We start from the raw sequence: 288,358 nt of genomic DNA, 5'->3' as shown, positions 1-288,358 counted from the left end.
CTATGGACTCAGGCTCCAGGTGAGTCCCAAGAGGCTCAGGTTCCAAGCTGACCTCAGTGCCAGGCTGACCTCCATGGACCCAAGCACCAGGCCTCCTTTAGTAATCCCCCATTGCCAAGCCAACCACCACAGACCGAGGACCAGCTCCAGCCCTGTGGATCCAGGTATCACACCCATCCAGGACCATGCTGGTCCCTAAGGACTCAGGCTCAAAGCCTGCACTTGCACCAGGAGGGCCTCCAGGCCTGGCCCTGTGAACCTTAGTGCCAGGCCAGCCCACACCAGCCCAGTGTCAGGTTCTGGGTGAAATTCTATGGACCTAGGCACTAGGCTGGCCCAAGTGAACCCAGGCACCAGGTTCACCAGCCCACTGACCCAGACATAAGCCCAGCCACACTGAGGACTCTAGTACTAAACTAGCCCATGACCTCCCCTCCCCAAACTGGTCTATCCAGAGTTTCCAGACAGATTGACTGGTGAAGTGCTTTTCCTGTCAAAGCCAATCTATAAAGATGGGAAGAGGTGACTATTTCTTCAAATGCACAGACATAAGGCAATGAAGTTCGTGAATAATCAGAGAACTATGACAACACCAAAGGAATAAAATAAAGCTCTAGAAACTGATCCTAAAGTAATGAAAACCTACAAAGCAAAGAATTCAAAATAATTGTCAAAATGAAGAAGCTCAGTGAGCTATCAGAGAACACAGATAAATAACCACAAAACCGGGAAAATAATACATGAGCAAAATGAGAAGTTCAACAAAGAGACAGAAACCATAAAAGGGAACCAAATAATTTTTGAAGCTGAAGGACACAATGACTAAATTGAAAAATTGAAGAGACTTTCAACCATAGACTCAATCATGCAGAAGGAAGAATAACACTGTATTATCAGTTAAGTTTTGTGTTAGGTGATTTTGTCCAACTGCCTACTAACAGAAGCAACCTGAGCACAGTTAAGACAAGCTAAGCTAAGCTATGATGCTGCTAGGTTAGGTGTATTAAATGCATTTCCAACTTAAAATATTTTCAACTTAAAAAGGGTTTATTGGGACATAACCCCATCACAAGTTAAGGAAGATGTTTGCAAATTATTGAAGTCCCAGGAGGAGCAGGGAAAGAAAAAGGGTCAGAAAATGTACTGAACAAAATAATGACAGGAAACCTCCCAAATCTGAAAGGGTACAGATCCATGAAGCCCTAAAAGCTCTTGATAGATTAAACATAAAGAGATCATCACCAAAACACATTATAATCAAGTTCTTATAAGTCAAAGACAAAGAGAGAAATTTAAAAGAAGCAAGAAAAGTGACTTGTCATGCAAGCGAACCCATGTAATACCATCAGTGGATTTCTCAGCAGAAACAGACCTGAAGAAAGTGGGATGATACAGTCAGTGTTGAAAGAAAATGTTGCGTACCAAGATTACTATACCCAGCAAAACTGTCCTCCAGAAATGAAGAAGAGATAAAGACTTTTATCAGACCAAAAAAAGCTATGGAAGTCCATCACCGAAAGACCTCCCTTACAAGAAATACTAAGAGAGTTCTTCAAGTTGGAATAAAAAAATACTAATAACATAAAAACATATGAAAGTATAAAACTCACTGTAAAGAGAGTATAGTCAAATTCAAATACTTTAGTACTATAATAGTGGTACATAAATCACTTTTAACTCCAGTGTTAAAGTTAAGACAAAGTATTTTTTAAGCTATAGCTACAACAATTCATTAATGGATACACAATATTTAAAGATGTAAACTATGAGGTCAACCACAAAATGTGGAAGAGAAGTAAAAATGTAGTTTTTGCATGTGGTCAACGTTAAGTTGTTATCAGCTTAAAACAGACTGTTTTAACTATAAGATGTTTTATGTAAGCCTCATGGTAATCACAAAGAAAACAAAACCTAAACTTATAGTAAATACACAGAAGATTAAGAGAAAGGAATCAAAGCATACCACTACCAAAAAAGAAAAAAATCACAAATCACAAAGTAAGACAGCAAAAGAGGAATAAAGGGACTACAAAGCAACCAAACGCAATTAACAAAAAGGTAATAATAAGTTCCTACTTATCAATAATTACTTTAAATGTAAATGGATTAAATTTTCTGTCAAAAAATACAGAGTGGCTGAATGGATTAAAAACACAATTCAATTCACCCTATATATATGCTTATGAGAGATTCATCTTAGCTTTAAGTATACTCACAGACTGAAAGTGAAGGGACGGAAGATGTTCCATGTGAATGGTAACCAAAGCAGAGAGGGAGTGGGTATCCTGATATCAAGATAAAATAGATTAAGTTAAAAGCTGTCACATGAGACAAAGAAGATCAGTATATGATGATAAAGGGGTCAATTCACTCAGAAAATACAAAAATTATAAATACATCTGTCCTCAACATTGAAGTACCTGAATATACAAAGCAAATATTAACAGAATTGAAAAAAAGGACAGACAGCAATATAATAATAGATGATGACTTCAATACCCCACTTCAACAACATATACATCATCCAGACAGAAAATCGATAGGAAGCAATGGACCTGAACTGCATTTTAGATGACATGGACCTGATAGGCATAAACAGAACATCCCAAACACTAGTGGCAGAATACATATCCTTTTCAAGGGCACACAGAACATTCTCCAGGATAGAACACATATTAAGCCACAAAACAAGTCTTAACAAATTGAAGAAAGTTGAAATTATATCAAGTATCTTCTCTTTTCCATACCACAATCTTTGAAAATAGAAATCAATAACAGGAGCAAAATTGGAAAATTCACAAATATGTAGAAATTAACAGTGTGCTCCCGAGCAATCAATGGGACAAAGAAGAAATTGAAAGGAAAATAAACATTATCTTGAAACAAATGAAAATAGAACACAGAATACAAAAACTTATGGGATATAGTAAAATCAGCTCTAAGACAGAAGTTTATAGAAATAGATTCTTACGTTAAGAAAACTGATCTCACATAAGCAACCTAACTTTATACCTCAAGGAACTAGAAAAAGAACAAACTAAGCCCAAAGTTAGCAAAAGAAGGAAATAATAAAGATCAGAGCAGAAATAAATGAAATTGAGATTTCATGAATAGCATGGTGACTATAGTTATTAATACTATGTTATATACTTGAAATTCACTAACAGAGTAAATCATAAATGTTCTCACCACACATGTGTAAATAGTAACTATATGAAGTGATGGATACACAAATTAGCTTGATCATGGTCACCATTTCCCAATGTATATGAAAATATGCACATTTCTCACCACACATGTGTAAACAGTGATGAATTCATATATGAAGTGATGGATACATTAATTAGCTTGACCATGGTCACCATTTCCCAATGTATATGAAAATATGTACATTTTTTGTTATTGGACCTCAGTAAAATTGAGGTAAAAAAGAAAATACAGTGAATATAATTGACCCAGTGATTAATGGATGGCAAATAGACCAAAACATCTAAGAAAACAGAACTAGAACCTCTTCTAAATCATTCTTGTTCTTTGTGCTAGGTCCTGAAAATGTGGTAGTGAGCAAAACCATTATGGTATTTATGGAACGTTTAGTCTAATGATAAAATAAGGAGACTAGATAAGGTCATCTAAATTCTGTCGTAATTCATTGCATAGTATTTACATGGTGAGGGCTAAGTCCTTGGGCAGGATGTAGCCCTTAATTACAACATTGTTTTGGCAGAGAAAAAGATTTTCTTTAAGCAACGAGCTCTGGGTTGGTTTCCAAGAATGCGCCAGGGAAATGAGTGGAGCTAGTATCTTTCAGCCACACTTATTTGTTCTCCCCAAACCAGCGCTGCATTCAGCAAGGCAGGAGGAAGAGAGAGATCCAGGTCCCGCTCCAGGCTTACAGTGGCAGAGGACAGAGGATGGTCTGCCCCACCGCATGCTACAGGACCAGAATCTCTCTGGGCGTGACTGCTATGCGACTGAAAACCAGCAGTGAAAACCAAAAGTAGATAGCAGGGTTAAAGAGTCAATGCTTCAGTCAAGGGGAATGGGAGAGAGAGCCACGGTTCACTTTTTTTCTTTCCATCAATTTTACTTCCTCAATATATGACAAATCCAGATCACAATTTTTTCGTTCATTCATGGCCATTGTAACCCACGACACCATCATCTTTCTGGACCATTCCAACTGTTTCCTCACCGGTCTCCCTGCCTCCACTCACCCTCTTACTGTCCCTTCTCTGATGACTTCTTCTATCATGAGTTATTTAGAAGTACTTGAACATTTCTAAGAACATGGAAAATGGGAGAATGTTTTTCCTACCATTTTGTTTTCTCATTTCATTGCACTGTGTTGAGAAAACGTGGCCTAGATGGTACTAAAGTGATGTAATTTCTCAGGGTAGGTTGCTGGGCCAGTATGTGATCATTTTTTCAAAATGTTCCATGTGTGCTTGAAAAAAAGTTTACATTCTCCCATTATGAATGCGGGTCTGTCAACTTTTCCTGTGACTCTTGTCAGGTTTTGCTTTAGATATCTGAAGGCTACAGGTTAGGTGAATCTAGATGTATAAAGATTCCAGACTGTTCTTTTTTTCTGGTGAACTGTAGCCTTTACCATGGGGGGATGGTCTTTCTGGTGGTCTATCCTTTGAGGAAGAGCTGCCCTGTGTGGGCTGCCAGCAAGCCCTGTCTCTGTCACAGCAGTTTGTCCACATCCCCTAATGCTTCCTGATATTGATGACTCAGAAGGAGACCACCTGTGCTTTGGGTATCTGTCAGCCCAGGAAGGTCATAGAAATCCATGGACAAACCAACAAACCCAAATAACTACAGAAATAATGTGAGTACTGAGCATATTCAGGTGTTTTAAAATATAATGTACAGATAATGATGGATCGATGGAGGGTCATCACTTGTAGCAAACATACCACTGTGCTGGGATGCCGTGGATGTGAGGGGAAGGGGTAAGCAGGAAATCTCTGGACCTTCTGCTCAGTTTTGCTAGGAGTCTAAAAATGCCCTTAAAGCACAGTCAAATAAAATGCAATATATTAATAGAAAATTTGAGGCACAGTAAAGCCAATCAGATCAGCAGAGGGTTGCCACTGAATTACAGTTTGTCACAGTTCTCAAGATAAAGAGGCATGACACAGAGGGCCACACAGGGAAGCACCAGTAAAGGGGTAGGGGGAGTGAAAGGAAAGGGGGACAAGACCTTTATTGTGGTTTATTTGGAAGGACAGGAAGGTCGGGGTAAGCAGCTTAGCACTGGATAGTTTTCAACAGGCTCTGAGCCATAGGGGAGGTCCATCACTGCCCAATGCCAGGCCTTGGAGAGATTAGGGACTGATAAAGAAAGTGACTGGATATGTGGGCTCTGGATTGGTTTGTTTGTATTTGAAGGGTGTGCTTGTAGGCGAGTTGTTTATTATATCTAAGAATTGGCTAGCCGTGGGACAGCCAGATCAGCAAGACTCCCAGATGTCAAAGTATTACAGGGGGGAAAAAGACATGGTTAATGGAGTAGGGCATTTGCTGTATACCAGGCACTGTACTTGGGCTTTATGTCACCTAAGCTCCAAACCACTCTAGGAGGAAGAAATGAGGAAAGAGGCCCAGAGATATGAAGCAACTTTCCCAATGTCACAGAACGAGTATATAGTGAAATCTGGCCTGACTCCAAAAGCAATTTTCTAAAGTGGTTTCCAAAGAAGCTCTAACATTAATTCTACAAAGGGAGGGACTGTAACTCATATCACGGTTGTTGACCTTTGGCCTTGAAGGCTTGGGTGCTCCCTGCCCCTTCCAGTTCTCCAACATATGGATACTCCCTAGTCTCCCTGGTATCCATATAACTCAGATTCATGGTCTAGGTTCCTTACCAGGGGGTCGAATCTCTGCCCAAGGGCTCTGCCCACAAGGCCAATGAGCAATGAGGTTGTTGAACGAAATGGCAAGACCAGAGGTTTCTAAGGTCATGATCACCAAGTTCCAGGTCCCAGCAAGATCCCCTATAGTCACACCCCACACCCACCCTGCACACATTGCTCTATTCAGGCAGCTCAGAGCAGCTCGGGCCAGCCTATTTTCTGTCCCCAGGCCCATGCTGAGCTTACTGTGTCCTCAGCCCTGGGTGCTACTGATATTATAGTCACCCACCTCTCCCTTCTAACTCTGCCCCATCCCTCCCATGCATCTTCAGAGACCCGCCCAGAGCAGGGCCCACACCCCAACCACAGCCCTGGCCCTGCCCAGGAGCAGGTGGGTAGCTTTAGGAAACATCCTCTCTCAGATGCTAAGGTTCAGAAATACGTGTCACACTGGCTCCTGGGCCACTCAGGGACTCTGGTCATAGTTCATCAGCCAATGCTATACCACGGGCCATTCTCCATAGTTAGGAAAGGCCTGGGTGAGGAGAAATCTGGTAGCAGTGAGGAGGGAAGCGAGCACTCACAGTGTCTGCCCCCATCTGCCACTCCCACTCCTCCAGACCCTCACGATGCTCCCCCACAGCCCACCCCACCCCTCCACAGCCAGGACCTGCTTTGTTCCCTCTCCGCCTTGCCCAGGTCCTGAGAGATGCAAAGCTCATCTCTCCAGCCCAGCCCAAGTCTCCTGATTCTCGACCACGGACCTGGAAGAGACCTTGGAGATAATAAAACTCAACTCCCGGGTTTTAGAAATGAGGGAACTGAGGTACAGAAAGTTGAAGACCGGCTGTGCCAAAGTAGGAGACAGGGTGGGAGGGCACGTGTGCACGCACATACGCACATACATGTGAGCATACAAACACGCATGCACACACAGACACACACACAGAAGTGCATACACATAGATGCACACACACACACAGCAAATGCACATACACACATAGGATGTTGGTATAACTGGTGAAATCGTACTAGTGTGAGTTTCCTGGTTTTGATAGTCTCCTCAGTCATACAAAATGTTACCACTGGGGGAGGATGGGTTGAGGGTACACAACAGAACTTTTTTTTTTTTTTTGCCAATCTAAAATTATTTCAAAATAAAGTTTTTTAAAAAATCACTGAGAAGTTTTTAAACAGGCCAGTACCTGTGCCTCAAAACAGAATGTGTGGGGGGCGCCTGGGTGGCTCAGTTGGTTAAGTATCTGTCTTGGGCTCAGTTCATGATCTCAGGGGCGTGGGATCAAGCAGCAGTGTGGCTCCCTGCTCAGAGCAGAGTCTGCTTCTCCCTCTCCCTCTGCCCCTGCCCCCCCACTCGTGTGCACACGCGAGCAGGCGTTCTCTCTTTCACATGCTTTCTCTCTCTCAAATAAATAAATTTTCAAAACAAAAACAAAAGCCAGAACATGTGAATCAGAATCTCCAGGGATGAGAATCAGGTAAGTGTGTGTGTGTGTGTGTGTGTGTGTGTATATGTGTGTGTGTGTGTGTGTGTGTGTGTATATATATATATATATATATATATATATATATATATTTTTTTTTTTTTTTTAACTCTTCAGTGAGAGTAAAGGCAGCCAGAGTTGAGAACTGCCACACTAGGGTCAGTAAGGTAACACGAGATCATGGTGTTTCACCCTTGTGAACCCAAGGGGCACGTGTAGCCTCAGGACTCTGGTCGGGACCCTCTGTAGACCTTGGCTTGCACATGATGACCCTTGCGTCCTGCAGGAGGCTGTGTGGTGGGATCTCGGAGACTCTTTAAATGACAAGGCCGAGGGGCGCCTGGGTGGCTCAGTGGGTTAAGCCGCTGCCTTCGGCTCAGGTCATGATTTCAGGGTCCTGGGATCGAGTCCCACATCGGGCTCTCTGCTCAACAGGGGGCCTGCTTCCCTCTCTCTCTCTCTGCCTGCCTCTCTGCCTACTTATGATCTCTTTCTGTCAAGTAAATAAATAAAATCTTAAAAAAAAAAAAATGACAAGGCCGACAGACGGGGAGCTCATCCCGGGTGATAGGGTACGCACGATGAGGGACTCCCGGAAGCCACACCGTCACTGCGGGACGTCCCACCCCCTGCGTCCCGCAGAGCTGTCGGAGAAGAATCCGAGCCACGGCACAGCGGCCTGGAGGAGGCATGGAGGGACCCACCTCCTCCTTGTCTGCGGGGCACCGCGTCCGCAGATGGTGCTCATCTGTCATCACACAGGCGGGGGCGCTCTGATTTGGCAGCATTACAACCTCCACTTCTGCGGGGTCTCACCCGTGCCATCACCGTCTCTGACTCAGACAGCGGTCCCCGGTCTGCCCCCCGCGGGGAGGGTGACCGCAGGTGAGTAACATAAACCTCGTGAGCAGAACAAGTCAGAGAAGCGTATCCAGGAGAGCATCGATCTGGACTTTTCTTAGGAGGTAGCTGGAGGCCATGGACTCATCCCACAGCCTGAACAGTATCTTCTTCTTTGCCCCGAAGACCCAGTGTCTTGGTCTTTGGCAGCTGAGAGCCTGTCTTTCCAGGGCCTGTGTCGTGGGCTGGGTTCACCAGAGGCAGACCCTGAAACAAGGATGGGAGTGTGACTGATTTATTGGAGAAGTGATTTCAGGAAGCCCCAACAGGGAAGTGGGCCGGTCGGACCGGGAATGGAGAGAAGGCAGCACGCAGTGTGCGGGGAGGACGGAGCCTACTAGCAGACACCTGGGCTCGACTCCCTGTCACGCCTGGCTGTGGGCTGCTCTGGGACATTAACCCCCGAAACTCTGGGCCTGCCTGCAAGTCCCTCCCCAATTCCTGACCCACAGAAATATAAGAGATAATAAAGGATTGTTGTCATGTTGAGTCACTTAATGTTGGGGTGATTTGTTACACAACTATAGTCTATCTATAATCGGTGTATCCCAAAGCCCTCAAAACATCTCCATGTTCTTCTTCTCCCGGTGGATATATTCTGGAAATATCTACAGACACTTTTGGGGAAGGATTAGAGGAATATCTACCCTAGGCTGCTGCTGCACGGTCTTCCCTCAAGGAAACTTGGCTTCTCCTTTATAAGTCCCTGGGTTTGAGAACAGACTCAGTCTTGAACACAGGGAAAGGCCATTCTCACAGCTGTGGGGGGCATCAGCCCTCCATCCGTCTCTTGTGACCTCACTGAGAACAAGTCAAGTAATAGCCTGTGGGCTTCCTGTCTATCTTACCACCAGGAACTCCATGGTCTGGTCACCACCACCACAGATCCCTGGGGGTCAGTGTCCCCCAGTGGCCACTCTGTTCTTGCTCTCCGTTGTGGGGATTACTTACAGTTATCTGGACTCAGAAGCGTTAGGTTGTGTCATACATGCTAACACTGGATCCCTGTCCATAAGAGCATCTCCACCTCACCCACCGTGAGTCCTCAATGTTCTGAGCTTCAAGAAGCCATCTGAGCTAAGCAGAGGGCTAGCTTCAGCTGGGCTTGCCAGGTTGCTAATGGCTGAGTCCCAGAAGTGTGGCACTACGTCAATAAAGTCCCATCTAACCTTATATTCCTTGCCCCATCACAGGTTTCTGGTTTCCACTTCTTCCCTAACAGGGTCCTGACTTCAGCAGATGAGATGTGTTACTCTGACAGTTACAATGAGTCCTTAAAATGGTCATTATGCCTCTGTCTTCAGTCACTATAGCTACTGCACAAGCCACTGTGTCTGCCCTTCTGCCTGGAGCTCGTCTTGATCCACAGCAGGCAGAGAGGCCTCAGTAAACGTGATTGCACATGGCCTGTAGTGAACCACCATCAGCCAGCAATGATGTAACTCAGAATCCAGTCCCGAGCTTCTGCCTCCGAAGCTTCTCCTGGCACCCATGGTCTTAGGCTGACCCCCTGACATACAGATCTGGAGACGAAGGTTTGGATGCAAGGGATTTATTTGACAGGTAGTCAAGGAAACACCAACAAGGGAGTGGAACCTGAGACAGGAAACGAAGGGAAGACACTAAAGGCATGTTCATAGCAATTCACCAGTGTGATCAACTTGAACTCCATCTTGCTGTGATCTCTGGGAGACAGCATGACAGGAGTTTCAGGATCTTCACCTGCTGTCAAGGCTGAGGCATTGTCCTCCACCCCTATTCACTCCTGCAGGTGTCCCTGCAGTGTGCCCCACCAGCAACTGAGAGAAAGCCCCCAGGCAGAGAGCGGCAGATGTCCACTGTCCCCTGTCCACACAGACAAGAACCAGTGCCGTATTGCGAGATGGTTCGGGACAGAGGCAGCATCTGCTGCAACCTGCAAGCATTTTAGCGGAGCCAAGGCATATGTGCCCGCACAGGGACACACTCATGAACCAGGGCAACACAGGCATTGGGGTGGAGGCATCAGCTGAAGATGGCTCACAGCCGGGCAGCAGAGCATGATCCCTGCAAAACAAGGTGAACAATGACGGGGAAGTGATGCTAAAAATGCACAGCAAAGTCCCATCCTTGGGGGGAGGGAGGGCTACAGTGGTGGCCCTAAGCCTTTGACTGTTTTATGTGAAGAAGAAAGAGAAAACCCAGAGGAATGGGGGAAGGTGTCAAACAGGCATTAATCATCTCCTGGCATTGCCAAGGATGAACCTCGGATGGAAGAAGATGGCTACGCTGGTAAATTAGCTTTTAAGAGCAGGTTCCACGCTTAATCCCATCAGCTGAGCACACGACCTGATGAGGTCCCGTTAGAGAAGAAACCAGTTTCCATACAATGGAAGCCAGTAGCTGTCCCCACAGAACATCAAAACTGTGCATTTGAGGCAATTCGATGAAAAATTAGTTCAGCAGGAAAACGAATAAACAAAAAGGATAGCCCAATTCTCTTGGCAATATACCAAACAACCAGTGATTATATTTAAGGACAGGATTTTTCACTCTTCAACCAGCTGTCTTGTTTTTTTTTTTTTTTTTTTTTTCAACCAGCTGTCTTGACATTGGCTGGCTGTAGCTGCATTGGCTAGCATTACTCCAAGCTACCTCCCAGCACAGGGAGCTGGTTTTGGTGTCGAACAAGCCAATAGGTAAGCTGTTGCCATGGATAAAGCACCAACCAGAAGTCAAAACCAAGGGTAGAGTCCTGGGTGATCAATCCTCCTTTCCTGTCAGCTCCTGTCTTTGATCTGAAGAGAGAGTACTGGAACACAGTTCTCCAGCCTGACTAATCCTTGAATCACACCCACAAAGGTACTGGCAAGACCCAAATAATCTGTGGGGTCCACAGATTATGGAATTATTACAAATTATTACAAATTATTACAGATTATGGAATAACTACAAAAGATTAATCTGTGGAAAATAAAAATGTGGGTCCCCTTCTTTAAAAATGATGAAGAATTTTGGGGCACCTGGGTGGCTCAGTGGGTTAAAAGTGATGAAGAATTTCAAGAAAGCAACAGCAGATCATCAAACCAAGCAGGGATTCTATGTGAATACACAAGTGGCATGCCCATGAAGCCAGCCTGGGCAAGAAGGTAGGGTACAGAGAGCAGTGGGCTGAGAGTCAGTAGCCCTGAGCTTGGTCCTCATCATGCCATGTTCTTGTTGTGTGACTATGGGTGAGTCACTTAGCTTCTCTGGGACATCTAACAACCCAAAATAAAGAACAAAGATGTAAGAAAAATTCAAGTTTTCAGATCTAGTTTGCTATTTATAAAATCCATCTTTTAGGAATCATTTTATTCCTATAAATATGTATTTACTTAGCCTTGAGAAAGCTTTACTTTCAACCAACATCCATTCCTTACCTGCCTCCTGCCAGCCCTTGTACCAGGTTCTGGGGATGAAGATTAGGGAAGTTCCCTTCGTTATGGGACTCATACTCTCCAAATCCCCATATGCAGACAGAGGATGATGGTTGCAAGCAAAGTATATCCGCCAACAGTCAGCCTAAAATATTCTAATCTTGAAAGCTGCCCTTCTGGAATTGCCTTTAGAGTCAAGGTTAAACCACCAAGAAAGTTAATCCCCTTGCGTTACAGTTACTTCTATCTTTGGACCACTTACTATACAGAGCTTAGCTTGATTATCTATCTCCTTCAATACTTTTAATTCAGAGTGATTTGGGGCCATTTCAAAAATTTAAGCCCACCCTAGAGATTTTTAAAAACGTAACATTCGTTGAGTTCCTCACACTTTCTGTAGTAAATTTTACATTTTCTTTGTTCTCCAGGACAATAGAAGTACTTACAATAGAAGTAAGTATTCTTTTCACCACCATTTTGTATATGAGATCTTGTGTCTAGTGAAAATAACCAAAAGAATATACAATTAGCCCTGGAATCAATTCTTAAAACATGCCAAAATTTTTTTTGAGAAATGGCAACATCATAGGGATATGTCTATAGTATCTTCATGTGGTAACTTCAAAAGGGAAGCATTTACCTCAGGTATGAGTTCTGGTTGACTAAAATAGTTACACCATTTTAATCACACTCATACATTAACAATTCGTGATGTGTGGGCACACGTGAAATGCATTGGAATAGCAGTTTGGGAACAGTAGAATTTTTTTCTTCAGGTGAAATCTTGCACAAAAGTACAATATGCTCTATAAAACATCCTGACTGGATTAACACAAAGTAGGGTAGCCTCATCCCTCTGGCTGCTCCCCACCTCCTTCTTCTCCTGACTTGCCCTTGTCCTCAGAACCCTAGGGTCCCTCATGATACCATCCAAGAATTTGAGTAAGCTGTAGAAAAATGAGTTCAAAAATGTTACGTTTGACTAGGGCAAGTGGCTTGTTGATTTAGTGAGGGGGAAGAAGTAGACAACTAATGCTGAGAAACAATGATTAGTGGGAGAAATGCAACAGATTAAAATAAGATGAATCCTAATTTTGAAGATTAATTGTATTTACATTCCTGAAGTACAAAAAGTATAGATGAGATTCGCTTGAAAACGTGCACAAATATTCCCACCCATGCTTACGCTAGAGCTGGGGTCAGAGCAGAAGTAAATTTGTGATTCTCCTCAGCAAACACAGTTCATGTTAAAAAAGAGCAGCACAGAACTCTTTGCAATTTGTGAAGAGAAAAACAATTTCCTGTTTTCCACATAAGTCTTCCAGGGTGGAGGGAGGGGGTCAGGAGGCCTTGGTAGCATAGGTGGTTCCTCCCGGTGGTAGCTTTGTCCTGTGGGGTGCGAGTGGGGGATGGGTGAAACTCCAGGTCATTCAGGCCTCAGAGCCCCCCACCCCCCTGCCCCCTCCCAATTTGTGGCCTTTGAGTCCCAGGAAAGATGTATTCTTTGACTTTGTGTGTGAAAACAGCCACATTTCAGATAGACTGGGATAGAAATCAAGGCCCAATAAACCTTAAGAGGCATAGAAATGCAATTAGAATGTAAGATTTATTTAGAAGAGTGTCCCAATTGGGGTCAGGGTAGAAGTGGGGACAAGAAGAGCTTTGTTCTTAGAACTTGGCCCAGGAGTAAATATGTTAGTTTTCTGGTTTGCCTGCAATCACTTTACAAGCCCAGTTGATGAAAAGATGCAAAAAGAGGAGGGGTTCCCCGGGTGGCTCTGTCAGTTAAGCAGCCGCCTCAGGCTCAGGTCATGATCCCAGGGTCCTGGGGTTGAATCCTGCAGTGGGCTCCCTGCTCAGCATAGAGCCTGCTTCTCCCTCTCTCTCTCTCTCTCTCTCTCTCTCTGCCTGCCACTCTGCCTGCTTGTGCTTGCTTTCTATCTCTCTCTCTGTCAAATAAATAAAATCTTAAAAAAAAAAAAGAAAGAAAGAAGTGACATAAAAAAGAACAACACAGCATACAGTACTTACCTGTGCTAAGTGCTTACTATACATTCCTTCCCTTCCCCTCACAAGAGCTTTCACATGAGCCAGCTTCCCTTAGTGCCATGTCATTGCTAGCCGGGGCCTGAGATCTGGAGGGACTGAGGAGCCATCTTCGTCACATGGCCAGTAAGTGGCCGGGCTGCCTCGCTAACCCAGTACTTCTGATACCTAGGTTTGTGTTTTGGCCTTAGTATCATGCTGCCTGCCACGATGAATGGGCAGAATCTGATATTTTGTTCATATCGTGGAGAGTGGAGAGCAGCCAAGGAGGAAGACAGTCCCCATGACTTCTCAGCCCCAAGATCAAATGATGCAGATCCTCAGGTCTGGCAACGACCAGCAGCCCATCGTGACTCACGAAGCTTCTCCCTCTCTGCAGCCACAATCCACAGGGCCCAGGGGAAGCATGGGAGGGCTGACTGGGCATGGCGCCCGCAGAGGGGAGCTACAGTGGGCCCCGCCATCTTTGCTCGGGACCTGGGGAAGCGTGGGAGGACTGACTGGGCATGGTGGCCCCAGCGGGGAGCTACAGTGGGCCCCACCATCTTCTCTTTGGGACCCAGAACACCTCCCTCTTGGGTATTTACCTCTTCTCTTTCCAGAACACACTGGAGAGCAAATAGCTGCAGAATTTCCTATGAACACATGGGTTTTACTACTCTCTTCCTGCTTTAGGGATTTTGAATACATTTATATGGTTCTTGTAAATGCTAAAGATAAGGCATGGAATGCAGCTCTTATCCCCTCCCTCCCTTCCTCCAATTTTTAGTCCTAATACAGGAATGGGCCAGACTCCACCCATTATAGCTGAATGTGCTACCATAAAAATCTGAAAAAAAAAAAAAAAAAATCCAAACCACCTTGCCAATACCCTCAGAAATCAAGACTTTCCACAGGGAGTGGAGAATGTTCTGCATTCTACTTTTGGATGAAAAAAAATAAAAAGAGGCAGAAAAAAATAGTTAAACAAAACATTCATTCCTGTTCAAAGAATAAAAAAAAATTAATAGCAGCTTTTGGGCTTCAGGTCAAAGTAATATTGTGAGTTTACCCTTTGAATCTCCCCCTGCTCTGCCAGCAGAGTAGTTACAGATGAATTTTTTTTTAACCTAAAAAAGACAGGGTCACAATTAGAACCAAAATAAACACATCCAAGGAGTAGAAACTGAACACAGTGGTAAGTGCTGATGTCATGAACCTGTGGGGCTTCAAGCAGAGGAAGCCAGACCTCAATCATGGGGGGAGCTGGGACTGAAATGCTTCCATTTCTTGGAGGCCAGCTTCAGAGGGAGTGGGGCAGGAAGGGCAGAACACGGATGGCATCATAATTCAGCCTAACAGCTGGGCAGGAGCTGAGAAAGGCTTCACCTGGGTGCAGGTATACCAAGGAACAGAGGAACCCCCTGTCAGAGAAACGGGCCATCTCAGGGGGGCAGCTGGGGGCCACGACAAAACCAGGGAGGTGTGAAATGGGAGGTAGGGAGAGAAATCAGAAACAATTCCTGGTCCTAGTGGTCTTGCAAACAAAATCCAAGGGGACATGAGAGATGTAGCTCTAAGGGCTCCCACAAACTCAGTCAGCAGATAAACCTACTCTTTATGAATGCACGTAATAGAACCATTCTCAAAATGATTTTTAAAAGAGCATGTTTGGGGCACCTGGGTGACTCAGTTGGTTAAGCATCTGCCTTCCGCTCAGGTCATGATCCTGGGTTCTGGGATCGAGCCTGAAGTTGGTGAGCGGGGAGTCTGCTTCTCCCTCTGCCCCTCCTCCTGCTCATGTGCACGCGCATGTGCGCGCTCTCTCTCTCTCTCAAATAAAAACTCTCTCAAATAAAACTTGATTTAAATAAAGTCTTTTTTAAAAAATCATGTTTAATTTCTTGAATCTACAAAGGAAGGCAAACCAAGATATTAATAAGACTTTATGAAACGAAAAGATAGGGGAAAGAACCAACTAGAAGTCTTGGGAAAGAAAAATATAACAATTGAGGTAACAGCTTGTATAGGATCCTCTCAGCTCAGAGCACATTCAACCATCCCTCACACACAGTTTCGTGTTTAGAATGTGAGCCAAAGATACTTGGTCATCAGTGTCTCACATGTGTGCGTGTTGGGAAGGGTTGGGCTGAGGGGGAGGGGTAGTGAGGAAGTGGAAAGAGGTGAAGGTGTTGAAGGTGGTGGCCCCTGGCCATGTAATGGTGGCCATTACAGAATGTCCAGCATTCTGTAACCTCACTGGAGCGTCGCAGCCTTATCGGCACAGTGAGGTCAGTAATGGCCACTCCAGGGTTGTGGCAAAGATGGTGGACATTTTATGTGTTCTCTCTAAGAGCAACCTATCAAGGAAGGAAAGTACATCAACTTTTTATTAAAAATCATATTTTTAAAAGATTTTATTTATTTATTTGACAGAGAGAGAGAGATTGCAAGTAAGCAGATGGAGGAAGAGGGAGAAGCAGGCTCCCTGCTGAGTAAGGAGCCCGATGCGGGGCTCGATCCCAGGACCCCGAGATCATGACCTGAGCAGAAGAGAGAGGCTTAACCACTGAGCCACCCAGGCACCCCCAAAATCTTATTTTTTTAATAGTAAAAAAGAGCATGGTACCTTACATGCCGCCTTCCTTTGTTATCAGGGTAGTGTACTCTCTGGATATTCTGATCATAGAAATGTGCTGTAGATAGATTGGTCCTGACTCCTATTCATGGACATTTTCCCTGGGAACTAAGGGCGCTCTCTCCTTCACTTTGGAGGCTGCCATTCCACACGGCTAGAGGGAATCAGAATCAGACGGCCACGCTGATGTTTCGTTTGCTCACTTGACAGGAGAAAAATGTTTCGAAATGACTTAATCCTCTTACTCCCTGGAGTCTTCCTTCTAAGTGCTCCTCCATAATTCAATAAAAACTTATCTGTGTTAATAAATGTATTCATCTGCTCCAGCCTGGAAGTAGGTTCCGCCTGGCATACACCCATCATCTGATCACTGAGATGCCTGCGTCCGCTCCCCAACCCTGGTGAGTGGACAGTGACGTTATGGCTGACTGGGGAAGGGTTCATTTCCAGTAGCTGAGGCCCTCTCCCTGCAAGCAAATAGAGAGTCCTGATTAAATAAAACACAGCAGAATTAGATCTTCCAAGATAAGTAGAACCAGAAACACCTGTCCATGACTGCCTAGGGTGGCGTCAGCAACTGTAAGGAGAGGCGGTTAATGTGAAAAGTTCCATAATATGTCCAGGGTGGCCTTGGCATCAGAAATGGAGGAACGGCCTTCATGTAATGAGATACCCTGACAACTTTCTCTTCTTCACTTCTTCACTTTCCAGCAATTTTCTAAAAATTGTAAAATATTTCAAACACCACAGATAACAAATGTTAACATCTTGCCAAATTTATATCAGGTAGACCAATCTAAGAAACAAAATGTTATAGATGTGACTGAAACCCAACCCCGAAACTTCCCCTACCCCAGGCTCTCGGCAGAGATAGCTACTAGTTAATATGCATTTTTTTTAACCACACATCCTTAGGTAGCCATAAACTATGTACCATCATGTGCTTTAAAACTTACATGAATAGTACCCGTGCCCTTTCGCATCTTCATTTTATCATTCGGTATTGTGTTTTTGAGATTTCGCCCATTCATTTTTGCCACAAGTAGTTACAGGGGTCCTACAATACACCAGGCACCTTTTTAGGTGCTGGGTGATAGGATTGGGGGTGGGGGAGACAGAGACAACCTACTTTGGTGAGACAGTAGAAAAGATTAAAATGTCAAATATATGCTATGATATATATGAAACATCGTGTACACGGAAAATATACAATGACGGTGGTAAGTACAAAGGAGAACATTTAAGGAAGGAAAGGGGATAGGGAGTGTGTGTCTGGGGGTCGGGAGCAAGGTTGGGAATTCAGACAGCTCACAGTGTTTCAGGTTAACCACTGCTTGGTATGACCCCTGGTGAAATGGTGATGCTTCCAGAGTGCCCTGGCTGCAATGCACGTTCTTCTCACAGCTCCTTTGGGAACTGCCAAGCCAGAGCGCATGCAAATCTTTGAACACACATCTACCCCACTTCCCACGTACTCCCATCAGCTGGGTATTGGGATCTCCAGGTCTCCACGTCCTTGCCACTTCTTACCAGACTTCTAAATATTGCTTTCTGAAGCGTTTAAGTGATAACTCTTAATTTTTACTTCCTGGATTATTACCGTGGCCACGATCTCCATACTGACCATTTAGGTTTCCTTTCCAGAACTGTCTGTTCACATCCTTTCCTTTCCTCGTTTTTCTATAAGCTTGTTTGTCTTAATTCTGTTCATTTGTAAGATTTTTTATATAGCATAGATTAATTCTCTGTCACCTTATAGGGATAACAGATATATTCTCTCTGGCTTGTCTCTTTACTTTGTCTGGTATCTTTCATGATGCAGGATCAAAACCATCCAATCAAAATGTTCATGTCTGTCATTTGTTTTATTTGTGTAACAGCTTCCCTGCCCCCAATGTCATAAAAGTATTCATCTATATTTTCTTCTAAAAGCTTTTCATACAATCCGTAATCTGTGGATGAATTAAGATAAAAACCTATTTTTCTTTTTCTCCATAGTCAGCCAATTGGCCCAGCCCTGTCCATTAACAGTCTTCTCTGTTTATTGGTAATGACACCTTTCTGTCAAACATCAGGTTACCAAATATGGAATGTGTTTCTGAATTAATAATATGCCCCACTGGTCTGTTTCTCTGTCCCTTTCCAGTTCTGCTGTCTTTATCATTTTAGTTTTATAATTCTTGATATCTACAACAACTCCCTACCCTTTCCCCTAAAATAACTCCCTACCCTTTCCCCTAAAATAACTCCCTACCCTTTCCCCTAAAATAACTTTAGAATCAATTTGGAAAATTCCCAGTCAGGAATGGAATTGAATTGTATTTATAAATTAATTGAGAAGTACTATTAACCTTATAATATTGATAAATTTTGTGATTTCTTATAAAGACATCTCATTTTTAGTCACATTGCATCCTATTGATATCTTTTGTTGCTAGAAAGAGAATATTGTCTGTAATTCCATTTACTAATAATTTATTGTGGATAAATGGAACTATTAGGTTTTGAACATTGGTCTTATATCTAGCAACATTCCTGAATTCTCCCAGAAGTTTATCTGTGGCTTAGCTTGTCCAATAGTTTATTTGCAGATAAACATGTTATCCCGAAATATTACTAGTTACGATTTTCTCTTTTCTAATCATCACAGTTCTTTTTCTTATTATTAAAATTTCAGGACTAATATTAAATAGAAGTTGTGATGGTAGATATCCTTAGCTTGATACTGATTTTAAAAGGAACTTTTTAATATTTTACCAGTAAATATAATGTTAATTGTAGGCTTTGGGTAGGTTATTAAGTTAAGGAATTTCCCTTCTAGTCATGGTTTACTAAGGACTTTCATTAAGAATGGGTTATAAGTGATATAAAATTTATTTCCTGCATCTATTCAAATGATGACATTATTTTGTCCTTTGATTTGTTAATGTGAGAAGTTAACCCTTCTTGTATTGCAGGAAAATCCCAGAATTGGGTGATCATGTATTTTGTGCATTGCTGGATTTATTTTGGCAATTTTTTTTTTAGAATTTTATATCAACATTCATAAATGAAATTTTTCAATAATTTTCCTTCCTCTTACTCTTCTTTGAGTTCTGGTATCAGGGTTATACTAACTCATAAAAGAAGTTGGGGGAAGGTCTTTCCCTTTTTTTTCCTGTATTCTCTGAATCGTTGCTATAAGATAGAAAGTATATGTTTCCTAGAGTGCTGGTAGAATTCAAGGATTTTTTTTTATTAAAGAATAAGAAATAGCTAGATACTTAACTTTAAATTCATTTCCTTTTTTTTTAAAGACTTTTTTTATTTATTTGACACACAGAGAGAGAAATCACAAGTAGGCAGAGGCAGGCAGAGAGAGAGGAGGAAGCAGGCTCCCTGCCAAGCAGAGAGCCCAATGCAGAACTCGATCCCAGGACCCTGAGATCATGACCTGAGCTGAAGGCAGAGGCTTAACCCACTGAGCCACCCAGGTGCCCCTAAATTCATTTTCTTTATGGGTTATAGAAGTAATGTTTTCTATCTATTATTGAGCGAATTTTTTAGAAGCCAGATTTTTCTAGGAAAATCTAACCTCAATTGTCGTATTTTTGTTGATAGATTTTGCTTAAGATTTCTAAAATGTCAACTGTATGCATTTGTCTCCTTTTTCCCTAGCTAAACCTTGCTAGATATTTCCTTGTTCTATTAGTTTTTTCAAAGAATCAGATGTTGGATTTAGTAATCTTTTCAATTCTATTTTTCTTTTATATTTCACTAATTTCTGTCTTGATGATTTCTTCTCTTATACATCCTTTCTATTTAATCTATTGCTGTTTTTCCTGATAAATATATTGCTCCATTTTATTACATTTAAATGTATAGATTTATTTTTAAAAACTCTTTTAGCTATCTCCCACAAGTATGATTAATTTTTTAGATTTTATTATAATTCTTTCTTTGACCATTAATTATTTAGAAGTAGGTTTTAAAATTTAACAAAGTGAGTTTTTGTGTGTTTTCTTGTGGTATTTAATTTCTTTTTCCCTTTGTTATAGAGAATATGGGTTATAGCATATTAAATGTTTAATAGTTTTGAAGTTTTCTCTGTTCTTATAAATTACATTTAGGAATGAATGTGAGTTTCTTAATTGTTGAGTGAGAGGTTCTCTGTATAAAGACAGATTAAAATATAGACATAGGTATATAGAGAGATGGCCAATATATAAGCTTTGTTATTACACTGTTCAAATCCCACTATCATTTTCATATTTTGCCTGTTTCATCCATCAAGGTAAGGCAAAGGTTATTAGATTGTAGATTTGTGAACTTCTTTGTAACTGTCCGTTTTGTATTTATATGATTTGGGGCTAAATTATTAGGTACTTAAAAGTTCAGAATTGTCACATCTTATGTTGAATTTTTCTTTGATCATTCTGTGACAAGCCTCTTTATTCTTTTTTTTTTAAAAGATTTGATCTATTTATTTTAGAGAAAGAGAGTGAAAGCAAGAGCAGAAAGAAGGGGCAGAGGGATAAGCAAACTCCCTGCTGAGCAAGGAGCCCACTGCTGGTTTTGTTCCCAGGACCCTGGGATCATGACCTGAGCTGAAGGCAGAAGATTAACCGACTGAACCACAGAGGCGCCCCAAACCTCTTTATTCTTAATAGTGTTTTTTTGCCTTAGGTGTATCTTTTCTGTTATTACTTAACTTCTAAGTTTAATTAGTATTTGCCTTTACTGTGAACAGTTCTGTGTCATTATGTTTTAGGTGTGTTTCTTGTAAGCAGCATAGAACAGGATTTTTTAAAAATCCAGTCTGAGCCTCTATATTGTATCTGCTGGTAAAATATATTAAAATGTAGCACAGTTAGTAAAACTATTTGGATTTACTTTTATCGCTCTCGTTTTTCATTACATTCATTCTCACTGAGACAAAGATGGAGAGAATTCATTGCCAGCACACCTGAATTACAAGAAGTATTAAAGCACCTTCTTCGGGCAAAAGGAAAATGATACCAGATGGCAATTTGGATGTACAAACAGTGAAGTGGGCCATTATTGTAAATAAATGAGTAAATATAAGTGGCATATTTCTCATGTTTAAATTTCTTTAAATGATAATTGACTGATTAGAATAAAAGGAATAACAATATATTGTGTAGTTTACAACATATGTAGGACAATATAGAATAAGAGCATAAAGGATGGAAAAGGGAATCCTAAGCATAGTGTTGTAAAGTTCCTACACTGTACTTGACGTGATTTAGTGTTATTTAAGATAGACAGTTTTTAATGTAACAATGTCCATGTAAACCCTATATCACACACACACACACACACACACACACACAGAGGTGTACATAATAAGCCAGTAGGAAACACAAGATGGAATCATTAAAAATATTTAATCCAAAAGAGAGCAGATAAAGAGAAAAAAGAAACATAAACATAGACAAGATGGAACAAACAGAAAAAAGATGATAGATTTAAATCCAATGACATGATGAAACATGTTGAGTGCATGTGTTCAAAACAATGCAGTTAGAAGGCAGAGATTATCATCTTGGGGTAAAAAAGAAAAAAACAAGACCCAATCACATGTCCTCTAGAAGTAATCTACTTTATGTATAAAGTTAGATTTTAAAAAGATGGAAAAGACATTCAATGTAAACAGTAATCAAAAGTAAGCTGGGGGTGTCTGAATGGCAGAGTCAGTTAAGTGCCCTACTTATGGTTTGGCTCAGGTTGTGATGTCAGGGTCATGAGGTCAAGCCCCACATTTGGCTCCACACTCAGTTCAGAGTCTGCTGGAGGATCATCTCCCTTTCCCTTCGCCCTTCCGGGTTTTTTTCTCTCTCTCAAATAAATAAATAATTTTTTTAAAAAGTTAAGCTGGAATGACGATGTCATTTTCAGAGTAAATTTCAGAGAAAGATATATTTTTAGAGATTATATGAGGTAAAGAGGGACATTTCATAATGATAAAGAAGTCAATTCACCATGAGGATATAATAAAACTAAATGTGAATGAACTCATTTAAGAGCTTCAACATACATGAAGAAAAACTTGTAGAAGTGAAAGGAAAAATAGACAAGAACACAATTATAGTTGAAGATTTCAACACTCCTTTCTCATAACTGTTATAACGAATAGAAAAATCAGGAATTATCCAGAATATTGACAGCTGTCTTGACAAATTTGACCTAATCAATCATTTAGAGAATATTCCACCAACAATGACAGAATTACACATTCTCTTAAAGGCACACAGGTGGTTCACCAAGATAAATCAAATCCTGGACTATAACACAAGTCTCAATAAATTTAGAAGAAATAGAATCATGTAAAGTACATTATCTGAACACAGTGTAATTTCACGTACCTGCAAATCAATAACATATATATCTGGAATATGACCAAATATCCAAAATTTTAAGAACACATTTCTAAATTACCCATAAGTTAAGGGAAAAATATTTTGAATTAAATGAAAATGAAAATGCAACATAACAACATTTATGAGACACAGCCAAACCGATGCTTTGAGGAAATTGGTAGCACTGAATGTCTACATTAAGAAAGAAAGATCTCAAATGTATTAACTAAATGTCCACCTGAGGAAAGCAAAAACAAGAGCAAATTAAACCCAGAGTAAGCAAAAGGAAAGAAATAATAAAATTAAGGGCAGGTATCAATGAAAGAGAAATGAAAAGGTAATTTTAAAAGAATAAAGAAAATCAATGACCAAAAGCCAGTTATTTAAAAAAATCAATAAACCAGTATGCATTTAGCCAAACTGATCAGGAAAAGAAAGAAGACAAATTACCAAATGTTATGAATGAAAGAAAAACCATCACTACAGATCCAGTAGCATTACTGGGATATTAAGAAAATGTAATGAATGATTTTATGCCAATATATTAGACAAATTAAATAGATAAATTTCTTGGAGGTCACAAATTGCCAAAAATCACTAAAAAACACATATAACCAGAACAGCCCAACATTGGCTTGCTTTTATTTATTTTTATTTTTTTTTAAATTTTTTTCAGTGTACCAGAATTCATTGTTTATGCACCACCCCCAGTGCTCCATGCAATACGTGCCCTCCATAATATCCACCACCAGGCTCACCCAACTTCCCACCCCTGCCCCTTCAAAACCCCCAGGTTGTTTTTCAGAGTCCATAGTCTCTCATGGTTCATCTCCTCCTCCAATTTCCCTCAACTCCCTTCTCTCCATCTCCCCCATGTCCTCCGTGTTATTTCTTATGCTCCACAAACAAGTGAAACCATATGATGATAATTGACTCTCTCTGCTTGACTTATTTCACTCAGCATAATCTCTTCCAGTCCTGTCCATGTTCATACAAAAGTCGGGTATTCATCCTTTCTGATGGAAGCATAATACTCCATAGTGTATATGGACCATATCTTCCTTATCCATTCATCTGTTGAAGGGCATCTTGGTTCTTTCCACAGTTTGGCGACCGTGGCCATTGCTGCTATGAACATTGGGATACAGATGGCCTTTCTTTTCACTACATCTGTATCTTTGGGGTAAATACCCGTAGTGCAATTGCAGGGTCATAGGGAAGCTCTATTTTTAATTTCTTGAGGAATCTCCACACTGTTTTCCACAGTGGCTGCACCAACTTGCATTCCCACCAACAGTGTAAGAGGGTTCCCCTTTCTCCACATCCTCTCCAACACACATTGTTTACTGTCTTGTTAATTTTGGCCATTCTAACTGGTATAAAGTGGTATCTCAATGTGGTTTTGATTTGAATCTCCCTGATGGCTAGTGATGATGAACATTTTTTATGTGTTTGCTAGCCAATTCATATGTCTTCATTGGAGAAGTGTCTGTTCATGTCTTCTGCCCATTTTTTGACATGATTATCTGTTTTGTGTCTGTTGAGTTTGAGAAGTTCTTTGTGATCTTGGATATCAGCCTTTTGTCTGTACTGTCATTTGCAAATATCTTCTCCCATTCCGTGGGTTGCCTCTTTGTTTTGTTGACTGTTTCCTTTGCTGTGCAGAAGCTTTTGATCTTGATGAAGTCTCAAAAATTCATTTTCACTTTTGTTTCCTTTACCTTTGGAGACATAGCATGAAAGAAGTTGCTATGGCTGATATCGAAGAGGTTACTGCCTATGTTCTCCTGTATGATTCTGATGGATTCCTGTCTCATGTTGAGGTCTTTTATCCATTTTGAGTTTATCTTTGGGTATGGTGTAGAAGTTTCATTCTTCTACATATAGCTGTCCAATTTTCCCAGCACCATTGAAGAAACTGTCTTTTCCCACTGTTTATTTTTCCTGCTTTGTCCAAGATTATTTGACCATAGAGTTGAGGGTCCATATCTGGGCTCTCTACTCTCTTCCACTGGTCTGTGTGTCTGTTTTTATGCCAGTACCATGCTGTCTTGGTGATCACTGCTTTGTAGTAAAGCTTGAAATCAGGCAACGTGATGCCACCAGTTTTGTTTTTCTTTTTCAACATTTCCTTAGCAATTCAGGGTCTTTTCTGATTCCATACAAGTTTTAGGATTATTTACTCCAGCTCTTTGAAAAATGCCAGTGGAATTTTGATCTGAATAGCATTGAAAGTATAGATTGCTCTAGGCAGCATAGACATTTTAACAATATTTATTCTTCTGATCCATGAACATGCAATTGTCTTCCATCTTTTTGTGCCTCGATTGCTCAGAAGTGTCCCACAGTGTACCTTGCCTGCACCATGGTTCATACATTCAGCTACATATCTGTTCAGCCATCTCTCACCAAAATGACTAGGAGGAGGAATGCCCAACAGAAGAAAAATTTAGAGACTGGGCCCTCTCCATCAGAGCTAGCCAGTATGCTGGAAAGGGAATTCAGGCTAACAATTATCCAGGCAATAGCTAGGTTGGATAAAGCCTTTGATGACAAAATGGAATTGATTAGGGCAAAAGTGAAAGCCATCAGAGATGATGTTAACAATGTTCTCAATGAGTTCCAATCTAATCTAAATTCTCTAAAAGCTAGGGTAACTGAGGCAGAAGATAGAATTAGTGATCTGGAGGACAAACAGATAGAGAAAAGGGATCAGGAGGAAGCCCGGAACAAACAGCTTAGAAGCCATGAGAACAGAATTAGGGAAATAAATGACACCATGAAACATTCCAACATCAGAATTATTGGAATCCCTGAGGGGGAGGAGAAAGAAAGAACACTAGAAGATATAGTTGAACAAATTCTCCATGAAAATTTTCCCAATCTCACGAATGGAACCAGCATTCGTGTACTAGAAGCAGAAAGGTCTTTCCCCAAGATCATAGAATCTAGAAAGACCTCAAGACACCTGATTGTGAAAACAATGAATCATAATAATAGACAGGAGCTCTTGAAAGCAGCTAGGGCGAAGAAATTCCTTATGAACAGAGAAAAGCCCATTAGAATAACATCAGACTTGTCCACAGAAACCTGGATTGCTTTTAAGTGAATTTGTAATTATAACCCTTCTCACAAAGAAAACTCCAAGCTCAGATGGTTTCACTGGTTTTACACTTTTAAGGATGAAATAATACTCTTGCTACACAAAATTCATTTGATAAAGGGTGTATATGAAACTGTAACTACTATCACATTTAATGATGAAAGACCATGCTTTACCCCTAATATTGACAAGACAAGAATGTTCACTTTTTTAAAATTTTATTTTATTTTTTGTGTGTGTTCCTAAATTCATTGTTTATGCACCACATCCAGTGCTCCATGCAGTATGTGCCCTCCTTAATACCCACCACCAGGCTCTTAATACATCTACTCAATATTAAATTGGAGTACCTAGCAAAGGTAATTAAGCAACAAGAAGAAATAAAATGCATATAGACAGTATGATTATCTTAGAGAAAAACCTATAAAATCTACCCAAAAAAGCTAACAGATACTTTAGCCAAGTGTCAAGAATAAAGGTCAATATACAAAATATAGGTGTTTACATTTGAAAATTGAAGTTGAAAAACAATAACATTTATAGTGACATCAAAATGTATAAAGTACTTGGGGAAAGACTTAACAAAATGTTTTCAAAATAAATGCACTAAAATCTATAAAACATTCTAAGAGGTATTAAAGATGACCAAATATCATGAGATATCATGAGATATATCATGTGTATGGATCAGAAGATTTACCATTAAGATATCAATTCTTGTGGCACCTGGGTGGTTCAGTCAGTTAAGTCAGTTTAACCTTCGGCTAAAGTCATGATCCCAGGGTTCTGAAATCGAGGCCTGAGACAGGATCCCTGCTCAGTGAGGAGCCTGCTTCTCCCCCTCCCTCTGCCTGCTGCTCCCCCTTTTTGTGCTCTCTCTTTCTCTGTCTTAAAAAAAAAAATAAAGAAAGATATCAATTCTCTCTGAATTAAGCTATCCAAGGCAAATCTAGTAAAACCCCGAAAGTCTTTTTTTTTTTTTGGTAGAAATGTATAAGCTGATTTCAATATTTATTTGGAGATACAAAGGACCTGGAATAGCTCTAACATTTTTGAAAAAGAAAAAATAGGTTTGATTCTGTTTTTTGTTTATTTTTTTAAGATACTACATATAAATGAAATATTATGGTATTTATTTTTTCAGTCTGACTTATTTCACTTAGCATAATATATACTAGGTTTATCCATGTTTTGCAAACCCACAATCTCATCCTTTTTTATGACTGTGCAATATATTGCCAGAGGGAAGGTGGGTGGAGGAATGGGGAAAATAACTAAAGTGGAAGGGAGATTTAGGCTTCCAATTATGGAATGAGTAAGTCACAGGAATAAAAGGCACAGCATAAGGGATATAGTCAATGATACTGTAATAGCATTGTATGGTGATAGATGGGACTTATGCTTGTGATATATAAACTTGTCAAATCACTATGTTGAACACCTGAAATTAATGAAATATTGTGTGTCAAATATATGGGGGGGTTGGGAGAAGCAGTTGGAAGAGTTAAACTACCTGACTTAAAGAATTACTATATAGCATATTAAAAAAGATAGTGTGGCATTGACAAAGGATAGACAATATATATGAATCAATATATGAATAGGGACTCACAAAATTGACCTATACATCTATGGCCAATTAATTTAAGAAAAAGTACCAAAGTTAACCCAATGGGAAAAGACAGTATTTTCAACAAATTGTGCTGGAACCATTGGATATCCATATGCAAGATAATCAAACTTTACCCTTATATTACACCTTATACAAAAATTAACTTGAAATACCTAAATGTAGGCCCAAAGGTATAAAACTTCTAGAAGAAAATATAGGTCAAATGTTTATGATCCTGGGTATGCTAAGACTTCTTAGGTAATATATGAAAAGCAGAACTATAAGGAAATTCTTGAAAAATTGGACTTCATCAACTTTCACTTTTCAAAAGACAATGTTAAAAAAAACTTAAAAGGCAAGCCAGAAACTGGGACAAATATTTATAAATCAGTTTATATCAACTCACTAACAAAAAGATAAGCCAGTTTAAAAAAAAAAAAAGGGAAACAATTGAATAGTGGCCTTACCAAAGAAAATATATAAATGATAAATAAACAAGTGAAAATATGTCCAACATCATTAGTCACTAGGGAAAAGCAATTGAAACCACAATGAGATACTACTAATGACATGTCCACTAAAATAGCTAAAATTGAAAGTACTGAGCTCACTATGGAAGGCAGACTAATGGCCCTCAAAGATGTCCCTGTTCTAATCCCTGGAACCTATGACTATGTTACTGTACATGGAAAATGGGCTTTTGCAGGTGCAATTAAGGGTGCAGATGTTAATATGGGGAGATTATGATGACTTTCTGGGTAGATCCAATCTAATCACATGGAAGGGAGAACATTTCCCTGTTGTGGTCAGAGAGATGTAATAATGGAAGATGGGTTAAAGAGATGTGATGTGACAAGGACTCTACTCACCACTGACGCTTTGAATATGAGGAAGGGGGCCAGAAGCCAAGCTGAAAGGTACATCAGTTTATAGCCAGCAAGAAAATGAGCAGGGAACAAAGAAACAGTTCCTCCCCGAAAGCTTCATGAAAAGAACTCAATCCTGCCAACACCTTAATCTTTAGTCTAATAAGACTTCTTAGCCAACAAATTTGTATTGAAGATACACTAAACTCGTGGTCAATTATCATGGGAGTACGCAGGTGTTGGTGAGAATGTGGAACAGTTGGATCTCTCAATTGCTGATGAAAATTCAGAATGGTACAACCACCTTAGAAAACAGTTTGGCAGCTTATTGTAAATTAACATAAACTTACCATACAACCCAGCAGTACCATTCCTTAGATGTTACCCCAACTGAAATAAAAACATATGTTTATAAAAAGACTTTTTGTGCTGCTCATTGCAGCTTTATTCATAATAGCTAGAAACTGGAAAAATCCAAATGTCCCTCAAGTGGTAAATGGGTAAAGCAAATAGAATACCTCTCATAAAAAAAGAAATGAACTACCAATACATACAAAGACATGGGTGAATCTCAAGGACCATTGTGCTAAGTGAAAAAAGGCAGACAAAAAAGAAAAAAAAAGAGCTCATGCTGTGATTCCATTTATATCCACTTCTAGAAAAGTCAAGCTACAGTTATTGTAAGAAGATCACTAGTTACAAGGGTAGAAGAAGTGTATTAACTAAAAAGGCATAAAGGAAAATTTTTTAAGACTTTATTTATTTATTTGAGAGAGAGAGAGAGAGCATGAGTGGGGGTAGGGGCAGAGGGAGAAGCAGACTCCCCGCTGAGCAGAGAGCCTGACATGGGGCTTGATCCCAGGACGGCAGGATCATGATCTGAGCCGAAGGCAGACGCTTAACTGACTGAGCCACCCAGGTGCCCGAAGGCATAAAGGAAATTTTAGGGGGAATGGTCGTGTTCTGTTTTGTGATTGTGCTGATTGCACAGCTCAAGTTCTTCAAATTGTATACTTTAAGATTAGTTAATTTGTTGTCTGTAATTTATGCATCAGTAGATGATTTAAAAAGTAAAGTTGATGAGCTTAAATAAGTGAAAAATGAAAAAAACCTGGGGGCTTTCACATTTAACCCATTTAAATGTGTTGTGATTAGTGATATATTTGGATTTATTCTCACTATGTTATTTTATAATTTTTATTTACCATGATTTGTTTTGGTTTCTTTTTCCCTTTGTCTGCCTTGTCTTGGTCTAATGAGATTTTCATTATTCTCCTTCCTCTCAACATATTCTAATTTTACTATTTTTGGTGTTTACTCTTAAAATTTTAACAATTGATTTTACAAGACCTAAAGCTGATTGTTAGCTAACTTCCAGAGAAACAACACAAAAATCTTAAAATTCCTTAACTCTTAATGTCCTTATCCTGTCTTACTCATGACTGTGATCTACTGTTTCAATTCTTATCATTATAGTCCTCAAATATGTCATTACTATTGGTGTTCTTTTATACAGACAATATTTGTTCAGATCTGCCCGCATGTTTTCTGACTTAATTTCTCAACATTACTTCTTATAGCCTCCTTTCTTCCATCTATTTCCTTCTTACTTAGATACGTTTTTTGGTGATTCTTTTAATGAAGTTCTGTGAGAGGCAAATTCTCTACATTATTTATCAACTGAACTGCCTTTATTTTTTCCCTGTCTTGATTAATATTATAATTCTAAGAAGATGGTATTATATTATCTTCTGATCTCTATTGTTGGTATTGAGAAAATTGTCATTCTAACCCTTGTTACTAGGTACGCAGTCTCTTATCCCTTTTTGATTTGCAGATTTCCTCTTTTTACTTGGTGTTTAAATAGTTTCACTAAAAAATATCTGGGTGTGGATTTTTGTTTTTAGACTTACTTACCAGCTTGGGATTCCTTAGGATTCTTCCATTTGAGGGTTCATGACTTTAATCAGTTCAGAATTATCATCCATTTTCCTCTAAACTTTTCTCTCTATTATCTCTTTCTGGAACTCTTAATACCTTTGTGTTGGACTTTCTCATTATCATTATCTTGAACTCTTTTTCTTACTTTCTGTCTATCTCTGCTGTATTTTAGGTAAAATCCTCTAACATTTAGTTCAATCATTCTCTCCTGTAGTGTGCTAATGTGTTGTGTTAACCCATCAAAATGAGTTTTTCATTCAATGAATATATCTCTCATTTCTAGAAAGTTTATTTAGTCGTATTTTAACCTTCTTTTCTTTATTTAAAGTATCCTGATCTTTCTTCCAGAGTTTGATTCCTTCCATTATGTTTTAAAGCATTTTTAGTATACTTTCCCCTCTCTGATTGTTTCTCTGTTATCTCAAGTTCATGGGACTTGAATCTTACTGTTTGTTGTGTCTGCTGACTCTTGCTCACAGTGAATTATTTCACTGTATGTTTTTAAGTTTTTAAACTCATGAGCTCATCTCTAATGGAGCTTATTTTCTGAGAAAATACAGTGAGTCCTGTGTTGCTGGAGAGTCACGTCAGGGTGATTCAGGATAACAGGCATTCCAGGGGTATCCACTCTGGGACAGATTGTTAATGTTTATTTCTCTGCTAGGAGTTTCCTGAGACTTGCAGAGATATTTGCATGTTTTCTGGGTGCATTCAAGACATGTTTTGGACCCAAACCCCAAGGGTTAGCCTAGTGCTTAATTTTCTCTAGGGAGACTGTTTCCCTAGACTCAAGCTGAGATAGCTTCCTTGTCTTCTCCTTGTGCCAAGAGGTGGATTTTTTCTAATCTCCCTTCCCACTGAGAGTTCAGCTCTTCAGAAATCCTGATTTATACTTCTCGGTATTCCAAGTCCTTGTCTCCTGTCCTCAAATAGGTGTTAAAACCCAAGCTCCTAGGTTTACTGGGACCAAAAGCAAGCTCCTAGTTCAATTCATGCACCTTCTGTTCTGATTTTCAGTTTCCTCCTCATTTCAAATATTCATGATCTCAGCTATGCAAGTTTTAAGCATATATGTATCCCGCATTTCTGTGTGTCTGTGAGATTTCAAGTTTCTTAGTCCATCATCTTTCTGGAACTAGAGATCTCCTCCATCATTTACTCATGTGGCCACCTCCCAAGAAACATAATTTCAGAGTAATCTGTGACTGTTTACACAGCTCGAAAATACATTAGTTAAGTTGAAGTGTCCTGCCAATAATCCAGATGTTTTTGTCTATACAATGCCAAATAATCCAGATGTGTGTATCCAATTCATCTGCTATTTCAAAATATAACAAGCTTACATTATTAAGCACATTGCTATTTCACAAATTCAGAAATCCTGTGGGTAGAATCCTGTCCCTTATTTGCTGGGCCGAATTATATTAGAGTACATAACTTTTATAGTGCCACATAGATTTGCAATGCTGTGACTCTCTTCTTTGCTGTTATTATTTTTTTTTTTTGCAATACAGTATTTAGGTCAATAGGTATCTATTAACTCTTAGCTGAGAGTGAAAAGAATGAAAACCACTTTGTCCTTTGGAGATATTAAAATATAGTTATTTTTATTTATTCATTCCTTCATTCAAAACCTTCTTATTGAGCACACACCATGTTTCTGGGGAAACAGTGACAAACAAGAGAGTCCTGTCTTCGTGAAGCAGATCATTTAGTGGGACACAAATAATCACACAGGTAACATATAATTAAAATTGTAATAAACATTATGTAGAAAAGTAGGAGTACTATGATAGTCTATGGTACAGGGTCTCAATTTAGTTTGGGTAAGTCAGGGAAGGCTCTGTTAGGAGTGACCTAAGCTAAGACCTAAAGGATACAAAGAGTGAGGAACAGAAAGTTCCAGACAGGAGCACTGGGAAGGTGTGTGCCAGGGCCTGGAATGCAGGAACTCAAAAGTTTAAGGACACAAATGTTGTCAGTGTGGGTGGGAGTGTCAGTAGGAGGCTGACGGGAAGGTAAGGCTGGAGAGGAAGCAGACATCTAATCAGGTCTCAATAGGACAGAGTTTGGATTTTGGATTTCTTCTAAGTAGCAATAACTCACCATGAAACTATGGGAGCAGAGGAATGATGTGGAAAGATGCCTGGCTGCTTGATGGAAAATGGTGGGGCAGGGTGACCTGAAAGGAAACAGGTAAGTTCAGGGGCTATTCTAGGTGAGAAGACATAATAGTGTACAGTGCGGCAGCGACAGGGGACATGGACAGAAATAGATGAACTTAAAAGCTTTGGAACTGTTCTTTGGTGATGGAAATGGGTAGTGCAGGAGAGGAAAGTGTCAAGGTCTACCCTGGTAAAAACAACTGGGGACATTTACTCAGATGGGAAGCCCTAAAAAAAAACACATTTCTGTTTTTTCACTTTTGGACCCTTTAACTTTGAGATATCTATGGGACATACAAGTAGAAATGTCAAATAGACAGTAGGATGTGTATGTCTGGAGTAGAAAAATGTGTCAGCCAATGGCAGATAACTGGTATTTAAAACCATAGAACTGGTTAAGATTATGTGGGGAGAGGCTATAGACAGAAAGAAGGCAGATGAAAGAAGCTTTGTCCAGAAGAAAGAGAAGGGATATATATATCCCTTTAATTTTAATTTTAAAAATCTTAAAAGATATACATATATATAGATATATGTAGATATATATACATATATAGATATATATAGATATATCTATATATATGTATATCTTTTAAGATTTTTAAAATTTATTTATTTGAGAGAAAGAGAGTGTGAGTGGGGGAGGGGCAGAGGGAGAGAGAGAATCTCAAGCAGACTCCACACTGAGTGTGGAGCCTGACATGGGGCTCCATTTCATGACCCTGAGGTCATTACCTGAGTCAAAATTGAGAGCTGGATCCTTAACTGAGCCACCAAGGTACCCCAAAAGACAAGAGAAGACTTCTGGGTAAGAGTAGGAGTATTCAAGTAGAGAGAAACAAGTAGAGCTTGGTGTCAGGAAATCCAAGAGAAGAAAGGATTTAAGGGTGACAAAGTGGCCAGCTGGGTCTGATATTTCTGAAAGGTTAAGTAAGATAAAAACTAAAAAGTGGCCAATGGACAGTGCAGATGCCATGGGTGGGTCTAGCAAAAGCATTTTGGGAAAGAGAAAAAGAAAGAAGCCAGAGCAAAATGGTTGAGAGTTATCCATGGGAAACGAGAAGGCAGAGATAGAACGAGTGGTCCGAGTGGTCCACTCTCCCCGGGAAGGGCGAGGGGAGGATAACAGAGATAAGACTCAACTCAGAAAACAGGAGCCAACAGAGTACAGGAGGAGTTTATCATTCCAAGTTTGGGGAAAGGAGATTAAAACAGGCTGGAACAGGTCGGGGAGAACTTCCTGATGAGATTCAACAGTCTTTGCGTAATGGGCAGGATTTGGATAAATAAAGAGGGGAGGAGGCATTTGAGCCTGGGAACTAATGTAAACAAAAGCACGTGGACAGAGGACGAGGAGGACCAAAGAGGTACCAGTGTGAAGATGACATATGTCTGAAGGAATTACGAAACAAAGCTGGATGGGAAGAGCTGAATATATCTGTTTGTTTGTTTGTTTGTTTGTTTGTTTGTTGAAATCTGCCCACTTCTGAGAAACACACTCCCCACCTTTAGGTAAAGCTCCCCTGCTTTCCATCTATGAGGTTGCTGGGGCCATCGGCTCCCCACCCCCACCCCGTGACTTACCAGGGACGCACCAGCCATGTCAGGCCAGCCGGGGGTCCCCATCCCCGCCCCAGGCACCCGGGGCCCTCGCTGGTGGAAGCCACAGAAATGTTCTAGTGGAGAGAAGGAAACAGGCCTTCAGAAAGTAGCAGAGACAAGAGGCAGTGGGCACACAGCCCCTGGCATCCGACCTTGAGGCCCACCTGCACCACTGGCCTTCCTGTGATGTGAGTACAGGACACTCCCCAACACATCTTCCCACTTAGGCGCCAGCTGATTCTAACAAGTACTAGTCGCCACCAAGAGGGCTGCGAGCTCACAGAGGAGATGGTGGCCGAGGTAAGGAGGCTGAGTACAGGCTGGAAGGTAGCAGCCCACTGAACCACCCAGGAGGCTAGAGGACCAGAAAGCACCCCAACATCCCACATCTCAACAATAGGCGATCCTTGCTTGCTAGTAACGAGTTCTGAAATCTCTTGCTTCTGCATTCACAAATTCTAGTTAATTCCATTAGTATCATTTTAAAATGACATCAAAACCCTTTTCTCTGAAGCCCCAAGAGTTAGTTCGTATCAGAATCAAGACACGAAGTCTCGCTGATCCGAAACAGCGGGGAAGCTCTTAAGAATGAGAGGAAGAGAGAGGTTGTGGGTAAAATGAGCTCACCCAGCTTTTATCCACAGGCTGCAGGTCTGGCTGCCAACAGCACACAGAGGGAAATATACTGCAGGTTCATGGTATGAGGGAGGTAAGAAGGTGGTGGAAAGAGCAGTTCCCTTGCCAAAGAAGTGACAAGGAAGCATTCTGGTCTTGGGTTTTGATGCCTTATTTGGATTGCAAATGTACACACGCAGCAAAGGGTCCCCGCGGACTGAGATGTCAGGCAGGATTTGTTATTCCACTTTCACTTTTAGGAAGAAGCCCGCAATAACTGGTTCTGATTTCGGGCCTCTGAAAGCTGCTTTCTTGCACGTGGGGCTCCCAGAGCCCACTCAAGCTCCTTGAATTCACAATATGCCCAAAGAGTAATCCCAGGGGCCAGGCCTCTTCAGAGGGCTGCCCTTTGCAGGGATGCCCCAAGGGTCGGATGATGGAGCCAGCTTCCGCTATAAAAGGATACAGTACCTCAAAGATTTCATAACTTGGAAAATGTTTACGAAAGAGTATGAGAAGAATTCAGTTTATAAAACTGTGTGTATAGAGCAATCCCATGTCTACAAACAAACATATGCATTTGTCTATACATGTGGGGTGTGTCTGTGTGTGTAGCTAAAAGATCCCGAAGCGACGCCCACCAACCTGTTGACAATGGTCCTGAAGGAGAGAGAAAGGAGGCTTATCGGTAACTCCTTTCCTTTTCTTTACTTAACCACATTTTCCCATATTTCTACAATAAACACATATTCCTTGGATTGTTTTTTAATATTATTTTTTAAATGAGCATCTGGCAGGTTTCTTATAGACAAGTACTGAAAGCTCCCAGTTGTAGGGTTCTGGATTTTGGGGGGGAGGGGCTTGCTTTCCATGTGGGGGTGGGTGGGTAGAGGAGGTTAGTTGTTTGTTCCTCTATTGCTTTACTGCAGTATCCCAGTGGGACATGAGGTGCCCAAACAGGGTCTTTATTATTACCCCTGCAAAACCACATAAAGTGGTTCTCTGCATTGTCATTTTTCCTTGACTAACCATAAATAACCCCACTAGTTAACAGCTGTCTGGTACTAGGGCACTTAATCCCAGCTGTTTTGTCCTTCAGGATCTTTGTAGATTCTACAAAGTGACCACCATGGGGGCCACCTAATCCCTCCCTATAAAATCAGTCTTTTATACTCAGTCCAGATAACTATATGCTCTCCACTTGCCACGGGAGATTTGGGAGAAACCACTTAATTGCGAGGCTGCAACAGATCACCTTTCAGCCTTAGCAGGTGGAATCCCTGATTAAGTCAAGATGCCACCGTATGCTCCAAATGCTGATTAGCAGTTGGGAAAGGCCTTACATGCCCACCTTCAACCTACTGGCTCTATCCTAAAACCCAGAATTTAAAAAACCCTGAACAGATTTCTTTCTCAATCCAGCTCCGTAACAGAAATCTATGCACAGTCATCTATCTCTCAAACAGAAACAAAAGTAAATGTATTTGCCTAATGCCTAAGAGCACAGATTTTGAAGTCAAATAGTCTTCAGTCGATTAGCTTTACCCGCATGATCTTATTTATTACAATAACCCTACAAGGGCAGTAATATTATCTTCCACTTCACAGATGGGAAAACTGAGGCTCAAAGAATTGAAGTAGCTTGCTCAAGGTCAGAGAATAAGTGAAAGATGGAAACTAGGCCAACATTTACCTGACTCCAGAGTCTGTTTTATTTTGTTTTGTTTTGTTTTCTCATCTCTTGCCATTGCTTCCACAACTCCTACAAATGTATGACTATGAAAATGTGTACATCCTAAGGACCTATGTCACCAAGTCATTTGAGAAAACTGGTTTTTCTTCCCAGCTAACTCCCTGAAGGACTGAACCAGACTGTCTCTTCCCTTTTTCTTGTATTTTCCCTCCCTCTGACTTCCTGCATGGGGTACACACACACACACACACACACACACACACACACAGAGTCCTCCATAAATAACCATTTGGAATGGGACTAATGAGGGTTTCAGAACTCTCTCAGGCTGCAGGAGACCTCCTTCCAGGCAGCTGCAGAGAACTGGGCCCACTCACTGCTAGCAGTTATGAGTTAGTCTCCCCTAGAGAGTCTGATTTGAGGTCACTTCCTTCTTTGTTAGGATGGTCAATGGTTCAAAAGTCATTCCTAAATCTCCTTGTAAACAACAGTTGGAGAGGCCAACAGAGAGGCTGGAGGAGTGGCCATTTTAGAGTCTCCAAGGAAACTCAAGTGAATTGACTTCCATGCCCTCAGTCTACTGCATAAAGTAGTTGTGAAACTCTGAGAAAGTTTCCAAGTATGTGGACAAAACATAATGTGAGACCCCTGTGGAGGTATACCTCTTGGTAGAAACTCAACACGGTGGTGGCCATTTTCTAGAACCTGGCCCCCATGGCGGCCATTTTGTAGAATCTACAAAGGTTGGAAGGACAAAACAGCTGGCATCCACAAGCCTGGGGGAGAGTCCACTGGGGGAGGCGGCACAGAGAACCTGGACGGGAGTTCTTGGGGCATAGATTTCCTCATCCGAAAAGTGCGGGTAATCATATTTGTGTGGCTGCATCCAGCATAGGGCCTGACGTATAATGAGCCTTCTAAGAATCTCTACTAGAGCAAATCTAACTTGATTTTTAAAAACTTAGTATCAATCTCAAGAACCAAATATTAGCCTAGCCAGCTGCCCCTCCTGCCAGCAGGTTTACTTGTACAAACAAATCATGTTCCCCCAGTAAGGAGGATCAAGCTGACGCGTGCCATTGTTCAGAAGGCAATTATCGTAATGAGGGAAAGCAAACTGAATGGAGGGCTAATCCAGCGGCTATGTTGATAAAGCATTATAAAGGTGGCCTCCGCGGAGCGGGACGCCGAGTTAATTTGCACTTTTCGCCACAAGCCTGATGCTTCATGCACCACAACCGCTCTCATAACCAAACAGGAGCTAATTACTTGTGTTAATTACCCAGCCCTGGGTCCGATCCCGGGGCTGGTTAAAGGTGGCCAAGGGCTACGCACATGGCTTCTTCCTCGGAGTGTTGCAGAGGCTAAGTTTGGATGCCTCGATCTTCGGGATCCGTTCTCACGGCCTTTAAGATCGATTCTCTGCGCAGATGAAAGTGATTCTGCAGAGGAGCCCGGCAACGTCCCCACTCCCTCCTTCTTATCTTTTAAGATCCCGCGGAACCAGAACATTGTTCCAGATTTTCTTTACTCTGGACACGGACCACTGGATCCGTGAAAACTTTAGCAAAATTTAATACGCCAATAATTAATAAAAAGACTACACATTTTATGGGATTCCATTCATATCACATTCTGAAAAAGGCAGAACTAGAGAGACAGAGGGCAAATCAGTGGTTGCCAGGGTGAGGATGGCTGATAGGGCTGTTTCCTAAAGATGGTGGTGATGGATGTATAATGCTATGCTTTCATCAAAACCCACACACCACAAGGAGCTAATTTTACTGTATTCTATTGTGACTTAAAAATACATTTAAAAAGCAGGCAATAAAACACGCACTCTCTCTCTCTCTCTGACAGTTTCTTGTTACTTTGTCTTTATTGCTAGAAATGGCTAAGATACCTTTTCCTTGAAAAAGTGGAAATCTGTGAAACTCAAGCAAAAACCGGGAGAGGAGACACAACTGCTTGTTTCACTGATTCATAATATGTTCCCTGTATCTATTGTTTTTGAAATGATTAAGCAGGTGTGGATATTTTTCCCTGGGAATGCTCAACCCATGTCTACAAAAACAGAGTGTAGCAAAGGCTGGAACAATTTTCCAGTGAGATCAGTCAAGTCTTAATCTCCGTGACGCCAAAGTACTTGGCTGCAAAGTGGAAAGTTCAGTCAGTTACCCAGCTGTTTTGTCTCTGTGTGTCCCCCAATCTCTGTGACAACTCAGAGACTGGTTTCAGATTGTTCGGCCGATGCCAAGGAGACCCATCAGAGTTGGTGGCTTTCTTCCAGAACAGATTTTCTTTGCACTTCCTCAACTCCCTTCACTCCCTTCAGCTACAGCCCGAAGTTCTTTGTCATGTCATTTCAACAACAGTTGCCTGGAAAAGACAAATCAGCGACTCGGGGATGTTGTAATCTGCATCTTGCTTTCTGCTTCTTCTTCTTTTTTTTTCCTCCTTGGAGCCCTCAGAGCAACTCCTCCGAAAAGGTTGATGGGAGTCTTAAATGTCACAAAGGTCATCCATTATCACGGCAACCTCAAAACTCACACCATTTCCAAAATAATCACACCAGAACTGATAGACAGTTTTGCATTCATTTGTAATGTTAAGTACTTAATCAACAAGTTAAATATTCTGCAGGTTCCCAAGAATGATGACAACCTCTGAATAGTTTTCGATCACTTAAGTGGGGATTGTCTGATTAGGGCTGACAGATGTATATAAGAAAGCAAGGAGGTTTACCTACTGGCTTTTTTTTTTTTTTCCTTGTTGGGAATATGATAATGTGATAAAATTAGATCTTCACGTGCTTGCACGTTTTTGCCTTGCAATTATACATGTACCTTTGTTGCAGAAACAAAAGCAGGACATGTAGTCTTAGAGATGGGGTCCTACTGCACCTGTTACCTGCAGTGGGAGGGGGACCAATGGGGGAGTCATATTAGGGAGGTAGATGCTTATATTCAATTTGTATAATCACAGACCTTCAGGTTAGCAGAAACAGTGGCTCTGATTATCTTCTCTTGAGTGCGAGGACAAGAAAAATTGTAAAAAAAAAAAAAAAAAAAAAGGCACAAAGCTGAAAAACTGTAAGAATCCAAGGTAGCTCTGAGGTCCAGCAACTTGGCTTGTCTCTCTTGAGCCACAGGCTTTCCCTCTCAAGGTCTGTCTTTGCCTCTCTGTTCCCATGCTCCTTCCCAGCCCTATAAAAATGAATTCTTTTTAATTGCCTCACCCTTTCAACTTGCACGTGGTCCTTTATGACTTTTCCAGTTTCTCCTTAACATCAAAACCATTGCAAACTCACTGGTTCACACCGTGTTTCTTAGTCTTAGAAGCTGAGAGAAAACATTTGATTGGTTCAGCACATTTTTTCCATGCCAGGCCCAATTATGTGTTACTGCCACCCCGTGAACAGACAGCCCTGAGATCAGGTGTCAACCCAAACTGCTCAGTCCAACACGGAGAAGCACAGTACAAAAAAGCCATCTTGGCAGCAGGGGTTCTGGGGGGCTGTTCCCACTAGAAGGGGATGTGGCAAGACTGTGGGGTCACTCTGCCCTTGTCTAACAGTTGAGTTTCCTCTCCAATGGGGATTTCAAACTCCAGTGCCGACAGTGGCCAGGGAGGTGATGGAACTGAGTTAAATCTACTGGACGAGCGCATGCGTTGTATGAGTGGGAAAGGTTTTGGGAAACTGGGAATACAGCCTGATATAAAGGGGAGGAGCAAATTAACTCCTGTTGGTTGGCTGTCATGCAGAAAAAGAGGGTCCAGGATTGGCAGATCTTCTGATTCTTCAACAAAATCCAGACATTTAGTACTTTATTTTTAAAAGATTTTATTTATTTCTTTGAGAGAGAGAGAGAGAGAGAGCCCAAGATGGGGGAGGGTCAGAGGGAGAAGCAGACTCCCTGCTGAGCTGGGAGCCCAATGAGGGACTTGATCCAGGAACTCTGGGATCACGAACTGAGCAGAAGGCTGATGCTTAACCCACTGAACCACCCAGGCGCCCCAGACATTTGATACTTTGTTTAAAATCTCCCAAACTTTTATGTTCACCCAAACATTTTAAACAGTATGGATCAACCAAATCATTCCCTTACCTCCTCTATCTTTCAGCCAACCATTGACCGTCAGTGTCCAGCTCCTCTCCAGGAGACACCACCATCTTTTTTGTTTGTTTGTTTGTTTGTTTTTTTAAAGATTTTATTTATTCATTTGACAGAGAGTTGAGAGAGAGAGATCACAAGTAGACAGAGAGGCAGGCAGAGAGAGAGAGGGAAGCAGGCTCGCTGCTGAGCAGAGAGCCCGATGCGGGACTGGATCCCAGGACCCTGAGATCATGACCTGAGCCGAAGCAGTGGCTTAACCCACTGAGCCACCCAGGCGCCCCGAGACACCACCATCTTTAAAGGAAACCCATTCTGCTTTCCAACAGTTCTGCTCGTTTAAAATTCTTTGTTTTATTTGAATCTAATTCTGTCTTCCCACAATCTGTCTTTTATGATGTGAAGGGAAAAACAACCAGAAAGCCCCTTCGACCTGGTAGTCCAAGACTTCCTTGAAGACAACTCCTGCAACACACCTACTTCTTCTCGTATCTTCTTAAGTACTTGATGTGATTCACTCCTCCACCTCCCTGCTGGAGCTGCTCCAAACACACCCCATTGGTTAATGTACCCCCCAGACTGTGGCGGTCAGACCACATTTGAGACTTTATACATCTCTTAATATGACTGAAGATGATTTCTGATGGCAAGTTCATACTATTAATTCATACTGTGTTTCACGTAAACTTAAGTGTTTTACTGGTTGGTGGCTTTTCACATCAGCTCTTACTCAACCTGATTTTTAGCACCCTGCCCTTATGAAGTTGGGTCTTGGGACCTGAGTAAATTCTTGTGCATGTTGCATCTTATCTTGTTAGGTTTCTCCCAGTCCTTCAGCCTCTCCTTTATTTTTAGGCCCTTCTGTTGTTGTCCAAACTATCAACTTATCTGTCTATAACCATTATTTGTTATCTATACTCCAAAAAGAAATACCAAAAGGTATACCAGCATATCAGTCTATTTTTTCAGATTTGCTTTTCAGTCTTTAAAATAATTTGTCATGAGAGGGAAATTCACTTTTTACAGTAAAATTTCACTTTTACTCTGGGAGTCTTTTGATAATTCTGCACTTTTAGTTAAATGGCCCTAGGAGTCTATATCTTTTCCTTGGAACATTGAAATCTATATTTCTAAAGTCCAGGGCATAGAGCTTGCTATGCTCTGTACACCCCTTCCTAGGAGCCCTGCATAGGCAAAGACATCCAGGTCATTTCCTCCTCGTGTTCTCATCATTTCTGCATTTCCAACCAACTGTTCATTGTTGAACAGAATTAGGTCTGCTACAACAGTTTCCCTCATCGCTTCTTCTGGCTTCTGAGAATTAAAACAGTAAGCATGATCTGCTTCCAGCTATGATGGAATGGATGATATCAGATTAATCCCCCACTGAGAACAACTATAAAGCTGGATAAAATACAAAGGCCAACTGTTGTAAAGCATTGGAGAGCAACCAAGGCAACCAGGGCCCCAAAGGGGCCAAGAGCCTGAAGACACAGGAAATGCATTGATATGTGCCTAATATTCTTTTTTTTTTTACTTTAAAATTTTTTATTTCTTATTTTTTTAATAAACAAATAATGTATTTTTATCCCCAGAGGTACAGGTCTGTGAATTGCCAGGTTTACACACTTCACAGCACTCACCATAGCACATACCCTCCCCAATGTCCCTAACTCCCCTCCCCCTCTCCCAACCCCACCTCCCTCTAGCAACCCCCAGTTTGTTTTGTGAGATTAAGAGTCACTTATAGTTTGTCTCCCTCCCAATCCCATCTTGTTTCATTTATTCTTCTCCTATCCTATCCCCCTAACCCCCCATGTTGCATCTCCACGTCCTCATATCAGGGAGATCATATGACAGTTGTCTTTCTCCAGTTGACTTATTTCACTAAGCATGATACCCTCTAGTTCCATCCACGTCGTCACAAATGGCAAGATTTCATTTCTTTTGATGGCTGCATAGTATTCCATTGTGTATATATACCACCTCTTCTTTATCCATTCATCTGTTGATGGACATCTAGGTTCTTTCCATAGTTTAGCTATTGTAGACATTGCTGCTATAAACATTCAGGTGCACGTGCCCCTTCGGATCACTATGTTTGTATCTTTAGGGTAAATACCCAGTAGTGCAATTGCTGGGTCATAGGGTAGTTCTATTTTCAACATTTTGAGGAACCTCCATGCTGTTTTCCAGAGTGGTTGCACCAGCTTGCATTCCCACCAACAGTGTAGGAGGGTTCTCCTTTCTCCGCATCCTCGCCAGCATCTCTCATTTCCTGACTTGTTAATTTTAGCCATTCTGACTGGTGTGAGGTGGTATCTCATCGTGGTTTTGATTTGTATTTCCCTGATGCTGAGTGATATGGAGCACTTTTTCATGTGTCTGTTGGCCATCTGGATGTCTTCTTTGCAGAAATGTCTGTTCATGTCCTCTGCCCATTTCTTGATTGGATTGTTTGTTCTTTGGGTGTTGAGTTTGCTAAGTTCCTTATAAATTTTGGACACTAGCCCTTTATCTGATATGTCATTTGCAAATATCTTCTCCATTCTGTCAGTTGTCTTTTGGTTTTGTTAACTGTTTCCTTTGCTGTGCAAAAGCTTTTGATCTTGATGAAATCCAAATAGTTCATTTTTGCCCTTGCTTCCCTTGCCTTAGGAAGATGTTGCTGCGGCTGAGGTCGAAGAGGTTGCTGCCTGTGTTCTCCTCAAGGATTTTGATGGATTCCTTTCTCACATTGAGGTCCTTCATCCATCTGGAGTCTATTTTTGTGTGTGGTGTAAGGAAGTGGTCCAATTTCATTTTTCTGCATGTGGCTGTCCAATTTTCCCAGCACCATTTATTGAAGAGGCTGTCTTTTTTCCATTGGACATTCTTTCCTGCTTTGTCGAAGATTAGTTGACCATAGAGTTGAGGGTCTATTTCTGGGCTCTCTATTCTGTTCCATTGATCTATGTGTCTGTTTTTGTGCCAGTACCATGCTGTCTTGATGATGACAGCTTTGTAATAGAGCTTGAAGTCCGGAATTGTGATGCCACCCACTTTGGCTTTCTTTTTCAATATTCCTTTGGCTATTCGAGGTCTTTTCTGGTTCCATATAAATTTTAGGATTATTTGTTCCATTTCTTTGAAAAAAATGGATGGTATTTTGATAGGGATTGCATTAAATGTGTAGATTGCTTTAGGTAGCATAGACATTTTCACAATATTTATTCTTCCAATCCAGGAGCATGGAACATTTCTCCATTTCTTGGTGTCTCCCTCAATTTCTTTGATATGTGCCTAATATTCTGTGCATAATTTCCCCCAGAGGCATTTGCTGGCTTCTAAGTTGTGCTTATGTACAGGCCTAACATTGCAGGTTGGGTTCCCTAAAACAGAGATTAGTAAGCACAAGGCACACTAGAGTGCATTTAGGATCAACATTTGTGATAAGGGGAAGAAGAAGGCAGGACTGTGTTGTAGGTCCAGCCTCTGCTGATCCCATAGGGAGTTCTAGAATGAGAAGAAGCCTTCTCAGTTATCCTGAGTTGCTGAACAGGGTACAGCTACCCGTGGAATGAGGTGGATCCTGGGGTGAAGGAGTTTTCTTCAGAAGACGCAATCCCCCAAGAAGGATCACGATTGGAGGCTGCCTTCTCTTTTTTTTTCCTTTTAAGATTTATTTATTTGAGAGAAAGAGAGCATGTGCACGAGTGGGGGAGGGGCAGAAGGGGAGACTCTTCAAGCCGACTCCCCACTGAGTAAGGAACCCCCTGACGTGGGCCTCGATCCCACAACCCATAAGATCATGACCTGTACTGAAACCAAGAGTCAGAAACAACCAACTGAGCCACCCAAGCTGCCTTCTGATTAGACTCTCAGAAGTTGGGGGAATAAGTCTTTCATTTCTGAACGGTGACCTGGCCAGAGCATCACAGCATCCAAAACATGTAGAGACTGAGAAACTAAGCAGAAATCAGCCTCTAAGAGGTTAAAAAGTCAAATATTAACTTCAGAGTCTTACAGTTCAGGATGAGGCAAGAAGGAAGGTCACTGATAAACATCCAAGTGTTTAGTTGAGGACTTGGAAGAGCTAGCCCATAGGAGTAAGAGAAAACCTGAAATAATCTCAAGGAGATAAGCAAATTATCAGCCTCTCAGAAGAAAAATAAATCTTAGGGTACCTGGGTGGCTCAGTTGGTTAAATGTCTGTCTTTGGCTCAGGTCATGATCCCAGCATCCTGGGATCGAGCCCCACATCGGGCTCCCTGCTCATGGGGAGCCTGCTTCTCCCTTTCCTCGCTTATGCTCTCTCTTACTATCTCTGTCACTATCTATCTCTCTCTCAAACAGATAAATAAAAATAAAATCTTTTTTAAAAAAGAAAGAAAAGTAAATATTTTCTGAAGGAAGGTAACATCAGCCAAACTCTCCATGATTTTTCCTACATGATGTCTAACATCCAATTTAAAAATTACTTGACAACCAGGAGATAGCAACAAATGGAGTGGGCTGAGGAGTGGGGCAGGGATGGATAGAACCAGAGAGAGATGATCTAGATGCTAAACTTAACAAACATGGGTTTTTAAATAGCTATGATCAACAGTTCAAGAAATAATGGAGAAGATGGGGAATTTCACCAGAGAACTGGAATCTCGAAAAAAAAACCAAATGGCACTTCCAGAACTGAAAACCACAATAATGGAAAATAAGAATCCAAGAGATTAAATGATGATAATACACAGCAGGAGACAGTTTTTGTGACTTGGAAGACAGTCTTGGAAGGCAGATGAGTAAAAATATCTAGTATGAAGCGGTCAGGTGAAAATATGCCTCTTTGAGCTTAACAAACATACAACAATCAGTAAAAGTGTTTCAAATAAATGAAATTGGAGTCCTAGATGGACACAGAAGAGAAAATAGAGAGTAATATTTGAAGAAATAGAGGCTAAAAAAAAATTGTCCAAACAAACATACTTGAGAATCTTGGGTTATTTCCCATTAGGGCTGGGTGTTGAGTCCTACATTGCCTAGTAGCAAAGGGTCATTGATGTCTTAAGATGCCCACTCAGGAAAGCATGTTCACCCACGTCCTCTCCCACCTCCTCACCACACTCTTATAACTGCATCGTCAGCAGAGGTTGATTCCTCACCCAAGGTCACCAGCCTACACTAGCTGGAACTCCAACCCTCTGTCACTGACCTCTCTGCCATCCTCCTTGTAGTCATGCATTTATTAGTCTCTCTCCTAAAGTGTTTCTTGGATAATCCCTACAAACAAAATGAGAACTCTCGTAGGGTAGGGGAGGTTTGGGGGAAACAATTCTATGATTCTGGAGGACAGGAATATCTGGCTAGGTGTTCCAAGGGCAGGCATGGAGCACAGGGAGGGTGACAGGTGAGGAAAGAGAGAACAGTAGATGGGAGAAGGTTCCAGAAGAAGATTTGGAAGCATATGCATTCAATCCTTTCAATATTGGGGGAGGGGGGTGTTTTGTTTTGTTTTGTTCCTGAAAGCGGGTCTCGTGCTGGGGAAGAATCAACTTTCCTGCATTCCCTTTGCTCTTGGATGACCTCCCCACCCCTCCAGGACACCAAACTCTGCTATGGTCTGGTTCAGTCACGTTAGGGGTTAAGTGGGCTTGTATGTGATGACCCAGCAGCTCACCCTCTGCTGCAACACAGCTTCTGTGGGAACATCCGTTCTGATTCCAACAGCACTTTCCATTGACCTAAGAACATAATTCATCCTAAGCTGGGATAGCTATGCCTGTACCTGAGAAGTTAACTAATGGCACCAAGTGAAGACTTAAGCCTCATCACAGAGTTGATTAATTACGATTAATTACCAAAAGAGCATGGGGAACCACACGGCATCTGGTTCTAAATACACAGAGAGAGAGACCTTTACAGTTTGCAGTAGGGTGGGGGGTTTCCCTGGAGACAGAAGGAGTGTGGGATCCGCTATGAAACCTAGGTGGACTTCTGACAACCGGACAAAGGAGGAAGAAGCTAAACAAGCTCCAGGTGGGAGAGGCAAGGAGCCTGCTTTCACTTTAGAGCCTCCCAGCAATCCTCTCAGGCTGCTGGTCACTGTCCCTCTGGTTCTGGATCAAGTGTAAGGGGCAGAGTTCCCATGTCACCCGGGGTTCCATGGGCAGCAGTTTGCTCTGCTGTTGGTTGGTGTTTGGGGACCGCCCCCCCACCCTCCACTGGACTTTTCTCTCCATTTCCCCAGAAATGCAGTGCAGGGCTTCAAGTCCCTGAGCCGGGAGACAGGTGGGCCCAGACAGAATCTAGTTTCTCAACCAGATATTTGACTTCAGGGTACTGTGCTTAGCAGTTCAGGCCAGTCCCATCTAAACCTCCCCTTCCTCATCTATAAAATGGAGATCAGGAAGATTATTTGACCATAGAGTTGAGGGTCTGTATCTGGACTCTCTACTCTGTTCCATTTGTCTGTGTGTCTGTTTTTGATGCCATTCAACAGATGAATGGATAAAGAAAACAGGACTGGAGGAAATAAGTGAAATAAGTTAAGAAGAGAAAGTCAATTTCATATGGTTTCACCTACTTGTGGAACATAAGGAATAACATGGAGGACATTAGAAGAAGGAAAGGAAAAGTGAATTGAGGTAAATCAGAGGGGAAGATGAAGTATGAGAGACTATGGACTCTGAGAACAAAACTGACGGTTTTGGAGGGGAGGTGGTGGGGGGATGGGTGAGCCTGGTGGTGGGTATTAAGGAGGGCACATATTGCATGGAGCACTGGGTGTGGTGCATAAACAATGAATCTTGGACCGCTGAAAAAATAATAATTATTTAAAAAAGATGAAGATCACGGTGCCATCGGTTCTGCCCCAATAGGAACATAGGTGTTCCTAAAAATCACTGTTCTGCAAAAATGCAAGATAGAAACCCCAAGGCTTATGGGGGAATGGGGATTGAAGCACAACACCCAAACACTTAATCAATGATGCACAGAATAAGGTAAAAACCTAAGGATCACAGTAGCACCATTTCACACATGCACATAATTTCTGCAAATACGTCTGACACTCTCCCTTGCTGGAGACCTGGAGTTTGCTGGCAGAGATAGATGTCTGTGTGTGAGTTCCCCTCACAGTGGAGGAAAGGCTATGGGGCATTGGGCAGAAAGTAAGAACACCAGAGGTGAGGGGGCATGGCTCCATTGCAGGTGGACCCAGGTCAGTAGGAGGGGTTTGAGGTGCAGCTGGGTACAGGCTCTTGTATCCTGGTTTTATCTGTGCGTGGGGACAAAATCAAACACAAAATTTACAGCATGATCACATTGCTCCCTAGTATATCAACTATGCGGAAACAAATTTTCATTTTTTAAAGCTAGTATGATAGCAAACCAGGCTGTGCTAAGTGCCTCAGGAGGGGATATTGTGAGTATGAAAGGAAATAATTCATAAAAGTGTTGAATCCAGTGCCTGAGACGTGGTGAAACACTGTGATGTTAGTGTGATGAATATACATCAGATGATTGTATTTCAAACAAATTGTATTTCAAACAAATCCATAAATGAATCCATGAATGCCAGAATGCCTATTGTGGAGTAGGGAGTGGTCATCTAAGGAGTGTGTGTTTGGGGAGGGGGTGGTGAGAATTTATCTTGATGAAGAGAAAGGAGCAGAGGCGCCTGGGTGGCTCAGTCATTAAGCGTCTGCCTTCAGCTCAGGTCATGATCCCAGGATCCTGGGATCGAGCCCCACATTGGGCTCCCTGCTCAGGGGGGAACCTCTTTCTCCCTCTGCCTGCTTCTCCCCTTCCTTGTACTCTCTTTCCAATAAACAAATAAAATTTTAAAAAAGAGAGAGAGAAAGGAGCACATGATTGAGACACCCAGCATTAAGCTACACTATGTTCTGCTGTCTTTATTAACATGAAACTGACCACAGGGACATGTCTTTCCGCCCCCATGTAGACCTTATCTCCTAGTACTTACTTAATATTTTGTAGACTAGGAACTGGGGCAAGGTTCAGCTGAGCGATTCTTCGGTTCCTCATGGTATCAGCAGAGGTCGTTCACTGTTACTCAGCTAGCAGATGGGCGGGTCTAGAGAGTCCAAGAGAGCTTCATTCCCATGGCTGTGGCCTTAGCAGGGGTGGCTGGAAGGCTGGACCCAGCTGGGACCGTCAGTCAGAGTACCTGCTTATGACCCCTCCAGGACAGTCAGACCGCTTACAGGTATTAAGAGCCAGCAAATAAATGCAGAAAGACTTCTTATCTAGCGTTGGACATTCCAGAACATCACGTCTGCTGCATCTTATTGGCCAAGCAAGTTAACCCATCCCAGATTCAAGGGCAGAAGAGGCAGAGGCTACTTCTCAGTCGGAGGAGGGGCAAAGACCTGCGTCCTCAGCTAATCCACCACACCGCCCTCAAAAACTCACACCAGCATCATCACCAGAACACGGGACTGGAGCTTTCTGGTGCAGATCACCCTCTGGGGTGCCCCCACTATTTACTCTGCATACCTCCGCCCTAATCTGTGGCCTCCCGCTCTGTACACATCAGTTTATCTAATGTTGTCCTTGAGCTGCCAGCTTCTATGGAGTGGGGACTAGGTTTCATTCAGTTTGGGATCTGGAGTGTCCTTGAACCTGGCACCCAGAGGGCCCTAATAAAGCTTGAGTGAACGAATGACCAAGCTAATAGCACAGGACCACCTCTACCCCTGTTGTTCCAACCCCTGATGCCTCAGGAGCAGGAACAGCAACCATGGCTGTACCGCTTGTAACCCCATCGCGTAAAGCACTCCATGACACTTAGCTGATACTTAATGCTTGTTGAAAACCCAAGCACATATGCTTCCCCACGCCCGCCTACCCCCCCACACCCCCCCACCCCCGTGCAGCCACAGCTGAGAGGCCTGGCTCTGGGGCCCAGCAGGTGAAGAGAGTATTTGCAGCTGTCGCCTGAGGCTGGGGCAGTGCTGGGACCGAGTGCTGGGACTTTGTGGCGGCGGTGGATGGGGCCAGGGCTTAGCACAGGTGGCTAAGGTGAGCACGGACAGACAGACGAAAACTGGATGGGGTCGGGGGTGGGGAGGGGGATGCAAACGGAAACAGAAATGAGTTCTTCCGGGGCTGAAGTCTGTCTGTGAAGAGAACCAGAGTGCACGGTCACACAGGGACCAACGTTCGTCACGCGGTTCTCCACAGACACGCTGGCCACACCCAACACGACAGAAAAACAGCTTCGGGTTCTTTGGAAAGTGGAGAACTGGGGAACCACACTGAGCACCGTGGGAGCTGTTGGCTACCAGATGCAGCAAACCAGGTCTTGACTGCGTGACTATTTTAAGTCTCATTTAATTTAGCACTTGGATTAGGTGAGTGCTATTTATAAGGAATGATCCCGACTGCGGCTTCGGTCCTGGAGCAGGTGGGGGTCCGGGAAGCCTGCGGATCTCCCGGGACAGGCCCTGTAGTCGGAGGCCCAGGGCCTGCCTCAGACAATTACCGGAGCCGAGCAGGCAGAAGCCTTCAGCCTCCAGATAATAGCTCGGCTTGAGCTCATGAATCAAGCGTGGAGGCCTCTGGATGGCTACCACGGGAGGGGAAACCGTGGGCTTTGTCCTGCCCGGCCTCAGCCTCCAGGAAAGATGAGATGCGATGGTTCCTCCCGGTCGGGTGACCCCCTCCTCACACAGGCCTTTGGTATCTTCCACTGGACACAAAGAAATGAGTCCCTATGCCTCCGGGAACTGGAGAAGCGGAGGAGCCGAGATTTGAGACCGGCCCCAGCATTCCTGGAAGCCTGCACTTTGGCAGCCCAGGCAGGCCCAGGTTGCCCGTGGGGACTTTTTCCAGAACGAATGGAAGCTACACACCCTGACTTGAGAGGCAGCCATTGTGACCAGGGTCCAGCCTTGCAGAGCCACCAGCCGAGCTGGAGGAGGGCCGAGGCCTGCAGAATCCCACCTGCTAGGAGCTGCCCCTAAGGCAGCCAGGGGGCAAACAGGCTGGCGGCAGCAGAGGACAGTTTCTTCAAACAAAACCAAATGACACAACAATCAGGGCAGAACCTGCAAAGGAGTCAACTTGGTGGCAGGGGCGGCAGTATGGCAGGGAAGCTGGGTTCCAGAGGGGTCTGGCTGCGCTGGATGCCAGTGGGGGTTGAGAAGGGGGGTGTAGGGGGGGGTCAGTCTTGAAGGCTTTCCCAGCCCTCCCGGTGCAGCAGTAAATCTAGAGGTCAGCTCTGAGCCCATCCTCACCCACACTCTGCAGGTGGAGACACCAGTCGGACACACCAACACAGTCCCTTCCAGAGGGAAATTGGCACACACACACACACACACCCCGCCCCGCTATGTTTGGTTGTGAGTAAGGCCAGCACCACAAGCGTCTGGAAAACAGCAGGGCCCACTACCTGGCAGGCAGCATATCATTTCCCGAGCCTCCCTGGCCCGGTGCCCGCCCCTCCCGTCAGCGCTGTCCCTCCCAGTCTGGGCATGGAGACAGTGACACATTTTAATTTGGAACTGTCCCTTTTCTGTGTGTGAGATGTCAGACTGTTTACAGGGGACCCAACCTTGCATTCTGTTTGGTGACGCAGTGACGAAGTTCTTCCGGACCTGTAGGCCCAGGTGGCCAGGGATCGATGGGACGGGGCCTCACTTTGGGGATTCCAATGCCAGCTTTGGTTGTCCCAGGGCAGGGGTGACCGAGGAGAAACAACTTTTCAGGGCAGAGCGGTTCTGACGGAAGCTTTCTTCTTGCCCAGGAGAAGGGCAGGCCAGGAGGTTTGTGTTGCCCTTGTCACCTTTAATTACCTGGCGAAGATGCTTATATTTTTTGAAGAGCTTTTTATTTGTCCGTAAAGCGTGGTAAGTGACACACCTTTCTGAGTACACACAAACAACACCGCATCGCCCTGCGGCACGTTCCCGAAGTGGCACGTTGGCATGCCCAGGTCTTGCCCCCTGAGGGTCAGGGACACACCTCTTCTGTTTGGAACTGTTGGTCCGGTCTCCTTGGCTTCGCTTTTGTCCCTGTCCCTTTGGAAAAGGAGGTCTGAGAGGAAAGGCTGGGCATTCCAGAGCCTGCTGCCTTTCTCAGAAATGTTCCCTCACTGGAGACAGGCAAAACACCCTTTTGCTGTTACCTCATTTCTAGAGCCTGCTTGTACCGAGGAAAGCAATCCTCTCTGCTTCTTGCAAGGGGGGAGGTGGGAAAGGGTAGGCGGCCAAGACACACCCAAACTGGCCATTTCCTCCCTTCAGGAGAAGGGAGCCGCTGCCTCCCGCCAGCATTTACCTCTGGGGAAAATGTCCTTCCCATTTGCTTACATCCTTTTTACTCCAGGCATGTGTGACAGTGTTTTCTAACACGTGATACACACACCTTCCTCTTGGAGGATTTACAGAGCCCAGTGGCTTCTTCTTCCCCTCAGTGGGAATGGCTGGCCCAGAACGCTCTGTGTTGTTCCCATAAAACTGTGGGGACCTTCAGTGAACAATGGCCCTATATATCTGCAGGCCCCACCCCCTTCCTCCCATCCCTCTTCCCCAAAGAAAGCCTCTTTTCTCTCTTCCTCTCATCTTTTGAGTTAATACCTCAGGGGGGCTGTAACTGGGCCCCAGGCCCTGAGACATAGATCAATGGGAATCAGTGAATTCAGAGGAAGAGAGTGAAGTGTGTATGTCTGTGTGTGTGTGTGTGTGTGTGTGTGTGCGTGTGCGTGCACTTGCACACAAGACAGACAACTACTCAGGACTATTTGACCATTTATACCAAAAAAAGGAAGAATAGATCCTTGCTAGCATTATATAATAATCATAATTTAACAAAAATGAATACAAAAGAAGATCATTAACAAATGTCCTCAGGCAAGGAAAGAGAAAGGAAAAGAAAGGAGAAGAGAGAAAAGGGAAAAAAGAGAAGAGAAAGGAAAGAAAAGGAGAGGAGAGGAGAGGGCTCAGACCAACACTGGCGAACACGTATAGAGCTCACTGTGTGTCAGGAACTGTCCTGAGCACTTGATATACAAGAGCATGTGTTAACTTCACCACAGTCCCTCAGATTTAGTACCGTTGGTATTTACTCCTCTAAGGACACGAGAGGAAGGTCTGAGATAAGACAGCAGATGGAGACTTCCAAATTTCTTTTTTTTTTAAAAAGATTTTATTTATTTATTTGACAGAGAGAGATCACAAGTAGATAGAGAGGCAGGCACAGAGAGAGAGAGAGGGAAGCAGGCTCCCTGCTGAGCAGAGAGCCCAATGCGGGACTCGATCCCAGGACCTGGAGATCATGACCTGAGCCGAAGGCAGCGGCTTAACCCACTGAGCCACCCAGGCGCCCCTGGAGACTTCCAAATTTCTAAGAAATTCTAAGCTTTCAGGATCTCTGGGGACAATTTGGCAGAGCAGGGTTGTCCCTTCTGGGCTGAGTGGCCACCATGTGCTGAGCTGAAGTCCTCATTTTTTCAAGGGTCCCCACTGATTGAAGCCCCCGGAACAAGGATGTGAACGGCTGCCATATTGTGTCTGATCAGAGAAAGATAGGGGACACTTGCCAAAGGCCTGGCTCCAGGGTGGATTGTCCAAAGGAAAAAGAATTCTATAGTCAGTGAAGACTAGGAAATGCTGAGTTAAATAGATTGAAAGTTTCTTTATTATAGGTCTTCTCAGAGCTTTCCATGTACTAACATGCATTGTGACTCATATAACAGGAAACAGAGAATGGAGAATTTCCCTGGCTTATTAGACCTCCTTCTGAGGAGATACTCATGAAACCAGAATTCATGAAATACACTTTGGGAAACCTTTTGTGTTGACTTAATCAGTCTCCCCACTTTTAAGGTTAATGTTGGCCTGGTACGCCTGGAACTTGTGATGTGTCTCTGATTGTCGGAAAGATCCAAATGTCTGGAGATACCTAAAGAAGGATTCGGATCCTCCATTTGGGAGTCAGAGCAGCACAGGCAAGGGGGATCTCAGCACCTGCTGTGTCTGAGCAGATCCCCACTCAGGCCAAAGGGGCCTGAGTACCTAGAAAAGAGGTTCTGGTTATCAATCATAACCCAGAAGGAAAGTGCCCCCACAAACAAATGGAGACAAACTTACTGTTTTTTGTTGTTGTTTTTTTTAATTAGGGGCCTCTGTGATTCAAGAATTTCATGTGTTTACAGTCAAGCCTGGCTATATGGACACCAGCCGTGCCTCCCCACCAAGGAGCAGACCATTTGGGGAAATTACCAGCCATGAACTTCAAGGTATGTCACAATTTCACTGGGAGGGTCAGTCATGGAAGGCAAGTAGTATAACAGGGGGAGCCAGACCGACCCCCCACCCAGGAGCTATATTACTTTTCTGATCTAGCAGGAAGTAAATGAGGGGGTACCATCTCACTGTCCGGAGCTCCAGAAAGCAATTATATACACACATGTACTTTGAGCCCCTCTTCTATAACCAGTCATTGAAGTTTTCCTTCAGAACTTTCCTTCAGAATGCTCTCACACTAACCAATTTTTTTGCTCCTCCCAGGTACACAATTATTACCTTCTCACTAAAGTAACTCATCTGCTTGCTTCTATCCTTGCTCACCTCCTAGTCTCCCTGCCGGATTAATCTTAAAACATTATTTTTACCATGTTCACTTGTCTCCTCAAAAACTCTGAATGCCGGTTTGGAAACAGCTTCAAGCTGTCCGTCCTGTCTTCTTCCCACTCTCCTACAGCATGGGCCCCCTGGTCCAACCAAACTGCATGTCCCCTGAAAACGCCAGGTGCATTCCCACTGAGTCAACTTTGTTCATTTCAATTTCCAGCCTCGAGTGTCCTTTCAAGAGCGATGGCAGGGGGAATGATGGAGTGAAGACCTCTGAAAATCCTCTCCTCTGTAAAAACAGTGAGAACCGTGGCCAAAATCAGCAGAACCGACTTTCTCAGAACTCAGAAAATTAACCAAAGGGCAAGTGTTTACCGGGGGGAAAAAATAAAAGTCGGAATCTCAATAAGAACCTGAGCTTTATGATGTTGTAATTTGTCGGATCTCATCCTCCACTCCTCGGTTCCATAGTAGCCTTGAAAACCAGCAGCGTGCAATCTCAGAAAAGCTAGCAGCAACCTGGCCCCATTCCCACACCTGGCAGGTTCCCTGGAAGACCCCACTTGCAAGACTTGTCTTTGCTTGACCCGACAAGGAGTCCACCTAATGCAGTCTTCTCCTCGGCCTCCTTGGCATTGAAGAGATGAGGCACACTCTCATCTCAGGGCTGTCACCACTGCGTGGAGTGTCTTGGCCCTGGAATCTAAATGTCCCCCTCCCTACCCGACTTGTCCCTCCTTCAAGCTCTTGCTCAAATGTCACCCTCTCCATGAGGCTTTCTCTGACCCCTCTGTTGCAATGCAACCCGACCTACAGGCACTTCCCACTTCCTTTTCCTGCTTCATTTCCCTCCAGAACACTTACCACCTTCCAACGTGCGATACATTTCATTTATTTATTACATTTATCATATGTCTTCCCGGTAGGATGTTAGCCAGCATGAAGACAGAGTTCTGTTTGTTTTCTTTGGTGCTGTATCTCCAGCACCTAGAACAGTGCCTGGCACAAAATATGTGTTCAGTAAATATTTGTTGAATGAGTAAAGGAATGAATGTTTGAAAAAGAAAACACTGGCAGAAATGCTGTACTTGTTAAATTTAGCCTGTAGGTGTTTGGTAACTAATTGTTATTTGCAAGTGAAGCTGGTCACTGAATCCTTAACAAACCTTCCAGGGTTAAAGCCAATGTTTTGCTTCCATCAATACAACACTTTTTGTTGATTTATTAATGCCCGGAGCCTGGCTTTTCTCCAGGAAGTTATAATAATACAGAAGCCCCCAGGAGTCCCTATGACTCAGTGAAGGTAGAGGGGAGACATTATGTCTGAAGGAAGGTGATTTGTTTCTGTTTGGTTTTGTTTAACAAACAATACCTTCAGAAGTGATACCCCAAATAAACAAGTTCTCTTGGAGGGCAGTGTGCACGCTAAGTACAGTGCTATAACTTTGCTTCTAGAAAAGTCTTCAAGGTCGGTAGGACTTTTTTTTCTTTTAAATCTTACAATGGCAAATCTTCACTTTTAGAAGGGGGGGGCTTATTTCTGCAAAAGACAAAATCTAGAATAAAATGGCTGAACAGTTGAAAACATACTGAATGAATTGTACCAACATGAGTCGAAGGCTGAGAGTTCTCTGCTTAGCAAACAGTCTTTGCTCCCATCTGGGTGGTCTGTCCACTGAGCTGCTGCTGCTGGGGCGCTGACACTGGTCAAGACTAATCCTTCTCTTTGTGCTTTGGGATGAAGGGTTCTTTTCTTCTAAGATTAGATTTCCAGACCAAGATGGAGTATACACACTTTCTCTGTTCCACCTGTTAAAAAAAAAAGTCCTGGGAAAAATATTAACCAATTTATATTTAATATAAATATATAATATATTTATTTCATATATTTATATCCAAATATTTAATATAAATGTAAACATTAGCAATGTAAATATATTTCCCTAGGTAAAGGAACAAGAAAAGGGACAACCTAGCAAGATGGAAAACTTCTTTTAGACAATAGCCACTCCATCCCAGCCAAACACCAAGGAGAAGAATGTTGTCACATTGCCACTCCATTGGCACGGGCAGGACAGGGAGCCTCCATTTCCACCTGGCCTGCTGTAAAGAGTGCCCTTCCTTCTCCTGCCCACCAGTTTGGCGTCAGAGAAGACTGAGTGGGGATCTGGAAACTTCAGTCCTACCCACCAGTTATAACCCTCTCCCTAACCCCAGTGGAGACCACGTGAGGAACCTGAACTTCCACATTCACCCAGTGGTAATGAGGTAGCACTTCCCCCTCCCCCAGAGTCAGAGGAAGGTGGGTGGGAAACCGCAGTTTTTACCACCACACAGTGGGGCAGAGTCCTGCCTCACCTTGACCCATGCAGTGTTAGTGGAAACTGCTAAAAAAGAAGATTTAAATAAAAGGTAGAGTCTTGTAACACAATATCCAGGGTACAAACAAAAATGACTTACCACTCCAAGGAGCAGGAAAATCACAACGAGTAAGAAAAGACATTCAACAAACACCAAAACCAAGACAATACAAATATTAGAATTATGTGACAAGGAATTTAAAAGAGCCATCATAAAAATGCTCCAATAGGCAATTACAAACCCACTTACAAAAAAGAAAAATCTCAACCAAGAGACAGAAGATGCAAGGATGTAAATTCTCTAAATGGAAATTTTAGGACTAAAAAATACATTATTACCAAAATTTTATATACTTAATTGATGGGCTTGACAACAGAATGGAAAGGGCAAAGGAAAGGATAAATACAATTGAGCATAAAACAACAGAAACTCCCCAGTCTAAATAAGAAAGAAAATAGAATGAAAAAAAAATGAATGGAGCCTCAGGAACCTGTGGGTCTATCCTGTTAGATCTAACATTCATGTCATCAGAGTTCCGAAAGGAGAGGAAAAGGGCTGGAAAAGCATTAGAAGAAATATGGCTGGAAATTTCCAAAATTCAGCAAAGACAAAAATTTGTAGATCTGAGAAGCTGAATGGAAACTAAACAGGATAAACACAGAGAAAACCATACCAAGACATATCATAGTCAAACATCTAAAAACTAAAGACAAAAAAAGAATATATATATCTTTTCTAAAGATTTATTTATCTATTTATTTTAGAGAGGAAGAGAGTGCATGTGTGGTGGGGAGGGCAGAGGTCCAGGGAGAGAGAAAATCTCAAGCAGACTCTGCACTGAACACAGAGCCTAAGATCATGACCTGAGCTGAAATCAAGAGTTAGATGCTTAACCAACTGAACCACCCGGGCATCCCCCACAAAGAAGTTCTTGGAAGCAGTCAGAGAGAAACAATACCTTAACTTGAGGGGGAAAACCATTTCAATGACAATGAATTTCTCATCAAAAACCACTGAGGCTGGGCTCCTGGATGGCTCACTTGTTAAGGGTCTGTCTTCAGCTCAAGTCATGATACTGAAGTCGTGGGATCAAGTTCCACATCGGGCTACCTGCTCAGTGGGGAGTCTGCTTCTCCCTCTGACCTGTGCACTCTCTCTCTCTCAAATAAATAAAATCTTTTTTTAAAATTGTCTAAAAAAAACCCCACTGAGGCCAAATGGAAGTGGCACCACATTTTCCAAGTGCCAAAAGAAAAGAACTGCTGACCCAGAGTCCTGTATCCAATGAAAATATCCTTCATGAGTAAAGAGACATATTTTTAAGATGAGGAAAACTAAGAGAATCTGTGGTCTGCAGACATAATCTAAAAGAGCATAATCTAAAATTCTTGAACAGCAAGAAAAATCTGGGAGGGAAAAAGAACAATGGGAAGAATATAAAAAAGATGAATACCATAGACTTCCTGAATTTTCTAAATTGTTTGGTTGAAACAAAAATTACAACAGCATTCAATTGGTTCTAAATGAATGAAGAAGAAATACTTAAGGAAATTATATCATAAACAAGGGAGAGTAATGGGAACTGAAAAGGAGGGAGGGTTTCAGGGCTCAACTCAAACTGGTAAAATGCCAACAGCAGTGGACTGTTACAAATTATGTCTGAATAACATAATACCTTAGCCAACAACTAAACCACCTATGCAAAGAGATACACTTGGAAACAATATAGAAAAATCAAAATGGAATTCAGAAAAATGTTCAATTAAGTAACCAACAGTAAGACATAAAAACAAAAACAGAAGAAAGCAAAGGGAACAAACAGAATACAAAATATGAAAAGGCCAACTTAGCCCCTAACATACCAACAGTTACATGAGAGGTAAACAGTCTATGCTTCTAGTTACATAACATTTTCAAAATGACAAAATGAAAGAGGTGGAGAATAGATTGGGGGTAGGAAAGAGGAGGAAGAGGAGAAGGAGGGAGATCTTTGTCATGAGGAAAGAGTTCTGGATCTTGACTACGGTACTGGTCACACAGACATGCACATGTGATAAAACGGCCTGATGTGTGATGCCGCTGTACCAATGTCTGTCTTTCTCCTTGTTCTGTTTCTGTGTGAGATGTTACCTTTGAGGAGAAAGCTGGAGAAATTGTCCAGGGGACATCTCTCTATTAACCTCACAACTTCTTGGGAATCTCTAACTACTTCAAAATAAAAAGTTAAAAGGAAAGAGATGAAGTCTGGATCTAATGGCCTGGTTTCTAATATTCGATCTGACATCCTCTGTGGTCAGGATCTGTAGTGAAAGTCGGGGGTTGCCCTCTTTTCCTGTCCCCCTGCCCCACACATGGCCTTGCCCCCCACAGATTTAGTAGTTAGAAACTATCTCATTTTTACAGTTTTAGCGGTTTGGGTCTTTCAAGGAGATACCAAGTCATCCTGGAACAAATATTGCTTTCTCCTGAGCGAAAAAGAAAATCACCCTTATGGGCCAGTGGTACTAAAGAACCTGTTGAGAAACCTGAACATAGAAAAGTAGTGTGAAAAAGACCAGCAAGTTAAGGTTTCTCCTCAGTAATGGGAATTGAGTGTATGTATTTATAATGAGGTTGTTTTCTCTGTATAACCTGGTGTTCTTAAGGCACTGGGTGTGTTCTGGAAGCAACCATTTCCAAAAAGGATGGAGCTGAATGGAAAGAAGTCCAGGGAAGCCACAGAGATGTGTCATGACTAAGTTACTAACATGTCTGTGCCTCAGTTTCTTCATCCGTTAAAGTTACTCCCCCAGGCAGTTGTGAGCATTCAAAGAGTCCCTCTTTGTACAGCACTTTGAATAGTGTCTGGCACTGAGCAGGCTTCAAGTAAGTTCTGCAACTTTATTATCATTCTAGTGTACTAGGAATGGTGGCCAAAGGACAAGAACATATCTTTGTGTGTGACCTGGGAAGATATCAGTTTGGGGGTCAGAAATGAGACTGAAGTGTCTTCCTCTAGTTGAGGCCTCCTACTTTCTTTCCCTGGATCTATAGCATGGGGATGGCCATCTGGAAATTTCCATGGTGAGGGCACGGAGAGCTAGGGTAAGGGGGGTTGGGAAAGGAGCCCCAGGGCCAGGTCTCAGTCTGTGGGCTCTAAGAGCAGTTCCTTCTTAGAGAAGTTGCAAGTTACTTTTTTGTTATGTGTCATTCCAATATTATTTGGGCAGCAGCTCTTTCTGCAAATGAAGGCTGGCTATTCCAATCCATAGAATATTCTGAGGACTGGGGGTTAACCTCCTCCCCCTGCTTCCCCCTCATAGACTTTCTCTGGCACTGCAGGACTCCCTTTCTCCAGTGGCCACCCTTTCCACTCTCTTCCATCTGAGGGGCTTAGACCAGGAAAGAAGAAAGAATAGCCCCCTCCTATTTCCTAGAGCCACACAGTCCTTTCGACCTTGGGCTGGCCGACGCCTGGGACTGCGATCCCTCTTAATAAATTCTCCACTGAACAATGGCAACAGTTCTAAAGGTAATATCTCTGGAGAAGGGGCTTGGATTTTCCCTGTGCCTCACAGGGGAAGACATTTCACATTCTTACGTCTTCATCAAGGGTCTCTTGAATACCCCTCCCCCACTGTTTCCTGGGCTCTGTGGTCTTGAGGTACGTCGTTGGTCCAGCACGTGCTACCACATTTGTTTTACTTGGAGTTACCAGAGGAAATGAGTGGCTCAGCCTGAATTCCTTCTGTGATCCTCCTGCAGTGGATATCTGTTGCCTCTGTGTGTCGCACGTCTGTACATTCCCGTCCTCTGGAATAGCCCCAAGGTCTTCCTCTGGCGACCCATCCTCCCCACAGGCTCATCCTCAACCTCGGATCAATGAGAAGACTTCTAGAGAGTCGCAGGTGAGGTTTTGTGCTTACAAAGATATATAAAGGGGGCGTCTGGGTGGCTCAGTGGGTTAAGTTTCTGCCTTCGGCTCAGGTCATGATCCCAGGGTCCTGGGATCGAGCCCCACATCGGGCTCTCTGCTCAGCTGGGAGCCTGCTTCCTCCTCTCTCTCTCTCTCTCTGCCTGCCTCTCTGCCTACTTGTGATCTCTCTCTGTCAAATAAATAAATAAAATCTTTAAAAAAAAAGATAATCATATAATTTCTTCTTTGACTCACTGGGTAGGCACCCATGTGCTGTTTAATTTACAATTATTTGGAGAGTGTCCAAATATTGGCTGTTGATTTGCAATTTACTCCCACCATGGCTAGAGGATGCACTTTACATGACTTGAATCTGCTTAAATATATTGAGACTTGTTTTATAGACCAGAGTATGAAGTAGTTCGTAAATCTTCTGTGTGTACTTGCAAAGAACGTGTGATCCACTCTTGCTGATGGAAGAGATCTATGAATGTCAATCAAGCCGAGTGGGTGGACAGTGCTATCCCAGTCTTCTGTGTCCTTGCTAATCTTCGGCCCACCTGTTCTAGCAATTATGGAGAGATGGTATTGAAGTCTTGGACTGTAATTGTGGATTTGTCTATTTCTTCTTGCCGTTCTGTCAGTTTTTGTTTCGTGTACTCTGAAAGACTGTCACTCAGTACATAAACATTCAGAATTGTTACATCCTCTTGATTAATTGATCCCTTTATCATTACGAAATGACGATCCCCCCCCCCCCCGCCCCGGAAATGTTGTTTGTTCTGTAATCTACTTTGTCTTAGATGAAATCCTCTCTCTGATTTTCTTTTGATTAATGGTTAGCAGGGTGTATCTTTTTTCATCCTTTTTCACTTAACTTACTTGTGTCTTATTAAAATCGCATTTCCGGGGGCGCCTGGGTGGCTCAGCAGGTTACAGCCTCTGCCTTCGGCCCAGGTCATGATCCCAGGGTTCTGGGGTCGAGCCCCACATCGGGCTCTCTGCTCAGCAGGGAGCCTGCTTCCTCCTCTCTCTCTGCCTGCCTCTCTGCCTACTTGTGATCTCTGTCTGTCAAATAAATAAATAAAATCTTTAAAAAATAAAATAAAATAAAATCACATTTCCGTAGGTGACATAGAGTCTGCTTCAGGTCACAGTCCTCGGCATCCTCACATTACAGAATGATGATCCATGCCATCAGTCTTGCTTCTCCCTCATACCCAGGATCCTCCCTTGCCCTTGATGATGGGGGGCAGGAGGGGCGGGGAAGAACATGGTGGGACAGAGCAGGGTTTACAGAGAGAAGTTCCAGTTCACCCTGCCACAAATACTATCTTATAGGTGAGGTCAAATTCCAGCCTTCTGCATCTCAGCTGTGTGACCTTGGGCATGCACCCTCACCACTCTGAGCCTCAGTTTCTCCATCAGTAAAATGAATTGACTAACACTGGCCTGGCAGGGTTATAAATAACCTCTGTCTAACTCCTCCCCTCCCTCTCAGACCCCCACCCCAGTCTGGAACTCATTTAGTGATAGACGCTCTCATCATTATTATTACTTTTCTATCAATGCATGTACCGTACAAACGCATATATTTACATTACAAATCAACCGCTTAAGCGAGCACCAGGCAGCAATCATATTTTTTTTTAATTAACTTGCTGTGCTAGGGAGGTAATAAAATGAATGAAATCAGCATTTTTTTTCAACATGCCCATGATAAATTAAACATCTAGGTAAGTGCCTCTTTCCAAGGCTGCAAAGACTCTGGTCCTAGCCCTTGTGGAGGAGCAAGGCCAGATGGGGGGAGGCAGGGGATAAATTCTCTGCTCCTCTGCCCTGGGCCCTTCTCAGAGAGGAGCCTGCTCAGGGTGGTCACCCTTTAGCTGTGTGATCGTGACTCTGCCTTGCAGGACCTTGACGAGGAGCAAGGTCCGGGGCTTTCATCGAGGGCTGCCAGGGGGTCTTTTCCCTTTGACATATTGATTCCTGCCTCTTCCTGTAAAGAGAACTCATGCTCCCTGGCAGCATTGCCGAACGCACGTCGCCGGGTGCCAGGGACCTCCTGCAAACTTAGGCGGGGCTCCATTAATCCAGCCATCTAAAACGCATTCTTTAAGAGCCAAAGGTCTTTCCCATGAATAACCTGGCAAGTATTTGAGCTTCATTATAATTTCACTCTAATGGAGTTTGGGGAAACGAAATGGGAGTTATTAGCCAGATTTATAAGACTGTCTCTTGAGAAAATAAGGTGGCTGGAGAGAGGCGGGCTTAGCAGACAAGGGGCGGCATTGAACTCCTTAGCCCAGGAAAAGGAGCTGACCCTCAGCTTGCAAAGATAAAAGTATTCCGACTCAACAGTCACTCTTTCCCCCTGGACACTCTCAGTGGAGGGCTAGCTGTGCTCTGATACCCTGAGGTGGGGCTGTCCATGCAGTCCCCCGAGGGGCTCCCTCTCCCCGTCTTCAAAACCCTACCCTGAGATCCCACGGCCGTGCATTCATCCTAAAGAACTGCAATCAGGATTTCATGCAGATGTTAGTGCTCTGGCCTTCGCTGCAGCATTATTCATGATAGCCCAGCTGTGGAGCTAGCCTCATGTCCATCGACAGGTGAATGGATAACAAAAATCGGATGGAAACATACCATGGAGTACTATTCCGACTTACCTGAAAGAAATTCTTTTTTTTTTTTTTGAAGATTTTATTTATTTGACACAGAGAGAGAGAGAGAGAGAGAAATCAGCGAGAGAGGGAACACAAGCAGGGGGAATGGGAGAGGGAGAAGCAGGCTTCCTGCTGAGCAGGGAGCTGGATGCGGGGCTCGATCCCAGGACTCTGGGATTGTGACCTGAGCCAAAGGCAGATCCTTAAGAACCTGAGCCACCAGGCACCCCATTAGGCTCCTATAAGACTGGTATCTTTATAGGAAGAGATGGAGACCCAAACCCCCCAGAGGGGAGACCACACGAGGACCCCAAGTGAAGGAGAGGTTTCAGAAGAAACCACTGAGCTCCCTGCTCCATGGGCAGTCTGCTTCTCCTTCTGCCCCACCTCCCCACTCCCGTTCCTGTTCTTTCTCTCAAAATAAGTAAATAAATAAGATGTTTAAAAAAACAAAAAACTGTGCCTACAAAACATCCAAGGGCCTGGGACCATGTCAATGAGTGCTGCGTGTAAAAAGCCTGTTCCGTAACAGTACGTGTAGTATGAGCCCAGTCAAGAAAGAGAAAAGAAAGAAAGACAAACCACAGGGGAAGGCGGCCAGTGGTAGGCCTCTGGCCACAGGACTGTGGGTGATACTAATGTTCCTCTTCTCTCACCTACGTTTACTTCTTCTGTTTCTCAAATGTGCTACCAGGAGCACGTGCACGAGATGACCTCTGTGAGCAAAAAGGAAAGCAATAAATGTCATCAGAGAAAAATTAAACCGTGCTCCAATTCACTGATTCAGCCTGGATTCTGGAAGACTTCTCCGCGTGCATTCGGGGAGGCAAACAAAGGCAGCAGACAGAGTCTGTGAGGAAATCTACTGGAAACAACATCCTGAGTGAGAAAAGCGACAAAAGAACCACATCCCTAAAAGCGGCGCAAAGTGGCCGTTTAAATAGTAAAAATGACGCAGGGCTTTGAAAACAAAGTCCCGGCTTTCAGTCAGTTTCCTGAGCCAGTGAAAACAGCAGGCGCGGAAGAGGAAGCCTGGGCTCCCCAGTGTCCCCAGGGGCCCCATGGCTGCCACCTATGCCAAGACCCCTGAGAGCCCAGAGATCTCCATCTTGTCATTCCTGGGGTGTGCAGTCACCCCCAGGTCCAGCGTGACGGAGCAGAACCTGACCAACGCTCTGCTTCCCTCCCAGCAGCCTAGGGAACCACCACCACACTTTGCTTTCTGGAAGCAGGGTGGCACTTGGATGGGGACCCATGGCTGGCCAGGGAGGGGGCTGGGCACATGTCCCACCTCGGGCCACCTGCTTCCTGCCGGACTGAGCAGCCCGGAGCCAGCCAGGCAGACACAATGGGCAGGACCCACGTCAGATTCTTAGGGGAAGAAAATTACTCTTTGTGGACTGAGAGATCAGGACAGGATATCTATAACTGTTTAAAGAAAAGCCCGGTCTGCAACCCCCTCCCTCTTCAAGCACTTCCGAAATGGAGCGTAACACTCCCTGCTCTTTAAATATCCAAACCCAGAATAAATGTGCATGCAGCATTTCCCCCAGCAATTGGGTCCACGCGGCTGCCAGCTGAATCAGACTCCGAAATGTTAGAGCGGGAGAGGGCCTTTCTGATCCACAAGTTCAGGCAGAGGCTAAGACGCCCACGCCCCGAGCCCTCGTCCCACATGTCACCTCTGGCTGTGGCTCCCCGCCCAGGACCGGCTTCCCTGGGACTCGGGCTCCTGACCTCTGTGACCTCCGTATCCCGCTAAGTTGGCCATCTGGGTCACTCTGCATTTTTGAGTGAGTGCAGAGCCTAAGGAGGTGAGAACTGGGACTGTTACCCAACGTGTTTGTGGCACCCACACCCCCCAACCTCCTCCTCTTCCCCTGGACGCTGGACATTTGGACATGCTGGCTCTTTGCTGTGGGCTTCCTGTGACAGAGCCCTGACTGCTCAGGATTGAAAGCCGTGGCATATGCTTCAGGACCCGTACAAATAGGTTTAGACAGGCATTCCTCGTAAGAGTTTTGGATTTTTACCTAGGACTCTATCTATGGACTATACCTATGGTTTGATTTGGGTTTTCATTTAAAAAATAAAATTTAAAAAAAAAAAAAAGGCCTCTAGTTGCCTTTGGCTTCTACCAGACCCCAAGAGGTGACACAGATATTAAGCAGACCTGATCTGGTGAAGTGGGGGCCCAAAGCTCCCTCAACCATAATCTCTGCCGCCTGTATCCCTGCACCCTGGAGACAGGTCTGGGGGATCAGGGCTTGGAGCAGTGGCTTGCATGTTGGGGACTCATATACCTGAGAATCCCTGATTCACCTTTATGTGAGTCGATGTTGGAGGGAGTGTCCTTGCTGTTCTACTCAATCCTTGTCTGCAGTCTACGAGCAAAGAAGGATGAGAAAAGACCTAACAGACGTGCCTGTATTTAATGCAAGTGGAGGCTAACGGTGAAATTTGGCAGACCCGAGCCCAGCACAAATCACACACTCTTATTCGCGCAGCAGAAATTTACTGAGCATTTACTTTGGGCCATTCTGAGTGCTAGGCACAGCAAATGATGCACAGAAACATAATTCTGGTCTTTATCCTTAAGGAAGCTTGTCTTCTAACAAAATCTGACACATAAGCACAAAGAAATACTAAATACTAAGCACAAAGAAATACTAAATACTCCAGATACAATTTTTTTCTGAGTCTTAGGAATAAGAACTACTACTTCTAGCAAGGGTGTCCATTAAAGGTTCAAGGAAGAAGGGGCACTTGACAATAGTGTGGTTTTGACCAGTGAAGGTGGGAGAGGAGGATGTCCTGGAATGAGGAAGCAGCATGTCCAAAGGCCCAGGGGCTCTCTGGTCCCATGGGCTGCACAACACCAAGAAGTACCTTCACAGAATTTATTGGGTAAGGGGCAAGCCCTGGACTCAGCCACATGGTGGCCCAGCTGGAAAGCTCAGATGTGGTCAGGAAATAGCCTACCTGGGCAGTGGGAGAGATTTGTATAGGACAGGAGAGAGATCAGGTACAAAGTCAGGTTAGAATGGGAGTTTGGAGGGCCTAGCCCGGCAGGCAAGATGCTCTGTGACCCCACTGTGTGCGCAGTGGGCAGTCAGTAGGGTTTTGAGCAGGAGTGACAGCAGTGACGCTATGGGAGCCTAGCAGCAGGTGGAAGGGAGCAACGGAAAGTGAGGGGGACAATCTGGGACAGTGGTGGCACGTTTCTGCCACAGTGAAAGGGACAGATGATGGAGCCAACCACATGGAGGCAGCGAGGATGGAGAACAAGAGATGGATGCCAGAGATAAAAACGACCCAGGAAAATCAGCGGGACTTGGCAAAGCGCAGACTTTGGAAGTCAAGGGAGAGGAATGTCAGAGGGGAGAGCAGACCAGGCCTGGGTGCCTGCGCATACAGACGGTGGGTACCTTTGTACATTTAGGGAAGCCAGCAGGGGCACCTGGGGCCGGGTGCGCACATGGGAAGTTTGATTTTAGGCCTGGAATGTTTGGGACGTTGGAGAGGGAGTCGGTTCAAATGACCAACTCCAGTTTCACCTCCAGCCCCCCCCCCACCCCTCCCCCGCAATCCTGGCAAAAGCATGTACAGAAAATTCTGGTGGGATTGTGAAACAGGCCACGACTGCGGGAGGGTGATCAGCCCTGTAACATCCGCCCCGATACGCCTCTTCCATCTGACTCTTTCCCCCTCCTCTACTCCTGGGAACACAAGGCTCCCACATGAAAAAAGCTGAAAAGACTTCCCCATGGCCAATATGGGCAACAATTACAAGAGCAAGAAAGGGGACGTCCCCCCTCCCCCCCCCCCCCGGCCCTCGTGTTTTCCAGCTGGGCTGGGCTTGCCAGGATAAACAGCCACCAAAATAATCACAGTTGCTTGCCACTTGGAATATTATTATCTGAACAGTTGGTGGATATGAACTGTTTTTGAAACAAGCTATCAAAACAAAGCCGGGGAGAACATCTGCGAGGCCGGCCCGTGAGTCGCTGAGGAAGGAAGCCCGTAACCCATCCGCCTCTCCTCTCCATCAGGTGTCCTCCAGGCGCCCGGCAGGTCCCAGGGGTGGGAGGAGGGGAGAGTGGGGGAGAGCAGAAGCCTGGCAAGGGCTTGGGAGGCTCTGGCGTGCGCACAGACTCGGCAAGGTGCAGGGGCTCTGCCCCCAGCGCCGGCGAGGCGCGGGACCGGCCCTGAGCCAGCAAGGGGGGGACCTGGACCGCCGCTCGTCCTGGCGCAAGCCCTTCAGGGCCCGGGTAAACCCGGAGTGAAAACAGCCCAGGTTATTTATAGCCGTCGCTTCCAATCCGTGTTTTTTATTACGATGTTTATAAAAATAAATGGTAGGTGGCCTTTCCTTCCTTTGCCTCTCCAGCCCGGGTGTAGACAGGTTTTTAGCGCAGACGTCTCCTCTTTGTGCGGCTTATTTTCCTTTTCTCAAAAAATGTCACGAATGCGCGCAAGGATAACACATGTTTATTATTGAAGACCTGGGGCGAGGCCGAGGCACCTGAACTTCCCGGAGGGAAAGTCTGAGGCCAGGGGCGCTGGGTGCCAGCGTCCCACCGTCCCGCGCAACCTTCTTTCCTTCGCGGTGACCTGGGGCCGGGAGCAGCTTTCAAAACAAAATTCTTCAGACGCTCTCACCGGGGTTTTGTCTGTAGTTTTCGTGAGGGACGATTTTTTTTTTTTTAAGACTAAGGACAGGATTTCCACAGGCAGACTTTCTTCCTTCCCTCCGTTCCACTGCACTTATCCCCAAAATAAAACTTACGGGTGCTCCCCTGACTCTCTCTTCATGCCTGCCGGCACCGGGTGCTGGTTGCTTGTGTGAAAACGAATTACTCTCTATGATTCAAGAATAAAGAGGAGGTTGGAGGTCTGGGGTGATGCGTTCAATTAAAGGAGGGAGTGGGGAATATTGGAAAGCTCTCCAATATCGGAGCTACCTCTTGGCTATACATCCATTCTACCGGTAATACATAGGATATTTTGATCTTTAAACACACACACACACACACACACACAATGAATCGCTCATGGGTGAGTGTGCCAACTGCAGACTAGGATGTTAACAAAGAGGACAGTGATTGGAAGCCTGGAGGGAAGCCTGTATCCTGGATTCAGAACCCAGGCCGGTGGCTCCAAAGTCACCTTCCTCTTCTGCAGGCCTCTCCCAGAGGCTCTGCCTCTCCCTCTTGCTGTCCCAGCAATGGGAAACCCAAGGCTGGGGGGTTCCCAGGGGCCCAGCAAGGACAGAGCCCTCTCTAGCCAGAGTGAAGGGAATGGGCCGGGAGGGTGCTGAGGCCAGACGGCATCCTGAGGGACAAGGAGGCAGGAAGGCCTGTGAGGATTTCCTGGAAGCCTGAGGCTTCCACTGTTTGGGGCCTCCCTGGCAGAGCAGAAGGGAAATCTCATCTCTCAGGGAACACAGACTGTCTAGGTAACCCCGCCACCTTCAGGCAATGTTGCCAAAGTGGGGAGGGATCTGGGGGCTGCTGCTGGGGAACACAGAGATTGAGAGAGCTGGAAATGGGGACTGGAAGAGGAGTCTTGGGTCTTGTTTTGGGGAGAGGGGGGAAACGGAGTGGAGCATGGTTCTCAGAGTAGGGATGGAGATACTCTGAGGGGAAGGTCTCAGCGGGGCAAGGGAGGACGCAGATGAACAAGAGGATCCTGAAGAAGATCTCTGCCAGAAAAAGCTCAGGAAATGGTGTCTGGAGGATGGTTCCCCTTCAGAAAACCTTGTGGCAGACAGGCCTCCGGCTCTGCCCAGATGCCCTGGCACAGCCTGGAGCACTGATTCCTTGAGGTTAGAAAAACCCAAGTCCAAACACCCTCTTCCAGGCGACTGAGCAGGGCCGCATTCTCCTGGTGAAGAATGAGGAAGAAGTTTGGAGCACTTCAGGCCATTTCGGGGAAGCCAAGCAATTGAAAAAAATACAAGATGGTGCCTTTATTTTATTTACACCTTTTTTTTTTTTTTTTGACACCCTGGTAAGGATTTCCCACTAAATGGATAAAAGGACTAAATTACATGTGGAGCAATGACAAGCAGCAACATGGCTGACTCTCACAGACATAACGTTGAAGGAAAGAAGCAAGACCATGAGCACCTGGAGTCTGCATCCATTTACATGAAGTTCAAAAGTAAGCAAAAGGAAAACTAATCTCTGAGGGCGGAAGAGTCCTCAGAGTGGTCAGAAGAGTGGTCACTCCTGGTGAGCTGACTGAGATGGACCACTAGAGAGGCTTCTGGGTGCTAGAATGTTCCATAGCTTGGTCTGGGGGATGGTTATACAGAGGATGATGTGTGGGAAGGCATGAAGCTGTGTAAGGCAGACCCAGCCACTTCACTGCAGGTCACCATACCTCAACAGAGATGTTTCAAGATAGAACGATATCTAAGCCTCTTTGCTTCCTACTGCTGCTGTGACAAGTTACCACAAACTTAGTGGCTTAAAGCAACACAAATCTGTTATCTTGCAGGAGGTCAGAAGTTTACCACCAAAGTGTCAGCAGGGCTGAGCTCCTTCTGGAGGCTTCAGGGGAGAATCTGCTTCCTGTAGCTCTTGCAGCTTCTAGAAGCCACCTTCTCACACCATTCCAACCTCTTGCTTCTGTCATCACATCTCCTACTGCTGGGACTTTTACTCTCCAATCTCCCTCTGGTAAGAACCACTGTGATAACTTTGGGCTCACCCAGATACTTCAGGATAAACTGAAAATCCTTGACTTAATCACATCTGCAAAGCCTCTTTTGCCATATAAGATAACATTCACAATTCTGGGCATTAGGACATGGACATGGAGGGTGGGGGCTTTACTGAGCCTATCACAATAACATTGAATGAAGGTCAAGTTGCTTAGGCAGGCAGGGTTCCTCTGTCTAGGTCAACAGATGTGATAGGATAATTAATGCTAGCTGCTGTTGGAACAGACTCCAAGGCTTTATATAATAAACAGTGGTTTTTTTTTTTTAAGATGTTATTTATTTAACAGAGAGAGAGATCACAAGTAGGCAGAGAGAGCTAGAAGCAGGCTCCCTGCTGAGCAGAGAGCATGATGCGGGGCTTGATCCCAGGACCCTGGGATCACGACCTGAGCTGAAGGCAGAGGCTTGACCCACTGAGCCACCCAGGCGTTCCAAATAGTGGTTCTTAATCTATGTCCAGCATCTCCAAAGGATCCTTAGAATTTAGGGGATCTGTGAACTTGGATAGAAAGAAAAGTACGTCTTTATTGTCTCTACACTTATCACTTTCTTCAATAATAAATGCAGTCAGTAATTCCCATTAGTATTGACAGTACCTGTGATGTCATCACCAATAGAAATCAAAGATATTTTCAGTTGAATTTACATCAAAATATCACTTATACTCAGCAGTACTTCAAAAGCATGGTGGTTATTAAACCTTCCTCTTATGATTTATTATCTTCTTATTTAGTAGCGGATTAATAGAATATGCATATGAAATTATTATTTTTATATTTTAATAACTGTATTTCAGTACGAATTTCAATCTAGTCTTTTATTTTATCCACTTAAAAACATTTCGAGGGGCACCTGGGGATCTCAAACGGTTAAGTTCTGCCTTCAACTTGGGTCATGATCCCCAGGTCCTGGGATCGAGCCCCACATCAAGGAAGGACAGACGAGTCTTCTTCTCCTTCTCTTTCTGCCCCTGCTTGTGAACTCTCCCCCTTTCTCCCTCTCCCTCTCTTTCTCCAATAAATAAATAAATAAATAAAATCTTTACAAATATAAAATAAAAAATAAAAAATCTTTAAAAAGTAAAAAATCTTTTAAAAAAAACTTTCCTAAGGAGTCTTATTATAGGCTTCACCAAATTGACAAAGTGGTCCATAGCTCACACACATACACACAAAAAACAGATTTTGTTTTATTTTTTTAAGAATTTTTCATTTATTTATTTGACACAGAGAGAAAGAGCAGAAGAGAGAGTATGAGAAGGAGGGGCAGAGGGAGAGGGAGAAGCAGACTCCCTGCTGAGCAAGGAAACGGAAGGTCCTGGGGCTTCCCTCCTCCTGCTGCTTCTCTACTCTCCCTTCACTCTCTCGCCCATCCAGATGGCCTCCTTCCTCCATGCATTCTGCCCATGCCTTTGCCTTTGACCCCAAGATGCCCCTCCTTAGAGGAGGTGGCCCTGCCTTGTCTGGATCTAGCTGCCCATCCGCTGGAGGGGAGAGGGGAGAGACCCCACCTGGGCCATGCATCCTGATCTCAGAAGTGCTCTTCTTGGTTCTTCTCTCTTGTAGAGGCTTGAAGTCCTTAAGCGGAAGCAGGAAAAGGCGTACTCCCACTCACGACCGTTGGCTCCAGGATCACAATGGCATGAGCCATTCTGCTTTGCCCGAACTACCTCTTTGTCCCTCTCTTCTCCCTGGGGTGCTGCTGCATCCAGTCTCCATGGGGAGGTGATGGAACCAGCCTCCCACCCTTGTCTGTGACACCCACCGGGGGAAGGAAGAACAACGGATTCTTAGGTGGATCCTGGCTGGCGTGTGACCTCCGAGCAGGTGAGCTGGCCATGGGCCTCCCTGCCCATAGGAGTGCGTGGAGCCCCCACATCTCTGAGACCTCACTAATGGGGCCTCGTCAGCAGTTCCCTCCCCCGGCTGGTGCCAGCTGCCCATCCCCCGAGATGCTGCCCGCGACAGATGGTCTGCTGGGGTGACTGCCGCTCCCCACTGGTGAGCTTATTGCCTCTAACACCAGCAGAAAGTCCCTTCCTGCCTCCCAGCAGCACAGGTACTGGAGATGAGTGGGCTCCGGAAGCAGAGCTGCCAGCACACAGCTCCCCAGCCCATTTCTCACCCGCTCCGGGTGCCCGACCTGCGACGCGCTTGGACAACGCATTTGTTAGCACCCTTGAAAACTCCCAGCTTTCCCGCCAGTCACCTTTCCCTCCTGTCCTTGCGCGGGGCTTTGAGGGACTTCCCCACCCAGATGTCTCCCGCGACTTTGATGCGCTTTTCTGTGCATCTTCATCCTGGGAGGCGGAAACCAGAGGCGGGGCCAGGAACGCGCGGCAGGCCACCCCCCACCCCACGCCGGGCAGCAGGTGGCCCAGCTCCGTGGGAGAAACCAGACTGGGGGTCTCCCAGCTCACACGCTGGGGAGAGGGACAAGTGATAGGGTCGGGTTCCTACGACTGCCCACAAACCGGCTTCAAACAACAGCAAATTTCTCACTGCTCTAAGTCCGAAGTCAAAGTGTGGGTAGGTTGCAGTCTTTTTTGGAGCTTTTTTGGAGGACTCGGTTCCATGCCTCCCAGCCTCTTGGGTGGTGGTGGGCCTCCTTGGCATTTCTCGGGGTAAAACGTGTGCCCAACCTTCCCTCTCCTTGTAAGGACGCCAGCCGTAATGGATTGAGGACCATTCTGATGCCGTGTGGCCTCATCTTAACTTGATGACATCTGCGAAAACTCCATTTCCAAATAAGGTCCTATTCACAGATTCTGGGTGGATATGAATTTGAGGAGCAGGGTAAGGGGAAGGACCAGTACTCACCCCCATATAAGCAGGAAGGGATGGAGGGGAGTAGAAAGATAAAAAGAGACAGAGAAGATGGGTGAGGGTGGGGTGAGGAGAAAGACAGAAGAAATGACACCAAGATGACAGAAAAGGCGCCAGGCAAAAGGAAGGAAATGGGGGACAGGAAAAACCATGGGAGAGAAAGGGAATGCACATTTATTCCATTTTTGCTGGTGTCCCAAGCCCGGACACTGGAGTTGGGACCCTCAACTCATTCATGTGTCCATCAGGTATTTCTGATGTATTTCCTAGTGCCAGGCCCTGCCGTAAGCGGGCCACACAACCAGACACAACAGAGAACAATTTCTGTCCCCGGGGTCCTGGGCACGCTGTGGCTGGCACGTTCTGCCGGCACTCTCAGGGGACTGAGAATGCAGGACCCTTTCCTGTGGTCCCGGGGCCAGGAAGTGGCCGACAGAACATTCCAATGAGGGTTCCCCCAGTTCCACATCCAGGCCCAGTAAAAAAAGGAAAGCATTGGTCTTTAAGAGGGTCATCGTAGAAAGTGCCCCATGTTGTCGTGTTACCTTACTGGCAGTGAGAAAATTCCTAGCCCTGGTCTGCAAAGAGCACACGGGCCATGACTGGCACACATCCCCCAGGTGGGCTCTCGGCCCCTCTCCGGCAGTGGGCGGGGAACCTCCCACAGGGTCCCTCCTGATATAGGGACCCAGAGCACACGTCTTAGCTGTGGAGCTGACCTTGGGGTTTGGATGAACATATCAGTGGATGTACATCCCCCCCCCACCCTAGTCTGCCCCCAACCTCTGCCCTCCACACACACCCTCCCCACCACCCCCACCAGCACCCTGCAGTATCTCTGTCCAAACCCAAGCCCAGAAGCAGGAGGGACCCAGAGCCATGGTTGTGAGGCCCGTTCCTCTTCCCTTGGACCCCGCACCATCCACCATCCTAGGCTGGCCTGCCCCTTGCCCCTCGCTGCTGGGGACCACTGGCTGTCCCCACTTTGCTCCCTTTTCTAGCTCTCTGGTTGGCTGCCTTCTCCTGAACTTGATGTGGAGGCTTCCTCCCCCGCCACGGGCACCTATCTCCTCCCTCTATGCTTCCTTTCTGTCCTTCCTTTCATCACTGCTGGGACATCTCCTTGTCTCCGGGGTCCTCATTGGCCATGCTCTGCTTGGCCCTACTGCCCCTCAGAACATGCAACTCAACAACATTGAACTCATCTCTTTTCCCTGGACCTGTGCTCCCGGTTCAGCACCTGGTGAGGAGTCTAGATGCCCACCCCTGCCGTGGAGCCGGGAGCCTGAGGGTCCTGGTGGACTCCTGCCCTCCCCACGCGGCCCCCAGCTGCTGGATGTCTCCAGCCCTGCGTTCTGGATGTCTCTCTGCCTCCACTGCCCCTCCCTGAGTACCAGCAGCGCCTTGCCTTGCTTCCACACTCACTGTCTTATCAGTGTCCCTCCCACCCATCCCTGTACAACAGGCAGGATGAGCTTTTGGAAATACAGGTCTGATTATTACCTCCTAAAAGACTCTTACCTATTTGAGACATTAAAAACATTTTTCTAGGCTTCCCTTTGCCAACGGCCTTCTCAAGGTCTGGTTCCAGCCTCCTCTGTAAGTCTTGAGTCCTCTACTCCTCCACAGACCAGCCTCCACAGGCACACACACGTGCACCTGCACTCACACACATGCACACACACATGCACACACACATACACATGTGTACCTGCACACTCGTGCGCATATACACACATGCACGCACATGCGCACACACCTGTACACTCGTGCACACATGTACACACATGCACACTCACACACGCACACCATGTTCTAGTCATGCCCAACTAGTCAATCACATGCACAGTTATTTACAGAGTACCAGCCATTTGTGCTTGGGATACAATACAGACACTCGTACCATTTCTTAAACACATCACATCTATGTTTTCTTTGCTTTTTCTATTACTCGCGCTGTTGGAAATGTCTTCCTCCCTTCCAGCCTAATGTGGCCCTATCCCTTTTCTTTGAGATTTGGCTCAGTGGCCCCCTTTTGTGATATCGTGCCTGCTTCCCAGGTGGAGTGGATCCCCTGATGCGTGTCTTATCCCCCTGGCTCAGTTAGAAATGACAGCCCGGCAGGTGGGGACCCGAGTCATTAATCGTGTGCATCCCGGGGCCTGCTGTGAAGGTCCAGCATGCTTGCTGCATGAGCAAGTGCACACATGTCCCAGCAGCACTCGGGCTCTCTCCACGTGTCTCTGTCATCCCTCCAAAGCTCTGGTTCCCAGAGCCACAAGTCATGCACAGCCAGAGGTCGCATAATCTTGATGTCCTTCGGGCCCAGCAGCAGCTGGGTGGTGCCCCCGGGAGAACAGGGGCTGTTTTGTCTCCTGCCATCGCTGCATGGCAACTCAGTGGTCACTTATCCAAGGGAACTTGGCTTCCCTCCTAAATCCCTTACACTCAGTTGGAGAAATGGTGAAAAAGCCAAAGTTAGGGACCGACCTGAGGAAGTCCCTGTAGGAGTATTGCCGAGGCCCCGCTTATCATCGGAGGCCACACGTGTCCCTCCCTGGTCCACCTTTCCTGGGGACAGATCATCGGGGTGGCTCACTCCCGGTGAGTAACTGGACTTCCCCAGGATGAGGTACAAAGAATCAGAGCATCGGGCATTTCGATTCTGGCCTGGGGGTTCTCACACTCTCCCTCTTTCCTTCTTGGAGACAACATTGCAGTTAAATACTTAAGGACTTCTGCAGAGATGTAACGTGCAACCCAGGGAGCAATTCTGTTTCTTGGAATGAGTCTAGCTTGGCTTAGAGGGTTTGTTCTTTTTTTTTTTTTCTCCCAATTTAATGAACCAAGTATTTAGGAAATTAGCTCACAGAGTCATGCCACCAACACCAAATTAGAGCCATCTGTACAGATAAAACAGTTAGGAGGCTTTGTGCCACCGCGGACCGAGATGTGTAGCTCATTCAGTCTCTGAGGACGCACTTTATCCCTGAGTTTCTTTTTTTTCCCCCTAACACAGAAGAAGCCTCAGTCAGCGCGTAGGAAACAGGAAGGAACCCGTTGTTTTAAATAGCAGGCAGCAGAGAATTGACTCATTATGGTCTGTTCATTCAGCGAGTGACAGCCAGAAGGCGGTCCGCTCAGTCCCCACATTCCCAAGACGCAGGTCAAGGGGCATGGCCCGGATTTTCTCAGAGTCTGGAAGAAGCCAGGGCGAGCCCTTTCCAAAGGAATTGGTGAAGCCTGAGGTTTCTATCTGGCTACACTTCCTGCTTTACACGATGACTTTACAACAACTAGTGTCTTTTAAAAAAAAAAAACAAAGACAAAAACAAAAGCTCCAGTAAAATTCTACAAGAATACCTGGAAGTCAGACACCATCCTGTGTTTCCCTTCCCTACCCTGATTTACTCTGAATAGGGCAAACACGCTGTTCAAGCCTCCTTTCTGATCTTGGCAACAGTCTATTTTCACTTTTCTGGGCTTTGGGCTGTGAGGCAGCAGGAGGGGGTGACCACTGTGGGGACAGGGGACCACATGTGAAGTCAGTCTTATGCTGGGAAAGGTGCCCCCTCCCAAGGGCAACTGGGCCCAGGAGCTCAAGAGTTAATGTGCTGTGAATCCACCATTGTGACGTCCAAGTGTACCCATTAGTCCAGCCTGAAGCTGTCCTGACCTCTGAATTTCCACTTTTCTTAAGTGTGCTGTGTTGTTTCCGATATTCAGATTGGACCCCAGGTGTCACAATGAAACCTGAGGGAGAGGAGAGCAGAGGCCATCTTGCACTACAGCCCACATCCCTCCAGTGGCCCTTTCTTTTTGTTAGTATGGACCCACATCACCTCCTTTCCAACAGATGAGCCGGGGGGCCTTGACACTGACCTACCTAAGTCCTTCTTCTAAGCCTCAAGGTTCATGTGGCTGTCCTCACCGAGTCCTTACCCGCCCTTTTCAGACAACTTCTTGTCCCCCAAAGGCGGGCCCGAGTATTACACCTCCTGACCGGTCATTATCTTTCCTAGCATAGAGCCATCTGACAAGAAACTGTTGTCATCAACAGAAGTGGTCAGCATGTCCTCTTCAGAGCATCGACATTACTCCAACTGTCAGTACGACCCTGAACACTCAAGGCAGCGAAGTATGTACCATCTTCAAGTGGAAATGTTTCCCTGCCATTGTCCTTTTCTAGAACATGCCAAAAAATCAACGTTCTCAGTATATGCAGGAGATGAGCTAAAATCCTGGACATTGAGGATACAGAGTCTTCCACTTTTTCATTTTCTTCAAAGCCATTTTGTATCCTACAGGTGTCAGTATAAGCCAAAGAATGGGTCTCATGACAGATGAAAAGTTAGAGTAACCCCATGATTTATTGTCAAAATCTGGACACCGTTGAGTGAAAAGGAGAGGTATTATGCCAAAACAACAAGTGTAGATGGTGACTGTCCCAGGAAAACTGGAACATAGAGTTCCCCTATCAACTGTGACTTCTAAGCTGGGGTCAGCTCCAATACTGGATATTCACTTGGATCCAAGTAACTGTGGGCCCAACAGAGTAGAAGGGATTGAGGAGGGGAAAGAAGGTGGCTGTCAGCAACCATGACCATGACCAACTGAAACTATACAGGGGTGGGGAGTGGAGAAAGAGGGGATTAGTTCACCAGAGAAAGCAGACTCGGCTGCAGATTTGAGGAAAACCAGGCTCCTTTTCTTGTCTAAGCAGCTCGCTACTCTCAGCAAAGTGACTGAGTTCTGCCAGCTTCCTCTCCAAGCACAAAAGAGAGCAGAGTCTTCAACAGTCCTGAGTTCAGAATTTCAAGCCCACTCTCCTCCCTCAGGCCTCTGTGAAGTCTATCAGAAGACAGACTCAGGTCTGCATTATTCATTCCTCTGTGGGTTCTAGGCAGAAGGTGTTGTGCTTTATCCATTCTAAACGGGCACAGTGACAGACCCATTGCTCCAGATGCTTTCCCCACCCTGAACAAGGCTAGAAAGTCAGAAGCCATCTCCTTCTAGGTTCCCCATTTCGCCCAACCAGCCAGCAGTTTGGTAAGAAACAACTTCCCCTAGTTTCAAGGACAAAAGTCTCTGGAATAATCATACTGTAACTATTCTCTCCTCAGACCCCAAATAGTCCAAGTGTTCTTAACTATTTGATGGAAACTTCTTCATTCACTTAAAAAAGATTATTCCCTTCTAGAGTAGAAATTCAACTGGCCTACAAAATACTATTATACAATGGTGCTAATCCTCCACCTCTAGGCAAAAATTATATTGAAATTATATTGAAATATTGAGATGATCTAAAATGGCTACAAAGCTAAAAGTTTCCTTCCAGAATCATGGTACACTGAGTAGAGGACTTAAGAAAACTCCTTTATATATCTAACATATCACTTGAAAGGGAAAAAATATCTTCTATGTAACCATAAAAAAGAACAAGGAACAAACATATAGTTTGCATCCCTGTATAAACTCAACTAAATAACATATAAGAACTGAAAATCCATTTTTCTTTAGAGTCAGTTCTCTCATTTCACTCTTTCATATTCCCTGGGTAAAATTATCAGTTGTAGTGGTGATCACTGTCTAGTAAAGACTGTGATCTCCCAAAAGGCAAAAATTTTGCTTCATTCACTCCCCCCCAAGAAGATGTTCAACAAATATTTGATAAATATGTAAATAAAAATTCATAAGCATCAAGTTATGACAATAAATATAAATGGCTTCAATTTCTCCAAAGACTTGGATTAACAAAATCTTAAAACTTTTCTGCCTTTAAGGTTATATCTAAAGCATAAAATAAATAAGATAAAGTGCTAAATACAAAAGGATTGTGGTAGTTAAAAATAAGACGAAACATGAGCAGAGAGAAAAGATTGTTTAATATATAGCAGAAGTAGAATTTAAGACAAATCATTAAAACAACATAACAATTTCATATTGTAAAGGGTAAAATCAACTGAATTTGAAAGAACTATTTTTTTGTGGGTTTTCATTCGTTTGTTTGTTTAGGGATGTGCCAAAGAGCCATGTGGGGATTTATTTATTCAATACATTTCTTTCCTTACCCAAGTATGGCAACAAATTATATAATGTAACATATCTAGAAATACATAAAATATTGACCGAAACAAAACTGCCATGGGATGTTTCAATGACTGTGATGTGCCAGTAGCAGATAAAGATGGAAGATTTGAACAGTGATTTTAACAAATTGGGTTATGTTGAGTTCTGCTTCTGATAAAGATGTAAAAAGTTGCAAGATATTCTCACTCTCACGTTTACAACCAAAACAAACTAGATAAGTTACAATAATCATAGTCTTTTAGAACCCATCAGAGAACTGAAAATGCAAAGTCACCTAAGTGAGTCAACTACCAAAAGTGCCAATCAATCTGTAGGAAATAAGATACCTGCAACTGTTCCTATGTCTGGTCTCCAATTAAGTGTCAGGAGGAGGAAGAATCCTCATAGTTGTGGAGAAACCAGCTGAAACTCCAAAAATTTTAACAGTCATGTGTGGACTGGCATTCCAGGTTAAGAATTCCCAGGAATCCACAAAGAGTCAGGCTATTCCCATCCACCAAGGATTTCCTACAGATTTTGCTGAATTTTCAGGAAGAGTATGCCAAAGGCTGAGAGGCAGAACAGAAGAGCTGAAAGAGATACTGCCTGAACTATATGGGTTTTCCACCAAGTTCAAGGCAACAAATCTATGAAGGGAGCAGAGCAAAATAGGAAAGCTGAGAAAAATCAATAGGAGATACTCTAAACTTTTGACTGCCACAAGATGAAGCAGGAAAGAATAGCTGAAGGAAATTGCTCTAGGAATTCTAGGCAGACAGGCACAGAAAATCTGGGGCAAGAGCAAAGAGAACTTGTCACCACTGAAAATGCTGGCAGTCTGGCTCCTAAGCCAAGTGAGAGATCGCCTGTGCCTCCAAAAGCTGTCAGCTCAATCATAAAAGCAAGTTCTCCAGAATTTTACTTACTCAGACCTCAAGATCCAGAGAAGGGAAAGTTCTGATTATACTCTCAAAACATGTGTATCTACCAGTCAACCAAATCAAAATAAAGCTGCAATAAAACACAGACCCAACTATACAAATTTTAACTCAGCTTCTCAATTCTAGTACCCCTTCCTGGAAGTAAATACTGTTTACTTCACCCTTCATTGTTCTTTTATGTAAAAGGGCTGACAGCAATAAAAAATTATAAGACACATGAAAAACCAAGAAAATATGATTTATGATCAAGAGAAGAAGTAACAAGAGCAGACAATCATCTTTGGAATTATCAAGCAGGGAATTTTAAGGTAACTATGATAGAAATGCTGAAGTGTCTAGTAGGGGGGGTTGAAAATGTTCAGGGAATTTCTAGAGACATGGAAACTATAACAGAATCAAATGGAAATGTTGGAAATGAAAAATGCAATATTACAAATAAAGGACTCAGTTGATGGCCTTCATGGTAGACTGGACTCAGCAAAGGAAAGAATCAGTAAACTTACCTACAGAGCAATAGAAAATTCCCAAACTGAAACAAAGGTAAAAATGAATGAATGAAAAGAACAAAAGAAAGAATTTGAGATCTGTGAGACAATATTAAATATCAAACATTTTACTGTATGTGCAATTGGAGCCCCGGGCAGAGGACAGAAAGAAACGGGCAAAAGAATATTTGAGCAGATAATGGCCAATAAATTTCCAGATCCAAAAACCGAAATCCAAAAAACTCAGCAAATCTCAAGCACAGGGAATTAAAAGAAAACCATACACGGCATAACATGATCAAACTACTGAAAATCAAATGCAAACATCAAATCTTGAAAGCCACCAGAAAATAAGGATATGTTATCTTTTTTTCTTTTAAAAAATTATCATTTTTTATTGTTTTAATTTAAATTCAGTTACTGTATAATGTATTATTAGTTTCAGAGGTAGAGGTCAAAGATTCATCCTTCTTAGATAATACCCAATGCTCATTATATCGAGTGCTCTCCTTTATGTCCATCACCCAGTTACCCCATACCCCCATCCCTTCCCATCTAGCAACCCTCCTATGTTTCCTATGGTTTGTTTGTTTGTTTGATATCTTTGTTTCTTATGATTAAGGGTCTCTTACGGTTTGTCTCCCTCTCTGATTTCATCTTGTTTTATTTTTTCCTCCCTTCCCCTATGATCCTGTTTTGTTTCTTAAATCCCACATGTGAGTGAGATCATATGATAATTGTCTTTCTCTGATTGACGTATTTCACTTAGCATAATACCCTCTAGTTTCATCCATGTCACTGTAAATGGTGAGATTTCATTTTTTGGTGGCTGAGTAGTATTCCATTGTGTGTATATATACATCACATCTTCTTTAGTCATTCGGAAGGATATGTTATTTCTTGCCAGAAATAATGGAGAGCAAAGGGCAATAGAATGATATCTTTTTTAAAGTGCTGAAAGAAAAAAACAAATCCTTAACATAAAATTCCATATCCTATACAAAGCTGCTTCAAAAATGAAGGCAACGTGAAGATATTTTCAGACATACAAAAACTTAAATCATTTCCAGCACACTGAATTGTTACAAGAAGACATACAAGAAATATTCAAAGGTTTTCCAGACTGAAAGAGTTATATGTTTCTGAGGAGAAACAACACAGCAAATGGAATACATGGAACCCACAATCTGCAGGGAGGGATGAAGAGCAAAGGGAAGGGTGAATATCAGTGCAAACAATTAATATAAAAGATTTCATCTTTGTAGTTGTATGAGTGTGTGTGTGTTCAAATGTGTGTTATTTTTTAAAATAACTTAAAAAAATCACTGACCATTTAAATAAAAAATGATAATATGTATTGTGTGTTTCATAGTGTAAGACGATAACACAAAATACAGAATGGAGTAAAAGGAATTCTTATACAGCTCAAGAAGTAGTATATTATTAGCAGGGAGATCGTTAGCAACCATTAAAAGAAATATCACAGGGGCACCTGGGTGGCTCAGTGGGTTAAAGTCTCTGCCTTTGGTTCAGGTCATGATCCCGGGGTCCTGGGATCGAGCCCCACATCAGGCTCTCTGCTCAGCAGGGAGCCTGCTTCCTCCTCTCTCTCTGCCTGCCTCTCTGCCTACTTGTGATCTCTGTCTGTCAAATAAATAAAATCTTTAAAAAAAAAAGAAATATCACGAAGAGATATAGTTAAAAAATCAATACAAGGGGGAAAATAGAAGACTAAAATATACACAGTTAACCTACCCACCCCTACAAAAGACCCAAAATAGGGGAAGGGGCAAACAGGAAGATATTTGACAAAGAGTACAAGATGAGTTAAGTCCTAGGGATCTACTGTATAGCACAGAGCCTGTAGTTCATTGTTTCATATTCTCCAAAATTTTCTAAGAGAGTAGATCTTGTGTTGAGTGTTCTTACCACACACACACACACACACACACACACACACACACAAAGGAAGGAACAGAAGTAGAAGAAAAGAGGGTGGGAGGAAACTTTTGGAGGTGATGGATAGCCCTGTGACATAGATCCTAGTGACGGTTTCACAAATATATACTTATCTCCAAATTCATCAAGTGTTGTATACATTAAATACATACAGCCTTTTGTAGGCCAACAGTTCTTCAAAGGAGTGGGTTTTTTAAGTCAGGAAAGAAGAAACAAAGGAATACAGAGCTAATTAGATGAATAAAAACCAGTTCACCTGGGAGACATAAATCTAATCATATAATAATTACATTGAATGTAAATGAGACAAACATTCCAATTAAGGGTCAGAATTTGACAAACAGGATGCAAAAGCAAGATGAAATATATGCTGTTGTGTATAAAGACATGGGTTTAAAGCAAGGGGTAAGGAAAAATATATACCACGCAAGTTATAAGCATGAGAGAATTGGCATAGCTCTAATCAGTATCAAACGAAGTAGATTTTTAAGTCAAAGGATATTACTAGAGCTAGGAGGTTACTTCCTAATTCATCAGGAGGACAGGCATATGCAACTCACAGCAGATCTTCAAAATACACTTAGAAAATTAAAAAAGCTAAAGGGAGAAATCGGGGTGCTTGGCTGGCTCAATCAGAGCAGCATGCAAATCCTGATCTCAGGGTGGGGAGCTGAAGCCCCACAGTGGGTGTGGAGCCCACTTAAAATAAAATATTTTTTAAAAAAGAACTAATGAGAATGTGCTATGGTGACTGCTGTGAAGTGTGTAAACCTGGCGATTCACAGATCTGTACCCCTGGGGCTAACAATACATATTAATATTATTAATAAAAATATTATCAATAAAAAAATTTAAAAATTTTTAAAAGAACTAATGGGAGAAAGAGACAAAGCCACATATATAGAAGAAGATTTCTTAACATCCATCTTTCAATAATTGATGGAAAAAATACTAGTGAAAATATAGAAGACGTGAACAAATAATCAACTAATTTCATCTACTTAACATTTATAGAAGAGCTCCCGACTTCGGAGTGTATATTCTTTCTAAATGCACATGAACGTTCGCCATAATAGACCATAGGCTGGGCAGTAAAATAAATCTCTGTGGATATCAAAGGACGGAAAACAATACATAGTATGTTTCCTGATCACAAGGTTGAATTATTTCATGGCTCCTAAAGAAACATTTAGAGTTATGTGAAACAGTTATAAAAATTGATGAAATGCAAATTAACAAAAGCAAATTTTCTCCCAATCATATTTTGGTCCGAAATTTCTCAGCCCGTGTTCTCTGATCTCAAGTGGTAAAAAACTGAAAATCAGGGACACCTGGGTGGCTCAGTCAGTTGGGTGTCCAACTCTTGATTTCCACTCGGGTCTTAATCTTAGGATCGTGTGTTTAAACACTGCATTGGACCCTGCTCTGGGTGTGGAGCCTACTTTAACAAAACAAACGAGAAAGAAAAACTAAAAACTCAGTACTCTAGACAGAAACAATGATTTTTAAAATCCTAACCACTTGGATATTAAAAAACAGTCATTAAAGGAGTAATGATTTAAGAAGAAAATTAAGAATTTAGTGGTAGGCTATTCTGAAAAAAAAAAAAAAAAATGACCATTACTGAAACCAGCTGGGTACAAAGAAGAGTTAAAAGGGGAGAAGAGTGGACTAGGAGGTGCACAGAGGATTCTTAGGGCCATGAAACTACTCTGTATGATACAATAATTGTGGAGACATGCCATCACAAACTTGTCCAAACCCATAGAATGATAACATTAAGACTGAAGCCTTGCCTGGATGCATAGCCTGTTAAGCATCCAGCTCTTGGTTTCAGCCCAGGTCATGACCTCAGGGTCATGAGATCAAGCCCTGCATCAGGCTCTGCACTCAGATTGCCATCTGCTTAAGACTCTCTCTCTCTATCTGCCCTTTCCCCACATACTCTCTCTATAAAATAAATAAATCTTAAAAAAAAAAAAAAGACAGAAGCTTTAGGTAAGCTCTGGACTTCAGGCAATTATGATAGATCAATGTAGGTTCACTGATTGTAAAAATGTACCAGTCTGGTGGAAGATTTTGATATGGGGGAGGCTGTGTGTGTGTGGAGGCAGGGAGTAGGGGTACCCCAATGTAGGTCTTTCATAAAAGCAAAATAGTAAAACATGAATTTTCAGAAAGCAGGGAGATATGCTGTTTTATGCCATTTTGCAGAAGTTTCCATGAAAACTCTCTACTTTTGGTGAGTGGGAGGAACCCATATATAGGAAATCTCTGTTGACCTTGCTGTCAGTTTTGCTGTCAACACAAAACTGCTCTAAAAATTAAGTCTATTTTTTTAAAGAGCTAAACTCAAAGGAAATGTCATGGCCTTAAATGTTTTTATTTTTTTAAACTAACAATAAAAAGAAATAAAAAGAAAGGAAATTAAGTACATAAAAATAGAGAAAAATAAATTAGTAGAAAAATGAATAAGTAAATTAAAAATCTAGTTCTTTGATGAGAGACAAATTGCTTAACATTTGGCAAATACAATAAAGAAAACTGTTTTAACCACCCCCCCCAAAAAAAGATGAGAAATGAGAAAATGATAAACATCAGAGACAAAAAGATGGAAACTATACATGATTTTATGGTCACAAATCTGGAGATCTTAAAAAAATGCTTTTTCTTGTAAATATAAATAGCCAAAATCAATGCAACCAGGTCTGGAAAGTTTGAAATCAACAAGACCTATGGAAGTGAGGCAGGAACCACCTTCAAAGTAGACTCGGCGCCTGACATTTCCTTGTGGATTTTTTTTTCAATTGTCAAGGTGACATTAACTCCTTTGTCACATACACCTTTTCAGAAGGTGTCAAAAAAGGAAAGAACATGACCTAATTTATTTAAGGAATCACATAAACCTGACACCAAAATCTGATGAAGATGGAAGGTGAAAGGGCAGAGAATCATTGGCACAGGCCATTCCGGGTCAGAGAGAGCCAGGGGAACCGGAAATGCCAAGATAAAACCAGGAGGGTGGACCCAGGCAGACGTGAGTCATTTCCATTTTTGAGCCTCTATGTGTGAAAAAAAAAAAAAAAAGGAGAAAGAGAAATGACAAAACAATTTTTCAGATATAAAAACATTTAACAAAAACATTTTCAGTACTTACAAAAATAAAGATAAAAACAATGGTGTTAGAGCATTATGTGGAGATTGGGCTATGGGAGCATGTGAAACCTATCAGGAAGGGAGACCCTGGGAGCCTGGGTGGCTCAGTCGGTTAAGCGACCGCCTTCAGCTCAGGTCATGATCCCAGAGTCCTGGGATTAAGGCCCACGTCCGGCTCCCTGCTCAGTGGAGAGTCTGCTTTTCCCTCTTCCTCTCCGCTTGCTTGTGTTCCCTCTCACTCACTCACTCTCCCCTCAAATAACTAAATAAAATCTTAAAAAAAAAAAAAAAAAGGAAGGAAGGAAGATCTTTCCAGCGACGGCCCCTACACACACCTTGTGTAGATTCCACTGAGGCCGAAAGCAGAGTCTGCAAGAGGACAGGAGAGTAGAAACTGTAAACGTTCACGGAAACAACTCTTTCCATGTTCTGCCTCCTGAGTGTAAGGCGCCATGCAGGGTATGCCTGGGTTACCAACAGCATTACCATTTAGGATGAGAAAGTACCAGAACAAAGCAGTGTTTCTATTAGGTGCCACTACCTCCAAAGTTCCAAGCATGAACTCTGTGGAAGGAGACGTTGCTAACCTACCTTGATGCCGGGCACCCATCTCTGCCCGGGATTACCTGCCTTTCCTCAGTTTCTCCTTCCCAAGGCAAGGTTGAATGGGCCAAAGAGAGCCTTGCCTGGTGCGCAGCCCAGAGCCCTCCTGCCTTCTTCCCCCAGGCCCTGTGCTTATTCTATCCCCCCTGCTCCTGACTCATTTTTCATTTACTGTAATTTTTATTCCCAGGGATCTCTTTTGTTTCATTTGGCAAACTGGCCACCTGGCTTCTTTGACAGCTTCTGGCCAATTTGATATTAACAGAAATAGTGTGTACAGTTTCTAGATGTCATTAAAGGAAGAGGGAGGCCCTTGTCTTCTCTTTTTCTCCTTCCTGCCGGCTGGAATGCAGCCATGAGGGTAAAGCTGAGGCAGCCATCTTGGACCATGAGGTAAACCGGAGGAACTGAGCCCAACACAGTGGAGCAATAAGATATAAGGAGTGGAGGGAGCAGCCCCGAAGGCTGTGTGAATCTGAGGCACCGAAGAGAAGACACTGGCCCAGCACTGGCTTCCTCCTACCTCCTAGGAGAGCTTGGGAGCCCAGCAGGATTGCATCCATCTATGCTAAGGAGGAAAGGCTGCCCATCTGAGCAAAGGCTGGGATGGGACACCGACCCTGCTAAGGTAGCACCATCAGCAGTCATTCTGCTTTGTGTGGGCTGGAGCTCCTCCCCACTTTCAACTTGTAGGAAGATGCCAGAGAAATGAGGCTGCTGTTAAGCCAGGTAAAATTAGCACTCCTTCTTGCCTTTATCCCAGATTAGTTTAATAATTGTCTTTGTAGGTCTTATTCAGAGCTCTGCACAATTGCTACCCAATAGCCCCTTTGCTTTACACGCGAGAGAATCAAAGACAACTAAGCCTCAGGAGCCCCAGTGGGAATTATCAATGGCGGACGGATGCATCAAGAGTTCCTTTTAGACCAAGGACTCGGATTCAGAGAAATATACTGGTGTAGGGACCCCCCAACTCACACCCTCAGGACCACATCCTCCCAGCTGTAGACACCTAACTCTTGTTCTCCACACTCTCTCAGGGTGTCCCTCTACGAAGCTCTCCCTTCCATGCAGGGGAATGGGACACCACACCTTCTCCCCTAGCTGGCAGGCTGGTCTGGGGAAGCCTTGAGGGGCCACGGCTACACAGACCTCCGCCAAACCTTGATGGACTCCTGGAAGGGAGAGCAAGAAGAACCAGGCAAGTGCTGAGAGATGAGGAGGAATGAGGTCAACTTAACAACACCCGAGGGAGGCTCCTGTGAGTCTTCTCTGAGCATTCCTCAGAGCTGTATGTCCCACTCTGCGGTAAGTGGGCAACACAGCTATAACCCACATGTCGGCTACATCATCTGGACACTTAAAAATCTAGATGAGGTTGGCTCACACTTCTTTCCCAAAACTCGTGAGCATCTAAAGCATTCCTAGAGATTTCACATATTCACTTGGGGGCTTGAGTTATATGGTCATATCTGCCCCTGCGATACAGCCTGGGTTCACGTTATGCTGACCAACATGTGAAAACCACACCCTCCTTAGTTTGCACACACCCAGAGACACACTAGGAACACTTACCCATTGGGGCACCTGGGTGGCTCAGTCGGTTAAGCATTGGACTCTTGATTTTGGCTCAGGTCATGATCTCAGTGTCGTGAGAGCCAGCTCCACATAGGACTACACACTGGGCTCGGAGCCTGCTTTGGACTTTCTCTCTGCCCCGCCCCTGCCTCTCCTTCTCTAAAGCAAAAGCAAAAACAACACCTCATTTGGCTACACCGCCATCACCTCTTCACTTCTCCTCATCATTTGTTGTCTAACTAACAGCCATCTTCTGTTTTCCTGCTAATAAAAATTCATCTTATTCAACCATCGGGTCCATGCTCTCCAAAGGCGAGCCCTCCAACAGGACCAGAGGGTGAACCAGGATGGGCCTATGGGATCATGACAACCCCATTGCCCTCTGCTGGGCCAGGTCTAAGTGTGGACATCTAAAATCAGAATTATCAGATTTGCGCAGGGGTCTGAAGGGAAGTGTCCTAGAAGCACCTGGAAAATATTTTCCTTCTTAGTAAAAATAAAATGATACGAAAGGAAAGCCTCTTGCTCCCTTCCCACCCTGCCTTTGAGGGCAGCCTCGTGAGGGCCTGTGTCCAGCGTTACACAGATGTGTCACAACCAGAAGAGTGACAAAGAGAGGCGGGAGGAGCCGGGCCTACTGCCCAGAACCCCAGCCCTTGGGACCCCTCCTCATAATCTCCCATGGTTCCAGCCACTTCCTGAGAGAGCTTCTGCCTCTTCTGGTCAAAAGTTTGACCTCAGATACCCTCTCACCATCTGACAATCCTCTCATCTCCTCTCTCTGTTCCTTTCATTTGAAGATTAAAAATTCTCCTCATTTTCTGCTGAAAGGCAGTTTAAACAGCTCTTCTCCTTGCTTGGGTCCCCGCCAAAACCACGCCTTCCACAGTCTCTTCTTGTATCCCAAAGAGCTCAGTCAAGAGATTTTCCCCATCAAAGAAAATTCCCTCTCTCGGAATATTCTAGGAACATTCTCGTTTCTCTAGCTGTATTCTAAAAATACAGTATATAAGATATATAACATACAAAATATGTGTTAATCGACAGTTTATCAGCAAAGCTTCCAGTCAGCGATAGGCTGTTAGGAGTTAGGTGTTTGGGAAGTCCAAAGTTATACTCAGATTTTCATATGCTCAGCACCCGTAACCGCCATGTTGTTCAAGGGTGAGCTGTAATCAAAACAGGAAGTGATGTGTGTACTTAACTATACCTGAAGAAGAAAAGAAAGGAAGGGCTGGAGGGAGGGGAGAACCATGGATAGAAGGAGGGAAAATGTCTTTATTTACCCCCACTAAACTTTCCTATTCAACCGTATTTTCTCCCACTGGCCCAGGGAAAGTAGTCACAGCTGAATTCCAAAGAGGAATACAAAGAGTTAATTCTCAGTTTCTGAGATTCTGGTGGCCTTGATGGATTAAGGCTGACTTAAAGGATTTTTTTTTCAAGATTAATTTTACGCTTTGATTTTAAAGCTTAACCCCAGCTTCGGATGCCACTTCATTATACATAGATTGATGCACAGAGACATTGACTGAAGCAGTGTATACAACAGTGCAAAAATATTAGAAAAAAGAAATCTAACCTCATTGTCCAAAAAGCATATATTGATTAAGTAAACAATGCAGCCATTAAAAATGATGTTTGCAAAGAGTTTTTAATGATCTGGAACAATACTCACCATATAATGTTGGTGGGGAAGCAAGATGCAAAATTACATACATGGTATGATCTAAATTCTATAAAAATGTATAGGATAAAAGCTGGAGCAAAACATACCATTTAAAAATCTGCCTGAATTACGGGAACTTGGTGATGTTTCCTCCTTCATACTCATTTATATTTTCAGTTTCCAAAACAAGTTAATATTGCTTCCATGATCCTGGAAGGGAAAGCAGGTGTGTGCGTCGGGGGCACAGCGGAGGGCAATGGGAAACCTTGGGTCCCCTCATCCCAGTCCGTGAGACCGCACCTGCAGAGGCCCGCCACGTGGCTCTGTTCCCCTCCAAAGTGACCTGCCAGGACTGTCCTGACTCATGAGTCGGTGTGTCAGTTGTCTACCTTCAACAAACATTCGACAGCTTGGGTGAAATTCAGACCAGCCCCTCTCCTGATAAACTGGACAGTGTGGAAGATTATAAGGAAGCCTGGAGGGTGTTTGGCATGTCACTGGCTCAAGTTATCCTTGCAACAGCAGCCCAGGGGCATGGGCTCTGGAATCCGATGGGCACTCCCTAGTGATGGCCTTCGAGGAATGATGGCCCCCCAAAGTTGTTAACGTCCTAATCCCCAGAATCTATAAATGTGTTGCCTGTCATGGCCAAAGAGACCTTGCAGCAGTGATTAGATTAAGGATGCCCAGGTGGGGACACCATCCTGGATGATTCAGAAGGACCCAATGTAGCCAACAGGGCCCTTCTAAGAGGGAGGCAGGAGGGTTGGAGGCAGAGGAGAAGGTGTGACAACAGACGCGAACCAAAAGTCTGTGAGAGTGAGAGAGTGGTGGTGTCGGGAGGGTGTGGGGGGGGGATTCAAAGATGCTGCACCTTGTGTTTGAAGAAAAGACCCAAGCCAAGCACACCGGCAGTCTTCAGAAGCTGGAAAAGGCAAGGAAACAGATTGTCCCCCCAGAGCTTCCAGAAGGAACACAGCCCTGTCTATGCCTTGATTTTAGGACTTTTGACCTCCAGAACAAATATGAATGAATGAATGAATGAATGAACGAATGAATGAATGAATCTGAGCCACTACATTTGTGCTAGTTTGTTAGTGCAGCAGTAGGAAATGGCTACAACAGGACAAGCGCATTTCCTCATCTGTAAGGAGAAGCATGTCATTTGTGTGTCTCTGTGTCCCTATGAGCGTCAAACCAAACACTGCACATGCCACACTTACCGATAGGCATAAGGAGCACGCAGTAAGCCGTGGTTATTCTTTCTCACCTCTTGGGATATCTCCTGACGCCTGAAGAGCCCTTTAGAGTGCATTTAAGAAACATACAATATGCAATAAACTAACCAGTGACGTAGGGAAGGTAGCAGGCATGGAATGTCACCACTTCACACACGACACCGTCAGGGCTCAGGAGACTCAAGGGCATTGTCTGAGATCACCCAGCTATTAGGTGGCAAATGGAATCAAAAGGTTTCACTCTTGACTTTTAGTTTGGGGCGTCATTTATTCCTCTTGTGCTTCTTGAACCCAGAAGCTCTGCTAAATACACAGGTGCCTCCAAGAATCTGCATGTTTCTCAAGCCCCGGAGTTACTTTGATCCAGGATGGCCCAGTGACCCGGGCTGAGCAGCGTTGCCCCACCCCGTGTCGCCAAACAGCTGTCCAGCTCCGGAACGCTTCCACCTGCTTCCTCTTCTTTGAGGAAATGGGAGGCCGAACAGGTGCTCCGTCATGTCATTGACTTTATATTTTGGAAAAATTTTGAACATAGCGAAGAAAGAATAAATCTATGACCACTCATATACCCACCACCTAGATGAAAGAAATGCTAGCATTTTGCCCCATGTCCTGCTCCTCTGTGGGTCCACATATTTTCCTTTTTGGCTGAAGCATCTGAAAGTATATTACAGGCACCGTGCCCTTTTTTAAAACCTCATTTTTAGGATAAGGACATTTTCCTATCATCCACAAGAAATGAACCCACTTAACAATAATTTTTGGACACCACTGAACACCAATTCTTATATTCAAATTTCCCCAATATTTCCCCCAACATGTTTAATAGGTGACTTTTTTTTTCCCCCAAAAATCAGGAAGTGTGCTCTATCAATTTTCATGTGGCTGGTCTACACCGCGCTTGAGGATTTCCAGGGTGATGTGCTGATGGGAGTCCCCTAGGTTTTCTGTTCCCAGACAAACACATGGGTGAGAGGCTGGTTTTCCCCTGGAGTCCAGGCCTGATAACCCTGTAGCCTCCCCCACCTAGCGCTTGCCCTTTGGGGCTGAGGGTTGACAGTAAAGGCTTCTTCTTCCCAAGGCCCCATAGCCTCTTCTGTGGCCTCTTCCTACAACTACAGCTCCCTCTCCAGGTTCTAGTAACAACTCACCTAGATAAGACTAGGGATCTCGGCTCTTTCCAACCCAAGAATGCTATACCATAACCTTGTTGATCTGCCTTAAAGCTGCTCACAACTCTGTAAATATCTTTGTTAAACTCTCTGCAATCACCCCACTTCAGTGTGCCATCCTTTTCCCATTGGAACCTTGACCGCTAAAGTAATGGTACCAGGGACGGCCCTATAGGCAAGTAATCCTCTGATAAGATTCTAGGATTGGATTGCTCACATATTTGAGATGCATGGCCCAGGACATAGAAAGCAGGGAATCTGTAAAATACAGTGGCATCATAGTTGATCTAATTATCATGATTCGTGACATTAAAAGAATGCAGATGAAAGATACAATGTTGGCAGATCCAGGGGTTTAGTCACACTGACGATGGTGATTACTGTGATGTGCGGTGGCTTATACAGAGGAGGGACAAATTGGAGATTCTGAATACTTGGAACATGGATGGAAATGCAGAAAGCCTTGATGGTAGCTTTGAGAGAGTCACAGATCTCCCGCCGGACAGCTATGCCCAGGGACTGATTCTAAAGGTGAGTCAACCAGCAGAGTCAATTAAAAGTTCCATCCCACTAGAATTCGTATGCTTCCTACTGGTTGCAAAAGTGGGTAGATTGGGCATTTGAGCAGACACAGATGTGGCAAAGTCACCTCAGGACCTTGTTCCATAGCCCTCGATGTCTCCAGGCCAACAGTGAGGGTTATGTTCTAGTGTAGCCCGTGATGGAGAAGGATAACGTCTGGTACAGGGATGGAGAGCCTATGCGTCCAAAGGACGCATAGCAGGAGTCCATGCAGCATGTATGGGGGGAGTTATAAAGACATCGAATGGGAGAATTTAACGATGCAGGATGTTCAGTCAAGACTCAGGACTTCGTGTGCTGGCTGGAGCGGCCGGGAGTGGCAGTTACAGCCGGGCCAGCCAACAGGAGCCTGGACTCAACGGTGGCTGGCCACTAATGAGGACTTTTCTAGCATTCTGAGGAGAGGGAAACTGAAGATTCAGGAGGTTAGGAATGTTGGAGGGGATCTATTCTGCACAACATGCACGGCCACACCTTAACCACATTCCCCAGGAGGCCAGAGGATACTCTCTTCCCAAGGCCAGAAGAATTCCATTGTGAAGTGTTCACAGACCTCCTTGAAAAGCTTTTGGCTGTTTTCTGTTAGCAGGAAATGACAATGGGAGAGGTTGCAGTGAAATTAGACTCCCTGATTTTAATGGGGGAAAAAATGGGATCCCAGTGTTGCAGAGGCCAGGGCCCTCAAAGCCACAGTGGGCACAATTACCGTAATGAGCTGTGAAGCTGGAGTGCTAATTGGAATGCGTGGGCCTGTAGCGATCTCTGGCCCTGGCTAACTCCTCATGGGGTCCCTAGGATTGCACTAGATGTACAGACTGCTAAGGCGCTGCTTGACATAGACAAGCAGGAAAATTCTGAGTCTAGTGGGAAAAATCATGGTGGAGAATTAGAGTTTATCCCGTGTTGGGGCCCAGAGGCCCAGAATCCCTTGAGTTGGGGGTGGGAGAGGAAGGAGGTCTCAGGAAGCACCTGAAACGTGGCCGAAATCTAGGCTGTGAATCTTCTCCAATCTTTCCCCAGAAAGACCAGAGATCATTAAACAGAATGGGCAAAGGGAACTATCCCGAACTTCCAGGGACCATTAAATTCTGTTTCTGAACTCATGCTAACCGCGGGAGACTCAAATTGGCCCAGCGATCCACAAGTCAGAGGGTGAGCTCATGGAGATCAGGTGGTAAATGGAACAAGTGGTCCAAGTCTGACTTACAGCAGGTCCAAGGGGACGGAGGAGCCATGCTCTTGTGACTTTCCCAGTCCCAGAATGTGTAACGGTAAATATTACTAAGTCACAGAAGCTCACACTGGCCCCCAGGCCATGGAATGAAAGCCATGATAGCAATTCCAAATGGGAACTGTCCCCTTCCATTTGGAATGATTTGGAAAGTCTCTATCCCTCACTGCCAAGATAGTGAACCCAAAGAAATAGCATAACCCTGGGGATTACTCACAGATCAGTGTGTAACCATCAACTACTTAAAAGATGCAGGAGTGGTAATTCCTACCACATTAACATTTAACTCATGCTTGGCTGAAACCAGAGGGATGGTCAAGAATGACTAGAGACTATAGAGAATTCAGTCATATGGTGATGCCAATTGCAGCTATAATTCCAGATGCGTATTGTAACCAGAACAAATAAAAACACCCTTGACACCTGCTATGCAGCTATTGGCCTAGAAAAGTCTTTATTTTTTTTTTCAATTCCCAGCAGCAAAGCTGGTTGTCTTCACGGGGCAGGGACCACAGTACGCTTTTCCCAGAAGCTTTAAGTCAAGGTTTTGTCAACTATCTTATTCTCTATTGTACTGCAAACCACAGAACTTCATCATTTTTATATCATTTTAAAAAATCACTGTATTTCATGGGTGACATTGTGCTAATTGGACCTGGTGAGCAACCAGTGACAAATATTTTATTTGCCTTAATAAGAAATCTGCATTTCGGGGGGTGAGAGATAAACCCCACGAAAGTTTAGAGGTATTCCATATTGTGATGTTTCTAGGAACCCGCGGGGTCTGAAAGACATCAGGAATGAAAGAAAAATTGCTACATCTTTCACTTCCTACCACAATATTTGGCAGAATGGTGGGTTTTCAGGCATAACATATACCACCCTTGTACACGCTGCTCCGGCCCATTCAAGCTGCCAGCTTTGAGGGATGCCAGCTCCAGAAATACTCTGGTCATGGTGTAAGCTGCTCTGTGTCTGGGACTCCACAAGGAAACAGACCCAGTCCTAGAGAAGATTCAGACATATAAAATGCTGTTGGTAGGCTCGGGAGAACTCTAATAGAACTACCCCGAGATCTCTGAGGTAGGGTGTGTATAGCCTCTTTTGCTGACAACTATTCATTTGCAAAGCAGTTCCCCATCTGCCACTAGGTTCTGATAGACCCTGAGTCCCTGGTCATCTGATACCAAGTGACCATGTGACCAGCGCCACTGTCGGGAGCTGAGCGTTATCTTACCCACCAATTCAGGCACAAGTAAATGGCATGAGCAGTGTGATGGTTAATTTATGTATCAACTTAGCCCGGCCACTGTACCCTGATATTCAGTCAAACACTATTCTTGAAGTTTCTGTGAGGGCAAATTGGTGACAAGGAAGAATGGGGAGGGGCGTATGGATAGACTTCACTGAATGGGCCATGGTTGTGAAAAGATTCATGTCGCCCAAGGGCAGACTGGGACTAAATCACTGGGACCACGTACAGGGTAGCTTACCGCACCCCCTTCTGGGATGGAAGCTATGCTCCTCTCAACAACACAGACTCTACCTCACCAGGGTTCGCCCCAAGCAGTACCACCGCCGAACACACTTGCTGCCATCAGCAGAGATCAGCGCTGAGTTCCCACGGTGGTATTATTCCCTGAGCTGAATAGCCAGCCACCTAGTGACAGGCTGATGACACTGAATCCCTTCCAGCATGAGGTTGGGGGGGAGGACTGGGGGAAGGGGGGCACAGTGGTTCGTCCTTATATATATATAGATTCATACTCCACATTTGTTTTCACTTTGCCTGCTCATAACACTCTACGAGCACCATCATTCCCTGCAGAATGCCATATTCCTCACTAGAGATCACAGTGCCTATGACCAGGAGACCCATTTGGTAGAAGTGCAAAGAAAGTGCAGTAGAGGGTTTATTCCAATCAAATTCTTTCCACATGCCCTGTCACCCAGAAATAGACGGCTTCAGATCCCAGTGGAATGGTCCCTCAGAGACTCAGTTAGTGTGCCTTCTGGAAGACAACAGTCTGCAAAATTTGGGTGCTAGCCAGTAGGCTAGGATGTGGTACATTCCTTAACCCATCAGCCAATCTGCAGTGCTGGCTCATAACCAGAACGCTCAAGTCTGGGAATCAAGGGTAGACGTAGAAGTGGCCCCTCACTATTGTACCCTCTTGAGGGATGTTTGCTTCTGATCCCAGCAACCTTGAGCTCAGTGGAGGTCCTTATGTGCAAGGGAAGAACCAGAAAACATGGCTGAGGTTCTGTTAAGACAGAAGCTGATTCTGCCTTCTAACCATTTTCACCTTCTCATTCTACTGATCCAACAGTCAGAAAAGAGGGTCATGCTACTCACCAAGGTGTTTGATCTGATTACCAAGGAGAAACTGGGTTGCCTCTGCACAATGAGGCTGGGAGGACTAGATGCAGAATCCAAGAATTCGCCGGTCACTATTGAGTATTCTCTTACTAGATTAGTGGCCAGTGGGAAACTGAGGCAAACCAAAAAAGATAGTGCCACCAAGGGCACAGATCGTGAAGAAATGAGGGGAAGGAACCCAGTGAGTTGAAGTGCTAGCAAAGAGTTCGGGAATGTGTGATGGGTGGTAGAAGAGGGAAGCCACCATTATCAACTCGGGGCTCATGACCAGGTATAGAAGTGAGGACTATAGCAGCTTTTATGCTAATTAGATTCTCTCTCTCACTTTTACCCCTTACATGAAGAGCATTATAACTAACATTTTAGGTTTCAGGTGGGAGTATGATATCCTTCTGTATCTAATGATATTTTGTACATCCTGGTGTTCGGGACTTGATGTCTTCATGTGGACAAAGTGGATGGTGAAGAACAAAAGGTGTGAAAAGTGCTGGATATTCTCTTTCCTCCACTCTGTGCTCTGTGCCGGAGAGCTGACCTCTGCACACCACACCTATGGGCTCCTTTGTCTTCAGCATCCTCTTGGGTCGGTGGGCTCTGGCGGCAGACTGGTGGCAGGAGGACAGTGAGGTCATAGCACGTTTCCATCAGCTCCTTCTCATCCCATCACAGGTTGTTGTGGGCCACATCCCTTCACCAAAGGTTATAGCCTCTGCTGCATGGCTCTTTGGGCTCCAGGTTCTAGTACCCACCCCTCCTCCCCCTCTCTTCGGCCAAAAGGGTGGTAAAGGCATCTACTCCCAAGTTGATTCACTCATTTCCCTTAACCCTGCCAATACACTTAATAAAGTCCCTTTATTAAACTCTTCTCAATTATTCCATCTGAATAATCTGGGGCGCCTAGGTAGCTCAGTTGGTTGGGCATCTGACTCTTGATTTGAGCTCAGGTCATAATCTCAGGGTCCTAAGATCAAGCCCCACACCAGGGTGGGCTGTGTGCTCAGCCAGGAGTCTTCTTGAGATCCTCGCTCCCTCTACCTCTGCTCCTTACCACCCCTGCCCCCCTTGCATGCACTGTGTGCTCATGCTCGTGACTTCTCTCTCTCTCAAATAAATAAATCTTTGAGTAATCTATCATAACGCTCTGTGATACAGCCCAGTTTAGTCAGGCTGAATTTAGAATGGATATTTTCCCTCAGACCCAGTGTCAGTCGTCACCTGTTCTGCATGGACCTGATTCGTAGCCCTTAAACCTGTGATTCCCTTGTCCTTATCCCATATAGAAGTCTTCAGCGCTAAACACATGCAGACACATTTCACCAGCCTTCTCAAGAGATAATCAAGATGTCCAATGGGGCTCTCCTGGTCTCTCTTGGCGCAACCAGCTTGCTTGGCAGAGGGGGGCCATGGACTGAATGTTTGTGTCTCCCCAACTTTGTATGTTGAAATCCTAACCCCCATTGTGGTGGTGTAAGGAGGTGGGACTTTGGGAAGTAAGTAGGTCATGATGGTGGGCCCCTCGTGAATGGGATTAGTGATTTAAAAAAAAAAAAAAAAGGACCACAGAGACTGCCTTCTCTCTGCCATGTGAGAATACAGTGAGAAGTCATCAGTCTACAACCTGGAAGAGGTCCTCACCAGAACCTGGCCATGCTGGCACCCTGACCTCAGACTTCTGGCCTCCAAACCTGGGAGAAATGCATGCCTGCTGTTTAGAAGGCACCCAGCCTCCGTACTTTGTGATAGCAGTCAAATGGACTAAGGCGATGGTTCTAGAGCATAGATGTGTCACTAACACATCTTAGGAAGAGTATCCCAAATAGTGAGCCAGATGGAAGGCCACAGACGAGTTCCAGAAATGCCATGGGAGACAATCCCCTCATCCTTCAGGGCAGCTGAGCAGGGGCCCGAACTACTGGAGCAGCCCCACTTCCGGCTCCTGGGAGGGCAGCCTGGGAGAGTGGGGTCTGATGGCAGCACGCACAACGAGAAACACCCCACATCTGTGGCTTTGCCTCCGCCACCTGGCCATGGCCTCCACAGCCCACCACAGTCTGCAGCTGCTGTTCATGGGCAAGGAGTCCGTGAGCTGCCGCAGGACTTTCAGTTCCAGGTGCCCAGGGGTGTGTCCCATGTGGGGTGACAGCGGTTCCCCCAGGCTCAGCTCTATCTCCAGCTTTCTGTCTATTGGATACTTTCATTGAGATTTTGGTTGATCTGCATTTTTACTGGTGCCCAAGCCGGTCGAAAACAATGCATATTTATTCTGAAAATTAGAATGTCTTTGTTCTGAAGTAGACGATATGAAATAAATAAGTTTGGATTTGAAATTCTATTTACATCATCAAACATGCACAAATCAACATTACATATGACACAAAGAAAAGGAAGAACTATTAGAGTCCTTCAGTATAAACATATACAACAAATACGTGTATCATATATTTACTCAATATATTTAAATGTTATAGATTTAAATATAAAATATATACATAAATGGAACTGTTGTAAGGATCTGAATGGTGTAAAACATGGTCTTCATGTTTTGTCACCCCTTCTACAAAACGGTGTTCTCCACTGACCCCGGTTTGCCATATAAATGTCATTTCTGTGGGACCGTGTTGTGACAAAGGCTGGGGAGCCTTAGCTCTAAGATATCAGCCCCTGTGATTTCCCCACATCCCATACCTGTCACACCCATAGCATATTAGCACAAACCACAACTAGGGATTAAAGGCTGAATTGAACATCTGAGTTAAAGTCTTCCCTAAACATAGACACAACTCTCCATAATCCTTTCCCTCATAAACACAGAAGTCACTCCCCGTAGGGCTAATGCAGAAACACACACACACACACACACATACACACAGTGTCCTCAGAGATTACCCTCCAAAAAGTGCAAATTGACAGGGGAGGAGAGGGTTGATTCTGAAGAGTAAAAGGAACAAAATAACCTATAAAGGGTTCGAGTAAAATTCTAACTCAGAGCCTGGCATGTCACAGGGAGTATGTTACTTTGCTGCAGTCCACACTGAGAGGTCTGAGCTTGAAATACCCTAGTTCTCAGGCCCCAAGATCCTTCTAGGCCTCCTAATGAAAAAGGTAAGTTTGATAGAGCAGAGTGGAAGTGAATGAACCAACATGAGTGAACCAGACACAAAATAGTGCACACTCTGGGATTGTGTTTTATGAAGAATAAAAACAGGCTAAATTAATCTATGGTATTAGCAATCAAGGTAGTGGTTAATGGAGAGGGGTGGGGTCAGAAGTGGTAAAGCCACACAGAGAGAGCCTTCCTCTGTTGCTTCGTCAGTGTTGGTTACATGGGGGGGCAGTTGTGAGATGTATCAAGTTTTGCGTGTGTTTATTATGCTTCAGAGGAAACGTGCTAAACAGAATGGCAGAGGGCTCCTACTAACACAAAAATACTTGGTAGTTCAGCGCAGGTGCAGAAAACAGAGCACCGTAACAAAAATCCAGAGGCCCTTTCTGACCACAAGCTGAACATGAAATAACAAGTTAGGGCTATTAAATATTTATTTATTTATTTGAGAGAGAGAGAGAGAGAGCAAGCACAAGCACACACAAAAATGGGGACAAGGGGCGGAGGGAGAGAGAGAGAATCTCAAGGAGACTCCCCGGCTGAGTGTGGAGCCCAACTGAGGACTTGATCTCATAACCCATGAGATCATGACCCATGAGCTCATGACCTGAGCTGAAATCACGAGCTGGATGATAACCCACTGAGCCACTCAGGTGCCCCCAAAAGTTGGGCTTATTAGAAACGAAGGAAGAGCCACAGCCTGATCACTTGGGCTATGATAAAGGATACTTGTATGACTTACCAAGATTGGAAAGTGATTTCTCTAGGATACAGTGTAGCTACTTGAGGCCTGATCAGAATAACGGGTACTTCTAATTAACTTCCCTTGAAAAGGACACTGAAAACTAGAAAGGATTCAGAGAAGAGCAATAGAGATGATTAAAGATATGGGAAATAGACCCTCAAAAAGGTTAAAAGTAGTGCATTTTTTGAAAAGTTAGGTGCTGGTTCTCTTCTCCTGATCAAGGGTCCCATGACTCGCCCACCCTCTCCTCTAATGCTTTGCTCCTCTTCCTCTTCTTTCTCGGTGAGTGGACTAGTAAAAGCCAAAGAAGTCAGCCGATGGTACTTTCTTGAGCAGATATGTCAATGTCATTCTAAAAGAAAAAATATATATATTCAGTCATTACATAGCCGCAGTCGGAATAATTGGGGTTGCTCCACCTGAGGAAGAGAAGTCTTAATCCCCTGTGAAATAGCCGCAGATTTCTGAGCAGGGAGTCTGTGCCATTCTTCACCTCCGATGCACTGAAAGCAAATGATCTTCAAATAAAGCAAAGATTTCCACAGACCAGAAAGACTCATTAAACGAATGAATCACAAGGCGGGGGACGGACCCTCAAGAACAGAATTAGGACTCAACTCGACCAGGTTCTTTCTCAACACAACGTCCGAATTTTTATTATCTCCTGAATAATGAGTGTGATTTTATCTGCAGCAACAGTACCTTACATTTGCTATGCCTCAGAGTTTTCCCGGGACACTCTGAGCTCCTTCGCCTCAACTTAGAACCCTGCTTTTGAATTGAGGCTGCCGGAGGGAAATGCGTGGCTGAAAGGAGGCCCCTGGGGCAGCCGGTGGGCAGGCCCCAAGGTCCCGCGTCTCTCTGGGGGCTGGAGGCTGGGGCCTGGCTGCGGGGTAGAGGTAGGGGCTGCCAGCTGTCACCAGTCACCATGGTGACCTCCCAGCGGCAGCTGCTCTCCCCACCATCTGAAGATGTCTGAAGGGTTTGGGAGGCAGGTCCGGGCGGTGGGCGGTCCCAGGAGTGGCCGGGCCTGGGGAAGTCCTGGCCACTGGCTCAGCTGAGCCAATCGCCTCTTCCGGGGCTCCCAGCAGAGTTCAGGGTCAGCTTCAGAGCAGGCTGTGCCAGAACCGCCCGAAAACTGTCTCCTGGCACTAAAGTGCTCCTTCCTCCACCACTCACTGCCCTGGGAGAGTCTGAGGCCTGGAAAGGAGACCGCGGCTGGAGGCCATTTTTTTTCCAAGGGAAAACAGAATTGCGTGGGATCTTCGGTTTAGGCCAAGACTCGATCGGCTTGTCCACCCAGTACTTTGTCCATCCTGTAGGCGTGTCCGGCTGTAGGCTGGTGGAGGACCTTCGCGAGAGGCTCTAGGTTTGAATCTCCACCAGGCAGCTGCCCTTCCTCTCAACAACCTGCTGCCCACCCCCCAGCAGCCCCTTATCACCGACACCCCCTCCGCCCCCTCCCTGCGCACCCCCACCCCTAGACTCAAGCTGCAGGGGGGCAGCACCCTGCACGGCACCTGCCGCCTGGCACACACGAGGCAGGGCCAAGGCCAGCGCCCGCCCGAGGGAGCCAACAGCTGGCAGGCCATCTCTCAGCCCGGCGCCCGCCCTGCTGCGCTACAGGGAGGAGGGGAGGCCCGGGGCGGGGGCGGGGGGGCTGCTCTTGATGGGGGTCGCTCCGGCAAGACATCTGCTCCCCTGGCCACAAGATCTGAAGGGCGGATGCAAGAGATCCGAGGGGGCGGGGTGTCGAGGCGGCCCCTAGCCCGCAGCTGTGCCAAGCCCCGGCTCCCACTCTCCGCGGCCACAGTCTGTCCCTTTCAAGCCTGGTTCTTCTCCCCTCCCCCCCTCAGCTGGCGTCTGGGGAAATAGAAGTATCACAAGCAAACTGCCACGGAGAAACAAAGCTGTCTGCTGGCGGCCGTCCCAGGCTGCCCGGTCTCCCCTGCCTCCCCCCACTCCCCACCCCCGCTCCGGCCCCTTCCTGACACGCGGCTCCCCCCGCCCCCCCCCACCGGCCCCAGCGGCTCTGGGCCCCCGGCCAGGGCAGTGCAGGACCCCTCCTGGCTCCCGGGTCTGGTCCGACGCCCCTGTCAAATGCCCGGAGGAGTGGTGGGCTGCAGGACTCGGGGCACGGGGCCCTCGGGGACGGAAGTGACAGAAGAACAAGGGGACTTCTTCTCACTAAATCACCAGGCTGGAGCCTCCCTGGCGGCTCTTGGAGGGGCAGCCCCTCCACCCCTGTCGTCAGCTTTTCTATCTCCCTTGGCCAAAGCTCCTGGACTGGATGGGGGTGGGCGGGGGTTTCAGGCCAGTGAGCCCGGGGAGTTGGCTTTTGGGCAAAAGCTCTATCACGGACCCAATGCCAGTTCTACCACCCCCTTTGGGAGCAAAGAAAGAGCCTGTCATCACACCTTGATTAGCATACGGATTTAAAAACCAACAAACAAGCAGTTCTGCCCTCCGCCTTGCCAGAGAGAACAGTTTACAGACTAAGGGGCCCAGACATTTATGTTGCCCAAGACTTTCAGGCAACCTGGGGTTTCCTTTTCTCCCAGCTCACTGCTGATTGTGCCCAGAATATGAAGTAGAGATTACAGAGGAGGTGACAGGAATGGGACCTCCAGGCCCAGTCACCGTGGGAAACTTCTCCCCGGCTCCTAGTGGAATCTTCTCTGCAGGAAGGGACTCTCCTGCTGGCCCAAGCGATCCAAGGAGGCTCCTTTTTGAAAGTCCCCAAGTCAGAATACAACAGCAGAGTGACAAGATGGTCGTACACAAGCCCCGCACAGGCCACCCTTTGATGGCTTGTGATCGGTGTCCACTTGCTTCTGGTTTCTGCTTTGTGCAGATTGGGTGTTAACTTTCCTTCCCAAGGTCCTGGTGACTCAGATGCATCTGAAAACTCACAGGCAGTTGAGTATGCGGCCGAAGGCCAGGGAGCCCTGTGACAAGTCAGTCCCATGTCGTTTCTCCCCACTTGTCATCAGCCACCTGCAGCATACTGGTCTCAGCACCTCGGGGCTGGCTAAGGGCTGCTGGGGCTCCCACAGAGCTCCCATGGAGAATGCAGACCAGAACATGCGCTGTGCCTCACAAGAGCCAGTGTGTGCAGGTGCACTCACACACATATACACAACAGTGTGCGCACGTGCACATGGACAGGAATAACCAGCACTCCCAGCCAACTCCTTCTTTAGCCCCCAGCTCCTTCCCCACTCCCTGTCAGCAGCCCCATTTCTCCCGCCCTTAGCACAGCCCTGCTGTGCACATTCTCCAGCACCCTGCTCATGGCACTGTCCTGGCATCATTCGTTCATCTGACTGTTTCCCTCTCTAGCTCCATCTAATGACAGCAGTGGCTGTGGCTGGTCTGTGGCTGAGGACAGCAAGCACCCCAGTGTTTGTGGAATGAATTGACTCCTCCAGAGGGTTCTCTAATTCCCAGCTCGGCCATCTACCCCCTCAGGCTCTGCTCTCCCAGCCCCCTCGACAAGAGTCTGGTCTCCTTGGCTCCTCAGCCATCTCGCCATCCACACCCAAGCAAATGGAACATGGATTCTTAATAAATTAGGCAAGTCCCATGCTTGTAATGGGGGCCAAAAAGGGAAAAACACTGCACTGTATACACAGAATGGACTTTATTCTCCCAGCAGCCCCATTAGAGAATATAATGTAAGAGGTGATCAAACAACAACAAAAGCTGAAAAAAAGAAAAAGGAAGGGAAGGGAAGGAAGGAAGGAATAAAAAGAAAGAAAGAAAGAGAAAAGTAAAGAAAGAGAAAAGAAAAGAAAAAGAAAAAGAGAGAAGGAAGGAAGGAAGGAGGGGGGAGGGGCGGAGGGAGACATAGAATCTCTCTCTGCACCCTCCCTTGCAAGCTCTCAGCCCTGCTCAGATATTGCACCCAAGTTCCCGGAAGCCAAGGACACAGTGTGCACAGCAGGTGCCCAGTGCGCCTGCAGAAAGAATATTATTCTGGGTGCCAGAAAATCTGGGTGCCAATCATGACCTCCTGGTATATACATCATTTAACTTCTCTGAATTTGGGCTTTCCTGCAAAATAATGATAAACAGGCTCTGCCTGCTTCATAGAAGGTTGTGAGGAATAAATGAGATCAGAACCACGAGAGGGAGAACCTAGTGCTCTCTTCCAAGAAAAGTGTGGAGGCGGTGAGCCTGCAGAGGCCAGTGTAGAGACAGGCCAGCTGGGCCCTGGGGCAAGCCTGGAAACAGGAAGAAACTGCTCTTTGCTCCCCTCCTCTTCTCCACACTGCCCCTGTGTGTTCATGCTATGGCATCAATCATGTCCCCCAAAATTCATCTGTTGAAATCCTAACCCCTGGTACCTCAGAATGTGGGGCTATCTGGAGATAGGATCCTTACAGAGGTAATCAAGTTACAATGTGGTCATCAGGGTGGGCCTCAATCCAATATGACTGGAGCCCTTCAAAGAAGAGGAGATTAGGGCACAGGCCCATAGGAAGGGAAGATCACGCTAAAACACTGGAAGGAGGCAGACAGCTACAAGCTGAGAGAGAGGCCTCAGTAGAAACCAACCCTGCCGACTCCCACCTCCAGAGCTCTGAGGAAATAGGTTTGTGTTGTTTAAGCCACTCAGCATGTCGTACTTGGTGATGGCAGCCCGAGTGAACTCACACAGCCCCTTCCTGCCTTTATCCTCATCCTCTTGACCTTGGGGTGGTGTCCCACAAAGAGCCGCTCCCCCAGCTGGCCTAGCAAAGTGCTGGAGGAGCAAGTCACAACCCCTGGTCACCGTGCTCTCGCATCTGTGGGGGCGGGACCTGTCAACTGAGGGACACTTTCAGTCAAGATGTCCCCTTCCAGGATTCCTGGGTGGCTCAGTGGGTTAAAGCCTCTGCCTTTGGCTCAGATCATGGTCTCAGGGTCCTGAGATCAAGCCCCGCATCGGGCTCTCTGCTTAGCAGGGAGACTGCTTCTTCCCCTCTCTCTCTCTGCCTACCTCTCTGGCTCCTTGTGATCGCTGTCTGTCAAATAAATAAAACCTTAAAAAAAAAAAAGTCCCTTTCTGTCATCACATTGTGAAGACATTAAGGAGAACGTGTGTCCTGTCTATCTCACAGCCTACGTGACAGGAGATCACCTACTCCCGTGGGTCCTTATATAACTATCAGTATCCCCTGGGGACACCGATAAAAATATGGGCACCTGAGCTTGCCCACAGAGATTTAAACCAATAGGCATGAAGTGAGGCCTGGGAATCTGCTTTTAGGTGAACCTGAAGCCCAGCCAATCTCAAGACTCACTGACCCGGCAGCCACTGTGTGAGCGATGACCTGAGGCCGGATCCTCCGTATGAGGGACCATGCACTTGGGATTTCAGCAGAGCTCCGTGAAGTTCGCTGTGTGCTAACACGCAAATGCCTACCAACTCTGGAGAAGGCCTCCGAGAAGGCCCTTGGTGAAGTCTGATGGGCCCTTGCCTCCTATTTCCTCCCTTCGGTGGAGCCCAATTAAAACCCATCTTTGCCCCGAGCAGCTCATGACAGAATCCTGGAGCTGGGAGGCACCGCAGGGGTCGTGGAGTTCAAGCCCCTCCATTTTCCTACGCAGACTGCTGTGTGGAGTGGAGAAGCCTGCCCAGGACACAGAACCAGTGGAAGCCGGAGCCCAGAGCAGCTTCTTAGATTCCCTGTCGCAGACTTGCTTTCACGAGTGCACTGTTAAACGCCATCCCAGCTTCCGAATGTGACTCTGACAGAAAAGAAATAGGGCTCTGGTGGGGCTTCTTAAGCGCCTGGATGCTGGGCACTTCGTATATTATGGCATTACTTCCCCCAAATGCCTGCTCTCATTAGACCTCCTTTTTTACCCTTTTTATTAAAGAGACCTTCTCAACATCACACACAGAATAAAGTTGGCCTCAGGACTCATCCCAGGCCTGGGTAACTCCAAATCCCAGACGGTCCATAATCTGGGGTCAAGAAGCCTGTACTTTTCTAAAAATAAATTTGACATATAAAATTGCATAAGTTTAAGGCATACAGCCTGTTTCTTTGATATATTTTATCTATTTTAATAGGCTTGCCAATGTAGCAATATTTATTACACTAAATAATTATGGAATAATATTATTGTCTAGATTCATTATATTGTACACTAGATTTCTATAGCTTATTTACTACAAACTACAAGTACGTACCTTAAATACCCACTCTCTGTACCACCACCAGCCACCAACCACCCCCACCTCAGTCCCCAGACAACCATTTTACTGTTTTTTACAGGCTTAACTTTTTTAGATTCAAAACATTAGTGAGAGCATATCGTACTTGTCTTTCTGTTTGACTCATCTCACTTGGCATAATGTGCTGAAGAGCCGTCCTTGTCGTCTCCAATGACAGACTATCCTCCTGTCTCGTAGCTGACTAATATTCCATTCTGTGTATGTACCGTGTCTTTTCTAACTATTCACTCACTGATGAGCATTCGGTTTGTTTCCGTACCTTAAGCTTGTACTTTCTAAACTGCTGCCAAGAGCTAGAAGCATACTAGGATTCTTCCTGGGCCCCAAGGTCTTACCCCGAGGTCTCAGGTGACACCCCTGATGAGGTGGGCAGGGCAGCAACACCTGTGCCAGGAGCCAGGGCAGCCCCACCGGAAGAGAGACACTTCCTGCCCTGATGCCAATGGCTCTGGTTTCCACAAGACTCCTTGTCTTTCTCCTGGCCTCCTGCTCCTTAAGACGGGGCCCCTTCATACCAACTCAACAGTGGAAGTTACATTCCACACACCGATGTCTCTGACGTATCCCATTCTATTCCCAAATCTCCAGGAGGGCTTCCTGTGGGACTCCCCAAGCTGATACCAGGTGCTAGGGCCCCATCACAATGATCCAGTAGATAATGGAGGAGAGGGGGTGGGTGACACAGAAGAAGATGTCCCTTTCAGGACATCCATCTTTGCTCTCCTCATCTTCCCATATGGCCTCCTTCATGTCTCCTCCAACCGCCCTCCTCTCCTCACCCTTCCGCCGCCATCCTGTCCTATCAGAAGTTTCCAGCTCCTTCCCATGACATGGGGTAAATTGCGGGACTCATTCATTCGTCTGTTTGTTCAGCAAATATTTGCTAAGTTCATAACGTGTGCCAGCCCTTGTCCCCGGCACAGGGAATACAGCAGTGAATGAAAGAAACCAACCAAACAACACAGACAGAAACCCCTGCCCTCATGGAGCTTCCACTCTAGCTAGGGAGAGAGAAAGCAAATAAGAAAAATAAGAAAGTATAAAGTAAGGAAGCGATAAGGAGAAAAAGAAGACAAAAGGAAGATATGAGGTGTGAGGGGTGGTTTAAATTTCAGAGAAGGGGGCCAGGGAAGCCTTACTCAAGTTACTTTTTAGTAAAAACATGAAGAGGTGAGGAAACAACGATGTGGCTACGGGGGATGGGGGGAAGGATTCTAGTTGGAGAGACGAGTAAATGCCAAGTCTTTGAGGCGGGAGCAGAGGGAGCGAGGAGGACAGTGGTAGAAGACAAGATCAGTCAGGTGGGGAGGGGGCAAGTGACAATTCACGTAGAGGAAATCCTGGAGGGTTCGGCAGAGGAATGACCCAGTCTGAGTTCTAACTGGATGTCTGCGGCAGCGTTGTTGAACTCAGACTAAAGGAGGGTAAGGATGAGAGCACGAGATGGGCTCTGGGGCCTCAGCAGTCCTGGTCGGGTTTCACAGTGGCTTGACTACAGTACTGAGGTGATAAAGAGTGATTGAAAACGAGGATAGTACCAATATCAGCTGCCGACTGCCTGGGGCCTGAGCCGAGGAGACTTGTTTCATTGCCTTCCCCACCCCATGGCAGGCGACGCACACTTACAGGCACAGATAAGCCCCCACATCCCCACACTCCTTTCTTCCTGACAAAGCCCAAGAGCCCACAACTCTGCTGACTTCTCTCCCACCCCCAAAGCTTGCATGTCCTGTCAAGGTAGGTCGAATTCAACTGATACCTCCCAGCGGAATGACGTTGCACTAGTTATTTTACCCTCTTTGGCTCCTTCTTCTTCTGCAAAACAGAAATAAGGATTATATACCCCACCCACACCCCCCAACCCCAGCCAGGGTTGTTGTGGGGTTAAGCAAGAAACTATAAAGGCAAAGTACAGGGAAAGCACTCCATCATAGCTAATCACTCTTCCTGCGACGGGCCTACCCTACCACGTTTGCCTCCCAGTCACGCAGCCCAATCCACGGCCCAGTACGCACTGGTCAGGAACTGGGAGCTGGGTGCTCAGCCCCCACGGGAAACAGAAACGGGCACAGGCCCCGGGGACGAATTCACTTCACCGCCTTCCTGGATCACCAGAGAGGGGACCAGCTGCGCAGCAGAGAGCCCAGGGAGCAAGGCGGACAGCAGAGAATCCGCGGCTGTGAGGCCCTCCGAGCGTCGGTCACAGGGAGGCTGTGCTGGAGCCCAGATCCTGGCCACCACCCAAAGCCCCGTGCTCAGCCACCACTGGGGAACTGTGTGGCCTTGGGTAGGATACTTAACCCTCCCAGTTTCCCGTTTTTCTTGCATTAGAGGGCGAAGAACGCCCATTAGAGCAGTCGGGGAGATAAAATGAAAATGAAATAAAATATAAAATAAAATAATAAAATGAAATGAAGTGAAAATGAAACTCTGCATACAAAGCACTCGGGCCAGAGTCTGTCTCTGGTAAAAGCTCAAATGATGGATGGCTTCATTAGAATGGGTATAATGTCGGCTAGCAGGACCTACCACCCATATTCTATAAACAAAATCAGTATGAACATGAAAAAAAAAATCCTATCCTCTTTATCAGCAAATAAATGTTGACTAAGTTTGTGTCCTGTAACTTCAGCTCTGAGTTTCCAGCCTTCTCACAGACAGCAGGCACTTTTTTAGTAATGAATACCTTCTGATGAGAAAGAGACAAACTCTCAAGGACACCATTTTAAACCCTCCCCTCATTTGGGGTCTGCAACAGACTCTGCCCAGAGGCATTCAGGGGAGATCTTCCTCCTCTCTGCTGAGGACCTGCCTCCCACCAGCCTCCCTGGGTTCCCCTTCACCACAGGCAGCGCAGTCCTTCCAGAAGCAGGTGAGGGCGGGTGACGGCTCCCCCTTATCCCCGGCTGGGTATTCACAAGTCTTCGAGCCAAGGGGCTGTCTCGGGGCTGTCTGGGTGGGCGCCAGAGAATGGGTGAGACAATAGAGAACAAGCGCTGAAGCCATTTTCTTTTCTGAAAAGATCTTCATTTCCACGCTAATTGCAATTTCTGGCCTGCCTCAGTTTCAGACTCAGCCTTATTTTGCCGAGTTGTCTGGCAAATGGCTCCTGGCGTGCTTCCTCCACCTCCTTTTTCTTGGCCAGACAGGGCCAGTTCATAAATTGACAGGGAAAAACACAGCTCTCCAGATTATTTTAGTGTCTTGTCTAGGGTTATTATGGAGCTTGGGACAAATCCCAAACAGGTCTCAGCTGCCACGGATACTGACCTCAACTTTCCTAGCTCACCTGCATTCCTTTTTGCTGACCACAGATGAATTTCTTCTTCCTCAAACCTTCCCACGCTGCTCCACAAACCAAGGACCACATGAAGGCTAGAACCAGACCCTGTGGAAACCAGAAGCCTCTTACCAAAGACGGACTAACCCTCCTATTTGAAAGACCCTTATTCTGATACTTAACGAGGAGGCAAAAGCACTGAAGGCCTGAACTGTGGGACAAAATGGAGATAGGAAATTTGCATGTGGTGTTAGAGGGATGAAAAGAAGGTGTTCTGGAAAGGGCAAAGCTGGGAAGTAGGAACAACTTCTGCACAGGCTGATTTCTGAGACCTGTAGCTCCAGGCCTCAGACTATAGAGGGCAGAGGTTGTTTTTAGAACAATTAGGTCAAAATCAGGAGTCATCTTGGGTTTCCGAGCATGGAAATAAGGATAAAGCACATTTTTTTCACAGGTAGGAATGAGAGTAGGTTCAGTGTACTGAAAGGCTCAGGCACTTTATCTGAAAGAAAGGGACCCCACAGGTGTACCTTCCTGTCCCTCTAGCCCATCCTCGAACCTACCTGTCCCTCCATCCTCGAACCTACTCTAACCTCTCACAAAATTTAAGATTACAAATTGATGTATTTCAAATGGATCCTTTTTTCTTTTTTTTTTTAATTTTATTTATTTATTTATTTGACACACAGAGAGTACAAGCAGGGGGAGTAGCAGGCAGAGGGAGAGGGAGAAGCAGGTTCCCCGCTGAGCAGAGAACATGGCGTGGGTCTCCACTTCAGCACCCTGAGATCATGACCTGAGCCCAACGCAGACACTTAACAGTCTGAGCTACCCAGGTGCCCCAAATGGGTCCATTATCTACGTGGTGCAATTCCTTAGATGGTCTGTGTCTTGGTAACTAAGAGAGAAAAAAAGTTATTTAAAATGAGGAGGGAGAGAAGCCTGGAATGCAAGGGATGTAGACAACTCATTTCATGAAGAATTGTGTTCACTTAAGACTGACCTCTACATTCTAATAAAGAGTTCGTTTTTATCCTCAGCTTTTTATTCTTTCAGTTGAGGGAAAGTCACATTTAGTGCTGACTGCCACGTTTTGTCCTGAGAACAAGGATTGTGAAGTCTATGAATGATCTTGGGAAATGGGCATTACCTTGACCTTTAGAGATGACAGTATCCTGACCAGCTAGCCGTGCTGCCCTCACCCCGCAGGTCAGCAGGGTCATAAATGCAGAAGAAATAGGGAAGCAGGTGATCAAACAAGCTCACCGCAGCCGCAGCTCCGGGCGCTGGAGCCGGGCGGGGACGGTGGGGGAGGTGCGGGGGGAAGGAGAGAGCTTGGGTTTGTGTTCCATGGGTCAATCGGCCCGCCCGCTAGGGGGAGCTATAGGGGTGGGAGTCCGCTGGAGCAGGACAGTGAGCGCAGGCCCGCGTGCGTGGGACTGGGCATGGCCGTGGAGTGGCCCGGGCCTTCCCTGTGCACGCGTTTGTGTCCCCACCGCTCGTGGGCAGGACAGTGGGGATGGGGGACGGCTTGCTGGGGCAGAAGAGTCTGGGTATCCCGATGGGGCTCTACGTGCGTCCCCGGAAGGAAGCCACTCCCCAGCACCCCTGGGCTGGGGCAGATTTCTGGGAAAGTGGCGCGCGTCTCCGTGGCCGTCCACCTGGGCCATGATGGGCCTTCATACAAGATACGACGTTTCTGTTTCATGAAGGACCACCCAAGCGCTTGCATCACGTCCAGGAGGGCACAGTGGGGCTCGTCCATCGAGGCCTCCGGGGGAAGCTCTCCTCTGCCCGGGAAAGCATTTCTCTCGGGGCAACATCCATCAAGGTCCTGTCGGGAAACCTTGCACGTAATGCTAATGCGCTCGGACAGATTCGAGGACAGGAGCCGTACAGTTAAAAACCGTACCAAAGTCCCGGAGTGGGACTGAGCTGTTTTTCAGTCTCCAACATGCCGCCCCGGCACCTGGGTGGAGGGCATAATTAGTGTTTACTGATCAGCCACAGCCGGGGGGCGGTAACCACGGCGACCGCTCGCGCCCTCGCGCCGCCCCCAGCAGGTCTATCTGCAGTTCCGCGGCTCCGCCCCACCCCGAACTCCCCGCCTCCTCACGCTTCCTATTGGTGAACCGCTCCGGCGCTCCCCGAACCCACCAATCACCGCACACGTCTCCTTACAAAGGGTGGAGAGACACTTCCTTCCCTAAACCGTGCTCTGTACGGGAAAGCTAGATGGTTTAATTGAGATTAAACTCCAATCAGAGAGGCAAAACGCCGGCAGGATTATCTAACCGTATTTACATAAAGGACCAATACGAGAGCCGGAACTGGCCCCAACAGCCGGCCTCGGAAGGGTGTCTGGAGCGAAGAGCCATCAGATTGTGCTCATCCTGTATGCACACCTGTGTAGGTTCGAGTTTGGGTTCCATCCCTAACTACTTCTGTGTCACTTCCCATCTGGGTATCTCTGTTTCCTCAATTTAGAGAGGACTGGATAGTCTGTCGGGACCCTTCCAATTCCAAATTTCCAGGAGCTGCGGAAGCTGAGTCACCCTCTCGGAGCCAATGCTGTTTAGCATTCAGGCCTGAACAGAAAATCATCGAATGGGAGTCTGGTTTGACTTTGTTTTTCTCTTTCCTTCTGTCTGCAGAGGAAGAAATAGCTGTCTCATTCCCCTTTGCCGGGGGGGGGGGGGGGGGGGGGGGAATCAATAGGTGTTTAATCTGCAAGGGAGATGAATTTCCCATCCAACCCAAGGAGATGCGGACTGGCTCTGGGATGAGGATTGATTGAAGTGTCAGGTATCAGAGCCGGAAGGGACGATAAACAATCTCCTTCAGCAACCCCTTGCTTTACAGATAACAAATCTGAGGCCCAGAGAGGCTAGGGTACTTGTCCAAGGCAGCCCAGCTTTCAGAGCAGAAATACTATGTCTTTTCTGCCCCACCATGCTGGACATCTCAGATCATTTGCTTTCCCCCCAGGGACTCTGGTTTTCTGTGCCTTCCTCCTCTTTTTCATCCACTCATACTGTCCAATAATAATTGGCAACGTACAAATCCAGGCCTCAAAAACTGGAGTCAAGGACCAAGCTGAGTTTTTCTGATACTAGCTAAGGTTGATGCCTTGAAAAAAGCAGCTGCCTTTAACTTGGCCACAATCTAAACTCTGAAGCATTCCAGTGATTCTGCAACACATAGGCTTTGACTCTGCAAGACTTGCAGATGATTTGACAAGCTTTCCAAATCTTTAAAGGCAGAGTGATGAAGCATTAGGTCAGCAGTATAGTGGCTAATGGCTGGATTCTCTTATTCCCCAAATATCCCAAACCCACAACACAAAATCAGTTGGATTTGGGACCTGTGAAGTCTTGCAGTCATCCAAGGATAGACTTCCTCATTTTACCAAACCCACCTCACCTCATTCCCTGTACTTACATCTTCGACCACCTGCTGTAACCTCAGCAGCAGGCATTTACTGAGCTCCCCTACAATCTCATCAAATGATAAAGCTTTTGTGAGGCACGGGAAGAATCTCAGAAACATTCCTCTGGCCTATCCTTGCCCGGCTATCTCTGCCCACCTTCTGCCCCAGGATGCAGCCACCTGCCTCCCCCACCATGTGTATCCATTCAAAACAGCTTTCAGGTTCCCCGTAGTTTTCTTGTAGTTTTCTTCTACTTTAACTCCTAAAACCCAACTTTTCCTAATTTCTTCCACACTGTTCTGAAAGAGAAAAACAGATAAACTGGTTAACCATCTGCACAGAAATTGGAAGTTCATGGTGATGTCTAACCAAAGGAGGAAGGAAAAGGAGAAGGGGGAGGAGAAGGAGGGAGAGGGGGAGGAGGGGGAAGAGGAGAAAAGAGAAGATAAAGGGCTAAAATGCATCTTTTCCCACCCTACAGAGCAAGGTTCAAAATCTTTTCCACCATATTCAAAGCAGAGCCTACCCAGTCGGTAGTTGGTATGACTCATTCATTTAACAAACACTTTGGGACCTACTCCATGTGGGCACTGGGGGTATACTAGCGAACAAGACAGACAAAGAAAGCCCTTGCCCCTAGAGCAAATCGGCTCCAAGCTACAGTGGTAGCTGCTGGCAGAGGTTCCCAGTGCAGGGATAATGTGAGACATTCTGCTGGATCCCAAGGGAACAGAAAGGAGGCCTTTCTTGGCTGGGGCGAAGTGCTCAGAGGTAAGGGTGGCAGGAGGTGGAGTTGGAAGGGGAGGCGGGGCCAGAGCAGAACTTTGTGCTCCTATGTAAGGAGCTGGAATTTTATTTTAAGCCCAATGAAAAACAATTGCAGGGTTTTAAGCAGGGGAGAAGCATGATCTGGTTTACATTTGTAAACACCACTCTGGCTGCTCTGTGGCTAATGAAGCGTAGCATTATCTAGAGAGGAATCTTCTTGGCATGGAGAAAAGCAATGCATTCACTTATCTGGAGTCCACATTCCCATTCTGGACTTGAATTTGCCCCAGGAGGGAACACTGGTACTAGTTATCCCACCCAGTCTAGCTTGGGGTACAACTGGGTTTTGGCCATTAGGTTTACAAATCCAACTCTTAGGGCTTCTTTGGAATGAACCTCTGGTCAAGTGATCAAAAATTGGTTTCTAGACCTGCACAGCTCTGAACTAGATTCTGCCGACCTGCAAGGTTGTATGAACGGTGGGTCAGAGCCTGCAAACCCCTCTCAGCGGCAACCATGTGCTTCAAAACATGCTCATGTTTATGGACTGAAGGAATGAGTGAATGAATGAACAAGTGAAAAAACAAGTATCTAGCTGATTGGCTGGAATGGATGGACAGAAGGAACCTCTGTGTGTGTGTACACAGACATGCATGGAGAGACAGAGAAAGTTCGGGCAAGTTGGAGACAGACAGGGTAAGGACTCAGAGGACAAGGAGAAGATGGATCAAGAGGCTCAAAAGAGAAGTTATTCTGGCCTCTAAAGCCATCCCCTACGCACTCTGAAAGAGTTCCTCAATAAGCCTTCCATTCCCTTTGGCTGCCTGGATACCTACACAGAGGACATGAAGCAGGGGTCACCATCTCCCCAAGTCTTTTGCTCCTGGAGGGCAGGTTCAATTACCATCTCTTCAGACCCCACAGCTGCATTCACCCCTCGTGGGCCCACAAACTTCCCAGCCCCCTCCGATCCCCCTCCAGCTCTGGGTAGGGTGAGGAGGACCCAGGAAGAAAGAAGAGGGAATGGGACTGCTGAGACCCCAGGTTAGGGTTCCCCGTGGGACCAGAGAAAGATAGAAGCAGAGCCTTCCCACCCTCAGTGCAAGGCCGGTCCTCTGGCTCCCAAGGACCCCCCTGCACAAAGGTGGGGGCTTTCGGGTGCCAGTGTGGTAAGAGGCAGAACCAAAAAGCCTCATCTGACCAAGTCATTGTTCCCCACTCCCAAACTGTGCCTTAAGAACGGAATCTAAGACCAACACACCAATGCCATCTGTGAGGTTAACACCTTCAGCTAGAAGGGACTCTGTCTGAGCCTCCGGACAAAGAGAAAAGCTTCATATGGAAGAACATGCTGGCTTAGCGGGACCAGGAAACACAGAACAAAATGCCACCATTTTGCTGTGAGCCCACCCTGCTGGGAAATCTGGCTTTTTTAATTCCAGCGGGAAGTGCCACTCTGCAAAACGCTGAGAGACCAGTAACAAGAAGACGCAGGGCCTTGAAAGCATTCTGCAAGGTTTGCTTTTGTTCTCATGCAAGGCTTCCAGCAGGAGAGAAATGCTTTCCACATGGCCTGAGAGTGGAGGAGGCTTCTTTCCACCCACTTTTGATCCGTAGACACTGTAGCACATAAACAATCATCATCCCACAGACAGTTTCCAGAAACAGAGCCTCACTCACTGACCTCCTATCTGCACCTCCGAGTTGGGACAACCATGTTTCCATACCATCCTGCATCCCACCCAGCTGATGACCCAAGAGCCATGTCCCTTCGTCCCCAGGGAGTTCATCATCCGGCAAGAAGAGGCTGGAAGCAGAGGGTGCCCTTGATGGCCATTGTCTGTGGTCACTTGGGCTCCTTGCCCCAAAACTGTCTTCCCCAGAGCCCCTGGGCTCCATGACTGCCCTGAGACAGACCACACCCCACCCCTCCTACTAGCATGATCCCAGATTCCAACAAACCCAAGGATGGGGCATAAACATTCTGATCGATGACAGTGGACACATCAATTATTAAAGATTTACTTGCTCCCGCTTTCCAATTTGTCATACATAAATATAAAAATATTCCCTTAAAATGAACATCGTCTTTGATTCAGCACTTCCAGTTCTAGGAATCTATCCCAGAAAATAAGCAGGAATGTGACCAAAGGAAAACATTAGAAATAATTTAAGTGCCCAACAATAGGGGGTTGTCTCTTGTACTTTGAGTCAAACTTATGTACTCTTATCAGACAGAATTTTTGAGTTCACATCCTGCTAAGTGAAAACATATTTGTTTATAATAAGTTATATATAAGTACTACTGAACTGAAAGTGGTATGTGCACTACAAAACATACAAAATGGAAATTTTAACCAATATTCCACATTTTTTACTTTTCTCATTAATACTCCAGAAATATTTTGGCTTGGAGCAACATGGTATTGGACATGGGCCATTATTTCTTGAAATCTTATCTTAACTCTCGGTGATATAACAATTGAAAGGTCAATATATTTTTGTACTTGGTTATAAGAGTCACCATGATTGGAAACAATCTTTTATTAAGACACAGATACAAATAGAAGAAAGGCATAATTGGGCACATTTATTAATTAAGAAGTTAATTTTTCATCCTCATATACTAAATATAGAGATTTTTATTGAAATTAGGCTAAGCAAATTTTCTACTGCTATCAAAACAATCCATAGGTCTTAAATTTCTTACACTTTAAATGAATTGTATCCAAAACACTAAAAATTTCACTGGAAGATCCTTAAACAAGTTAATAAATTTGGTTTCTGCATTTTAAAGTGGGTACAGGAGAATTTTTACATATAACTGCACTTGTTTCCAGCAATAGAGTTATATAAACATTGGAAATCAAAATGCTCTATTTCTTTCAGAAAGCTTTATATTTTATTCATTTTTTAAAATACCACCTTAGGGGTGCCTAAGTGGCTCAGTGGGTTAAAGCCTCTTCCTTTGGCTCAGGTAATGATCCCACGGTCCTGGGATCGAGTCCCACCTCGGGCTCTCTGCTCAGCGGGGAGCCTGCTTCCCCCATCTCTGCCTACTTGTGATCTCTGTCTGTCAAATAAATAAATAAAATATTTTAAAAATACAATTTAAAAATAATAATTAAAAAATCACCTTAATTTAATTACCATGTAATTATTTATTTATTTTAAACGTTAAATAACAGGAATGGGAAGCCGTAAAAATTTCTAACTCATTTTTATATTTATTAATTCTTAAGTAATTTGCTACACAGTATGCATCTAACCCTTGTGTGCATAAGAGATTTTTTTGCTCATCCTGCATCAGGCTCCCCGCTCAGTGGTCATGTTCTCTCTATCACGTTCTCTCTCAAATAAATGAATAAAATCTTTTTAAAAAAAGATTTTTTACTCATTCTCTATGTTCTTAATATTATAACATATGATAAGTTTTTGATATTATACAAACAGTATATATATACAAATGATATATATTTATATAATCATGAACTATAATATATGAAATATTATAAAGATTCTATTATATATTAAAAGTTTCATTTGTTAACTGAACAACATCACTGGTACTGGTGTAGAACTTCCAGCTTTAAATTCTTTGCTGTAATACTTTGTAGGTAAATTTCAAGTGTGGTATAAATTATCAGCTGATGTTTGTTGAGCACTTCCGACACGTCCGGCATAGTTTAAGCACCCTACATACATGACTTCATTTGCTTTTTGCAACTCCCTGTCATGTAGATACAGTTATTATCCCCATTTTACAGAGGAGGAAACTGAGACACAGGGAGGTTAGGTAACTTGTGCAAGGTCACACAGCTAACAGGCAGCAGCACTGGATTTTAAACTGTGACATCCAAGATCCAGGGACAGTGCTATTCTATTCCCCACCATTCGAGACCATTATCTGTGCAATGATGATGCTCAAGAATCTTGTTGTTGGGACGCCTGGGTGGTTCAGTCAGTTAAGCGTCTGACTCTCGATTTCAGCTCAGGTCATGATGTCAAGGTCATGGGATCGAGGTCTGCACCCGGCTTTGTGCTTAGCGTGGAGTCTGCTTGAGATTCTCTCTTCCTTTCCCTCTACCCCACCCCCCAAGATAGATAAATAAACAAGCAAATAAATAAACAAATAAAAGCTTAATAAAAAAAAGAATCCCATTGAAGTCAAAGCAGGTGCCCTATCTGCATCATTTTTGTTGTTTTAACCATTACTGAAGACCTCATTTAATATTGAGAATACATGTCCTTCAATTATCCTTCCTACAGTGGCTTACAGAAACATAATTCTTGTTTTGTTTTTGAAGCAGAACTTGGCAACCACCACGACTAAATCATGTTGGAAACATATGGACTTTCCTCCAACTCTAGGGGCAACACACCCACGCTGCATTTTGTATTCTCACACTTGTTTCTTCAAACATCCAGCAGTTGCTTCCCTTGCACCTTCCAGCATATTTTCTGATATTTTCTGACAAAATATTACATTTTACTACATTTCAGTTCATCCCTACATCTTCATCCGTGTGTTATTCTGGCCAGTTTTGCCATGATATGTGGCTTTTAAGCTTCTAAACATTTATTAATAGTAGTTTAGCAAAAATGCTTCAATACCAAAATACTGTATGACTTTATTTTTTAAAGGTTTTATTTATTTGTCAGAGAGAGAGAGAAAGAGAGAGAGAGAGTACAAGCAGGCAGAGTGCCAGGCAGAGGAGGCAGAGAGAGAAGCAGGCTCCTCCACTGAGTAAGGAAGCCAATGCGGGAATCGATCCTAGGACACTGGGATCATGACCTGAGCTGAAGGCACCGACTAAAGCCAGGTGTCCCAAAATATTGTATGACTTTAAGCACTGGGGTAATGTTGGGACTTACTCTTATATTCTCGATGTCTGTGTTTTCACATCTTGCCTGTGGTAATAATCTCATTAGCTACTATCTCTGTATATAATATATAGTTAAATTAAGGCCATCATGAATGAAAGCACTATATATCCATTATTCACATAATCTTCTCAAGATCTTAATACACTTTGGGTTGACTTTTCAGATATGATGATATTGTCTTTTTCTTTTTCTTTTACATCTAGTAAGAATTATGATGAGCTCATGCTGGAAGTTGAAGAAGAACTGCTCTGCTAATTTCTCATTCTTTTCTCACGCTCTACATTGGCTTTGCAGGAAGATTTTTAGGCCACCTGTTCATTTATTAGTTCAAAGAATATAATCTGAAGAATATAATCTGAAGAATATAATCTGGAAAAATCACCTTGACTTAGACTCACAACCTGCATTAAACTGCAATTTACTGAAAGCAAACAATGCGGGGGTTGGGGGAGTGCTGTGGCCCACCTCCCAGGACCTGTTGTTGCCCGGGTGGTTCTTTCTTATTTTTGGATAAAAGCACCAGTGAAAGGAAGTGGCAGTATTTTCTTCCCCCAGCGGATTGTCTTGCATGCATCCCGCCTTGGGGACCACAAGGGACTACTTTGTAGTTATTAAAAATTATGTGTTGGCAGATGATATAAAAAGACATGAGAAAATAGTCACCATATACTGAACAGTAAAGGTTTCAAAAAGAGGATATACAGGATAATTTAATCTCATAAAAGTGGATATGCACGCATATGACAGTTATTCATGTACATGGCCAGAAGCAAATCAACATGTTCGTCTTCTGACCTGTACCAAGCTGCACCCTTCTGGGTGAAGTGGGTGGGGAAGGCACACATCACCCTGGAAAAGTGTGAGCGAACACGCCTGATGGTCAGCACGAACACTCCTGCTGAGATAAACTCCTGCGGTTGGGGGATGGGTGGGAGCAGCCCAAGTGAGCCATGGGCTGCCTGAGAACTTGACGGGCACCAGGTGCTGGGGCAGACGGAGCGGGAGGAGGAAGTGTGAGCCGGCAGGCCCATTTCCCCGCTCCCAGCTCTGTCCTGGGGCGGGCTTTCTGTCGGCACGGCCTTAAGGAATGACCTGGGTCATTATAACATGGCTCTTCCAAGGAACCTCAGGAGACTTCATGGCTTATCCTCACACACCGATAACGTGAGCTGGTATCATGAGGTATCAAGAGTATCAAGAGGAGAGACTTGCTCTTGATGTGCTGAACCAGAATGGAATATCCAGCATCTGGGCAACATGAAGCCTTTGGTCCAAGGCAGTGGGGTCCCAGACTCCGTGTTCCTACACGTTCTGCTCGGCGCTCCCATCGCCAAGGTCCCTCATCTCCAGTCTTCCCTCCTCTGAAGGCAGGGGCTTGGGCTGGGTCTTGCTAAGGCTGACACCAAATGGCTGGTTAGTGCGCCTGGCCTCTTGAGGCCTATTTCGTGGGTCTTCTAGGCCTGATGGGAGACCAGCGCAGATATCTGAGGTGACCCGGGACTGAGCACCTACCCGTGGCCACAGCCAGTCAGACTCCCACCTGTCTTCCTGTGCTCATCACAGCCGAGGGCTGGGTCCCAGACCAAGACACGCCAGTGCCAACGGGGAGCACAAAGAGCCCGGGAAGAGTTGAGGAAGGTGCCAGAAGTTCAGCCCCAAAGCTTTTCCTGGCCCTGATGCTGAAATCAGTCCTGGGTCTGTCAGCGTATGGCCTACTACTATTTCCTCTTCCCAGGACCAAAGCCTTGGGCCAAAGAGAATAGAATAATAATAGTACTTATTAGAGCTGCCGTGTATCAACCCCAGTAAAACAATGGGCCCTTTTAATCCTATTAGCAGCCCCTAGAGGGTAGGTTCTTTCATCTTCATTTTTTATAGATAAGGAAGCTGAGGCTCAGAGGTTAAATCATAATTTAACCAGCCAGGACCTGGCGAGCCCAGGTGCGTCTGTCTGGGAACCCCGCGTTGCTTCCTCCAGGCAGCCCTGCCTATGTTCAGACCCATTCAGCAGGGGACTTTAGCTCCTGTCTCAAGGCCCACTCTGTGGCCTCTGAGCACAGGACAGACGGGTGTGGCACTTGTGACCAGCAGCTGGCAGCCCTCAGAGATGCCTGCCACTGACCAACTCTGGGATTTCACTCCACGAGCCCAGCAGGGTTTCCAACACGAGTGTCCCTGGACGAGGCCTTATCAAGTGATACCAGATGTTCTCGGAGAGGGGCTAGGGGACAAAGGAGATGGCCGGAGGTTGAAAAGTAGACAGGGAGCCATCCTGGAGGGAAAGCGGAGCCATTTGTGCATGTCTGTGGCCCACACACCAGCTGCCCAGGCCCTGACACTCAGCCCACTGCAGTATGGGACTTCAGATGCCGGCCAGGGACTCTGTGTGTGTGTGTGTGTGTTGTGTGTTGTGTACGCGCGCACGTGCACGTGCGTGGGGGAGAATGCATGAGTGTTTGTGTGTGAGTGAAAATGTATGCATGTGTGTTTAAGGGGCACGCAGATTCTCACCCGCCCAAATTGGGGGTCGTCCTCTCATTGGAGGCACCGAAAGCCAAACACGTGCTCTGTGCACTTGCCAACCCCAGGGCCTCTGTCTAAAGTAGCCTATTTTATGGATGAGTAGAAAAGCCCCACACACATTTAAGAGGCCACCAAGAGAGCTGATTATGATTTTTAAGAGCTAATGCTACCACCCACGACTCACTGTTTATGGACGACCTTTGCTCACTGTTGCTATCGTAAACTGTGTGTGAGACACTGTATATTCGCGAGCCGACTGAAGCACTTGGCCAGGCGGAGACAGCCAGGACTAATCAAGGTGCCGGGAGGAGCGAGGGCCCCATGGCTGCGGGAGACCAAACAAAGGCAGAGGAGCCCGCGGCCCCTGCGCGCAGCTGTGTGGCCGGCTATTGGAGGTGACAGATCCCGTTAAGTTATGCAGCCAGGCGCACACGGAGGAGCCCCGTCGCCGTAAATCAACAGCAGGCCCGCATCTCTGGGAAGGCTCCTGCAAGCCTGGGGGTCTGAACAGGCCCACTGCCTGGGTGAAAAGGAAAAAAAAAAAAAAAAAAGAAAGGAAGAGAGGGGAGGTCTGTGGCTATCCTACAACTCTGAAAGCCAGGCTTTGAGCACGAGGGATGGGGTGAGAACCCCAGGGATCCCCCGATCTCCCATTCCAGGGCCCCTGGGAGAATCTCAGGCCCTGGGGCTGCCAACTTGAGCCCAAGGCTGCCCCACCTGGTGCAAACAGGCCTGCAGTCTGGAGGGGACCCGAGTGTGCCCCGAGGTCGGCCTCGGCTGAAAGACACTTCTCCCGGGACAGCCACAATCAAAGTGTCTGCAAAACGGGGCACCAGATTGGCTCCGTCCGGTCCTCCCAGCGTTATCCATTCTGATTCCAAGACTGTGCAGAGCATGGGGGCGACATTCGTCCCGGAAGGGTAGAAGAAAAGCGGTCCCAGACGACGACACTAGTCCCAGAGAAGTCCCGGACAGGCCCAAGGTTGACGACGGGGCTGAGAGCAGAGTCCAGGCCCCTTGCTGGCCAGCCCAGGGCTCAGTGCAACAAGCGGAGCAGGTCAGGTCTCCTCTTTGTGGCGGCAACATTTCCGAAATGGCACCTGCTCTGAGACGATGGCCCCGAGATAAAACCTAATAGGGCTAATTGCTTAAAAATGCGTTGTTTGGTAAAATAAATAAATAAGTGCCTACAGAAAGCCTTCAGCTCCAGCTCCTCAGTATGCTTTGGCTCCTCCCCCCCCCCCCCCCCCCCCCCCCCCGTCACCTGCTGCAGACAAAGGCAGGAATTATTCACAATTATTCACAGAGCAGCACCGGATCTGCAGACACCATCCAAGATGCTGGTGCCTTAGGGAGGAGGTGAACCACCTCAATGGTATTGACTTCCAATATTATGGAAGCAAAGGGAAGAGGGAAGTGAGGAGAGAAGGGAAAGTAGAGGAAGGAGGAAGGCAGGGGAAGGGAGAAAAGCCATGGCTCCCCCTCTCTCTTCAAAAGCCCAGGGTCTGCCTTGTGGTGTGTACCTATTCTGTTTGTAATGCTGTGCACAGTCATGAAAAATCACATACCCTGGGGAGCATTCCGCTTCCCTAAGGGAAAACTCTCTTTGGCATGTAGAAAGGCAAAATCTCTCTTGGGATCTTTTCAAAACTAATGGGAAAGTTGCACGACGCTGTGAATGTCCTAATGACGCTGAACCATACAATTAAAGATGGCTAAAATGATTAAGTTTATATCATTCCACCACAATTGTTAAAAAGGAAGAAAAACCTAATGGGAACAAAAGAGAAAAGTGCTCAACCGTTTCCAGATCTAGCCTCTGGAAAGACTGTCCAAGCCCACTGGTGCTCATCGGAGTAAGGAAAAGCACTCGGGCCAGCGCGAACTCCCAGCCTTGGCCAGTGACTGGCACCCACGAGGATCACACCCCGGCTGTGGGGTTCCTGCTCCGGGTGGACCCGCCCGAAAACTTCCAATCCTCAGCCTTAGAAACCAGGGCAGAGCCGAGGCTCCTGTGTCCACAGGGTGGGGCTGGGCTCCCAGCCTTGGGGCCAGGCTGCTTCGACACTCCGTCCAGATGAAAGAGGAACTGAATCTCAAAGGCTGTGTTCCAAGGCCACAACCCTCGGAAGGGCAGAGGGTAAAAACACTCATCTAAGGGAACCCATTCGGCATGCCAAGCACGGTGCTGGACACAGACACGGACAACACCGCGAGATGCACAGAAATACTGATCTGTGTGGTCACCCACCCGGCATGGGAGTTTTAGGAGCTCACGGGTAGGACGCTGTCTTTGAGAAGCTCAGGTTTGAGGACCTATGCTGGGAGGACCCCAGGGCATAAAGTTTATGTCATAAAAAGTGACTTGAAAAAATACGTTATTGGTTCCTCCAAAAGTTAAACACAGCTGTGTCATATGACCCAGCCACTCCTGGGTATGTGCCCCAAAGAGCTGAAAGCAGGGGCTCGGACCCCTGTACCTTAGTGTACACGGCAGCATCATTCACGAGGGCCTACAGATGGAAACGAGCCAAGTGTCCATCAACAGAGGGAGGGACAAACGGAACGCGTATATACATGCTTAGTTTTATTCTGCCATAAAATGGAAAGTTCTGACAAGCTACAAACGAACATGGACGAACCTCGGAAACATCGTACTAAGCGAGATAAGCCAGACACAAAAGGACAGATATTGTCTGATTCCACTCCAATGAGGCGCCGAGAAGAGTTACATTCATAGAGACAGTAGATTGGAGATTAATAAGGGCTAGGGGTGGGGGCAATGGGAGGCGTGGCTTCATGGGCATAACATCTGTTTGGAATGATGAAAAAGATCTCGTGAGGGCTGCCCAACATGGTACATGTGCTTAATGCCACTGAATTATACAATTAAAATGGTTAAAATGGTAAATTTTATGTTGTATCTATTTTTCCATAATAAGAAAAAGTTTAGATGGGTTTTTCCATCTCACCCTCAGATTACACAAGGCTTCCACGGGCTGAGAGAGAAGAAGCCAGTAATAAGTGGACTTTTGATTCCTTCAGCAGCACACCAGATTTTCAGACTAAGCTGCCCGCTGGGGGGGGAAAAATACTGGATAAAATAGAAGCAAACTCCTTGAAAGCATCCCTAAGCTGAGCAGATGGTAACCAGCAGACTAGCCTCTAAGGGAAAACGGGAAACCAGAGAGGTAGCAGAACATCAGAGGATCTCAGGGCTTTTACCTGGAGGGGCTGTTGCTACAAAGGGCAAAGGAAATGGGTTTTGCTTTAACAGACTTTGAGGGCAAGGAAACAGAAACCAAGGTCTGGGACTCCACCAAGACAGGGAACCCAACAGGACACCCTTCTCACATGGAAGCCTCCACAGGGGCCCAAACCCACCCTCCCCGCCCCACATGCACACACAGCTCGGGGGTCACAGGCAAGAGGGCTCTGCAGCTAGCAAGCAAGGAAAGGAAGACCACCAAAGGAACAATCTGTGCCTGGCCACTGGCCCTCGGATGGATTCGCAGCCTGGGAAATTCATGGTCCGACTATGGTAGAAGGTGGTCCCAGATGCGCCCAGCCTACTTGGCAGGCACAGAGTCGGTAAGTGTCAGCAGCCACCATTACCGCCTGCCCCGTCTCTGCCTCCTCGCTGCCTTCTGTGTCCTCCAGCTGCACTTGGCTTCCTCCCATTTCCTGGAGGCTCCCACGCTCTCCTGCCCCTGGCCCTTCCCCAGGGGTTCTGCATTCTCCCTGTGATCAGCTAACCTCTGCTCATCCTTTTGACCTTGGCTCCCCGGACATTTCCTCGGGGAAGCTAGCTCTGTCTCCACGTCTAAGTCAGGCCCCTGTATAAATATACCTTTTTAAAACTTCCTTCCTTGCTTAAATCGGTTTTGAATTAGACATTTATTAGTGGGATTATTGGATTAATATCTCTGTCCCTCGCAAGACTATAAGCACATTGGTAGCAAGAAATCTATCTGGTAATATTCATCATAAATTCTAGCATTTGGCACATCGGAAATACTCACAATTATTTTTGAATGGCTGAATTGCAGGAGCTCGGAACGCAGAGCTGTCCCGACTTTGCCACTTGGTCAGGCACTGATCTTTCTAAAATTTAGTTTCTCCTCTTATGTAAAGGACTAATGACACTGAGCCACCACTTCCCAGGTAAGGTCCAAAGAAAACAAGACATGAACAACATAAGGAATGTTATTAGAGGATTGCAGCTGGAGCAGTATCAGAGTATGCTATGTGACTAGCACTTCTTGGGTCCTTACTATAAACCAGGCACTACGCAAAATGCTCCAAATACATTATCTCATTTAATACTTATTGTAAAAATTGCGAAGATTATACTAAGGTCTTTATCCTACAAACGAAGAAACTGAAGTCCTCAGAGGTCCAAGAAATTTGCTTGAACTCCAACTGAGAAATCTGGGATCTGAACTCAGGTATCTCTGAGCCCAGTGCCCACACACTCTTAACCCCCATGCCTCCGCGTCCTCCCAGAGTCCCGTGTGGCCCAGCGTGCCCCTGAGGCAGCGACGTCCGCCCTGGAGTTGGCTGGCTGGCTGGCTTGCTAGGAATCAAGGAGTGGACATCCGGGTCCTCTCCCATTATTCATGTCCTTCCCAAATTCACTAGAACAAATGTGCCAGAGCACGGCACTCCCCAGTATAAAGAGCCTGGGTCTGCCGGGGACCCCCAGTTCTGCCTCCTGCCACCTCACAGAGGTGTTCCCATCACTTTGGTGATGGTACCCCTTGCCTCATCTCGCCCAACATCTGCCTGGTTCTCGATGGCTTTCCCCCTGCCCTCCGCTCACACACACACAGTTCAAGCAGTCCTTGAGTTCCAAAAGATCTCCATCCAAAAGATGGGAGGAGAGGCTGACACCAAAGAAAGTTCTTTCTCATCTGATGAAAGGTTTTTAAAAACGATCTTTCAACCTTAAGACAAAAAACAGCTTTAAATTTTTGCCACTTGGATCCAGATCCAAAAGTACCGTCTCCTAAGTCTTTGAAGAGAATTACACTCCAGTCTACTTTGGAATGAGTTTACAGTTTCCATTTTGTTTTTTTGGAAGACCTTCATGTAGTTATGGCAAAGTTGCCTTCAACTTCAGTCTCAGAAGGAGCAGGAAAACCCCCTCTGTCCAGTGCCTCACATAGTGGTGTGTACAGGTACGCCCTTCAAATCCCTCTGGGTAGTAAAGATGAAGAGTAACAACTGGAAGGGTTTCCACTGTTGGTTTCTAAGACCCTGAGATTAATTAATATAAACAAGAAAAATCCGAAACAGTAAGAGCTCGATGATTATATTTTGAACATCTAAACTAGGTTATAAGTAGATAGCTATTTTATTTTAAACATGCACACTAAGTTTACTTTCTGCAAAGAGGCATTTCCAGCTCCTACTCTAAGCTCAAGGAAATTAAAACAACACACACACACACGGACACACACGCACGCACACACACGCACGCACCATCTCAGACGTATTTTCACCAAAGATAATGAACAGAGCAGACAAATCAGTCTGACAGGTAATTTACCATTAACGGTTTGATTTCATCAGTCTAGCCACAGTGCATTATGAACTTGGAAAATTAGACAAGTCAAGGGGATGATAGTATCAGTGTTTAATGTTTATTTTCCATTACCTGGCAGCACAATTATTCTCAATAAAATATAACCATTCTCTAAAAGAAAAAACTTGAAGCAGTTTGCCTCATAAAATAGTACTGTTAAAGTTTCAAGCAGACTCAGCTACTTGGAGGAAGAGACCATGTGCCTTTTATTGATGACCAATGTGACAAGCAGAAAACTGTGCAGATTGATCTCTCTGTTTAGGTGAAGTGAAGGGAGACAGGGCAGTCTCTGGACAAAGGAGTTCCATATTCACTAAGTGAAAGATGTTTTTCCCCTTCCTTTTTGAATGTCACGCAAAATGTAGTCATTTTCAAAATGAATTTACAGTTCTGGATTGTTTATCCTGACCCAAAGCAACATAGGACAGAGATCTTGAAATCTTATGTCAATACAGACTAGATCAATAAATATCACACATGCTCTGATGCCTTGAGCTTAGGTATAAACTCATCCAAAAGTGACTGAGATGAGGGTCTTAATAGATCTCACTGCCTATCAAACTTTCCAGAAATTGAGTTTTCAAAAATAGGTAAGTTGTTTTGAAATTAGCCTCAGATGCCAATATCTCTGTCATATGGGGATGTTCTTCTTCCTAAAGATCTGTTTTGAAAAGAAGAGTGAAATACTATTTGGAAAAAAGAAATTTAGATTCCTTGCATTTCGAGTATAATTTTAATGTTCCTGGGACACCTGGGTGGCTCAGTGGGTTAAGCATCTGCCTTTGGCTCAGGTCATGATCACAGGGTCCTGGGATCAAGTTCCACATTGGGTTCCTTGCTCAGCGGGGCACTTCTCCCTCTGCCTGCTGCTCCCCCAGCTTGTGCTCTCTGACAAATTTTTTTAAAATCTTAAAAATAAATAAATAAATAAATATTCCTAATTTTACTCTTGTGTCCCCTTTAACCAATTACCAAAGCAGTTGAGAATCCAAGAAGACTTTGAAGATAGCATCTTCTTGGGAGTGGAAGGAATTACAAGAACACCAAAGTAGAGTGTGGGTAAAACAGTTACTAAGGTTTGATAAGGTCAGTCTGGCTCCTTCTACCAAGAGAAGAGTGAATTGAGGGCTGATGTGTAAGAAAAGCAGCTCAGTAGTAATAATAATAGAGCTGTAGCAAGGACTCCAGTCTGCAGAAACCAAAGCATTTACGGTGGGAATGACTGAGAGAAGAGCGTAGTGTGTATCCCGTTTCTCATGTCTCTCTCACTCCCTAGTTTAGCACCGACGAATAATGAATCACTTATTACCTTCATGATTGCTATTCCCTTCCTCCGTTTATGCTTCTACCGGCTTGCTGGTCTTCCACTTCTGAATTTCTAAGTGCTCTTTAAATATTGGGGAAATTAGCCCTTTGTCTATAAGAGTCTCTCCTTTCTATTTCTTTTGTGTCAGTCTTGGGAATTTCCTCCACCACACACCCCCCACCCCGGCATTTGCCCATGTTTTATAAATTTTCAATCTTACTGGCATATTTCCATAAAGTCCTTTTTTTGAGATTTTAAAAATCTTATTTATTGGTACTCATTTTTGAGAGAGAGAGTGCACATGTGCACACAAGTGGGGGTGTGGCAGAGGAGAGGAGGATCTCCAGCAGCTCCCCACCAACTTGGAGCCTGATAACGGGCTCCATCTCACCACCCTCAGATCATGACCTGAGCTGAAACCAAGAAGCAGATGCTTAACCGACTAAGCCACTTAGGCGTCCCTTCATAAAATCCCTATTATTTTTTAGATATCTCTAGAATTTGTGATGGTATCCACCTCCATTTTTGTGCTTGATATGGGCTCTTTACTTTCTCGCTCATCAGTTTTGTTAGGCTTTTTTTCAAATGACTATTTTTTGGCTTTTTTAATCCTGACTCTTGTACACTATTTTTTTTTTCTTTTAATGTTATGACTTCTGTCCTCCTACTTCTGTGGGTTTAATTTGCTATCTTTTGCTTATTTATAGGAGATGAACCATTGTATTTTCAGTATCATTCAGTTATAATATTTTTAAATTTCTGTTGTGATTTCTTCTTGGACCTCTGGGTTATTTAAAAGTGTACGGCTTAAACTCTGGAAAACAGCATGGACGTTCCTCAAAAAGTTGAAAATAGAGCTACCTTATGACCCAGCAATCGCCCTACTGCGTATTTAGCCTAAAGATACAAATGCAGTGATCTGAAGGGGCACGTGCACCCGAATGTTCTTAGCAGCAATGTCCACAATAGCCAAACTATGGAAAGAACCTAAATGTCCATCAACAGAAGAATGGATAAAGAAGAGGTGGTATATATACACAATGGAATACTATGCAGCCATCAAAAGAAATGAAATCTTGCCATTTGCGACGACGTGGATGGAACTAGAGGGTATTACGCTTAGTGAAATAAGTCAATCGGAGAAAGACAACTATCATATGATCTCCCTGATATGAGCAAGTGGAGATGCAACATGGGGGGTTTGGAGGGGAGGAAAAGAATAAATGAAACAAGATGGGATCAGGAGGGAGACAAACCATAAGTGACTCTTAATCTCACAAAACAAACTGAGGGTTGCTGAGGGGAGAGGCGTCAGGAGAGGGTGGTGGGGTTATGGACATTGGGGAGGGTATATGCTATGGTGAGTGCTGTGAAGTGTGTAAACCTGGTGATTCACAGACCTGTACCCCTGGGGATAAAAATACATTATATGTTTATTAAAAAAAAAAAAGTTTCCCACAATGGTTGCGACTAGGTCTATTTCTTTCAGTTCCAGCTTTCCATAGTTTAAAGCTATGTGAGTAACTGGATGAAATTTAGCTTGATCTTCCTGGTGCACTGGCTCTTTTATCAATATGAATATCTTTGTCTCTGGTAATGCTTTTTTGCCTTAAGTTAATTATAACCCCAACAGCTTCATTTTGTTAATGTTTACATAGTATATCTTTTTCATTCTTTTAAACTTTTTTGTATATTTGCACAACTCCTATAAATAGTATATTTGTAAGTTTTGATTTTGTTTGGTCCAGTATAATAAACTTTTAAGTAAAGCATTTAATCTGTTTACATTTTCTGTATTATTGTTTCAATTTATCATGTTTAGTTTTCTATTTTTCCCACCTATCCTACATTACCATTTCTCTTGCCCCCTTTTTTAGAATCTTGTGGTTTCTAGTATTTCACTTCATTTACTATAGCTTATTAGCTGTATATTCGTTTACTACTCTTTTGATTACAAAAGAGATCAGAGATTACGGCAAGTCTCCTGATTCATTAAATCCGATATAAATTAGTACTTTCACCACTTCCTAAACAATGTCAATACCTCAGAACATCTTGGCTCTATTTGACTCTCATCATTTGTATTATTATTGTAATATATTTTAGTCATGTGAGTACACACACGTACACACATGCATGCATGCAAGCCCCACAAATCATACCTACACACTTAGCTTTTTACACATTTTATTTCTTCCTTAGTCTCCATGGTTTCATTTGGGATTTTTTTGTTGTTGTTGCTCTGCTATTGGAATCAGTTATCATCTTGTTTATCAAGAAAATACTAGTGACAAATTCTCTCCATTTTCATTCTTCCGAAAGTTGTCTTTATTTTTCCTCCTCTGTGAACAATATTATTATTATTATTAAGGGGGTTCTGGACACAAGTCCAATATATGGGACCGGGGGGTTCCCTCACAGCAACAAACAATTCTTGGACACCAACGGGTTGTCCTACAGTTCAATTCTGACACTACGTTTCAGGAGATAGTGTCAGATCCCATATATTAAGGGTTAAATCCTCCAAGACTCCCCACATTCCGAACTTTAAATGCCAGTTAGCAAGCCGAGGATATCACCTGGGCTTCTGACAGACTGGTTATCAACTGGAGGTTCCAATGACCACCCTCCTCCTTTGGTTTAACTTGCTAGAGCAGCTCACAGATCTCTTGAGAAGCATTTTACTGGTTTATTATAAAAGGATAGAAGTAAAACAGCTGCATGGAGGAGATGTATAGGGCAGGGTGTGTGGGAGGGGACACAAAGCTTCCATGCCTTCTTCCGGTTTGCCACCGTCCCAGCCCCTCCACCTGTTCACCAACCTGGGAACTCCCCAAACCCTGCCTGCCCTTTTGGGTTTTTAAGAAGGCTTCATTGCATAGGCATGAATGATCAAGTTACTGGCCACTGGTGACTGATTTAACCTCCAGCTCCTCTCCCCTCCGTGGAAATGAGAGTGGTGGGACTGTAAGTTCCAAACTTCTAATCACATGGTTGTTTCCCCTGGCAACCAGCCCTGTCTTTACATGCTCCAAAAGTCAATTCATTAACATAAACCCAGTTTTGGAGGAAAGGGGCTTGCCATGAAGCCCTCCATTTCACCTTTATGGCTCTGAAGGATTGCAGGAACTGAGGACAAAAGACCAAATATTGTAACAACAAATGTTCTCATCGTTCAAGAAATCCCAAGGATTTTGGGAACCATGAGCCAGGAATTGTAGGCAAAACCCAAATACACATGAGAAATATGCATTTGATCCCTCAAATGACCAAACATATATTTCTCATAAGTCACAAGTATAGAATTCTAGGTTGGCAGTTTACTTCAAGCACTTTATAATTTTTATTGAGAAGTCCACAACCAATTTTATTATTACTCATTTGGAAATAATATGTCCTTTTTCTTTTCTTTTTAATTTCTGGCAGTTTCTCCTCAATGCTCTAAGATGCAGTTTTGTGTTTATTCAGTTTGTTTGTAGAGCTTCCTCAATGTATGGCTTTCCAATTTTCTAGACAATTCCCAGCCATTATCTCTTCAAATAAGTCTTCTACTATATCCTCTCTCACCTTCCTGGAAATCCTACATGTATGCTAAATTTTTTTTCACCATGTCCTATATAACTCTTTTGCTCAATTCTTTATCTTCTATCCTTTTCTATCTCTGAGTTTCAGTCTGGATATGTTCTTTTGACATATCTTCTGGTACGATTCTTTCTTTAGCCGTGTCTAATATTTAAGCTTGCCTTTGAGCTCTTAATTTCAGTTTCTATATTTTTCAGTCCCAGAATTTCCATTTGAATCTTAATAATTTCTAGTTCTATACTGAAATGCTGTATCTTTTCATTTAATGTCTTGAACTTGCTAATCACAGCTTTTGTAAAGAAGGACAATGGGAGTATTTGGAACTCACATGTAACTGCTTCTATTATCTATTTTTTCTATTGATTTTCATTAATTACTGCTTTATTCTCTATTTTTTTTTAAGATTTTATTTATTTATTTGACAGAGAGAGATCACAAGTAGGCAGAGAGGCAGGCAGAGAGAGAGGAGGAAGCAGGCTCCCTGCGGAGCAGAGAGCCAGATGCAGGGCTCGATCCCAGGACCCTGAGATCATGACCTGAGCAGAAGGCAGCAGCTTAATCCACTGAGCCACCCAGGCGCCCCTTATTCTCTATTTTTAAGTTGAATGCCAAACATCGTTTCTGAAAAATTGTGAAATGGATATTCTGGATGATTCTATAGTCCAGCAGAGACTAAATTACTTTTAAAATTGTAAACACATTCTTGCCCTTTTTTTTTTAATTTTTTTATAAACATATAATGTAATCGCCCCAGGGGTACAGGTCTGTGAATTGCCAGGTTTACACACTTCACAGCACTCACCATAGCACATACCCTCCCAAATGTCCATAACCCCACCATTCTCTCCCTCCCCCAGCAACCCTCAGTTTGTTTTGTGAGATTAAGAGTCTCTTATGGTTTGTCTCCCTCCTGATCCCATCTTGTTTCATTTATTCTTTCCCTACCCCTCAAACTCCCACATTGCCTCTCCACTTGCTCATATCAGGGAGATCATATGGTAGCTGTCTTTCTCCGATTGACTTATTTCGCTAAGCATAATACCCTCTAGTTCCATCCACGTCGTCGCAAATCTTGCCCTCTTTTCTTATTGTGGCTTAATTTGCATACAGGGAAATTCAAAGACCTTAATAGTTTGAGGAACTTTGACAAATACATAACCATGCCCCTACAAAAATATGGCACATTTTATCACTTCTTATGTCTCCTTCTGAATAATTTCCCTCTCCATGGAAAATAAATTCCAAGAGATGAATGTATAAACAAATTGTGGTTTAGACACACAACGGAACACTACTCATTAATAAAAAGACTGTGGCACACACATCATAGGTTCTGGGTGAATCACAAAACATTCTGCTGAATCGAAGAGGAATAGAAAAGAGTGAATGTAGTATGGTTACATTTACATGACTCAGGAAAAGTCAAATCTCATCTATAGTTATAGAAAGCCCATCAGTGTTTGCTTGGGGGCACATGCAATTTCTGGAGTGAAGAAAACTGTGGTAGTGGTTTACACAGGTATATGCATTTGCCAAAACTAATCAAACTGTACATTCAAAGTGGGTGTGTTTTATTGTATGTAAATTATACTCCAGTAATATTTTAAAAAGTTATCCAGCTTTTCTAGTTGTTCTCAGCTTGAAGGTTCATCTGATACAGGTTAATCTGTCACAGCAGCCAAAGTGTAAGTGTATTAATATAGTTTTGCACATTATGTCAGCCACAATGCTTAATATTCTCAGTTCTGTATTATCTGCAGGTTTTAATGCCTTAAGTCATTAACAGAAAATTTTTAACAACATGCTATTAAGACAAAATTTTAGGTCACTCAAAAGCATTCTGGTTGTCTATCACCAAGCTACTTTATTAGTACTCTCACAATGCAATGGCTGGATATTTCCCTAAAAATAACGGAAGATAACTTATTTTTATCTCTTTATCCCCAGGACACAGTGTACAATTTCACCAAAGTCTTTGCTGAATTCAAGATTGTATTTACAGCATTCCTTTCATCAACCATTTTTTAACTTCAGAAAAAATTGTCCATTTTGAGACTTATGAATATTTTCTCTACTATCTATCAAACATCACTGACATATGTTCTTGGACTCCATCTGCAACTTCTTCAAGAACCAGAAGCATACTGGGATATAGCTGGCCTGGTCCTGGGGATAGAGTCATTTAAAACTTTTCATGGCTTTTCTTTGTTCTGCAATTGTAACTCTACTTATTTAATACTTTCCTATCTAAAGACTATTTTGTTTACTGGAGATGTAGGCCTTGTACATATATATGTACATGAATATAGCTTAAAAGGCACTTTTAGCAGACGTCAGGACAGTTGAAGGCCTTAATTCAACGGATTATTTCTTGGTTTGTTATGTAATCTATATTAAGCAGACATCAAATTTTCTAAATAGGTAAGTGGCATCATGTAAATTATACTAAAGTGCTGCATATATCCTTTTTTCTCTTAAGTACTTTTCATCATGCTTCTAATTCTTAGATTCACATATTCCCTTACAAATAAATGCCTTATTTAGGTATCACACAACTTGCCTTTCCTATTCAATCTATTTCACTTGAATTTAATCAATGTATTTCTCCATTTTCATCTGGTATGATGTGTTACTTTTGAAAATTCTGAAAATAGAATAAAAAATCACATGCCCTTTTTAAACAGATACCCAAAAGACTTGCTTTTTGTTATAGTCTAATAATTTCACTAGCCTATGTCTTGGTATTGGCTATTTTAGGTCAATATTAATTATTTGCTGTGCTTTTCCAAAATGGGATTTCAATTCCTTCCTAATTTCAGGGTTCTTGAAATTTTTGTCTTTTACTTGTCTTGATTTTAGTTAATTCCATGTTTGATCTTCTTTGCCTATCTTCAATGACACTTTTTAATCTTAAAAAAAAAAATCTTTCCTTAAGTCTTTAAGGAAAATTTAAGAATTTTTTTTTTAAACAAAAAAAATTGTATACCTTCTGTTCCTTTTAGGGTATTGTTTTCTTTATATGCTCTTATGTTTCTATTTACAACTCTGAAATATTTCCTTCTATTTCTAATTCTTTTCTGAGTTGTCAAGCTATTTCTTTTAATTCTGTTTGTTGTTCTTTCATGTCTTATGTCATTTCTTAAAAACTTCAAGTTCTTTTTGCAATAATAGGTTATAGTTTTCTTTTGTGGGCATGTTTTCTGGCATGCCTCCGTTTTCCACACAGATGTTATTCTGCTCTTTATTCTTTTTTCTTATAATTTTCTTTGGGATTTGGCCTTTATACTATTATTTTGCTCATTTTTGCATAAAATTAATTTTCTTGAACTGTTGAAATAGGATTCAGAAAACTTCGTTAACAGATTCATTCTTGTGTTGTTTTGCTTTCTGTTTAAAAAAAAAAAAATGACAGCTTGATTCCTGGGATTTCCTAGCTCTACTTTCTTTCCACACTTGGAATTAGACAATCTTTTTGGTCTATTGTCCCTATCCTGCTCAATTTTGAGTCTACTCTCAGCAACTTTTCTTCAACGTGACTTGTCCTGGAAGAAAGCTCGGGCAAGTTGGTTTTGAGAATTCCCAGGGCCTAGAATGTTTTAGCCCCTTAAGTCCTGATGGTTATATTGTGGTTTTCCTGTCCTCAGTCCTAACAGATGCTACCCCATTGCTTCTTTCTTGTTCCTCCCTCTGAGACACCGATATCATTGCAGATCTTGGAGGTGTTGGTGCCTTAATCCCACACACTAGTATCTGGAGGGTTGTGAAGATACCTCATTACTTTTACCATCAATGTGATTATGTTGTTTTACTGTGGGAACTGAAAAACGATGCTGTTGCCTCCACCATCTTCCCAGAATCCTCTCCATGTATTAATTTTATACAGAAGTAGGGTGTGGATTTTTTGTGGAACCACTGTTGTCATTAAATCCATGCTTTTCCTAACACTTTCACTGAGACTGTTCCACTTCACATCTTATTGTTTCATGCCAAGATAATCCGTTTGTTTAAAACCAGGCCTTATCAATTCAAACTATGCTTCATCAAAGCCTTCAACATTTCTTATATTTGACAAACTCACCTTACTTCACCTCAACAAGTACTCAAGAATTATGTCACTCTTAACATGCTACCCAATTATGTAGCAATAATCTTAACTCCATCCCAACAGACTGGCATGACCACAACACAAATAGCCAATTTGGAAGGTACACTAATAAAACTTGAGATTGGTCATTTTCAAGGCACCTACTCAAAATAGGTATATGTCAGAATTAAATATATACCAGTTGTCAGATTACCAATCTCAAAACTATAAACATAAAAGCAGGGATTCCATCGGTTTTGTTTACCATTTTATCCCCAGAGGTTAACACTGTGCTTAAACACCTTTAAAAAATACACTGAATCTGTTGAATGAATAAATGGGCTCTTAGCAGATTGTTGTATTAACTCTCTTCCCAACTTCAGTTGTTTCCGTTTAAAACAGCAATTGCATATTGTCTGCTGCTGGCTTTGTAGAACCGTTCATGCGAACTGAATACACTACAGTCGTTTAGAGTCAGAAGATGGGTAAAGAAGGTTGTCACTGTTTTGGCAATGCTCAGACAATCAATTTGGCTAATATAACAAGTCAGGAGACAAGGACATGATCAGAGAGGGCAGTCATAAGATGCAGCCAGATGTCAGGAATGTTACATCAGATCTGGTCATCTAACATAATGGGTTGAATTCCGGGAACCTCACAGAACTAGGTCATCCAGAGACACTGAGATCGCTCCTTATAAAAGGTTTAGTTTCCTCCTTGACACAGCTGCATTGGCTTCCCTAGAGGCCTTTGATTCCTCTTTAAGTCTAACTCCCCTCCAGGAACCTGAACACTTTGGACACAAGAGCCTCAAATAAGTCTCAAAACAGCCTCTGTGAGTAGCCACTCAATCTGATCATCTAAAGCAAACAGCAACTACTGAGACAGAGAAGGGGAGGGACAAGAAAAGAAAGGCAGAAAACACAGAAAGAAGCATTTCATATTCCAATGTACTTCTTAATGAACAGATAGGAGGAAGGTTTTTTAAGTTAATTTTACTAGAATGGTAAAGCTTCTTCACCTTCTCATTTGCTTAAGTCTGAACGGAAGCATCTGTCAATGGGCTGGGTTAATAAAAATAAGGAATCAACTATTAAACTCACTACCTAGAAATATTAAGATACTTATGAACAGAAACGCTTCACAATTGAAAATACAACAGTAGCATCTTCTTCAACCAGAGCATTATATATGTCAACTATGCATAAAAGTACCATCTTTAAGAGAATCTAGCCTGGGACCCTTAAACATTTTGATAAAGACAAAAATGAAAAATGCTAATTACCATCTAGTCTATGTAATCTATGTCACTGTCTATGCATGAGTAAGCATCTGGTGAAATCATGTGCAGATCGACTTACTTTCAGACTATCAAAATCCCCTATATCCATGGCTAGATGTCACTCTCATTTAAAGAGAAATTTTGTACATAGGCTCTTCAAGATCTCCATACCCCATAAAGGGCACTATTAAAAATCAAAAGTAGGGATACCTGAGTGGCTCAGTTGGCTAAGCATCTGCCTTTGGCTCAGGTCATGGTCTCAGGGTTCTGGGATGAAGTCCCACATCGGGCTGGCTCCTTGCTCAGCGGGGAGCCTGCTTCTCTCTCAGCCTGCCACTAGCCTCCACACCCCCCCCCCCCCCGCCACTTGTGCTGTCTCAAATAAATGTTTAAAAAAAAAAAAAGGTAAATACAAAGTGAAAGAACTTGGATCTCAAGGGAATGCTTTAATTAGAACCATTTCTTTCATCAGTTATTGTTTCTAAAACATGATTTCAGAAAATCTTTCCCAAGGTGAAAATTCCTAAAATCTCAGTAAGAATACTGTGACATAACCTCAGGAATATTATCTCAGTATAGCATTCCTGCACCTCCCAGAGAACACTGTCACCTCAGGCTTTTCTTAAACTGCAGTTTCAAACGCATTTTTACTAAATTGCAAGCATTTTAATGGAGCTGTAATAGAAGTCAAATCACATTTACCACCCTTCCAGACCCCCTCCTGAGAGCATGTTATGGGACAAATAGTCAAAGTTTGACAGACCTTTATAAAAATGTTCTTGGATTTTAAACTCTTCTGGTGTCATGTACTTGAGAGAAGCATGAGGGAGAATTATGAAAATTATATACTGTCTTAGAGCACATATTTTTTGAAAGAACTTTGTATTTTGTAAGTTTCAATATGCCATACAAATAAAAATTAACTGAGCTTGAAAACAGATGCTCCCAATATGTAGAGAAGTTACTAGTTTCTTCCTCAAATGGTATTATTTGAACATGCCAGGATATGTTCTATTTAAATCGATCACAAACTTTAAAGAGACATAATGTAACTAATCAAGATATTTCTTCCCTTCAGTTTTAGGCTTAACATTTTCTGCTTCCATTAAGTAAGGCTGTGAATGTGCAGGTCCCTATTGGTTCTGTCCTGCTTTATCAATCAATGAGACTCAGTTTTACTTGAGTGTCTAAGAGTCCCATTTCTCTTCCCTAAATATAAATAATCTTTCAAAATGCCCAGGAGGAGAAAGGAGGCCATGAATGTTATGCTGAATGCTCACTGGTCACTCCACCGTGAGCTTACAGAGTTTGAGGTCTACCTCTGCAAAGGCCCTGTTGATAAGAGCTTCCACAGCCTCTGTTTTTGCTCTGATGTCACCAGGAATTTTATCAACATTACAAGATTCACGAGTTACAAGTTTCAATGCTACTTGCAGCGTGAGCCACTACTAATAGAACTATGTGATGTAGCAACCAGCATTAATAATTCTAAAATCTTTACCAGAAAGAGTTTTTCTGAAAACAGAGAGGAAGTAAAACAAAGCCAGGGGCGGGGAGGGGTGGATTGATGAGGGGGAAAAAAAAGAAATCAAACTTTAGATTCTAAATACATTTTGTAGTGGTTTGTTAAACAGTTACCTTGTTCTACAAGTGCTCTGTTTATGAGAGTACCATGAAAGTGCTTTTTTTTTCCTTCCCTTTTTTTCCTGTGGGAGAAGGGAAGCAATGAAGGAAATGAAAGAGTTCATTTAAGTGCCATATTCACATAAGGCTAATTTGTAAAAACTCAATCCAGCTGAATATATTTACAGCCACCACTGGCCCACAAAACTGCAGTTGAGAAGACTAATTGAGATTCTTCAGGAGACGTCCCTTGTCTTTAGTAGTTACAGAATGTCTCATTAGGCATTCTGTGCCTCCCCCTTCTCTAGAATACTGAGTCTGACTCTGCTTGGCCTGCGTCTGCAGCTTGTGAATTTCCAGTAGATTCTAATTCACCATTATTATAAGGCTGTTGATTTTGTTTTGCGTCCCCCTTTGCTTTCTGGTTTTTGGGGTTTTTTCTTGTTGGTTTGTGTTTTTTTTTTTTTTTGTTTAAAATTGAAGTTTCATTTAACAGAACTGTATTACTTATATTCAAATACTATTTAAAAAAAAAAAACAAAAACAGAACTGTGCCCCACATCCAGGAATGTAACATACAGGCCACAGTCCCTATTAAACACCGTCTCTAGTCTTGTACTGGAAACGTGCTTCCTATAAAAGAGTATCATTAGAGCTGATGGCTAGAGTTCAGAGAGACTAGCAAACTCCATAAAATCTTATTTTCTACCCATTTTCAATTCTCTATATAGATGCGATCTTTGAGCATTTGGCTTTTATTAGGCCAGCGAGAACATGACGCCCATTTGACTCTTTTTATTTTCCTCGTTACTAAAATGACATGTTGTAGACTCCTCTGTGCTGCTTAAAGATGTTGGAGAAATTAGTGTCATGGGAAACCACGTGTTTACTTTAAATATTTAATTAGAGGGTCTCTCCCATGAGCTGGAAAATAATCTCTTAGCAAAATTACGGAGTAACTCTTTTTCCTCTCACTGCTATCTTAACATCTAGTATCACAGGCTGACAAAGAAGCCTGGATGGAGCTGAACTAGCCCGAAGGTCTCCAGGTATCTGCCATCATGACTATTCTTCGGTTTTCATCGGTATGTTAAGCAGTGACTCACACGCACACATTTACATACCCATCCACATGTACATGTACATACCCATCCGCCTAAGCCCAGTTGAGCTGAATTATTCCATTTGTGCTTTTCCCATAAGAAAAAAACACTGCAGATCTGCTTCTAACTAAAAAGTAATGTCATTTTTCCAGAGTAAAGGTAAAATTCCTTACAGCTGTAAAATTTAAATAAGTATTTTTCTTCTAATTAAATGTAATTACGTATTTGAATATACTATTTCATTTCTAACTACTTTGCTAAAATGACATTCTGAAGGAAGGTCTATTAGTAAATGAAACTCCACTGCCAAGTTATTTCAGCCTTTAATATATTGTCTACTAAAAATCAAGTTGTCAAGACAGGAAAATATTACTGGTTTTGTTATTACAAAAAAAAAACAAGTGAGAATTTTTAATTCACAAAGGATGAAAACACAAGACATTGATCTCACTGTACATACAATATTACAATAAACTAATTAGCTGCAGACTAATCCAACATTTAGGACTCCACATACACATACATATGTACTTTGAAACAAGAAACACAGGACAATTTTAATCTTTGTTATGTCCACAGCTACCAAGAGAAAGAGCATCACTGGTTTGCGTCTAATGGCTTTGCTGGCATACAATCACTATATAGGCCAGTTCTAAAGCATATTGTATTGTTCAGGACATTGTTAGGTAAATATAAACGTTCTCATTTTGGGGCTTTTTCTCCCTGCCCAAAACAATCTGCTTTCCATAGCTATCAAGTAGCTTGGTTTGTTACCAATTCAACAAGACCACAACAACAAACAATATTTTTACCACAAAACTCACAAGAGATTTTTAGGCAGATTGTACAAAAACTATTTGTTCCCAAGGAAGGCAACCTGTTAATTATAAATGCAATTCTAAGAAAAGGAGTCTTGGTCACAAATCATTCACTTTCGAATATTGATGAAGAAATAAAAATTGGAGGGGGGAGAGTGGAGGAGGTATTGGCATGGCAGGGAGTAGAAAAAGTGCGAAAAAATGAAGAAAATATATTTACCACAAGAAATCTTGGATTCAGTTGATTTTTTTAAAATGAGGTATAAGAGTATGCCAGTAAATGCAAAAACAAGAAAAAAATTAAAAACCAAAACGCACATTTCCAATGGAAAATCTCTAAACCTCTTATAGTTTTCTTTATTCAGATTAGACATTTCATATACATCAGTTAATCTAGAAAAATACATCTTAAAATATCTTCAACAGACCATGCTCTCTGTAACAAAACCTTCCAAAACCTGTTTTATTATACAAATCAATCTACATTAGTAATGTAAAAAGAAATTCTCAAATTTAGCAATGTCATTTTCCATTTGACATCCATCTAATTTACATATGGGTTTCCACTATTCATACTGCAGTTAGAATTTTGTAATAAATTTTTCTCTAATGTAGTCTGTACATATTAAATTATCTAAAAGGTTCCTCTTGTAGTGCATTTACCATTTAGCAAGTCTATTCAGTATTTTTCCAGTACCATTTGCATTACAGTGATTTGCCTGTAAATGTAATTAAAATCTAAAAGTGCACACAGTTAAGTTTCTCAAATAACAGCCTATTTCTGGAGGAACCTAATATTCATGGAAAAGGTTACCAATATCATGATTAGAAATGTCAGGTTAGGATGTACTCTGAGACTATACAACAAAATTATATACATAAGCTAAAGAACATTAAGTCTTTAGCTTATATTTACATCAAATAATGTCTGTTTCCACAGGGTCATACCAAGAACTCAGTATGGCACTAGATATAATGAGGATTGTTAGCTACAAATCAGGGTAGCACAGACAGCCCCAAAATACCCTGAACTGACTTATGCTAAATTAAATTCCAGTATATCACAGTGTGTTAAGTAATATTAGTGTGCTGCCCAAACAAGCGACTAAGACACCCATCCAATACGGACAGTGTGCAACACAGTGAAGGTGGCAAGCCTTCGCCAAGGAATTACATCTGGGTTATGATGAACTGTAGTACTTAGACTGCCACTGCATGCAGAGCCTCTAAAAAAGAAATACACAGGTTTCAAAAAGGATATACTTCATTTTGTTTAGAATGCCCAAGAGCGTCTTCAAAATAACGGATAGTGAGTACTATTCTATCAAGTGATGAATCTAACGAATGATGAGAAGAAATTCTACATTATCCAGTTTGAGAGAAAAAAAAAACATGTAAGTTTTCTTACCAAATTATCCAGTGTATGTGACTGGTTAGAATTGCAAGTTTTGATTTTTACTGAAATTCAGAGTATGAAATGCAAACATTCAGGATAAAATTAATTCAAAATTACACACAGTTATATCAACTTGCAACAAAGCAGCAAATATGAGGGCCTAATACACATCTTGACTCCCATTCCCTTCTGATCCCTCAAAAAAAGTGCAAAATCAAAGAGTCACTGCTTGGTCCAAAAATAAAATACATCATGTTTAAGGGCTTGAAATCTGATGGAATCCAGCTTCTATTCCACAGGTTGTCTTCTGTAAGAATCAACGCCCGAAGATGGAATTTATTTCCAGCAGAATTAATTCTACAATCTGATTTTGGTAGACCGTATGAACTGCTATATTACCAGTCTCTTTCTCTGGCTTTAACAGAGTGGGACCAAAAACAATTGCTATACTCTGATAAGTCATTCGGTTTTTTTCTCCATTTTCTATAACTCTAAGGGAGGAAAAATAAATTGTTAAAAAGAAAACATACAGGAGGAAAAATTCTTCAAACTGTATTATAAACATAAACTGTTTGCACTTAGAAATGAGAAATAGTGCTCATCTTTCTAAGATACATTCAAGCTACTTAAAACCAAGAAGAATTCGTCCAAACGTCATATGAAGGCTTCTTTTGGAAAAACACAGCTGAAAGGTATAATTATATCCACTCTAACAAACTTTGTACGTGTGGTATTTCAGCTTAGTGTTTAAAGTAAGACACAGACTTAAGTATGAACTACAATTCAGGTAACAATAATTACTCCACTAGGGTGACGGGGAAAAATTTCATTAGTGTACAGAGATTAAATTTTCATTTTACTAATTCTATATTTGTTTGATTTTTAATCTCCTTCACTGGCATAATTTGCTATTCTAGCGTTCTGTCAGAAGGCAAATATCAGTTATTAAAATGGCTACGTAGTCACCTGAAAGCCATGATGGCTTTTTTTCTAAGGTAATTTAATAGTCCTCATTTAATAACCAAAATCTTATTTTCAGGTTAAGTTAAACAACAATTTCTGAACCCTTACACACTAGGCATTATGTAAATGCCTTGCATATAATATCTACTTTAAGTATTTTTCATACCAGACCATTTTACCTATGAAGGACAAGGCCCAAAGGAGTTCTCTTTCTCAAGCTCCAAAGACAGCAAATAGCACAGCTGGGATGTGAACCAGTGTCTGAGGGACCTTGGCCTCATGACTACTATACCACACCTCATAACTGTGCACTTCTCTTACCTTTTTCTTTTTTTCTCCCTAATCACTATTTCTTTTCTGTGGTGAACCTCTTACCTTTTGAGATGTCTAAAAAGAATCTGCATTGTATCTTGATTTGGCTTTGGCAACTGTCTGATGAGGTCCTTAACAGCAGTGACTCGCTGTCTTGGTTCTTGTTCTTTAAAAAAAAAAAGAGAGAGAGAGAGAGAGAGAGAGAGATAGATAATGAGAGATTATGCATGAAATTGAAAACAGTGACATATTTTAGAACCTAACATTTGGTAATACACAGTGACATCTGGTGGCCACATTTAAAACTTCTGAAGTAAAACAGTCCTTTGAAATAATTTAAAAGAAAGGATCAAACAATGTAGTGGCTTAATCGGTACAGAAGACTTTCAACACAATAGAAAAAACACTGAGTGTAATGACATACTTACTAATTGCATTAACAAAATCATTAAAATGGTTAAATGTAAAAAGAGGTTCTGGTAATTCTCGAAAAAACATTTTGAGTGCTCCAGTAATAACGTGAATATCTTCCCATTTACTATCGTTCAAGTCCAATTTCTCATCTGAAAAACAGAAGAGGAAATTTTTGTAAATAACTTTAAACCAATTCTAAAAGTTAAGAGTGCCTTTTTTTTTTTTTTTTTTTTTTTTTTTTTGCACATAACAACAGGGAGTATGATCTTACCATGATTGACAGCAAATCTCAGTTTCTGGATCACAGCAAGGTTGCCACTTACTCTGTATATCCCATCAATATCCAAACCTAAGAGAAAATTACAGTATTTTTGTGTTTAAAGTCGGTCTTTGCCTTTTCTAAAGATGCTTGCATGTTTCAGAATCCTTATTCATTAACATAAGCCTAAAATCAAATGGGCAAATACTCTTTTCCTCTAACTGGCTTTTTTATAGATGCTTGGCAGAGGGAGAGGGGGTGGAGATACACTCTGAATTCTATTTAATAAACAGGAACAATTCTACTTTGTTTATCATGTAGACTGTGGATCATCTCAAAAAAAATCATCTCATTAAACTTGAAATACTAACAATTTAAGATAAACTTCTAAACCTGGGGATAGTTCAGAAAGTAAAGGAAACAAAGATAAAACCATTCCGTCCATTTTTTGGCACATTTCATAATGTAAACGTACATATTAAAGCACTCTTTTAAAGATGATTGTCCTATTAAGTGCTTGTAATAAATAAACTTAATAATGAATTAAAATAAAAACTGTTAATAAGATGTAGTTTATTCGTTTTTTTAATATGTGGAATAGAATCTTGTGGAATTCACCCAAGTAAGCCTAAAAAACCCAAATATTCATTAAATGATAATGCTGTACACATTTAACAAAGCACATTATCTGATTTGCTATTCACAGAAATTCAAATAAAGGCACAGTATCTCCACTGTCATGTTGACAAAGTCAAAGACAAGATCTGAAATTGACAGAAATTACAAATTATGCAAATGTTTTAATTTTACAAGATGTTTTTGATGATGTACAAGTTAATGTGATTACCATCATGATAGTTATTTTCTAGTATAAATATTAGGTTAAGATCAACCAAAATATAAATTGATTTCTTATTTTTAACAGGAAATGGCATAAGAAGGTTTGTCTCTTTAGACATTTTATAGTTGACTTAACAAGTTTTAAAATGTCATCTCATTTTTATTATAAAGAGAAGCAACTTTCTCTTGGTAAGTAAACACAATCGCCTATTTTCTACACTGTCAAATCACTTTCTAATAAACTCAGTTTCATAATCACCACCTTCTTCATTTTAAGCAAAGGCCAACTCCAAATGGCTTCAGAGAATACCATACACTTAATCAGATGGAAGTGCTGAGTTTCAACAGGTGCCTGAAAAGGTCTTAATTTAAAACAGATATACGTAATCATTAAAACATGTAAGTTTTGCAAGTGATGCCTTTCTTAACATCTACAACTGTTCCATCACTCAAAATCATAAAAATCCTAAGGATTTTGATGGCAAAACAATGGGTTAGTGTGCTTAACATAAAAAAAAAAAAAAAAAATTCATTTCCTTACCATACGCTTCAACATGTTCAATGCATAACTTCACAAATTTTGGCACTGTGCCATTTTCTCTCTGACACAGATTAGCAAGATTGGCTCCAAACACCTGATCTGAAAAGAGATTTTATTTTTAAAAATCAACCACCCTGCTAAAATTGAGTTTGCAAAATGGCAATCACTATTCATGGTGCTACAGAAGACATACAATGCACCCTGACATGGTCTGTTGTGACTCACGCCTTCTGTGAGCTGTCTCCCCGTTCCAGTTCCACTTCAAACAATTCTCCTGCTTTACTCAACTCCACGAACACCCCACTTTCCCCTGAAAGCCTTTTAGTTTTCTATACCTTTTGCAGAGATCCATCCTCTCCCCCAAGCTTAGCTCCTTTTATCACTCCCACCCTCAGCCAAATTGTCATCTCCTTAGAAAAACGTTATGAGGGGCACCTGGGTGGCTCAGTGGATTAAGCCTCTGCTTTCAGCTCAGGTCATGATCCCAGGGTCCTGGGATCGAGCCCCACATCAGGCTCTCTGCTCGGCGGAGAGCCTGCTTCCTCCTCTCTTTCTGCTTACCTGTGATCTCTCTCTCTCTCTGTCAAATAAATTTAAAAAAAGAAAGAAAGAAAAACCTTATGATCAGCCTAAGGTAACCCAGTTACAGTCACTCCCTATTTCATTACCATGGTAGACTGTTCACAGTAGTCATAATTATCTGGTCTGTCTCTTGTTTTTATCGAAGTTTCATGAGGGAAGGGACCTCGTAATTCTCAAACCAATAGGTATTCATGGCACACAGGCTCACACCTAGTACTTAGTAAACACCTAAATATTTTTTAAACTATTAAAACAAGCATGGTGCATACCCGTCATGTGCCAACCCATGATTTCACGAAGTATATTCAAAGGCTGTTCTATCAGTCTTTCAACCCAACATTTCTGAAATGCCACATTAGTGCTAACTATTCAGGAAAACAAAGTATTTGAAGTCCTGAACAACACCATAAAGCAGCAACAGTTCATATTTCTCAACAAAAGTCCTGGTAAAAAATTAATAGCAATTTCTATTCACTGATTTGTCAGGCTTTTTTTTTCTTTTTTTTAAAGTTCAAAACTTAATATACTAAATTCTTATGTGTTATCTGGACGTCCCTATTTACCTCTAACTCTTAAGGCTGTTAATCTGAATCACTTAATTAGCCAAACTCTACCTAGAAGTTTTAAATATCTTTTTAATGAAACCCATTTGCGTATTTTAATTTAGATGCTTTGCAAACAGATGTTCCAGTGATGGTCTTTTTTAGAAACTTCGATGATATATATAAATATATATATTATATTATCCTTATCTATGTCTTCATTTACTAATTAATGTCACTGAGTCTTTTATTAGAAAATTTCATCATTAAAATTAAAAGTGCTTGTAAGAACTAAAGGTATATACAAATATATGTGATTTTAAAGAAGACTCTGCTATTAAGATCCTGTTAGTGCAACCACTATTGCTATTGTTGTTTATAAATGAAATAATAAATATTTTTAAAAAACACCTTATACTAATTTTACAATCATCTGGAATGAGAACTGAAGACAAACAAGATAAAATTGTTCATTATTTTCTTCTTTCTACTATGTTAGTGATTTTCACTCAAAATTTCTTCTGATCTGTGCATCTCAAAACTAAAAATCTTTTTAAAGATTCTATTTATTTGAGAGAGCAAGAGAGAGAGGGAGTGGGGAAGGGAGGGAGAGAGCTTAAGCCAGGGAAGGGCAGAGGGAGATGGAGAAGCACTAAGCAGTGAGCCCAACGTGAGGCTCGATCTCAGGACCCAGGGATCATGACCTGAGCCAAAGGCAGACGTTTAACTGACTGAGACACCAGGTGCCCCTCAAAACTGGAAGTCTTTACTGTCATGTCTTCTATCCATTCATCTCATCCCTGTAGTTTCTCTGGTACAGGGTCTCTAAAAACTTACTTTGGTATTTACCTGTTCATTCCCTAGTTAAACTTTCTGTGTGCACTGAAAAATCAATTTTAATCATTCAAATATATTTTAAACCAATGAACCTGGTAACTTCAAAGAATGAAAACATTTTTACTGTTAGAAATTTGTCAGTTTTTAATTTAAACTGTCTAACTTCTTATTTTAGCCAAAGTCCATTATTATAAACATCACTTCTACCTACCTTTAATGTAACCTTTTTCACGAACAGCTTGCAAAGTGGGGCGCCGTGTAAGAAACTTCTTCAAGTTTTTCTTGGTTTTTTTCTGTTCTGAAGAATCTATGCTAGACACTTTCGTGGCTTAAGACAAACGAATATTAAGCATTTCATAAAATAAAAACTTAACTGATGAAAATTGTTCCACCTAGCACTCAAAAACATTAATTTCATATGTAAAAATCAGTTATAAACTCATCTAACTTTAATATAGTTTAAGAGTAGTATGTCAAGAATCAAGTTAACAAAGACCTAATTTCAAAGTGATAAACCATTATCACTAAACACTGAACACAAACTGTACCTTCTTTGGTTTATGTGCTAAGACACTGGTTATTCTAATTTATAATCATTATTTCATAAATGATACTACTTATCTCCTTTGACTCTCCATCAGTTTTAGAAGGTAAAATGATGAGGGAAAAAAATGTCCATAAAACATAAAAAAGTCTATCCTGAAGTATCCTTATGGGACTAGGAGTCTAGAGATATATATTATATCCATCACTATTATTTGTACTATAAGTTAAACACACCTCATCATAATTACCTCCAAACTAAGAATGGGACCATCTGAAAAATTTCCTACATTTCCATAATTCTGATTTCTTTTTTGGTTCCAAAAAAAAAATCCAAAAGGTAAATTTCTTGAAAAGAACTGTATTTGAGGAAAGTTTAGAGCATAAAGAATATATTAGTAAAGCATTAAAATAATCAAATTTTCATGTGTTTACTCTGTTATATGTCAATGACAATGTCTGTTAATAGGCCTAACCTTCATTAGAATGTGGAAGAACAAATGTAGAAATGATTTTCTAATCATTCAGTTAATCCAAAAGTCAATCCAAGGTCAAAAATTCTCAGTTAAATGTAGACTTGTAAAAATATTTTTAACAAGTTCAGAGCCACAGCTAATTTCCTATTTAAACAATGTAATTCACAAGGGGCCTGCATCAGAAAATGCTATTCTCAAATTTGCTGGCTTTAGCACACACACACACACACACACACATACACACATATATATGAATGATCTGGGGATATGAATGCATACAGCTGCTCCTGCACACTCATACCCTAGCCCAGAGATGGTTGCCCGGTGTCCTGTGTGAACTATGGTACATGTCCCATTACTTTTGACGTCTTAAAGTATAAGATTCTATCTAGATTTTAAACAGTAATTATATATTTTTAAATCAATATAGTTCAGCTTCCTGGATACCTCAATAAAGGTGCATTCTAATACACTTTTTTTCTCTTAAAGGACCACAACACCTTAAGATCAGTAAGATGCTGTATGGGTGCACACGATGAGGCTGAAAAGTAACAAGAAGTTAACAAGGAAGCGAGTACTCCGAAAACACTAAGATTGCAAATACCTGATTAGGATTTCCTGGTAACACTGGAGATTCCACTCAGCCTTTATATATTTAAAATACTCGAAAAGTAAGAGAAGATGCTCAAACAACTAACAAAACAGGTAAAGAATAACTTACAACGAAGTTTCTTAGCATCCTTATGGTCCTTTTCTTTATCATGCTTTTCTATTCCTGGGGAATCTGGTATCTCCTCTTCGATTGCTTCATCGGTTTCTGTCTATTGATTAGAGATTTCCCAAACACATATTACTTTTGAGATTATTTTAGATGTAATAGCACAATTCTCAATGCAATCAGCAACTGATCCTCCCAACTGATTTTAGGGACCCAATGAGTACATAGTATACATGATATGATTTAGATACTTGGTAAATCTTTAAAAATATTCTTTTTCCCCCTAAATAGGGGGAATTAATTCTGAATTCCAAAAGAGAAAAAAATGCTGATTATTCACAGGTTAATGGGTTTATATATTGATGATGAGGCTATCTTCCCTCATGGAGTTCAAGTGCTTAAGAATGACAGTAACAAGAGTTAAAAGGCTCTGACCTACAAGCTATGGTGAGAGAACATGATGAAGCTACATTCTGTGCTAACAGTACAACTAACTAGCCAATGGCACATTAATTTTTCACACTAACAATCTTTTCAAATTATATTTTGTATCAATAGCTAGTAATCTCACTCACAGATTCATGGATGTTAGGCACTGAAAGAAATCCTAGAGCTCGTGTACAGCCTAACCAAAGTCTCTTCTGCAGGTTAAAAAATTGAAGTGAGTTCTCAAAGCTAAAATTATTGCTTTGCCTTTCACACTGATGTCTTTGCTCCACTCAGAATTTATTTTTGTGTATAGTGTTAAGAAAGGTTCTAATTTCTTCCTGGATATCCAGCTGACCCAGTACCATTTTAAGTTTATTCTTCCTTTTCTACAGTGCTACATCTGGCATGAAGTGTCCAAAGGAATGCTGGTTTCTAGGCTCTTTATTGTGTTCCACAGGTCTGTAGATCTACCCTGATATGGAGAGCATGTTGTATTAATTAGTACAGCTATAGAAGTCTTGACATTTTACAGAGCAAGTCCTTACAGGTTCTTCTTCAAGAGTGTCCTGGATATTTTTACCCTTTATATTCTGGTATGAATTTTAGAATAAGCTTGCCAAGCTCCACTAGAAAACCTACTAGGATTTTGAAAGAGATTCAAAAATCTCAAGTCTATAAATTTATAAATCATTTGGAAGAATATTTTATCTTTATACTATTGAATCGTTTAATCCATGATACAATTCTCATATAATTAGATTTTCTGTAGTGTTTCTCAATAAAGTTTTGCAATCTTCTCTGTGGAAGTCTCATGCATCTTTCTACATTTATTGTGCATATTTCTACAGTATCTTTTGCTACTCTGTAAACAGTAAATATTTTAAATTTCATAGTAATATGTTACTCTCTTTTCAGATGGGCTTATTCTCTGATCCTATGGGCTTCAATTAAAAACAAAACAAAAAACACTTTCTCTGCAAAGCCTTCCTGGACCCTAACACTAGGTTACCTAAGTAGTAAGTCGTATACCCCTCACCATCATAAACCTCATCACATTTCATTGTATTAACTGCTCAGCTGTCTGTCTCCAGTCATCTTCTGCCTTTGGCTGTAAACTCCACGCAGAAAGGTGTAGCACCTGGTTGCATGCTGCTCTATCTCCAGGGCAAAGCACTCCCACATGTGTTAAATGAATGCAGCCATACTTGCTTTCAGGGGATTGGGAATAGATTACAATGACTAGAGTGGAAAGCCCATATTAGGTAGAACAGAAGGTACATTTGAAAAGATAGATCAGGCTCAGGTTGTTGAATTTTAATGAGAGTCACAGAAGCTTTGCTGAGCAGGAGAGGATTATAAAGTTAACATTAGAAGTTTCATATAGCAATGCTATTAAGAACAGACTGGTGGGGGATGAAATAAGAAAAACTGTTTAGGAAGTGACTCTTGTCTAACATATAAGATCCTGATGATGGTTTCAGGAATAAATGGAAAGGAAGAGACAAGATTCAGAAATACTCAATATTACAAACTGCAGAAGAATAATATTTACATCGATGGGTAAATAATGGGCTAGAAGAGTTAAAAGAGGAGGATGAGTTGATACTCAAGATTCCAAATCTGGTTGTTTTGAACTGAGTACACCATAAGAACTTTGGAGTTTAAAAGGATACTTGGAAAAAAATCAAACCCAACGTTTCTATTTTATAAGTGAAAACACGAAACCCACAGAGGTAGAATACTTCAGTAAGATCACAAACCTCATCCCAAGATTTCACCTACAATCTCTGAAAGACCTCTCACTCTCCAGTAAAGCCTGTGATTCCCAACTTTTCTTCAATCTGTTTAGTTTAAAATCATAACACACTCCCGTAAGTATTCATTTTCCTTTTTGTCACTAATACATGATCCTTAGTCAGGAGTCATGTCCCCCTATAGTGAGGGACAAGAAAATAGTCTCAAAAAGTACATCCCCTATCTGTTTCTTCCTGCTTTTACTAACAGCAGAATATAAGCTGGAGGTTCTTTTTGCTTGTTATACATATACACTACATATATTATATAACATTATGTATCTACTACATATATATATATATATATATATACACACACACACACATATATATATACACACATACACACACACATTATACACACACATAAGAGGTTAATTTACCAGGAACATGAGGGTACTGAACACCTCCCTGGCTGGGGGACAGGGTAGAACTAGAACACCTCCAGGGGTAGCTAAAGAGCTATCACAAGGAAAGAAAATGTGCTCATGAAGAAACTACAGCTTTATTCATTTCACACCTCTACCTAGGGCCTGTCTCCACCAAATAGTACTGTTCCCAACAGTACTATTCATTGAATAAATACTATGTACTAGGAACGGTTTGTGTCCCTCTTCTTGAATTACTTCTTTTTAGACCAATGCCTCATGGGAAAATTATTTAAAATCCACTACCAGCAAGTATTATATAACTGAGAATATTAAATCATTTACCAGCCCCAAGGAATTGCTAAACCACCATTTCCCTTCCCACCTCTTGTCAATATACATATTAAAGAAGTGTTTATCGCATATAAACTGGAAACCAGATATGCAATAACCAATTAGAATGCAGAAAAGAAAAATAGCTCTGAAGTAAAAAAAAATTTACATAAGTCAAAACCCATACCTGATTACTGATAGTACTACTAAGAACTTTAAACCAATCGTTAATAACAGTGTCATTATCAGACTGAATTAGCAGTTCTGTTCCTTGACGGGTCTTCAGCTTTAGAGAGAAAGAGAAAAAAAAAAAAGAGATGGTTAGTGCTTCCAACCAAATAAATGAAAAAATATGTACTTTTAAGATTTTATTTTTAAGTAATCTCTACACCCCATGTGGGGTCTGAACTCACAATCCCGAGATCAAGAGTCGCATGTTCCACTGACTGAGCCAGCCAGGAGCCCCTAAATAAATGAATATATTCAAGCCAAAGTCCACAAAACCACCGGCAGAAGACTAGATGCCATATTATACTGAGTGATGAAAGATTAATGCATAGCAATGAAATACCTTTTAATATAAAATAACCCCAGAGGAATTATTTTATAAAACATGAAGTTTTCCTCACAAAAAATTCTCAATGAAAATCTAATAATTTAAGGGTCCCAAATTCCAACACACAAATGCCATAAACCTTGCTGAAATCTAGCATACTGTATCATTAAAAAATTAGTTCAAGTATCAAAGCTGTGCATTTTCCATTACAACTGAAACAAAATTCATTTGTAAAGAAATAAAATGTGATATTTTTATGTGTTTTTCTCTCTCCAGTTAAAATTAAATATAGAAAAAAATATATGATAGTGTTAAAACTTTCATTATTTCCTACTTAACAGGCAAATAAATATAACAGCCTAATACAAAGAGAAGGCCCAGACAATAAATGTTATATCACTTTTGGGCAGAAAGTACTAAATTGTGTCAAATCATGAGCTAACTCATGTAGGGATACTATGTATTATTCTATATGAGGGCAGAAACTAATTTATGTATAATCTCTTTGGTTCAAAGTTCCTTACACTGGATTGAGGAAAAATTTTGAGGTATTAAGAGAAAGGATTCCTCCTATTTTCTGGCTGGTAACTGTTTATTTTTCTTCCTTGTGGAACATACGGCAATGTTTCCCAAACAACATTCTGAGACATATGCCTCAAACACAGTTTCTAAAGTAATGTTTAAAAAAGGTATTCCACCAAAAAAAAAAAAAAAAAAAGAAAGAAAAAGGAAAAAAAAAAGTTATATGATATTTATTTGGGAAATACTAGATTAAAGAAAGCTAAACAAGATTCTCGCCCTCAAAATGTCTCAGGGCTTTGATATTCCAGGGTGCTCTGATTTTTTAAGGAAAGAAAAACATCTATACCACTAACTACATTTATTTGACCATGGATTTGTTTTCACTCTGAAATCACGTATTGAAACTGCAAGGCTAATTCAAGAAACACTGACTTCCTTTCTTGTACTTCTTTCAAGAGAGTGAGTCAAGCCAGTCAACCAATACTAAATATTCACTGCACATAAAATAATCTCGGTTAGAGGTTCTTCCTTAAAGATAAAGAAAAATACAGTCTCTCTGCTTAAAAAAAAAATAATCATCTAGTGGGACGAGTCATTTACAGATGATGGTAACGTAAGGTACACTAAATTAAATGCTATTTTAAAAGCATAAATGAAAAGGCAGCACCGGTGTTGTGGTAGCATTTCTGATGGGTCCCGGAAGAGAGGTAATACCTGACAAGCAGAGGCTGCCATGGGTCAGTACTAATAAAGAATAAAAAACACAGCAGGAAAACCTAGGTTTCACTTGGAAACAAGCAACTCATGAACAAGACAGGAAAGGATGTACACATGAGGTTATAGAGGAAGGCTGGGTTCTGGAAGACTGTTTGCAAAGACAGTCTGAAAAATTCCTCTCATCTCCATATACACCCCCCCCCCTTCTGCAGTGTGCCTTTATCGCGCCCCCATCAACAGGAGGGCTCTGTTTCCCCACAAACCTGAATACTCAGCTGACCCTCTGACTGCTTTAGCCAACAGAATACAATGATGTGTGATTGGAAGGGAAGTGTCGTAGCTTCCACGCTCATCCTCTTGGAAGCCTGGCACTGCCTTTTGAAGAAGCCTGGGGCAGAATCCTTGAGGGAGAGATCTTAAAGGAGGAGGCCTAGCAAACTGCTGGCACCGATACCAGACACGTGAACTAGACCATCCAGATCCGGGTGAGCCACTGAATGACTAAAGCCTCATGAATGGTCCCACGTTGAGATCAGAATCACTCAGCTGAGCACAGGCCAAACGGAACAAACAGAACGGTTCTTTTCCTAAGCTACTAAATCCTGAGGTAGTCTGATACGCTGCAGTAAACAACTGATACAGAATCCTGTATTACAGGGAGGAGGGGGGGGGGGACTGTATTATTTATTTATTTTTTATTTATTTGAGAAAGACAATAGAGAGGGCACAAGGGAGCACAAGCAGAGGGGAGAGCAGAGGGAAGAGCCCACTCCCCGCTGAGCAGGGAGCCAGACACAGGGCTTGATCACAGGACCCTGATATCATTACCTGAGCCAAAGATAGCCCCTTAACAGACTGAGCCACCCAGGTGCTCCTACGGTGGTGGTGGTGGTGGGGTGTTAATGACAAAATGGAAAGGTCTCAATTTATTTTCCAGTATTAGATTTGGCAGGTAAAGGAAACCACCACCTCCACCATTTTAAGATTTTATTTATCTACTTGTCAGAGAGAGAGTGAACACAGTAAGGGGGAACAGAGAGAGCAAGAAGCAGGCTACCCACTGAGTAAGAGCCTGATGTGGGGCTCAATCCCAGGATTCTGGGATCATGACCTAAGATGAGGGCAGACACTTAACTGACTGAGCCATCCAGAGATCCAAACAAAACCATACCCTTGTTATTGTCAGTAGGGAAAGGCACGATTACGGAACAAAGGCTCTTCATCTACAGTCTGAGATCCAATGACTTATGCAAATGAAGCCAAACTCTTCATGCCAGCTTCTTCTTAAATTATGATACCAAACTGGCTTAATGACCACCTTTCCCTTAATCAGTCACATTGAAATACAACTCAAAAGAATTCAAAAAGAAGAACATCCAAGTAATGGTTAAGAATGTGAATCATACTTAGAAAACAAATGTATTACCTCAAATACATTCTTTTTGCTGGATTTATCCTTCGAAGCCATCTCCACTGTCGCCCCCTTTAGGTCCACTGTGAACTCTGGCTTGGACTGATTACTCCCAAACTTCATTTTAGAAAAAAGGAAAAACCTTTGTGATGTTCATGTACATGTGCATATCAAAAAGATTTAAGACCAATTATTAACAATAAACCAAATAGGTGATTACTCCAAATTTCTGTCTTTATTATAAAATCACAATTTCCACTTTAAAATTGAAATGTCTGTAAGACATGAACATATTGTTCATAGAAACAGAAATAAAATGGCTCAACTTCCATCTAATAAGAAAAACATAAAATAAAGCCACACAAATCTTTTTTCACCCATCAGTACAGAAAAAAAAAAATTCCAGAAGTTAGATGAAAACCTCTGTTTTCAATGATGTACTATATACTGGCTAACTGAACATAATAATAACAAAAATCCATGTTTTTTCATACAGTATGGGGCCTTCATATGCAAGTTGAGTATAAAGTGGAATAAAGCCTAGAGAGGGAAAATGGTTAATACTGTATTTGCAAATTTACAGACTATTTAATTATTTGGTTTTGTTTGGTTTTAGCAATTTTATTTCTTGGAATTGATCCTAGACTATACATGACTAGGTAAAATGATGTGTTCAAAAAGGCAAGGCAATATTCTCACATATGTAAAAATAATATCTGGATTTGCCATATTTATGGATTATGCCACAAAACAAAAATTAATCTGGATACCTACAGATATCAAGTGCTTTTCCCCCTAATAAACATTCTCTAAACCTGATTCTGTGCCGATAAGGAAAGAGTATTTCCTTATCGACTATTTATGTTGTCAACAACAGTAACTTATAAAAATAGAAAACTCTAAGATCCATATTCTTTTAATTCAGCCTTTGTTAGAAATTATAACTAAAGCCAGATGCTAATAAAGCCTCACCAATTTAATAAGGAACTGTGAAAAGAATAGGAAGGGAGCTGACATGGGCAGTTTGAAAAGAAAAAGCACTTAGCAAGCTTTTACATTTTATTAACCAGATAAGGAAAAAAGATTAGCAAGTAGCAGAAAATTATGTTAAATATAGACTTACTCTGTATCTTGCCATCATTAAGTTAAATTTTTGTTTAGTCCCTTAACTAAGAATAGAAAATAGCATTCCTATTTACTGAAAGGTTTAGAGGTTTTAAAATCTTAAAGGGTTAATGAATTGTAACCTTAAGGTCAAAGATTTGTTATAGGAAATTTCATTTCTTAAAGTATTTTCAAGTAAAATTATGTTTGTCATTGGAAATGGATCTTACCCATCAACCTGGTGAAATCTTATGCACTATTTATAATGTCAATAACTACTCAGTAGCTTCGCATTTAGTAAATGGTTCGACTTCATCTGTTCCCTTTTACTTCATCTTTTCGGCTAGCAACGTGGTCTTAAATAATGTACTTGTTGTAACAAAACAACATTTAGGATAGTATATTGAATTTATTAGTGAAATCAAAACAAAGTTTAGGATATTATATTAAATTTTCATTAGTGGAATCATAATAACAATCACAAAAATTTTAACTATTCTACAAAGTCTTGGCCTTCTTAAGTACTTTCGTCATTCAAAAAACATTTAATTAACCATAAAGCTACAATGGGCAAAGGTTAGTTTTCGAGTAAAAATGACATATCTCAAAAGTTATAAAACTCAAATGTGCACATTTAACTGAACTGAACTTGTTGCCATCACATGCTCTGTCAATGGTTAGCTATAAGCTAAGATACAAACAACTAACCAAGTATGACAGAGCAACCAAATACAAGTACAACGATAGGACACAGAATGCTGGTAAAAAATGCATTCAATACGGTTGGCAAAATTTTGTGTTTGTTATTCATCCTTTTTCAAACTCTAGTCCCACTCTATCATACACCCTCCAACGTATTCAAGGCAAAGAAAATGGGATTATTGTGGCAAGGGGCATGCAACAAGAACACATACAGTGACAGCTGAAACAGGAGCAGATTTTACATATGCAGGCCGTCGACTGACAGAATTTTTCCAAGAAGAAAGCAGCGAAAGCAAGAGCTCAGAGACTGAGCCCTGTTGGCAGAATGACTTGATGGAGAAAGGGAAGAAAATGATGATGTCATAATAATGCACAACGGCAAAATGACACACAAGAGAAAAGCATATGGAACCAAATGGGACACAAATACAATTCTACAAGCAGACACGACACAAAGCTTAACTTCCAAATATTTTTATAAAGGCCCTCGCATTTATATCTCAGGAGGATATCTTCTGACTCCTACTACATAAATTCATAGTTGATTTTTAAGGTGAATGTTTTTTAGAAATTACATTAACCATAATTGCCTTAGCCTATAATCACAACAGAAGACATGAGGGGTAATAGGGAGAATCACATCAGGCCCACTGCCACCTTGCTCAGCCCACTACTCAGAAAACCCTGAGCTTCCTCCTTGTGACCTGCCTCTGGTATCCCTTTCTAAGTCCTCTCCGGGGAGTGGCCCTACCATCCAATTTGCCTTCCCCTTCCTCCAGGACAGTGGTTCTCAACCACGGGCAATTTTGTCCTCTAGAGGCCATCCGACGATGTCTGGAGACGTTTGTAGTTGTCACAACTGGAGGTGGGGATGCTTCTGTCTCCTGCTAAATACCATACCATTTATAGGAGAGCCTCCAGAAGAAAGAATTATCCGACCCAAAAAGGAGACAAATTTTAGAAGTTCTGAAGTACGTATAAGTAAATCTGAATAACTAGTGATATTTGTGAGGTGATTTTTTTAATACTCAAGGCATATGATGAATGATATCTGAAAGGGAGCACAATATATGTCATGTCCTATTGTCACCATGCCCTTGTCGGTCTTCCCCATTCCAGTGTAAGCCATGAAGACAGAGACCATGTTACTTACTTCTAAACTTCCAAACTTAACACGATGCCTAGAACAAAACAGGTTTTTATGTCTGTTGAACAAACTGGTGAAATAAAGTAAGAAAAAAAGCAAGTATAATTTATGGTACTGATACCACAATCCAGTAGATAATATTACACAGCAAACAACTGGAATGTAACCAGCCTAAAGGAGAAAGACCGGCTTACGGGATGATACAGCATCTATGTAAAATGTATCTTACATGCTCGAGTTGCAAGCTGCATATGTACATTTTCTTTACCCAATATTAATATCCGTGGAACCAAAACTAAAATACAAAGCATGAATTATTTAAAAACAAAAACAACTTCAAATAGTGTGGATGATTTTGCTCAGTCTTCAATCAATGAATATATGCTCTGGAGTGAGCAAAAGATTTGAACCGCTCTTTTTTCAAGTGGACTGAGGTGTAGGTTTTATACTACGTATGAAAAATAATTTTTAAAGAACCAAACTTCTGCAACCTTAATATAACCAAACTCAAACTAATAATAATGATCATAATAACAACAACATAAACCAAATTCAACTGGAGGAAAAGCAATCTCTTCCAACCTCAAAGGTAAAAAATGGCTCTGCTACAGATCAACTTCTAACACCTTCCTAAGAGATACTCAAGGACAATTTTCACTTATAGGTGATTTCTGTTTTTTTGGCTTTGATACCAGTCTTTAGAATCCCATCCTCAGGTGTGATTTCACTATACAAACAGGATACATTTTACCTACAATAAATTTACTTGGTGACTGAGCAAAGAAACAAAACTATGATCTTCTTCCAAATCATTTTTAAAAATCCTAATTACAGAGTTAATTAAGAAGTCTCTCACATATTTCACCAATTTTTAATATTTATGAATGATGTATAATGCCAAAATACATTAGATACATTCATATACTTTTTATTGAATAATCCTACTAGCTTTTACTTAGACCATTTAAATTAGTTTTCATTCCCTTCATAAGCGTTACATATGGAAAGAAAAAGCAAGAAAGTCTGATCATTAAATATGTCATAAAACAAAAATTAAGAATTGACTGCATAACCAAGCATTTTGTCACCTCCCACATTTGTTTAGTTTTTACTGAGACGATAAATACAGTATGACTATATTTTATTTATACTAATCCGAAATGATAATATATTGTATGATTCACAATTTCATTTAAAGGCAAAAATTCAAATACTGAAGGAATCTCCAAAATTAAAAACGCATTAAGAATTCTACAATTTCCAAACTGGCTAGCTCAGTGAATTTTAAACTCTGCTTCCCTACTGCCACATGGCAACAAAGTGACACAACTCTGGCTGATGAACAGACACACCTCACACCCTTTGTCAGGATCAGATTTAATTAGGAGTTCTCAATTATGTAAAACCCTCAAGAGTGAAAACCTTAAAAAAATGCAACCAGCCTCTACTAACAATCAGCATCTTCCCATTTAAAAAGAAGTTTCCATTTTCTTTTAAAAGCATACAAACTTGCCTACCTAAATGATGCCTCTTACTATAATGCTCTACTTTATCTGTACATACCACAACTTCCAATCCTTAAGTATCAGAAATTATCAAATAAATGCCCATTATCCAACTTTCTTTGGGTACTTTTTTAAATTTATTAATTTCTAACTGTTCTCCATTCTTCTTCTTTCATTCATTTCCTGCACTCAATTTCAAACAGAAGTTGAGCCACAAGTAGGAAGAAATAGTTACATAACCCTGTAGGAATGCATTAACACAAATGAAAGTACCATATGCTTTACCTCAGGGGGTAAAAAGGAGAAACACATAATTATCAATTTAAGATAAGTGAAACCAAAATTTCAATCTTTAAATATGGAAAGCATATTACAGGTCAGTTCCACTGTACTGGCTAAACAATGAAGCAAATCAAAGGTAAAGCAAAACAGAAGAATCATTCTAGAATGTTCATTTTATTGCCCAATCCAGAGAATTTGGGGGCTGCCACATCAAAGTATTTGTGGACTAACATGCTCTGTGGCATTCCTGGCTCAGAAGAATGTTAAATGGTTGCATTATAAATGCAGATGAGTAGAATTTGCTTGAATTTTATAAATTGATTTTTTTCATCAAATGTAAGGTCCATAGGTCCTGTTAATTTTAAAGCAACTCAGTAAATATAAGATAATATTGGTTAAGGTAGGATATAAAGCAAGTTACAGACATTAGATTGATTTCATTTTAAATTTTATTTAAGCACTGCCCTTTCAAATTCAATTACCAAAATTTTTTTAAAATATCCAGAGCATGGACTCTGGAGACAAAATGCTACCTAGATCTGCCACTTAGTACTAGCTATACAAAATTCAGCAAGCTCCTTAACTGTTTTATACCTCATTCTCTCAACTACAAAAGGGAAACAGGGGATGATAAACAGTAGCTATATCAGACTTAAGAGGGTAATATATACCTAATCTTCTGCCCTTAGAACAGTACCTGATACATGAAGCATTCAAAAAGTGTTAGCTGTTACATGTCACAAATTATAGTTTTTAGTATTTGTTTTACAAATTAACCGAAGAGTAATAATAGTAAACATTCAGATACACAAAAAAACTTCAAAATCCCATGCGTAATGGGACATTTACTTATTCTTCTGAAAGCGGGCTGACATTATCTACAAATACGGACACTGGAATCACTGACAGGTATCCAAAGATCAGATCACAATTCAAGGTGGGGCCTGCATATTTCTTTGCTTATTTTCTAACTAAATAGCTGAATTAGCCAAGTCACAAGCACAAGAAAGCTTTATAGGCATCCCCTGCTTTTCGAAAGTTCACATCACACCACTTTGCTTCTACGAAACACTGACATTATTGCTTTTGCTAACCAAAACAAATCTGATGAGTATTTTCACTTTCACTAAAAAAGGTGAAAAGTGAAAACAGTGTTCAGCATATGCTGTGCTGCGAGCAATTATGGAGCCAGCACGCACCCTGAACAGCAAAAGTGGTCCACCAAGCTCCTTTTCAGGAAACCACACTCAACATGTCAGTACCACAGTTTTAACTGTGTGAGCATCTGTGTTTTAGCTCCTTTGGTGCATCTGTTAGCAAGATATATCCTAAGGTATCAGAAAAGCCTAAAAGAGGTTTTTTTCTTGGGGGGGGGGGGGCGCAGTCTGGGAATGCTCAAAAATTTTCCCATATAGATTAATGATAACTGCTTCTTTGCTTCACAAAGGTTTCAGAAGAGCACACCCTGCTTTCGGACAGCAGGGGAAACCTGTAATACCCTGGAGCTTATTCAAGAGATCTATTTTGTTCTATAATGTCCAAGTAGTAACCCTATCTTTCAGTTCAATGGATAAAATAGACTTTGTTGATTTTAATAATACAATTAATCAAACTTCTAACTAGCCTTCCTCTTTTGTTTCAAGTCAAAGTGCATCTTTTAAAAAACTTCATTTACTTTTATTTGCATACCAGCTGTAGCTAGCTAGGATTCTGAAATACTTTGTGAAATTCAGGTACGATACCATCCACGTAGTTTAAATGTGTAAAGCCTTCAGAGAGAAGAAATACTTACCCAACTTGTGCTGCTTCCTTGAGTTTTGGTAAAGAGTAAAGATGAACCCTGCAACACGGCCCAAGAAGACAACCAGTTCTTTCTGTAATTATAAAGAGAACCAACTAGAGCTTTGCTATTCAGTTTTTCCAACCAAATTTAAAATATTATAATCTAGTTATCAATGTTGTCCACAATTTATGTTCATTATTGACATTCTAATTGTTTTTATTGAGGATATACTGCTAATGGAATTACATTCATTGTATGGTCCCAAATGGACCATAAAGGCCCCCAAACAAATGAAGCTAATGAGACAACTTATCAGAATAACTATATACCTAATTATGTTCATGTGGTAATCCAGCATACTTGTGGCCAAAGGTACCAAACTACTTTGAAGGAACATGAATTGACTCTGTATTTGGCAAGAATTATTCAAGATTAAAAATCAGGCAAATGTGTCCACCTCATCTAATTCTTTATAGATACAGATTATTTTATATTTCTTGGTTATCTCCGTTGCCCTAATAAGGCTATACCAGGTAAGTGGGAGATACTAGGCACCTAAGTAGATAGTAGGTATAATAAATTGCATACCCATTGATCAGAGGTCACTAAGATGACGTTTCTTTTATAAGTTTGTATTTTTTGTTCTATATTTTATATTTATATGTTTATATATTTGTTTATAACAACATACACAGATTGATTTTTATTTATATTTATTTTTATATTTCTTGGTTATCGCCCTTCCCCTGATAAGGTTACACTATGTAAATGGGAGATACTAGGTACAATAAATTACATACTCACTGATCATGAGGTTATTAAGCTGAGGGTTTTTTTTTAATTGTCTAAGTTATTATATATATATATATATAAATATATAAACTCTAAATATAAAAATGTATAAAAAGAAAGGTCCCATTTCTTCTCCTTCAATCCACATTCTAGAAACAACCAATATTTACCTTATAAGGGAATTCAATTGTTGGAAGGCTAAAATGAATGTCAAATACATATATGCATACCTTACTGCCAAACATACTGACAGTTTTGTGAAAACTCTATGGGCACTCAAAAGGAGTTCTCCACTTTCAGAATGTAGAATTTACTAACTATCAATTAGACCTACTTTGTTATTTTCTATGTATACTTGAACTTCATGCATTAAAAGTGAAATAAAGGGGGCGCCTGGGTGGCTCAGTGGTTTAAGCCGCTGCCTTCAGCTCAGGTCATGATCTCAGGGTCCTGGGATCGAGTCCCATATCAGGCTCTCTGCTCTGAAGGGAGCCTGCTTCCCTCTCACTCTCTCTGCCTGCCTCTCTGCCTACTTGTGATCTCTGTCAAATATTAAAAAAAAAAAATTTTTTTTAATTAAAAAAAAAAGTGAAATAAAGTTTACTACTATTGAGTATTTTTCCTTTTATTTCCTGTTGGTTTTGCTTACGGTTGTTAATGCTACTTATTTGGTGAATGGCTATTCTTAATGATTAGATCTTTACTGTAAATTTATTCATGGTTTTGACATGCCTGTTTTTTTTTTAACTTTTCTGAATCTTTTTTTTTTTAAAGATTTTATTTATTTGACAGAGAGGGACACAGCGAGAAAGGGAACACAAGCAGGGGGAGTGGGAGAGGGAGAAGCAGGCTTCCCGCTGAGCAGGGAGCCTGATGTGGGGCTGGATCCCAGGACCCTGGGATCATGACCTGAGCCGAAGGCAGGTGTTTAACAACTGAGCCACCCAGGTGCCCCTGAAATGATTTTTCTGATGTCCTTTTTATATATAATATTTAGGTGGGTTTTGTTTTGTGCTTCAATCTGAACATCTTTATCTTTCAACAGAGGAAGAGAGTCCATTTACATTTACTGACACTGATACATGCTTGGGCCTTGTTATCATTTTGTTACATCTTCCTCTTATTATTTTGTTTCGTGTGGCTCTTAAGATATTTTGAAGGGATTTATTTTTAAGTTTATTTTATACTCAATCTTCTATTTCTATAAAGAACATCTTCTAACTCCCTCCTCTGAAAAATGCTAAAATAAGTATATTTCCACTTTAAATAAACTTTTTGAATTTAATTTTCAAAATTAAGAAAACTGTAGAACTAGTCAATGTACCTAAAAATATTGGATATTTTAATACTGAATTAACAACAGCTGCCTCAAAGACTGAAGTTCTTGTGTACCTGAGTTGTGAGCAGAATTAGTCACATTTTTTTCCTGGAAAAAAATAAAAATGACTGACGGCCACACTATGGTTATTCAGACTTGTGTATTTGGCAGTTAGACATTATATCAAAAATAAATGAAGTGAGTCTGTCATTTAAATGATAGTATTTGTTGACAAAAAATTGAAGCTTTCAAAGGGAAAACAGAATTTTGGAAAACTTGGCATATCTGCCACTGTGAGGTTGACAATTTTCCAATATCTAATGACTCCTCTGATGATGTTACTGATTTGTGATTCTTCGATATTGTAAAATATGTCAACATTTGAAAAATCAGCAAACTTAGTGAACCAGTGTTTTCCAAATGATCTCCAAGATGCTACAAAATTATGTACAGGTAAAGATAGTAAAATGCACCACAGACCAATGGATTTTTTTTTTTTTTTAAGATTTTATGTATTTATTTGAGAGAAAGAGCTTGAGAGCACAAGAGCAGGGTGTGGGGCAGAGGGAGAAACAGACTCTCTGCTGAGCAGGGAGCCCAAGGTGGGACTCAATCCTGGGATTCCAGGTGCCAAAGGCAGACATTTAACTGACTCAGCCACGCAGGTGCCCCAGACTAATGGATTTTGAGGTAACTAAGTATGAAAAGTTCACTAACAGTTTTTCTCAGTCTTAACTTGTGGCATTTTGGTGTAACAGAAAAATACACGCACTTATCTAAGAAGAGTATTAGAACACTCCTCCTTTTTCCAACTTTATATATGAAAGGGGGGATTCTCTTCATATACACTTCAGCCAAAATAATGTGTCACAGAAACTGACTGCCAGCAGAGATGAAGCTCTAGCTGTTTTCCATTAAGCCAAATATTAAACATCAGCAAAAATGTGAAACAATGCCACACCTCTCATGGAAATTTTCTGTATTGGAAACACAGGGGTTTTTTCTTCATAAAAATGTTACTTGCATTAACATATAATGGGTTATCAGTTTTAAGAATTAAAAAACTTGAAATTTCTCAGTTTTAACTTCTCAAATCTACAGCTATAAACTATACACACAAAAGTTCTTTGCAATAATCATAAATAAAACAAGATGGGATCGGGAGGGAGCCAAACCATAAGAGACTCTTAATCTCACAAAACAAACTGAGAGTTGAGGTGGGGGGTGTAGGGGTTATGGACATTGGGCAGGGTATGTGCTATGGTGAGTGCTGTGAAGTGTGTAAACCTGGCAATTCACAGACCTGTATCCCTAGGGCTAATAATACATTATATGTTTACAAAAAAATACAAGAACTATTTTTTTAATTTTTTAAAGTTCTTTGCATTTTGCAAAAGTTAATCAATAATTTTTAAGAGTTTTTTAATGGGGTCCTCAGATCAAAATGTTTGAGAACCACTAATAGACAGGAAATTTAAAAACTGGTTTGCTCAACTCTACATAAATAAATTTAAAGATGATGAAATGGATGATATTGTTAGGAAAACATAAATCACCTAAAGTTTTCCAAATGAAGTAGAAAATCTAAAAGACTAATTACCACAGGAAAAACGACAACAATGAAAACAGAGAAAGTGGCCAAAGAACTATCTACACTACACATGCCCAAAAGGGAGAAAGAAGAAAAACAGACTCCATTCACAAGTGACTTCACCCATGGAACAATTTAAGGAACAAATAACTGCAGTATTTGTAAAGGTATTCCAGAGCACTTAAAAGAAAAATTTTCAAGTACTAAAATGTGACAAAGACAGTTCCGTTAAAGAAAATCTTAAAAACTTAACTATATGTAAATTTCAAACTCTTCTTTACACAACAGGCTGATCTCTGTTGACTATAAAATCATAGCATTTTGGCAGTTCTTAAAAACTGGGGAAAATGAAACTTGCTTACAATTTCCTTTTTTTTTTTTTTTTAAGATTTTATTTATTTGACAGAGAGAGATCACAGTAGGCAGGAAAGCAAGGGCGGGGAGTAGGCTCCCTGCTGAGGAGAGACCCTGATATGGGGCTCAATCCCAAGAGCCTGAGCAGAAGGCAGAGGCTTAACCCACTGAGCCACCCAGGCACCCTACAGAGTTCATTTCCTTAATTCATCAGGAAGTACCACACATCAACCAAAAAAGCCAACAACACCAAAGACAACAGATAAAGGGGATGAACTGACAATTCACCAACAAAAAATGACACACAAATGTCTTGGGATACTCTACCACACTGCAAAGTAATACAAATGAAAAATATCATTCTCTAATCTCTATTAGCAAAGATAACAAAAGCGGACAACATACTGAACTGGCAAAGGTGTGGAGAAATCCACTGCTTCTGGAAGTATGAACTGATTCAATGCCTTAGAGCATAATTTAGAACACTATCAAAATGACTGCTGCATATAGCTTAGCAATTCCACTTTTGTAAAATCTATTCAACAGGGATATTTATATACTTGCAAATGAACTATGTAAGATCTAAGTATAATACTGTTTGCAATAGCAAAAGAATGTAAACATTCTAAATGTCTAGCAACAGACGGGCATATTTACCTACCATATGGCTAAATAACTAGGACACAGCTACACGGTATATAACCACGGAGCAGTTAGAAACAATGTGGCGGCTCCACATGCAACAAAATAGAACCATCTCCAAAATAAAACTGTTCAAAGACTGTGTTTAAAAAATTAATCTATGCAGGGGTGCCTGCCTGGCTCAGCTATTTGAGCATTGGCTCAGGTCATGACCTCAAGGTTGTGAGAGCTAGCCCTGTGTTGGGATTGGCACTCAGCTCAGAATCCACTCAAGATTCTCTCTCCCTCCCCATCTAACCCTTCCCTCCAATGTGCACGCTTGCACTCTTTCTCTCAAATAAATAAAATCTTTAAAATACATATATTAAAAAAATTAACCATGTATATAGAAATATATATATATCATCTATCTCAAGGAAAACACTACATCTTATTCACTTAACTAGACCTCTGGATAATGGAAATCATGGTTAGGTGACTGATTTTTGGCTAAATATTTTGTATATTTTATTGTTCTACTGTGTACACTTAATGCTTACTGAAACAAATTACTTACTTTTTATTTTAAATATTTCACTTATTTGAGAGATAGCGCATGAGGATAAGCAGGGGGAGGGGCAGAGAGAGAGGGAAAAGCAAGCTCCCCACTGAGCAAACAGCCTGATGCGGGGTTCAACCCCAGGATACTGGGATCACAACCTGAGCCAAAGGTAGACACCCAACCGACTGAGCCACACAAGCACCCCTGAAAAAATTTTTTCAAATGAAGCTAATGCTTGCTCAGAATTCTCTGCTTTATCCCACCTGCATTTAATATTACCTTAAAAAATATGTCAAGACAAAGGAAGACTTTCATACATTTCGTAACAATACTACATACGTTTTAGAAAATTTGAAATTTGAAAATTATTTGACTTTTTATGAAACTTTTAATCATTTCTACTAGAATATAACATACTCATAGCTTTTATTTATTTCAATCAAATAAAACATGTCAGAACCTTAATGGTTTTTGTACTTACCGAACCTTTTTCCCATTTTCAGTTATTTTTGTTACATTTAATAATCCATATTTTTCTTGACCCTATGGAACAGAGTAATACCGTTTATATATCATTCATATAGACAATGAGGTCCAAATTCTTATATATGATGGAATCAAAATGATCTGGTACTCTAAAAATGAGCTTGGAAAAAAAGATTAGTCACTATGTAATATGATTAGTTCTAAAGTATATTAGGAATACAATTTCCTAATACTTCTGTATAGTTATTTTCAGTAATTTTACAATTAGATCTTTCCTCTTCTCAAGTCCTGGCTGCCATAAGGTAGTCTGCTATCAACTCAAATTTCCACATGAATATCACTAATCAGCAGTAGAAAAATGATTTATGACTTCCTGCTCAAAGAAAGTAAAATAAAACCATAATGACAAATACCATAAAAAGCAATGATCTACTTTGCTGTTATTTTACAACAATACAGTCTCAAAATTCTTTACAATACTAACCTGCTTTGTCAAATGTAGAAATAACTAGATAGAACAAATGCAATAACTACATTAATAAGTTACTCAAAAGTAAATCTTATTATGCATAGAACTGGCCTTAAGGTGGCATTAAAAAATTCAATAATGCTTCATTAAATGTATTATCAGATGGTACACTGGGGCTCTAAACCAGATATACTAGTTTGCTGATGTCAAACACAGTGACAGAGCTTTATCATCAAACCCCATGAAGGCATGAGCCACTTTGCTGAGGTTAACGGTCATCTCAAAATTCCTCCAGGTAGAAGAAAGGAAACACTTTCTCATTGCTTTAGCTTCTGACATGCAACTGAATGCAATCAAAACTACAGCAATCACCAATATTAGTAAGCACTGTGTGTACAATTTTACTTCAACTGAAACACACAAACACACATACACGCAGCACATAGAAAAAATATCCCCAACTCAGAATTTATTTTTATTTAATCTATACCTCAGTTATTTTCCCAATGTACTTCCATTAGAAAAAAACAAATCTTTCTTGTATGGGAGATAAACATAATTTGGAGTATTTTCTCAATAAGGTTTAAAAATAATGTTTGAAAATTTTGCCTAGCCTGATAAAAATTCTCATCTATAGACAAAGCTGATAAAGTATTAATGTTAATTCATTTGTGGTATACTGGGAACTTGGGAAATAGTCGTATGAAGTTTTATTGTAATTTGTTCATGAAGCATAGGTTAGATCTCCTTAGATACGTAAGTCTGATGCTTCTGAGAGCTGTGCCTCTTAACAAAAACATCAATCACACAGTTGTTAAGTATGTACAAGATATTAAGTAAAAACATTCCCAATTTACTATCAGAAGCAGGAAGGGAAAAAAAAAAAAACTTTCAAAGATACAGGAAGTACAACATTAATCCAAGAGGATGGCACTGCTTATGTGAGCTAAGGAGCACGGGAATTAAAAGAGCAGAAGAATGGGAATCAAGCCTACAGAAAATGCCGAAGCTAGAATTGAACAGGACAAAAGAAATGTGGCATGAAGGGAATATAGAAGAAAAATGGAAGGGACAGCAGTAGTGACAGATAAGCTTAAGGATGAGAGAGACATTCTAAATCAGGGATTCTTACCTGAGTCAATGGATGGACTAAACAGGTACAAAATTGTGCGTGGATAATATATACATTGTTCATGGTCCAGAATGCTCATGAAATTCTCACAGGGATCAAGACCCCAGTACTACTGCTCTAAGTATTAAGCACTCTAATTTGAACATAAAATAAGGACAAAATTTGCCACATTCAAAATGTACAAACACAAAAATACTTAGCATACAACATGGTAAGTGTTATGAGAAAGGTATATCTAACTTAACCCGAGAGACAGAGGGAGTGAAGAAGGCAGCTTCCTGGAGATTCCTGAGCTAAGGAATGGGGGTTAGCTAGATGATGACAGTAGGAGATGAAAACAACAAAGTATAAAGGTACAGAAGTGAAAGTGAGCCGATCATATCTGAGGGTCTTTAAGTTCCCTCAAAATAATGGGTGAGGTGAAGTAGCAAATGAGGCAGTGTAAAGAATGAACTAAGAAAGGGTGGAAAGACTGGGAACCAACCAGAATACATTCTAGTAATTACAACAGGAGATGGTGAAGGCCTGAGCTAGGGCAGTACCCAAAAGCAAGTGATGAGGAGCCAAATTTGAGAGATCCAGAAGACAGAATTAACTGGGACTGGGTAGGAGGGTAAGAGGGAAGCTCTGAGGAAAACTCCCAAGCTTGAACTAGACAGGTGGTGGTTATCTCAGTTTTAATGAGAATTTTTTAGAGAAGTTTACCAGACCACTCTTAAGTAGGAGCTCCTCTACCCCTCCCGTTATTTACCACTGCCCCCAATTTGGTTCCTCCATTGTACTTAACGCAAAGTACAATTAGGTATCTTTTATTTACTATCTATTTCATAGGGCTATACACTGGGACCACATCTGCTGTGTTCATCTATGTATGACCAGTATCTACAGCATGTAGTTGATGTTCAATACGATACACAGCTGTTAAAGTAATTAATCAACCTATTAGCAGTGCTATTCAAAGAAAGGAATACAAAAGAATGCCAGTCAGTGATGGAGAAAATAAAGCTTTAACTTTTAAACACTGAAGTTTCTGAATTTGATATAAGAAGTGCTGAATAGGCAGATGAATAATAGAGGTTTGGCTATACAGGTGAGAGGTTTGGGGAAAAATTCAGACAGATTTTGAACATACTATTTGATGTACTTTTGCTACTTACTATGATTTAAAATCAACCAATGTTTTTGTGTTGCTTACTAAAAAACTCCATAAAAATATCTTGTTAAATCTTACAAAAAAGGCCTATATTTACACATCAATATTTCTTAGTCTAAATACATTTGCTACTCCAAAGGAAACTTCATACTGAAAATTAGCAGAAACGTTTTAATAAGGACTAGCAAAATATGGTCAAATTTTAATCAAAATGACTGTACTTAGATTACTCTATCCTAACAGGGTAAGAAAACAATAAGATGTTAGTTCTATTAAGTAATCTGAGAAAACTTCTACAGGCTCATAATAACTTTTCAGGCTCCAGAATTTTTTTTTTCAATGTGAGGCTTGGACTCATGACCCTGAGAGATCAAGACCTGAGCTGAGATCAAGAGTCGGCTGCTTAACCAACTGAACCACCCAGGTGCCCCTACAGATTCCAGAATTTCTAATCAATGTTGCATACATATAGTAAAACAGGAATTTCCCAATTTAGCTAACAATTATTATATACCAAAATCAATGCAACCCATCAAAATTCTTATCTTCAGTTAATCATGCAATCAGTTGTTTTTTTTTTAAATAAAGAGTAAGAAACTTTGCACAGTGGTATCATTTGAAGAAGAACCAGGTGAAGAAACTTCCAGAACAGGTAAGTTGACAGGGAGAGAAGACAAACTAGTGGCTGCCAGGGGAGAAGAAAAGGTGATGGGGAAATGTGGGGTGAATGCTTAATGGGTATGGGTTGCCCTCTCAGGTAATGAAAACGTCCTGAAGCCAGGTCGAAGTGATCGCTGCACACCCTGTAAATATACTATATGCCATTTGAATGTATACTTTAAAATGGTTAATAGCTAATTTTCCATTATATGAATTTCACTTCAATAAAAAACATATATTTTAGGGGCACCTAGGTGGCTCAGTCAGTTAAGCATGTGACTCTTGATTTAGGTTCAGACCATGATCTCAGAGTCATGAGATTAAGCCCTGTGTTGGGCTCTGTGCTGAGCATGGAGCCTGCTTAAGATTCTCTGTCTCCCTTTCCCTCTCTCTCTACCCACCTCTTCTTTCTCTTTCTCTCTCTCCTCTCTAAAAAAAAAATTAAAAATAATATACTTTAAAGAACTAGTCTTTTAAAAAATTAGATGTTTAAATCACATTTTTTAAAAAGGCTTTAGAATGGTACTATTCAATGAAAAAAATTAGCAAATATGTCCATGATACTTTTGCTAAAGAAAGTGTTAAAACATTCTTTTCTCCAATGCGTTTTTTTTCTCTCCAACACATTTTAATACCATAATTGGGGAATACAGGGTCAAAAACTCAAGTTTCCAAATTATATATTCTAAAATTTTATTCGGTATTCAATGACTAGAAACTTCAAAATGCACATTTATCGCTAGGATTACTCAGCCATAAAAAAAGAATGAAATCTTGCTATTTCCAAGGACATGGATGGAGCTAGAGAGTATAATGCTAATAAGCAAAATAAGTCAGAGGAAGACAAATACCATATGATTTCACTCATGTGAAGTTTAAAAAAATAAAACAAAGGGGAAAAGAGAGGCAAACAAAGAACAGACTCAACTATAGAGAACTGATGGTTAGCAGAAGAGAGATAGGTGGGGGGATGGGTGAAATAGGTGATGGGATGAAGGAGGGCACTTGTAATGAGCACCAGTGATGTACGGAAGTGCTGAATCACTATAGTGCACACCTGAAACTAATATTACACTGTACGTTAACTGGAACATAAAATAAAAACTTTAAAAAGATAAAATAAAATGCACATCTGTCACAGACACACTAGAACAAACGGAGACTGGGTTCTTAGATCAGTCCACAAAATCCTATTTAACCCACAATGTGCTCATACTGTACATAAATAGAACAATGAGCTTTTTAAAAAGTATATGCTAGGTTGGGGCTCCTGGGTGGCTCAGGGGTTAAGCCTCTGCCTTCAGCTCAGGTCATGATCTCAGGGACCTGGGATCGAGCCCCGCATCGGGCTCTCTGCTCAGCATGGAGCCTGCTTTCCCCCCTTTCTCTCTGCCTGCCTCTCTGCCTACTTGTGATCTCTATCTGTCAAATAAATAAATAATCTAAAAAAAAAAAAAAGTATATGCTAGGTATTTCAAAAAAGGATTTGAAGGGGCCATGAAAAATAACAATAATGCATCTGAACACTGCAAATGAAACCAAAAAATGAACATGTTTAAAATTTATGTTAAGGGATGAAATTTTAAATCTGGCTTGATTAGAAGAGATTACATGAAAACATCATGCTAAATGAACAAAGTCTGTCAAAAAAGGCCACATATTATGGGATTCTATTCTTATGAAATGTCTAGAACAGGCAAATCTAGTGAGACAGAAAGTAGATTCCCGGTTGTTCAGGGCTTGGTGAGACATGGAGGTTAGACAAGTGATACCAGAAAGAATGTGGCTTCTTCCTAAGGCAATGAAAGTATTCTATAATTGACCGTGATGATGGCTGCACGTATCTGAATATACCAACAACCATTTAACTGTACACTTAAGTGGGTAAATCATACAGTATATGAATTACATTTCAATAAAGATTTTCATAAAAACAAAACAGAAAAGACTGAAGAGGCAGATGGGCAATTTGCAGAGATTTTAAGATGGCATCAGATAGTTAACACGGATTACACTATTTTTATTCCTTTTTCTTACCACGAAGGCTTAGGATTTTAACACACAGAGAAGGAAAAGATATCTCCTTGTATTAACTGGGTAAGAGTGAGAAAAACAGATGAGACTCGGGGGAAACACAGTACAAGTTGAGAAGAGGGAGCAGAGGGCCAAGAGAGGGAAAAGTCAAGGAGGGAAAAAGCCTCAAAGTGGAGGGGCAAGACAGCAGGGAAGAGGTGCCCTCTGCAGTGGGAAAGCAGAGTTGTATGTTTATGTGAAAAAAGAATGAACTCAGGTAGAATGAACAAAAGCTGTTTCATCTTCTCACTTTAAGACAAAAGAATCAAAGATACTGGTTAGGCAGTTCCCCGTGGTGGCCAGCAGGGGGTATCGTGAATCCAGGATGGTCTAGTTACTGTCAAATTTGAGAAAAGGGGTAAATGGTTTGAGAAGTAATTCGCAAAATGTCCTTTTAACTCCATGTAGAACATTTGCAAATTCATGTTTCTAGGCTAACCTAGAGATTCCTTTTTACCGAAATGTAAATAATTTATAAAAGGTTTCCTTAGCAATTTCGTATTAACTGTAACTAAAATACATTGGAGAGGGTCTCTTCTTTTTTCTAGATGCACTGATAGAGTATTGCAGTAACATCACCTTAGACTGATAAAACAATTGTTGACAGCACCACTAAAATCATGTTCACTTTAATGCTTAATGTTTATGTACCCAAAACAGTGTTAAATAATGCAAAAGACAAAAAAGGGGAAAAAAAGAGTCACTATCTATCCTTTAGTAGGAGTTTAAAGCCTTAGGAGGGAGAAGAGGAGTCCAGGAGGTAACATTTACACTATCTGATAAGTGGCTTAGAAACATAGGAAAAGGGGGCATCTGGGTGGCTCAGTGGGTTAAGCCTCTGCCTTTGGCTCTGGTCCTGATCTCGGGGTCCCGGGATTGAGCCCTGCGTGGGCTCTCCGTTTGGTGGGGAGCCTGCTTCCCCCTCCCCCTCTGCTTGCCTCTCTGTCTACTTGTGATCTCTCTGTTACATAAATAAAATCTTAAAAAAAAAAAGAAAGAAAGAAATTCAGGAAAAGAAGAAGAGATCATTATTATGCTAAGGTTAGTCTGGCAAGGCCTCTTAAAGAATCAGTCTTTAAAACTTTTCTAACTTTGGGGTACCTCAGTGCCTCAGTCAGTTAAATGTCTGCCTTCAGCTCAGGTCCTCATCCCGGGGTCCTGGGATAGGGCCCTGCATTAGGCTCTCTGCTTAACGGGGAGCCTGCTTCTCCCTCTTCGTCTCCCTCTCCCTACTGCTCCCTCCTGCTTGTGCTCTGTGTCGAATATTAATGAAATCTTTAAAAAAAATTTTTTCTGACTTTAAGTGTAGAAAAGCCAAGGACAATTGTAGGCAGGGGGAACTACCTGAGCAATCTCAGAAGGAAATGTGTAAAACATGTAATATGAACCATAAAAGATCTCATTCTGTTAGGGAAAGGACAGAGAGAAAAATAAAATGACTTTTGTGAAAACCTTTGCCTCTAAAAAAATCAGAAGTATCCCATAAATAACTCTATTACAGTTTTATAAAATAAGGAAGTAACAATAAAAGTTTGCCTTTTAAAAAGTTTTAAAAGTTTCATTTATTCATTCAATATTTACTGAACAGCTAATATATGGTACACAGTAGTTACGGAGATTATTCCTGCTCTAATGAAGCTTTTCTTTGTCTAATAGGGAGGACTGACACAAATAGAGGGTCTGAGGTTTCCACAAGAAATAAAAAATGAAAAGTGTTATTCTATTTAATATAATCAAGTAACATATAATTAAATGCTACAAAGAGCATTACAGAGAAAACTGACCAAATCTAGAAGATTCGAATAAATTCTCTGGGGAAGCAAAGTCTGCACAGAACTCTAATGAACGAACTTAGAAGTTAACAGGCAAAGATGTGGGAGAGAAATGGTTCAGTGGGCAGAGGAATGATATGTGCCAGGACCTTGAGCTGAAAAGTAGGCTCTTTTGAGGAAAGAGATACAGTGTGGCTGGAGGAAAACAAGCAGGGAGGCAAGAAGAGGACACAAGAAGTACGAAGTGAGGCTGGAGAGGCAGTCGAGAGCCAGCGCATGCTCAGTCTTAACAGTCCTCATTAAAAATTCTGGCCTTCATTCTGAAAGAAAAGGAAAGCCACTGAGGGGGTATAGCAGAATCAGCCAACTATAGGAAAGACATGAGGGACTACAAAGACACCAATCAACTTTCACCCAAGTTAAACCAGGTTTCTGAAGAGAAGTCAACTGGAGATTTTCAGTTTAGGGCAAACTTAGCTGAGCTACAGATCTCTAATATTCACCTGGCATGGACTGGGTACCGTATTTTAAAGTACAGAACAAAAGTGGTGCCTGTGGTCATTAAGAAGGAGGGAAACTGCTTACCTTTGGACTGCGGGCCTGAGGAAAAAAGATTAAAGTATAATATGATAGCATTTTCCGGGGATTTTATGTTTATTTTTAAAAACCAAATATGAATGTCACTTACAAATATGGTATATAAATTAATCACAGAGATACCTTATTTTGCATAAAAAGGGGCTTTTAAGTCTCTAAAACTGATTAAATTCTTAATTTAAACCTATCTTGTTATTATTATCTGGAAAACCAATGAAAGTTAATAGAAGCCCAAGAAATATTTAAACATTACATTTAGAGAAAATTAACTTATTGAAACTGATTGAAATAACTGGACTATATTATACTATAGGCTATCATACTAACTGTATTTTGGTGCTTTGGTGAAGAGGGAGAAGACTCATTTTCAGGAAAGCAGGGTTTTGAGGCAGTTGGAGATTCCTACAAGAAATAAGTAATGAAAAATGTTACTCTATTTTATATCATTATAGTTCTCCCTCTATTCACAGTGGGAGAGCTTAATAAGGGAAGCTCCAAAAATTTTTTCCCTAATTATTTCCTTTCTATATTCAGCTCTGAAACTATTATGGTACGGATTTGCAAACTACAGTTGTCTGAAGGTTTATGAAATATGGCATGTTTTACACTCATTATAGTTTAATTTAAATACTGCATACAGAATTACTCAACAAAAATAAGGCATGTTGCCTTAAAACCATGACGTTCTATCGACTGAACTGACAACATTTAAATGGGTAAAATCTAAACATTCAGGGATAAAAATGTAATAGTCACCGTACGAACTGGGCTCTTGGTGTAGTATGAACACCAGGGACTAGGTAAGCCAACAGTCACAGGAATGACAGGCAACTGCCAGAATGAGAACTTCATTTAAGTCAATGGCTACGTAAGACACTTAATTAAATTGCTATTAATATTTAAAGTAATTTACAGATAACTTTCCAATTATTATAAAAAAGTGAGATTTTTTTCAAAAGCAAAGAAGAAACTTTAAAGATTAACAAATCACCAGAAAAAAAAAAAAAGTTTTAACTCCTAAGCCCACAAAAATATATAATAGGAGCAAATCAATAATGTGTTTAAAAGCAATTCTATTTTGTCAATATTAAAACACACTACGTGATTTCTACCTCAGATGTTTATAAGATTCTTTATAGAGGACAAGACTGAAAACACACATTTTTGGTACCAACAGCCAAATCTTTTCCATTCCCCTAAATGCTTTGCATAATCTCATGAAAAGAGAATTAGAACAATCATAGGCCAACACCTATTATTAATTTTCTTATAAAACCAAATAATGTCTTTGCATATTCATCTCCACATCTTTATCAATCTACTTTACCATACTTATGAAACTGGACATGGTACCGTTAACAAATCTGGATATTCATATTATATCACAATATATAAGCCATTAACACATCCATTCACTTGGGGAAAAAAGTCCAGGTTTATACCATATAAAATCTGTAAACACAAAAACGAGATAGTAGTGCAAGTTTACTGGGAAATCCTTGAAGGTAAAACCTTACAAATCAAACATCCAAGGCCTATACTACTAGTGAAGAAAACATTAAAATCATATCAAATTATATCTTTACCAAAAAAATTACACATAATATCCAAATCTAGTGTACCCTCATTTAAGTATTTTTTTCCTGACCACTTCAGATGTTTCACTTATCAATTTCTTGAATTCTAAAAGTGCCTAATATTAAACCTTTGGAAAAAAGATGAAAGAAAGATTTGATGACCCACAAAGTAGAAAATAAGTGAATGGTAATCACAATTTATTTTTCATGGGATCATCAGTCCTAAAGAATTAAAAACCACAGTAAATAGAGTATAATGTATGTACAATAACTACTATAAACAAAGATTTTACACATATTTATGTATATTTATAAATGTATATTGAAATAGATCTTAAATGCCTATAACTAGCAGATTTTACTAAAAACAATACCTAGGCAGAAACGGATGCACCCACACATCTACACACACACACACACACACACAAAGATATACACATCTACCTCCTCCAGTGTAGTCTGACAACTGAATTAGGACTTAGATAATCAGAACAATATTTGTTACATAGTATTAGGCTTATTACATTTCAAGTCACACACCCTTTAACCTTTATCATACATTAGTCAGCTACTTTGTTCAGGTCAGTCCCTCTTTCATACCTCAAATCTTAAAAACGTATATAGTAGGCGGTGGTGATAAACAGAATAGCTTGCTTGGTGAATAATCACCTAGGATTCCATTAAGGTTAAGGCGCAGGTTTAAAAAAAAGAAAGAAGGGGCGCCTGGGTGGCTCAGTGGGTTAAGCCTCTGCTTTCAGCTCAGGTCATGATCCCAGGGTCCTGGGATCGAGCCCCACATCTGGCTCTCTGCTTGGCAGGGAGCCTGCTTTCCCCCTCTCTCTCTGCCTGCCTCTCTGCCTACTTATTATCACTCTCTGTTAAATAAATAAATAAAATCTTAAAAAAAAAAAAAAGAAAGATATTTCTACCAAAAATAAGTAAATCTCTGGTCTCAAGAAAACTATGCTCTCATAACTCTGAAAGACTCAGATTTAAAAAAAAAGTCATGAGAATTTCAGGCAACTTATTCTAATAACAGACTGAAAATAAATCTCAAAAGATTTTAAAAGAGTAAGAAATTTTAAGTCTACATCAGCAAAATAATCATCCTTTTTGTTCCAAAATGAAGAGGCAGTGGAATTGGAATGGCTTTTGCATTAGAACATTATACAGGACATTTACAAGCCTTCTGCGTGCACTGAATTGTAATTTGGTTCTTGGAGTTAAATGAATTTTCTTTAAAATCTCTAGGAATCTTAGCTACTCATGTTATTCTTAATGCTAAAATATTTTCAAGTTTTCTTCAATGTCAGATTCCAGAATTTCTTTTCTTTGATATGCCCTCTACGTTCAAATCACAAAATATCTTTACCAAATATAAATTACAAAGTGGTCTACTACTTTCAATGTTGTTCTATTAGTCTATCTCATATGCGTAGACTGTTTCTACAGCTGCGCAAAAGTGTTCCATTTAATTTCACGAAAACCAACATTACAGCACTAAAAAACAAAACAAACTTGTTTTGACTGATTGAGATAATTCACAAAGAATTTATAACTGAAAGTACCCAAACACAGAGAAATATGCCCTAAGAAAGTTCATTCTGTTTTCACTAACACCTGAAAATGCAAGAAACCTGCTCATTATGCCAGAAGAGAAGTCTGATGGTAAAACAAAGAGTCCCCAGTGACAGATATCTTTTTAAAATATACTTTTTAGAGTGTTGCCACCGCCCTCAAATTTTTACATCTTAGTATGGCTAACGTTCTATAAATTCATACAAACTTTCTACTCCATCCCCAAAATGAAGCTACAACATAAAGAAAAAACTCAACAAGGAAGGTAAAAACTTTATGGGTTTTCCATTCTGATGTTTGCATCAAAATCTATCACTTACTTGAAACAGAGAATATTACTTCTCAAATTCATAAAAGAAGTCTTTTGTGCAGAGAACAATTAGGGAAACAGAGGGTTGGGATTCCAATTCTCCCACGGGATGAAGAAATTAATTAAATGTCTTTATTATTAAAACCCCCCAGAGGCCAAAGACAAACAACAACAGATACAGAACTTTAAAACAGGGTTATCAAAAATATCTATCACCAGCCAGACTCAAACATATACATTATCAAACCACAGATGAGTCAGTCCACTGTGCAAAATTCAATGAACTAAAAAAGCAAAACCAGGACAAACTGATGCTACACACAATAAAACAATAGTTACCAAAGTATGGGATGGAAAAAATAAAGCATTATTAAGGAAAAAATAAAAGTATAAAGAATAAAAAGAACTTCCAATATTCTTAAAAGATTTTCTCAAGAAGACCTACCTTGTCATTGGTGTCCAACACAATGGTGCTATGTCTCCACTTTGTTAATACAATTGGTTCTTGCAGCCGCCTGTCCAGGCTCCTACTTTTAATTATTTCTCTTTGCTGCTGCGATGAAGCATTATACTTAAAAAAAAAAAAAAATTAGACCTTATAAATAATAGAAACAAAAGTGGAATCTAAACATGACATACGATGTTCTGCAAAGTTCATCACAGGAATTTTTCTGGCCTTGGTATTCTCATCTTTGATCACACTGTGGCCCAACTAAGATGATCAAAGATTTTGGTGTTTGAGAGACCAAGTTAACATAACTTTGGCAAAATATTTAGTCTCCCTGTACCTCAGTTTCATCAACTGTAAAACAGATGTAACAGAAATATCCTTTCATTCACAGACATATTAATAACATATTAATAAAATGTATAACATATAAATAATTAAGCAGTATAAAAATGCCAATACTGCCCTAATAGTAGGTTCTCAATAGAATATTAATTACCATAATTTATAAAACTGGACAAACTTTTTTAAAGGTTTCTTACACCTTGAAAATCCACATGAGTTCAATTTTTGGTTTAGGTTTTAAAAATGATAATTACATATACAACAGTATCTTCACTTATTTAAAGGGTTGTTTATTTGTTTTTGGTTTTGCTTTCCTTTATAGGCCAAACACACTATTACTTGTTTCTCTGAAGTTGTAAAACATAACCATGTCCGAAGGCAGAGACAGTACAGATTGAAAAACCAATCCTGAATATATCAGTTGTGTACAAAGAACAGGTAATAATTGCCCCCAAAAATAACATATAAAATTAAGAACACATTATCAATAAGGTATTAAATTATACATTTGAAATTCAAGTAGATCACCAAGCACAAACATTTCAGCAATGTGAGGTTTAACAGTTATGCTGTTCTATACAACCAATTTTAATAAATTATAAATAAAATAATATTAAATGACAAAAGAAAATTAAAGGCTCTATTCTTCTGAAAGCAAAGGATACCTAATACCTATCTACCTCTCCCACTCCTAAAACGCCCAGTAAATCTTAAAATTTTAATGATCCATGGGGCGCCTGGGTGGCTCAGTGGGTTAAAGCCTCTGCCTTCAGCTTGGGTCATGATCCCAGAGTCCTGGGATCAAGCCCAACATCAGGCTCTCTGCTCAGCAGGGAGCCTACTTCCCCCTCTCTCTTTCCGCCTGCCTCTCTGCCTACTTGCGATCTCTGTCTGTCAAATAAATAAATAAAATCTCAAAAAAAATTTAATGATCCATTATACTTTCAGTAAAATTATAAGAATGTTTTTAATATTTAAAAAGTCTTCCAACATCTTTCTCCACAATATGCCATTTCTTCAACCCCAAAATGAGCCTACACACACACCCCAACCATCTCCCAAATCTGTTACTTCATTCTTCACATTAAAATTTGCCAAAGCAAGGCAATCACATATGGCATCTGCTTTTCAATCACTGCTGCTTAACAAATAGCAATCTAAAAATGTGTCACAGAAGTTCACAGAGGGATCATTTCTAGGATGAACAAAGATGAAACTTAAAGGCTATCCGCCAAAAAATTCTCTGCCAGAAATCTCTAAGAAAAGAGACCTAAACAGAGCTATACTTTCAACAGAATCATTAGCAATAATTAGAATGTATAGTTGTGTAAAAGCATGTGCATGAACTTTAACAGATACAACTACCTTAACTTATGAGCTTTGTAACTACTTCAATTGCCTAGAAATCCTTTCAATGAGGCAACATAAATAATGTGAAACCAAACTGGGCAATAATCACAACTATAAATGTGCTGGTAGTTTTACCAGGCAACAGTTATGTTTGTTCACAAAAACGAAACATAAATAAAATGTCAGATATAAAATATAGTCTAGTTAACAAGATGGCTAAGTTTAAAACTTTTCTAATCCCCCCACAAAGAAACCAAACTTTTCTAACCCCTTTAAAAATACCTTTTTTAAGAATTTTAGATGAAAACATATATAAAAGAATAAGGACTATAATGAAAACCCATCAACAAGGTTTAACATATCTAATATAAAACAATAGCTTTAGGTAACTTTAATAAAAATAAATAAATAAATAAATAAAATTAAAAAAAAAAAGAGGGGCACCTGGGTGGCTCAGTGGGTTAAAGCCTCCACCTTCAGCTCAGGTCGTGATCCCAGGGTCCTGGGATAGAGCCCCACATCAGGCTCTCTGCTCAGCAGGAAGCCTGCCCCCCCACCCCCGCCTGTTTCTCTGCCTACTTATGATCTCTGTCAAATAAGTAATAAAATCTTAAAAAAAAAAAAAGAAAGAAAGAAAACATAGACATATTAGATCCCCTCTGAATACATCTTCCAGATTCCATTCCTCTCCCTCTTTCCCCAGCAGCACCATACAACTCAGTGGTCATCACTGTAATCACACTTTGATACATACTTATTTATCTATAAATACACACACTTGTGGAGTTTTAAAAGTTATATAAATGGAGTCCTACCACATTAATCATTTTTCAACTTGCTTCTTGCATTCAATAAGTTAATTAAAAAACATATTCCCTGCTGATGAGTATGCAGTTCTAACTCATATTTTCACTGCTATATATATTACATTGTAAATAGATGTAATTTAATAATTTTGCTATAAATGGACATGTCTAAGGTGGTAGTACTAATTTTTCTGCTGGTAGTACCAGCAGAACAGATTGGTTTGCACAATCCTAATTGGTACTGTTGAATTTATATGCATTCGTGTATATAAAATCTTAAGTACACACACACATTAAAAAAAAATGTGAGAAGTGAAATGTTAGCTCATTGTTTTAATTTACATTTTCTGATTACCTGTAAATTTGTACATCTTCTCACATACTTATTTCATGTATTTCCTCTTCTGGTTATTGCTTAGTCACGTATTTTACACAATTTCAACTGGGCTTTCTTCTAGTCTTATAGAAAGGACCAGGAAGTTTTTAATGTATTTTAACTTCAAAGCCTTTTTGTAAGCTACATGAGTTAAATATACTTTTTCCTAGTCTATAGCTCAGATTTTCCCCTTTGTGATGGTACTTTTTATATTACCAAGTGTTTTTTTTTTTTAATTTGATGTAATCACATCTGTCAATCTTTCCTTTTACAGCTTTTCCTTATAATAGTTTTAAGAAATCCTTCCCACTCTGAAGTCAAAGATATTTTTTATATATCCTTCTGTAAACATTAAAGTTTGCTTATTACATTTATATCTCTCATCTACCTGGAATGAATCATTAAGTGTGAAGTGAGGTCAAGAGCTACACTTCATTTTTTTCACGTGAATACTAAATAATCTTAGCAACATTTATTGCAAACTCCAGACTCCATGCTTAACCCACTGATATGTGATGCTACATGTGAGCTTTCTATTCCGGTTTATTTCTCAACTAGTTTATTTCTCTGTATGTCTGCTCTTACTAACCCATCTTAATCACCATAGCAAGAACCCCACCCTGCACACACCCCACCTCCCGTTTTCAGGACTACTTTAGTTCTTCATAGACCTTTGTTTATAAATAAAATTTAGCATCAGTTCCCCAAAACATGGAGAGGGAGAAAGTAAATGGAAATGCAGTGAATTTATAGATTAATGTGGACACTGTTATAACACTGAGCCTCCCAATCCAAGATCATAATGGTATATTGCACCATTTTTCAGGTTTTACATACTTCAATTTTGCTCTGAAATTTTCTTAAGATCTTACAAACCGGGTCACCTAGGTGGCTCAGTCGGTTAAGTACTGGCCTTCAGTTCAGGTCATGATTTCGGGCTCCTTGCTCAGGGGGGAGTCTGCTTCTCTCTCTCTCCTTCTGCCCCTCACCCCACTCGGCTCGCTCTCTCTTGCTAATAAATAAAATCTTTGGGGAAAAAAAAAGATCTTACAAACCTTTAACAGGCATATTCTTAGTTATACCTCTTCTTGTTGCTACTCCTAGTAATGAAAAGGGGATCTTTATTTCTGTCACAGCTCAAATCTGACTTTTTACTACAGAGATGGGTAGTCTGCTTGTTTTTTTAACATTTTCTTTATTTGAGAGAGAGAAAGAGTGAGTGAGAAAGAGAGCACAAGCCAAGCAGAGAGGCAGAGAGAGAAGCAAACTTCCCACTGAGCAGGGAGACCAACATGGGGCTTCATCCCAAAACCTTGGGATCATGATCCAAGCTGAAAGCAGACACTTAAATGACTAAGCCACCCACGCACCCCAAGAAATGGGTAGTTTGTTTTTTTTTTTAAAGATTTTATTTATTTATTTGACAGAGAGATCACAAGTAGATAGAGAGGCAGGCAGAGAGAGAGAGAGGGAAGCAGGCTCCCTGCCGAGCAGAGAGCCCGATGCGGGACTCGATCCCAAGACCCCGAGATCATGACCTGAGCCGAAGGCAGCGGCTTAACCCACTGAGCCACCCAGGCGCCCTGAAATGGGTAGTTTTTATGTTGATTTTATATCCAGCAACTCAACAGCTTTCAGTTTGTAGATTCTCTTGATTTTTCTAATTAAAACAACTGTACCTTTCCTCTCGATTTTTTTTTTACTTTATTGTTGAACAGAAGCAGTGATTTTTAAAAGTTCAAATCTAGTTCCTAATTCTAATGAGAAAGCTCCTATAATCCCACAATTAAGTATGAAATTTACTGTAGATTTGACAAATAACCTTTAGCATGATACAATATCACATTATATTTGAAGTGATTTTCTTATGGAAGCAAATTGTTGGGTCATGGTTTTTTATTGTTTCTGAAAATTTTTTAACAGGTGTGTTTAGACCATTTATATTTAATGTAATTATATATGTTAGGATTCAAGTCTGCCATTTTATTTGTTTTCTAACCTATTATTCATTTGAGTTTCTTTTTTCCTGCCTTCCTGTGGGCTATTTGAAAAGTTTTTACTATTATATTTTATCTATAGTTTCTTGAGTCTTTTGTTGGCTTGTTAGTACTTGTTCTAGGGATTAAATTCACATGCTTAATTTATCACAGTCTACTAGTATCAATATTTCACTATTTCAAGTGAAATGCAGAAATCTTACCAACAATTTTATCACTTCACTCTCCCCTCTTTATGGTATACAGCTGTTGTAAGTATCATCTCTACCTACAGTATTTCAGAAATGTTTCAATTTTTGTTTTGAATGTCAAACATAATTTTTAAAACTCAAGACAAGTCTCCTCAGATATTCACCCTTTCCATTGTACTTTCTTCATTCCTAATGTTTTCTTATCATTTCTCTTCTGTGTGAAGGACTTCCTATAGCAAGTCTTTGAAAATATGATGCTGGTAATAAATCTTTTAGTTTACTTTCATTTGAGAAGGTCTTTATTTACTTTCATTCCTGAAGGACATTTTTGTTGGATGTACAATTATAGGTTTAGAGTTTTTTTCTTTCAGCATTTGAAAAATGTTATACCATGTCCTTCTGGCTTTATGGTTTCTGGTTAAGACATCCACTGCCATTCAAATCATTATTACCCTATAGGAACTTTCAAGATAGCTGCTTTCAAGATTATTTAGGGGGAACGAAAGAGGAAGTCTTTACTTCTCAGAAATCTGACTACTATGTGTCAAGATGTGGATTTCTTTAGGTCTATCCTGTTTTTTAGGTGTTGCTCAACTTCTTGATTTCTGTTGGTCTTTTGCCACACTTGGGATGTTTTCAAACACTGTTTTCTGCAAATATTTTTCAACCTCACACTCCTTCTCTTCCCCTAAGAACTCCAATGAAATGTTAGATCTTCTGTATTTTCCCAAAGATCTCTGAGGCTCTGTTCATTTTTAAATTTTTAATTAAATTTTTAATTTTTAATTATATTTTTTGGTGCACATGCCCATTTCAATACTATACTTTGTGATACATTTACTAACAAATCATCAGGGAAAGCAAGTCATTATGACTAAACTCAGGTAACAGCAGAATATACCTGCACACACAGTGGAAGGCCTCTACAAAGGTAAACATCAAAGAGCACTGATACAGGAATGGCTAAAGAATGGGCCCAATGATGCAATCTACCACTGCAGGAAATCTGGTCTTTTACCCTTTGATAGCTGTTATAATTGTCTCCCTATATTGAAGTTCTGCACATCCAGGATAATTTGTCAACATATAAATTTATTTTTATTTATCCTGGTCAGTATTTAATTTTTTGTTATTGTTATTTATTTATTTGATAGACAGAGATCACAAGTAGGCAGAGAGGCAGGCAGAGACAGAGGAGGAAACAGGCTCCCCACTGAGCAGAGAGCCCGACTCGGGGCTCAATCCCAGAACCGTGGCATCATGACCTGAGCCAAAGGCAGAGGCTTTAACCCATTGAGCCACCCAGGCGCCTATCCTGGTCAGTATTTAAGGCATATTTTCCAGTTATACGCTCATGCCTTCCTTCGATTTTAGAAAATTCCTAGAAATTATATTTTTAGATATTATTTCCCCAACTTTCCTCCATTCTTCTCTTCTGGAATTCCTAGTTTATGAATACAGGAAACTTCCCACCCATCTTCCATTTCTTTTAACTATGCTTTAGTATTAGTTATCTTTCTGCCACTGTCTATAGTTTACACTACTGACTATACTTGTTAATTCCAATGACTAGCTCTTTCAACTGAAATATTTCTATTTTTTATCATATTCACCTATTCAGATATCATTCATTTTTATTTTTCATAATTTCTTATTCTTTTTATTTTTCACTTTATTTATTTATTTATTTTTTTTGGGTGCACAGCAAAGCAAAGTTTACTGAGTGATAGTACAAAGCTCCCAAAGAGGGAGGGGACCAGAAAGGGTTGCCCTTCTTGTTCTTTCTAAATGAAAGCCTTCATTTAACTCCAGACATCTACAACATTATTTAAAGTCTGTATTAAGTTATTAACAAAATTAATTTCAACTGGAGTACAATGTTCTGATTCTTAAGATTTTTTTCATGTTTATATTATTAGCATTGGGTTCTTCATATGTTTTACTTGGAATATTGAATACCAGACTCATTTTGAGTGGGAGATATTTTGTTTTGTTCTCTTCTCATTCATCCTTATCCCCTTCCCCCCCAACCCAGTGCTTCCTCTAGTCTAGTTTTATGGTTCCCCTCACCTATACCCAATCTATAGCCAGGTATGCATAAATGTATATTTGTACATATTTTGTCTCACTTAGCTATGATATATGTACATGCTTCTGCTTTCCAGATTTATAGCAAACTCCTTGAGGATAAAGACCAAGCCCTGTGCATTTGCATTCATGATAATATCTATACAATGCTGACCACCAAAGATGCACTCAAAAAACAATCGCTAAGTTTCTAATATCTGCACTGGGAGTTACAAAACCATGTGAGAGACTTATTTTGGACTTACTAAGTAGAGGTTCTAAAACATTTTGCCTTATTTCCTCATTCCCACTATACCCAAATCCAACCTTCTCCTCACATTCAAATTAATTAGAAATTCAAAAAACTATCCATTCTGCCTTTATCCTAAGTGGCAAATCGTGGCAGAAAATGAGATAATACCACTAAATGGCTCAACAATGATCACAATCAGCATCCATTTCCACTGTTGTGGAACTACCCTGAAAGGTTTTGATATGACTCAGTCCCTTCCCTTCTTTCTTTCACCCAGGACATCTCCACAAGTAGGTATTTTAATGTTGAACCTGTAAGTCTTCTGACCAGGGAAAGTATAGGAGTTAATACAAAAACAAATAGAATATTAAGCTATGAGTTAAGTATAGATTCCAAATTACTCCTTGTATTGGGTCATCTGGGAAGCCTCTTCTTTCAGTGGACCCCAACCTGGGACAAATGACTCAAAAGAAGTCTTATGTTCGATCTCAAACTATTATGAAGGAAGATGCAATACAACAAAAGATTCCTCTATAACTCAAATGGTGAGGAACTGACAGGAGCTACAATTGGAATTTGTCAACTGTTAGAAAAATTTAATGTTTTAATTATGTAATTATTATATTAATAAAATATTTTTCTATAGTCTAAATCATTTTCAGTGACCTAAGCCTTCAGCAGATATATCCTTTGGTATCTTTTTTTTAAAGATTTTATTCATTTATTTGTCAGAGAGAGAGAGAGAGAGCGTGCGCACAAGCAGGCAGAGTGGCAGGCTGAGGCGGAGAGAGAAACAGGCTCCCTGCCAAGCAAGGAGCCTGATATGGGACTCGATCCCTGGACCCTGGGATCATGACCTGAGCAGAAGGCAGTGGTTTAACCGACTGAGCCATCCAGAAGTCCCTCCTTTGGTATATTTAAGTCGAAATCAGATCTCATATTTTATAAGCCCAATAGCTCTGTCAATGTCACACAGTTTTCAATACTGAACAGTTATATACCAAAAACATATTCCTTTCCCAGCACATAGGTATTATGTTATTTTGGCTCCCACTACCCACAAGATTTTTCTTTCCAATTTAATCACCAAATAGGATTTTATTTGTAAATGGTACCAGTTTTGAAAAATAAGAGCCAATGTATTTATTCTATTTCTTCCCAGTACATTTACAAATAAAAATACTGTTAATCTTACTACATATATTTTTTCTCCTAAAAGTTGATAATAATCATATTAAACTTGGAATATTATTTCCCACTAAAACATTTTATTAAATGACAATTAAATTAGGGAAATTTAGCCCATTTCATATCTAATTCTTTGTAAAACAATCAACCCTCTCCCAAAAAAAACCACAATGAAACCAAGCTAAACAAACACCTCACAAACAAAAAAACCCTAAATGTTACTATCATTCAACTGCTATTCTCTAGTTTATAAAATACTATAGGATTCCAAGGGGTTGGTACAACTTCAAAGTTTAAAAGGTAAATATAGTTTTATCTGGAGAATCACATTTCAAAAGTACTCATTAATGATGAAAATGGGAAAAAAACCCATGAATGTTTTACTGAATTATATTTCATAATTTTAAAGAGTGATAATAGAAAACTTCTATCCATGAAATATGTGAGGAGCAATTTATGGCATTTTTAATATATGATCTTTATTCATTCTCGGTATTATTTTAGATATATTTTTTAGATATATATATTTAAATATATACATATATTTAGATAGATATGATCTATGGTTAATTTTAAATAAAAACCGTGTGACAGGGCACCTGGGTGGCTCAATCAGTTAAGCATCTGCTTTCAGCTAGGTCATGATCCCAAGGTCCTGGGATCAAGCCCCACATCAGGCTCTCTGCTCAGCGGGAGCCTGCTTCTCCCTTTCCCTCTGCCTGCCACTCCCCCTGCTTGTGCTATCAAATAAATAAATAAAATCTTTAAAAAAAAAAACAAAACAGAATGTGACATAACCACGGAGACAATAGAAAGATCAGTAGTTGCCAGGGGCTGAGGGAGGTAGTAAACAGAGTATTTTTAGGGTATTGAAAATACTTTGTATGATATTATAATAAGTCAGTATACTTTTGTCCAAATCCACAGAATATACAACACCAAGAATGAACCCTAAGGTAGACTATGGACTTCAGGTGATTATGATCGTCAATGCAGGTTCATCCTTAGTAAAGAATATACCATCCTGGGGAGTGATGTTGATAATGAGGGAGGTTGCACATACGTAGGAACCAGGGATATATGAGAAATCTCTATACCTTCCTCTCCCTTTTACTGTAAACCCATAACTGTTCTAAAAAAATTAAGCCTTAAAAAAAGAAAGCCCACAATGTGCTAATATCTTCATAATTCTTTGTATGTTGAGTTTTGAAATTAAAATATAGAAGTTATCATCATTAACACTAATGTTATGTTGCAAACAGCATTATATTCAAAAAACAATCCTATTGTCTATATGTAAATTTTAATATAACTTCTCATTTTGAAAGTATTAAACAATGGTTAAAAATAGTTTCTTCTGCTGAGCTGGGCAAAAGAGAAAGTACTTGTGTAAAATACATGCTAAAATACGTGTAAAATACGTAAATACAAATGCTTATTTGAAGATCTGACAAGGCTTTTTTAAAAGACTGTTATTTGTTTGTTTATTTATTTATTGGACAGACAGAGATCACAAGTAGGCAGAGAGGCAGGCAGAGAGAGAGGAGGGGAAGCAGGCTCCCTGCCAAGCAGACAGCCCGATGCAGGGCTCTATCCCAGGACCCTGGGATCATGACCTGAGCGGAAAGCAGAGGCTTTAACCCACTGAGCCACCCAGGTGCCCCTGAGAAAGCTTTTTGAACACAAGAAAATTCTATATGCATGTATCTTTATAATAACAGTACTTTTCTTTAAATTGGTTTACTCTGGCAAAAAGACAAATTTCTTTAAAAATTAAAGTCTATCTAACACTACAGATATGTCTGCTAACATTGCCATTTTCTAAAACATCAAAATTAACTACCAATTAAAATTTAAACTTTTGCTCATATATCATTTAAAATTATCTCAATACTAATAGTGTGACAAGCACATGACCACTCTGAAGCCCACTGCCTTAAGATCAACTGAGTCCTGATGTTCTCATCTGAAAAAAGACAGACCCAGTGAGACCCTAGAAGATTTTATCAGCACATGCTGTTAATGACTGACATAATTACAACACATATTCACATATGAGAATAAACTGGAATACTGAGTCATTTTTTTCTCTTAGAAAAAAAAAGGTTAAATGTTAAGACCAACCTCAAAAAATTCAATATATGCAAGATGGCTAGATATTAAGATGGCCTTATTGGCACTGAAGGAAATTCTTTTTTCCAGGAATGATGGAAAAACTGATTTCAACCAAAAGAACTTTTGAATAGGAATTATCAGTATTATATAGCAAAGATCATACACATCTTAGAATATTTTAGCCAAAGGATTCTCAATGAATTCCAAAAAAAAGTTCTGCTTTTTAAAAGTTGAATAAAAATTTTAAAGTAAATCTGCTGAGACTGTTTTAAGATTTTAAAATATAAATTCAATGTTAAGGTTTATTACCTTTGGCAATTCCCATTCCGAACGAGATCCATCTGCACTGTAGTAATACTGTCTACCTTGATCATCAACATGCTTGAGCCACTATAAAAAAACAGGTGTAAAAAAACAACAAAAAAACAAAAAAAAGTTTTATTTTTTTAATTTAAGTAAAAGTGAGTTTAAGCTTATACAACTGGAGATATTAGATCTTTTTCTTATGAACTTTATTCTACATCAAGAACACCGCAAAAAAAATTTACAAACTTATACTAATAGATTTGTATTTTAAGTTTGGTAAAAGTAAATAAACTCAATATTAAATGTGAATTTATTTCCTCTCTCTTCCAGTATCAAGCTAGTTCCAATGTGAAGCAGCACTTAACACAAGAAAATATAACGTAAAGACACACACAGATATACATATATACTGGACACAGGGTCACACTCACTCAAAAACAGGGTTGGGAAAAGAACAAAAGAGAATATTTTTTAAATCTTCAAATATAAAACTACTAAACAATGTAAGCCAAACTTCATGCAAACCCTTAGGAATTACCTCCTGTAGCCAATACATTCCTCATTCAATATCACTTATGTAACACTAATAATAAAACTTCATATGATATAATATAAGGACAAGAGGGGCAAAAGACTAAGTACTGCTAATTTAACATATGATCTTAATTGTGAAATACATGAAAACTAATGTGTCATGTTCGAGTGTGAAGTAATTAAAGTAAGCACAACCAATCAGTTACCTTCTCTGATGATACCAGATGTTTATACATAAAATTTCAATATGCATTCCCAAACCAATTAATCATAAAGTACTAGATTCATGGTTTTTGTTTTACATAACTTGATTATAAAAGAAAAAGGAGTATAGAAAGTGAGGTGGTATATCATAGTGACACATGCTGAGAAAACTATTCCTTAAAAACCATTCCTTGAGAAAAATATAAAGAAATATGTTTACTGAAGAAGTCTCAACAGAATGACACTCAACAGGTCTACTCTTAAAAAGTTGTCTTAGATGGTTTTGACACCACAAAAATCACTGTAATTACAAGCAATTTAAAACCATGAATCAGTGGTTATATAATGAGTTTTCATATTGTCAATTGGCATGATTTCAGAATTACAATAAAGAATATTTTCATGCGGTTTTTAAATACTACTAAAACTTCAGTACACGACTATTTTATGTAAGGATTCTGCCCCAAAAAACTAGATGAGAAAAAAAAATGTACCTTTTCATTAGTATAGTCACTGGTATATAAGGTATGCCCACGTTCATCCAACTCTTCTGACCAACCCCTTGGAGGAGAACCACACTGACTATCTGACTGGCTGTAACAAATGCTGTGGTAGTTTTCTTCTGACGAAAGAAGCTATAAATAGTCAGAAACATAAGGATTTTTCTTCTTTGAATATATATATATACACACACACATATGCAGCCGTTGCAAATCTAAACAATAAACCGTAATAGCTATAAGCACACTAAGATATCTTGACTATATCTGAAAATTTAATTCACAAATTGTTAGTCTTTCAAATGGTACAATGTTACGTGGTAAGGGGAAATTAATAATAGTTATTTTATCACAATGATGTAACCCTGGAAAAATTCACCATAATAAAATTGAAAACAATGTTTTCAGACTGAGAGATAAAATGCTACCTTCCATTATTTAATTCTGCTTTTGAACTGAAATCAGGTTAAAAACGGACAGGAGTTGGGGCGCCTGGGTGGCTCAGTGGGTTAAGGCCTCTGCCTTCGGCTCAGGTCATGATCCCAGGGTCCTGGGATCAAGCCCCGCATGGGGCTCTCTGCTCCGCATGGAGCCTGCTTCCTCCTCACTCTCTGCCTGCCTCTCTGCCTAGTTGTGATTTCTCTCTGTCAAATAAATAAAAAATATTAAAAAAAAAAAACTGACAGGAGTGTGTATGGATATACACATGCATGTGTAAGCAAAATACAGAATGATAGTACTTCCTCAGACTGAGTTTCTTGAAAATTCTCATGCCTGGCAAACAATAGTGCTCAATAAATAGAATTATTATTTTTTTAATGTGTGGGGGGGCACTAGTCTTATAACACTGTATTTTATGTTCTCATTTATTGCTTTTATTTGTCTAATTTATTTCCTCAATCACATGTTTATTAAAGATAGTTGGAAACTAAACTTCAAAACAGGAAAAATAATATTGAAAAAATTCAAACGATAGAGAGGTGAAAAATTCAGTATGGAAGTAACTTAGGTATGCTTTACTTTTAAAAGCATGATAAAATCCAGACATACAAGAGAAGCAAAAAGATTGACAAAAGTTAATTTCTGCTTTTTCAAACAATAGGCACCATAATGTGAGTAAGTAGCAATTTGCTTACTGCACTTAAACTTCATTCATTCACGAATATTTATGAGATTAGAGTTCTTGTAAATGACCCCTCCAGGATCACTTCTGGGTAAAATACTTCCTGCAATTAAATCTGACTCAAACTGTATCTTCTATCATCATAATTTGGTCTAAAACACTTAAATGTCTAGATTCTCAATGTTGGTAGAAAAAAGACAGAAACATACTAATAGTAACATGTTCACAAAAACTGACATAGACAACTTTACAGAAACCCTGCATAAAGTGATCTATATACATTTTGTAAGAGTAACATTAAAAATGGAACACCTATTTTAAAAATCAGGACTTATTTTTAAATTGAGACCACTTAAGTACAGTACAATAAAATCTTTTAGAAACAGAAAAGAAATCTATACAATGGAATATTATTCAGCCATAAAAAAGAACAAAATATTACCATTTACAACGACATAGATGGACATTACGGCCATTATGGTAAGTGAAATAAGTCAGAGAAAAACAAATATCATATGATCCCACTTATGTGGAATCTTCAAAACAAAACAAAACAAGCTAATAGATACAGAGAACAGACTGGTGTTTGGCAGAGGTGAGGGAGAAGGCAGGTTCACCCATTGGTGAAGGGGCCAAAGAGCACAAATTTCCAGTTATAAAATAAATAAGTCATGGGGATATAAAGTACTGCATGGAAAACAATTAATAATACTGTATTATATATGTGAAAGTTGCTAAAAGAGTAGATCTTAAGACGTCTCACATGACAAAAAAATTCTTTACTAGACTTAATGTGGTGATCATTTCACAATATACACAAATATAGAATCATTACATTGTACACTTGAAACTAACAATGCTGTATGTCAATTACACCTGTATAATAGTAAAATTAATTTAGGAAACAAAGTCACTAAATCAATTTTTTCATAAACATGACTTTCTAGATAATGAAATGCTCCCATAATTTCCCAATTTTTGTGCAATAAGATGTTCCTTTTTTTTTTTAATTTTAAGATTCCATTTATTTATTTAGCAGAGAGAGAGATTTCACAAGTAGGAAGAGAGAGAAAGGGAAGCAGGCTCCCCACTGAGCAGAGAGCCCGACGAGGGGCTCAATCCCAGGACCCCAGGATCACGACCTGAGCTGAAGGCAGTGGCTTTACCCACTGAGCCACCCAGGCACCCCAAGATGTTCCTTTTTTGCATAAAGAGAAACCTCTGGTATCTCAACATGTTTTATTATTTTATAGAACCAGAGGTACTGGGATGCTTGGGTGGCTCAGTCAGTTGGGCATCTGCCTTCATGGGGTAATGACCCCACGGTCCTGAGATCCCACATTCAGGCTCCTCATTCTTTTGGATGCCTGCTTCTTCCTCTACCTCTGCCTGCCTATGCTCGCTCACGTGTGCGCGCGTGCTTTCTCTCTCTCTCTCTGACAAATAAATAATCTCTTTTTTTAAGGCAGAGGTACCTCTAAAATCTTGATATTTACTACTAGAAAAGAGTTTTTTAGTGGCAATTAAATAAAATTAAGATTATTTTTAGTAAGCATTCTCTAAATGTTATCTGTGCTATACTCATAACTCCATTCAGCAGGGTACTTGGCTCAGTAACTCTGGGGTATATATTTTGCAGCAAATATAGCCTTAAAGAGGGGGCTACAGAGGTGTTCCATTTACAGAACAATGACACGTAGCTACTGAAATGACCACTTGGATTAAAACAATAAAATATTACATAAATTTTTTAAGAATCATCAAGAAGCAAAAGGCTAAGAAATACTCAGAGGTCAAAAACTAAGTAGAATGTAATGACCAGCTTTCTCTTTGAAGGCCATGTGTCAAACCTCAAACTAGAACATTAGTTTTCAAGGCATAAAGTATTGGGGAACAGGAACTGAGACTACCAAAAGTACGGAGTGTAACTGGATTTCCCCCTGATAAAGAACTGACATCCCAAAGTAGTGTACCCTCAGATTACCAGTGAGCCAGAAATAAGTCTTGTCCTTTTATTCCACACAATGGAAATAACAGGAATCTTCCCAGAGAAGTGGGGGAAAATGGGAGAATCCCCTAACACAAACCAGGCTTCATGCAATCTAAATTACTACTACTTAGATGGCCTAAAAAACTAAAGCTGAAAATTCAGTTTCAAGTGTTTACAGGATACTAGCTTCCTGGCAGAAACAAGAGCAAATCCTCTCTGACAGAACAAGCTTTCAACCCCAGCATTAAAGACTTCTTATATATAAAAATTTCTAAGCACTATATATAGTCACATATTAAAACACACATACAGGGACACCTGGGCGGCTCAGTCAGTTAAGTGTCTGCCTTCAGCTCAGGTCATGATCCCACAGTCTTGGGATCAAGTTCCACATTGGGCTCCCCGTTCAGCGGGAAACATGCTTTTCCCTCTGCCTGCTGTTTCCCCTGCTTGTGCGCGCTCTCTCTCCCTCTCTCTGACAAATAAATAAAACCTTTAAAAATAAATAAATAAAACATATATGTGGACACGATGTGAAACAAAACACTATGATTAAGAGCCAGCAGAAAAGCAGAATAATTCAGCTCTTAAAGACCTTATGTACAAGAATTACTTAAAAAAAAAAAAATAAAAAAAAAAAATATATATATAGGCGCCCAAGTGGCTCAGGTCACGATCTCAGGGTCCTGGGACTGAGTCCCACATCAGGCTTCCTGCTCAGCACAGAGTCTGCTTCTCTCCCTCAACCCAAAACAGCTCACCCTCTCCCCACTCATGTGTTCTCTTGCTAATAAATTAAATTAAATACAAAATAAGACTAAAGAAAGATATGAAATACGTTATCCTTCACTGGGTCTTTCACTGCAGGAAAAAAATCTATAAGGGACATTACTTGACAAGTGAGAAACACTGAATATTAACTGTATATTAAATAACATATCAATATTAAACTTCTTGGGCATGATAATTTTTCACCAAAAACTGACAACAGTTTTGCTGGAAAACATCCTAATAACTTAGACAACAAAATATTATGTTGTCTTAATCCAAATGGTTTAGAAAATAAATTACTAGGAGGTAGAAGGAGGAAGAGAAGAAGCAAATGTGGCAAAATGTTAAAACAGATAAATCTAGATGAAGGCTACCTAGTATGTGGATGTTCACTATACTGTTTTTTAGGTTTAAAACTTTTCAAAGTAATTAAGATGAGAAGCTCTCAAAAATGTTCAGCGGGAAACATGATTTTCCCTCTGCCTGCTGTTCCCCCTGCTTGTGCGCTCTCTCTCTCCCTCTCTCTGACAAATAAATAAAACCTTTAAAAATAAATAAATAAAACATGTATGTGGACACGATGTGAAACAAAACACTATGATTAAGAGCCAGCAGAAAAGCAGAATAATTCAGCTCTTAAAGACCTTATGTACAAGAATTATTAAAAAATATTATATATATATATATATATCTATATATCTACATATAGGTGCACCCAAGTGGCTCAGGTCACGATCTCAGGGTCCTGGGACTGAGTCCCACATCGGGCTTAAATAAAAACTAAGATGTTTTTAAAATTTAAGGACTGGGGTGCCTGGGTGGCTCAGTGGGTTAAGCCTCTGCCTTCAGCTCAGGTCATGATCTCAGGGTCCTGGGATAGAGTCCCGCACCGGGCTCTCTGCTCAGTGGAGAGCCTGCTTCCCTCTCTCTCTCTGCCTGCCTCTCTCCCTACTTGTGATCTCTGTGTGTGTGTGTCAAATAAATAAATAAAATCTTAAAAAAAAATAAAATAAAATTTAAGGACTGGTTTAATAATAAAGATGAAAAATAATGAACAAGAACTACATCAAAAATCATTGAGAATAAAGCACAAAGAGAAACAGAGATAAAATTCACAAGTAAAGGGAAATCAAAAGACATGACCAATGCAAGCAGATTAAATATTCATCTAATCAAAGTTCCAGAATGAGAGGAAACAGAAAGTGGGACAGAGGCTATATATAGACAAGTAGGAATTTTCTAGAACTAATCAAAGATAGGACTCCTCAAGTTCAAGAATCCCAACAAAAGGGGCACCTGGTGGCTCAACCACTTAAGAGTCTGCCTTCAGTTCGACAATGATGGGGGTGGGGGGGTGGTCCTTGGTTGGGCTCCTTGCTCAGTGGGGAGCCTGCTTCTCCCTGTCCTTTGGCCCCTCCTCCTGCTTGTGCTCTCTCACTCTCTCTCTCAAATAAATAAAATCTTCAAAAAAAAAAAAAAAAAAAGGAAAAGAAAAGAACCCCAACAAAACCCTGGGCAGGAAATAAAATACCTCCACCTAATCATATTATAGAAAAATTACAGATATGAGATCTTAAAAGCTGCCAGCCAGAAGGGACAATCTGTTCTTCAAGGAATGAAAATCAAACTGACAGCTGAATTTCCAACAACAACAACAGAAGCCTGAAAACAGGAGAAAAAAATCTTCAGTGAACCAGGAAAAAACAAACAAGTATGCAGTCAACTTATAACTGTATATCAAGGGACACCTAGGTGGCTTAGCTGGTTGACTGACTGCCTTCAGCTCAGGTCATGATCCCAGGGTCCTGGGTTGGGCTCCTTGCTCATCGGGGAATCTGTTTCTCCCTCTCCCTGTTTGTGCTCTGTCAGATAAATAAATTTTTAAAAATCCTTTAAAAAAGAACTGTATATCAAGTAAAGACATTCTTCAAAAATGAGGAAAAATAAATTTCTAGACAAAAGCTAAGATTCTATCACTAACATCATCACTAAATTTTAAACTAAGATTCTATCACTAACAAATCCTCACTAAGAAAACTTAAAAGTATGTGCTTAAGACAGTAGTTACCCAAGATAAAAGTTATCCAAAATAATCTGATTTGCATAAAGGAGTGTGAAGGGAAAAAAAGTGCCAAATAGGAGGATGAATTTAAGAATCACCATGTACAACAATAAGGGGGCTAAAAACAGAAATAAAAAACAACAATAGCAAATGGCACATAGAGTTCTCACTTGGCTCTAAAGAGCGAGAGGACGCTGACTAGGCTCTGGTGAGTATGCATGTTAACATTTCTAAGGCAGAGTTTTCAACAGCAGCACTACTGACATTTAGCGCCAGATGAGTCTTTGTTGTGGGAGCTATCTTGTGTATCACAGGATGTTTAACAGCATCTCTGGCTTCTACCCACGAGATGCCAGTAGCCCTCCTTGAGTTTAACAACAAAAAAATGTCCCCATTGTCTAATGTCCCTCAGGAGGCAAAACTGTACCCAGTTGAGAACCACTGCTCTAGGATAACCACTAAAATAATAAGCTCTGAATTAGATGGAAGAGTTAACACTTATTCTCCTTCTCAAACCCCACTACGAGTACTGAATTGTTTTAAAAGACTTATACTACCAAGAATAGGGAGAACGCAAGATGTGAGCAATCACAAAACTCTGGAAGCTGAGAAGCAAATGAACGAAAGACTAACTCATCTACAAAGAAAAGTGAAATCCAACCACTTTACAGAGCAGAATCTTCACATGGCTCAGGAAGTGACAGTATTAGGTCCTTCTGGAACTACGGGTGAGGGCAGGGGTACTGCAATGAGGACTAAAACTGCCAGAATCCCTTTCCTTCAGGCCCACTTGCTAGGTGTGCACCCTTCCCTTTTCCCAGTTGAAGGACAGGAATTAATTTACCTCTTAGGAGAGAAAAACAGTAAGATTCTAATTTGGAAGACAAGAGGCAAACTGGGACACAGGTACCAATCAGAAACAAGGAGACTGAGGGACTATAAGCAAAACTAATACTGACTACCAACAGCCTGGCAGCCCTGACTTTCCTGGCAGATTTTAAGACTTCTGTGAAGAGTGAAGACTGCGTAGTCTAAAAGAAAGACCTAATGGTCTTGACACTGGCGACTCCTGGCAGGCTGCTGATCCATACCGCCATACACTGAGGTTCAAAATGCCCTCCAACTGTAAAGAAAAAGATATTTCCAACCTAGAACTCTATACTCAGCAAGCTACCAATTAAATGTAAGCGCAGAATATAAACATTTTTCACATACAAAGTCTCAGTACCACCTCCTATATGCAACCTTTCTCCAAGAAATTATTAGAAAATGTGCTCTAGCCACTTTGTAATTATCTATTTTTAAACAATATGTGCAGAGGCCAAGTAAGCAGAGATTCTGATATACAAATCACTCTCATCTATTTATTAATATGGAAAGCTAAAAAGCATGTTTAAAGTTGCTGTGTGTACTTTAAATTTCCTTAAATTATTCTATAATTAAACTCTTTCCCTAATTCTTCCAAATTATTCAATTTTTACTTTATTATTCACATACAGGACAATGTAATTTGATATCTTTCTAGATCTACAATTCAAATAACTTTCTCAACAGTTTTCTTATTATAGTAACACAAGAACAAATTTCTCTCACTACTCTCGATCTCATTCTTGAACACTAAAAGTACAAGTTATCACCACCCCAAAGCTATAAATAACCAACTGAAAAATAGGACAAGAGGAGTCATTAACTACAAAAAGCTTTTCAATTCTGCTAAATACAGGATGCGCCACCTGATTTTTCCAGCTCCTACCTAACTGGAGTTGTTTTTATTCTACATGCTTTCTGTAAGAGCAGTGTGTCCTATGCAGGCATAGGGACCTCCCTCTATCAAACAGCAGGATTTAATTCCATTCTGTCAGTTCTACCCAAGCCTCTCCTGCATGTCTAAATGGTCCCAAGGAATCTCTCCAGACCTCTGACATGACTGTCTCTCAAAATACAGCTGGCCAAGTTCACTGCACCACCCTCTAAAAGGTGAAGGTGAAACAAAGGTTGGGGCGGTGGCGGGGGAGGAGTAGTAGTATGAACACTAGATACAGAAAATAATGATTTTAGACTGAACAGTCATACTTTAAAAGATGGCCCATTTATAGCAAAGGAATTACATTATACTTATTTTCCTTACATATAAATAAAAAGTGATCTTGCATCTCTAACTGAAACACTGAAAAGCATCTCAGTAGTCACAGCAAACCAATACAGAAAAGTGTCTATTTTAACTAGTTCATAATTTTGTTTTTATTTATGTGGCTAAGTCACATCATATATTTTCTTTCCTTTTTCTAAAAAACGTCCCATATTTGGCAGTAACAGTAAATATATCAGTATCTTCTATAATGTGAGGAAAGCCACTGGTACTAAATTTTAAATTACTTAATTCAGGAACTAGTTTTTAAATTTTAAATTACTTAATTCAGGAACTAGTAAACACATTATAAGGTTAGCTACTGTCTATTAGTTAGACATTAGAATTAGCATTAATATAATGAAACTGGGAAAGAACATTTAATAGCTTAGAGATTTCAAGTGTTCTACCATTTCAATACCAAGAAACAAACCTACTCGCTTCCTTGGCCTTGAATAATGAAAAGAGAGAAAGTTTGGTAAGCCACTGGCTGATTCCTTAATTATTCATACCTCTTGGTCTCCTGGACTCTGGAACTCTCCCTTGCTTATGCTTGTATCCCGAGTCCAACGAGGTGGTTTCCAGGTTCTTTCCTGGGTTCCTCTGTTATAGTAATAACAACGCCCTGAACTATCTTTATGAGTTTCCCATTCTCCATTAATCTGAATTGCTGGGCTCCCAGGAAGCGGGGGGAGAGCAGACTGGGATATTTTCAGTTCTTGTAGATTAGCATAGACAGGAGAATCTGGACGTCCTTGATTTGGAGGTGTTGTTGCCTGTGAAAAATGTGAAATATTCATGCTTAAACTGGCATAACATTTAAAAATAAAAATTAAATGCAACATGAGACATAGAAAATACATATAAGCTTATTTTAAAACATATATACAGGTGTATATATTCTCTCTCAAGAAAAAACAATTTCACAGTATTAAAATTCATGATTTGGTTGAAGAAAACATAAAAGCTTCAAACACAATCCAAAGTATACTTAATAACTTTCCCTCACCCTGAAAAATAGTCCACTAGAAGTCAGGAACTTTGAGTTCCAGTTCAAGATCTGGCGCTAACAAGTTGTATGACATTGGATTAGATCACTTCATCCTTCCTGAAATTGAATTTTTACATCTCTATAAATGAGGGAATCAGATTAAACCACCAGGTCTTCTTTGTCTCTGAAAGTCTACGATTTTAGGCAATTTTTAAAAAATATGAGAAGTCTTACACACGTGTAATTCAACATTTATTGAGAAAACTACCAAAAGAAAGATTTTGATAGAAAACTATCAAATATTAAATCAGGCATGCAAAAGTGAAAGATAAAGGAGATAAAACATTTCAGCTAAGAATCTACTACATTCCATTCTTTCTCAGCTAGAATTTCTCAATACCAATAAATCATATAATCTCCTCCTAGGTTCATTATTTGTGAATTTCCTAACAGTGGAAAATAAGAATCAGCAGTAACTGATTTAAATGCTTAATCTCAATCTACAGCTTTACTTATTATTTTTATATGTCTCACTAGGTGTCAGTCAAGAGCAGAATATTCTTCATACACTTCGCATTCTCAACCTTCACACCAATAACATTTTGGGTAAGATAATTCTTTACTGCGGGGGGCTTTCTTGTGTGTTTTAGAATGTTTACTAGCATCTCTACCCACTAGATGTTAGTGGAATTTCCATTGTGTCTATTAAAAAGTATCCAGATGTTGCCAAACGTCCTCTGGGGACATAACTGACCCTGGGCTGCTTTACTATATAAATCCTAGAGTTATATTCTGAAATTAAATTACTTCTATAATGTACCCAAGAGTTTTATGAATGCTTAAAAATACGGAATTTAAAAAAGGAAATGTGGGGGCGCCTGGGTGGCTCAGTGGGTTAAAGCCTCTGCCTTCGGCTCAGGTCATGATCCCAGGGTCCTGGGATGGAGCCCGGCATCAGGCTCTCTGCTCAGCAGGGAGCCTGCTTCCCCTCCTCTCTCTCTGCCTATTTGTGATCTCTGTCAAATAAGTAAATAAAATCAGATGGATATAATTGAATCAGTCTTAATAAAATTAAAGTACTTTAACTTCTAAAATATTATTTTGTCTGTAAAATAATTATAATGGATATAAATCACAGAATAAGATTTAAAAGAGAACACAGTAAAAATAACTCCAAACCGAATACGTATGTAAAATGATTACATTCAGTCTTTTTACACATGGTAATTACCCAACTACTGTATTCAATGATACAAATGAGACTGTTTTCCTTGAAATGTTAGCTTTGAAATTAGACTACCACCAAAGAGCACCTTTCTATGAAGAAAATTTATCAGGAAGACAGATTTCCATGTAGTATTTCTCTTCCAGACTAATTCCATATCCTAGTGAATTAGCCAAGGTAACAATGTTTCTCTTACTACAATGAAGTCTTTTAATATAACAAACAATTCTATATAGCAAATCATTTCCCAGAACCTTATCTAGAGAATATTTATTCAACAAGTGTTACAAGAAGTTCTTACTTTGCTCCTGATACTTTACTAGAGTTGGAGAAATAAAGACATCAAGAAAGAGCCATTTTCTAAAAGCTGTTTATGGAAAGTTATATTAAATCTTGAAGAAACAACCAATTCCTATTATTTAAACAGTCCAGTTTTTCTAATTTAAAAAAAAAGTGAAATGCTTCAACACAGTTTATGAGGCTAGCATAATTTTAAAACAAAACTGGAGAAGAATTAAATGAAAGAAAATTATAAACCAAACTCACTTATAAATATAAATGAAAATACATGAAGTAAAACATTAGCAATCAAATCCAGCACTGCATTAAGTAATTCAGGAAAGAAGTAGAAATATTAAGAAAGTCTGTCTAAGCAAATAAAGCCTAAACCCAGCAGGGGGAGAGAAATAAAGATCAGAGCAGAAATCAATGAAATAGAAACCAAAAGAACAGTAGAACATATCAACGGAACTAGGAGCTGGTTCTTTGAAAGAAATTAATAAGACTGATAAATCCCTGACCAAATTATCAAAAAGAAAAGAGAAAGGACCCAAATTTAATAAAATCATGGATGAAAGAGGAAAGATCACAACGAACACCAAAGAAATACAAACAATTATAAGAACACATTATAAGCAACTATATGCCAGCAAATTACATAATCTGGAAGACATAGATGCATTCCTAGAGACACATAAACTACCAGAACTGAACCAGGAAGATACAGAAAACCTGAACAGACCCATAACCAGTAAGGAAACTGAAGCAGTCATCAAAAATCTCCCAAAAAACCAAGAGCCCATGGCCAACAGACACATGAAAAAGTGCTCAGCATCACTCTGCATCAGGGAAACACAAGTCAAAACCACAATGAGATACTGCCTCACACCAGAGAGAATGGCTAAAATGAACACATCAGGAAACAACAGGTGTTGGCAAGGATGCAGAGAAAGGGAAACCCTTCTACACTGTTGGCGGAATGCAAGCTGGTGCAGCCACTTTGGAAAACAGTATGGGGGTTCCTCAAGAAGTTGAAAACAGAGCTACCCGACAACCCAGCAATTGCACTACTGGGTATTTACCCAAAAAATGCAAATGTAGTGATCTGAAGGGGCATGAGAACCCCAATGTTTATAGCACCAATGTCCACGATAGCCAAACTATGGAGATAGCCGAGATATCCACCAACACATGAACGAATGAAGATGTGATACACATACACACACACACGTGTGCGCGCGCACACACACACGAATATTATGCAGCCATGGAAAATGAAATCTTGCCATTTGCAATGATGTAGATGGAACTAGAGGGTATTATGCTAAGCTAAATAAGTCAATCAGAGAAAGACAGTTACACATAATCTCACTGATATGTGAATTCCACAAAACAGAAGATCATCCGGGAAGAGAAAAAAAAAATAAGACGAAACCTGCTCTAGGGACACAAACCATAAGAAATTCTTTTTTTATTTTTATTTTTTTAAAGATTTTATTTATTTATTTGACAGCGAGAGAGATCACAAGTAGGCAGAGAGGCAGGCAGAGAGAAAGAGAGAGGGAAGCAGGCTCCCTGCCAAGCAGAGAGCCCGATGTGGGACTCGATCCCAGGACCCTGAGATCATGACCTGAGCCGAAGGCAGTGGCTTAACCCACTGAGCCACCCAGGCGCCCCACCATAAGAAATTCTTAATCATAGGAAAGCAAACTGAGGGTTGCTGGAGGGGAGAGGGATGAAGGGGTGGGGTAACTAGTGGACAGACATTAAGAAGGGCATGTGATATAATGAGCACTGGGTATTATAGAAAGCTGATGAATCACAGACCTGTACCTCTGAAACCAATAATACATGATATGTTAATTTTTTTAAATTAAGTAAAAAAAGAAACCATCTAAACATCCAGAAACAGAGGAACGGTTAAGTAAACAATGATATATGAGGCAATTTATATATTTGAGTGGCAATAAAAATGGTGATGATTTTTAATAACATTATAAAAAAATTATGAGCTTAATAGGAATAACAATATAAAACTGCTAACTTCCAAATAAACTCCAACTAAAAATTTAGAAGTATGGAGAAAAACCAACTAAAACATTATCAGTCTTCTCTGGATAATGGGGTTATGTGTAACTTTTTTTCTATGTGCTTTATTTCCCAGTTTTATTTTTTCCAATTTTACAGTGAGAATTACTACCTTTACAGTTTGATGAAGATAAGAATCCAGGGCACTTGCTCAGTCCAGGAGACTCATAAAAGTGACAATAAGAGTATTAACATGTAATGTTGTTATGACTAGTCTTTCTTAACAGGTGGTCAATGGATCATCTGTATCAGACTCAGGAATGTTTTTCTTTAAACTTAAAATTTTGAGTCAAATCCCAGAGTCACTGGGGGTGGAAAATGGTGAGGGGTGATAGTCAAGAATCTGTATTTTTAAGTATTCTATGGGATCCTTATGTACACTATTATTTGGAATACACTGATAAAATTACATCTTCTTGAATGCACTCAGGGCAAACTAGTCCCCCTGGTCCAATAAACTTCTATTATAAAAATCAAAGTACTTAAAGACAATTCTGTTCATACCACCAGTTGTTTCTCAGTCTGCAGATAACTAAAAGAATTAAAATAACAACAGCCACTTTCAACATCAATCACATAAAAATTAGTTTTGGAAAATTTTTAAGACTTAAGTATTGTGCACTTAAACTGAACAAAGCACCTTGTTCATGCACTGTAGACAAGAATAAGTGTTTTTTCAGACAAAAAAAAAATTTTTTAAGGAGAGCACAGAAACAAAGTTAATTTTATGGGCCATATCTGTCATTAATTAACAACTGAATTGGGACTAGTACCTCTCCACATGACCCAATTTTATATTTAAAAAAAGCCCTGGCCTGTTCTACTTTATCTATACAGAGACTAAAATAGTCCTCCCACTATCCACAGAAAGAAAAAATTGGGGGACCATATATATAAGAAGGTAACTTTTTTTTTTTTTTTAATTTTTGGAGGACATCAGGAGAAGGAAGGGAAAAATCAAGGGGGGGCGAATCAGAGGAGGAAGATGAACCATGTGACTGTGGACTCCAAGAAACAAACTGAGGGTTTTAGAGGGGAGAGGCATGGGGTGATGGGAATTACGGAGGGCACCTATTGCATGGAGCACTGGGTGTTATACGTAAACAATAAATCCTGGAACACTAAAAACTAATGATGAAACCGTATAGTGACTAACATAATAAAAAATAATAATAATAATAAAAAGAAAATAACTCTAAACTTAGACTCTCCCTGAATCCCTACTTTAATACCAAAAACACTGAGATTTGTCCCCTTTTTTCTTTAACATTTGTTCAAGAACTGCTTCTAAAATAAACTTCAGAGAATTGCAGAATACATATTAACTAAGGAGCTATACCTATTGTTTCTTAAATAGCATATGCTACTCAGTATTAATACTCAGGTACCTATCTTTATAATAACCATTAAAAAACAGTAACAATGATGAATTATATTTACATAAATATGTTTATTTTTATGTTACTGAATAATCACTTTAAGTCCCTGCAGCCTATAATCATAGCTTTGATTTAGTTTATGGGTAAACAAACAAAGCAATTACCAAATATCAGACTCCAAAACAAAATTTAAATTATTTTTTAACTCTATTTTAATTCATGTGGAAAGAAGACATTTATGTGCCTTTGGTAATTTACCTGCTTAAACTCTGCCATGATTGCTAATTATAACACTGGACCAGTTAACAGAATAGAGGACAAAGTAATAACCAACAAGCCAATATTCAGTTAACAACACTAAAATTTGTTTTAGTTTCACAACTGAAAATCATGTATCAATTTTAACTAGAAAATATAACTTTTCAAAAGAAATCTTTTTGCTTAAGACCAAATTTTAGGGACAAAAACACATTAAAAAACAAACACCTTGTTTGATAATTTTACAACATAAATTCTAATGTTTGCCTCTTAAAGGATGACCACATTGAGATTTCAGGGTCTGCAGAGCACAGGGACATTTTCTCTGATTTTACTTACTTAGCTAACATATGAGAACTAATTTTGAGCTGTGTGAGAGATGTAAGTAAGACAGTTCCTGTCCTTAAGGGCCAGCAACCCAAAAGAGAGAGACAGATAATAAAACAATTCCAATGGCATGACTACGTGCTACAGGGAGCTACATGTACAGGATGCTCTAGGAGCATAAAAAAGTGGCAATAAACAAGAAGACAGTGAGATGTGATGTGGAGGAAAGGTACACAGCAGAGGTTTAACTAGATCTGTAAAAAGAAGCAGGAGGAAGCCAAGGAAGTCCAATGGAAGAGGTGAAGGGCACTTCAAGTACATTCAAATCTGTTTTTAGCTAACATAACACAAAGAAATAAAAAGCGGCCTTCCCATAATGAAACATTAACTGGTGGCTAAGGAAAGTCAGTACTGTGAAAGCTTTAATAAATATTATTTTCATGGTATAAAAAGAACCAAAAAAAACCCTTTTTCTGTCGTTTTTCTATTTATTGCACTTGAGGTTGCTCAACTCCTATTGGGTCTGATACTTTATATTCATATACTAAAACTTTTTTAGCTCCTCATCTTTCATCTTGTTTCTGTCCTCCCCTTCCCCTCCTCTTTGATCACCGTGACCAACAACTGAACAACCTCTTTACACCATCAGAGATCTGCCACCACTTCTGCCTCTCCCCTGACGGACAAGAAGGCGGCAGGCCCCAAGTAGGAAAGCTGTGAGGTAATAAATGCTTATTTCTAGGAAGCCATAAACAAACATACTGATCAAGTCATTTCTGTGCTACCAACCTGCAAAATCAGATGCCAACTGACAACAGTGCAATCATGCCATTCTGTAAACGAAAGTTACTGGTAGGTAAAGGCAGTCTGTACCTAGAGGGTGTACAGGTAAGAGCTGACAGATACCACAGTGAAAAGACCCAGGTAAAAGGGACCCATACATACATAGTCACGAGGGTGTGCACAATTAGGAAGTTTATCATAGGTACAAAGACTTGCCAAAGAAAGAACAAAAGACAAACTTCCCCTTAAAGATTAAGCCCACACCCACGTCCTCCAGTAATTTTCTGTTGTGCCCTCACATGCACCTCTTCCTACAGCCTCACCATGCTGTAGCTTACTGTGGTACTTACTACACTGTACTGTAATCTCAGATCTACTTAGCTGGCTTTTCTTCTAGAACTTGACTATCTTTAAGGTAGAAATGTTTGCCTCCTTTATCTCTTCATCTTCAGTGCCTAGTACAGCACCTGCACATGGTAAACACTCAACACATCCCCGGATGAAAACTACTTTCATATAAACTAAGATGCTATCATGGAATCCATATACTGAAATTAATTCCTTACTCCTGTTTTATTAGGCCATGAATTTTAGCCCTCCAACATCCAGCTCTCTCCCCTAAATGATGGACATGCATTTTGAAAGACCTACTAGTGTGGATCCTTCACACACTCCTCAAATTCCTTATATCCTCAGCCTGAACAACCATAAACAGCTGGTTCACCTTCTCTTTGAATGTCACCTTCTCTTTGAGACACTCCTCTATTCCTCAATGTAGAATTCCCATGTATCTAGGGCAGCACTGACACAAACATAATGTGAGCCAGGTATGACATGTAAAATTTTCTCGTGGGGGCACCTGGGTGGCTCCGTCAGTTAAGCATCTGACTCCTGATCTCAGCTCAGGTCTTGATCTCGGGGTTGTGAGTTCAAGCCCGACACTGGGCTCCATGCTAGGCATGGGGCCTACTTAAAAAAGAAGTTTCTAGTAGCCACATTAAAAAGGTAAAAAGAAGGAGGTGAATTGAATTCTAATAATATATTCGCTTAACCCAATACATCTAAAATATTAGCATTTTACTATATAATATAAAAATTACAAGTCTTTAAAATCCAGTGTATACTTTATAGTGTATTTCAATTCAAATCCTAAAATTTTCATAGAAGTACTTGATCTGTATTTAGATTTCATAAAGTTTACAACTGAAAAAGCAAATTCACATACTCAAATTATTCTATATCAGTTTTTAAATTTAACTTACAATAACTGAAACTAAAATAAATTCAGTTCTTCAGTCTATCAGCCACGCATTCAAGTGCTCGATAACCACACATGGCAACCGGCTGCCATACTAGACAGTATCATCTATAGCATTTTGTGTTCACCTACAGTTCCCCTCATACTACATTATGTTTAGTTGTTATTTTTCAGTCTTTCCAAAGAAACTCAAACCCCAAGAGTTTAGAGCAAGATCATGTCTTAAACACACTGTATTTTCGAAGTCTAGAAACGAATAAACTGAAGATCTCTTCTCAAGCCCTGACTCAGATTCTGAAAAATTTTTTCAGTAACCACTTTCCCAATCCATAGAAAATTTTTGAAAAAAGATAAATGCAACAGCTGATAGGAACTAATAATTTACTGATGAAACCTTATTGTTAAACGTGTACTGAAAGTATTCAACAAGATATCCTTGTCCTTGGTCAGTTAAGCAAACAAAATTCTCCAAAAGGACATTATGCTGAAAGAGCAAGACTTAGCTACAATTTTATACTGATGAAGCAACATGCAATGGCCCGGTCCACTGCCATTCATTATCACAAATCTCTCTCTCTAGGGACTTGAATGCTAACTGTATGATCAGCATTCAGAGGATGACGAAATAATACTCTATGGCTTCTGAAAGTTCTAGAGACTAACAAGTTTATGGCACAATTACGAATGAAAAGAATGAATCTGTGTTTACTTGTTGAAAGCACATCGTACACACATAAGTCTAAGCTTAGACATTGAGGTTTCTGGGTACAGCCAAAAATAGAATAAATTTCAAAAAAACTAAAAAACCGAGTACATGGTACACATTTAATTGGCTGATATACCATCTTTTCTGTCATTTTCTGAAAAAAACCCATTCTCTGTTTTTTGGGAAATATGATTCTGAAGTAAAATATTGTGAAACACCATCTAAGGAAAATACAAACTGTCACTAAAATGAACAGAACCAAATAAATGGGTTTCTAACTTACCACATGTACCAATTTGTTAATAAGTCCGCATGACAACACTGTAATACAGTTGCTTGAATAATCTAATAAATTCCAAACTCAGTGCATAATTTATAGAGTTTAAAGTATGATATCCTTAAAGCTGTACTAAAAACCTTATACCTATACAAAGCAAATAAAAAATAGATGATTTTCCATCACTTTAATGGCCACTTTATACTAACAAAGAAATATTTAAGCCCTGAATTCCTTAAAAGATATTCAGAAAAGGTATTTAAACACATACAGATGGGGGCGCCTGGGTGGCTCAGTGGGTTAAGCCGCTGCCTTCGGCTCAGGTCATGATCTCAGGGTGCTGGGATGGAGTCCCGCATCGGGCTCTCTGCTCAGCAGGGAGCCTGCTTTCCTCTCTCTCTCTCTCTCTCTCTCTCTGCCTGCCTCTCTGTCTACTTGTGATCTCTCTCTGTCAAATAAATAAATAAAAATCTTTAAAAAAAAAAAAAACTTTAAAAAAAAAAACATATAGATGAATCCCCTATAAAAATATGTGTGTACATTCACCCATATATATGCATGAAAAAAATCAAAAGACTATATAAGTTCTTATAACTTGTTTCATGAAATTATGGCTGGTTTGTTTACTTGTATTCTCTTATTTATTCTGAAGTGAGATTTAAAAAAAAAAAAATTGTAGAGGAGAAAAAGGCCATTAGCTTTAAACCTATGTAACAATTCTGAAATGAAATTCTACAGCCTAAGCTATAAAGGCAAGAACAGGGGTGCCTGGGTGGCTCAGTGGGTTAAGCCGCTGCCTTCAGCTCAGGTCATGATCTCAGGGTCCTGGGATCGAGTCCTGCATCGGGCTCTCTGCTCAGCGGGGAGCCTGCTTCCCTCTCTCTCTCTGCCTGCCTCTCTGTCTACTTGTGATCTCTCTCTGTCAAATAAATAAATAAAATCTTAAAAAAATAAAAAATAAAAAATAAAGGCAAGAACACACTGATGATACCCATGGAGGTCAATATCTAAAACTTTAAGTTTACAAGAAAATCTAGAGCAGGCAAGGAGGAAGGGTAAGTTCAGGGTCATGAATACTCTGGGTTCACTCTAAATCAGAAATGTAGTCACTGTGCTTAGAACTAAAAGCCTCATAAGCCACAATGAGAATATGGTTCCCAATTAAAGCAAGTTCACCAAGTTGCCAAAGGATAAAACAGGACAGGGCAGAGAAAAGAAAGGTAAAATGCATGAGGTAGAAGGAGAATGTTTGTAACAACAGTGATCAAAAATCTAACACCTGTCCAAATGAGCAGTTCATCCTCAAGTTTCACAAACTGAGGCCTGTCTAAACACTGGGTAATCTCTCTGCAACCATCAGCACCATCCATTTCCAGACCTTTTTTCATCTCTTAAAACTGAAACTCTGTACACATCACACGGTAACTCTCCATTCCCTCACTCCTCAGCCCCTGGCAACCAACATTTCCATTTTCTGTCTATAATGAACCTGACCATGCTAGGTACTTCATGTAAGCGAAATCATACAATATTTGCCTTTTTGTGACCGGTTTATTTCATTTTATGTATTGTTCTCAAGATTTCATCCATGCAGGGCGCCTGGGTGGCTCAGTGGGTTAAAGCCTCTGCCTTCAGCTCAGGTCATGATCCCAGGGTCCTGGGATCAAGCCCCACATTGGGCTCTCTGCTCCGCAGGGAGCCTGCTTCTTCCTCTCTCTCTGCCTGCCTTTCTGCCTAGTTGTGATTTCTGTCAAATAAATATTAAAAAAAAAAAAAAAAAGATTTCATCCATGCTGTGGCATGTGTCAGAATTTCCTTTTTAAGGCTGCATAGTATCCCACAGATACTGTGGGCAGCAGATTTGGGACTTTTCGGCCTCCATGATTGCATGAGACAAGTCCTATAAGTCTCTTAAAAAGTGTATCTATAGATACCCTATTGGTTCTTTTTCTCTTGAGAAACCTAGAGAGCCCTTTTCTCTTCAAACACCTCAAATAAAATTTACCATTAACTCTAAAGGTCATCATTGAAAAAAATAACCCTGATACCTTACATATTTTCCACATCTTGACATCTTACATATACATGGAAGAGCATTAATCCAAAAGAGGGGGAAAAAAATCAGCACCTAAGTTTAAAAGTAATTTTGTTTCTCTAGACCTCCTCATATATCCTTACTGCCAAAGAGAAAAATACAAAACATTCTACTTATATTTCAAAGTACATGAAATAAAATTCATCTATTAAGTACACTCGAATTCTACAGAGTTAATGCTATCGAAAACTGCGGTTTATTTCCCAAATCCTCAGTCTCCTCTTAGGGCTCTTCAAAACTAGTTCAACTACAGTTTAGCAATTTTTTTAAAAGGCTCTTAAATACAATAAATATGGGGCGCTTGGGTGCCTCAGACAGTTAAGTGTGTGCCTTCAGCTCAGGTCGTGATCTTGGGATTCCGGCATCAAGTCCCACATCAAGCTCTCTGCTAAGCAGCGAGTCTGCTTCTCCCTCTCTCTCCATCTGCTCCCCTGCCCCCAACTTGTGCTCTCTCTTTCAAATAAATAAATATTTTAAAAACATGTTTTTAAATAAATAAATACAAAAGATACTTTCCCCTAAGTCAAATTAACTACTGACTCTCATCTAAAGACTCAGAATTACCCTATCCTGTCCTAATTCTGTTGGTCTCTTCTGATTCCAAATCGGTTATTTATACATGCTTGCAGCTTTTCATTAGGTATCTGAACATTCAAGAAGAAATAAAAAGGTTTTCATTCAGGGTTCAGAAGTCTCTGTGTATAAAAACAAATGAGAAAATCCGTGATAGAGATCTAAATTAAGATTTACTAACTTCTTGTTTACTGTGTCTGTTTAGGATACTGTTGCTCTTCAGGATGAGACACACTGAACATGGCATAAAGATGCTTTACTCCTTTTAACAGAACAAAGTGCTAACCATAGGAAGGAACAAGTCTGGTTATCACAGTTTGAAATCTTCATATTCTCTTTCAGTGAAAGCACTAACATGAAAACTACTGCGTAACAACAGAGATACAGCACAGGAAGTGACTACTATAAAAGTATCCATATTTTTCTCTTTATATTTAGTTACTAGAGGAACATTAAAATTTATTAATTCCCACTTCAATCATTAAATCTGTAGCTGAAAGTTAAAAAGATCACATTCCTTCCCACTTGATTATACCTAAAGAAAAGCTAGTTACTTAGTTGTTATAAGTGATAAACACTATTTTTCCTTAACTCATTTAAATTACAGTAACAAAACTGTCAATGAAGAAAAAAATTACTTGAAATATGAAATAGATGGTCTTTCTGTAAAAACAAATAATCTAATCTTTAGGTATATGTTACATTACTGGAATGTTTAACAATACCATTGACATGACACAGGTGCTTAATAATTTTTTTTAAGATTTATTTATTTACTTGAGAAAGAGACAATACTAGCAGAGGAAGCAGTAGAGGGAGATGACGGGATCATGACCTGAGCTGAAGGCAGACGCTTAACCAACTGAGCCACCCAGGCACCCCAACACCTTTCAATAATAAGCATGACAAATCAAGTGAAGGAAAATCTGGCATACCTGAGAGAGATGTTTTACTAAACATCTTACTTACTAAACATATTACTGGCTAATATGTTACTAACATATTACTTACCAAATTAAGTAATAAAACTTAGAAGTTTTACCATACTTTGCTGGCTAGAAAAGGGATGCAACTAAGCTGAACAAAGTATTAGACTCTTTTTTTAAATTATGAAATATAGTTACAAAGACAAAAAGAAAAGCAAACTATCTTCTAACAAAAAAGGAATTTTTCTGAAAATAGAAAATAGGATTAAAAAGAAAAAAACACCACAAAACTTCAGAAATCTACTACTCGAGTTGAACCCCTGTTGATGTCTTAAATGAAGTTGTGAACACTTCACTTAAAATTTTTAACCTTCAAACATCTTGTACTTCTATAATTTCAAAATGAAACCCCTAAGTGTCCTTTAATACAAAAATCTGGACAGTCTTAAACCAGCTGATAAAGTTCTTGAGCAATCAGAGCAAAAGTTCTGTTTCAGATATTATCCGTAGGACAATGTTTCTGCAATTTTTATGAGCATTATATTGTATTTCACACTTATTAGTGAGCCAAAAAAATAAAAACAGAAAAAAATAGTACAGCACTCCCCTATATTTGATATAGAGACAAGCAATCTATAGTCCAAAACCAGCTTGCAACACATTTTTGTAAGAAGTTTTATTGAAACATAGCCATACAGTTTCCATATGGTCGATGGCCGCTTTTATGCTACAATGAGAGTTGGATACTTAACAGAAACCACATAAGCTCACAAAACCTAAAATATTTACTATCTGGTTCTTTATAGAAGAAGTAGGCAACTCCTATGAAGATGCCCTCCCCATATTCAGCTAGATTTTACTAAAACCAAGTACATAAGAATTAGATGTATTATGTATTTCACTGCATTCTTCCAAAGTAATTACCTCAAATAAATTACAAAATTTACATCCATTCAGCACTGACATTCTCCTATAAATTTCAGAAAGGAGTAGCAGAAAATGCGATCTTCAGCTTTTACATTAACACTGAGTTTCAAACAATTTTCTTAATTCACACATAAGTTTTAAAACCTAAGACAAGAATAGTTCTCTTAACTACAGACTTAGGTATTACAAAGACCTTTAGAGACTGCCTTTAAAAGAATTTTATTTTAAAATAAAACTTCAGGGATACCTCAGTGGCTCAGTTGGTTAAGTGTCTGCCTTCAGCTCCAGTCACGAGGCTGGAGGCCCAGGACTGAGCCCCATGTCTGGCTCTCTGCTCAGCCGGGACTTTGCAGCTCCCTCTCCCTCTGCCCCTCCCCCTATGTGTATATATATACATACACACAAACACACACACAACTTTATTAGTAGCTAGCCAACTTCAAACAGACACACAAATTAAATGCAGAATCTCTAGCTTTAAAAATTAACTTATTCGGGCCACCAGGGTTACTCAGTACATTAAGCTCTGCCTTCAGCTCAGGTCATGATCCCAGGGTCCTGGGATTGAGTCCTGCATCAGGCTCCCTGTTCAGTGGGGAGCCTGCTTCTCCCTCTCCCCCTCCCCCTGCTTATGTGCCCTCTCTAATAAATCTTTAAAAAAAAAAAAATTAACTTATTTAACTTATTCATCCCCACATATTTTCCCTCTGACCTCACAGGTCATCCTATTCATTGCCTTATCCTACTTATTACCTGCATTTCAACAAATCACCTAACATGCTCACACTTGGTTCTAGTTTAAAAAAAAAAAAGTCAATACAGATTAATATACTGACACTATAGGTTAGCAGGGTTTTATCCTAGCTTATTTACTAAAATTATATTAAATGATACTGTTTATATTTCTTATGTGTCAGGAATTTTTAAGACAATGAAAGGTGTCTCATTCATTCTAGGTCTAATTCTTATTGTTATCTAATTCTATTGTTGTATTAAAGTCTTACTGTATTTTGATTTTTACTTTGTATTTGCAGAACAGAAAATTAGAGCTATGAGTATTGGGGAATAAAAAAGCTTGGGAAAAGTTTGTAGACATCCAAACAGAAAGGAGTTGAAACTTAAAGGGAAAATAAGAATGGCAACTACACAGACTTGAAATACACACAAACACACAGACACGCATTTTCTAAAGGAAATTAAGAAGCTCTGTGGCAATAAATATTACAGAGTATTAGTGATTTCATGTTGCAATTTCATTTCCTCTGATTAACAATGACATTTTCCTTCATCTAAATAAACTTAAGCTTAAATTGTCCATTCAAAATCATTTAACTGTCCTCCAAAAAAGCTGAAGTCACTTAATTGTCTTGGTTTTCCAGACACTCCACCTCTCCCATTTCCTCCATAAGCTCCTGGAAGAGTCAACAAAAATTAATGTGTGCGATTTGATTTTTCTATGATTTTATATATATATATGTATATATATCTCCAGTCAAATTTAAATTTCTTATCAGAGATCATAGGGAAGCAATACTCTACTATTCCACAATAGTATCTGGTATTCTCTTTCATAAGGTATCGTTCTATTATAAGACATGATCCTTTGCTCATCATCATATCCCCAGAACCTTGCACAATACAAAGTACACAGTTGGTGCTCAATAAACATTTCTTTAGTGAATGTATGAATGAATTAATTATTCCAGTAAATCTAAAGCCATGATTTTTGCTATATTTTATTCTTCCCCACTGATGTTTTTCCCTTCTTTTCCAAAAAAGAAGTGATTAAGATATTTAACAAATATGTATGAAAACAAACAATCAAAACAGTTCTCTTAAAGGCCCTAGTTGACAATGGGTATTAAAAAACTACTGTTTAATTTGATGAGTTCAAACTTCTCTGAAACACAGGGAAGATACTGCAGGTTCTGTTTTCAAATACCCTGCCTTGTTACGGTCTCAGAAAAATGCCTACCTAAAAAAACATAGCCTCAAATCTCTTCACGTAAAATAATCAAATAGAGATACCTATAAACATCTATGTCAAATTATCCCTAGTAATTAAGCTGCACCTTTTACTACTTCACTCAGACATATAACGGTATTTCTATGACTTTTATAGACATACATTCGCTTGATAAGTACATTATATTTCCTAAGAAATATTAAAATAGGCTTTAACTATTTTTTTCTTCTGTTTTTAATTAAAATGTAACAAAACAGGGGTGCCTGGGAGTTCAGTCAGTTAAGCGTCTGCCTACAGCTCAGGTCATGATCCCAGGGTTCTGGGATTGAGCCCTACGTCAGGGTCCTGGGATTGAGCCCTACGTCGGGCTCCCTGCTCAGAGGGAAGCATGCTTCTCCATCTCTTCCCCACTTGTGCTCTCACTACCTCTCTCTCTCAAACACATTAATAAAATCTCTTTTAAAATGTCAAAAAATATATACTACAATCTGTATGCCTGAGATCAACTAACCAAGATGCATCTACACATAATAGAAACCACTTATATAGTATATTTTGTGGACCAGACACTAGTCTAAGTACTGATAATAATCCACTTAATACTCATAAAAACCCTATGACATAGGTACTATCATTCCCACTTTACAGATGAGGAAATACTGCCAGAAAAGTTCAGGTACTCATGTAGGGTCCGACAACTAGAAAGTAATCTTCGAACCCAAGCAACCTGGCTCCAGAATCCATGCTCCCTGCCTCTCTTACACTACGTTGCCTCTATACTTCATTAATGTGTAAAAAGTTTATTAAAGTTATATGTGTAATACTGAATTTTTAGAAATGGTTAAGCGATAGAAAGTTATAAGCTACAGAAAGTAAGCCATACCAAAATTCGAGTCTGAAGTACATTAAAGACTAAATTGGAAAATCAAGAGAAGGACTTGTGCCAGAGGATAAAAGAACATTTCTGTTTGACAATGTATATATTAATTGGGAAATTAAACTGAGAAGTCCTATTCTACAATGTCCAGGTCTTTTGATTTCACTAGTATCCTTTTATGCTCTCTTTCATTCACTTCTCATTCAAGAAATGTTCAACACATCCCTAACTGATAGGATAGAAAAAAGTAACAGACAAATTGCTGTCCTTGAGAAGTGTGCCAACCCAGGAATAGGAAGCAAGACTCAGAGCAGTTGAGTGTACTTCCCAGACTTTATGTCGTAAGTTCCTCTAAAAACTGTATCATATCAGTTTTCTAAAAGAATATTAAAATTGACAAGATTATCAAATATAAGTGTAGTAAGCAGTATTATGTTAAAAAAATAATAAAAACATGCCTAAAGTAGTAACATTGTCCATACAGGTGGAAAAACAAGAATGCATGCCCCGGGCCCACTGATACATTGCAAGAGGCCCAATACAGTATACAAAATACATTAAGTACAAACTCCAAATCAATTCTAAACTATAAATTTAAGAATTTTTGCTTGCCTCAGAAAAGCTCTTTTGAACTATCTATTTGAGCTTCTCAAACAGAAATCCACAAAGCTTCCAACTGTCTTTTTTTTTCCCATAAAATTTTCCTTAAGCAGGAACAAAAATAATACATAGCAATTAATATTTATTAAGCATAAATTCTATTCACAGCACTTGACTTGACTTATCTGTTAATCTTCTCAACACCCAGGAGTTTAATTATTCCTCCTCATGAGGAAGTTGCTGAACTCAGATCAAAACTAGGTCTATTAGATTTCAAAGTCCGGGCTGTTACTCAGTACCTATATTGTTGCTATTGAGAAGAAGTAAAACAAATCATTTCTTGGAGCTGTGTTTAATAAACACTTTCACTACCATAGTGTAAAATATTTTAAAATTTAAAAACTGGAACACTGTCTCTCCCTGAAATTACAAACAGAAAAACAACATCAAGAAATACTAAGTGCTTAAAAAATAATTAAAAATTAAGTGCTAAGTTATTCGACTTTAATTCCAGTTTGCCTATCTATGAAAGGTCTGAATTTCAATATTGTTCCATACTTTCGAAAACATGCCCAGCACAGCATCAGTAATCAATATAGATTTTAAATAATTAAATAATACTCTCCTGTCTATAGGCATAGCAACCATACAGTTCAGTTCAGATTTCAGTGCCTCCCACTGTCCCCAAAAGTACATTCTCCACTTCTCATACTTGGTCACAACAAGTATGGGACAGACTTTGGTCCTGATTTTTGGTGCATAAAGTATGGTTGCCACATCCATGACACCAACAAAAATACAAGCTCAAAAATTTTTTCAACTGTCCAACTAATTTTCTTATGTACAATAAAATAATTAACAATGCAAAGTGTATCCCACTAGGAAACAGATAACTACTTTATTCAATGTACAAAGTCATCCAACTTATTGAGTACCTTTAAGTATGGTGCATGAGGTAGTTTTAAGCAGGAAAAGACAATTCTGAAGATTTATTTTCATGGTTCTGCAGTACTTTGGAAATTATAAAATAATGGTCATGACACACCCACCAATTTCAAGTTTCAAATACATTTCTATTTTTTTTTAAGATTTTATTTACGTATTTGACGGAGAGAGACACAGTGAGAGAGGGAACACAAGCAGGGGGAGTGGGAAAGGGAGAAGCAGGCTTCCTGATGAGCAGGGAGCCCAATGCGGGGCCCAATCCAAGGACCCTGGGATCATGACTTGAGCTGAAGGCAGACACTTAACGACTGAGCCACCCAGGTGCCCCTCAAATACATTTCTGACTCCAGCACCATACCTCTGTCTACTCTCCCAAAGTAGGGGACTGGATACCTTCCCACTCATAGAGAAGGGGAGGCAAAACAATTCCCCATTATGAACCAATTCCCCATTATGAACCATTCAGCACCTTATGTGCTCAGGTACTTAACGAGATTTTAACTAACGTCACTTATGGTCTTCATCTGTGGAAAAGTTACTAGATACAGAAACTAAGAAGGCCAGATTTATACTGGGCTCTAAGAGGCAAAAAATGATCAGGTAGAATTGTGAGGATAGAGTCTCCAAAAGAAGACTCAGTCTACATCTATAGGACTTTAAATGAATGTCAGAAATAATAAACACACATATTCATGCAGTAGGAGAAATAAGCGTTCCAAACTTAGAGAGTAAGGGAAACAAGGTTTTTGTTTAATTTTTTTTTTTAATCAGACAGAAAGTTGAATATCTATATTGAAAAAGGTATAGTAATCACAGCCTACAGTAAACAAAACTACTACCTAGAATTTTTCAGCATTTTCATTTTAGGTTAATTAGGCAAATGATATCTAATAGCACAATTTTTTTTTCCCCCCAAAAATTACACTGAGTATGTCCTGGAGAGACACTACAAACTAACAAACTACTATAAAGACAACTAATAGTAATAATTATGAAGACTACAAAAGTCTTGGTTTCTTTACAGAAAGGTACAATAACCTTTCAAATACTGTAACTAATGCTGGAGCATGGATTAAAATACACTTTAAAAAAACTGCATATTACGCTTAAGGAAGAACCAATATAGTAGGCAGACTTTTTTTTTTTGGTGAGCTTTCCATTTTCTAACTTCAGCACAAAAGATATTTAAAGCAGTCTGATTCCTTCCTCTTTTCCATCCTTACTAGAGACATAAGTCTTTCACTTCTTGTCATTCCTATTTTTGCATATTCAAGGTTTTCAGATCTTGAAACTGAGTATTTTCATATTGTGCTTTCCTTGTGGGAATGTGACTTTATGCACAAATTTTGATTCAAGTATAAACTACTTTTAAGGCAAGAAATTTCCAACACTTTAGTATTACTAGAATTCATTATAGTTTATATGGGTTTACAACAAAAAAATTAATTCTATGTATTGTTAAAAGACCACTGAATATATGCTTTCTGATTTAACCAACAGATTTTAACAAATCATTCACCTAATCAGTTATCAAACTGAAAAAGAGTTTAGCCAAAAAGTATACAGCCAACTTTTAAAATATTTTATCAAAAACTTTTATCATTGTGGGCACCTGGGTGGCTCAGCTGGTTGAGCAACTGCCTTTGGCTCAGGTCATGATCCCAGAGTCCAGGGATCCAGTCCCGCATCAGGCTCCCTACTCAGCAGACAGTCTGCTCCTCCCTCTGACCCTCCCCCTTCTCGTGCTCTCTCTCTCTCTCTCCATCTCTTCTCTCACTCTCTCAAATAAATAAATCTTTAAAAAAAATTTTTTTATCATCATCAACCACTAAACCACTAACACATACCATTTACCTACTACACAAAGGAGTACATTCCAAGGGGAAGAATCCTGCAATGCCTCAATCAAATGCCATTGTCACACAGCCAAATGTACACTTTCACCAAAACAGCAATTCTCAATCTGAACACTATTTGAGAGCACCAAAGCTTTTGTTCATGTATGTTCTATCAATTAAACAAACTTTAATTACAATTAAAGAAACTTTAAAATTATTTGTTCAACTCATTTAAAAATAAGCCCATTATATGTTAGCATAAATATCTATTAATGAAAACTAATAATAGTCTCCCCAAAAAAATTAATGAGAAAGATGACATTTTTTAACATTTACAAATCTTTGTCCAGACTCACAAATCTACTTCCACATTAAGTCTTTTGTAATATGTTGTTCTGAACTACATTAAGGGAAAACGGTCTTATGAAGATACGCAGATAGAAAAGGAAGAAGTATTTTAATAGCCCTTCCGGATAATTGTGGACATTGTTCTGACATTCTACCAAAACTCAACAAGTGGTAGTTTCTTCTCTTCCAAATATTAAAACATTTCACTAGGCAATATCAAAGACAAAGAACAAAACAAAATACTCAATATTACCAATGTTTCATCAGAAAAGTCTTAAGACTAAGAAGTATAAGCTCAAGGTGGTAGCTATAAATTTTTAAAATTATTTGTACTTTAAAGCTTGAATTTTATCTTTGCAACAAACACTGTTTTACTTAAAGTGATGGGCTTACTTTGTTCATATCTGAGAAAATATCTAACAAATGCCCTAGTTTCTCAATCACTCCCTCAGGTAAAACTGGTGTTCTGTGGAAAGCAACTGCTCAACTCCTAACTCAGGAATGTCACGTTTTTTATTTTGTCATATTTAAGTATTTTTAAAAAGATACAAGTACTCCCCCGACTGTGCAAACTGAGAATATAGAACTGTTTCCTCAGTGTAACAAGAAAATCATCTCTACCTACCTTACATAGCCTGGGTGAAGCAACTGCATATGTGAGCATCTCTTCTGGTGCCTGACACATTGAAATGCTCAGCAACAGCTAGTTGCCCTTCACCTGCCTCTCCAATTGTGGTTATTTTCATGAGTCCCCTCCTGTGTATTTTTGTATCTCTCATTGGAAATCAAGTTGTTACCCACTTTCCAACCACGTTCAAGTTATCGAATTTTTACACTGCTATGAGTCAGAAAAGCAGGCAAATAAAGCAGTATTCAACCACAGGTTCCAGAAAGAGGGCTTCAGAAATCAAATATCTTGTAGAAAGGCCCTGAGACAAAAATTTCTCTGATTCAGAAGCCTCTTCTGCACCTCCTTCCTTAGTGTACCAAGTTACATTCATGATTTTCCAGAAATCTGAGCTTATGTGTTACTATACCACACTTCAAAGTAATTATGGTGATAAAATTATTTGTTAGTCATTCTGAGTCTAAACCATCTGTCTGGCATTTACTGAAGCAATTGCTAAAGATAGTCTATGCATACAGATGAGATTTTTCTGAAGAAAAATGCAAAAATATTTCCACATCTGTTGTTTTTGTTGATATGTCACCTAGATTAGCAAATTCTTTCCTAGGGTGAAAACACAGAATATTTATAATGTACACATTTTTTAATGACTCTATTATGTTATTTTTTCAACCATATTTTCTATTACTACTCTACTACGATCCTACTACCATTATATGTGTGTGCGTATACACATACACACATATGTCAAGAGACAGAGAAATTTCCAATATCCCAAGTTAACTGACACAGTGACTGTAAACATAATGTCTGACTTTTTTAAATCATAGACTAGAATATTAATGCATTTAAGTCTATCAGAATTTATCTACAGATGTGAAAAAATTTGTGTGCAGCTGACCTTAATGAGTATCCAAAAATTCTGAAACATAAATATATTAACTCCATATTCCAAAGGATAGATATATCCCAAGGTATAGCAAAAACTGTGCTATATGAATATTCATTGTTTCTTATTGTCTAGCATTCTCCTTTTCACATACTAGCACTACCCCCCCCCCATTCCTTTCTTTGGTTATCTGCCCTCCCCCAAATGATGTGATTCTGATAGGACTGCCAATTACATTACCCTGCTTACCTCACACCTTCTTTGTGAAGGGACTAGAAAAAATGCAGTTTTTTGTTTTTGTTTTTAAGATTTTATTTATTTATTTGACAGACAGAGATTTCAAGTAGGCAGAGAGGCAGGCAGAGAGAGAGGAGGAAGCTGCTTCCCTGCTGAGCAGAGAACCCGATGCGGGGCTCGATCCCAGGACCCTGGGATCATGACCTGAGCCGAAGGCAGAGGCTTTAACCCACTGAGCCACCCAGGCGCCCCAAAAAATGCAGTTTTGACAAATCAGAGTACTCAACCTACCTAACAGAGTAATTGGCCCAGAGATGAGCACAAGACTTAATCAAGGTAGGTTGAGATGTCCCTGCAAAGGATTTTTTTTTTTTTAAGATTTTATTTATTTATTTGACAGAGGGAGAGCACAAGCAGAAGGAGCAGCAGGCAGAGGGAGAGGGAGAAGCAGGCTCCTGCTGAGCAGGCAACTCAATCAGGGCTTGATCCCAGGACCCTGGCATCATGACCTGAGCCGAAGGAAGACACCTAACCAACTGAGCCACCCAGGAACCCCGGCAAAGGATTTTACATATGAACTTCAGGTCTTCCTTTTGGATCTAATTGTGATGATAAAGACTGGAGTAGACAGTTACACATCCTGTGTAGTCGACAGGGTTCTCCAGAGAAACAGATCCAACAGGATGTATGTGTATATAGAGAGAAAGAGAAAGTAAATTATTTTAAGGAACTGGCTCATGCAATTGTGGAGGCTTGGCAAATCCAAAATCTGTGGAGTAGGCTGGAAGGCTGGAGACCAAGGGAAGAGTAGTAGTTTAGGTTCAAAGGCAGTCGGCAGGCAGAATTCCTTCTCGCGGAGGGGAAGGTCTATTCTGTACTCTATTATAGTCTTTCTAATGAGACCCATCCACATTATGGAGAGAGTAATCTGCTTTACTCAAAGTCCATCGACTTACATATTAATTACATCCAAAAGACACCTTCACAGAAACATTCAGAATAATTATTTGACCAAATATCTGCGCACCATGGTCCAGCCAAGTTGACATACAAAATTTAGTTCTTCATCGCAAGTTCACCTCTCGTCATCTACAGGCATATCATATTATGGTGGTGTTTTCTTTCAAGCAATAAAAGGAATCCTGACAGTAAACCAGACCCTAGCTCCAATGAATAAACCCTTCCTGTAGTCTGGTTACATGAGCCAATAAATTCCCTTTTGCCTCACCACGGCACAGTTGGTTTCTGGCACTTACAGCTAAGTTCTGATTAATCACTGGGCTTTAAGTAGAAAAAAGTAAGTCAAAGTAAAATAAAATAAGGCCAAATGCATTAGGAATCATAAAGGAGAAGGACAGCTAAAGTTTAGAAGAAAGTTAAAAGAGACTCTAGTTGTCTTAGAAAATGCAAAGATGAGAAAAGGTCAGGTAAGAGGTAAAAGGAAGGTGGACATGGACAGTGAGCCCAATGCAACTGGAGGCACTGATGCAATGTAGGTCCCTTCTTGGTTAGACAGTTCATGGCTTTCACTAGATCCTCAAAAAGATCACAACCGAAAACAATTGAAGAGGAAGAGGCCTGATAAACAGGTCAATACTAAAATAAAGCAGGCTCTTTGTTCCAGAAAGAACCTAGTAATACCAGTTATCCTGGGATTAAACCAAATATAATTTCAAGCTGATCTAGCTCCTCTACCAAATTTCCATCTACCTAGATATTCATGCCTAAATTTCCCTAAAGAAGATTTATCAATCTTTACTCCTAATTACTCTGCCAAAAACTTTCACTTCAAGAATCTGGGTTTCTGGGGGTACCTGGGTGACTCAGCCAGTTAAGTGTCCAGCTCTTGGTTTTGGCTCAGGTCATGACTGTGACATTTTGAAACTGAGCCCCACACAGGGCTCCAGGCTGGGTATGGAGCCTGCTTAAGATTCTCTTTCTCCCTCTACCTCTCCACTCTTGTTCATACTCTAAAAAACTAAAAACGCGGGGGGGGGGGGGAGGGATAGGAAGAATCTAGGTTTCTGGATACCTTGAAATTTTTTTTTAAAAGATTTTATTTATTTATTTGACAGAGAGAGAGATCACAAGTAGGCAGAGAGGCAGGCAAAGAGAGAGGAGGAAGCAGGCTCCCTGCGGAACAGAGAGCCCAATGCGGGGCTCGATCCCAGGACCCTGAGATCATGACCTGAGCCGAAGGCAGCGGCTTAATCCACTGAGCCACCCAGGCGCCCCTGGATACCCTGAAATTTTAATAAAATTTGGTGCAAATGTGCTTTTCTTGAGAAAAGGGTTGGTATTTTTCCTCAAGTAGTCAATCAAATAAAACTAAATTTTAAAACTATTATTCTTTCCTGTTTCGATTAAGGATAAAGATGTGATGAGAAGATAATCTTGGGAAGCAGAAACAGAAGATGGAGCTTCCCAGATGTCATTCAGGGAGGAAAGTACAAAGGAAAGTTAAGGACATTGAATATTTTTAAAACTTCAACATTTTGCCTAAATGTGGCTAAATAATGACTCCACTCGTTCCAACAGTGTGGCAAGGGGAGGACTTAACAAAAAGATACACTGAGCAAGGACCTGGATGACAGGGGACATTATTAGTTGTTACTACATAAAGCTAATTTATATCTGTTTTTAGATTCAGCACCATCTATGTGGAAACAGATTTAGGTAAATCTCTAACAAACACTGAAACCTTTTATACCTAATCCTGTATTAGCCAGAAAATCCAATTAGCCTGAAAAATTACATCCCTCAAGCATTCTTCTTAGTATAACAGATATTCTGTTTGTATAAGGCATAATTTTTAAAATGTTCCCTACAGCGAAATTGCACATACAGTATAATTTTTACTTTGTAAATATATATGTATGTATGTATAGTTTAATTTGTACTTTTAAATGCAATAAACATCTATACTAGCAGTCGACACAATTTCAGATTAAGGAAAGACTAAAAATAAATATTTAAATGCTTTTCAATTAGGAACAAAGTGTAAATCGGTAACAAATTAGGGAATTGATTTCATGAACCCAGTATAGAAGAGTAATACCTTGAAATGCTGATGAACTATTCCATATATAAAATTTTCCAGATTAAGATTAGGTTCCAAATGCCAGAAATGCATCAGTTTATCACTATCAATGAAGATATTCTTTCTATAAATGTATCTACCACCTAAAAATCTAGAACTTAATTTAAACATTTCTAAATTTATGGCCATCATAAATATTCATATATTTTAAAATAATGATTCTAGGCATTAGAGCTGCTTGGCCTTCCTAAATTTACGTCAGGTTGTCAATTCTCTAACTGTCCTTTCTCTGTCTGGCATTTTGTCACGCGTATAGACAAAGATCTACCATACCATTTCTACTCTCCAGTTTCAGACAATACTGTCTAATAATTATATGGAACTGAGAAACTCGATACTCAAGCCTGGTAAAATACATATTAAAGTAGCATTAGTGAGATCATGAAATGCAAACAGAGCATCAGGAGCAAAGTGTGTAGTATTTAAGGCTCTCTTTTTTTTTAAGATTTTCTATTTATTTATTTGAGAGAGAGATTAAGTCATGAGCAGGGGAAGGGGCAGAGGGAGAGAGAAAAGCAGACTCCCTGCTGTGCACAGACTGATATAGGGCTTGATGCCAGGATCCTGAGATCATGACCTGAGCTGAAGTCAAGTGCTTAACTGGGCCACCAGGTGCTCCTTTTTTAAGGCGGTTTAAAGGTTTAGAGCTCTGAACTAACATACTGATTTTCAAAGTTTCATATTCTTTGCAACCATTAGTATGAACTTTGAAATGACCTAAAAATCTGTTGCTCTAAGGAAGACAATAAAATGATGTATCCATTTTACTGGGAGTGAAGGGCCAAACTCAATTTTATAATTTTTGACTCAAATTTTGGAATCTCTGTATTGAATTAGAACTTTTTACCTCTGACTCCATCTCCCTAATATTCTTTGATATGCCTGAAGGCAAGGATCACAGCACTTCTAGGTTACTGTTTTTCAAAAAGAAATATGCGTCTTTACCAGGACATTAACCTAAGTTTCCCTTTCCCCTTTTACTTGAAGTATTTGTTACTAAACACTGGTCATCATTCCAGAAGCCTTTAGCCTATCTACTATATGCCAGGTACTATACTAAGTACTTGATATGCAGAGACAGACAAAGGCATGATAACTAGCATGCCTTGGAGATTACAGACTGACTAGCAAGAAGGAAGAAAATAACCATAACTGTGGTGAGCACAACAACAGAGGTGCACAGGATGTGATGAAAGCTTACGATGAGAGGATATCCCATAGATGATCAGACTAACAACACTGTTAAGAGGTCAAGAAAATTAATACTTAAAAATGACCACTGAAAACTTATCAACCACTTCCAATTCTGGATAAAAGAAATATATGTACATTCCCTATTCCTCAAACTAACTACAAATAAAAACACTGGACATAATACAAAGCAAACAAGAAAACATCTGTCCATCGTAGATGAAAGGATAAAGATGTACACACACACACTGGACTATTACTCAGCCATAAGAAAGAGACTTGCCATTTATGACAATATGGATGGACCTAGAGGTTATAACGAAGGTGAAATAAACCAAGCAGAGAAAGACAAATACCATATAAATTCACTTATATGTGGAATTTGAAAACCAAAACAAATCAATGAACAAATAAACCAGAAACAAACTCATAAATACAGAGAACAAACTGGTTGTTCCAGAGGGGAGAGGGGAGGGGGATGGGTGAAATAGGTGAAAGTGATCAAGAATTATTATTATTAAATAATTAAAACATACACACACACACACACACACACACACACACACACACACACACACACCCAAAGACTCTGAAAGGTAAAGAGAAGGCAGACCAGGGGCGCCTGGGTGGCTCAGTGGTTTAAGCCTCTGCCTTTGGCTCAGGTCATGATCTCAGGGTCCTGGGATCGAGCCCCACATCAGGCTCTGCTCAGTGAGGAGCCTGTTTCTCCCTCTCTCTCTGCCTGCCTCTCTGCCTACTTGTGACCTCTCTCTCTGTCAAATAAATAAATAAAATATTAGAAAAAATATATTTAAAAGAGAAGGCAGACCAACTAGTGACCTCAGGACCCAATGAACAACATGGTGGTTGAGTTTCCTATATTTAATTTTGGCTTCATATATCCCAGATTTAAAGGGGGAAGTCAGCAAAAACCAGAAACACTAACAGACACAGACCAAAAAGCCCCAACAAATCCCTGCTCTGTCTAGCAAAAGGACCAGAAAAGGGGAAGACTGAGCAAGACTGAAAACTTTTTTACATAACCACTCTACAACAGCCAAATGCTACAGAAAAAAAACCAACAGTCCTACCAAATTATCTCCAGCAATGGCAAACAGGTAACCTAGATTTACACGCTTGCCAGGCTGTTACAAGGCATCCCAAAACCCCTATGAGAGTGGTATCAGAAAAGGCAAAGAGAAAAGGACAGTCATTGCCAGACAGTAACAAGACACCTTCCACTCCCAACACACATACACACACACACACACAGAAGAGAGAGAGAGCCTACTGGGAAAGTCAGAACTTTCACTACTGCCAAGTGGCAAGGAAGCCATCCTCTAAATGGTGTTAGTGGAAGCTATGTGGACCAAGTAATGAGTACTTCAACCCCTCCCAGCCAGGGAGAGAACAAGAAGACTTAGTGGGGAACCACACATTAATGAGAAACTCTTAGAAAAGCCCCCAAACATGGATACTTGAGAAATTTAAAGTCTCTGGTACCTAAAATCACAACAAACAAACACAATTCAATTTCCTGCCAGATTAGTCTAACACCTCACACTAGTGGTCTATTCACTTCAGTTCCTGTTACCCAGTAACACGTCTGACTTTGAAAAAAAAATCAGAAGATATGGCAAAAGGCAAGAAAACATTTGAAGAGATAAAGTAAAGTTAGACATAAAGAAAGAGATAAAGAAAGCACTGATGTTAGAATTATCAGGGAATTTAAATAATTACATGTTAAGAACTATGAAAGAAAGGCAACATTCAAAAACAATGTAGGCAGGCAGATGGAAAAGCAAAGACAGAATCAAAAAGAAATTCTAGAAATTAAAACACTATAACAAAAATAGAAAATCTCTTTGATCAGATGACCACTAAATATGCTGGGGAAGAATCAACAGCCCAAAGATATGTCAAAAAAAGGTCCCAAAATGAAAACAAAATAAACATTTTCAAAACCTACAGAAAAGCATATCATACACAAACTGCAAAAAACCAAAGATGCAGAGAAACGCTTGAAGAAGCCTCCGGAGAAGACACCTGAACTATTGAAGTGAAGAGTAAGAAAGAAGTACAGCACATTTTTCATGAGGAACCCTGCACACAAAAAGAGGGGGTAAAATACTTAAAAGTGCTGCAAGAAAAAAAAAAATCACCAACAAAAATAGTCTAAAGCCATATGAGCACAATGCTGCATAATCTTTAGCAAAAGGTTTGTGAAAAAGCGTGGGAAAGCAGATCTGAAGAGACTGCCCTTGGATAAGAGAGGCAATGCTTGCACTGTACGAGTGGGAAAGGGGACTGCTGATACAGGTGTACTTACAGATTTGATGGGGGAAATAACATTAGAAACGACGACGACAGCTCTCTTTGTAAGTCAGTACTGAATACATACTATGCTAGCCAGCCCCAAGAAGGCCCCCAGTGATCCTCCTCTCCTGACATTCGTATCCCTATGTTGCCTTCTCCCACACAGAATACGGCTAAAACGTATAACCAAAAGGAAACGATAGTGTGCGATTTTCAAGAATCCGGCTTTTAGAAGACAATGCCTTAAAAAATAAATAAATAAAAATTAAAAAATAAAAGACAATGCTTTGTCCCATCTTGGACTGCTCCCTCTGAGGGAAAGCTGGTCTACACCATTCCAGCACTTGTGAGGAGGCACAGCTAGCTCCCTGCGAACCAGATGGAATCAGAAGCAGCTTCTCCAGCCCCAGCCAAGCCTTTATAAGACCATACCCTCGTCAGCCCAAAGCCTTTAAAACCACTCAATTAATCTGCTTCTGAGTTACTGAGCACAGAAACCGAGATCATGTTTACTGTTTTAAGCCACCAGACTTAACAGTAATGTATCAAGGAGCAATAGATATATAATGTATTTATGCACAAGGCATTGCTCGAAGTATATTAGCTACAGTGGCTCACATAATCCTCAACAACCTTGGGATCCCCATCTTAAGAGGAGGAAACTGAGCCACACGGAGGTTAAGTACTTTGCCGCAGTTATGGCGCAGCTGGTAAGTGATATGGAACCATGTCCAAATCTAAAGCCAGCACTATCAACTGCTGTGCAACACTTCCTCCCCAAAACCAAAGATTTTCCATCCCAAAGCTTTTATTTAGGCTGTGAATAGAAGGTAAGGTTATCTGAGATAAGAGAGCAGGGAAAAACGGGTGAATGAGAGAGAACTGGAAAAAATGAAAAAGTTTTAAAACACTAGCGGTGAAGAGTTAGGAAAAGGACCGGCTAGAGAGATCTAACAGGATTTCCAAACAGTGATAGGGGCTCAGGAGAGGTTAGGAGCCACGAACTTCCATGCAGTGAATTTACAATGAGCATGATGAAGAGAATCCAGGACTGCTAGCATACCTAAAAATAAAACATAACCTGAAGCGCACAGTAACAATGATGGTTATTGGCAACGGAAAACATGTCCTTCCCAGGTCCCGCTAGTTCAATAAGGAGCATGAACAGAAAAAAATCCAAGAAACATTACATATCCTATGTCAAAGTATCACATAAAGAAATAGAAGCCTACAAGACACATGATGGTGAACTGGTAGTGCTACCTCATGTAACTGCCTTGATCTTAAACATCAGAAGTTTCTCTAAAGAATCTTTCCTTTTCCTTACTTTCATTCAAAAGGTCACAAGAAAATTTAAAAGCTACAGGAAAAACAAACAATTAGACCACATCTAAGAGCTCAACTAGATGACTAAATCTTACAATAGAGCTTTAGGCCAAAAATTTATCAATTTTCAATTTCACTTAAAATTAGACTTCCCCAAATACATTCAAGTTCAATTTCCTACATTTGCTTTTAAAATTATTTCACTTGACTTGACAAACTGGTAAAAACTAATCTCAAAATAAAGTTAGGTAAGGGAGCCAAAAAAAAAAAAAAAAAAATCAAATCATGGACACAAAATTTTTTTCAGGCTACTGTTCCAGGCAAGAAGGTGTGTATATTTAGACACTTAGGACACAAAGTGCAAGAATGAAGGTAGAGATTTGTGAGCTCTGTATTTATTTAAATATTCAAGGTCAATAAACCAGTTTCAAAAAAAAAGTAACTAACATTCCAGGGATATCTTTCCTCAAATGCCCATTATTACCTGAAAACTTAATGGAAACAAGTCAAAATGAGTACAGTTAGAAAACAAATTTTGGCTAGTAAAAGAAATATCATCACTGGGTAAGTTAAGTAAATTCAATAGAAAAGAAAAAAAACCTTTTCCACACATAAAACCCCATAAAGGCATAAAAAGTATGGAAACCATAAAGTCAACCTTTATGAAGTTGACAATTTGTTATACTATTCTCCATCTCATTAAATCAGGACAGAACCCGTATAGTCTAAAAACAAAGCAAAACAAACAATTCCTAACTCCTACAAAGATTTTGATTAAAATCTGTAGTATTTTTGTTATGATGGTATAAGTGTTGCATCATTCTACTTTTCATCTTACCCTTATCTGTTCAGTGGAGCTGCTGCTAAGTTCATCGCCAGACTCAGAATCCTGATGTACTCTTTCAGAGCCTTCTCCAGCTGAATCACAAGACTGCTCCTGGGAGAAGCTGGTTTTCTCTACATCCAAGAACTCTGGACCGGGAAAGTGACCAAATAAGCGCGTCCTATTCTGGCCAGAAACTTTAGGAGAATGTGAGTCACTGTTAAACTTTCCGTTATTTTGGGTCAGGTCCAAACTTAGGGTCACAGTCTGACCTGGATTATAGTTGGGTCCAAAATTCTGATTTGCATCACGAATAAGACCTGTTCCTTGAACAGACGATGATGGCTTTCCAAAACTTGAAAGCTCAGGCAATTTGTTCACATTTTCTGTGGACCTCTGAAGATGGAGACTCTGTATCATTTTCATAGAATTATTTGGCAGTCCAACTGCCTGTTTAACAGGCGGCATGAGAGCTTTGCGGGTGACCTCCTTAACATACTGGGCTGGCACATAAAACGCCTTGGAATTCTCATCGGGTTTGACTTGCCACCAGTCATCATTGGTCTTCTTCACCAAGATGTATCGTTCCCCTTGTTTTATCACAATCTTTCTGTCCTTAGCTTCATATTCATAATCATATTCCACTTCAATATACACTTGTCCTGGAATAGTCTTCCCACATCTGTCGGCCATTTTTATTCAACAATGTTCACCTCTCAAACAGAATGGTATGCCACATTATGGCTTTACAGCTTGTTGTATTAATAGAGCTATTTTTATTTAAGTGGAGGAAAAGAATAAAGAAAAAGTTAACATAGCTTAGATTTTTAAGATTTATTCGTAAGCATCATATAATATAGGCCCTTAAAGAATATTACCTTCAAATCTCAAACCCCAGAAACTAAACATGTGTCTAGTATCGTATGTATTGTCCTATATTAAAAATACTAATTCTAACTGTAATCTACATTCTCTAGTCATTTATGAACAAAACCAAACCAATTATTGGAATAGTAAATACCCTGATCAGCCAGAGAGAAAAAAATTCAAAAATGAGAGGTGAGAACTTTCCTTCTTTTCATGACTACCTCAAACCTCCTTCACTTTCTTAGAAAGGCTCCCTAAATATGTCTCAGGCACTTACCAAGGGCCAGGCGCTGAGCTAGCTTCACTTACTTAAGAACTTTTTTGAAAGTAGAGCTGAATTTCAATAACCCTGTAACCCTTATTTTCTAAAATGACCAAGAGTTACTAATGAGCTTTAAAAAAGTTAGCCAATTTGGGGCGCCTGGGTGGCTCAGTGGGTTAAAGCCTCTGCCTTTGGCTCAGGTCATGATCCTGGGGTCCTGGGATAGAGCCCCGCGTCGGGCTCTCTCCTCCACGGGGAGCCTGCTTCCTCCTCTCTCTCTGCCTGCCTCTCTGCCTAGTTGTGATTTCTCTCTGTCAAATAAATATTAAAAAAAAAAAAAAAAGTTAGCCAATTTTACAAGTTTCCTTTCCTAACATAAACAGATAAAAAGGACAGTATTGTCATAGTTGGGCAAAGTACGCACACACAGAAAAGAAACTCCTAGCTTACTTTGTTTCCCTCTTATGTCTACCTCAGGAGGGCCACAACTCTTGTCAGACTGAATGCCACAAATGCAAAGAAATAACGAGTCTTTTTATCTGGATATGTTAAAAATTCTCACCCCCTCTGCCAAAGTCTGAAATAGATATAGCCCTAAACTGGCTTGAGAAATCCAGGGATTCATTTTTATTCCTATATCAATTCCAAAATAGTTCAGTACCTCAGAGAGAGTACTCAAGCCTCCAACTGATCACAGCATCTCATATTGCTACAACTCAAGTCCCAGCCATGAATGTGTTGTGCTGAATTGTGTCTCCCAGAAAAGTATGTTCAAGTCCTAACCTCAGGACCTGTGAATGTGACCTTATTTGGAAATAGGATCTTTGCAGATGTAATCAATTTAAGTGAGGTCATACATGATTAGGGTGGGACCAAAACCCAATGACTGGTGTTTTTATAAAGAGAGGGGAATTGGAAGCAGGGAGAGAAGACACACAGAGGAAAGAAGGCTACGTGACGGCAGAGGCAGAAACTAGAGTGAAGCAGCTTTAAGGACTGCCAACCACTACCACAAGCTAAGAAGAGGCAAAGAAAGATTGCTTCCTAAAGCCTTCATAAAGGGAGCAGAGCCCTGCCAATGTCTTTATTTTGGACATCTAACTTCCAGAACTGGGAGAGGATAAGTTTCTATTGTTTTAAGCTACCCAGTGTGTGGCACGTTGTTACAGCATCCCTAGGAAACTAATATTTAACCCAGAGCTCAAGGCTCCCAAGGGAAACCTAAGCAATTCTGCATACTGAGATATACCAGAACTGTGTAAACCTAAAGAGCGGTGACAACCAACCAATCTTCAGTGGCCAACTGTTGGGCATCATATTACGGAGCGCTATATGTGCAGTTAACAATCATTCCCCTCAAGACAATTTTCTTCTCTGTAACAGACAAAGCCCATAAGCCCAGATGACAAATGAATTATTGATCCAATTTCAGTAACAGAAATTTACTTTCTAGACAAACTACCTGGATAACAAAATTTAATATAGTAATGTTTCAAAAAAAAAAGAAAGAAAGAAAGAAAAAAACTTACCTTAAAAGAAATAAATATCCGGTATTACACTTAAACCTATAAAAAAAATAAAGTTCATTAATTTCAAGCAGGATTGCTCTAAAAAGGCTAATAATGTAACGTTGCTCTTGCTTTAGAATAGCTATAATGGATTGTTTACATTTTTATAATAGCTACAATGTTATAGAACACAATTGTGTTGCATGCCATCCTCCAAACCATACCCCAAAAAAAGATATGCTTCAACACTACCCCCTTCTACTTCACTTCCACGTAATTTCAACTTCATTTCTGCCCTTTATTTTTTATTCTAACAAATATCTTTTAAATTTTCTAGTAATATGAGAAAGAACTTTTGTAAAATTGTTAAAGTGATGGAACACATTTTCAAGTTTAAGGTACTGAGCAGATAGACTGAAAACAAATACTAAAAGCTACTGGGAGTCCTAACATATTTCCCCACAGACTACTTACTAATTATAAATAGAGGAATATGCACCAAATAAGAGAAATGCAGCAGTCATGAGCTTAACCAAGTGACAAACTTAATTACACCAACAGTGGGACAACCTGTATGATATATGCCTCCTAATGTGATGTACACAGTGTCACCTAAGTTGTACTCTTGTCAAAAAAATTTTAAAGCTAAGCTAATTATTAGAAAACAATTCCAAAGTGTAAGACATCCTATTAGATAACAGATCTGAACTCTCCAAAATACTCAATTTCATAAAAAATGAAAACAGGAGGAAGATTCTCCTACATTAAAAGAGACCAATGGGGGCGTCTGGGTGGCTCGGTGGGTTAAAGCCTCTGCCTTCAGCTCAGGTCATGATCCCAGGGTCCGGGCTCTCTGCCCGGTGGGGAGCCTGCTTCCCTTTCTCTCTCTGCCTGCCTCTTTGCCTACTTGTGATCTCTGTCAAATAAATAAATAAAATCCTTTAATAAATAAATAAAATAAAAAATCAAAGAGACCAATGAACCACAGAAACCAAATCCAACCTAGTGTTCTACAAGGTACCTAACACTTACCATATCCAAAAGCTACTTCCTGTCTCTATCCCACCTGGCCCCGCCAAGTCTGCATGGTCTCTCCCATAGCATAGCAGTAATACAGATTCTAACCTTCCAAATGTTCAGCCTTTACTTTCTTTTCCAGGACATCAGTCACAATGTGCTTATGAATAAAAGTTTTTTGCTACAACTTTTCAAAATTCCACACTGAAGTACTTATCCTCAGGTGATTTTTTTTTTCTTTTTCTTTCCAGGAAGTAATAAAATAACTTAAGCAATATCTCTGAGCTCAGCTGTACTGTAATTAGTCAGATATTTACCCACATGAATGGAGAAAAGGAAAGTATGAAGAATAACAAGAAAACCGTAAGTCACACTAGGAGCAGAGAAGCTAGGCAGTGGGGAGCAATGATAGGTTAAAAGCCAGTGCGAGTTCAGCCCCTTTCACTGCCAGGCTTTATGACCACACCTTGCCCAGTGACTAAAAAGCTAAGTATGAAGGAGGAGTTAGGGAGAAAGATAAGTCAATTTACTAGTTCAACACGAGACACGTAATCTAAAGCTTTAAAGAAAATGAGACTGGAAGGACAAGGAAAATGGAGACGCAGACAAAAACTTCTATACAGAAAAGGCAGCTGGGTATCAAGGCAAGCAATATGAGCAAGAGTGGACACAATGGGATAAGAATAGGAGAACTGGTGCCGAGATCGTTTCCTAGTTATAATATTGGGGTGGTGAAATGAGGAATGAAACTGGGAAGCCCCTAGGAGACACTATTAAATTATAAACTTCTAAAAAGTCACACAGCAGGAATTATGTATCACAACCCAAGATCTGGGAAAAGTTACATAAAACAAGAAAAAAGCCTTATTATAAGCTATGGGTGCAAAGAAAATTAAAATTGTGGGGTAGCTCTAGAAACTCAGCTCTAAGTGGAAATCATTTGCAAATAATTAAGTTATGTTGCCTAATTTTATTTAAAAAATATAAGGTATAGGGGCACCTGGGTGGCTCAGTGGGTTAAAACCTCTCTGCCTTCGGCTCAGGTCATGATCCCAGGATCCTGGGATGGAGCCCCACATCGGGCTCTCTGCTCTGCAGGGAGCCTGCTTCCTCCTCTCTGTCTGCCTGCCTCTCTGCCTAGTTGTGATTTCTATCAAATAAATTAAATATATATATATATATATATATATATATAAAAAGTATATTAAAAAATTTTTTACCTTTTTAACTTTTCATTTGTTTGTTTCTTTCTCTATTTTCCAAACTTGTGGAAACTAATCTTCTCTTTAGACTAGGTTAACACTGTTTATCCTGATATCTTACCCTCTCAAGTATTTTGGTTAGATTCCTTACCAATCCAACTACAATGCTCTGAAGGCAACTCTCCTCCAGTTGAAATATGCTCTACACTCATCACACTCCTTTATCCATATTCATCACAAGGTCACTTACAACTAACTACCTGACCACCAATACATATAAAGTTTTCTCATACCTACTGCCCAGCACCAACCACTGGTTTACTTGGCAGTTTCATAAATAGTCATGAAGGCTTTCCATGCCTCCTACCAGTCTTCTTCTTCCTCATGTTTGAACAAGAACAGATATACACAGAGATAAACACACACACAACTGCTTACATCTTTTACTTCTCTTCCCCCACATCTGATTCAGAACTTCCTACCAGGCTATTTTAAAATCTAATGGCCTCCTCCTTTTTCTGCCATTTTTTCTCCTTTTCTTTCCTACCACAAATTACAAAGCTCAGCACGTTATCTTCCTCCCCCAGGACATCTGTTTTAATCAAGCACATCTCTCAGCATGATATCTTTACTAGGTATATCCAAAAAGTAAACAAGTAAACACTCGTTTAAGAGACATATAGTAAATGTACCCGTAATTAATAAGTCTACAATTTTTTTGGAATGAGTCTACACATTAAGCCTAACACACAGATGTAAAACCAATTTAACAATTCTAGTGCTATGAGCAACAAAATATTAATATAGCCTCACACATAAATATTAACCAACTTAAAAATACAATTTAAGCCATTATTCTTGACATGAAATTCTCCAAGAAGATTTAAAAGTATTTGTCTAAGGGGTGCCCGAGTGGCTCAGTGGGTTAAAGCCTCTGCCTTCAGCTTAGGTCATGATCCCAGGGTCCTGGAATCGAGCCCTGCATCAGGCTCTCTGCTCGGCAGGGAGCCGGCTTCCCCCTCTCTCTCTGCCTGCCTCTCTGCCTACTTGTGATCTCTGTCTAATAAATAAATAAATAATGAAATCTTAAAAAAAAGCACTTGTTTAAAATGACAAATCCTGAAACAGGCCTCTACTAAAGAAATCAATTAAACTTAAAAAAAAAAAAAAAAACCTATTTGTTGTGCTCCTTAAGATTTTATTTATTTATTTGACAGACAGAGATCACAAGCAGGCAGAGAGACAGGCAGAGAGAGAGGGGGAAGCCGGCTCCCTGCCGAGCAGAGAGCCCAATGCGGGGCTCTATCCCAGGACCCTCGGATCATGACCTGACCCGAAGGCAGCAGCTTAACCAACTGGAGCCACCCAGGCGCCCCCACAACAAATAGTTAAGGACAATTCCAGTATTAAGTTTCAGAATAAGAAATTATACTAAATAATTTTGTAAACCATATACTTGTACAACAAGAAATCATAAGCCACTAGTAAGCACTTAGCTTTTCATAATGCATGATCTCTATTTTCTAAAAATAAAATAGTACAGAATATAAGACATTTATTTAGGTCTAAAGAACAGAAAAAAAATACAGTGACTGATATTATCAACTATTCTAGACATAAGGAAATAGCAAAAATGGGATAGCAGAAGGATACAGGAAATAATTGGGTAACTAGAAAGCAGGACAGAACACAAACATAAACTCGTAAAGGAAATTCAAAACCAAGATTTAAATCTGAAACAAAAATGAGGAAACAACAAAAGAAGCATTTGGGGAAGCAAGCATATTCTACTAAAAATGATATCTGGATGGAGTATTTTAAGGCAATTTGTGCCATGAAGTCTTAGTCAGAAATGAGGGTGGACATGATGACTTTTTTTTTGAGTTGTTACAAGAATGGAGAAAATATTCTTATTTAAAGGAGAAAAAATATGACCTTGGGTTTGACAATGAGTTTCAAGATAAACCACCAAATACAAAATCCATTAAAAAAAAAACAACAACAACAAAACAAAAAACAAAAAACAGGGATACCTGGGTGGCTCAAATGGTTAAGCATCTGCCTTCAGCTCAGGTCATGATCCCAGAGTCCTGGGACCAAGTCCTGAATCAGGCTCCTGGCTCAGCAGGGAGTCTGCTTCTCCCTCTCCCCCTGCTCAAGCTCTCTCTTTCTCTCTCTCTCTCTGTCTCAAATGAATAAATAAAAAATCTTAAAAAAAAAATTAGAACTTTATTAAAATTAAAAACTTCTGCTTTGTGGAAGACACTCAGAGAATAAAAACATCAACCACATGGAAGAAGAAAATATTTCCAAAGCACTTATCTAGCTAAGAATTTGTATACCAAATAAACAACTCTTAAAAGTCAACAAAAAGAACTCAATATGGAATAGGTTCTGAATGGAATGGAAAAAGGATATGAAAAGATACCATGAAAGAAAACACAGATGGCAAATAAGCTCATGAAAAAGTGCTCAACATTATGTCATTAGGGAATTAATAAATTAAAACAAGACACATAGCACACACCTATTATAATGGCTACAATCCAAAAAACTGACAACACCAAGTGCAAGTGAGGATGTAGAACAACAGAACTTCCATTCATAGCCCGTAGGAATGCAAAATGGTTCAGCCACTTTGAAGACAGTTGAGCAACTTCTTACAAAGTTAAACATGGTCTTCCCATCTGATCTAGTGATCACCTTCCAAGGTATTTACCCAAATAAGTTGAAAACTTATGTTCACAAAAGGCCCTGCATGCAAATGTTTACAGTTGTTTTATTTATAACTGCCAAAAACTGGAAGCAACCAAGATGTCCTTCAATAGGAGAAAAGATAAACTGTGAGACATCCATACAATGGAATATTATTCAGTGATTAAAAAATAAGGTATCAAACTAAGAAAAGATACAAATTAATCTTAGATATATTTTGCAAAGTGAAAGAGGCCAGTCTGAAAATGCTACACAGTGAATGACTTCAAGTGTATCACATTCTGGGGAAGCCAAAACCATAAAAAGAGTGATTGCCAGAATGGGAGTGTGGGAAGGAGCATTCTGTAAGTGAAGTACAGGAGACTTTTTTAGATCAATAAAACTATCTTGTATGATCCTGTAATGGTGGATATATGACACTGTACACCTGTGAAAACCCATTAATCTTTATAACACAAAGCATGAACTTCCATGTATGCAGATTTTAAAAAAATCATTCAGGAGGTTGGGGGAATCACAGGATTTCCCAAGAAAGCAGGTGAGACAAGACAGTCTAACAATATGACAAATACATGGAACAACCTCTGGAGAAGGATGTTGGAATTATCTTGGAAATAAGTGAGGTCTATAAGAATACAGGCAAAAGAACTACACAAGTACTCTATTCTAAGCTGATAAAAACATTTCCCATGGGGATATAAGTCAAAAACTCTGATACTGCCATATATGTACACTAAAATCAAATAATTAATTAAATGGAATTCGGATGATGGGAGCCAGGTTTCTCGATGACTGAGTGGGAATTTATAATCCTGCGGAAAATATTAGAATGATCTCATGGATTAGATTTGGAGACATCAATATGAACTCATTTTTAGCTTACTACAGATAAAGTTACATAAAGGTGATCTCATAAAGAAATATTACAGAGGGGTGGGGAGAAGAGGTAACAGGATGATGGGTATTAAGGAGGTCATGTGTTGTGATGAGCACTGGGTGTTATAAATAACTAATGAATCACTGAACACTACATCAAAAACTGATGATGTATAACTCAACATAATAACAACAAAAAAAAACAGGAATATTACAGATATATGTTGCTTAGTATACACATCTTAGTATACACATTTCTATCAGCAAAAATGGCAGCCTAGTAGCAATAAGTTTACCTAGCACCCAGATACAGTTTCTAATACCATTCTCCAAGGAACCAAGGCTCTTGGAGAAATGGCTGATCCAAGTACTGTGGCAGAAAATACACAAGATGAGCCCAGAGCATCTTATAGTGCCACACTGACCCTTCCCCTCTGGATTTTAAGGACTCAATTTAAATCCAAATTAAAAGTGATACCATGTATATTTTATACTCATATTAAAATACCTTACATTACGCCAACATATGTTTGAATAATTTAAATAAACTCATGCTTCTTTAGTTACTTTATCACATTGCATTTATGGAGAATCCATGCCTGGCTTTCTCATCAAAACACGAATTTTAATTATTTAACAGGAGTAGGATTCTCTATTATCAATGGTTGTTATATTTTCAAAATCATTCTAAAATAATCTCTATGTGGAGAGTAAATACTGATCTAGCTGATATATGACAGCAGAAAGTTAGGAGCCTACTGTATTAAAAATTTCACACACACAGTACTTGAGTATAGCACCCTGATCAAGCCCTTTCAGACCAAAAAGGACTAAAGATTAAACTGGAATTTATTCCCTTCAGATCCATTTGCACACATAAGAGTTTTAATGTGGTGGTGCAGGATACCAGGAAGATAGCCTATAAGATAAAAACAAACAGAACTAGTAAAAAGTCTAAGGAACAAAAAGGTTTTCTTGAGCCAGTAAGTTAACTTCCTCTCCCTTCAGATTCTCCTACTTCATAAGCACCTATATTGATAATGGCTCCATGCTAACCTTTAAAACCACCCTTCTTTGATGATCAATTCTGCTTCCATATTTTTCAGTTTTGTTTTTTTTTTTACTCTTCTAAATGCACTCCAACCAATGGATTCTTCTATACCCTCAACACCTGAGTCCCATTTTTTAAATTTCTTACTAAGAACTTTCAAAAATAATCATTTTTAATCAAAAATTTTTAAAAAACACAAAGAGGAGCATCTGTGATCAGCTCAGATCATGACTGCGATCAAGCCCCATGTGGGGCTCTCTGCTCAGGGGGACCCTCTCTTTCTGCCTGCTGCTCCCCCTGATTGTGCTTTCTTTCCCTCCCAAATAAACTCTTTAGGGGAAAACATTAATAATTAATAAAAAAATTAACTTTTTTTTACAGTTCACATAAATTTGATCTTGCCTCTATGGCATCTCACCTGCCCACCTTTTTAGTAAGAACACCTTGATTTTCCTTTGGGGAAGCACCGACACTCATGATCTCAGACCATACCATTACACAAGTTGTCATACATTAATCAGAAAATCACAACCTTGATCTTTATAAAGCTTAATAGGATTTCTAGCCCACTAATAACTTACTCTAGAAGAAAAAGTTCATTTTCTTCACAACCCATTCAGATATTCCTCCAAAACTATACACATTACCCTCTTAAAGAAAATCTTTGAAATGACTATTTACATTCAATTACTTTCAAATGTTTACCAAATCCTTTGCTTTAAAAAAAGATATAATCTACAAAACAGAGGCAAATACAATTGTAGTGACTTAACATCTGGCCATTGCAAAGTTCTAGTCAGACATCAGTAACTTAAAATTTAAAAAAAAGTAAGAAGAAACTATTTTTTTTAATGCTTAAATGATGCCAACCTATTCCAAATTAACAAAGTGGTAAGAGCCACTATAGGCAAAGGACTTGAACAGGTATTTTTCCAAAGATGATACACAAATGGCCAATAAACACAAGGAAAGATGCTCAATGTCACTATCATTAGGGAAATGCAAATCAAAACTTCAATGACACCACTTCATACCAATCAGGATGGCTATGGTAAAGAACAAAACAACAGCCAAAAAAAAACCAAAATAAGTGTTGATGAGGATGTGGAGAAACTGACCTTTAAAAAAAATTATTTTATTTATTTATTAGTGAGAGAGTGAGAGAGCACAGAAGGAGAGGGAGAAGCAGACTCCCCGGTGAGCAAGGAGTCCAATGCAGGGCTCAATCCCAGGGCCCCAGGATCATGACCTGAGCGGAAGGCAGACACTTAACTGACTGAGCCACCAGGTGCCCCAGAAATTGCCATTCTTGTGCATTGCTGGTAGGAATGTGAAGTGGTACAGTCATAGGGGTAAACAGTACAGTGGTTTTTCAAAACACCCAGCAATTCCACTTTGGGTATACATCCAAAAGAACAGAAAGCAGGGACTTGAAAAGATATATGGACATCCATGTTAATAGCAGCACTAATCACAACAGCCAAAAGGTGGAAGCAAACCAAATGCCCATAGATAAATGCCTAATCAAAATGTGGTATATAATAATCTCAAAAAAAAAAAAGTGGTATATACATACAATACTATTGTCTATATATTATCAAAATAGCCACTACAGACTACAATTTAAATCACCTTATACCTGTCTACCCAAAAGCCACAAAAGTCACTAAATCCTCACATAGGTTTTACAGATCCTCTTTCAAAGTAAATTTTAAAAGGCAAACATTCAAACTTTTAGAAAACCGAAAAGTAGCACTTATGTAGCACACAAATGATGACCTACTACTATTATCAATGCCTCAGAGCTTTCTGTCCTCTCCTGGAAAAGAAAACACACCATGATTCTCAATTTGTACTAAAATTTAAATTATTTTACAAAACACTGAAAATCCAATAATGCAAGTTAAATCAAAACAAGATATCACATACCTACCACAATAAAGTTATTTTTACAAAACAAGACAATACAAAGTGCTGATACCAACAACAGGAACACTCATACAGAGCTAATGAAAGTGCTAAAAACGGGACAGTCAGTTCAGTAGTCCCCTACAAACATATATTTTCTGCAGACTGTATTCTGGGCCATGAGACAAATCTCAATAAATTTAAAAGGACTGATATCATACCAAGGTATATTTTCTAACAACTGAATTAAGTTATAAATTAACAAAACATAGCTTAAAACCCACAAATTTGTTGGAATCTAAACAACATACTTCTAAATATCTCACAAGGAAAAGAAGAAATCAAACAGGAAATCTGAACTGAAATGTAAATGAAAACATGACATCTCAAAACTTACGGGATGCAGCTAAAGTAGTGCTCAGAGAAAATTCATAGCACTAAATACCCATATTAGAAAAGAAAGGTCTCAAATCATTGATGTACACTTCCACTCTAAGAAACTAGATGAAGAGCAAATTAAACCCCAAATAAGCAGAAGAAAAGACATGATAAAGAGCAGAGAAGAAATCAATAAAAAAAAAAAAGAAAAAAAAAGAGAGAAAAATGTTAGATGAAATCAGAAGCTGGTTCTTAAAGAAGATCAATAATACTATTAACCCTCTAGTCAAACTGATCCAGAATAGAAGGGAAAAAAACATGAATTACCAATATCAGGAACGAGACAGGGTTGATATAACTATAGATCTAAAGACATCAAAAGGAAGATAAGAGAATATTATGAACAACTTTAAGCCAGTAAATCTAACAACTTAGATGACCAAATTTCCTGAAAGACAAATTACCAGAACTTCAGAAGAAACTGATAACCTAAGTAGCCCTCTAATAAAAAAATTGATCTGTATTTAAAAATCTTTAAGATCTTCCCACAGGGCACCTGGGTGGGTCACCTGGTTAGGCATCGGCCTTCGGCTCAGGTCATGGTCCCTAGGTCCTGAGATCAAGCCGGACCTGGAGTCAAGCTCCCTGCTCCCCCTGCTGTGTGCTCTCAAGCACGCACTCTCATGTTCTCTAATAAACAAAATCTTTAAAAATAAATAATAAGCAAATAAATAATTTTCCCACAAAGTCCTGGTCCAGATGGCTTCACTAGAGAGTTTTACCAAAAATATAAGGAAGATAATACCTATGTTACACAAAGCTTTTGAAGAAAATTGAAACAGAAGAAAAACATCCCAATTCATTCTATCTGGTCACCATTATCCTCGTACTAAAACCAGACAAAGACATTATAAGAAAAACTAAAGACCTACATCCCTTATAAATATAGACACAAACTTATCTTCAACAAAGGACTCATATTGAAATATAGAGAGAACTGTACAAGTCAATAACACAGCTCAATAAAAAATGGGCAAAAGATATAAACACTTTTCCAAAGATCTACAGATGGTAAGTAAGACCATTAGAAGATGCCCAATATCTTTAGTTATTAGAGAAATGCAAACTGAAGTCACAAAGAAATAACACTACACATCCACTAGAATAACTAATATTTAAGACTGACAATACACCAGTGTTTTCTAGAATGTGGAGCAATCAAAACTCTCACACACAGCTAGTGGACATATAAAATGGTAAAATCACTTTGGAAAAAGTTTGGCAGGTTCTTAAAATTTTAAACATATATCTACCATAGGACCCAGGGAATCTACCCCTAGGTATTTATCCAAGAGAAACGAAAGCATGTATCCATGCAAAGACATGTAGGTGAATGTTCACAGCAGCTTTATTTCTAATAACCCCAAACTGGAAACAATCCAAATGACCATCAAGAGGTGAATGGATAAACTAATTGTGGTATATCCACACAATGGGATATCACTCAGCAACAAAGAGGAACTACTAATACACACAACAAACTGGAAAAATCTCACAATAATTTTCCTGAGTAGAAAAAAAAAATCCAGACAAGAAAGTGCATACTATATGGTTCCATCTATACACAATTCTACAACATGCAAACAAATCTATAGCTCTGGAAAGCAAATCAATATTGACCAGAAAACAAGGTGATGAATTACCCTTAAGCTCAAGGAAATTTGGAGGGCAAGGTGGGAGTTAGATATGTTCAAATTACACATTTAAAATATATGCAGCTTATTACACAGCAATTATACTTCAGTAATACTGTTTTTAAAAAACCCTAATGATATAAATTCAAAGCACCAACTATCACTCCCCCACACACACTAGGATGGCTTTAAATACATATAAAGGATATTTCATGTAGTAAGGATACCAGCAACTGGAATTCTCTTTCACTGCTTGTGGGAATGCAGAATGTTAAAGCCACTTTGGAAAACATTTTGGCAGTTTCTTATAAAGTTATTAAGCATGCATTTACCTTACGATCTAGCCACTGCTTTTCAATACCTCTAGGTATTTACCCAAGAAAAATGAAAGCATAAGTCCACGCAAAGGCCTTATATGAACATTCACAACAGCTTTATTCGTAAGTGCTAGAAACTGGAATCAACTCAAAGGCTTATCAGCTAATGAATGCCTAAACTAATCGCACATCCATCTGTAAAACAGGAAAGAATAAAACCTTAAGAGATCCTGGGAAAGGGTTGGAGGGGGAACAGAGGGGGGTGGGCAAAATGTAAGGTTAAGGGGACTGGGAGATACAAGCTTCCAGTTATGGAATGAATAGGTCATGGGAATAAAAGGCATAGTATAAAGAATATAATCAATGATATCGCAATAGTGTGTATGGTGACAGATGGTAGCTACATTTGTGGTGAGCAAAGCATACGCGATAGAGAATGTTGATGGGTGTCTGGGTGGCTCAGTTGGTTGAGTGTTTGCCTTTGGCTCAGGTCATGATCCCGGTGTCCTGGGATCAAGTGTCATATTGGGCTCCCTGCTCAACGGGGAGCCTGCTTCTCCCTCTCCCATTCCCCCTGCTTGTGTGCTCTCTGTCAAATAAATAAATAATATCTTTAAAAAAAAGAGAGAGAGAGAGAAAGAATGTTGAAATGCTATGTTGTACACCTGAAACTAACATAACATTACATGTCAATTATACTAAAAAAAAATTTGAGACTCTTGTGAGAACAGATAGAGAAAATGTGAAAAAGTACTTAGTAAACTATAAAGCATGACACAGAGCATCACAATAATCACTGCTTACTAAAGGAAGTAATGTGGTGACAGGAAGGTACCCACAAATACCATACCACATGAGCCCTCTACATCTGGCTTGTTTCACTCAGAACAACACTTTTGAGAGTCATCCATGTTGCTGTATGTAGCTGTAGTTCACTCCTTTCTATTACTGAGTATTACTCTATGTTAGTATACACATATTATAACTCAATAAAACTGATTTTTTTAACAAATCAGTAATATGTAGCAAAATATTGGTATTTTAAAGATACCACTCAAACTGCAAAATGTAATCTAAATTCTTCTGTAGCAAAAGAGCACAGAACTCAGGGTTAGGGACCTGAAATTTAAATCTAGGATTTGCCATTTCTTGGCACTCAGATGGCTAAGCCCCTTAACTTACCTGTAAAACAAACAATGGAAAAGAGAAAAAGTATTCTGTAAACTATAAGGCATGACACAGAGTATCCACACTAATCACTGCTTAACTCAAAAAAGGAAAAGTTTCAGGGGCACCTGGGTGGCAAAGTCATTTAGCGTCCAACTCTTGGTTTCAGCTCGGGGCATGATTTCAGGGTTGTGAGATCGAGCCCCGTGATGGGCTGGCTTCACACTCAGTGCAGAGTCTACTTCAGACTCTCTCTCTCTCTGCCCCTCCCCACTGCATGCGTGCTCGTTCTTGCCCCCTCTAAAATAAATAAATCTTTAAAAACAAAGTTGTGAGTAGAAAAATAGTGACAAATTAACTAATGGCTTAAAAAAATGGTCCCTCCTCAAATGCACATGCCTCTGCCTCTTCCTAGCTATGTGATCTAAGACAAATTACTAAACCTCTCTGAGCCTTGTTTTCTTCCATTTGTGAAACAGAGCTTATTAACAGCAGATACCACATATTGAGAGAATCAAATGAGTAAATATGTGTAAAGCACCTGGTATAATGCTTTACAGATTTTAGATCTCCTTACAAAATACTATTATTTCTACACTACCAAACCAAACTTAGCAGCCATCCTACCCACCCAAAGTACAATAGTGTAGGTAGTATCAGTGATCTAGATCAGGGCTTCTGAAACTTCTAGTGAGCAGAATCACCTGGAGAGCTTCTCTTAAATAAATAAATAATAACAACATGGAGGACTTGGGGAGATGGAGAGGAGAAGGGAGTTGAGGGAAACTGGGAGGGGAGATGAACCATGAGAGACTGTGGACTCTGAAAAACAACCTGAGGGTTTTGAAGGGGCGGGAGGTGGGAGGTTGGGGGAACCAGGTGGTGGGTAATAGGGAGGGCACGTATTGCATGGAGCACTGGGTGTGGTGCAAAAACAATGAATACTGTTACGCTGAAAAGAAATTAAAAAAAAAAAAAAAACTTTAGAGAATTATGCAAAAATAGTACAGAGAGTTCCCATATATCCTATACACAGTTTCTCCTACCATTAACATCTTATGTTAGTATGGTACATTTATCATATTCAGTGATATATATGAACATATCATATACAGTAACATCCATGCTCTATTCAGTCTTCCTCAGTTTTCCCCTAATGGACTTCTTCTGTTCTAGGATCCCATCCAGAATAGCACATACATATTCTGTAGTCATAATCTATAGTTTTTAAAACACAAGATACTGAAACCCAGACATTCCTAATGAGAGCACTATTAGGTGGGGCCCAAAAATTTGCATTTCTAACAAGTTCCCCAAGGATGCTGATGTGGCCAATCTAAAAATACATAGAGAATAGCTCTGGTCTAGATTCTAGACTCCAGAAGTGATGCTCAATACAGTAGCCACTAGCCAAATGTGGCTACTGAACATATTAAATATGTCTAATCTAAATTGAAATGCCCTGTATATGTAAAAATACACCAAGGATTTGAAGACTTAGTCTGAATAAAAGAATCATGTTGATTACATGATGAGATGATTAAAAAAACTTACCTCACTTGGGTTTTTTCCCCCCATTTTTACTTTTTACCATGTGAGTACTAAAAAGCTTGAAAATTACCCAAGTGAGGGGCACCTGGCTGGCTCAGTTGGAGGAACACACAATTCTTGATCTCTGGGTTGAGTTCAAGACCGATGCTGGGTGTAGAGATTACTTAAATAAAAATAAAAATAAAATAAGTTTACACAGGAGACTGGCATTATATTTCTATCGAACTGCAGTAGTTTGTGGTCTGGGCAGTAGAGTGCCAAGGGTATCACCTGGGGGCTTGTTAGAAGTTCAGGTGATTCCCATGCACATTAAAGTTTGAGAAGCACTAATTATCAACAGGGGAGGGATACTTAGACACGTCAGCATTTGGCAGTCTGGTTCAAATAAAAAGCTAATCAACTGCAAACTGAAACTGCATGATATTTGTTAAGTCAATAAAAGTAATAGGGAAATGGCTGAATCACAGCAAAGCCATCCACAACTAAGGATGTGGCATAATCAGACCAGTTAACAACTGAAGAAAAGAAAAACCACAAAGATAGTGACCCAATGGGTTCCTCAAAAGAGGATGATATGAAAAGCATGATTTGAAATACAATGATGATATGTGATACCATCATACTTTTTCATGTCTGACTCATTCCACAAAACAGTGCATATTTGCAATTAAAACTAAAAGTATAAATACAAGAGAAAATAAAAGTTTAATTTCACTTTTCTCTCCCTCTACTAGAGAACTGTAATATCCATTTTGGGCAGATTCACCTTAAGTTACCTTTTCTTAGTACCAATTTTCTCAGGTAAACAAAATACTGGTAGTGCCACATAAGGATTTTACACATCACTGTATTCACTTTTATCTCAGTCAACTTCGAATTTTTATTACCTTATTATTCTCAGGAATGTCAACTGCACAACTACAAGTACATAAATTTGTAAAGACCACTGTCTATCCACCTATTCTTAAACAGCACCAAACAGAAACTTTCTAAATGAAATGAAAACCAAATGATTAACTACAAATAATAAGCTGTTTTTCTACAGCATTTATACTATATATTTTCACTTGTGCCTCACAACTGGTATAGTAAGTTAAAAATAAATAAATAAACACTAAAGATACATATTGACTATATACGGATAACTAATCTTTACCAATGGCACATTAAGAATCAATGAGTTTTCTACCTTTTCCAACTTTTATGGCTGATAAAGTACGAACAGAAACCTATCAACAGATACCCGGCATACACATACACATACATACACACACACACACACACACACACACACACACATAGAATCTGTTTCATTACACTTAATTGTTTTTCCCCAAGAACAAACACCTCCAAAGCAGAAAGCTACATGCAACCACGGGTCACACATATGCATCCAGGTTGTCTGGTTCTTCAGGGTGCATGGCTCAAGGTTAACTCTTCAGATCCTGCTTTTAGGCACTGTGCTGGGCTCCCAGTCCCTATTCTGAAACGTTTCCAAGGCATTTCAAAACACAGCAAAAGAGAAAACTACTAGCACCAGCAGCCAAATGTCTACTCAGACAAGGTACAGAAAGATGACCCATTCTGTAACACACCCTCCTATAGATCAGGAAAGGAACACTGGATATGGACAAATAAATAACCGCTCTAGGCCACTGTTTCCTAAGTTTTCGGATGAAACAGGCGTGGCTAGGGGTAGATACTTTTTAACAACCTTTCACTGACACTGAGTCTTCCGAGGTCTCAGCTTCGGAAGTGTGGCAGAATCTCAACCAGAAGCCGAGCTTTCCTCCCCATTTCCTTCCCTTTTGGAATATGTGCATAAATATTCGATAAAAGCTGCTCTCGTGTGTCATACCTAACCATAAAGCAATTCGAGTGTTAGCTGACTTTACCCATCATAAACACTTCACTTGGAATGACATCCGAACTTTCCTAAAGGTATGCTTTTAAACATTTTGCTTTAACCTTTGCAAATGCATTGAAAACTGCGGCTGCAGAAGGAAAACATCACAAGCCTTTGAAACTGAAGGCCCTGCATTTTTCTGTAATGATGACCCTGCAGACATTTCTTCTCAGAGGGTCTGCAGTAACTAAAGATACAACACGTAAAGGACAGCCATTCTTGGAAGACAATAAACTATGCTGAAATGGGAGGAGGGCAGCACGCAAGTAAAGAGTTTTTTTGTTGTTGGTTTGTTTTTTAATTCAAGGACTTTGAGGAGATTGCTCCCAGAAGAGCTAGAGTAGCAAGTGTCCATTCAATGGGGCAGGGCACTTCTAAAGACTGCAGAGACAAAGTACCCGTTTAAGGTCAGCAGTCCTCGAGGGGAGGCCTCAGGTGGGCTCCCTAGGGGGGCGGAGGTTTACACACCCAACAGCAGTTAGAGAGCGGGCACACGCAGCTGAAGAAGGCGAGGAAAGAGGGCGGCACCAGCCTGCCTTTTACTTACACACACACACACACACACACACACACACACACACACACACACTCCTTCCTAGGGGCGGGGCGGGCGGGCGCTGCCCTCACACAGGAAGTCAGGAAACCCGGGGGGCAGAGGAGCCACAACTTCGAGCCATTTAAACCCTCTCGCCCACGTCAGTCAATGGGCTGGCAACGGCTCCCCTTCCCCCACGCCCACCCTGCGCCCCACCCCTCCCGAGACGCTCCCGGCCGCACCTCGCGCGCACCTCGGCGGCGACGCGCCTCCCGCACACACCTCCCCCTAACTCCGCCGCCCTCGGCGGGCACAGCCCCGACCGCGGACGCCTTTGTGCTGCACCTCACCAACCTGCCCTCTGTCCACGGGGACCCGCGTCCCGCCACCTTACCGAGAGCACGGCGGCCTCGCAGGAGGCAGCTTCCTCTTGTATTAGCACGGGTTCTGCGGGACGCCGAGGCGAGCCCGAAGGGCGCTCACACCACGGCGGCTGCGGCCAGCCCGTCCCCGCAGGCTGGACTCCGAGGGAGGGTAAGTTCCAGGGCACGTCGGAGCGCGCCGGCGCGGGAGCGAGGCGGGGCTGGCGGCTCACGTGACGGTAGGGGGCGGGGCGAGTCGAGGCTCACGTGACGACCCTGGCGGGCGCCGGGTAAACCGGCGGGGGTGGATCCGGGAGGAGGGGAGGCAGGGGGCGGGGCGGAGGGACTGGATTAAGGGACTCGGGCTGGCGAGGTTGCTGCCCGCCAAGTGGGCGTAAGCACTTTGTAAACATGAAGTGGGAAACGTCGAGCGAAAACGGTCGGGAGAAAACAAGTGAAAGGCATAGGGGAAACGGACCCAACAGTAGGATGGCAGGAATGGAGCCCAGGGAAAGAGGGGCGGTGGGCCTTGCCCGCACTCTTTCTTGGCCCACTGGCCTGCTGGGAGCTGCTGCCAGACGAGGTCAATCAGTTGTTCACTGCCCCGGAAATCCCACGGGGAGACTCGGAAAAAGTGCCACATGCCACTTTAAGGGGACGAAATGGAACTCTGGAGGCACTGAGTCCATGTAGTAGGGCCATGCGGAGCTGTCCTGCGCTGGGGCTACCGGGGCAGATTGCTTCACCAGCTGTGCACACTCAAGGATGACAGAGACCCTGGGGATCCAGGATCCGGCCGCTCCATGATCAGGCTGCTCCAAAGCAGCATAACCACTCATTAAGCTGCCCACGGGGCCTGCTGTGTGTAAGCCCGAGGGCCACAGTGTCATCGGCCAAAGTCATCACAGATCGCAGCGTTTGCAGTTTGGCAGCACAGAATCCAGAAGTCAGAGGCATTAAATGTTTTTCATGTCGGGGTGAGCCTATGGCAGCAGTAGTACTGGGCTGGGAATTTGGAAAAGACACCTAGCTTCTGCCTTTGTCGCTTCTTGACCACAGCTTTCAACGGAGTGTGCTGACTGAGCTAAAAGCCTCCTCCTTCTTCTAGCCCTATATTTAATGACTGTGAGGAAAACTAACTCATAAGTATTAGGTCCTAAGAAACCAGTCATTCAGTAATCAATTGTTGAGTGTGTCTGTTATGGTGCTGGATGAAATTTTAATGATACCAGATTTAAAAAAAAAAAAAAAAAGGCAGGGTATGGTTGGGGAGCCACTCTCTGGAATTGGCCCTTTTCTGTGCTTCATCTCATACTTAAAGATGCCATTTGTGTCTGGTGTCCTCATAAGTTGAACTTCCTGTTGTTTTTTTAATGACTGCAAAGAACTAATGGTATACTGGCAAGATTTTAAGAGCTGTAGTTTTCCACCTTTCTTATTAAATTAAATTAAATCTAAGGGGGGATGGTGCTTAAGTTTAAAATATTACCGTTTTAGAAAGGAAAGAAACCAAAAAAAAAAAAAAAAAAGCCAAGACCATACTGTCTCTATCATTGCACTCGCTTACTGCCCTTTCCTTGGCACTGATTTTTTTTTTCCTGTGTTCCTCAGTTTCTACGTGTTCTCTTTTCTATGCCCTTGTTCAGCGTATGGAGTATTGCTCCTGTATGCTTCTGAAACTATTTGCCATAGAATCCCTGGTGATCTCACAGTCAAGGAACGGCTGTGAAAAGTAAACTGTGCTCTGATGGGAATGTGCTGATAACTTTATCTTCCCTACTCCTCAACCCTGAACTGGGCACCCTTGGTTTCAGGAAGAGATAGAACTGAACAGTTTGCATATACTTGCTGATCTGCCTGTGACTCTACTTCCTATTTCACAACATAATCTCAGATGATACCACAATGCCCACAGTATGCTGATCACTACCAACAGCAGATGGAGTCGGATAAAAAGAGCTCTCACCCATGTGTGTTGTTTGAAAAGGACCTGATGGAGAGCTATGCAATCATTTGCAACACTGCCTCTAGTTAGTTTTTAAATAACACCAGTAGCATATGTCTGGCGCCTGTGCTCAGGATCGCAACAGATCATTTTCAGGATATTGACATTTAACTGGCTACTAATGAGGTAGCATAGAGTTCCAAAATGTAGAATTCAAATGTAAGCTCCACAAAGGCAGAGGTTTGCATTTGATTTGTGTGTATATATGCGTGTATGTGTCTCCAAAGTACCTGAAACACAATACCTTTGTGTTGAATGTATTTTTGAGTGAAAACTACTATGTAAATTGCTAGATATGCCCTGCTTTCTAATTCTTTAATAGGTAACCTGCTTTTCATTGTGTATTTCTAAATGAAAAGGCATGAAATTATATCTGGCATCCCTGCTTTGGCTAGGCGCTAGAGGAAAGGAATTTGGCAGTATCTATCAGAATTATAAATGCATGCATATTCTGAATTTACTTCTAGGGATTTATCCCACAGATGTATTTCCACACATGAGAAATGATAAGGTATATCTTATAGTATTGTTGAGAATAGCAAATGATTGGGAATAACCTCAGTATCCATCCTCGGGACCCCTAGTTAAATTAGGATAAATCCATACATTCAAATGTGGCTAACAAAAGAAGCAAAGATCTTTATGTTTTAATATTACAATCTCCAAATTTTTTTGTTAAATGAGAAAATGGTGCAGAGTAATGTATTGGCTTGTATATGCATTAAACTAGGACAAACCAACTGTTGAGGTGTAAGAAATCTGTGGATGGAAGTCATGGGAAAGAGCCTTCATTGTATTCGTATCTAAAGTTTTTGATACTCAAACCATGAGAGTGCTTTATTTAGTCAAAAAGTTAAATAAAATGTTTTATTTAAATTTTTTCTGGTATCTTTATTTTGTTATTAAAACATCCAGGCTTCACCTATTTATCAAAGTTTACTCAATCAGAATAAGTATATCAAGTATCAAGTAAACTGATACATACATCAGATAAACTTTTGAAAGATTCCTTTATTTTCATTAACTTCCGACTGAACAATAGATTACTCCTTCTGAAATAATGTAAGATCCAGGTCCTGCCCTTAGTTTGAAGCTTGGTATACACCATATCAAATGTATGTACATTTTCAAAAGTACTTTATTTTTCCTGAAGTAGAGCTTGACTTGAGCAAATTATAATGACTTTGATCCTCTGATTTAAGTAATAAAACTAGAATTTTGTGGACCCTCTGTTCATCTCCTAATTAAGGTCAAGAAAAATATATTTGCGATGAAACCCTGAAGGCATATCTCTCTGTGTGTATCTGTTAACTCGCCCACTTTGGAATATCAACTGCCTCCTGTCTTCCACAGTTCACCCAGATGCCCTGGAAATTATTTTGCCTATGTTTTAGCATTTTATTTATTTCTAGGCTCAATTCCCAGAAATTTAAAATGAATTATAATTACAGACTACAGTAGCATTCAAATTTACATACCACCATCTCCTTAAGGATTTCAAGGGCTTTGTAAATATTTTCTTGTGAAATCTCAGTTTTCACCATATAAACTTATATGACCAGTGTTTTTACACTATTGTGAAAGACAAATGCAAGCATAAATAATTAGGACTAAACAGTGAATTGCCACCTGGAAATTTTTCCAAAATTGCATAGGCAGGGCTGCCTGATACCAGAAAATTCATAATGGGCTTTACAATTTAAACTATGTAACCAGCCAACCAATAATTAAAGACCTATTTTAATTTCTTCTGTTTATATCCTTTAAATTAAATATGAACTCTTTTAAGCTTTATATATAACTCAGATATAAGAAATGACCCTAAAATTAATAAAAATCAATGACGAATAACTCATCATCTATAACTCATGAAAAACCTTTGGTATTTGTCACAAGTAAGCAGTGGTACAATGTTTCAACATGAAACACAGCTAAGATAGAAATATTTCTTGATTTAAAAACGAAGATACTTACCTAACTTTGGGAACAAGGCAAAAATGTCTGCTTTCACCACTCCCAGTCAACATTGGTTGACTAGGTTCAACCAAGTATCGGGCAATAAATAAATTTGTAGATAAAACTTTATGTACATTTATATAATTTGGTACAGTAGGTAAAACACGCAAACAAATCACGTTACTAAAATCCATATGATTGGGCAAGGGGGATTAAATAAGATAAAAGTCCCCACCCCAAACCTGGCATTTGGTAGGTGGTCAGCAACGATAAACTTGAAGTTCTGCGGAGTTTTTCAACTCTTTGCGAAAGAGTCATTTGTTTGAAAGTAGTGGAAGACAGACCTTTACAGGTTTACTCAGGCAAGGGATGAGAACAGATTTCTTTCTGGGGTGCCGGGGTGGCTCAGTCAATTAAGCCCCTGACTCTTGGTTTCAGCTCAGGTCATGATCTCATGGGTTCTGATCTCATGCGTCGTGAGATCAAGTGGACTGGTGCTGAGTGCCTCACATCAGGCGCCACACTCAGCACCAGTCCACTCGGGATTCTTTCCCTCTCCCTCTACCTCTACTCCCCCGCACCTGCACTCTCTCTCTTTTTCTCTCAAATAAATGAATGAATAAATAAAATCTTTTAAAAAAGAAAAGATGCCTCTTTCTTAGTCTGGGCTCCTCCAGAAGCTGATCTTGAGGCAAGGATTAAAGTGCAGGACATTGATTTGGCTGTGAGGGAAGGAGATAGGGAAGAGAGGAATTGGTAAAGAATGTCTGTGGTAGGCAGTTGGAGGTTAACCCCACCAGGGAAACTCTGGGAGCAGAGTGAGAATAACCTCTCTTCTATTTTCAAATAAAGCTGATAGCAGTCCTGAGCTCCAATACAAACTTCAGTTTGTGAGTTTTCTTTAAAATATACACAAGGATTTACAGATATACACAAGATATACACAAGGTGGAACCAGCCACCATAATCCCATTTTCCTAAAGATGCTGGGGCGCCTGGGTGGCTCAGTGGGTTAAGCCGCTGCCTTCGGCTCAGGTCATGATCTCAGGGTCCTGGGATCGAGTACCGCATCGGGGTCTCTGCTCAGCAGGGAGCCTGCTTGCCCGCCCCCCCCGCCTGCCTCTCTGCCTAGTTGTGATTTCTCTCTGTCAAATAAATAAATAAAATCTTAAAAAAAAAGACGCTGGCTGAAGCCTCCTCCTCCATGATAGCAGGGGCCTTGGCTCCTTTTAGGTGTGTGTGTGAAATTTGCATTGCTTGCAGTATATGTGCTGCCAATTCGCTCTTGTAATTGTGTATAGTACTGCTTTGAAGAGTCAGTCCTGGAGAATTTTCTCCGTTCCACAGTTAGGAAGAAACATTTTTTTGTGTGTGGCCAGAATTATGTTTAAAAATACTAGAACATTAAAATGCATATTGTCGGGGCAGCTGGGTGGCTCATTCATTAAGTGTCTGCCTTCCGCTCAGGTCATGATCCCAGTGTCCTGGGATCAAGCCCTGCATGGGCTCCCTGCTCAGTTGAAAGCCTGCTTCTCCCTCTCCCACTCTGCCTGCTTGTGTTCCCTCTCTTGCTGTGTCTCTCTCTGTCAAATTAAGTAAAATCTTTTTTAAAAATATAATAAAATGCATACTGTCCTCTACTGTTACGTAAAGTAGAACCCTATCATTTTCCGGAATCAATCCAAATGTGATACTATGACTGCAAAACTCTAAGTCAGATCAACTATAAATCAGATACCTGGCCATATAGACTGTCCAAATAGCTGAGAACCAAGAAATTTTTTTAAAAGCAGGGGCACTGGTACATGGAACAGAATTCATGCACAAAACTTACCCAGATTCATTCTCTGCCCTTCTCTGTCCTGCTTTATGCCCTGGAGGCCAGTCCCTTGGAATTGTATCCAAACCCATGCTTCCTTGTCCTGTTAGTTTTGGGTTGGGAAGCACTGACAAAGATAGAAGATGCAAAGAGAGGAAGGTCTGGTGTTTCTTACCCCCATTCCTTATCTTGCCAAGGTTCTGGTGGTAAGGTAGATGCTCACCTCCACAAATGCGGTTCCCTTTAGGCAGCTCTCCTCTCGTGGTTCCTGCTCTCTCTGGGCACGGGACCAGGGACTGGTGTTTCCTGTCACACCTAGAGGTCAGGATGGTGGGAATGACTCCTGACTGTTCTAATCCTGGAGTGCCTAATCACCCACCCTCTTGTTGGCTCCTTTAACCCTACCCACACCTCTGTGAATAGTCCCATCATTAAATTTTCTTCCACTAAATTCATTTAAGTGGACCTTTTCGTGATTGGTCCTTGCCTGACATATTGGAATGACCGTGTTCCTAATCAGGAGCAGCTTAGTCTTTGATAAATTGTGATGATTTTTTCTGCCACTGAAATTAAAAGGATTCCAAAGACACCTCGGCAAAATAATAATAATAATAGTAATAATAATAACAACAACAACAACATCATCAACGCCCTGAGGGCAGATGAATGAAAGGAGAAAAACACTCTATCAAAAGCAGCAGCAAATGCTCAAGCCCAATTTTGAAAGCATTTAGTAAAGGCATTTCAAGAACCCTCAAGGTCATTGAACTTATTCTGATGTTCATTTTAATGACTCTAAGTGCTCCTAGTAATTGGGGCTTCATGGTAATCCTAAAAGATATTGTGAACCTCCCAAAAAGTAAGATCTTTGAAATAAAAATAGGAACCTCTGCTCCTGCTTCTCTGTTCTTATTAATGGTTTAATCACTGGAACAGAGGGAAGGAGGGACAGAACATCTACCTAGCAAATACAAACCCTCCACAGGCAGGTTCTTACATGATATAATTTACATAAAATTTACATATAATTTACATAAAACGCTGACACACATAAAAAAGAGTCCGTTACCACAAGATGCTGGCTAATGCTTAAGGTATTCAGATTTGTTTTTGTAAATTCGAGTTCCTAGACTTAAAGAAAATTGATAAAACTTTATTTTTTTTCTACTTAATATTCATTTCAATTTCTAAAAATATGATAGGCAACATCATTTATCAATCACCACTCACTGGGAGAAATACTTTTTTTTTTAAGATTTATTTATTTGAGAGAGACAGAGAGCACACAAGCATGAGTGTGGGGGGGGGGCCAGAGGGAGAGAATCTCAAGCAGACTCACCACTGAGTGCAGAGCCCCACAGAGGGCTTGATCCCATGAACCTGAGCTCTTGACCTGAACAGAAGCCAGGAGTCCGACGCTTAACCGATTGATTCACCCAGGCGCCCCAGGAGAAATAAATTTTAAGTAAAGAGATGAGTTGTATCTTAATACAGCAACCTATCTAGTTAAGTAAATGATTTTACTGGGATGCCTGGGTGGCTCAGTGGGTTAAGCCTCTGCCTTTGGCTCAGGTCATGATCCCAGGGTCCTGGAATTGAGTCCCACAACAGGCTCCTTGCTCAGGGAGCCTGCTGCTCCCTCTGTGTGCCGCTCCCCCTGTTTGTACACTCTCTCTTTTTCTCTCTCTCTCTCTCACTCTGATGCATAAATAAAATCTTTTTAAAAAAAGAAAGATTTTACTAATTCTTTAGATCAACTTTGCATAGTTATTAAAGAACTTCAATGATTAAAATTACTGAAGTTTTGGAAGGGGAAAAAATTCAACTTTCAGGGAACACTGTACTACATCTGTTGATATTATCATGACAGCATTTAGGTAATTGTCATAGCAACCACAATTTAATCCTCCATTAGTGTCTTGGAACCCTCAGGCACCCCGGGAAGTGAGGAGGGTGATTCAGCAGGCAGCACACTCCTGTCCTTGTGAGTCAGGAAAATACCAATGTTCTCACTCAGCATAGGAAATAGAAGATACAGCCACTACATGATCTGTGACAGTTTCCATAAGCGCAAGGTACTGATTTCCTTAAATATTCTTGTCCATTCTATGTTCACGGATTTTTGAGACAGATTTTTCACTTTGTGCTAATGTACACCCTTTATTTGTCTTCCTTTTGTTTTCAGACAATTCAAAACATATTCTTCACTTTTGGGGGGTGCAAGGTCAGTGGAAAGTGAAACAGTTCTTTTTGCTGCCTTACCAGTTTTGTTTCAAAGTGAGAAAAGAGGGGTGCCTGGATGGCACGGTATGTTAAGTGTCCAACTCTTGGTTTCAGCTCAGGTCATGATCTCAGGGTTGTAAACCTAGGGTTGTGGGATCAAACCCCCCTCTGGGCTCCCTGCTCAGCATCAAGTCAGCTTGAGATTCTCTCTCCCTCTGCCCCTCCCACTTGTACGCATGCGCTCTCTCAGTCTCTCTCTAAAATAAATAAATAAATCTTTAAAAAAAAAAAAGGTGAGAAAAGAGATTGAATTTAATGGTTAAAATGAGATAGTTTTTGTCTTCATTTCCTGGCACACCATCACAGAATCTCAAATTGTCAGGATTACTGAATTCAAATCCAGAATTGCAGTAAAGCTCCTATGTTTGTATATTCAGTGAGATCTGTGAAATCAGAGCAACTTATTTAATTAATCTTAAACATCAAGTATCTACAGCATGCTAAGTGGTTAAAAAAAGGGTTTTTTTTTAAGATTTTATTTATTTATTTGTCAGAGAGAGCGCATAAGCAGGGGAAGCAGCAGGTAGAGGGAGAGGCAAACTCCCTGCTGAGCTATGAGCTGGATCTGGAACTCAATCCCAGGACCCTGGAATGGCCGAAGCCCAAGGCAGATGCTTAACCGACTGAGCCACCCAGGTGTCCCTAAGTAGTAAAAGATTTACTTTAACAGTAAGAATAAAAGTAGGTAAATAATATGGCTACTTTGAAAAAAGCATCACAAAAGTTCTTGCCATGTAGAACATCCTGGGGTTTTTTTCTGTCTGATTAACTCAAAACATTTCACATGTGTGTGTATGTGCACACACAGAATGAAAGAGGAGAGATTCTTTTATATCTAAATATATATTAAATCCTACTTGGGTTGGGAGAAAATATATAAAAGAAAGCAAAAGTTCCTTAACAGTTAAAGAAATTGGAGGGGAAAAAGAGATTCTTTCTCTTGATTTGACAGTGTGTCTTCCCTCTCCATCTAAGTACCACTTATGATTACATGTTTGAATTTTTATTTTATTTTATTTATTTATTTGACAGAGAGAGAGAGACAGCAAGAGAGGGAACACAGCAGGGGGAGTGAGAGAGGGAGAAGCAGGCTTCATGTCAAGCAGGGAGCCCAGGGCAGGGCTCGATGCCAGGACACCAGGATCATGACCGGAGCCCAAGGCAGATGCTTAACAGCTGAGCCATCCAGGCACCCCAACATGTTTGAATTCTTGATCATTTGAAAGTATCTACTGGTATATCGATTCCCCTTAGCCTCACACAAATAAATCAACTTGCTGCCTGTTTTCCCCGTCCTTGAAGAGGATTCTCTGATGTGTTGATACTCGATTTCCTCATTGCAATCCACATTAATTCCATAGAGAGTTCGCACATTCCCTTATCTGATAGCTGAAAAGAGGGGCATATACTGTTGAATCACAAAGATTCTGAAGCCCTCTTCCTTAGTGTAACAAATTTGTTTCTTCTGATATTAATCAAACTGTTGAAACCAGATTGCAGGCTCTCTGTCAAACTGGTTCCACCTCATTTCGGTGACCTTTGTCCTCTTGTGTTTGCAGTTCTGCCCCAGCTGATAGACAATGGTATTGCATAGCAAGTGTAAGTTTAAAAAGATGCTTCCGTTGATTAAAACCTGCTCTTTGATGCCTATTTCGTAAACTTTCTGACATACAGAATTTTATGTTTCAATAAACTCACATTCTTTGTCAGAAAACTTTACATGCATATTTTAGCCTATTTGAAGTAATCTTTTTTTTTTTTTTTTTTTTTTTTTTTTTTTAAGTAGGCTCTCCACCCAACATGGGGCTCGAACTTACAACCCTGGGATCCAGAGTTGCATGCTCTACCAACTGAACCAACCAGGTGGCCCTGAAATAATTATTTTTTACTGTGAACAGAAATTTAGCTCTCACAGTAAAGAGGGAGCAGGAAACAGTTGCTGTTAAAGATGATCAGGAAATAAAATAGAATTCTTTACTCAGTGGTGCTTATAAGTTTTTACCCACTCGATGAGGGGAGAGAGGCAGGAAAGATTTCTTGTGGCAACTCAGGACTAGCATGAGCTCTGACAGGAATTAGCAGCATCACTTCATACGAGTGTAATTTTGGATGAAACCTCTCAGAGCCTAAGTTTCTTCTGTCAGACAAGAGAGTTCACTCTGATGATTCCATGGTCCTTAATTCTCTTTATTGACCTCGGGATATTTGAGAGGAGAGACCATTTTTGAGTCTTCACTTACGTTTAAAAATAACATTTATTGGGGCACCTGGGTGGCTCAGTCATTCAGTGTCTACCTTCAGCTCAGGTCATGATCCCAGGTCCTGGGATCAAGCCCCGCATCTGGCTCCCTGCTCAGCAGGAAGCCTACTTCTCCCTCTCCCACTCCCCCTGCTTGTGTTCCCTCTCTTGCTGTTTCTCTGTCAAATAAAATCTTTTAAAAATAAGTAAATAAAATAAAAATAACATCTACTACAATGTAATAAACACTTAACGCTAGTTCTTTCAACCTCAAAGATTTTTCTCTTATAATATAATCTTCAAAATATCCGTTGGATAAGAGGAGGAACTATGATTACCTGCATATTTCAGGTTGGGAATTTAGGGAGTTTTAAGTGCCTATCAGTATCCGAGCCCTGTTTATCTTGAGCCCCGTCATTGCCCGTAGGAGGAATGTTCTCTGAGCCCGGGTCTGCATAGTCAACTGTGCAGAGAACAGTTCAGCATCACTTCTGGGCTAGGAGTCCGCATTTATGCCCCTTTCTGTACTTGCTCTAGCTGTATCCATGTAAGAAAAATGATACTTGGAAGTGCCAGCCTCCCAGGGAGGGCTAGGTAGTAAAGGATGACACTCTAAGTTAAATTAAATTAAATTATAGCGAATTAGATCATTTTAAAAGATGACCCAGGAATGGCAACATGTGTGGAACAGCCATGGCCCCACCGTAACTCATACTGACGTGTATTTCTGGTGTTATATAATACAGAACGTGACGTTTGAAAAGTGGTCAAAACTTATTAGAATGCAGTTTTCAAGTGAGAGCCAGGTTCAGCAAAGGAACAGAACATTTTCACCACGGCAATGTGATCGTTTTTATTTCATTTGTACAGCAGAGGGAAATATATCACTGATCTTTCCTGCCCTGCCTGGTTTCCCCCTCACGGTGCTATTCTGATGCTGCCTCTGACAAGACTCGAAAGACAAAGACTTGAGGCGCCTGGGTGGCTCAGTCCTTAAGTGTCTGCCTTTGGCTCAGGTCATGATCTCAGGGTCCTGGAATCAAGTCCTGCATAGGGCTCCCTGCTCTGTGGGGAGCCTGCTTCTCCCTTTCCCTCCTCTCCTGCTTGCGTTTCCTCTCTCACTGTCAAATAAATAAACAAAATCTTAAAAAAATAAATAAATAAAAGACTTGAAAGGGAAAGAATTCCATGGCATTGCATACAGAAGGCCTTTCTCTGGATGGGGCTTGGTAGTTCTCTTGTAAATGGGGATTACAAAGACCTCAAGAGATGAACAGACCAAGGGCATAAGTAAACAATTCATAAAAGAGGAAATTCAACTGTTTAACAAACAGTGGGAATAGGTTCCATCTCACTAGTAATCAAAGACATGCAAATGAAAGCACCAGTAAGAGGCCATTTAGCAAACTATTCGTTTGCTTGTTTTTTATCAGAATACCCAGCAATGGCATCAGTGTGAGAGCTACATTCTGCACATTGTTATTAGCAGTGTAAACCGATTTGGTTCCATTAAAAAGAAAATTGGTAGTGATAGCACTCAAAATTAAAACATTAAAATATTTTATGCTTTTTGAATTAGTGATTCCACTCTTGGGAATCCATTCTAAGAAAATCTAAATGAATGTGGACAGTATTTTGAATACACCAATGTGTTCACCACTGTGCCATTTGTTGAACAAAAAAGGAGAAACAAAATCAATGTCCAGCAATAGGTTAATTAAAGTACAGCTCAATCCTTACCAAAACATTATGAAGCAACTGAAATGATTTTATTGTTTCTTATCACATAGGAAAATACATATGTTATCATGCAATGTAGGAAATCAGGTTGTAATAAGCATAAATAATCAAGAAAACAAATGTTTTCAAAAGATAAAAGGAAATTTATTTCTAGAAAAAAAAACTGTGGGAGAAAATATGCTAAAATGTTAATAGCAGTTGTCTTCAGATTGGTAGCACTTTTCTGTTACCAGAATTTCAGGATTTCTTTCCTTTCTTATTTTTTTTTTTTTTTTTTAGAATTTCAGGATTTCAATTTTTTCTATTGATCACTTATAATGGAGACAAAACATATTTTAAAAAGGATAAAAGCTTTATTACAGCTCCTTTTATAAAAACATTGTCTAAAGGAAAAACAGAATTCCCTGGATTACATCTCTTCTCACTGTTGTCTTTTTTTTTTTTCCTACTTTATACTTTACCTACATTAAATAGATAATTGATCTATTTAACAAAACAATAAGAAAAAAATATTCCTAGCTGTTTCATAGTTTTGTGTGATTGTGCTCTAATAAACAACTTCTTTTTGATTCTTTCCAGTTTCTTTTGAACTCTATTTAAAATTGTAATCTTTATCTCATAAGCTAGAGCTTCTTTTTAAAATTTGGGTGACTGTATTGTTATTTTTCAAAACAAAAGAAAGGAAAATGGTAAAAACAATGATAAAAGATAGTACTATTTAGTCTTCAGAAAGAACAGCCTGGCTTTTGTCACAGGAATATTCGGTACTTAGAAAAAAGAACCCAGAGGAGGAGAAAATGACACATACCCAGTGAGAGAAAAGGCCTTTCCCATGTAACCTGCCAAGGTATAGAACTGTACAGGAATTTTGCACTATAGCACTCTGGGAATTATATGCATAAGATAGTGTAGCAAAGCGTTGGATTTGTATGCTGCCACCTAAAATCAAAAAACAAGTAGGTATGCTCAATTAAACAGAGTTTGAAAGACCGGTGAAGAAATATCAGCAACTGGTTGCCTGGGTGGCTCAGTCAGCTAAGCGTCTGCCTTGGGCTCAGATCATGATCTCGGGGTTCTGGGATCCAGCCTCGCATCATGCTATGCCCTCTCCCTCCGCCACTCCCCCTTCTTGTGCTCTCTCTCTCTCCCTCTGCCAAATGGATAAATAAAATCTTGGAAGGAAGGAAGGTAAGCAGGTAGGCAGACTGAAATGTTTCAAAAAAAAAAAAGAGGATGCCTGAGTGGCTCAGTTGTTAAGCATCTGCCTTTGGCTCAGGTCATGATCCCAAGGTCCTGGGATGGAGCTCCTTATTGAGCCCCACATGGGCTCCCTGCTCGGCGGAAAGCCTGCTTCTCCCTCTCCCACTCCTCCTGCCTGTGTTCCCTCTCTCACTGTGTCTCTCTCTGTTACATAAGTAAATAAAATCATTAAAAAAAGAAAAAAAAGAAAAGAAATGTCAGCAGGATTCCTCTTCAAGTCATGGTGGCAGGGAAAAGAAATGGCCTCCAGGCTTCAAGAGCAGTTCCTAAAGATTCCTGTCCTCTATCCTCTTCTGAAAATACTCTGAATTTGTGACTTTTTTTTTAATGATGGTAATTTTTTTTTTTAAAGATTCATTTATTTGACAGATAGAGACCACAAGCAGGCAGAGAGGCAGGCAGAGAGAGAGAGAGAGAGAGGAGGAAGCAGGCTCCCCGCCAAGCAGAGAGCCTGATGCGGGGCTCGATCCCAGGACCCTGAGATCATGACCTGAGCTGAAGGCAGAGGCTTTAACCCGCTGAGCCACCCAGGCGCCCTTAATGATGGTAATTTTTAATTTATTTTTTAAGTAGACTCTATACCCAGGGTGAGGCTCAACCTCACCAACCCAAGATCAAGAGTCTCATGCTCTACTGACTGAGCCAGCCAGGCACCCCTAAATTTGTGCCTTCAGTCAGGAATATATGGTGTCTTTTTGGTGCTGAATTTGATAAACCCTACTTGAAAATCAACAATTTCTCCACTCTACTAGCTTGCCTTCCTATGTGATTCTGAAAACAAACAGAAAAGATCCAGCTTGTTGTATTCTTAAATTTTACACCGATAAAGATGAGCGATGTGATTCCTTTTATGATGGCTGTGATGGCTATGATGCCGGATTTAGCAACCCATTATTTATCGTCTTCTCTCGGGACTCATCATTTTTCCTACATTACCACATTGCAAGCTCATAGCCTCTAATGCTCACGCCCTTGTGTACATTCCATTCGGCCTGCTCAGCCATTATGGATTATTGCCATCTGGTGGAAAAACAGGGTGGACTACCAGATGGTAGTTTTGAAATATCCGGAAGTTTTCATCCGGGGAAAATATGCATTTGTTTCTCTCATGCATATTCTGGGGTTCTGAAAAAGCAAGCATTTTCCTCTTCCATTTCGCTTGGGGGAGTATACAATATGTTCTGCGGCTGAGTAGACGAAAGATCTGACTTTCTATAACAATCACACAGGAACAGTGCTTGTGAAAAAGTGGGCCACATTGTTAACCCTAGTACTATAAAACAAAAATGACAAGATGAAGCTAAAATGTCTCCATTGCCTTTCCCTTCGCCAGGGAGGAATGCAGTATTAGATGTTTTCAACTTCTAATTTCTTTAATAGCACACTTGAGTCATTGAGCAATTTTCAAGGATATGAGTGCTTAAAATGAGATTTATTCATATTCAAAATTTAGCATAGTCTTCAAAGTGACAGGATAAATATAATTCTAAAATAACGAGGAGTTTCTCTTTCCCCAAATTGTCATAAAATTTACTAACACTATCACAATTTTTAAAGATCTAAATTAAATAAGATAGCAGGCCTGAGCTCCTCAAAAATGTCAACATTATAAATAACAAAAAAATAGCAGGGGGTTTGTTTCAGAGAAAAAGAGATTAATAACACACAGTAACCAAATGCAGTAATTTGTCGATTGGATTGTGATTCTGGAAAGAGAAAAGGATAATTAAAGAAATTTGAATATGGGCTATGTAATAGCTAATATTCTTGTATCAGTATTAAATTTTTTAGGTAGAATGATGCTATTGTGGTTATGTAAGAGAATATCCTTTCCTTGGAAGATGAAGGATAAATATTTAGGCGTGAAACTGACTTTCAATCAATTAAAAATATATGGAGATAAAGCATATGTAGTAAAATACTAATTTTTCAATCTAGATGAAAGGCTACGGATTTTCATTGTTCAATTTTTTCATATTCTCCAAAACCACATTTTTCAAAATCAAAAATTGGGAGAGAAAACACCCCAAACTGAGGAGAATAGTCTTTTAAAAAACCTTAAAGTGGGGGGGGGGGGGTGCTTTTTTTTTTTCAAGATTTTATTTATTTATTTGACAGACAGAAATCACAAGTAGGCAGAGAGATAGGCAGAGAGAGAAGGGAAGCAGGCTCCGCACTGAGCAGAGAGCCCCATGTGGGGTTCAATCCCAGGACCCTGGGATCATGACCTGAGCCGAAGGCAGAGGCTTAACCCACTGAGCCACCCAGGTGAGTGCTTCTTTGTCAGCACACTAATACTAAATGTCACTGATACACAGTGGATATTTGACTGAGTGTTTTACTCTCATTATTAGGCTTATTTCTCTTATCACTAGATCTCAGACCATGAGTAAAGTCATTTAATAAAACCAAAACCATCAAGTGGTTATTTCTTCCAACTGTAATGGAACAGAAATTGGATTTACCTTCCCATCTTAAATAAGAAATTGGACAAAGCCTATGAAACATCGGCTCACTGACATTGGATAACAGAATGTTTCCCCCTGGGAGAAGGAAAACAATTGAGGTGAGCATTACCATTGTCCCAGTTGACTGTCTACAGTTTCCAGACTACAGCTCAAAGATGGGGAAGCCCAGGCAGAGCCTACATTGAGGAAAGAGTTGGAAATTACAGAATTGAGGTGAAAGTGGTTAGAATTGGGCAGGGGGGTGGAGTACTGGACAGGAAGGAGCTGTATAGAAAGAGAACTATGGAGCTACAGGGTGTTCCCCTGAGGTTTCCAGTTGAGTTTTGATCAGTATATACCTGTAAGGAAACTACTTGAGGCTAGAGAAAGGACCACCAGAAGGGAGGAGGCAGAATAATCCTCAGAGATCAAACAGGGTTGGGAATGGTTATTGTTCCCACCAGCCAGAATGAAAACCTTGTAATTATTAGACATTAAACAGACATTATTAGACATTAATTCAGGTAAAGGGTCAAATCAGCTTTAGAGTAAATCTAGTTTCTGCTCTACCTCCCAAAGTATAAAAGTAAGCCTTGACAAGATCAGTTTCCAAGTGACTTGATTGCATCCAAGGGCAAAGCTCAAAAGATATTTATAGGCATTAAAAAAAAATCCAATACCTAACAATGTAAAATTCACAAAGTCTGGCATCTAAAAAAAATCAAAGCATAAAAAGAAACAGGGAAAAAAATCTATAGTGAGAGAAAAAAATCAATCAATAGAAACAGACCCACCTGTGGAACGTATGATAGAATTGGGAGACAAAGTCATTAAGACAGTTATTATAGGGGCACCTGGGTATCTCAGTCAGTTAAGTCTTGATCTCAGCTCAGGTCTTGATCTCAGGGTCATGAATTCAGGCCCCATTTTTAAAAAAATATTTTTAAAAACACAGTTATAAATATTCTCCATGTGTTAAAGAAGCATGGCAAAAAACTATATAGAAGATATAACCCTGGGGCGCCTGGGTGGCTCAGTGGGTTAAAGCCTCTGCCTCCGGCTCAGGTCATGATCTCAGGGTCCTTGGGATTGAGTCCCGCATTGGGCTCTCTGCTCGGTGGGGAGCCTGCTTCCTTTTCTCTCTCTCTGCCTGCCTCTCTGCCTACTTGTGGTCTCTGTGTGTCAAATAAATAAATAAACTCTTAAAAAAAAAAAAAAAGAAGATATAACCCACATAAACTTCTTAATGTGGAAAAAAGCGGGGGGGGATTAACAGCAGATCAGACACCAGAGAAGAAACAATTAGTGAATTTGAAGACAAAGCAATAAAACCTACCCAAAATGAAAAACAAAGAAAAGAAAGATTAGGTGTGAAAATGAACATAGTTCAGTGAGCTATGCAACAACACCAAGCAACCTAATATATGTGTGATTACAGTTCCAAAGGCAGAGAATGTGGAATGGGTGAGTGGAAGTAGAAAGACTACTTAAACAATAATGACCAAAAATTTTCCATATTTGATGAAAAGTATACACCCAGAAGATCCATGTAGTTCAATGAACACTACGAACAAGAAACATGACGCAATTTATAAGACTTTATAACCAAATTGCTTAAAATTGTTAATAAAGAGGAAAAAAATCTTAAAAGCACAGAGAAATGACATTTAGTACACAAGCATCTCACTGAAAATAATGCAAACCAGAAGAGTAAAGTGATATCCTTAAAGTAATGAAATTAAAAAACAGCCAACCTAGAATGCTTTAATTGGTAAAAATATCTTTCACAAAAAGGTAAAATAAAGACATTTGGAGGCATATACATGCTGAAAGAATTCATCAGACCTTTGACCAACACCTCAAGGTAGGCGAAAGTCCTTCAGGCAGAGGGAAGTGAAACCAGATGGAAATCATCTGAATGTCAAAGGAATGAAGAGCACAGGTAAATATGGGAGTAACTACTTTCTACTCTTTAAAGAAAACACAATACTAATAATTTTGAGGTTTTAATACATATTTACATGTACAATGAATAACTGCAATAGTGGAAAAATTAAGAAGAAAAAATGTAGGTAAATTGTAAGAGTCTTTAACTTATATGAAATTCTATTTGGCAGTAGATTGTGATAACTGAAAGATATAAATTGCACCCCTAATAGAAAGCAGTAAACATATTTTTAGATCTGTTATATATTTTCTAATCTTCCTTGTGATTTCTTCTTTGGCCCATTGGTTGTTTAAGAGTGTGTTGTTGGGAGCCTGGGTAGCTCAGTAGGTTAATTATCAGACTCTTGATTTCGGCTCAGGTCATGATCTCAGGGTAATGTGAGATCCAAGCCCCGCATCAGGCCCCATGCTGGGTGTGGAGCCTGCTTAAGATTCTCTCTCTTCCTCTCCCTCTGCCTCTACCCCCTGCTCACACGCTTCCTCACTCTTGCTCTTAAAGAGAAAAAAAAATACTGTATTGTTGAATTTCCAAATCTTTGTAAATTTTCCCATATTCTTTGGGCTCTTGATTTCTAGTTTTATTCTCTTGTATGCAGAAAACATACTTTGTGCAATTTCAGAGTTCTTAAATTTTTTAATGTTTCTTTTGTGTCCTAGCATGTGGTCTGTTCTGGAGAATATTCCATGTATACTTGAGAAGATGTATTCTGTTGTTGTTGGATGGATTGTGTATATCCAGTATATATCTGTTGGTTACACTTGGTTTATAGTGTCATTCAAGTCCTCTGTTTTGTTATTTCTCTTCTGCCTGGTTTTTGCATTCATTATTAAAAATTAGTATTAAAAAATCCTACTATTTTTATGTTGCTGTCTATTATTCCTTCTAATTCTGTCACTGTTTGCTTTTTATATTTAAGAGCTGTCATGTTAGGTGAAGATATATATATATCTTCATATATATATGTTATATATATAACACAAAGATATATATATAACAACATAACAAAGATATATATATAACAATTATATATACATATAATTGTTATATCTTAGAGTGCCTGGGTGGCTCATTCAGTTAGGCATCTGCCTTCAGCTCAGGTTGTGATCCTGCAGTCTTGGGATCAATCCCCATGTCAGGCTCCCTGCTCTTCCAGGAGCCTCCTTCTTCCTCTCCTCCTCTTCCTCTCTGAAAAATAATATTTATTATGGAGAGAGAGAGCATGAGCAGAGGGAGCAGCCAGCAGAGGGAGAGAGAGAGAGAGAGAAGCAGGCTTCCCACCTGGCAGGAAGCCCAATGTGGGGCTCAATTCCAGGACCCCTGGATCATGGCCTGAGCTGAAGGCAATGCTTAGCTGACTGAGCCACCCAGGCACCCAATAAATAAAATCTTTAAAAAAAATTGTTATATCCTCCTGGTGAATTGACCCTTTTATCACTATATAATGTGCTCTGTCTCTTGTGAATTTTTACTTAAATTGTCTTTTGTCTAATGTAAGCTGTCTTTTGGCTACCATTTGCATGGGATATCTTTTTTCCATTCTTTCACTTTCATCCTATGTGCCCTTAGATCTAAAGTGCGTCTCTCGTGTAATTTTTTTATCCATTTAGCCAATATATGTCATTTGATTGGGATTTAACACTTTCACATTTAAATAGTTACTGATAGACAAAGACTTAATATTGCCATTTTGTCAGTTGTTCTATTTATGTCTGAAGCTATCCCTCTTTTACAGGCTGCCTTTGTGTTGCATTGATTTTTTTTTTTGCAGTCACATGCTTTGTCATTTCTGTTCTTTTTTATTTGTTTGGAAGTGGGGTAGATTTTTATGGTTTTTTTAAGGCTATCCTTTTATTTAAAAAAAAACAAACTTTAATTTTTAGAGCATTTTTAGGTTCAGAGCAACATTGAGTGGAAAATACAGAGCGTCCCCGTATAGTCCTGTCCCCACTATTGACATCCTACACCACCATGACACATTCATTATGACTGGTAAACCTACACTGATATTTTATCATCCAAAGTCCATAGTTTACATTAGGGTTCATTATTGGTTTTGCACATTCTGAGTTTTGACAAGTGTATAATGACACATACCCACCAATTTAGTACCATAAGTAATAGTTTTACTGCCCTAGAAATCCTCTATTCTCTCTCTCTTCATCCTACTCTCTCCACACCCCTCCCTACCAGATCTCAGTTACCACCAATCTTTTCACCGACTCCATACTTTGGCCTTTTCCAGAATGTCATATACATGGAATCGTATAGTTTGTAGCCTTTTAAGCTGGTTTCTTACATTTAGTATTATGCACTTAAGTTTCTTCCATATCTTGTAAAGGCTTGAGAGCTCATTTCTTTTCAGCACTAATAGTCCATTGTCTGGATATACCACAGGTAACTTATCTTTTCACGTACTGAGGGACAATCTTGGTTGCTTCTAGGTTTTGGCAATTATAAATAAAGTTGCTATAAATACCTGTGTGCAGGTTTTTGTGTGGACATAAAATTTCAATAGCAAAGAGCATGACTGCCATATCATATGGTAAGAGTATATTTAGTTTTATAAGAAACGCCCAAACTGTCTTCCAAAGTGACCACTCCACTTGGCATTCCCATCAGCAATAAATGAGAGCCCCTGTTTCTTCACATCTTCGTCAGCATAGGGTGGTGTCAGGTTTTTTTGTGGGGAGTAGGTGGGAGTGGCCATTCTAACAGAAATCATTGGGCTTTGGATTTTTTTTTTTTTTTATTTGTCTTTTAGAGGGGGAGGAGGGGCAGAGGTAGAGAGAAAGAGAATCTTAAGCAGGCTCCATGCCCAGTGTGGAGTTGCATGCTGGGCTTGATTTCATGACCCTGAGATCATGACCTGAGCTGAAATCAAGAGTCAAACACTTAATTGACCTAGCCACCGAAGCATCCCGTACTGTTATTTTAATTTGTAATTCCCTAATGAGATATAATGTTGAACATCTTTTCATATACTTACCTGACATCTGTTTATCTTCTTTGATAGGTGTCTATTCAGGTCTTTAGCCTATTTTTTAAATCAAGTTTTTTTTTGTTTGTTTCCTATTATTGAGTTTCTAAGAGTTCTTTGTATATTTTGGATAACAGTACTTGATCTGATATGCCTTTTGAAAACTTTTTTTTTCCAGTCTGTCCCTCATTTTCTCTTTCTCTTGGTGTTTTGTTACAAAGTGCCATTGTTTTTCATTTTAGTGAAGTCAGTTGTTTCTTTCACAGATTGTGTTTTCGCTGTTGCATTTGAAAAGTCACAAAGAAAATCATCTAGATTTTCTATGTTATCTTCCAGGAGTTTGATAGTTCTGGATTTTACATTTAGTTCTATGATGCATATTGGATCATAGTTAGTTCTTATGAAGGGTGTAAGGCCTGTCTAGATTCTCTTATTTGCACGCAGATATCCAGTTTTTCCAGCTCCAATTGTTGAAAAAGACTGTTTTTGTCTATTGCATTACCTTTGCCCCTTAGTCAAAGATTAGTTAACTATATTTATGTGAGTCCACCTCTGGACTCTCCATTCTGTTTCACGGATCTATTTGTCTATTCTTTCGCCAAAGCTATACCATTTGGATTACTATAGCTTTTTAGTAAGTCTTGAAATGTCAGTCCTTTGTTCTTCTCTCTCAATATTGAGTTAGCTATTTTGGTGGGTTTTTTTTTTTTTTGTTTTTGTTTGTTTGTTTGCTTCTCCACATAAACTTTAGAATTACTTTGTCAATAGTCACAGAATAATTTTCTGGGACTTTGGTTGCATTGAATCTTTGGATCAAGTTGGGAAGAACAGCCTGACAATGTTGAGGTTTCCTACCCAAGGACATGGAACATCTTCCCATTTATTTAGTTCTCCTTTTGGTATCTGTTATGGATTGAATTATCCCACCCAAATTCATATGCTAAAGTTCTAATTGCCAATGTGGTGACATTAGGAGGTGGGGTCTTTGGGAGGTAATTAGGTTTAGATGACATCATGAGTTTGGAGCCTCATGATGAAATTGGTGCCTTATAAGAAGAAACAGAAAATCAGACCTTTCTCTTTTCTGCATATGAGGATACAGCCAGAAGGCAGGTGGGAAAGCTGCCATCTGCAAGCCAAGAAAAGGGCTCTTACCAAGAAACAAATCTGTTGGCACCTTGATGTTGGACTTCACATCTTCCAGAACTGGGAGAAATAAATCTGTTCACTTCTGATAGAGGGGTGCTAGACTCTCCAACAATAATAGTGGATTTATCAGTTTCTCTTTGTGCTTCTATCAGTTTTTGTCTCGCTTATTTTGATACTTTGTTGGTAGGCATGTACAGGTTAAGGATATTTATGTATGTCTTCTTTAAGTACGCTCTCTTTATCATTATGTAGTGGACTTCTTTATGCCTGATAACTTACCTTGCTCTGAAGTCTACTGTCTGAAATCAATGTTGTTACTCCTACTATCTTTTGATTAGTGTTAGCATAGTATATTTTTCTCCATACTTTTCCTCCTTTTTTTTTGTTTCAAGTTTTTATTTAAATCCTAGTTAGTTAACATATAGTGTAATATTAGTTTCAGGAGTAGAATTTAGTGATTCTCACTTACATATAATACCCAGTGCTCATCACAACAAATGCTGTCTTTAATAATCATCCCCCATTTAGGGACACCTGGGGGGCTCAGTGGTTTAAGCTGCTGCCTTCGGCTCAGGTCATGATCTCAGGGTCCTGGGATCGAGTCCCACATCGGGCTCTCTGCTCGGCGGGGAGCCTGCTTCCCTCTCATTCTCTCTGCCTGCCTCTCTGCCTACTTATGATCTCTCTCTGTCAAATAAATAAATAAAATCTTTTAAAAAAAATAATCATCCCCCGTTTAACCCATCCACCTGCCCACCTCCCCTCCAGCAGCCCTCAGTTTGTTCTCTGTAGTTAAGGGTCTGTTTTATGGTTTGCCTCTCTTCTTTTTCCCTCCTGTGGTCATCTGTGTTGTTTCTTAAATTCTACATATGATTTCAATCATGTGGTTATCCCTTTCCTTTTAATCTATATGTGTCTTTATATTTAAAGTGGGTTTCTTGTAGACAACATATAGCTGGGTCTTGCTTTTTGACCCACTTAAACAATCTTAGTCTTTTTTTTCTTAAGATTGATATATTTATTTGAGAAAGAAAGCCGGGGGGTGGGGGGGTACATAGGGAGGGAGAGAGGGAGAAAATCTCAATCAGACTCCCTGCTGAGTGCAGAGCCCAATGCAGGGCTGAATCTCACGACCTTGACATAATGACTTGAGCTGAAGTAAAGAGTCAGATGCCTATCCGACTGAGCCACCCAGTCTCCATTGGTAATCTTAAAAGAAGCTCCCTTACCTGTAACAAATCATTTTTTTCTTGCTAATTTTGGAATTCTCTCTTTGTGATCTTTGGCGGTTTCTTTTTTTTATTTTAATAATAATACTGCTAACACTGTGGAGAAAACTAACGGAAGAAAATCAGTGATTCTTTCTTTTTTTTTCTTACAAGTTTTTATTAAATTCCAGTTAGTTAACACACAGTGTAATATTAGTTTCAGTTATATAATATTGTGACTCAGCACTTCCATACATCACCTGGTGCTCATCACGAGTGCACTCCTTAATCCCCATCACCTATTTAACTCATCCCCCTGCCTCCCTGCTCTCTTGCAACCATTGTTTTGTTCTCTAAACTTAATAGTCTGTTTCTTGGTTTCCTTTCTTTTTTCCCTCTTCTTTGTTCCTTTGTTTTGCTTCTTAAATTCCACATACAAATGAAATCGTATGGTATTTGTGTTTCTCTGACTGACTTATGTCGTTTAGCTTAATACTTTCTAGCTCCATCCACGTTGTTGCAAATGACAAGATTTCGTTCTTTTTAATTGCTTAATTCTCTTTATGTGACATCCCACGCCGGGAGCTAAAAATGTCTGCCACCTTCACTAGCAACAGCATGGCCATCCAGGAGCTGTTCAAGCGTATCTCGGAGCAGTTCACTGCCATGTTCCAGCACAAGGCCTTCCTTGTACATGGTACACGGATGAGGGCAAGGATGAGATGGAGTTCATCAAGGCAGAGAGCAACATGAACGTCTTGGTGTCCGAGTACCAACAGTACCAGGACACCACGGCCAAGGATGAGGGCGAGTTTGAGGAGAAAGCTGTGTGAACTCTTCATTCACTTGCAACTTGTTCTCTGTGTGCACTTGTACTCCTTCCTGTCTTAATGTCACATGTGGTACAGATGCTACCATTAAAGCATTTTCATAGTGAAAAAAAATTTATCAGTTGATAGACTTTGGGGCTCTTTCCATAATTTGGCTATCATTGATTATGCTACTATAAACATTGGGGTGCTTCTATCTCTTTCAGGCAGTATTTTTTTTTATCCTTTAGGTAAATACCCAATAGTGCAATTGTTGAGTTGTAGAATAGTTCTATTTTTAACTTTTTGAAGAACCTCTATACTGTTTTCCACAGCGGCTGCTCCTGTTTGCATTCCTACCAACAGTGTAAGAGTTCTCCCCTTTCTCTGCATCCTCACCAACATCTGTTGTTTCCTGAGTTGTTAATTTCAGCCATTCTGACAGATGTGAGTGATATCTCATTGTAGTTTTGATTTGTGCTTCCCTGAGGATGACTGATATTGAGCATCTTTTCATGTGTCCATTGGCCAACTGTATGTCTATTCATGTCTTCTGCCCATTTTTTAATTGCATTATTTGATTTTTGGGTGTTGAGTTTTATAAGTTCTTTATGTATTTTGGATACTAACCCTTTATCAAATATATCACTTGCAAATATCTTCTCCCATTCTGTAGGATGCCTTTTAGTTTTGTTGATTGTTTCCTTTCCATAGAGAAGCCTTTTATTTTGATGAAGTCCCAATAGTTTTTGTTTTGTTTTGTTTTGCTTTGCTTTTGTTTCCCTTGCCTTGGGAGACATATCTAATAAGAATTTGCTCTGGTTGATGTCAAAGAGGTTACTGATGTTTTCTCCTCCCAGATTTCAATGGTTTCAAGTCTCACATTTAGGTGTTTCATCCATTTTTATTTCATTTTTGTGTATGTTGTGAGAAAGTGGTCCAGTTTCATTCTTTTGCATGTTGCTATCCAGTTTTATCCATATCACTTATTGAAGAGACTGTCTTTTTCCCATGGGATATTCTTTCCTATTTCATTGATTAGTTGACTGTTAAGTTTTGCTTCCATTTCTGGGTTTTCTATTCTGTTCTATTGATTTATGGGTCTATTTTTATGCCAGTGCCACACTTTCATGATCACTACAGCTTTGTAAAATAACATGAAGCCCAGAATTGTGATGCCTTCAGCTTTGTTTTTCTTTTTCAAGATTGCTTTTGATATTGGGATCTTTTGTGGTTAAATTAAAATTCTAGGATTTTTTGTTCTAGTATTTTGCAGAAAATACTGTTGGCCTTTTGATAGGGATTGTGTTAAATGTGTAGATTGCTTTGGGTAGTATAGACATGTTAAAAATATTTATTCTTCCAATCCATGAGCATGGAATGTTTTTCCATTTCTTTGTGTCATCTTCAATTTCTTTCATCAGAATTTCATAGTTTTCAGAGTACTGATCTTTTACCTCTTTGGTTGGGTTTATTCCTAGGTATCTTACAGTTTTTGGTGCAACCATAAATGGGATCAATTCCTTGATTTCTCTCTCTGATCCTTAATTTTTGGTTTACAGGGCTGCAACAGATACCGATACATTGATTTTTTTATCCTGTGACTTTACTGTATTCATGTGTCTGTTCTAGTAATTTTTTGGTGGAGTCTTTTGGGTTTTCTACATAGAGTATCATATTATCCACAGAAGTGAAAGTTTGACTTCTTTCTTACCAGTTTGGATGCATTTTATTTCTTTGTATTTTCTGACGGCTGTGGCTAGGACTTCCAGTACTATCTTAAATAACAGTGTTGTGAGTGGTAGTTCCTGTCCTGTTCCTGACTGTAGAGGAAATGCTCTCAGTTTTTCCCCACTAAGGATGATATTAGGTGTGGGTTTTTCATATATGGCCTTTATTATGTTGAGGTATGTTTCCTCTAACCCTACTTTGTTGAGGGTTTTTATCATGAATGGATGTTGTACTTTGTCAAATGCTTTTTCTGCAACTATTGAAGGGATCATGTGTTTCTTATCCTTCTTTTATTAATGTGGTATTATAGGTGGATTGACTTGAGAATATTGAACCACCCTTGCAGTCCAGGAATGAATCCCACTTGATTGTGATGAATGATTCTTTTTTTTTTTTTTAATACTGCAACATCAAGTATTTATTGTTTTTGCAAGAGGAACAAAATTGGCAGCTCCATTTTTACATTATTACTCACACAAGAAAGTTAAGAGTGAAGAACTATAACAAAACATTCCAAATTTACGACCTAAATATGGAGCAAGGGATACTGCCCCGAGGCACATTTCTCCACCAAAGAGAGAAATTTACTACTGGAATATTCGCTGTGTGTGGTGAGAGGGGGGAAAAATAGATATGGTGTCCCAGTCTGCTGACAAGGACAAAAAGGCTCTGAATAGGTCACCATCTTCAATTCTGGATAAATCTCATATTTAATAATTTTCAAATGCTTAAAATGGTGGTCTTTTCAGCTACCCATTCTAAGAAGTCAAGTACAAGCATGCAAGTAAATTCACAGGCACAGAGGATCCATGTTAAAAACAGTTAAGGTAGCTGTGATGCAAACACCAACAATTTGAATGGCCCTGACACACTCAAAATATTATCTTAATTATTCAACGAAATCCTGAAGCAAACTCTTGCTAGTCTTGGTACACTGCTAACACTAAAGTAGCATGTTTTTTTCATGGTTTTAGCTTAGCTCAAAGAATTTTTACACTATTAAGAAAAAAATTAAGGTATTTCCCCTTTTTAAATTTACACAGACGTTTAATTAGCTTTATTTACAGAGCAGGGATTTTTTTCAGTCTCCAATGTTGCCTAGATAACATCATTAGGCAAGAATGCCAGTTTAAAAGAAATCTATGCAGAATCCTAAAAATAACAGATGTTGATGCTCCTCAAGAAGGGGCAAGCTTGACTATATCAGCAGCTTTCTCTATGCCTCAGTTACTCAGAAGCAATTCTGTTGCAGTCTCTACATCCCATGATTTTGAAGACAAGGCCACTATTACCGCATTCCTATCAAAGCCCATAGCACATAGGTTTTCTATTTTTTTGGTGTATTCTGGACTAGAAACTGGTGCTCCAGCATACACATGTGCCCAAAGTCGAGCTGTCTGTTTGAACATTTCGGGATTTTGTTTGTACTGATTTGCTACTACTGCATCTTGTGGATCATCTGGTTCTGCAGCTGCCAAAAGGGCTTGCAATGACAATAATACCGTGCGGAGAGTCATTGCGGCTGCGCATTGATCTTTCAGGATATCCAAACAAATAGCCCCCGTGACGGAACTAATATTAGGATGCCATATTTTAGTGATAAACCGGACCTTAGGGGGATTAAATGGATGTTTCTGGTATTTTTATCTCTAGCTGATATCTTCCTCCTTCATATGGTGTGTCTGGAGGTCCTGCTATTTCTCCTCTTAATTCTGTAAAATTCTCATCTACAAGATCTACTTTAATTTGATTTTTGCTCGTCTCCTCGCTCTTCAGCACCTCCTTGAACTCCCGCTTGATTCGCTGCACCGCGATGTTGGCCATGTCTCCGCCCGCAGCTGATTCGTACCCGCCTCCTCCGCCACCGCTACGACCACCGCCTCCTCCCTCGGCGATTCACACCAGAGCACACGAATGCTGCCACTGCCACCCCGGCCGCCGCGCTCTCCTCAGTGTGGAATCACCTCCGCGCCCGGCCACCAAAATCTTGATTGTGATGAATGATTCTTTTAATGTACTGTTGAATTCAACTTTTTAGTATTTTATTGAGAATTTTTGCTTCCATGTTCATCAGAGATATTGGCCAGAAGTTCTCCTTTTTAGTGGAGTTTTTAATGTGGTTTTGGTATCAAGGTAATGCTGGATCATAGAATGAATTTGGAAGTTTTCCTTCCTCTTCTATTTTTTGGAATAGCTTGAGAAGAATAGGTATTAACTCTTCTTGAAATGTTTGGCAGAATTCCCCTGTGAAGCCATCTGGCCTTGAACTCTTGTTTTATTGGGAGATTTTTGATTACTAATTCAATTTCTTTGTTGATTATCAATCTGTTCAAGTTTTCTATTTCTTCCTGTTTCAGTTTTGTTATTTTATATGTTTCTAAGAATTTATCCATTTCTTCTAGGTTGTCCACTTTATGGGTATATCCTTTTTCATAATATTCTTACAATCATTTGTATTTCTGCGGTGTTGTTTGTTATTTCTCCTCTCTCATTTGTGGTTTTATTTATTTGGGTCTTTTTTCTTTTTGATAAGTCTGGTCATGGGCTTACCTATTTTATTATTTTTTTCAAAGAACTAGCTTCTGGTTTTATTGATCTGTCCTACTGGGTTTGTTGCTGTTGTTGTTGTTTCTATAGCATTTATTTCTGCTTTAATCTTTATTATTTCCCTTCTTCTGCTGACTTTAGGCTTTGTTGTTCTTTTTCTAACTCCTTTAGGTATAAGGTTAGGTTGTTTATTTGGGATTTTTCTTGCTACTTGAAGTAGGCTTGGATTGCTATATGCTCTCTCTTAGGACCACTTTTGTTGCATCCCGAAGGTTTTATACCATTTTGGTTTCATTTTCATTTGTTTCCATATATTTTTAAAAATTTATTCTTTGATTTCCTGGTTGACCCATTCATTGTTTAATTACTTACTTACTTAATTAATTAATCTCTATGTATTTGTGGTCTTTCCAAATTTTTTCTTGTGGTTGACTTCAAGTTCCATAGCATTGTGCTCAGAAAATACGCATAGTATGATCTTAGTCTTTTTGTACTTGTTGAAGCTTGATTTGTGACCTAGTATATAATCTGTTTTGGAGAATATCCCATGTGGACTTAAAAAGAATGGGTATGAGCTGCTTTAGGATGGAATGTTCTGAATATATCTGTTAAATTCATCTGGTCCAGTGTGTCATGCAAAGTCATTGTTTCCTTGTTGATTTTCTGCTTAGATGATCTGTCTATTAAAGTAAGTTGGGTGTTAAAATCCCATACTATTATTGTACTATTATCAATTAGTTCCTTTATGCTTGTTGTGAATTGTTTATATTTGGGTGCTCCCATCTTGGGGCATAAATATTTACAATTGTTAGGCTTCTTGTTGGATAGTCCCATTTGTTATATACAGTGCCTTTCTTGTCTCTTGTTACAATCTTTGCTTTAAAATCTGGTTTGTCGGATATAAGGATTGCTACTCTGGCCCTCTTTTGACTTCCATTTGCATGATAATGTTTCTCCATCCCCACACTTTCTGGATTTAAAATGAGTTTCATTTTTAAAAAACAAGATGGGTCTTGTTTTTTTTAATCCATTCTGACACCCTATGTCTTTTGATTAGAGTGTTTAGTCCATTTACATTCAGAGTAATTATTGATATATATATGTATTTAGTGCCATTTTATTACCTGTTTTGTTCTTGTTCGTGGAGATTTTCTCTGTTCCTTTCTCGTCTTTTTTACTTTTGGTCTTTCTTTTCCACTGAAAGTGTCCCCTTTAATAGTTCTTGCAGGGCTGGTTTAGTGATCATGAACTCCTTTAGTTTTTGTTTGTCTGAGAAACTCTTTATCTCTCCTATTCTGAGTGATAGCCTTGCTGGATTGAGAATTGTGGGCTACAGATTTTCCCATACAGCACTTTGAGTATATCATGACACTCTCTTCTGGCTTGCCCAAGTTTCTGGGGAGAGATCTACAGGTAGCCTTATGGATCTTCCCTTGTAAGTTAGGGACTTCTTTTGTCCTGATTCTTTTAGGATTTTTCTTTATTACTATATTTTGCAAATTTAATTGCAATATGTCTTGACCTGCTTTTGTTGATTTTTTTTTAAAGATTTTATTTATTTATTTGACAGAGAGAGATCACAAGTAGATAGAGAGGCAGGCAGAGAGAGCGAGAGAGGGAAGCAGGCTCCCTGCTGAGCAGAGAGCCCGATGTGGGACTCGATCCCAGGACCCTGAGATCATGACCTGAGCCGAAGGCAGCGGCTTAACCCACTGAGCCACCCAGGTGCCCGCTTTTGTTGATTTTGGTGGGAGTTCTCTGTGCCTCCTTGATCTAGATGTCTCTTTCTTTCCCCACATTAGGGAAGTTTTCAGCTATGATTTCCAATAAATTTACTGCCCCCTTTTCATTCTTCTTCTTCTTCTGGGTCTCCTATCATATGAATGTTATTGTGTTTGATGGAGTTACTGAGTTCCCTAAGTCTATTTTTATGTTCCATAATTCTTCTTTCTTTTTTTGAGCTTCATTATTTTCCATTCTTCAGTCTTCTATATCACGTATTTGTTCCTCTGCTTCTGCCATCCTGGTGCTCATTGCATCCAGTCTTTTTTGTATATGTGCTGCCGAAGCGAGCACACATCCAGTCTTTTTTGAATCTCAGTTATTGTATTTTTCATTTCTGACTAATTGTTTTTATCTCTTTTATTGCTGTGGTATAGGCCTCCTGAAATCTTCCATTCTTTTCTCAAGCCCAGCAAGTATCCTTATGATTGTTGCTTTAAATTCTCCATCAGCATATTACTTATATCTGTTTTGATTACATCTCTGGACATGACCTTCTCTTGCTCTTTCCTTTGGGATGAATTTCTTTGTCTTGGCATTTTGTCTAAAGTCTCTGTCTTCACTTTGTGTTACGAGAGTCCATTACATTCCCTCCTCCTGAAAGTAATAACTTTATGAAGAAGAGGTCGTTTGGTGTCCAGGGCCTGGCACTTCCAGGAGTTTCTCTGGTGTGTACTGTGTGCACTGTGCTATTGTGTTTTTACTGCTCTATCCCTGAGGTCAGTCAGCTGCAGAGAAGCTCCTTGCCTACAGTGAGCAGTATTTGGTCCTTAGCCACAATGTGGTAAGTTTTAACTAGGTTTCCTCTGATCAGGTTGTTAAATGAGACCTGATGCTACTTCCACTTGAACCAAATCCTTGCCAAACTTTCTGGTCGGGAGACATGCTGTGGTCAGTGGATTTCTGCTGGTCTTCTGGGAAAGGGACCTGCTGCCCTGGGACTGAGGTACATTTGACCAGCAGTACCAGTAGAGCAGAAGGGAGTGGGACCCAGTGTAAGCAGGTTAGGAATCATGTGTCAGTGCTGTGCTGTTTACTGAAGGTGGTTCCACATTTATGCCAAGAGGTGGGGAAGGGAAATGGTGCCAGCCAACTCCTTTGTCCCTGGAGAGGGGTCTCTATGTTTACTGCTCTGCATCTATGCTGAGATGTGAGAAGGGAAATTAATGGCACCACCAGCTCTTTTGTCTCCAGAGAGGCATCTCTGTGAATGCCACATCTCACAGATATACTCCAAGAAGAAAGAACAATATCCCACTCAAGTGCAGCAGGCATTCCTCAGCTCGTGCTGTCTGTCCCCTGGGTTGCCTGCTTATCTTCTGTCCAGGAATAGGGCAGTGAGCTCAGTGCTCTATCCCAGCCAGGCCCACTAACCTTTAAAACTCAAGTTTTTGAGTCCTGTGAGTTGCAGAAACTCACAAAAATCATCCCCTCTTGTTTTCCCGGTCAGTAAATTTAGGGATGTCGTCTCCTTGTGTGTATCCCAATGTGCTCCACCCTCTCTTGCTTTTCTCCTCAACTATGGCTCCCAACCCTCCACAACACCTGCAATCTCTTTGTTCCCTAAATCACATCTCTGCACTTCCCACCCTCCTTGATGTGACCTCCTCTCTTCTTCTAGTTATGCAGTTTGTTCTGTCAGTCCTCAGGTTGATTTCTTGAGTATTCCAAATGATCTGATAGTTATCAGGTTGTGTTCAAGGGATGAAATAAACCGAGGGTCCTCTTACTATGGCCTTTGGACAGTTTTATTATAATGTGCCTCATAGGTATCCTTGGGTTTTTCTTAGTTGAAATTGTTTGTGCTTCTTTAATTTGCATGTTCATATTTTCCTCAAATTTGAGAAATTTCTGGCTATTTTTTTCTTGAGAAAAATTTTCTGACCTTTCTCTCTCTCTCTTCTCCTTCCAGGTCTCCAAAAATGCATATATTAGTCTGCTTATTGGTGCCCTATAAGTCCTCTAGGCTATCTTTACTTTTCTTCATTTTTTTTCTTTTTGCTCTTTTCACTCAATGATTTCAACATCTTCAAGTTCACAGATTCTTCCTTATGCTTTTATGAAGTCTTCTGTTAAACCTCTCTAGTGAATTTTTCAATTTGGTTATTGTATTTTTCAGTTTAAGAATTTATATTTGGGTTCTTATACTTTCTATCTCTTTATTGATATTCTCATTTTTGTTTATGAATCCTTTTCCTGATTTTGTTGGTTGTCTGTGTTCTCTTTTACATTATTAAGCATCTTTAAAATGGTTATTTTGAATTCTTTGTCAGTTATTGTATTAATCTCTGATTATTTTGGATCAATTTCTAGAAATTTATTTTGGTCTTTTGATTGGACCATGTTTCCCTATTTTTTTGTATACCTTGTGATCTTTTGTTGAGATTTTGGCATTTGAAAAAAACAGTCACCTCTTCCAGTCTTTATAGACTGCCTTCATGTAGGGGAAGACCATGACCAACCAGCCCAGCTGGAGATTCTGGGACCTCTCAAAATTTCTCTGGAGATATGTCTTCTTTGAGTTTGTGCATGTGGTTGTCCAGTCAAGAAGTCTTGTTCCAGGGTGCCTGGGTGGCTCAGTCGGTTGGGCATCTATCTGACTTTGGCTCAGATCATGATCTCAGGGTCCTGGGATCAAGGCCTACATCGAGCTTCCTGCTCGGCGGAGGATCTGTGCCTCCCCATGCCTCTCCTCCTCCCCTCACTTTGCTCTCTCTCTCAAATAAATAAAATCTTAAAAAAAAAAAAAAAAAGAAAAGAAAGAAATCTTGTTTCTATTTCTTTTCATGAGTCTATAATCTCTTTCTCTTGCTGCTATTTTCCTGAGGTAGTGTGGTCTCCCTAGTGCTGCAACATCTTGACGCTTGCCTTTCTTCTCAGTGGCTTCCAATCTGTCAAGCAAATATGCCACTTGTTCGCATCAGCACTTAGTCAAGTGAAACAGCATATTCCCTCAAGGAGCCCTATAAAATCTTCAGACATATGTTCCAATATTCTCTTTCCTTCATGAAGGAAAAACTAGACATTGGGAATTTTCTCCCAATTGCACCATGCTGTGGGATGAATGCCATGGGTAGGGAGGAAGCTAGGGCAGGCAAAATGCAACAAACTTTCCAACACACTTCAGTGCGGCTCTCTGGGCTTTGTATTAGCCCAGGTGTTGCAGCCTCTTAACTTAGCTTTCTGGAGATCAGACAAAAGCAATTTGATCTGTATATTGTTGTTAAGTTGCTATCTCTGTGGGAACAAAGGCCTGGAGCTTCCTATTTTGCCATCTCACTTATGTTCCACCTTCTAGAGCTTTATTTTGAAGTATAATACAATATGCTTTTTTCTGGACTGAGACTAATTTTGCTCACTTTGCTGCAACCAAAAATTTACTCAACCATTTCAACTGCAAATAAGTGATTGAATTGGGGTGTTGTCATTCAGCTTCACAAAGACAATGAGAAATCATTATTTTGAGAAGATACATCAAGAAAATTCCCAGGGAACAGGTATTTATTTTATGTCTATGTTTGTTGCTGCTGTTGCTTTACAGTCATATAAACTTGTGAGCACAGACTCAGGCTATCTGGATTCTCTCTCTCTCTCTCTTTTAGGATTTATTTATTTATTTGAGAGAGAGAGAACAAACACGAGCAGGAGGAGGGTAGATAGACAGGGAGAGAGAGAATCCCAAGCAGACACTACACGGAGCACTGAGCCTGATATGGGACTCAATCCCACAACCCCAAGATAAGGACCTGAGCCAAAATCAAGAGCTGGACATTTAACCGCTTGAGCTACTCAGGCGTCCCAGACTTCCTAGACTCTTTCCCAAGCTCTACCACTTATTAGCTGAATATTCTTGAGCAGGTCATGTAATCTTTCTTGCTATGGCCTCCTCATCTATAAAATGATAATAATAAAATACCTGTTTTATAAGGTTGAAGATTAAATTTTATGCTTTGGAAAGTACCTGGCAGAGGATAAATGCCATGTAAGTACAGTTCATTGACCCCTGAACAACTTGGGGGTTAGGGATGCCAACCCCCTACACAGTCAAAACTCGTGACTCCCCCAAAACTTAACTACTAATTACCTACCATTGACCAGAAGCCTTATTGATAACATAGAAAATCAATTAACACATGTTTTGTATATTATATGTGTCATATGTTATATTCTTACAATAAAGGAGTCTAAAGAATGTTATCAAGAGGGGCATCTGGGTGGCTCAGTCATTGGGCGTCTGTCTTCAACCCAGGTCACCATACCAGAGTCCTGGGATCAAGCTCCACATCAGGCTCCCTGCTCTGCAGGAAGCCTGATTCTCCCTCTCTGCTCCCCCTCCTTGTGTTCCCTCAGTCATTATCTCTTGCTGTCAAATAAATAAATAAAATCTTTAAAAAAAAAGAAATGTTATTAAGAAAAGCATAAGAGGAAATACATTTACAGTACTGTACTATATTTATTTTTAAAAATCCACATATATTTGGACTGTGGCAGTTCAAATCCATGTTATTCAAGGGTCAATTATACTTTCTATTTTTCTTGTTATTGTTCTGATTCACACTGAAAAAAAAATATTACCTGAAAAAGTGAATTTAAAAAGTGCTTTTTAACTTGCAGAGAAGGAAACTGAGAATCTGTGAAATCCATTGTGTTTTTTTCTCAAGAGTGCTTTTAATTTTAAAGTAATCTCTACACCCAACATGGGACTTGAACTCATGACCCCAAGATCAAAAGTCACTGCTGTATGCACTGAGCCAGCCAGGTGCCCCTTTGCTCATGAATTCTTAATTTTTTACTTACATTAAAGAAAAGAATATAAGCATAAATAGAATAGTGAGACAACTGTATATATCCAAGTATATTTTATGTAAGCTAATCTTGAAATCAGTTTACTTTGCTTAGTATAAGTTAATGGAATGGATTCGCCAAGAATAATGTGCAGCAAGGAAGGAGAAGAATGGGTCATATGGTATGAAAATGTGGTGACAGTTGGTAGATGTTAATAATATTGTTAAATTCACTAGGCATTCTCTGAGTGTCAATCGTTGTTCTAGGTACTTGTGGTTAGTCTTTCAGTGTGACAACACATTTAGGTAGTATTACCAACACATTTAGGTAGTAGTATTATCTCTATTTTGTAGATGAAAGAACTGAAGTCCTATGTGTGTAAACTCTCTGCCCAAGATCATACAACAAGTCACTGGCAGAACCAGAAAAATCAAAGCATGGATCATTGAGAATTAACTTCTAGGTGGTGAAGAAAACAAGAATGTCATTAATTAGGAAAAGAATATGAATTTGAAGAAATTTAAATGTAATCTAGCCAAATCACTAAGATATTGGTGCCTATTGATTATAGATATTTTTCTTTTTTTTTTTAAGATTTATTTATTTATTTATTTGACAGATAGAGATCACAAGTAGGCAGAAGTAGGCAGAGAGGCAGGCAGAGAGAAAGGAGGAAGCAGGCTCCCTGCCAAGCAGAGAGCCTGATGCGGGACTCGATCCCAGGAACCTGGGATCATGACCTGGGCCGAAGGCAGAGGCTTAACCCACTGAGCCACCCAGGCGCCCCACGATTATAGATATTTTTCTTAAAGTTCAAGTACATAACTTACTGGATGCATAAACTTAATGCCTTATTATTTCAAAGGGGTTGTTTTTTACATGGTATGGGTCTTTTTATTTTTCAGGACACAGTTAATATTGTCAAGATAACTTGACATTTTTCTTCAAACTGAGGTAAATACTCCTTAAAGTAATCTTTCCTGTTTTTTACGAAGATGGCGCCGAAAGCTAAGAAGGAAGCCCCTGCCCCTCCCAAAGCCGAAGCCAAAGCAAAGGCTTTGAAGGCCAAGAAAGCGGTGCTGAAAGGCGTCCACAGTCACAAAAAAAAGAAGATCTGCACATCACCTACGTTCCGATGACCCAAGACTCTGCGTCTCCGAGGGCAGCCCAAATACCCTCAAAAGAGCGCCCCCAGGAGAAACAAGCTTGATCACTATGCCATAATCAAGTTCCCCCGACTACTGAGTCAGCCATGAAGAAAATAGAAGACAACAACACACTTGTGTTCATTGTGGATGTCAAGGCCAACAAGCACCAGATCAAACAGGCTGTGAAGAAGCTCTATGACATTGATGTAGCCAAGGTCAACACCTTAATCAGGCCTGATGGAGAGAAGAAAGCATACGTTCGACTGGCCCCTGACTATGATGCTTTGGATGTTGCCAACAAAATTGGGATCATCTAAACTGAGTCCAGCTGGCTAAATCTAAATACAGTTTTTTCATGATTTAAAAAAAAAAAAGTAATCTTTCCTTTTCTTTTAATTTTTATGTGCTCATTTATTTTTTAAGCTGTTTACGTATTTATTTTAAAGTAAGCCCTACACTCAACATGTGGTTGAAACTCATGACGCTGAAAGCAAGAGTAGCATGACATACCAGCAGAGCTAGTCAAAAGCCCTGATAGTCTTTCCTTTGAAGGGATGTGTTGCTAGTAATATGTCATTTGAATCATCTGTCCTTTTTTAAGGAGTCCTTGTAGTTGTTTCAGAACAATCCTGACTTCGTGTAGGTATGGGAATGTGTGTACATGTGCGATGTGTGTGTGTGTGTGTGTGTGTGTGTGTGTGTGAATGACAGAGCGAGAGAGAAAGCAACCTGAAGGCAACCCCCCATCCAGGGGATATTAGGCAATGTCTGAAGACATTTTTGAGTGTCACAACTTGGAGAGTGTTCTTTGTTAAGAACCATGGTAGACTCTAGAGGTGGACCTCATTCCTGCCATCATGAAACTTAGTATATGTTTTCCAAGATCTGAAGGTTGATGCTTTTATCTGCCTAGAACACACTATTTCTAAGATTGATATTTTTCCCCCAAAAGGGGAAGAAAATTGGCTGTGGACTGCCTCAAGATACAAATGTTCTAAACATTTAGAACAAATGTTCTAAAATGGAATGAAATCTCTTAATCTTCTCATTGTTGGCTTTAGTAGGTTGTTGGGAAAAAATTGGAAATGTCAAGCCACTGATTTTTCTTTTTCCTTTAGGTAGTAAAGTTTCACAGATATCATTGCTGTTACTAAAAGCAGCTGTCTCATAGGACATAGGGGGACATTTACATTTGGAATTTTAAAAACGGTCTCTGCCGTTTTAATTTAGTGACAGTGTTATTGTGACTCATAATATGGCAGAGTTAGCCTTATGCATGAATGAATTGAGTACAGAAACTTAAAAACACTCAAAATATCTATTCCCATCATGCCTGAAAGTCCAGCACTTGAGAGTAATACCTTTATGTTAGGCATTATGCCTTTAACAGTTTCTCTTTTATTAAAATGCGGGTGTTCCAGAAAAAAAGAGGGCAGGAGAGAGAAGGTAACAAAGAGTAATGTTTGTAAAAGATTTTATTTTAAGTTTCACTGCTTTGGGGAATTAAAAAAGATATTCATTGTCTTGAAAAGATGTGGGGGAATGGAAAGCAGATTACCATTTACAAAGTGTACAATACCATTTACAAAGGATACAATATAAGATATATAGTGCGTATAATGTCTATATATGCATACAGTATGTATAATATATGGTATATAGTACATCCTGACTGGCATGATTATAGGTGATATTTATTATTCGCTCATATACAAATATTTTGTTTCATTTACAGATATTACTGGCTCTGTTTGTCAGTTTTTTTTTAAATAAACTTAACATTTCAGGTCAAAAAAAGAAAGCACTGAGGCCTCACATAGTTTAGGCTCAGAATGCTCTGGAGATCTGGGGAGAGTGGGGTAGGGAGAGGTGTCACATTTTAGCAAAAGAGAGCACGTGTGGCCCAGGAAGGACCTATCACAGAATCTCAGAGATCTAACTCTCGACAAATCTAATGTAAAGTTTTGCATCTATTTGCACGGAGCAAGCCATGGAACTTACAAAGCCATGGAACTTACACATGTTAGAGATTGTGATGGGACTGTTTGGAGTTTGGAGTCAGAGGTTTTGCTACGTGGGAAGCAAATCACGAGATCGTATGTTGGGCAGCCTTTGGCTGCATTCTGCTCAGCATGAGCTGTAAATACACAGACCCTTTTCCAAAACACACTGAAAAGATTTCATGCTCCATATATGCGACCAAACCAAATGCACAGACATGTGCCAAACGTAATCCCCAACCCTCCTCAAAGAAAGGCTACAAATAGACACACTTCTAACTAGACCACTTTTGTTGAGAAGCATCTGTCTAATGGCTGACAATTTTGCTAATGACATACTTGATTCAAAGAAATGTAACATCAGAATCTAGCTCTGATTAAATTATAGTCCATTTTTCAGGTAACAGCTTATAGCTTCTCTGAAATAAATCGTGAGGATCCTTCTCTGTTTTGGCGTCATTGTATACGATGTTTTATGTATTGTTCCAGGCGTATGTGGAGCACCTGCTCTGTTTCAGCTCTGCTAAGTTAAAAGATACAAGATGAATAAGTGGTGATCTGTGGACACAGGACGTAGAGTTTCATGAGGGGAACCAACCTGTATGGAGTGCTGGTGATGCTGTGGAGCCCAGAAGAGGGATGCTGGACACAAAAGAGCGCAGGGTTCTAAAAACCTGCTAGTAGTTCTAAAAGATCGAATTGGACTTCGACTTCTGACCAGGATGGATTGAGAAGGAAGTGAATTTACCTTCCTTGCATCGCAAACAATTTTAAAAACAGGAAGAATATTAAAAAAAAAAAACAACTGTTCTCAGTCACTGTGTATCAGGCAACAGAGGACAGTGATCCCCGAGATTGGGAAAAGAAATGAGGAGAGCCCTGGGATTGTCCTAGCTTACTGCCTGGAGAGAGCTTCCAGGGTGCAGTTAAGAGAGTGGGAGTCTCTGTGGGCCATCTGGCACCTTGAGTTCTCAGGCAGAGTAGCAGGGAGAAGAGTGTGGCACAGGAAGAAAGTTCCAAAGAACTCCTGAAGGTCCCCAAGGGTCTTCAGCCAAGTACTGATCAGCACGTGTGTATGGAGAAACTACTTAAGGATAGGAGCAGAGGGAATAACCCTTGAATGAAAAGCCTTGTAATTTACAGGGCATTAGGGAGAGTATCCAAAAGAGCATGACCTCAAGTTATGTGGCAAAATTAGCTGAAGTAAAGGCTCCTCCTGCCTAACAAAGCCTAAAAGAAGCCTTGAAAACATCAAATGATTTCCAAGTGATTTAACTGCTTCCTAGAATAAAGCTCAAGG

The 288,358-nt window shown here is 40.4% G+C and overlaps 2 protein-coding genes across 5 annotated transcripts; both read right to left on the bottom strand.

The window, feature by feature from the left end:
• Nucleotides 1-139,348: 139,348 nt before the first annotated feature.
• ARHGAP12 (Rho GTPase activating protein 12) lies at nt 139,349-249,392 on the bottom strand. Of its 4 annotated transcripts, XM_046011732.1 has the most exons (19): nt 249,258-249,392; nt 232,568-232,603; nt 229,925-230,679; nt 199,246-199,509; nt 190,654-190,794; nt 189,425-189,505; nt 178,425-178,550; nt 174,842-174,916; nt 166,654-166,715; nt 160,944-161,025; nt 154,427-154,528; nt 151,393-151,491; nt 148,286-148,385; nt 146,757-146,873; nt 144,585-144,683; nt 143,216-143,293; nt 142,959-143,093; nt 142,594-142,696; nt 139,349-141,746 (listed from the first exon to the last, which is right to left on the bottom strand). In XM_046011732.1, the coding sequence occupies exons 3-19, from the start codon at nt 230,600-230,602 to the stop codon at nt 141,572-141,574; spliced, it is 2,517 nt and encodes an 838-aa protein (XP_045867688.1). In that variant the 5' UTR covers nt 230,603-230,679; nt 232,568-232,603; nt 249,258-249,392; the 3' UTR covers nt 139,349-141,571. The 4 variants fall into 4 exon arrangements, with proteins under 4 accessions (XP_045867688.1, XP_045867690.1, XP_045867691.1 ...); XM_046011734.1 differs by lacking the exon at nt 174,842-174,916; XM_046011735.1 differs by lacking the exon at nt 190,654-190,794.
• Nucleotides 249,393-275,822: 26,430 nt separating this feature from the next.
• Nucleotides 275,823-276,768, bottom strand: LOC123946274 (ubiquitin-conjugating enzyme E2 K-like). The gene is given in 2 exon segments (XM_046011737.1): nt 275,823-276,425; nt 276,427-276,768. Coding segments are annotated over 2 exon segments (600 nt in total). The 5' UTR covers nt 276,621-276,768; the 3' UTR covers nt 275,823-276,019.
• Between the last annotated feature and the right edge of the window lie 11,590 nt (nt 276,769-288,358).

This window comes from Meles meles, chromosome 7 (assembly GCF_922984935.1).
Source record: "Meles meles chromosome 7, mMelMel3.1 paternal haplotype, whole genome shotgun sequence".
NCBI classification, from domain to species: domain Eukaryota; kingdom Metazoa; phylum Chordata; class Mammalia; order Carnivora; family Mustelidae; genus Meles; species Meles meles.
This window is presented reverse-complemented; position numbering and strand designations above follow the sequence as displayed.

What these genes read in the sequence shown, in the direction of transcription:
- ARHGAP12 (XM_046011732.1), bottom strand. Translation starts at nt 230,602, where the DNA reads ATGGCCGACAGATGTGGGAAGACTATTCCAGGACAAGTGTATATTGAA. An exon ending in TGTTGGACACCAATGACAAG is followed by an intron (nt 174,917 to 178,424) that starts GTAGGTCTTCTT and finishes TATTTCTTGTAG; the next exon opens with GAATCTCCAACTGCCTCAAA. An exon ending in TGATTTTGTTAATGCAATTA is followed by an intron (nt 142,697 to 142,958) that starts GTAAGTATGTCA and finishes TTTTTTTTAAAG; the next exon opens with AACAAGAACCAAGACAGCGA.